General features: G+C 39.2%; 1 protein-coding gene and 2 non-coding genes across 5 annotated transcripts; 2 read left to right on the top strand and 1 right to left on the bottom strand.

Moving 5' to 3' along the window:
- Positions 1 to 17,917: 17,917 nt before the first annotated feature.
- STIM2 (stromal interaction molecule 2) lies at positions 17,918 to 181,535 on the bottom strand. Of its 3 annotated transcripts, none has more exons than XM_065907438.1 (13): positions 180,916 to 181,535; positions 121,097 to 121,227; positions 77,551 to 77,665; positions 48,143 to 48,254; positions 44,521 to 44,636; positions 41,209 to 41,386; positions 40,466 to 40,643; positions 35,910 to 36,077; positions 35,620 to 35,643; positions 35,116 to 35,216; positions 34,577 to 34,815; positions 24,269 to 24,542; positions 17,918 to 19,506 (listed from the first exon to the last, which is right to left on the bottom strand). In XM_065907438.1, exons 1-13 carry the CDS (start codon positions 181,337 to 181,339, stop codon positions 19,029 to 19,031), a joined length of 2,538 nt encoding a protein of 845 aa, XP_065763510.1. In that variant the 5' UTR covers positions 181,340 to 181,535; the 3' UTR covers positions 17,918 to 19,028. The 3 variants fall into 3 exon arrangements, with proteins under 3 accessions (XP_065763510.1, XP_065763512.1, XP_065763511.1); XM_065907440.1 differs by lacking the exon at positions 180,916 to 181,535 and adding an exon at positions 177,985 to 178,059; XM_065907439.1 differs by lacking the exon at positions 35,620 to 35,643 and having other exon boundaries at positions 180,916 to 181,534.
- LOC136148161 (U2 spliceosomal RNA) lies at positions 113,063 to 113,253 on the top strand. The gene has a single exon (XR_010659456.1). It is a non-coding gene; the product is annotated as a U2 spliceosomal RNA (small nuclear RNA).
- Positions 123,874 to 123,956, top strand: TRNAL-UAA (transfer RNA leucine (anticodon UAA)). The gene has a single exon. It is a non-coding gene; the product is annotated as a tRNA-Leu (tRNA).
- Positions 181,536 to 250,066: the final 68,531 nt, after the last annotated feature.

Here is a 250,066-nt window from a genome sequence, read left to right as displayed (position 1 = left end):
TGTTCTCAAAGGCTCATCAAATATTAAAAGCCCTATTCTGCAGAAAAACAGCACTTTACATACTGAAAAGAGAGTCATAATTATGCAAACTTCCCTTTGTTTTCCACCAAGAGAAACTCAAGTCTTTTTTTTTTCACCTTACACATTCGATGAAAGATCTTTTCCTTTGTTGCAGAATCAGTCAGAAGCTGCAAACCGAGTAATTTCAACTGTATTCATCCTGGGCTCCCCCTACAGGACAGCAGTGTCTGAGCAGTTCGGGAGGATAGTCCTGAGGACTGGGTCGGATGTCAGAAAGGATGGCACTGGTCTCTTGGGACTTCCGGTCTCCAAAGGCTTCCAGTCGCCAGGGGCTTCCAGTCTTGTTCTGTAGGGACGACAGGCAACCACACTGAACATCTCGGTGGCCTGAGATTATCAGTGAAAGAGTTCTGAAGAAGCTAGGAATTTAGTTAAGCCCTGAAGCACAGGGAGTATGTAGTTAGCTGTTTCCTATTTCCATATCTCTGCATCTTCTATTCCCTCTGCCTGGAATCCATTCTTCATCTCATCTTAGAAAACACCTATTTTTTCTTGGAGGATTTCAAAGTCTAAAGCCAGGGCATCCTCCCACCAGCCCCACCTCTCAGCTCAGCTCTTTCCTTTCTGCTCCCTCAAGTCGTTCAGTCTTTGCAAACTCTGTCAGTTACACGGTGAGCATTTTGACAGAGAGCCAGGTTGAACACAGGATTTCCAGACCTGGGGCAAGATGAGACTGTCCCAAGGTGGAAATGCAGACCTCACACTTCCTATAACAAGATCCCATTACCCAAAGGCTATGGTGTTGAAAATGCATGCTGAGTTAAAAAGTGACTTGCCTTGAAATTTTTCTTGAAACTAGAAAGGTTGTCAGAATTTTAAATGCTCCAGAGAAGGGTGGATTTTATGTGCTGTAATACTGATTCCATTTACTCAGGGTTAGAGCCACTGAAAATCTGGACAAAAAGATAGACCTCATATCTTTCTTAACTCCTTCGAAATGGGTGGACTGAGGATCTGGAAGTATTTAGAGAGAGGGAAAATTCTCTTGTGGAAACAGATGTGTCCAGGAAGGCTTAGTGAAAGACGTTCAGTCTTAACTAAGGTCCAGAAGACAGAAAAGGAAGAGAGAGACAGGAGTCAGGAAGGGTGTTTGGGAGGAGCTGGAATCATCTAAGGCAAGAATGATCAGTTGTCTGGCAGGGTAGAAGTTATACCTGAGAAGGTCTGCTCTGACTCTGTTCTGACTTTACAGGGAGGAACCCGCTCATGCTAGCAAGGGTGATTTTGCCTGAAAGCCAAAGCTACCGATGACCTTTTCTCTAAAGATCTTCCATGGGTGCTGCCAAGTTTGATCCAAAAGCCAGACTCCAAGAAGGATGTGTAAAGAGTATGCCAAGTAGTGGAACAAAGGTAAAATCCATCATTTGGATCTAAGAGTCAAGGCATTCAGCTCAGGGGTGGGGAGGATTCCGGAGCCATAGAAGTAAGATAGTCTATCCATAGCAGAGAGAGGTCACAGCAAACTCTGCATGCTGCATGTAAAATAAGCCTGCCCAGTCAAATGGGTTCCTTCTCTGTGCCATTTCCAAAGAAATCATGATAGCTTCCTGGAGGCTGTGTTGCCTGGGACCCATGCTCCACATGTAGCCTGCAAAACTCCCTGGGCACAGCCCTGCTCGCCTGTCTGCCTGCATCTCCTTCCTGCCGCTGCCCTCCCCCAGCTCAGAGCGAAGAAAAAAGGTCCCCAGAGTCACCTCTGTCCCTCACTGGGGCCAATATTGGCACAGTGCTGCCCAAGACAGTCCCATCCCTGAGAGGGCTCATGCAGGGACTGGAGGACTCGTCCACAAGGAAATTGTACCGTCAAACACTGAATGCAGTTCCTCCAACTCTAACCTTTTAGGGAGTAATCAAGGTGATGAAAACAGGAGGGCTTAACTCCTGCTTGGGTTGGTCCAAGGTGCAATTGCCCAAGCTTTCACAAAAGGGACCTGCAGGGTCCCTGGTCACACTCAGCTGTCAGGTGGATTAACCAGGACTAAAGAGACAGCACTTTGAAAACCTGAAGCTAAAAGAATTAAATCAGTGAAATATTTGTTGGTTGTACTTGAAGATAAAATTAAATACTTAATATCTGTCTGTGGCATACCAAAGCAAATTACATAAAATAACTCCAATGAAATATTTAATTAGTTGCTCTGAAATGGATTTGCTCCCAAACCATTAATCTAATTAACATACATAACTTCCCTTCTGCAGCACTCGCCTCGTTTATATATGAGGCCAACACACAGCTCACATGTGTCTACTTATGTACATATACATCTCTTAAGAGCCTCCTCCTTGTAGTACACACTATGTTTTGCTCCCTTGCCTCCCATATTTGTGGGTAACATTCAGAATCCACAAAACAAAATAAAGAAATTGCTCCAAATGAGAAACATTCGATGTTTCCAAGTGCACAGAGAAAGGGGCTATTTTTCCAGCATGCATTGCAGATGCGGCAGCTGAATTCATGTGCACACACAAACTCTAAATGAACAGCCTGCATAATCGTGACAATTACACGTTGCAATATGTTCTGCTTCTACTAATCAACCCAGGAAGCTCCAAGAGGGGGAAAAAAAGAAGGCTGTCGTTTTGTTCTTTTAAATATTGCAGCTTGTGGACTCTACCTGCTTACTGATAAATTTGACATCATTGGAAAAATACTGAAATAAATTTAGAAACAAAAATTATTCGCACTGAAAAATTAGATAATTAACATTTTGAAGGCGGCCAGAATGGGGAGAGCTGAGAGAATGTCAGTACAATACTGCCATCTAGAGGCAACTAAAGGAAACTACAGTTTATTTATTTATTATTATTATTATTATTTTTTTTTTTTTCAGGTTGGTTTATCCCAGAGAAATAAAATAGCCGGTAAGGATAGAAAAAGGAGATTCCTATTTTCCTACATGATTTAGAGCAGAGCTCTCCAAACTTTTTTCACTTCTTTGGACTCTGGGGTGTTTGGGAGTTTGAAGAGAAGGCGTGATTGCTGACCTGACGAGGAGGCTGTAGCCTGGCCGGTCAGGAACCTGAAGAGGTGAGCGGGAGGGAGCTTAGCAATGACTCCGCCTCCTTTTCTGTTTTTATGTTTGTTTAAGGAAATCTGAAAATTTGTGTTTGTATGTGAAATTTCCAGATGTTTTTAATTTGGCAATTTTTTTAAAAATCTAACTGTTCAGTATGAATACATGTCTGGGGTGCAACTTTGGCTCAAAGGGTAGCAGGTGTGTGACATTTGGAAGGAAAGAAAAAATACTGAATTCTGACCTGAGAAAGGAAGAGAGAACCCAGGGGGCTGTTACCCAGCTTGGAAACGTATTAAAAAGGATTTGGCGGCCACACCCTGAGGCTCATCAAGTAGGAAGACAAGAGTCTAAGGGAACAGTGGCGTTCCCCCTCCAACTCTGCAATTCAAGGACTTCTGTGGCATGAAGTCAAAGTGTTATTCGCTCAGCTGTGTCCAACTCTTTGCGACCTCATAGACTTTAGCCTGCCAGGCTCTTCTGTCCATGGAATTCTCCAGGCAAGAATATTGGAGTGGAGAACCATTCCTTTCTCCTGAGGATCTTCGCAACCCAGGGACCAAATCTGGGTCTCCTGCATTGCAGGAAGATTCTTTATAGTCTGAGCCACAAGGGAAGCCTGACTATTCAGAAGAGTGTGGGGTACAACAATGAAGAGAAGTGTTTTGAGAAGGAAGGAGTATGATAAATGCTGCTGGAAGTCAGAACAAGATAAAGTAGGGATTTTCCTGGCAGTCCAGTGAATAGGACTTGAGGAAATACGCACAGTCTCACACACGCTAATGCAATGAGCTCTCCCGCCACCTCATCATACAGGGAAAAGTGTTCATAACACTGAATCATTCCTGTTAGGCCAGTCTTAACGCTGGTTACAGCTGAGAAAGCTCCCCCAAGAACTGTGACCCAGGAGATGGGAGATGCCATGGGAAAGGAAGGAACGAGAGAAAGCTTAGGGGAAAATGCCCAAGGCAGAGAGAAACTGCCAGAGAAGGAAGCATGAGGCTTTTGTCTTGATACTGTTTTCAAATCATTGCAATGAGCAAAAGTCATACAACTAACTACAGTCTCAATGTCAAATCACGCAGAGAGAATAAAACCAAAACATGGTATACAGAGTGAGGCGAGGCTCTGCGCCGTCTCTTTTGAGCAAATACATGTTTGCGGGTAGCCAGCAAAACACCAGGCAAGGTGGAATGTTGCAACTGATTTGCACTGTTCAGTTATCTTGTACTGAGATGCTCCTTGTGTTCTGTTTTTCCTCCCAATAAATAATAGCAAGTTTACACTGTCACAAAGAGAATCATGACATATGTTTTGTAATTTATTCAGCTGATTCCACACACTTCTGCTAAACAGAGGGGTGAGAGAAGGACATTTCAAAACTGTGTTCACAAGACCCTAGGAGGAAGCAGGGGCATGCATCGTCAGTGAAGGTGAAGGGGGTTGATCTCCTTTCCAATTTTCCCTCCTCTTCTTATTCTGATTTTTTTAATATCCTTGTCCCATCAATTTATGAAAACAAGGTGTTAAAATCTCTGTTTATAACTGTGGTTTTGTCTAGTTCTTGCTTCAATTCTGTGATTTTGCTTCATGTATTTTAAAGCTGTGTTATGTATATCTCTGTATATTTAGGAGTTCTGTGCCTTCCTGATGAATTAATTCATCATTATGAAATGTCTCTATTTATATGTAACAATAATCTTCGTCTGAAAGTCTCTCTGTGTGAAACTGATATAGACACAGCAGCTTTCTTATGCTTACTATCCAGGGTACATTATTTCTCATCCTTTTTTCACTTTCAAACTACATGCATACATATATTTAAATTGCTTCATTTGTAGGTAGTATACTGTAGAGTCTTCCATTTCGTGCAAGCAGTCTCTATCTCTTAAATGAAGAGTTTAGTCAATTCATTTTAAGTAATTAAAATGATTGGGTTTAATTCTACTATCCCGCTATTTGTTTTCTATTTTTTGAATCCTTCTTGTTTGTTCTTATGGTTTCTCCATTTCACCTGGCTCATTCTCTTTGAATTAATCATATTTCAAGCATTCTGTGTGTTACTTTCACTGAAGTTTTAGCTATATCTTGGGATGACACTGCTCATCCATGCTAATTACATACTGCAGAGCGTTCACATTAAACCACTTCCTGTGAAATGTAAGATACTTGCAAGAGAATAATTTCATTCTTCTCCCCTGAGCTATTAGTGTCATATATTTTATTTTACATGTGTTATAATTTCCAAAATGCAACATTACCTTTGCTTTAAAGTGCCATGTTTTTTAATAAAGTTAAAAAATTGCGCCTTTATATTTATCCACATATTTATCATTCCCAGTGCTTTTTATTACTTTCAGAATATCTGAGTTTTCATCAGTATCATTTCCCTTTAGACTAAAGAACTTGCTTTAGCATTTCTTATAGTGCAGGTCTTCTGGCAAGAAATTTTCTCAGTTTTTCTTTCATTTTAAAAACTCCTCATTTAATCTTAATTTTTGAAGAGTTTGCAGGCTGGATACAGAATTCTTGGTTTGCAGAGATTTTGCTTTCTTCCAACATTTTAAAAATGTTGCCCCATTTTCCTCTGGACTTCATTGTTTCTTATGAGTTGTCATATGCATGATTACTCCCCTTTAAGTATTTTTCCCCTGACCATCTTTAGATTTCCTCTTTATCTTTGGTTTTCAAAAGAATGACTGTGATGTGGCTAAGTGCGGTTTTCTTTGTACTTGTTAGGAATTTGCTGAGTTTCTTAGATAGATTAATTACTTTTCTACCAAATTTTGGAGCTTCCCTGGTGGCTCAGGTGATAAAGAGTCTGCCTGCAATGTGAGAGACCCAGGTTCGATCTCTGGGTTGGGAAGATCTCCTGGAGAAGGAAATGGCAACCCATTCCAGTATTCTTGCCTGGAAAATCCCATGAACGAAAGAGCCCCGAGGGCTACAGTCCATGGGGTCACAAAGAATCAGACACAACTGAGCAACTAACACACACAGCAAATTTTGGAAATTTTAAGGTATTGTTTCCTCAAATATTTTTTTATGAACAATTCCCTCTCTTTCTCAGACTCTTAATGGACATTTTAGTATCTCTCACAGATCACTGAAGATCATTGAGACTCTTTACATTAGTTTCATATTTTTTCTTCAGACTTTTTTCTTTTTACATCTTTCTTCTTCAGATTGGATAATTCTACTAATCTTCCTTCAACTTCACTGCCCTTTTCTTTTGAAGTCTCCAATCTGCTGTTAAATTCATTCACTGAACCTTTCATTTCTGATATCAAGCCTTTCAGTTATAGAATTTCCATTTGGTTCTGTTTTGTTGCATCTATTTCTCCACTGAGATCTCATATCTGCTGACTTACTGCATCCATCTTTTTTTTTTAATAAGTCTCTGAACTTTTTTTTTTCATTCATTTTTATTAGTTGGAGGCTAATTACTTTACAATATTGTAGTGGTTTTTGCCATACACTGACATGAATCAGCCATGGATTTACATGTGTTCCCCATCCCGATCCCCCTCCTGCCTGCCTCCCCATCCCATCCCTCTGGGTCTTCCTAGTGCACCAACCCTGAGCACTTGTCTTCTGAACATTTTTATAATGGTACTTTTAAAGTCCTGGTCTGCTAAGTACAATATTTGGGTCATATCAAAATCTATTTCTTTGACTGCTGTTTGTCCCCTTGATCAGAGGTAACACATGTTGCAAACATGTCTAATGATTTTTATTGTACATTGGACATTGTGGATGATATTTAAGGAGTCTGGATTATGTTATTTTCTTTATAGAAGGTTGGTTTTGTTCTGCAAAGCAGCTAATTATTGGGAAATTTTCTTACCCTGTTAGGGTGGTTCTGCCTCATATTTATTCTTAGTCCCAGGGTACGGCTTTTACTCTATTGCAGGCTTTGGCAAACGTTATCTATAAAAGCCAGGCAGTAATTAACTTAATTCTTGTGAGCAATGTATGGTCTCAGTTTCCTTTTCCTTCTTTTCATCTTTCCTCTTCTTCCAGCTCCTGCTCCTGCTGCTTTGAACAACACCTTTAAAAAATAATAGTCTCTCTGAGCTCATGGGCCACACTAAAACATGCCACGAGCCAGATTTGGCCATAGCTTCTAGACCCCTGCTTTTGGGCATGGTCCCTTAATCCTAGCATGTGGCCTTTATTAGTTCTCAACTGAACCCCCGCAGTGCTTATTGAAAACGTTCCCTTTGGGATGGGTCAGACTTCAGTGTCTCTCAGCACGGACACCTGCTAGCTCATCACTGCCACGCTCCCCTAAGCCTCATGAAGCCTCACCTTGTGGATGCTCAGCCAAGCTCTCAGCTGAGGACCCAGAAGACACAGTTATGGTCCACGTCACCCTCTCACAGACACACTGACACATCGCTAACCTCCAAGCTGACACCGCTCAGACAACTGCAGATGGCAGCAGGGACTGAGTCAGGGTCTCCAGGACTTCATTGCGGTCCAGAAGCGCCCACTTTGTAAAAGCAGATTGCAGAGCTAACATCCAGTGCAGCAAGTATTAGTTACATGGGCATGAATGAACTGATTGGATGAATTGTGATTATTTGTACTGGGATAGTATTTCTTAGGGCTTCCCTTGTAACTCAGTCGGGAAAGAATCTGCGTGCAGTGTAGGAGACCCGGGTTCGATTCCTGGGTTGGGAAGATCCCCTGGAGAAAGAAATGGCAACCCACTCCAGTATTCTTGCCTAGAGAATCCCATGGACAGAGAAGCCTGGCAGGCTACACTCCATGGGTCGCAAGAGTCGGACATAACTTAGCAGATTATTCCTTATTGTGAATTGGTATTATTTTTAATGTTCTATTTTTTATGGGCATATGGTGAACCTCTTTCTTCTGATCAATGCCTAACCTTTATTTTAAATTGGGGATTAGAAAACTATGGTCCATGGACTAAATCCAGCTCACCACAGGTCAAATCTAATCTATGTGCCATTCCTTACATGCTATCTGTGGCTTCTTTCAGGCTGCAATGGCAGATTTGAGCACAAAATTTGTGGTAGACCCATGGCCTGCAAAACTGAAAACATTTACAGTCCAGTTCTTTATAGAAAAAGTTTGCTGATCCCATTTTAGACTATGCTTTTGCAAACTGAAATGAACCACTCTTTACAACATTGTCAAAGCTGGTGAGGCAAAATGGAGCAAAGGAATCAGCGGCAAAGACGCACAGGTGGATGGTTCCGGATGATGATGAGGTTTCGCAGTGAGAGCAGCACTGGTGTCTGACATTCAGTAAGTAAAGGCCTGGTGTCCACCTCTCAGAAGACTTTGGGGTTGGGTGTAGGGACAGGCTGGTAAATATAACTTCACCGAGGAATATACACGTGACACTAGATTCTCACACATTGGTAAAGTGTATGAGTCCTTTTTTAGAAGAATAGTGCTTGACCTATATCAGATTTCCTATGTGACCCAGAGGCTGAAGACCATAAGCAAGAGAAGAGTAGAGATCACCAATAGGTACCCAGCTCTGAGACGGGGCCTTCACCACCTCACCTCACTTAGTACAGCAAGAGTGAGGGGGGCATTAGCATCCATCCCAGCTTCTCAGATGAGCTGACAGGCTCTGGGAGGATATGCTATTTGCCCAATACCACAGGTAGGAAATGTAAGGACTCATACTAAGAGCTATCAAGACTCCAAATCCACTTTTATAATTTCTATAGCATTATCTCTGGAAGGATAAGGAAATAAGGGAACAGGATTCAGGAGGAGGGAGAGAAGTGGGAAAAGACACTTAACAATTTCTCAAGATGTACATTCGAGCACCTAATTTTTTCCAAAGGGGGAAGAAGTATTAAGACAACCCCTAGAATTTCCCTTTATATCTCAACTGTATATACCAATGTCCATATGAAGATAAAAATGCCCATGAAGATAAAAATAATGAGAACCCATAAAACAAACATAGATTGGAAGTACAAAGAGGAATGCAGGGCCTTTGTAACTGTTGTTCCCTTGCCTTAGAGTTTCCTTTCAATGTATTTATATTCCAAGGAATTTACATACCTCACTTCCTTCATGTTATTACTCATACACCAGGTTCCAAACACTGGTCTTCTTGAGCATCCAACTGAAAACTGCACACCACCACCTCAGTCTCCACTCCACTCATCTAACATATTACATAGTTCATTCGTTGATTGTATCCCCCACTTGACTGTAACCCCGTGAGAGTGAAGACTTGGCTTTGTCTGGTTTTCTTGTTTTGTTTTTTCATTTTTGTTTTCACTATTATACTCCCAGTATCTAGAACGGTTCCTGGCACATGATAGAAGTGCAAACATTTTATTTTGTAATAATTTTATTTATTAAGCTATTTTTGGTGCGCTGGGTCTCCATTGCTGCCTGAGGGCTTTCTCTAGTTGCCAGGAGCAGGGGCCACTCTCTAGTTGTGGGAAACTCTTAACATTTCAAAATTTATCTCAAGGTCAGGCAAGTGCCCAGTGACCTGTGGCAGACGTTTCTAATTCTTTTCTTAAGATCCAACCGCCTTCTCTATCATCAGTAGAGTTGTGTCTGAGAGCAGCAGCAGTGTACCAAACATAAATAAATAAACGTTAAACCATTCTATTTCCCAGCTTCTCTTGTGGATGATGCGGTGAGCCACAGTCCTGGCTGATGAAGTGAGGAGGGGTGTTACTGGGCAAAGCTTCCTGAAAAGCTCTTTACAAGGTAGTGGCGCCAACAGGCATACACTGCTTAGCTTCTGCCTTCTTCCTGCCTGGCACGGACGTGTGATGTGAGAGGCAGTGCAGGTGTCCTGGGCCATTAGGCAGCGAGGATGGATACAGTGGAAAGAGGGAAGGACCACCACCTGGACCACCTTCGTCTGGACGTCCAATCCTAGGAGGGAAAATAGAGCCTCAAATTTTTGAGCCATTATTTAGTCATGTTTTCTGTGACTTGAAGCTGAAGCATTCCGGTTAAAAACCACTAAGGTCAGAATTGCATTTCCTGCTTTCCCCTCCTTCAAATCTAACTCTGCTGTGATCCATCTGCGGGAAAGTTAGGCATGGGTGGCACCCACTCAGCCAACAATATGGAGATTACAATAGCTGTTTAACAAGGCAGTCAGTCGTGACAAGACAAATAACACCCAGCACAAGACTGAAAAGCTGGCTGCTTTTCCTGTAGAGGCTGAGCAAAGGTTGGTTTCGCTCAAATTTTCCTGACCAGGAAAAAATTTCAGAGCGAGTAACAGAGAGAATTAAATGTGGAGAAGTCCTCCGTTTACAGGCAAGGAATACAATGCATAGATCCAGTCATTGTTCCCTGATACAATCAGGATCATCCTGGGATATAGTTTTTTTTTTTTTTTTTTGGGATATAGTTTTAAAATGCCAGTTGAATCCCTAGCAAGAATTAAAAGAAACAGGAACTTCCAAGATGGGTTCCCTCGGGATTAACTTTGGGAGAGCTAGTGCTGACTTGCCTGCACGCTGAGAACCAGTGCTTCAGTGGTTTCACAGTGTAAAATCCGTGAAGGATTGAGTTTATCCTCCCTAAATTCATCTGTTGAAGGTCTAACTCCAACTGTGACTCTTCTTAGAGACAGAGTCTTGTTGCTCAGACACTAAGTCATGTCTGACACTTTGTGACTTCATGGACTATGGCCTGCCAGGCTTCTCTGTCCATGGGGATTCTCCAGGCAAGAATACTGGAGTGGGTTGCCATTTCCTTCTCCAGGGGATCTTCCCGACCCAGGGATTGAACCTGCGTCTCCTGCGTCTCCTGTGTTTGTAGGCGAGTCCTTTACCACTGAGCTGCCGGGGAAGTTCGAGGAGGTAATTAAGGTTCAGTGAAACCACACAACGGGATCCTAACCTGATAGGACCTGAGTGTTCCCCGTCTCTCGCTCCCCTCTCTGCCCTGTGAGGACACAGCAAGAAGGCAGCTAGCCGTCTGCAAGCCAGGAAGAGGCCTCCCCAGAACCCAGTCATGCTGGCAGCTTGACCTCAGTTTCAGCATCCAGAACTGTGAGAAAATCAGCTTCTGTTGTTGAAGCCCCCGGTCCATGGTGTTTTGCCAGAGCAACCCCAGCTATTACAATACAAACTTCTAACCAAAGGGAAGTAGAACCACCCTACTCCCAAGGCTCCCGTGGCTTTTTCGAGAGTCCCTGTCTGTCTCCTGAATTACCCTGCTAATGCTCACCCTTGCATTTTTCTCCCTCCACTTGGAAACCAAGTCGCTAAATATTGACTATTTGATTTAGTGACAGGTGCTAAGAGGGAATGTAAGGATACATAAATCAACAGTGTTTACCCCTCAAGCTATCTGGAAGCAATAGAAATGTAAAATAAATTTAAGAAGAATCATTTCCCCCACACTTAACCCTTTCAATGATTTCCCACAGTCTCGGGAGCGAGTCTACCGTCTTAAATATGACCTGCAAGGCATTGCTCTCTCTGCGCTCTCTCGCTTCCTCATTACAATCCAGGCTTCAGTTTCCTGCACACACCTGATGCTTTTCCTCCCAAGTCTTTCTGTATTACCACTGCCTGGGCAATTCAAAAACTTGGATCTCCTTTGTCTGTTTCCTACTAACTCTGCAGGGTTAAGCACAAAATCACTTCCTTGGCAAGGCCCTTTCTGCCCTTTAATGGAGTTAAAGCTCATTTCAATACCTGCCTGGCTCTGTGACCATTTTCTTCATAGCACTAATAACAAACTAAATGTGCTAAGTCACTTCAGTCATGTCCGGCTCTTTTGTGACCCTGTGGACTGCAGCCCACCAGGCTCCTCTGTCCTTGGGATTCTCCAGGCAAGAATACTGGAGTGGGTTGCCATGCCCTCCTCCAGGGTATCTTCCTGACCCAGGGACCAGGAAGCCCACGTCTCTTACATCTCTTGCATTGGCAAGCAGGTTCTTTATCAATTGTGCCACCTGGGAAGCCCCCTAATAACAAACAGGGTGACTTAAACAGCTATTTAAGGATGTGTTCAACAAGCAAGGTGAAGACTATGTTTATCTTCTTGTCCTGTGCTCAGCACTCAGCATAGTATAGGCTCTCACTATATTTACTAAAAGAATAAGATCTAATGATTCAAGGATCCCATTAATTACCAGATATGTAGAACAGTCATTAAAAGCTCAAGTAAAGAGCAGGACTGGATAAGCTAAGCAACTGCACAGAGGAAACGCCTGAACAGAGCCTGAAAGGAAGGAAGCCGGCCATTCTGACACCGTTTCTTTTAGGCCTAATCAGACAGCACTCCTCATTCAGTGAAAGTTAGTCACTTAGTCTTGTCTGACTTTGTGACCCCATGGACTACCGCCGACCAGTCTCCTCCGTCCATGGAATTCTCCAGGCAAGAATACTGGAGTGGGTTGCCATTTCCTTCTCCAGGGGATCTTCCTAACCCAGGGATAGAACCCAGCCCTAAATATACATCTCACAAAGAAAATAGACTCATTGCCCCCACGCCATCCTGGTCTCTTCCTTCTTTGGAATCTGCATTATAAGACAATGGAAATACAGCCATGCCATGCTCATTTATATGACGTAATCGTCTCGAATTGCCTTTTAATCATTAAACTTGTGAATGCCCTAAGAGCCTGAAACTTGAAGGCAGCAGTAATGTCTGTTACTCATTTATTCATTCGTCAGGCATGTAATGTATTCAGTGACTGAAGTTCCAGTCCTCGGGACTTCAAAGCAAGGTAAGGCAGAGTCCCTGCTCTTAAGCAGTTCAGTTTATTGGGAAAGCAAATCAACAGTTCCATATATTAATAATCTGATGTGACAAATGCTAGAATAAACACCAAGTTCTGGACATTCACAGAAGTGGCCTATCATGCTCAGATCAGGACGTGTATGGAAGGCTTCCTGAGATACCTGAGCCGAGTTAAAACTTTAGAGTTTATGGCCCAAGACTGGAGCGGACATTGCAGGCAAAAGCAGTAGCCTGGCTTTTCAGAAATCTCCATGTGGCTCTGTGTAACTGAAGGTTACACGTGGTTGTATCCTCGTGAAGCCATGAGGCCCAGAACACCAAGGTCTTTTGCTAGTTTAAGTTTGTACTTTATCGTACAGGCAACAGAGAGGCATAGCGAGATTTTAATCAGAGAAAAATCCATCCTGCATCTTGGAAAGCTCACCAAGTGGATGAAAGATGGTAAGGCCCTTTAAAGTTAATAAGATGAGAAATGAAGAGAGCAAGGCCCCGGGGCAGCAGAGACATTAGCTGAGATGTTCAGGAATTAAATGAACAAGATTTGGTGATTTGACCATAAATGCACCTTTTCGCTCCCTACTTGTCCTCTCCTTTCCCAAGGTTCCATGCCTGGTCGTATTCCCGGGTTCACTGTCTTACCTTTATACTTTATAGGTCAAAGGTAACCTCTGGCTCACTGCTGCTCCCGGGCTTCATCCCCCACCCACCCTCACCAGCCCCTCTTTGTTTTCATGTCCTGTCATAGTACTTTTTGTCTACAGATGCACATCTTGAGTGTTAATTGAAAGCTTTTTCAAGGTGCAGCACCGAAGTTGAATAGCTGGTATTTCAAAAACAAAACAAAAAAGCCACATTCTTATTCTAGAGACCTTTTCCAGGTCCTAAGTGGCATTGCCCTTCAATCTCCCTCTGATCTATCAAATCCCAGGGACTGAAGGTATGTGAGAGAGTCCAGAAGTTAATGTTCTCACACATGGAAAATCAGCCCATGTGGATACTTTAGAACTAAGATGCTCCAATTAAAGAGGTGATAGACCTCTACCAGAAATAAGACACTAGGTATTCTCAACAGAACCACAACACTGGAAAGGCTGCTATGTCACACAACTATTTGAAACTAAAATGTGGCAGTTGGAAGCAAGACAAGAACAAGTCTGACTCAGGTAAGACTTCTTAGAGCCCTGCTTACGGAGGACTAGAACCTGCCAGGCCAACCAGGCAGGATGTGGGAAGGGGAGGCTGCACTCTCCTGCTGCTTTAAAGACAGGATTTGGAGGGGCCGAGTCACTGTGACTCCCGCAACTGCACAACTGCTCTCCTTACCTGCCTGCTCTCTCATTTTTAAAGGCAAATGAAGATACTGCAACATAAGCAGTAAAAGATCGGGATAATGGAGACCTTGATAGTCAAAACTCTAGCTCATGAAGGAATCCTGAGCATTGCCTCAATCCTTTCTCGCAGATAAGAAATCAAGATCTAGAGAACAGCATGAATATTATCTAAAGATACAGATCACCAGCCCAGGTGGGATGCATGAGACGAGTGCTCGGGCCTGGTGCACTGGGAGGACCCAGAGGAATCGGGTGGAGAGGGAGGTGGGAGGGGGGATCGGGATGGGGAATACATGTAACTCCATGGCTGATTCATGTCAATGTATGACAAAACCCACTGCAATGTTGTGAAGTAATTAGCCTCCAACTAATAAAAATAAATGAAAAAAAAAAAAGAAGTCAACATCTGGACTGAGCCCTCCCTATCATGTCCTACCTGGGCCCACAACAGACATTGTCATGAATAGGACCCTGTGGGTCAGAGACCCATAGATAACCTCAGGAAAGCCCAATGATGAGACTGAGGCAACATCTGAAAGCTGGCCTGAAGCCCTCCTGATAGCAGCTGAGAAATGTAAATCAAAACTACATGAGGTATCATCTCCCACCTGTCAAAATGGCCATCATCAAAGTCGACAAATAAAAACTGCTGGAGAGGGTGTGGAGAAAACAGAACCTTCCTACACTGCTGGCGGGAATGTAAACTGGTGCAGCCGCTATGGAAAACAGTATGGAGTTTCCTCAAAAATATGAGTTAGCAAAAGACCAGATCAGGACTACTTGGGTAAATCTGGAGCGTCTTTCAACAGACCGCTTTGTTTCAGGGCCGAGAAGGTGGGGAGGGGAGCGTCTCACGGCACTATCAGGCCTCTTGTGCAGCAGTTCAGGGTTTCTCTCTGGTGAACAACTTATCCCAGAATGAGCACCCTCACGGCCATCACAAAGTGTTTTGCTGGAACTCAACAACTGCAAGCTCACTTGTTGGAACTAGACTACTGGTTAGTAGAAGCCCTAAAACTAACTTGCCTTTGGACTTGGCATATTTCAGCCATAGCAAACTTCTCCACATCCTTAGCAAATTAACACCATCAAATTACCCTTGATCTAATAAATACTTCTGAGTTACATAATCCCTCTTCCCAACATTTGGTTTGTATTTCTATTACTGCCCTTATGTTAGGGTTCATTATGACCTGTCTCCCCTATTAAATATCAAGTTCCTTTAGAGGAAGTACCTGTCACATTAGCCTTGATACCTCCAGAGCTTATCATAATGTTTGCTGCATGATAAGCAATTAGGTACTTGTTGAATGAATTACGCAGATTCTGAATACTTCTTATCTGCTGTTTGGGGGAGGGGGGACCTAGTCTCTCATTCAACACGTAAAAACAGGAGAGCAGTAAGACTAAAACTTAAAGGTAGGTTTTCTTTAGCTTACTTTTTAAAAATAAACATGTAAAATGTTATTTGATAAAAAAAAAATTCACTGTTCTAGTTAGTAAGTAAAGAATACAAGAATAGCATTTGAAGACTGTGTACAAGATTGAGAAAAACTCTAGGACCCCAAGAACTTAATGGGCAAGGGACATGAAGAAATAATTCACTGAAATTAAAAACACATGGCATAAAAAAAACTTTCCATCCACACTAGACATTATTTCCCTAGTAAAAAATAATACTTATTAAAATAGTGAAGTTTTAACCAAATGGTAATTCAGAAATGATGATATGAAGTAAAAAGGCACTTGTACACGCAGGTATTAGAGGAATATAAACATAGCTACATGGAGGAAGAACGTTCAGTCACCCTCAAGGTATACATGTTAAAACTCCATGTGTATACACACAAATATATATGCATGTACATAAACTAAGTCGTTATGCTTTTCTAAAAATATGTATCCCAAGGAATGAGAATGTTCATTAGAATTTGTGCAGTATGACTTAGAAGTTAGCATAAGTCTACCACTTGCTAATGATCTTCAGCAAATAATTTTCTGGACTCAGTTTCCTCATCAGTAAAATGGTGATTTTAAAAAAAGAAAAAAAATCATACCTACCTTAGAAGGTTGGTGTAAAAATTAAATGAGAAAATACAGTAGAGTTTAGAACAGTGCCTGTCATACAGGGCGCTCGACAAATGTTAAATGTTAGCATTCCATATCTGGAAACAGCCTAATGTTTAATAATAAAAGAATGTTTAAAAAGATAATGGTAAATCAATACAACAGCTATCATACAACCATTAAAATGTTGCTCCTGAAATCATACAATCACTAAAAGTTGCTCTTAAAGTGTTTTTACTAATGATGGAGAAATGCTTATATTAAGTAAAAAAGTATAATATAAAGATATATAGTATGATTTCAATTATGTAAAGTATGTATCAATATATAGAAAATGATCTAGTAGAAAACATGCCAAAATATTAAAAGGATTACTTTAGGCAGTGGAATCTGACCTGCTTGGTTGTTTTTCTTCTTCATACTTTTCTATCATGAATCATTTTTTATAAGTAACTTTTAAAATCAGGAAAATACCATAGTTTTTATAAGCTTAAAATAAGGTTACAAATAGGTTAAGTTCAAAAATTTATACTAACATCCAACTCTTCATGTGTAAATGATGTGATATGGAATTATTGTGGCTTTCCAAAACTCAATTATCTTTTGAATTTACGAATATGGAGCACTGTACTAATGCAAAGTAAATAGTACAAGCAACATGGAGCAGCAACAGGTATTCCTGGGTTGAATCTGTTTATAAAAAGTGTATGAAATCTAGCACAAACAATGCATTCTCTGCCTTACGGCAGCCCACACTCTACTTAGGTTGGCCTGTCCCACTCCCAATCACAAGCTCTAGCATCCAGGTGTTTCTGATCCAGAATCCCTGGTAGCCCTGAACAGTGGGGGCCCTGCTGGGCATTCCCAGAGCCCTTCCTCCTCCCAGCCCCACTCCACTCTGTAGCTTTTACCTCTTCTATCCATCAAACTGAAAAGTTCTCATTCCTTCTGCAGTTTCCAAAGGAAAGAACTTCTGTCTGGGCGTAAGAAGAAGAAAGAAGATATTCCCTTCATTCTGAAGAAACTTTCCAGGATGCTTTTCAATTCTTTATGCAGTTTTCCCCCTTCCTCAACAGCTTTCGGGCCTATGTTCCTCAACTCCTGACCTTTCAGGTTAACTTACCTTATAATTAGTCCAAAACATTACGTCCATTTCAGTCAAATTATTTAACTTATACCACTGTCTACTAAATATATAAATATCTGTATATATAAAAATCACTCAAGACCTTAACAGTTTTAACAACTGCATTAAAGTACGCAAAATTTACAGGAGTTGTTGGGAAACTGTTCATATTCTAACTAAAGTACTTCTTTGGAGTAAATCTCAAATGCTGATTGTTTAATCAGCATTTTCATCTAAACAGGACTGAGTTGCACATTACCAGTTACAGCCATAAAGCTGAAAAACCATCTAGTTAATATGCACCAAACATCCACCCACACTGCAATAACCAGATCATTTTGACTGAATTTTTAAAAGAATTTGTTTAAGCAGAAACTCCTCAGACACTAATGTACTTTGTTGCTCCATGTGATGATCTTCATGGTAAAAGTTACCTTTATCATATGCTATCATTTTAACAAACTTTACAAATTAATACAACACAATCTAAATGCACCATAAATTTATATTTGTTAATCTTGATATTAGAACATTTAAACATTTCAAACTACATAAAAATATGACAAACAATATAAAATAGAAAGAAATTTGTTGACAACTTGCTTTCAAAACATCACTATTTCTTATATTGCAATTAAGCAAGAAGACAGTTTACACAGCTCTCCAGAAAACATATAGTGTTCTTAGTGGAGTGTTATCAACAAAAGTCAGCACAGTCCCCACACAATAATGTCTGAGATTTATTATCTTTTCCACAGTACAAGTTTTTCACAAACCATAAATCCTTTGCAGTTATTAAGTCTGTAAACAAGTGCCTGAATTCCCACATTCCCCCACCTCAGTATATGCTTGTGAATGTTTTAAGTCCGTCAATCAAGTTTTTTAACTCTACTTGTGTAAGGAATTAAAAGCCTTCTCTCTTTATTTATATTTTATCATACAGCCTGCAATGCAGAAAATCACAGTGAAAGCCCTGGGATAAACAAAACAACATGATCTTTACAGCAGGACTTGAAACTTACAATGATAAATGCATTTAAAGAAGCATCCCATAATAAAAGCACGGGTTTTCATTTCCAGAAATCAAGTCAATTAGAAATTCTAGGTTCTACTTAAAAACCCATTTTGATCTAAAAGTGAAAACAGTCCCCTATCCGTAGTCATTTTATAAACTCTATACAGTTTCACTTGCAGGGATTTTTTTCCAGTCTGGAAAACAGTAGTGCAATTAATTTTACTCCTTTAAAGTTATTTCAGTCCAGGATGTAAATAGCTCTGTGGAAAGATAAGAAGATGCTCTGGTAAACAAGAAACTTTTGCAAGCCCATGCTGGCTTACTAGTCCATTAAAGCTTGTAAGTCCATAGTGGCTTTCAACAAAATGTTGTATATACATCACTAATAACAAAGCAGAAATAAATAGGCAAAAACGACTGTAAACTGTCTCATCTCTTAATGATTTTTCAGTAATAACTGGCTTGACAAATTGATTATATAGTCATTTAAATAAGCAGACAGTAGACAGTTGCCCTTAAGGACATTCCACTATAGCATCCAGTCTGGAAAGCCTCAACGGAGTTACATTCCTAAACTTAAAACAAAAAACGGGGGAGTGAGGATGGGAGATAAAAGTTTAAAGATGTCAAAGATGTGAATGGAATTCCACCAAGTCAGCCAAGCCAGTTCACTTAGATTTCTTCTTAAAAAGGCTTTTGATTTTTGACGGCTTTTTGCCTTTCTCTCCATTATGGCAAAGGTCATGTGGGATGCTGCTTATCCTGGCAACACTCGCGGCTTCCTGCGCTGGCTTGCCGTCGTTTCCCGCGGAGGAACACGACGTGTGGCGAGGTTTAGGCACGGGAATGCCACTGGAGAGCTGGTTCATGCTGCACGATTTTTCCAGGATGCCATTGTACACTTTGCTGGCAGGACTGAAGATCATGCTCTTAGTTTCTGTCAGGCCCACGCAGTCAGGAGAAGCCCGCGAGATGTCTGCAGTTATGGGCGAATCTCCTCGCGACGAATCCTCTAGAGAGAGCTCATCTTTGGATATTTTTCGAGGAGACAACGCTTGGTATATCTCAAGGCTTGAAGGAGGAGACTGTTTCCTTCCAATGGAAGAATTTAAGGAGTCACATTCGGAAGCTGTGTCTGGCACGTCCCTGGATGAGAGAGAGGCAAAGGGAAAATTCTGTCAGTATGTTCTTAAGGGTACCAGCAGAGGTTCCAATGAATCCTAACCAAAACAACTTGCATAGTTTAAGCTATCCCTCTGTACACATTTCAACAAAATTAGAAAACTGCTACTCTAAATAATATGCTTATCAAAATTCAATGAACTTTTAACATAAACTATGATAAACAATCTAGAAAACATTATAACTGAAGTTACAACTCCTTCAATTGTTAGAGAAATGAAAATGTTTAATTTTTACGGACTTCTATCATTTAACTACTTTTGTGTTTTGTTTCCATACTGAAAACTTTTCTTACGAAATCATATATTTGACGTACAGTTGAAAAGACAAATTATAGTCACTGCCTGTCCCTTTATTTTTTAGTCATTAAATTGACTGAATATAGCTTCCTAAGGAAGAAAGAAAAGAATATACTAAGCTAAAGTATAACCTCTCCCAAGTTTAAAAAAGAAGGGAAGAGAGCTGAGGTACATCAGGGTAGGGAGTGGATGGCAGGTGAAAGGCAATGATACAGTGCTATTTAATAAATTCTCACTTTATTCCTCTGTGTTCCCTCACTTTCTCCATAGTTGAAAGAGAAATAAAGACTAGGAAAATAAAGTTTACCACCCCAAAGCCCACATACAGTAAATGCTATCAGCTATTCCCTCCAAATAAGCCTCAGACCTACCTCCTTCTGCCTGTCCCGCTGCCACTATCCTTCTTCCCGCCCTACCTCAAGGACTGCAGTAGCTTCCTGGCTTCCATTCTTGCTCTTTCCTCTCGGTGACTTCTCTGAACAGTCCTTAAAGTGGTTTTTAAAAACTCAACCAGAGCACATCATTCCTTTGCTCAAGAAACTTTCCAATGCTTCCGCACTCGCTTAGGCTAGAATCCAGAGTCCTTGCCAAGTCCACTAAGACCGGGACGGTCAGGCTCGGCTGTCCCTCCGGCGGCACGCCGTACCATTTTCAGCCTCGGCCCGGTTCCTGCCACATGTCGATCCTGTGACTCCCTCAAGGCTGCTGCTCTTACTGTTCCCTCTGCCTCATCTTTCTTCCCTCTTCTTCTCTGCATGGCTTACTTCTCCCTGTCATTCACATCACTGCTCAAATGTTCTCTCCCCAGAGATGTCTCCCCATTCACCCTACACAAAGCCACTTTCTCTCTTCTTTTACCTGTCTTTGTTTAGCTTCCCGGAACTTATCACTACATAAAATACTTTATACTAACTTGTTTACAGTCAGTTTCCTCAGAAGAAAAGAGACCGAATGAAGACAGGGAGCCTTGCTAACTTGTTTTTTCCTGGAATTGTGACAAGCTAATGGGGACATTTAATAAATAAGGGAGGAAAGGAGGGAAGAATAGGGATCGTGTTATATTCATTTTCGTATGTACCATCCAGGTGAGATGTACAGCACTCACCCTATGAAAGGAATGACTACGAAATGGAAAGTACAGTCAAGGTAGGATCAGAGTAAAAAAGTAACTGGCAAAAGAAATAAGGTGAGAGAAGGAAAAGAACTGAAGACAGAAAGGCAGGAGCACATATGATCATAATCCACCAGCTGGAACTAGGCCAGGACCTTGTCTCACCTGTCTTGGCAGCTCAAGTTTTTAGCAAGTATACAACACACAGCAAGGACTAAATTCACATTTACAGAGTGAATGAAGTGAATCATCTCTCACCTTGGAAGACCTATGATTACTATCATGATTCACATTATGAGATGCATGTTTATGGCTTCTGACATGTATCTTAATATCATACTTTAGATACATATTAGATTGCTAAATGTATTTAGTCTTTCTATGAACTTTACACATACATGTATGTGCAGATTGTCTATTACACCCCAAGCTCTCAGAAGGCAGAAAATCTCCTGGGAAAATAAGAGATTTTTTTTTTCTCTTTCAGATATTTTTTTTTTTCATTTATTTTTATTAGTTGGAGGCTAATTACTTTACAATATTGTAGTGGGTTCTGTCATACATTGACATGAATCAGCCATGGATTTACATGTATTCCCCATCCCGATCCCCCCTGCCACCTCCCTCTCCACCCGATCCCTCTGTGTCTTCCCAGTGCACCAGCCCCGAGCACTTGTCTCATGCATCCAACCTGGGCTGGTGATCTGCTTCACTATAGATAATATACATGTTTCAATGCTGTTCTCTCGAAACATCCCACCCTCACCTTCTCCCACAGAGTCCAAAAGTCTGTTCTGTACATCTGTGTCTCGAAAATAAGAGATTTAAATGATGCTTTCATTTTATACAGTTACATGTACTACATACTTTTTCAAAAGTTTTTACAACTTGATAATGGATAGTGCTAACAGGGGGCAAGAGGCAGTTCAGACAGGAAGAAATGACTCAGAAATCAATCACTGGTAAGAACTTTTCTGCAAGGCTTCTTTCTGAAGTAGATTTCCATTAATCAAACAGCATATATATATATCTCTCTCACCATTCCTAGAAGCTATTCAGTTTCCAGAATCAGAAGCTGATTTAGTTAAAGTTTTATGAATTTACTCTTTATTCTCTTATGTGGTTTGGCTGCTTTGTGTATGAAATTCTAAACTAGGTTAAACTAGGTTAAAAATATTCCAGAGTCTAGTTTCTAAAATCTAAATAATGTGTAAAAAGAATACTGGTCTAAGTTAGGAAACCTAGGTTCCTGTCCTGGTCCTGCCATTAATCAGCGGTACAACCTTGAACAAATCACTTAATCCGATCTCAATTTTCCTGTCAAAGGAAGAGAATTTTATTAACTTCTAGTATTTCTTCTAGTCCTCACATCCTAATTTCAAAACAATAATAACCTGAAGTGTTGCTTCTTCTGTATAACTTAGTCAGATTTGGAATACAGGTCCAGTTCACCTTAAAATCTCCCATTTTTTTCTACAACATATATTCTTTGGAATGTTGAACTTAATTGTATATACAATTTATGTCATTTTTCTACCTTTTTTTCTCCATATTGATATGCAGTTGAATTTATGTAAGTTTAATGCATGTATAACAAGACTTAAAGTAAGGTTTAAATGAGTGTGTACATGTAGTAATGTGTAGAACATAAAAGATCAGTAAATAGCAAATGCTTTATTTATTATCATTTTGTAAGGATTCTGGTGGTTCAACACTTAAAAGACTAAAATAGAGAAGAGGACGTTTTCTGAATCTAAATTCTTCTCATATTTTATCAGCGAGCTGTGAATTTCTGACAGTGCTCTTTGAAACAAGGACAGAACATTTCCATCACTGCAAAAAATTCTAGACAAGAATTTTAATTCTAGAGTTTTCCTACCAATTTCTGTAAGCCACACAGAATTAGTTTTGTCAGTAAAGCCATCTTACTGGTGACTACAGTTACACTGCAAAGGCTAGACCAAAAAAGCTAGCTACAAAGTATTAACCAAGCAAAGCTGCATCAAATCCTCAGTAGCAGTGAGGATACAAAACTTGTTCTATCTCCTTAGGAATATGCCATGCTGATCACCTGCTAATCATACATTTTACTTCTACTGGTAAATAAAACAATGATATATTAAAGAAAAAAAAATCACATGATAGAGAGCCACCGGGGCTCATGGAAAATGTCCAGCCCATTCCCTCTGGCTTTGTTTCTCTCAGGAGAGCAGGCCACACAGCTATTAAGTGGCAGGATCAGAAACTATTAACAGTTTTCCTGTCACTTATTCCTCCTCCAAAAAAGGAATATGGTTTAGAAAGAGAGATCCCCAATAACACGAGGTCTCACTGGACTAGAACACACTGCCACTATATCCATTTATAGAAAGAAAAAAGAAGCTGTTGTGAATATAAGTTCCTCCTTTAAGTTCCTAAACATTTAGCATCTGATACTGCGTGCTTGCTACCAAGTACTAGCATGCAACAGAACAAATCATTAAGTGACAACAAATATTTTAAAACCTGAGTCATTCATATTTAATGTGTCTTTGTGCTCAAGCATACTGAGGTTCATGCCTTTACAGTTTACATACAGAACTGTTCATTAGACAGGTTTATATTCTGAGACGTGAGTCAACGGTGTTCAATGGCCCCTAACAGTTATATCTCAGAATATCCTAGGTCTGCAGTGGGCAGATTTCTAAGATGGTTCCCCACTTCCCAGCCCTGGTACACACACATCTTCTCCCAGTTAGTTATTAATCAACACTACCATAGGCGCTGCCATGAAGGGATCTTGCAAGTACAATTAAGGACCAAATCTGTTCATCTTAATAGAGAGAGGTTATTGTTCAGCTAAGCCTTTTAAATTTCAGTCTAGAGATCAGAGATAAAGGCAGGCAGAGATTCAAAGCAAAGGAGGCATAGAGGCCACACATGGATGGCAAGGAATAGCGGGCAGCCTTTGGAAACTGAGAGTACGCACAGAAACCAGCACCTCAGTCCTAGCACCACAGGAACCAAACTCTGCCACAACCAAGTGAACTTTGATGAGGCCCCACAAGCTCCAGGTAAGAACAAAGCCCAGCCAACACTTTGATTTTAGCCTTGTGAGACCTTGAGCAGAAAACCCAGCCACACCAAGCTTGGACTTTAGCATACAGAACTGACAGCTAATAAATGGGGTGTTGTTAGAAGCCACGAAGTCTGTGGTAATGTGTTACGCAGCCAACAAAAACTTAACACCACACACCACTCCTACCCACCCACCTCCGTCCCCCTTCCTCCCACCCACCCAGCCAAGCACATACTGTACTTCATTCATTGCCAATACCATTGCTTTTCTGCAGAGAAGTAGATGGCCTCCTCCTCCTCTTCATTCCGATAAAGAGCAGGGCAACTGGACACTGAGAGGATATCTGGATCAGGGGAAGGCAACGAGTGCTGCGTGTGCGGCGCGTGGTGGGGCTGCCGTGCGTGTGACGGATGAGGAGCGTGTGCAGGAAGCTGAGCTCGCTGAGACTGCGGGGAGGACGGCATGATGCTACGGCGGGAGCGACACAAGCTGCTGCTTCTGGCCAGTGACGCGGCGGGTTTAGCCATGGTCCCTGAAAACCAAGCAGAAACAAATGACAGGGCTCATAAAACCCAGTGCTCCTTTCACGCACGACGCACGCTGCACAGACACACTGAGGAGAAGTGGCGGTCCTGTCACCAGCGAATCCACCACCACTGCAGTGAGTGACTGTACATGTATTACCATCCTCTACCACCTGTGATTCTCGGGAATGCCAAGAAGTAAAAAAAAAAAAAAACAAAAAGTAACAAAAATAAAAACAGGTCTAAAAAATAAACAGAAGTGAACATAAACACTTGAGGTTTTAATATAATGACTGACATTACTAACCTAAAAGCTTAAACATTTACCTATGATAACAAATCCTTATATTTAAAAACAGCATAGCATAAAGACAGCACAACTTGTTTGAACATTGAGACATTTTAAATCAAGAATCATTAAATACTGTATATACAGTCTCACTACTTTTTAGGCAAAGGTTAGACAAAAACTTGTTTCTTAAACACTGACTATTGTGGAACTAACCAGAAGTCTTAGATTACCTTCTATCTGCTCCAAGGCTCAGTCCAGACCTATGCTGATTGTAGACAAACTTCCCCTACATGCTTAAATCTTCACTGAATGGGGACCTCATTTCTTTGTCTTAATGGAAACAAACTCTCCTAAGAACACCCTGCTCAAGCTGAAGCTATTCGTTCTTACACAACCCCTATCTATAGCATCAGAACATCACAATGATGGCCTTCTCATTCCCCAATGTTGTCTATAAACTCTCACTCCTTTTATAAAAACGTGGTTTTTTCACTGCTCACACTATTAAGCTCACACATGAATTTCTTACCTCCACTTCACTAGGCACTTGCTGTTCAGTCATTCTCTTCCCAGTTCATCCAACCTCTCATCAGCTTGACCCATCTCATCCGTAAGACCATCACCTTAACCAATCATGGTTCTCATCTCTTCTCACCTGACATTCACCTCTATTCTACTCCACCACCCAATCTCATGCCTTGGTCTTACTGTTATTCAAAACTCCATTTTTTTAAATAGTAAGTTTAAGATATCAGATAATCTAGACTCTGATCACATTTCGACCTTTCAAGCTCACACATTCTGTTCCTTCCACTACCTGTTCCATTCTCGACCCTCAGCTCCATGACCCTATTCTACTGATTGTCCCTTCTGCTGCCTTTATCTTCATCTTCTCATCTTCCATTTCCCATCAGCACTTAACAGGTGAAAAAACAAACCTGAGGAACAGACAAACCATAACAGTGACAACAAAACCTCTACCCTCAGACTGTTTTCGGCTGACATCTCTTCCTTTTTACGTAAATGATTAGTGTTGCTTTCTGCTCTACTTTATCTTCACTCACTCAGGAAAGAAATGGTAAAGTGCTTCCATATCATTTCGCTACAACTACTGTCAACAAAGTTACGATAAACTTCCTCACTGCTAAGTTCAGTGAGTATCTCCATCCTTTCTTATCACTGAATGAGCACATGACGTTATTAGCTTGTCCTTTCCTCAACTTCTCCAAACCATCTTCTTACCTCTTCCTTTACTCACCACTTAAAAGTTCTATTCTAGGCCTTGTTCCATTCTTGTTCCACTTTTCCTTCTCAGTAAATTTCATCCACTCCCATTACTTCAACTATCCTTTGCAAAGTCAACAGAAGTCCAAATCTGTGACTCCTGCTTTCATCTTTTTTCTAAACTCCAGAACTTCACATTCACCTGCCTAATGGACATTTAAGTATTCCACAGATGTCCATACTGAATTCAACATTTTCCTTCCAAACACACTTCTCCTTCTAGGTTCTTTACCTTGGTTAAAAAGAAAAAAAAAAAGAAAAGAGCCATCACACCTCACCTAGTTATATGAATTGGACACACCAGATATTCTTGACTCTTCTTCCTTCATCATAATCTACATCTGCTGCTGCTAAGTCACGTCAGTCGTGTCTGACTCTGTGTGGCCCACCAGGCTCCCCCGTCCGTGGGATTTTCCAGGGAAGAGTACTGGAGTGGGCTGCCAGTGCCTCCTCCATAATCTACATCTAGTTAATCATAAAGTGTTTCCAATTCTACCTCCTCAGTATCTCGCACATCGGTCCACTCCCCCCTCCACCACCACTGCATTATGCTGAACTACTGTACCAGACTAATAACCGATCTTTCTCCTCCAACTAACTCTTCATGCAGCAGCCTACACAATCCCTTTATGATGGAAAAGGAATATGACACTTTATTGCCTAGAACACTTGATTCCCATTAATTCTAGGATTAGGATAAAGCCAAACACCTTAACATGGCTTAGAATGCCCTATTTATCTAGCCTCTAATTTGGAACTGGGGTCCCTCTCCTCTGTTATAAGAATACTAAGAAAAAGATACTCACTTCACACTCTCATTCCTCATCTCATCTCTCCCTTGACCTCCTATTTCAGGTTTTTGCTTAAAAAGCAGCTCCTCCAGGGACTCTCCTGGCCCCTCCAAACCTAAGGTCAGCATTTCCCCCCTTGTGCTCACATGGCAATACCACAGTGTATTTCCGCATCATAAAGCTCTTCTCATTGCATTGCTCTTGCTGGTCTCCCATTAGACCGCATGTTTCATGAAGGAAGTAACTGTGTAAAATGTTCAGCATGGCATCACAACAACGAGCACAGAGCCAGACAAAAAAGCAGATATACAGTAAGTATTTACTGAGTGAATCAGTAAACTGAATGAATTCAGACAGTGAATCAATGAACAACTCAAACAGAAACAGCCAATGAAGTATCTTGATGGACTAAAAAAAAAAAAGGAGGTGAAATTGAAGGGAATATATTCATAATATCTGACTACCTCCATAATGGACGACCTCCAAGGCTTTTTTGAAGCACAAATTATACCATATAAAAACACTTATAATTTAGTAGGTCAACAGTTAGAATTTTACTTACCTATGATTCATATATTACAAAACTAGAAGATTTCCAATATCGGAATCTTCCAAAGTCCAATATCACTTCACCAAAGAAGAAATAACATCTTACAAATACTAAAAGAATGTATCCAGGCTGACACAGATAATTAAGTTCTACAACTCTTAGCATATGATGCAGCCATTCTCATCAGCCACTGGTTATTTGGTACATACAGTAAAACGTAGCCACATTCAGCCATGACTAGGAGTGATGAGAAAGACTGAGAAGAATTAGGATTCCCTGCTTGCAAAAAATGAGTCTTACTCACAAATATGGAAAGATATGTTGCTAAGAAGGTTTAAGAAAAAAATTAAATATATTACATGAGGAAAATTCTAAGTAATCCAACAAAGAATATAACAAAGATAAGAACCAGTACATGGGTCACATACGGAATTGTTTACAACTCTACAATTCTTTTGAAAAATTTTCTTCTCACATATGTTGCCATCTCTTTCACCTAAAGAAATGTACAAATCCTTCCATTAGAGGTACAGTTGAGGGTCCTTCTTCCTTGTGGCTTAATGAGGTCTACAGAGGGCTGCACTCAGTTATAACATCATAAAACTCAAGTAGGATTAAAAAGCAGTTCACTTTGACCTTGGGTAACAAACTCTTCTATACATAGGTGAGTATTTTTAATAATATCTCCAGGCAATTATTAATTCTCAATGAAAGTCTACAGCTATCCCATCCTGTGATTTATCAGAGTAGTTAAGTGAAACACTGTAAGTTTACTATACAGAAATTTATTTCTGAGATAATTTTTCATTCTAGTATCAGTAATTACATACAGAAGCACAGTGGTTTAATACGATGCTATTTTGCAAACTGTTATGTCCTTATGACAAAGAAGGTAAAATTCTGTTTTGAATAAGGGGGTCCCCCTACCACCAACAACCAAAAGTCGTAAGTAATATATGGACGTCGGTTCTAGCAATATGGCAGTCAAAGATAACCTGACCACCATTCCCAACCTCTCAGCCCCCAATCACACATTTTAAATATCCTCAAATACTTCAATATGTGGGATAAAATAAAACAATAGTTTTAAGTGCATAGCTGAGTTTGAAAGGAAGAGAAAATTCTCAGATGCTGAACAGAAAGACTAAAGCCAGAGCCGATAGGCTTGTGAGTGACGTGGGAACTGCTGTGGGAGCGGCTCAGTCTCAGTAATTTAAGGGCTTGGGTTTCAATTTGGGGCTATAAACGACGGCTAGAGCCCACATAAGAGGAGGAAAAGGAATCAGGAGTGAGTGTTCTGGGTAAAAAAAAGCCTGGTCCTCGAAGGGCCACCACCCTCCTCAATGGGAGGGTGTATTGGAAAAAAAAACTGACCAACGAACAAAGGAACTTCCTTCAATGCATGTTCTGTCGACATAGGAATCTAAAAAGGTTCTTGTGAAAACATCAGTACTCTGGGTGTTCAATACTCAAACTCAGTACAAGCTAATTCATATTACCCTGGAGATCAAGTTTTCACTACTGAAAAGGTCTGTGAAACTCAAATTCAAGAAGTTAACCAAAAAAGAAAAGGATGGTTCTGAGTAGGTGAAGCCCTTGAAACTACTGCCAGAGCAAAAGAAATCCTATTGAGGAGCTCCTCACAAAGTGTTTCCCAAGAGAAAGAAAAAAGGTAAATCCCTTTCAGATAGTTCAGTAAAACACTTTAAAACAGGAGCAGCCATCTGCTGTGCAAACTCAAGAAACAGGTGCAATAATTCATCAAGAACGCCACGTAATACAATTATCAAATAAAACTAAAAAATAAGATGTTTAAGGTCATTAAATTATAAAATAAAAACTGAAACTATGAGAAGAGGAAAACCATTAAAAACAAGTAGATTTTATGAAGAATCAAGGAGAAGAGAAATGAAAACAGTCACTGAAATTAAAAACTCAAGGAATAGGTTAAACAAACTTAGAGCCGCAGAAAGAATAAGTAATCTAGAAGACAAATCTAAGGAAATTTCTCTGCATGCAGCACAATTCAATAAAAAGAAAGGTTAAGAGATATGGAAGATAAAATAGAATCCAACATGTAACTAGACACTAATATTAGTCTTATATTTCTATATAGCTAATATTACAGTATGAGTAAAGAGAGAAGAAAAATAATATTCAGAGAGAAAATTACTAATAATTTTCCATAATTGAAAAGAGATATACATCTTCAGATTCAAAAGCATACCAAGTATCTGGGGAAAATTCTATACCTAATTATACTACAAAAGAACTATATAATAAAAGAAAATGAAAACATTCTCTAGGCAATGAGAGAAATAAGAGATTAACTAAAAAGAAATGAGTACAATCTACCTTACTAAAACTTCTCAGCAGTAACAATAAGGGGCCAGAAAATGCTCTCAAAATGCTATGGGAGAAACAATTATCAATCTAGAATTTGATATCCTATTAAATAACTATTCTAAAGTGAGAGTGAAAAAAAAGACATTTTCAGGCAAAGACAAAAAATTTACCACTCCCAGTCACTCCGTGAAAGAACTTTTATCAAAAAATATATTTCTAAGGAAGAAGAAAAAAGGAAAGAATGAAGAAAAGACAATGAACAAAGAAACACGTAAGTATTTCTCAACAATGATGGAACAGAACAATAAAAAATGATTTTTGCAGGGTATTTAAAAGAAAATACTAGACAACATTAATATATAAGATGGGGAGGGGAGTGTCTAAAGCATCTGAAGAAGCTTAGGAGAATGATAGAGAAGCTGAGAAGAGGTGTAGGAAATAGACAAAATAATATGCCAGAGATAAATCCAAATGGATCAGCAAGCAGATTAAATGTAATTGGATTAAGTTGACCACAGCTGGCAACAGAGATCCTCAAAGAGAATGCAATAGAGTAACAGTTACTGCTATTTCTTATACAGACATATTCTAGAGCCTGATGTTGGAAAAAACTTTAAGTAAAAGAGAAGAGATTATATTGGCAAATATTAATGAAAACAAAGTTCTTTTAGCAATTTTAATATCAGATAATACAAACTTGAAGGCAAAAGTACTGTTAGCTGTAAAGAAGTCTCTGCATAATCATAAAAGAGTAGTTAATCTTCTAAAAAGATACAGTGAGTTTGTATTTACCATGTAACCTGGTTCAAACTATATAAAACAGAAATGAGCAGAATCACAAGAATAAAGTGATAAATATGAGAACTCTTAACACATCTTTCTGTAACTGATAGAAAAGTAGAGAAAAATGTTGGTATATAGAAGATTTTTCCTAACTAATACATGATTTAACTAACAATGTAGTACCCTATAACTAACAACTAAGAAAACAGTTTTCAGATGTGTGTGCAAAATTTTAAATATTCAATCAAATAAACGCTAGGTTATGAACCAAGTCCCAGGAGATACCAAAGAATAAATGTTATACAGATACAAATCTCTAACCACAATACAATTAGAAATTGATAAGTAAAGATATTTTTAAAAAACTAAGGACCAAATAAATAACAAAATAAACACACTACATTTGGAAACTAAAACATATACTCCCAGGTAATTAATATCTCAAGGAAGAGACATGTTAGAAAGTTGGAAACATTTTTAAAACTAGATGACAATCAAACTACACATATCAAAACCTGTAGGTTCAGTTAAAGTGGTTCTTAGAGGGAAATCCACAGCCATAATATCATATATTAGCAAAATGGGAGGACTGAAAATTCATAAACCATTTTGAAAACAACTTGGCAACAACTCTTAAGAAATGCCTTCCCAACAACTGAGAGATTTCTAGGTGTCCACCCAGAAAAACTCTACAAGCCAGGAAGGAGACAGAGGTAAGGATACTCACTGCAGTGCTGTTTGCAAGAGCAAAAGAGCAGAAAGAACCTATCGTGGCAGGAAAATGGATAAGCTGTAGTTTACTATTGTGTGTGTGTTCAGTCATTAAGGCGTGTCCGACTCTTTTCAAACCCACGGACTGCAGCATGCCAGACTTCCCTGTCCTTCACTGTTTCCTGAAGTTTGCTCAAACTCATGCCCACTGAGTTGGCGATGCTATCTAGCCATCTCATCCTCTGCCCCCTCTTCTTTTTTGGCCCTCAATCTTTCCCAGCATCAGGGTCTTTTCCAATGAGCCAGCTCTTCGCATCAGCTGGCCAGAGTACTGGGCTCCAGTTTCAGCATCAGCCCTTCCAGTGCATATTCAGGGTTAATTCCTTTAGGAGTGACTAGTTTGATCTCCTTGGAGTCCAAGAGACTCAAGAGTTTTCTCTAGCACCATAATTTGAAAGCATTAATTCTTCAGCGCTCAGCCTTCTTTACAGTGCAACTCTCATATCTGTACATGACCACTGGAAAAACCATAGCTTTGACTACACAGACCTTGTTGGCAAAGTGATGTCTCTGTTTTTTGATATGCTGTCTAAGTTTGTCACAGCTCTCCTTCCAAGGAAAAAGCATCTTTTAATTCTGTGACTATAGCCACCATCCACAGTGATTTTGGAGCCTAAGAAAATAAAATCTGTCACTGTTTCCACTTTTTCCCCTTCTATTTGCCATGAAGTGATGGGACTGGATGCCATGATCTTAGTTTATTATTATAATATATAAATAAATATACTGTGGTTAACTCATATTAAACCATTTTAGTGAATTTAATTAATCTGTATATAAACATGGAAATTCTCTGAAACATTATTTGTGAGCAACAAGTTGTGAAATGATACCTACAGCTTGATAATATTTATGTACATTTTTAAACAACCAATTGCATCTACTGCTTACAGCTATAGCTGCATGTAATAAAAGTACAACAGGCTTCGGAGACACACACCACCACAACAATTTTAGCAGGAAGGAGAGAAAGAGAAAAAGAAAGATGAATAAAGCAAAATGTTACCTTCGTAGTAAATAAATAATTTATTTTCAGCATTTTAAAGCATATCTGAAGAGCTTTATGGTAAGAAATTTTAAATAAATTGCTACGACAATTTCACTGTAAATATTTAGTAGACACTATAAAGGTCATAGGAAAACAACTATTACCTGTTCTCCTATCCACACAGAGCTAACCTTTGACAATATTTTCTTTTTTTATTTGTACATTTGTATTTATTTATTTATTTAAATATATACAATCTTATTCTGGATATAGTTTTTAATCTTTTACTTGGCACTTTACATACCATAGGCAGGTTTCCTTGTCATAACTTCACACTTAGACAATTTACCACACATCCATGGTGCAGATTTAAAACTGCTTTAAAGGATATATAATGAAGATCCTTCATTCTACCCTAGACCCTAGTGCTGCTGCCAAGAGTTTTATCTATCAGGTCTGTCACTAAACAGAGTGGAGTGTTACCTTTTTGCCACCGGGTGGAGACAAAGCTCTCAAAGTGTAGTCTCTGGTATAACATTTTACAGAGATAACAAATTTCAGCATTTCTAAAACATCATACTGAATTTAAAATCAGTTCTTGTACTTTCTTATTTTTAAAAGTTCAAATTTCTTTGTATATCACAATCACTAAGAAATTATTCACATTTAGTTGTAAGTTTTGTTTTAAATGCATATGTGGATATCTTGTCCCTATCAAAAAGTACTTTAAAAAAAAGGAAAGAAAAAAACTGGTTAATTTTAGGGAATACATATATATATACTTCTGATATTGAATAATGTTTCTAAGGAGAAACTGAAACTAAAAAGCTATCATTTTCAAACAAAACCATATACTTATGAATCAGTATTGCATATGGCAAGCTTAAAGGCAGCCTAACAGCACATGGTTCAGATAAACACAGGTTGTCAGCAGAGCTGGCCCACATCTAGATAAAACTTTGCAATCATCACTGTTCTGCAGCATGGGGCAGGTGAAATGACTGAGCTCACACTCCTGCAGTATGTAAATGCAGTGAATACTGCATACAATCTGCCCTCTCCCCTGCTCCTCTTGTAAGAGGTTAGTGTCTCCCCAGTCTGCTTGTATTATCTGTCTACGATTAAACTAGGTAATTAAAATCACAGATATGAACACAAGCAAATAGGTCACTGACTAATTATTTGCAAATTAGGGCTTTATTTCATAAAATTGCTTTAAAATTAGAACACTTTCTAAATCTTAACTATTAGGAAAGCCTGTGTAACAACTGGACAGAAAAATTTAAACTGGAAAATGGTCATATATCATGATTTGTCTCAAATTTCTGTGTAAGTTTTCAACTGATCAATGATTAAACTTTGAGCTCCATTCTTTGGAATCTTGTTCTATATATACTGTTTCAAAATGGTTACAAAGATTGGGAAAATGTATCAGACAAGAAATAATAAGGATAAATAGTTCTTCAAATAATTTCTAATGTAAGAAATATATATTTTAAATTTAATCTTTGTAATTTTGCAACAGTTCCAAATATTAATAAATTCTAAAATATTAAAACTTTACCTTTCTACCAAAATGTACTCTTAACATTGTACACATCTTCAAAGAATACAGCATAACAAAGCAATTATAATGAAAACTGTACATGTTAAAACCACCTCTGGGAGAAGCACCACTTCTAGCAACAAAAAAATATATTTTATAAATATAAACACATTTAATTTTGTTTAAAGTTGAATGGATTTAGTGCTTTATGAGTTAAATATAGCAGGATAATACTCTCAAATAAAAAGACAGAATTGGAAAAGCAGAACAAAATACTATGAAACTTACCTATTGGGACAGCAACTCAATTTAAACTGATTGGCTCAAAGTCACAGAGTTGGTTAATGAGAGCTAGAATTGAAACTTAGGTTTCTAAGGTCTTCCACTAATTTTTAGTTTCTACTATAGATAATGCTATCATATGAAAGGATGTTTTGCCTCAAAGTTCAGCATTTCATTCATACAATGACTTAGCATGTATGATATGCTATTATATATGCATACATACATATGTGTACCACACATACCTTATATACTATTCTCAAACAGCAAACACAATGAACAAAAAGAAAAAAAAAATGAAGAATTAACTAAATTTTTATTACAGACTTGAAAGCAAATGATTCATAAAAAGTATGGCACAAAGTTAATTTTTAAATTGTATCAACTCTTTTTTGAACTAACCACTTACCGGGAAACTGTGACACTATTGGGGGTGTATCTTCATCTAAGTCATCTACTCCCCCAGCTATGGGATAGGGTGGAATGGAGACTCTGGGCATCACCACCCAGCTGTGATCACAATAAAGCGAAGAGGTGAGGCTGGGGAGTCCCGAGTTATGGGCTATCTGAAAGCCACAGATCTTCTCTATCTGCTGCCAGCGAAAAAGTCGTTCTCGTAAACAAGTTGTCAACTCAGAAAGAGCTTTCCTGGAAAAGTCAATATAGGAATTACTTCCTCCATCAAAAAGTCTTTAATACAGCACTGAAAACAGGCAACTATATGAGCAGACCAAGGCAGTTAGCCAATTTCCAGGAGAAATTATCCCCTCTTAGAATGAGCATAAAGGATATAATAGTACATGATTAAATGACAAATTAAAACATAAACTGCCTGTAAATTACAAATTAAAATTTAAAATTGTCTATAATTACAAATTAAAACAAGCTGTCTATAAATTTTATTTCTACACAATAAAAATAGACAGATAACTGCAATAAAATTCTTACTTTGCTTCCAGAATTTTGTGGTCTACTTCATCTAAGGAGGAGCTATGTGCAACATGTAGAGTTCCAAAGACTGTGCTCCTCTTCTTTTTAATTTTCTCTGCCTAAAAGCCCAAGTAGAGAAAAATAAGGCTCAGTTTGGGAAAAAATGCACACACTAATAAGGTTTATTTTGTCTTGAATATATTAATAATTATAAAATCAATGGAGAATTATTAGCCAAGACATAGCCCTGTTTTCTAAAAAAAAGGAAAACAGATGAGGAGAAAGCATGCTTTCCTAAGCCAAACTTTGTTCTGGAGAATTTTTTCTCTTTATTTCCATGAATCAGAAAGACCTGAATCTTCTATTTAAAACTAGAAGAACATAAACTATATCCTACTGCAATGGAGGTGTTAGTGAATGCACTGAGTTTTTTATTGTTCTTTTTCACTAGAAATCAGAATAAGACTCAATAATTTCACACAATTATTAATAGTCAGACATTAATTTCTAGTAACTACTAACCTGAATCAGATATGAAGCAGCAACCTAGAGGAGAAAAGCTCTGTATAAAACATTTATGATCATGATAGTAGGGATGATTTTTAAATGATACTAAGGTCATTCTGAAAGGTTTACCCTTCTCTTAAAAAAGTAACTTTACTCTACTAGCCTATGATTACAAGAGTCAATCTACCCACTAAGTTCCAATTCACGAAAGAATCTGTGATACTAAAAATTTTATTCAGGCCTTTGTACACCAACTGGTTAATCCCTTTAGAAATGTTAGTAAGTTCTGCAATATAGTCGAATACCTCATCCTTAGCAATAGCTAGCTGCATTTCAGCATTCTGTCTTTTTATATTGTAGTACTGGACTTCTACTTCATGTGTTAGCTGAAGCCATTTTTGAAGTGCATCTGGAACAGACCAGCTGCTTCTGAGTTCAAATTCTTTTTCCGCCTTTTTTAGAGCCATTCGAACCTGGGAGGGAGGGAGGGAGGGAAAAAAAAAAGAAAAGGAGCAGAGGAGAGGGAGGTAGAAAGAGATGCAAAGGAAAGTGGCAGAGGTTGGAGAGAGAAAGAAATTTCTCTTTTTTATAAAGTATTTAAATTAAGTTTTTTTAAAAAAAGAAATTAAGATTTTTTAGTACCAGAATTAAAAGAAAAAAGCAACCTGAATTACACTCTTTGTAAAATCACAGTCTAAAATGATATTTCTAACATTCAAACAAAAGTTAAAGGTTTAAGTACATCTTAAACTCACTAACCAAGGTTGTAAAAAGCCAGAGGGTGAGAGGGAGCTTACAGCTCTCTTAGGTTGCAATACTACATTTTCACATTTTATAATAGCCAGACTCAACTAAGAGACAAAAACCCAGGGCATGTACCAACTGAAACGGATTACATTTTTCTCATAATCTGTTTTTTTGTTTGTTTGTTTATGGACAGGATATGAAGAAGTATCCAAAACAGGGAGAATACTTGTTCTATTGCCCCTTCTAATGTTCCCAGAAGACTCTGCCGGGAACTATATACTATAACCACACATTCATTTTCTAAGTAATTACACCATTTTAAAAAAGGTTTTCAGACATCTTCTTCATGCCAGTTATTTCTCATTGTTATGAGCACATCTGCCTTATAGTCTGTTTTATTATCACCTATATTTAATTTTTTCCTGCTTCTCACACACCAGAAAGTAGATAAATTAACACCTGCAGACCAAATGTAAATTTCAAGAAAACAGACTCTGAGTGAGATTCTTCTTGATTTTTTCCAAGGGAAACTATGAAAAGCTTCAGTGTCAGAATGTCTAAGTTTTTCTTCTAGCCAGCTTTTAGGGCAGCCAGACAACAAACAGAAACCTAAAATGCTTAGTGTGTGAGTTTGTGAGGTGGTATCAAGTGCTAACAAGAAAACTCTTAAGGACAGTCTAAGAAAATGACACAGAGGAAGAGACAACCCATTCTAGGAATGATTCATTTAAAAACTAGCAAGAGCTCAAGCTAAGGATGTGTAAAGATACATGATGGAATTTATGAAATTATGCACACATATTCAAGACCTTCAAAGTGATGAGTGAACTATGGAGCACTGTGCTTCGGGAGCACCAAAACTGCAAGTTAGTTTTTCCAAAGTTAACTAAAACTTCATTCCTAAACTAATGTGCAAAGGAATGTCTGATCTGATCAAATCTAATTTATTTAAATAAACCTTACGTGCCAGAGTAAACTAGAATACTAGACACAAATTTCTGATAAACAGAACAGCTGTCAGATACTACAAGAAAAAAAAAGTGTAGAAAAATATTTTTTAAAGCTTTTTCAAGTTTTCTAAAAACTTTCTAAAACTCTAAAACCATCAGACAGGAAGTAAATAACTCAAAATATAGACATTAACAGGGAAGGTAAAACAACACTTACTTACTTAAGACAAATAGTAAGCAACACTTGCCTGACGCGATTAGTTATGCAATATGCTTGGGACAATACTGCGCTTAATAAGACAGTTGGCAGAGCCCTGCGGCGTCCCTGCTAATCTCTCAAGAAAGAAGCTGAGCTCAGGTCCTGTGACACGGAGTTCTATGCAACACTGCAAAGTGTAGGTCACACGCCCGTCTTCTTCTAAAGCTAAAATTTCTGTCAGTTTTCATTGTCAGGTGAGTGAGTATACATATAATCTGAAGAAATTCACTCATGCTTTTCTCAGTAAGATTTTCCTTAATGTTGTGTCCATAAATGTATTTCCCCCAAAGAGCTCAATAAAGAGGGAAATAGATGCAGTGAAAATTGAATAATTAATAGCTTTTACAAATGATGAATTAAGTTGTTTCAAAATAGAACAATTACATAATTTTTGTGTCTTAGGAATAAAAAAAGTAGTAACTAAAAACACACACACACAAACAACTTAAATATCTGAAAACTTGGCTTCTGGACCTGACTTTATGATTTATACCTCTGTGAGCTTCAACAAGTTCTTTCCTTTCTGAGGCTTATTGTTTTGTGTATAGGGGTACTATGACTTGTCCTGATTTTAAATTTCTTGAGACTTTAAAAACAAAATAATTTATGTATTTAAACCACACAAAATATAAAGTGGTACTATTATTCATCCAAAAGCCCTTGTTTAATGGAAATTAACAAAATATGTACCAGTTTTTCTGCCTTCTAATTTTGAGGAGTTGATTACCCATCACATAAGATACAATAAGGCTTTAAACTATGTGGAATTATGGATTATGTGACATAATTTGTAAATTAATTTCCCAGTTAAACTTACTTCTATAAACAAAGCTTTTAATAGCAGTATGGGAAAACATGGGCTTTGGAATAAGACACATGTAGTCTTGCCTTTGCCGCATAGTAGCTGTGCTACCTGTGGCAAGCTATTTAACCTCTCTACAGACACATCTCATCTGCAGATGAGAACGTATCTATGTACAGTGAGGATTAAAATTTATGAGCAAACCATTTGCAATGATGTACACAGCATAAAGTTTTGGCACACAGTAAACACTCATAAAATTGTGTTTCTTATTACTATAATCATATTGGACAGAGTTCTTTTTAAATACCCAATTCTCTCCTTTAAATTACTGACTGCAGATCTCATTAGGATTATTAAGTTTGTGCTGGGCTGTAATATCCGGTTAATCTTAGGGTCTGCCATGCAGTGCAAGGCCTCTAGGCTCCAAATCCCAGACTAGAATACTTGTGATTTAGAGGTCCTTCTTTACATGGTGTCTTTTCCTCTCACTGAGAGGCAGTCTCCATTACAACATGCTATCAGTTTATGTCTCTATAGAAGATTTCCCTCTACTGCTTTCTGATTTGTCCTTTCTTATCTGCAAAGATCAGAAAAACAGTTAACAAGCTTTTTAGTTTAGTACTGGGAACAAACCAAGACTTGAATTCTCATTGAGAACAGGTATGGAGTTGTCACAGAAGTAAAGAACATACAATTAATTCTCAAACACTGGGTAATTTTGGCTAGGCCTTTTTTTGTGAATTCCTTGCTTCTTTACTACATTCTGTATAAAGAAGGTTCTGTCAGGTAAACGGTACCAGACTACAAAATAAGTTGAGGAGTCATTTTAGAGAACAAACTCCTGACAGGGAAAAGACTCAAAAGACAATGTCTAGGGTATGAGATAAAGAACAGTTAACAGTAAACAAAAGAGAGAGCTGCATTCAGTCAGACAAGTCCTACCAAAAATGACAATCCTGAAGGAACTAGCAACATACACTGGATATTTTCTGATGAGTTTAAGTTTAAACCGAAACTCATTCATTACTTAATTTTTATTTCATGTTTAGCACTTGACTGAGAAGGCAACATGCATAAAGCAAAGTGGGAGGCAGAATACCTAACTTCTTGGCCCTGTCTTACGAGTCTCTCTCTAAACTTGAACACACTTTCTTGTCTTCATTTTGTTCCTCAGATTCTTTATAGTGAAGAAAGGGTCAAAGTCAGAAGAAGGAGATGAGATTATGGAAGCAGAGGTTGGAGTGGCAGGCTCTGAAGATGAAGGAAGGGGCCATGAGCCAAGAAATGCAGGCAGCCTCTAGAAGTTGGACAAGCCAAGGAAACAGATCCTCCCCAGAGCCTCCAGAAGGAATGCAGCCTTGTAGACCTATTTTAGACTCTGACTGCAAGAACCCTAAGATAATAATGACGTGTTGTTTTAAGCCACGAAGTTTGTGGTAATTTTTTATAGCAGAATTAGAAAACTAATACATCTGCCTCTGAATATATTCCCCTGTGACCTACCCACCTTCTCTGAAGGATAGTGCAATGTCTGAATTCCATCCTGAGTAAATGCACAGCAGAAGCAAATATTGGAAAGGACATCTTTTGGACAACTTCAAAATCTGTACCACAGAATGTTCTAAAACCATTTAACAGGATTCAAATGGATGTTTAATGGAGATTATTAATATTGAGCAGAGAAGTTTAACATTACATATACTAATATCCCACAGACTGTAACCTGTCAGGCTCTTCTGTCCATGGGATTTCCCAGGCAAGAATACTGGAGTGGGCTGCCATTTCCTTCTCCAGAGGTTATAGTCAGAAACTGAGACATACTACAGATGTTAAATAAACATCTTGGGTTTACTCAAGACAACATGCATGGGCTGGACTTCATGAGTGAGTGAACATGATGCTAACTTTATCTTTTAGTTGGTTCTTTGTTTTTTGCTGTATGAACTCTGCCCCATGCTAACAATATCGACAGGTGACCCGGTTACTAACCAAGGAAGAGTATATGATGGAACAAAATGTAGGAGACTGAACAAATTCAAAAAGATTCTTCAGAGTAGCAATACAAATTTCCTCACAAACACTTCTTTAAAACGTAAATACCTGTTCCAACTCCTGCTCTGCATACTGACGTCTACTCAGTTCACATTCAGCTCCCTCCCTCAGCTCTCTCAGTCGACAAGCTTCTTCCTTTGCGTAATTGATTTCATCCATCATTTTGCGCTCCAGATTTTGCTTTTCTACGGCAACATTTCTGTTTTCTTCCTGTGCCTTTTCAAGCCTTACAGAATAAACATGAAAATTCCTCACAAAAGTTCCCAAAATTTCATTATTTTAGTGAAAAATAAATACGTATCAAGCAATAATACACATGTTTCAATCAGAATTCAAAGCAATTTCTATTACTCTTAAATTTGGACAACAAAAACATCAGGTAACCTACTAGATAGCTATTTGGTTTATCTTGGGCTAAAAATACAGAAATAGCATGGAAACACTCTTCAGGAAAAAGACTTTTAAAAAATTAATAATTATTTAAGACATGTTTAAAATAAAATTTAACTACATATGTAGGTAATTTAACTACAAATGTACCTACACTACAAATGTAGGTAATTTTACCTACACTTGATTTCCACTTGTCTTCTATCCATTTATTCCCTAATGCATACCTTTTTAATAAATTTGTAATTATGATCTTTCTAAAAATGTGAAATGAAGTATACACACAATTCCTGATGTATGTATCAATCTAAATACAAATGCATAAGCACATGCCCATATTACATATTCACAAACTGTATGGTCCCACATAAACAAGATTTTAGCCTTTTTTACCTACTCACCTCTCTTGTAAGTCCATTAGACTTTGCTCTGCAGTTTGTAGACTCTCTAAGTCTTTCATCATTTTTGCAACATGTTCTTTTGATGTCTTATTCTGTGTATAAGCAAACCAACATCCTCCAACACCAATTACTATAGAAACTGTAAGGATAAAATCCTTCATCCAGTTATGAGGAGGTCCTATAAAGAGAATTACAGATGGCAAATTAATCTTTGAGTATCACAAAGTCTCAATACACATGGCTAGTTAATTTAAAAAGTAGTAGATATCTAAAAACAAAACAAAATATGAAGATGTCCCTCCCATATATAAGCCCCAGCCTTTTACAATTCTTTCTTCAAATAATCAATGAGTTTACAATCACTATCTGATATACTAGACCTACAGGAGACAGGGGCTTCCCCCGTGGCTCAGTGGGAAAGAATCTGCTTGCAGCGCAGGAGACGCAGTTTCGTTCCCTGGGTCAGGAAGGTCCCCTGGAGGAGGAAATGGCAACCCACTCCAGTATTCTTGCCTGGGAAATCCCATGGACAGAGGAGCCTGGCAGACTATAGTCCATGGGGTCACAAAAGAGCTGGATATGACTGAGCAACTAAACAACAATAACAGGGGGCAGAGGTAACCCCACATGGATGCACCATGCCCTGCTGGCACAGGAGTTAGTGACAAATCCTGGGGCATTCTGAAAAAGCAGAGTATCTCCAATCACACACACAGAGAATGGTCCTCTATGGGGTGAAAAGGGTCATAACCAGTATCACCATCACCAGCCCAACTCCCCTCCTTCAGATAAGTTAGGTAGTGGCCATGCTTTAATACAAAAACTGAAACCCTAATCATTCGCCAGAAAGCGCTCTTCCCAAGCATGTAGCCACGTAACTAGTTAGGATTAATTAGTGACTCTCAACTGAGAGTGACATTTCCCTCCAGCAGACATCTGACAAGTTTTGCTTGTCACAATTCGGGAAGTGGAAGTAGGGCTATTTGCTACTAGTATCTAGTAAGTAGAGGCCAGGGATGCTGCTAAACACCCAATAATGTACAAGATAATCTCTTTCCTGCTCCCACTCTGGTGATAACAAAGAATTATCTGGGAATTATATAGCCCAGAATGCAAACAGTGGCAAGGTTGAGAAACCATGGGTCAAATGATCATGACAAGCCATGTTTTAGGTGGCTTTTTGCCAAAGAGATCTGGGTGACTCATGGGAAACAGGTGCCAGGAAAAGAAGCAACCCCCACACTTACTTGTTTCTAAAGTAAGGAGTAAGGAGCCAGGGCCTATTGTCTTCAGTAATACAAAACACAGAAACCACTAGTCAAATAATTTCCTAGTTTATCTCTGAATGCAGGGGCTCAATTGAGGGATGCAGGATAATTAATAAAACATGATGTATTATTTCTTGCAAAGAGATTATAGGTTTTCAGTGAAACACTGCCTAGCTGCCCATACCTCTGGCAGCAAAGAGATACTTTCCATGTTTGACAAGATGAAGAGCTCCACAGAAATGAAAAGTTCTCATGCTTACAAGTCTAGGGTTTGTGTATGTTTACATAGTGTGATAAACAGCATGCTCTATGCCAGAGACCCTCAGAACTACATATTTTCAGAGCAGATACCCTCACCTACAATGAAAGAGATTCTCTCTTCACTCTTTGGCAGAAGGCTAAAGTCTCAAAAGGATTTATTTTTATTCTGCCTCAGGCTGAGAGGTTCAGCTCAGGCTCTAGTTCAAATATGAGACTTATTCAAGCTGAACTATAATCACCAGAAATAATAATAAAAAGATGAACAAGTCTCAAACTATACAATAAATACCATGAACTGGTAAGGATTTCAGTGAAAACTCCTTTAAAATGTATCTCCATTTACTTGGTACTGCTGGGTTTTTTTGTTTTTGTTTTTTTTTAGTAATCTTAATGTGGTGTTCCAACCACAAGGTTCATTCGCTCAAGTAATAATTCTAAGACAAACACATTAAAAAGGTAATGCATCATTAACTTCTAAACTGGTTTGTTTATTAATACATTTGTTTTCAACATTCTTTGAGACTAGTTTGGTTTCTTTACAAATGATAATACTGTTTGGCTTAGAGTAGTTTGCTCTTGATTCAATAAAATAAAAATATCCCTAATCAATCTGTATAAAGAGACAAACGCTATAGTTTAATTCCTATTTTAACCAATAATTCACATGAAAAAACTAGAGTGAATCTCACAGAAGACAATCCCCAATAGAGTCAGTTGAAAACTCAGGACAAGTAAAAGGTTAGAAAGGGTATCAGCTCCATGGAATGCTTAGCATTTCAACAGTGTTCTATTTCCTAGGGTTTGCAATTCCCACCAACAGTGTATTTCCACCAGCTCTCACAAAGGGGGGTTCCAGCTGTTTCACCAGCTGCTCTTTTAGCCTGAGCCAAAAAAGAACCACCAATAAACTCATGGAATGCATCCAACCTCTCCGGTAACCCTTTTTAAAGCAGGGGCACCCCCAACACAGTATCACAGAAATCTATAAGCCTCTTAACTGCAAAAACTGAGGTAAAATAAACATTAGTTTCTTCATTTATAATTTGTGAAAGCCATTTTTCTAGAATTAATTTAGTTATACCGTTTTGAAAAATAAAATTCCTCTACAATGTGTACTCTTCAAACAATTTTCCCCCAAAGCTTTCTGAAATCTGGAAGTAAATGACGTAAACAAATTAAACTTCCCTTCTGGGAAAAAAGTATTCCTGTCAAGGTAAAGAAAAAGAAGATTTATTTTCCTTACAAATATGACAAAGCAATTTCTTCAATGTTCTCCCTCAGAACAATCAAATAATATTCTCCACCTTGTGCTTCTGCCAAAATAGTCTGTTACTTTATACAGTTTCAAGCAGGCCTCTAGGGCCACTGTTTTTGATCTGTATCTTAAAAATCCTTTTCCTGGTAATTAATATAGTCCAGTTAAGATTTATTATTTCATGTCATCAAGATAGTTAGAATGCACCTTTTTTAAAAAGGACTCTAGTGAATATCGAACTATAATAACAAACATTAAAACTGCTACAGAGTTTTAAATCTAGAAATTTAATCAACTTACATACAGTTTTACAACTTTCTACCTCAGTAACCAGCTTTGAAAATACCACACATGGTATTTCAATGACAGAAAAATCTCATCCTATAAATCTTTAAGACAGCATTATACTCTTTATACCTAACAGCGGATTCTTCTGGTCTACTACCTTTCTTACTTTTTCCTTCTTTAAATAACAACAGATGATCTGATTATTCTTTTTCATCATATTTTGTGTGAGAGAATACTAACGCGTTAGAGGTCCGAACAAAACCACATCCAGCGCCTTGAGCTGAAGTTTTTGTCTATGACTCCGGTCGCTGATTTTCAACTGAGAGATCATAAATGAAAATTCATGCACTGCTATCCTGTTCATTTAAAAAATACATATATATTAAAAATATTACTAGGATGTACATTTAAATATTTCAGCAACATACTTAATACTTACATATATTAGTGATGATTACTTTAAGAGTTCACCCAAGTGCAATTCAATACTTTATTATATGCAACAAAAACCTTTTCAGTGCAAGCTTAGCAGTGCAAATACTTCTGTATGTCAATAATTTCATTGCTATATTGATGTTTTTGTTTTCTAAGGTTTCTTTATGCTATAAATTAATGTGATTCAGAAATTTATCAAATTAAAAATATTTTGTAATTATTAAATTACCTCTGGCATTTTACCATCATTTCATAAACAACAAGAAAATTGTAAGCAACTTACTTATTAACACAGCAGATTTAATCATCCTCAATTTAGATCATATTCATTTTCCTTATAAATATCATTTTAAAAATCTGTACGTTTACATTCTAATATTTAAACTATTTAAAACTTAAAGTTACTGAAGTCATAAATGAAAAGTAAAAAGTCATCACTGGTTGGGGGAATAAATTGAGGAATATTTGTAATAAGAAGCATAGAATCATTTCACTAGCAATGAACAAAGTCTGCAGGGTGCCAAAAGGCTCACGTGAAATGAGGAAATAAAATTGCTCTGCTTTGGACTTCCAATCCAAGTAGGCCAGTAGTTAAGATTTCTCATCAACCAAGTGGGATACAAAGATGAATCTTATGACACAAAGTGTAATAATAATAATAAAACTGTTAATAACAATGACAATTAAAAAAATAAGCATGTATTATGTGCTGAGTACTGTGCCAAGAACTTTTCAAACTCAAAAAATTCTATAATATATGTAAAATTGCCATTTTATAAATGAGGAAACTAAGGCAGTTGTAACTTGCCCAAGATGACATAATTAGTAAGAAGTAAGGTAGGGATTCAATCCCAATTATCTATGATTCCAATGACTGAACTCTGAACCTTTTTTTAGGAAGATTTCAGGTTACAGAACTCCTATGAGGTTTCCACAAAACTTTAGAGAGTAAAGAACTCTAACTTTCCCTATAGAAAATGCCTGCATTCATCATCTATGTGGGTAACCTTTTGTGTGTAAGCCCTTGTCACATCTTTAATATGATACTTATTAAAGTCCCTGAAGGCAAACTGTGTCTTATCTCTTTATCCCCAAACCTAGCATGGTGCTTGGCAAAAGTAGATGCTTGATAAATGTTTATGTAATAGATGAATGAATGCATGGATGGGTGCAAGAATGAGTAGCAATACTAACAGTATACAAAATTTAAGAGAGACAATGAGATGTAGTAAAAATGAAACTATAAAACAGAATTTTATGCAAAGTTCAATATGAGTCCAGAGGTGGAAGGGATTCTACCTGAGTGGGTGAGGATGTCAGGGAAGTTCACACAGGTCTGAAAGGAATGAGGAGGCATGTGTCAGATGAAGAGAGCCTTAGTATAAGCTCTGGTAACAGAATTACAGAATAGAGAAAATACAGCAAAAGGCTTAAGACAACCATGACATGAAAACTAACATAGTTTTACCTACCTACTACGGATGTAAAGTCACAGAAAGGAAACAAAATAATGAATTACTGTAGGTATGTGTACATCTGGAATGTGTAATACATTTTCTTATACATTCTTACAAATAGCTCTTATACCTACAGTTACACTACAAAAAGCTGTGTGACTTAGGTAAGTAATCGCTACTGCTCCTTCGAATGGACTCATCTAATTTCTATCACCATATAAAAGGGGCTTGATGAAGATTATGCCAGTTTTTCTTTACCCTCCATTTAAAAAGACACCAGTAGGCTGACCTAAAAGTTGAACTTCTACATTCATAAGTTTTCTTCTGTAGTAACACGTTCACTATTTTGAAAAACTTATCTTGATTAAGTATGATGTTACCTCAACAATTCTACCAGAATTTGAGGTTATTTCTGATAACCTTCAGGCTTCCTGGGTGGTTCAGTGATAAAGAATCTGCCTGCAATGCAGGAGATGCAGCTTTGATCCCTGGATCTGGAAGGTCCCCTGGAGGAGGAAATGGCAACCCACTCCAGTATTCTTACCTGGGAAAGCCCATGGACAGAGGAGCCTGGTAGGTTACAGGCCATGGGGTCACAAAAGAGTTTGACATGACTTAGTGACTAAATAACTGAAAACATTTATTTCACTAAAAGAAAAAAGTGGCCATAGTATTTACAGTCAAAATACTGAGCAGCCTGTTTATTTCATGTTGTTATTATATAAAGAAACTTTCCAAAGGACAACATAAGAAAAGTTGTATAAGTCACAGAGTTAACATAAGCAACTTAAAAAACCCTAATCCCACCTTAATGCTCTACTATCCTGTTTTAACTTAGAAACTTGTCTTATTTAAAAGCAAGAACTCAATTTTAATTTTTTTATTCTTTCCAGCATCTAGTTGCACCATGAACATAAGAAGTACTTAACATGCACTTACTAATTTGACTCTTAACCCCATTAATTTCATCATTATCGTATGTGCACAGTAAAATCAGAAATACTGATGCTCAGAATACATTTAAGGAGATATGAAAACTTTCAACTTGATCCAAAATACAAACTTCTAAGCAAAAAAAGCTGTGTACTTAAATAAGATATATGCAGGCAAATTGATTAGAAATATGCATATAATAACAGACAACATTATTAAAGTCTTTTTTGATACAGAAACCATCTAAGTTTGAATGGAACACGAGCAATCTTGTAAGGGTCAAATTTCAGCGAAATTTCTACAAATTTTAACATTTAAATCTTCAGTGAATATTAGGTTAACTAATGGAATTTTTAAATAAAATTTAGAAAAGTAGTGACAATTAATTCTAGACATCTAAGGGATAAACCAGCATCTTATACTTTGGTATCAGGTCTATCCAGGTTCAAATACTACCTTGGGCAAAGTATTTAACTTCTTTCTGACTTGGTTTCTTCAATCTATAAAATGGGAATAATAGTACACACTTAATTTTGACCTGAAGCTTAAATGAGATAATACAAAGCATCTCTGTGTAATATACATTCAAAAATAATTACTATCATTTACCTTTTATTTATTAAACTTTTTTAAGATTTAACATTGTCACTAATATCAAGTGGTTATTGCTATTATTAAAAGAACAATTAAGAGGTATCTGTACATTAATCTATTCAAATAGGTTTTCTCATATCAAATGAATAAGTTTTGTTAACTTTTACCACAGGGTCAGGGGTTGGTCCTTATCTAAAAAAGATATAGTTGACCCATCTTCTAATTCTCAAAATTACTTTCCCTAGAAATAATTTTTTTTAAAGACCTGATTATTCAAGCAAGAAAAACTGATTAAAACTTACAAATTCACACAAGTATCAAAGAATGGATATATTTATATTTTCTTTGAGTCCTTAGCCACAGAAGTAACTTAATTGAAAAGTAACCTGTATTCTCCACAAGTAGGGAAAAAAAAAAAAAAAACACGGATAATAAAGACCCACCTGGGAAGCGTTGTTCCTTTGACATTGTTGTCTCTAAAATTCTTCTCATATTGGGGAAGTTCAACAAATTCTATCAACCATTGAAGTGTGTCCTCAAGGGTCCAATTATGAACTACAAAAGGTAAAAAGCAAAAGAATATTTTAAACACATGTGCTTTCAGAATTTATAAAAATTATATATATGTACATACATACATATATAACACTACTGTAACTTCAGAGGAAATAACGATGTTAGATTGAATTTTCAATTCAATCACTAGTAAGTACTAAAATAATGTTTGGCATTGTATGAGAAGCTCAAAGCAATGAAGACATACCTCCTACCCTTAAGGGCTTACAATCTAGAACAGAGACGACACTTAAAGGAAGAGAGAACAAAACATTAGCACGTTTAATTCAAAAATAAGCATCTATGCAAATTTGAACAGGATGAAATAATATACTATTTCCCTGGTTGTAAAAAAATTTACCAGATATATATTTATTCATTCCTCCTTTCATTTAACCATCCATCCACATAACATTATAAACCTTCTCAGTATCAGATTCCATTCTAGGCAGTGGGAATATAGCAGTAAAGAAGATGGATAAATGCCTTGCCTTCATAAAACAAATTCTTTTGGGAGTGGGGAGGGGCAATTAATAAAAGGAGGAAGAAAAGAGGCAGAGTTTCAGATAATGATCAGCTATTACAAAAGAAATGAAAGATGTCAGGGTAAGTTTCTCTGAGGAGCTGTTACCTGACTTAAGACCCCAAAATTGCAAGGAGCCAACACTGTGATGATCTTGCAGGAAAAAAACAATCCAAAAAGACTTAAAAGCTGGTGTAAAAACCTTACAGAATGAACCAGCTGTGTATGAGGGACAGAAAGTAGTCAGAAGGGCCAGGTCAAAAAAGATTTTCAAGAATTCTGGATATCTTTGAATAAAAAGAAGGAGAAGTAAATAATCTATGCTTTTAAAATAGCACTCTCCACTGTGGAGAATGAATTGTGGGAGACAAGACGGAAAGCAAAGGAAAATAAGACCAGTGCTTATCCAGGCAAAAGGGATTACTGTCTTGGACCAAGGTTCTAGTGGAGGGTATAGTGACATGTGGCCAGATTCAGACATATTCTGGGGAAAATGCTTTTAGACGCTCTGATGAAACGGTCGGAAGCTGGTAGGCAGAAGCAAGCCTAAAGCAGCACAGAGAGTGCTTCCACTAATTAAGATAGAAAGAGTGAGGAGGACTAGACTTGGGAGGCGAGTAGGGGCAGGTGATAGAGATCGAAAGTTCTATTTTTAGACATTATAACATGTCTAAACATTTGAAGTATGTATCAGATATTTAAGCGCAGATAGACAAGAGCACTCAGATATACAACTCTTGAGCTTAAGGAAAAGTGAGGTTAGGAATAGAGACATAAATTAGGAGTCATGAGCATACGGATGGTCTTTAGACTGAATGAGATCACCCAAAAGAGCTGAAGATAGCTATTACTGGATTCTAGGAGACTGGCTCCAAATCACGAAGAAAAGGACAGCTAACATCTCTTCTCCTAGACACACACTTTGAATTAAGCCCTTTATATGCATTTTTCCCTTTAAGCCTTAAAAAGAAAGAATCAAACAAAAACTTATGAGGCACTAACATGTATATCTCCATTTTGGAGATGAGAAACTGAGAAGTTAATGGGACCAAGACAGTCAGTAGCAGAACTGTATCTCAACCCAGGCCAACGGACCTCAGGACCCGATTCAATGCTACTGTGAGAGGAATAATATCAAATAACAGTAGAGATACACACAAGCAGTTAAATACTGGAAGCAGCTAACGACATTTCTACTTCAAGAAGAACAAAGACAAGTTCATCCAAAGGAAAGGATGTGAATGTGCTGGAAAAAAGAAGAGCTCCATATTCGTCTTCATATATAATTTGAAGATGTGGGAAAACAAAATGCTTACAGATCACAGAAAAGGCCGAAGGAGAAGGAAGAAAACAAGTAAGCAATAAAAGCAGATCTGGGAATCCATCTGTGATAAACCTGAGATGAGATCTTCCTGAGTATGAATTTACTGTTGCAAGCAAAGCTGGATGTTCACAATCTGCCTTTTTCATTAAGTGTTCTTTAGAAGAAAAGTTTAAATAAATCAGCAACAAAACATTAACAAAAATTAACTTTTAGATAAAATACATTTGATCATTTTATACTGAGACAGAGCTTTGACAATTTTTTAAAAATGATCTCTCCTTGTGTTCCTGCCGTTAAGACTGGGCATGTGCCTGAGGCTGCTGTATCCATTTAGCCAAATAATTTAGAATAAATATCAGCCAAAAAGGTTCAGGCCCTGAGTGCTTTCTACCGAATTTAATACATGCAAAGTATCTTTTTATTTTCAAGTGTCTTCCTATTCAAGACGAACTGCACTGAGAACTGCCTGGTCTGAGGCTCTGCCAAGAAACCGCCAGCACAGCTGCACCTCACACACCCACACGAAAACTTCAGCCAAGATAACAGGATGAGATGCTGTCAACTCCATGGCTGTTCATCTGATCAACAGCAAAAGCCTAAGCAAAAGCAAAAACACTCCAGTGCATCAAAATATTCTCTCAATTATCAATGAAGCAAGACAGAAAAGAAGAAAAATCAAATGAAGAAGACGACATGTTTAAAGTACCCAAATTCTAGTATTATCCCATCTAATAAGCAGAGAATTGCACTGGTGCTAAAGTAATTTTCTTTACAATGAATCTGTAAAACTACAAAATTCTAACACAGAGCACACCGTTTGCTTTGGTGTGCGGGGAAGGGAGTTCATTTCATTGTCTTCTTTTTCTCGTGCTATTTGGTTTCTTTGGGAATGCCTGGTAAGTACCTTCTCAGGACCAGGACCTGTACTGTACATTAGCTTTCTCTGCTCCAAATTCAGCAACCGTCTTTCGATTCTTGGGGCAGAGAATACTATGCCCTTCCTCGGGGTCTTTGCACACATGGTGTTTCCTCTTTCCTTCTCTCCACCCCTCTGACTCACCTTTATCTATTTACTTTATTGAGCCTTCATACTGCAGTTAAAACTTTAATTCCTTGGGGAACCTTCTCACACACTGCTATATGGTCATATATCACACTGTACTTTTAGGCATAGCATTTAACATAGCATGTATGATTATTTGTTTCTATGATCATTGTTTCAACATCTGTTTATGCCTCTAAAGCATAAGTTTCTTGCTCACTCTTCTATCCCTAGCACTTGGTACACAAAGGTGCTGGACAAATTCCCTACTGGATTCTCTCGAATAAATGAAGCAGAATGTGTTTGTAATTGACAACTGTTACGAAAATCTATTTTCACATTTTAGAAAGGAGATTCAAACAGAAAGAGGAACTTTTCTGTGTAAGAAATTTTTGTTGGCAAAAGAGTTATTAAGAATTATCTGGAAATCAATTATACTTCAATTTTTAAAAAGTAAATTTTAAAAAATTATCCAGTTCTTTATTATCCAAATCTCACTGCCTCTTTCACATGCACTGTTGCTAACCAGCATTTCCACCAGAGGGCAGACAGAGAAGGATAATGTATTTCTTTAAAAATACAGATTAAAAAAAAAAAAAAAATCTATCTGCAAAGCTATGGAAATGTCAGTTTCTACACTGTTAAATTCTACTGTTTATGTTAGAAACTGCGACCAGTGCTACAGGTTGTTGTCTTTGAGTGATCTGGGACAATTTATTCCAATATCAACAGAAAGAACTCTGGAATTAAAACAGACCTGATTCCAGTCCCAGCGATTCAATTTCTCAGCACAAAAAATAATGAAACTGAGCTAGACCATCTTTAAAATTCATTCAAATTCTTTGTTTTTTATTTCAGATGAACAAAAGATGATGTTTAAAATACATCGAAACTGTAACCTAGAACAGTAGATTATAGAATAACGAGAGGGGGAAAAGTAACTCCAAGAACTTTCGGGACAGCAACAAAACTGTTCCTAACAGGTACTGAGTGTTTATTAAACACTGGGAGATTTGCAAAGCTTATTTCCAAAAACCACTGCAACAACTCTCTGAAGTAGGTACTTTCATCATCATACTGAACCTGTTAGTTTATGAAGGTGAAGTTCTTAATTAGCTAAAACAGATTACTAAATGCTCAAACCAGGTTTCAGAACAAGTCCATGTCTAGAATTGTTTACCACTGTACAGTAACGTTACCTCTTTAGAATTAGGTAAATGGCCCTCATAATCAAATTAGGCACTTCAAGTAGATAGTTTATGCTCCACATTTGCAACCATATATGTAGCTTTCTAAATTCGTCATATTCCCACAGGTCATTCCTTCAACCTGGAATGGCATGCCTGTCTTCTTCCTTCTTTGTCAGGCTGTTCTTCCTGAGCCTTTGAGACCCAGATCAGGAACTCATTCCTCCATGCAGTTTTCCCTGTCTATCCACTTCTGGATTACAGTTGCTCTTCCTCACGCCCCTGATCACATGTACATATATCTGCCATAGGATTTATACACGTGCTCTAAAGAAACTGTCCGTGCTTGTGTTACCCTCTGGCTGATGAGTTCCCCAAGGGCAGGAACTTGTCCTGCCTAACACAGTGATTATTAACACCACAATGCCACATTCCTCTGATTAGGATTTTACATATTAATATACACTATATTTAACATCTCCCAGCCACACCTGTGAGACAGTTGCTTCTCCACAGTCTGTACAGAGAACCCTGGCCAAGAGAAGCCATGAAACTGCGACGGAGTCACACAGCTAGAATTTGAACTCTAATCTTCTGACCCCAAGTTCACTGCCAATACAGGTGGCTCCTGATTTAAAAGAAGTGCTCACTATTTAACTTAAAAACTCAAAACACGTTTTCTCTTAGAAACAAAGCTTCCAGACATACAGCATTAATAGTAACTCAAGAGTTAAACATTACACATGGGCGATCTGCCACGGGTAACCGTGTTATCGCAGTCAGGATTCCACTAGGGACGTCAAGTAAGCACCATGGCCCACTGAAGCTCGGCAACAGTAACACAACAGCCAGTGGGGCTGCGCCAGCTCTTCATCACGCACAGGCTTCTAGGGCTTGCAAAGGGGGCTCTAGCAGCCTGACGGGTAAGATTTCAAAGAGATTTCAGGAGACTGAGAACTGCAGCAGGGCTCTGGACCAAAGGAAGTAGTGTGAGGCAGGGGAGAATGTGGACAGGATGGCGACTAGCAGCAAATTTCCAGGAGATAGAGGGTGCGGGGGGTGCACATTTATGGATTTTTCACAGGAACACAGGCAAGATGAAGATTCTCCGTTCCATTTTCTTCCTTTGGCTGCTAGCTAAAGAGCTATTTCTCTAATAAGGGATGAGATTCCTGCTTCTCTACCAAAACAGCTTCCCTTTCTTCCCCTTATCCTAACTGTTATTGTCAATCCTACCTCCACACAATTATTTTGGACCAGAACTTTAAAGGGAAAAATTATAACTGTGCTTAAGTGGAGAAAGCTTTGAGACCGCAGTAGGAGCTGTAGTAATGAGAAGAATGAAGAGATAGGAAAGGCTAGAAACACCCAACAGCAGAGTAAAGAAAGGAACATTCCTGTGCCCATTCAGCAAAAGCAGACTTCCAAAAACGATGCATGAGCCAGGCATAGGTACATCCTCAATTGAACAAACGAGGTTATACGCAGAAGAAACACCAACTGAAAGTGATGTCTCCCTCCCTTGAATTTCTATAGTACTTACTATTCCTACCAAATGGCATATCATATGTGCTGCCTTATTTTGTAACTATTTGCTTAATCACATCTTATGTTCCTACCATATTGTAAGCTTCCAGCAGCTCAGCATAAAGTTGCCATTTAAGTATTAGCTGAATAAATAACTGACTTTTTTCTTCCTTAAAAGAACCTGTTTTGTTTTTAACTGTGTCCACTTGATAACCCATAGTTGTATGAAAGACATATGATACTGTTTTCACAACATCAGATTTCAAAGTAACACTGGAGAATCCCTGACTCCGAAAGATCATAGGAACTTATAACATGATGGAAGTTAGAAGGTGCCAGTTTATAGCCACATATTTGACATTAGGATGAGGTAAGAATTTGTGTGCTCAAATTCTTGCCTCAAGCAAATGTGATAGAAACAAAAACTGTGAAAGAGAAAACTTCAGAAGATTAAAACACATGTATTTACTTGCTCACATCATCTATAAAATGCAATCTTATAAAACTAATGCACCCAGTGCACTTAGCCATATACTTAATACGTATTAAGTTACAGGCCTAAAAATACAAAATAGCTTTGTGAAGTACCACCATATAGATTTTCATCTGTTATATTTAATATAAGTACAAGCTGTCCTAAAGCCTTCAAATATGATCTGTGAAATCACCTAAATTCTGTGGGGGGGTACTAATTACAAAGGATTAGTGTGCATGTAGAGGCATGTTAATATAGCAGCACCTAACATTTTATAAGCACTGGGCAAGTTCCAGCAACTGGGCTAAAAGCTTTACGTGAACTAGCTCATGAAATCCTATGAAGTAGGTTTTAGGGATAATATTATAATCTTGGTTTACAGATCAGGAAGCTGAGGCTCAGAGAGTATGAGTAACTTGTCTAAATTCACACACCAAGTAAGCTGTGGAGATAGGATTCAAAACAGTATCTGTTGACTTCAAAGCCCCAGCTCTTTACCATTACACTCCTCATCCTCCTCTCCTCTGCATTAATGAGAATATTTCAAAATACAGCCAAATTCACAATCAGCTGTGTCACACCTTGGATATAAAATATTTATATCTACACCATGGATATAATACATATAATACATCATTTACATTTACTCTGCATTTCATTTCTTAATATCTCTCTTACTACTTTTTAAAAAGTGCTACATTCTAAATTTATGGTACCATATCTAACGTTCTTAATATTAAGAAAGCAACTGGCATAACAGTTTCTTTTGGCAAACTACGTATTTTAGAAAAATCAATTCCTAATATCTTAATACAGTACTGTATAGCTAAATACTTTACCATTACTACACACTTACTACTTTCTAATAAAGTATGAAAACTTCTTTATAAGTATCAAAAGGTATGGTAGGAGGGTCAGGAAGGAGAAAGTAAAAATATTGTTAACGAAAGTAACTATCCTTAAAGCTGGCTATATGAAATGGTTAGTGAAAGAAGTTCTATATTTTGAAGCTACTCAGATTCACAACCTAAAAACGATCTGTTATTTGAAAAATATCTCAATTTTTGCCATATTTATGTGAAGTGCTAATTTCTAAAATATAGGTGCAAGCAGTATTCACTACTTTTCCAAAGTCTACTTCAACTAAGAATTTCCAGTCACAAAAAACTCAGAAGTTCTTACAGTGACCGTCGTAACGTATCATGGGAAAATGCAACTGACTGAAGGTTCAACATAGCAAGACTTTGGTGAAAAGCAACTTTAACTAAATGTAATATAAACATAAAAAAATAACTTTTTAAAATTAAAAAAATGAAAAAATTTAAAGCCTTCCACACTCCGTCTTAACTCAGGCAGTTTACAGGCTGTGGTATCCAGAGCTCAGAGACTTCGGCCGATCAGCTGCTCAGCACCATCAGTAGAAGCTTATCTTTAGAACAGAGCCAGCAAGGCAGCGCCTCAGATACACGGTGGTCAGCGGGGCATGTCTCTGTGGCATGGACTAAATTCCTGCACTATGCTATATTTGGACGCCTAAGAGCCACACCCTGAACTTGGGAAGCCTACATATCAGTAGCTGTATCAAAGAGAAATAACTACACACTTTCTTTCAAGGAGCTCCTTACCTTTCATCATGCAAGAATTACATGTAATTTTTAAGCATCCTAGATAAATACTGGTAAATGTCTCAATGTTCACAGTTCAAAACTTACAAGGGTATAGTTCTCTTCCCAACAGTGGTACAGTGGACACTAAGAGAAGACTTTAATACTTTTCCTACTGTCAACTGCATTCTTATCATTTAAACAGAGTATGCCATCAACACCTATTTTCATGAAGATAATGGAAGATAACAAAGGCATATCTAAAAACAGAAACTGGAGACAACACTGAATCTCAAAATTGTATGACTGTTCTGAAGATACAAAACGCATGAGGAAATAACTCTTAGGAATGCTAGAAGTTCTCCACAAATGTAAATTATTATCATAGTATAATAAATATTATTACTTATAATAAGTTCAAGGAATCTACTTACTTTATATATCAGTCAATAAAATCAGTGGACTCAATGGCTATAAAGGAACTAAATGTTTAATCAAGTTTTCCTAAATATCTCATTATGGCATCATTGAGGACATCACCTTAGGGACTAAGTGGATGAATTTCTACTTATGTATCTTCCATTTTACACTCAGCCCTTGACCTTTTTCTTTAAACCCTAAACTGAGACTATAAAGAGCAATTCACATCAAATGAAAACAAGTTCTTTAATGGCAAACAATATCTCTCATTCATTTCTATATTCACAACACGTTATACAATGCCAAAAATATAACACACACTAAACAAATGTGGAAAGGCAGATGTTTCTTAGGAACTCAATTAATACTTGCTGGAAAAAAAAATACTTGCTGGATAAGTGAGTGAATAATAAAATGATTTATTAACCAAAGCTGCCAGGAAAATGTGACCTTTGCATTCACTCTTAGAGAGGCATTTCTAGATAAAGCCATAAACTTTTCAAAAGTATGGTTAAACTTCATAAAAAAGAGAGGATGATACTTTTCAAATACATTTAACAAAAACAATTCTAAAATTACAGCTTTACAGATGTTTGCTTTTTTTTCTGCTAAGAGTTCAAAACACTCAATTTTTTTTTCCTCTTGGAAATTGCAAGTCTCTTCAAAATATTACCTGCACAGGTGACTTGGGATTTTTTTTTTAATTTGTTTTTCATTTATTTTTATTAGTTGGAGGCTAATCGCTTTACAATATTGTAGTAGTTTTTGCCATACATTGACATGAATCAGCCGTGGATTTACATGTGTTCCCCATCCTGATCCCCCTTCCTGCCTCCCTTCCCATCCCATCCCTTTGGGTCTTCCCAGGGCACCAGCCCTGGATTTTTTTATTCAACAAATATTTACTGAGTGCACAGTAATTACTAGCGGGCACTAGATAAAACGTCAGAGTCAAGAAATTATTACTAAGACTGATGTAAAGCTTAATGTAAGAAAATGTATTGACTTTAAGGAGTTCCACAAATGATGAACACAAAGTCCAGTTAATAAATATTTTATTTCTAAAGACTATTAAATCAAAGGCCAGATAAAAATTGAGCTTTCACAGTTTCATGTCACACATCTCTGGGCAAGAAGAGACATTACATGAGAAAGGTGTTAATCTTTATTTCTTCCAGAATAGAAAAATCCACCAATTCCAATGGCAAAAGCATTTTCCAGATAATGTCACTCAGGAAATTTGTTTGATATGACTCTTTCTAGTACATCTAGCATCTGAAACAATTCACAAATTATATTAGATGCATTTGGTATATAGCCATTTTCCAATTTAGGCTTCATCTACTATATACATTACTAACACCAAAACAACTTTTAGTAAAAGTTTACTTATTTTTTGAGTACTACTGACACAATGATTAAAACTCAAAATACTAAATGGCACCCTCATTTACAGGGGACTTTTTCAATAGCGAGAGTTATATGTGATAAAGGAAAAATGTGAATAATGTGCTTTAGTAACAGAAATAAATTCATAAAGAAAATAAAGTGCTTCAGTAATAAATTCATAAAGATGGACTCCTTAACACAATATCACTGTACAGTGCTCACTCAACTTCTCTCCAAGGTCTTTTTTTAAACTCTCCCAACAGTTGCTCAGTTCCATATGAGGATGGGAAGATAAGACTAGTGGTGGTCAGAGTCTGCATAATGAGGACATGGGAATACTAGGTCCATACAAGGCAAGCTCCTGAGTCAGATAACAGCCCAATGGTGTCAAGAGACTGAATATGTACAGGGGGACTGAGCTAATGAGAAAATATACTGATGATAAAAGAACTAGGTTTTTCATGACTGGTGAAAAGAGACAGCTCAGTTGGTAAAGAATCTGCCTGCAATGTAGGATACCCTGGTTCGATTCCTGGGTTGGGAAGATCTGCTGGAAAAGGGAAAGGCTACCCACTCTAGTACTCTGGCCTGGAGAATTCCATGGACTGTATAGTCCATGGGGTCGCAAAAAGTCGGACACAACTGAGAGATAAACAGGGCAAGAAGTCAACTAAATAAACCAGCGAGAATTAATCCAGTAGTGTTAGACTGCTATCAATGTGAACTAATATCAGGTATCAGTGAGAACTCATGACTTAATATATAGAGAGAAGTAAATACAGGGGTATGTGTTACTTAACTCTCTACTAAGAGCGCCTGGGAATAATACCTGAATAGCAATGAGAAGACCTAGTGTGAAAATCTTGGTTTCTAAATACTACCTCAACTAGAAGTAACCAGAATTCCTTGAGGTAATGGTTGTTTCCAGGGGTACAGCTAAGAAATAACAAAATAAGCCTAGAGCACCTTTTCGTGCCAGAATATAAGGAAGGCTAAAAAAACTATGAAGACACACATATAAAAGAAAAGAAGAGAAAAGTCAGCTTGAATGGTTTACAACAGTCATATCCGGGACAATTAAAGCATCAAAATAACAAGAGCAACAAACTCACTGAACAAAGTAGAAATCTAGGACCCATGCTGATATAAATGAATAAATGCAGACGATCAATCTCAGACCAGTCGTAAGATTTTGAGATTCACTGTTTCTCCCACTTCTATTTTCAAGATATGCCATTTATCTCCGACCATCTTCACAGGACAAGATGTTAATATACTCTGTTTAATTTTGCCTTATAGTAGAATGCAACTAATAAGTAGAAGGAATGACGGAATTCTAAAAACCATAATTTGGCAACCATCAGAGTAACAATTAATTCAGGCAAAAAACAGTCATGGATGCTAAAATCAGTGGGTGAAAAGTGATGAGGAATGTGATGTTATGAAGTCTCCAAGTTTCTCTTCACAAAGTAATACTAACTACAAAGGGGAAAAACACAGCTTTATGGTTACAGAATCAGAATAGATATTATCTTAATCAAGTGATCAAAGGTAAAACTGCATAACACAAACTAACACCATGTGTCACTCAGAAGGATCTAATGAAAAGAATTCCTGTGACAGTCCAGTCCAAAATGCCTAACGTGGATCTAATCACAGAAAACATCAAACAAATCCTAATCTAGATACAGTCTACAAAACGACACTGTTAACAATTACTGGCCAAAGACACGCAAGGCCAGGAAATACTGTGGAACTGTTGCAGATTAAAGAAGACTGCAAAGCGAGGACAACGGGGTATACTTGCACACTCACCACGAGGACCAAAAGCAAAGCTGGAATGAGGGCCTCTGGGCAGTGTTTTGCTCCTGAAGATTTTCACTAAATTCGAAGTTGCTTTCAATTAAGATTATTAAAAACTGTATTAATAATCTTTCTTTTTCAATTCTATAGGCATAGAATTCTAATAACTGCTAACTTCTTCATTACTTTGTAGTTTGTGGTTTTCTTCAAGAAAGTATGGTAATCTTTTAACACTAATAATGGTTAAAGCAAATACTAGGTCCTTATTAGCTGTCTAGTATTGTTCTAAGCTGTATATACTGATTAACTCATTTAATCCTTAACAGAGTCTTCTACAGAGGGTACTAATACCACCTACATTTCACAGATGGGGAAAGTTAAAGACAGAAAAGATTAATATACTTGCCCAAGGGGAAAAAATCTATATAAAGACTTGAATCCAGGCAGTCAAGTGCCACACTTTCTTTAGAATACTGTCTGTCTAGGAAAGGATAGCTGTACCTTGGAGTTTCTCAAGATATAGGTATCCAAAAGGTGAGAGACCTCAGTGATTATAAAGACTCAGAATCTTTAAAAAAGCTAATTGTTCAACATTCACTTAGTACCAGGTTGGTCTTCAACATTCACTTAGTACTGGGTTGAAAAGATTAAGATCCTATCTTCATAATATTGGAAAGCCTGCCAATAATTTATGCTGTTTATTTAGAAAAAAAATAATAAACTACTGCAAAAATATCTTTGACACTTTTAAAATGAGATTTACTATTGCTCTACTATAAAAGCACAGCTGGAATTGAAATAAACTTTATTTTTTTTAACTTTTCTAATTGTCTACTCAATAATTCCCATTTATATTTCCTTGTTCTCTTGCAATTGACTTATTTCCAAGATCCAAAAGTGTTTTCCTGGTTTAATTCTTTTTTCAGGCCCCAGATGTGTCACTGGGGAAAAAAGTAATTACGCTTAACTTTGGTGAAACAGTGTTGGAGACAAATGAACAAGTTACTACCAAATAAGTAAACTCAGAATTCTTCTTAAATTATGAATTGCCCTCTTATTCCAATATACAGAATACTTTATTATCTAGTAAGTAATGATAATTTATTTCAATGGAATTGTTGATAAACCAAAACCCTAGAAGTGGCCTCTAAATCCTGCCTAGTCAATTTACTTGCACAACAAATGAATTCTTACATTCCTGAAGACAATACATTATCTATTTTGTAGCTTATACACATCTTCAGTCTACACAAAGTTACTAGTAAAAATATTACACAAATTTGTTACTTCAGAGAATTCTGCTCCTTGATTCCTATTAATATAAAGATAACTGAAAGACAACCACAATGACAATTTTTTGAAAAAATACTGTCCAAATTTTTCATTAGAAAATATAGAAAATGAAAATAGCACTGCAAACTAAATAAAACTTCCACTTCTTCTAGTAGCCTAAACTCATACAAGTATTGCTTTTCCTAGAATTGATAACAGCAGGAAATTACCCATAACTACTAATAATTTAGTGACTCTTTGTAGTTTCACAAAAGCATATCTTTCCAGACAACTCACTAAGGATGACTTTGTAAACTTTATAGTCATTGATTCTCTAATGTTATGTCTGTTCTTTTCCCTACTGAGAAGACCTCACTTGGCAAAAACTGATGAGTAACACAACTGACAAGAACTCTAGGACATGATGAAGACACAGCATGGGGAAAGTATTCCATATGCTTAAGCTCTTTACAGGAGTTGCAAACAGCAGGCGGTATTTTTAGTATTATTTAAGTGTGATGAATACTATTTGCCTTTAGGGAGTGTGTCTCATGTGCCAAGAATCATATTCTTCCTTACACCGACAAGTACCTGGAGGGCATCACTTTCTCGAGATTTCCAAACTAACGCAGAATGGACAGCACCTGCTTTTTGCCACCTCAAATTCACTTCTCTGATCCTCCAATGATGCTTTTAAAAACACCTATGTTTCCTCCCGCACAGTACAGACATTTCTGGCACTCCTAGGTGAATGCAGTCAGGGTTTCACCTCATCAATGAAAAAACTGCTGTGCGGTAGTGAAAATCTGTAACAGCCAGAAAAAGTTTGGAAAGGGCAGAGGTGGAGCAAACTTTACTGATAGTGTCCAGTGCTGAGAGTTACATTAGCTCATTTAATTAAAATACCAAAATGGGATTTAATAAAGTATTTACATTTGGGAAATAACATGCTCTTACCATAAAAGCCAGAGTGGGAAGAAAAGAGGTCTGTGAGAAAAATCTGTTTATAATCCAAAAGTTTTCAACTGAAAATGTCAAGAACGTATCAGATTTTCTGAAGGAGTAACTATATTTTGTATCTTGTGACCCATGCTGCCAGGCTCCACTCACCTACATCTGGATCCAGAATAACCTTTTAAGCTTTTCTTCAATCTACTCTTGTCAAAGTCTAGCTTCTCTTGCTCATCAATCTGTTACTTCTGGTTTGTCAAGTAAGTACCCCTTTTCTCTCTGCTATCTTCTGAGACAAGACTCATAATCACCAGGGACAGAGGGTTGGAGAAGGAAGTAATCAGGTGGCATCATTCTGGAGGTCACACTGACAGTTCTAGGTTATGGCCACATGACCTAAAGCCAGTTACTTCCTGAGATTTTTCTAACTAGAGAAGGCAGGAAAAATTCTTTTCTCTTTTATCATGACCCTGGGAAAAGGTAAGTCTACGACTGCCTGCAGCCACAGAGTTAGCCTTAGAAAATACAGTAGGAGAAAATAAAAACAAAACCCAGAAAGAAACAGAGAGAAATACAGATGACCAGAGTGGATTAAGCCCCTGATTACATACCTATACTCTCCTTAAATAAAGATGGCTTTAATTAATTGATTTTCTCCTACATCAATTATATCTCAACTGGGTCATTTCATTAATATGTAAACACATTTAAAATCTTTCACCTTTAAAAAAAAAAAAAAAAAACTGCCCTTCACATCATATCTATCTTCAGGTATCATAACCCCATTTCTCTTCCCCTTCTTTTGAAAGTCAGTATTTACTGTCTTCACTTCCTCTTTTATCCACTCTAACGCAACTTTCATTTCCACCATTACAGCGCAACTGCGCTGTCAAAATCATCAACAACCTCGACCTCTACACTTTGCTGACCCAAGGGTAGATCTCTGTTGTGATCTTACTCAAACTTTTGGAGCCTCTGATCCTATCTATGTCCTTTTTAAAAAAATGTTTCCTTCATACATCTCAGCACCCTAGATTCTCCTGGTTCCCCTCATAATCTCACCGGTCACTTCTCTTTCCTCTTTCCGGGGTCCCTCTCTGCGTCTTGACCTTTCAGCACTGTCCTTCACCTCTTTGAAATGGGATCTTGGTGTTTTTCAACTATTTCCTCCCATTATTGATCCCTCAGCTGAGCCTTTTTCAACCTTTTTTCCCCAAACTGCCTCCAAGAAATTTTAACACCACAGGTACATAAAACCTAGGCACTGCATGATCCTTAATTCCTGTCTCCAACCTCCCTGAATTCAACTTCCTGAATCCAATCCAACAGCAAATCCTTTCAGCGAGTCCTTCAAACTATATCAGACCCCTCTGCCACCTCCCTCTACCAGGTCACTGCAGAGCCTCAGCAGACCTTTTACTTCTACTCCTCTCTTCTCCAGAGTCTAACAGCCACACAGTAACTACATAATCTTTTCAAAAGACAGATCACACATCACTGCTTAGCTCAAAACTCCTAAATGGAGCTAGAATTGCAGTAAGGATAATGGCATTATACTTAATTCCTGAACTCTATTAGGCCCTACAAGGTCTTCTGAGATCATGCAAACCTGTTCATTACCTGCCTTCCTAAGACCGCTAACTTCATGAAGGTAGGATATCTATTTTGATCAATGAAATTTCTAAAACCCAGAATAATGCCAGTCTTCAGGAGGAATTGAATCAACTTTTAATGACATAACGAATGGAGCAAATGGGTATGCTTCTGTCACTTACAATAAATAACATCTTTGATGATTCGCATTCTTACAACAAATTTCCCATTACTTGAAGTACTTTGAGTCTCTTTATCTTCTGCCACTAAAAAAAAAAAGACTTAACTAAAACATATCAACTGCTCAAACTTTAAAAGAAAGCTTTATAGTAAAGAAGAAGACATAGTATACTGTAATTTCAAGCCAATCGACAAAGCCATGTTGAACAGTCAGTTATGCACAGTAATTTATTAAGCGTTTAGTCTTGTGATAAATTCAGCCTTCAATATTTAATATAGTGCAGGTTCTATTAGAAACTAGAGTGATTACTTTGAGGGGACATTCTTAAAAACCACTCAAAGAATCTAGACACAGGCCTAAAAACATATATTCACTAACTTAAAACTTAATCTTCTCTTTTTCAAAATTACACATCTAAAAGAGAATGCAGTCTAAAGTCATGGTCAGATTCATGCAATTGGGCATGCTCATTGAAAACAGATGAGAGGAATTTAAACAGCTGCCAAAGCAGGTCAGTCTTCAGCTATCTGACACTGCAGCCTGGGATATGCTTGCTACCTTTGCTAGGCTCACGGGCTCTGGCTCGGTGGGTATGCAGCTAGTACAGAGAAACCCACCATTACTCACTGCGGGAGAGCCGTCGCACTACCCTTAAAACCCTGCCACAAAATACTTGGCACTGGTCAAAACATGGAAAATAAGGACGGTAGGATTCTATATTCTTACAACATGTAACTCAGAAACTAAACAAACGAATAAGCAAATTTTAAAGGTGAGAATTTCTTGGATCTCCCCTAAGTACGCATCCTCTTCATCTTCCCTTTTCCCAGCCCAGCCCACCTCCATCCCCTTCCAAAAAGTCCAGTGCATTGTTTTAAGAGAACTGTCACTCAAACTCTTCACAGGAAGTAAGTCTATAAAGGATTTGAAAACGGCTAGTGATAGTGCCATCGAGCAATGGAAAATGACTCTGTCAACCAATTTCTTGCCTGTCTTACACTAAATTCATTTTTTATTAACCTATCTTTTCAAACCATAAACCAACATGATTGTAAATAAAGAAATACTGACACATTACATTAAGATGTAATAAGGTATACTCTGTTGCTTATATAATTGCCAAGATTATAATATTTCTAATAAAATTTGGGGGATAAAAAAGATGCAATAAGGTGTAATCCCAACTTCCAACTCTTACATTAATACAGAGTGGGAGTACTTTTTGAACAAAATCCCTGCTGAATTAAAAAACTTTTGAAATGTTCAACTTTTTAACATGTCAGTAAAGTACTTCCTTTTTTCTTTAAGCATAATCAGATCTACCAGTTTCTTAAGAAAGCCCTTTACCTGATCAAACTAACCATTTGTAATTTCCATTCCATTTCCTCCATTTTCTTACCTATGCCTTAAATAAGAAGTTACTCATTTATCTATTTCATATCTACTTATTCTCATAAATCAGTTTTTATTGTGGCAAAATATGCATAACATAAAATTTACCATTTTATCTATTTTAAGTGTATAAATCAATGGTATTAAGTATTCATATTGTTGTACAACCATCACCACCATCCACTCCAGAACTCTCATCTTGCACAATTTAAACTCTGCACCCATTAACCAATAACTCCCCATTCTCCTCCCACTAGGCCCCAGCAACCACTACTACTCTCTGTCTTTGATTTTGACTATTCTAGGTACCTCATGTAAGCAGAATCATACTGTATTTGCTTTTCTGTGACTGAGTTATTCCACTTAGTACAATATCTTCAGGGTCCACCCATGTTGCAACATTTGTCAGAATTTCCATACTTTTTAAGGCTGAACAGTGTTTCACTGTATACCACATTTTGTTTATCCATTTATCTGTTGATAACCATTTGGGCTGCTACACTCACACCTTTTTTAAGATTTATTTTGTGTGCAAATATGAGTCAATTCCCCATACAAATGTTTAAATTGCTATCTGTAGGTTATCGATAGTCTTCTCGCCATACTTAAAGGCTTTTTTCCAATATATCACATTTCTCTATTTAGTACTACTGGCCACTTTTCATCTCCTCTCTCTATCCCCCAGAAAGAGAGAAGAAATTACTTACAAAGATTCACAGAATGCAAAGACATAAAACATGAAGGACACCAATGAACTAGAGAAATAAAATGAAACTAAGAGGACACACAAAATATACATGAGGACCCTTAATTAACAGTTACAAAAAGTAGACAGAGAAGGAAATGAAATCACCGAAAGGGTTCACAAAATAAGCACAAATCATCTCCTCCTAAGTACAACCGTTCTCATTACAGAGAACTAAAAAAAAGATTCTTCATGAGGGCTCTCAGCATATCCTTAGGTGGCATAGGTGGACTCAACTATACAACCATCTGTCACTTTCTGAAAACTCTCCTCTACAGACTTTCAAGAAACTGTATCTTCCTGATTCATCTCCCATGTGTTGATGGCCATTATTTATCTCATTAGCTACTCATCTGTTTTGTCTTATTAGCAGTATTCCCAAGGAGCTACTCTCTTTCCGTTTCCTTCTTTTGGTGAATTCTTAATTCATATGACTCTAACTATGATACCTTTATATGAGTGAATATACATCATTAATTATGTTCTGGAACATAGCCCTTAAGCAGCCATAAGTTCTAGTGATAAATACCTGATACTATTTTTTTTAGCTGATTACATGGTAAGAAAAGAAAATTGATAATGGAAGTAAAAATTAAATCTCCTTCAATGCAATTGACATTTGCTGTTTCATTTTGTCAGACTGATCTAGACTCTTTTTCTCAACCATGAAATATTTTAATTTCAAATGTGAATTTTCAATCATTTTTGTACATTATCTTCTACAAAGATAGATAGAAATGTAATGACCTTCTAGTTTAATAACTTAAGTATGCAGCTGATTTTAAAAAATTTGAATCAAAAGTTTCTAAATGACCCATCATTTTCAACTTCCTGGAAGAATTAATACTGATACAAGAGAAAGAGAAACAGAAGACTAGTCGAATGTTAGAAGAATGCTTATTAAGGACATCTTACTAAAGAGCACCCTAACCAGATGAGAAAGTTAGACAACTAACATTATTTGCACTTAGTACTCTATTTTAATAGAGTAGCCATTCATAGTGTGAAGATTTTTAAGTATAAGACGTAAGTGCTATGTGATTTAACCTGTGTTTTATCATACATTCCCTCTGAAACATATTTATATATGTAATATATGTATACATATATGTTCCAGAATTACATAAATGTTTATAATTTTTAGAAATAAGTCATGTTCACATTCAAATTAAAATGGTTATCTAGTATCTTTGAAATCTTTATTTTCTTTGTATTTATAATTTGCATTATTTCTATTACAGTTGCTTCTAAATTGCTAATATTCACTAGATTTGAAAAAGAGACCCAAGTAAACATAAGACTTGCCTGAGAAAAGATTTTGTAAAACTAACCACCTTTGAAGAAGAAAATACTATTACCAACAAACAAGTTCTGTATCCAAAAGAGCAGGAACAAAACATCTGTTCCACCTAAAGTAGAATTTGACATAGTGAATCTCCCAAAATAATGTAATTTTAACAACCAGAACTTGAACCAGAGTCCCTCCTACCCACCCCTTTTCCAAAAGATTAGTAAAGCAAAATTTAATACACATCCATATGGAACTGGTTCCCAATTGGTGGGGTAAGGAAAGAAAGAATAATAAGATGTTCAAGAAAGCCTAAGGTTTTCTAGACAGTCCATCACAGTGAAAAGTGGACAGCCCTTATTTTTACCTTCTGCAGAAGGTTCTGTTACTGTACTCCAAATGTGAGGTATCCCTTGAGTCTGTGAACATAGCAGAGGAGAAATGTAGAATAATTCAGGTATATAAAAAACCATAATAAGGCAAATTCACAAACAATTTTAGAATAGTATCTCCTTAAATGATAAGAAAAGCTTCGCTGCATGATGAATATATAAAAGTTCATTATTTGAGGAAAAAATGAAGCTCACAATACATCTAATTCACATGTTCATAAAGAATAGAAACGATCAAGTTTTCTGCAGCCCAGTGTACACAGAGATGTAATAATCAGTGGGTCTCTGCATCTTATACTGAGAGGTGGTCTCTATTTCAGAACAAAACCAAGAAAGAACTACAAAGGAACACAGAGCTGTCTCAAGGTCAAGTATCTGCTATAGACTCAAAAGTCATAATTCATCCTAGCAAATCAGTATATGCAATGACTAAGTCTGCAGAAGTATCCTGAAGTAAAACAGAGTCCCAACAATAAAAGAGAAAGAGAAATAGAAGACAACCAAAATAATTAAAACCAAAATAGTTAGCCCTGAAAGAGGTCTGAAATTCAGGGAACAAAGAGACCGAAATACTAACACAGGATAAGATTAAGAAACATTAGCAATTTATTGTGAGTGCTCGGAACTCATCTGGATAAGCACACAATACAAAGAAAGCTATTTGATTGTAAAAGAATAAAAACACTTTATATAAAGTATAAAAATCAATTCTGATTAATACAAAACACTGTTTTTGCAAAATGATCAAGTAATTTACACACTGATCAAGTAATATATATGCTATTCCTACAGAAAAAGCCCATGTTAACACACTTGAATGTTGGTTGATAGAATAAATGAACAATACGCTTGTCTTACCTACTCTCTACATAAAATAAACTTTGACTATAAAAGACTTTTAGTAGTGGTGCAAATAATGACATTTGTCATTCTGAAACTAGACTCTACGTGGAGAACAGGCCTTCCTCTGTATAAACCACTTTCTGTGGGCTACGAAAACCTAGTACCTCTACAGATAGGTAGAAACAACTTCTCCTAGAACTAAAAGTATGATATAAAAGTTGAAGTGTTAAACACCTGGATTAATAAAACAGATAAGCATTTGAAGCATATTAAGAGTCTTATGATTTTAAAATGTGCTATATTAATTACAAATATCCTGAAAGCTATTAATCCAGCAGAGTGCCTCCCACTGAAAGAGTAATAAAAGATAAAAGATAAATGCCCCTTTATATGCAACTAACTCCTCAGGCCTTACCTGACTGCTGCAGGCAGACCAACATACTTCTTTTTCTATTAACCCACAGTGCCTACTACCTATCCTGATTACAGATAGTAGAAAGGAGCACATCCTTTAATTACTTGTCAATAGAACTTTCTCCAACAGCAGACTGTCGGCAGGCGGAGGACAGAAAACATATTCTTCATCTGTGCATCTTCAGAATCTGTGCATCTTCAGTATCTGTTTATTTTCATTCCTCCCGCTCAAAACCACATTACATTAAACTCAAAGCAGGGTTTCTTGACTATAGTGAATTCATTGTCCTATAACTCTTCTATATTATACAACTTTCTAAAACAAGAAGCTATAATAGCTCCTAATTAGTGCAATGATGATAAAAAGGTTGAAATACTGTAAACATTGCCAACTCATAATTTCTACAATAATATCCTTCTTTACTATTGAGATCAGGCACACATCATATATCCTTAATACAGTGCTCCAGGCAGGAAGTGATGCTGCCCCCAACTCAGAAACCTTAATCTCCAGCATCCTCTATATGTTCTGTGCTCACACTTATCTCAGTCACTGAGCACTTGCTGGGTGGCAGGCACTATTCTAAGCACTATACATTTACAAATTCACTTCATCAACATTTGGATGTAGTAGACGGCCTTACCCCTATCTAAGAGATGACAAATCCAAGACACAGAAAGGTTAAGTGCCACATGTTAATAGCAAAAGACAAATATTAAAACAGTGATTTATTCTATCTCATACACTAAAAAATTACATTTCTGACTAGTAAACTGTGCTTACTTGAGGGGTTTAGGACTAACGTTGGGAATTACAAGTACTCATTTTAATGTGCTAACCTGTAAGTATAGCCCTCTTTTTTTCACTTCTAGGAAAATTTTATCTTTCAAAATCTTGCTAAAGAGTCATCCCCTAATGAAGACTTCCTCATAATAAATCTATCCATTCTTTTAAAGTGTCACAATAGGACCACTTACCTACTATTTAATCAAATCTTCATGTATTGTTATTTAACATTTCATTTGTGCACATGTAACAATATTGTAAACTTCTGGAAGAAAAGGGCCTTATCTTATACTTGTATCCTGCCATAGTGACTGCTATGCATACTGTAAACATACAATATTGTGTTGATGGATGCCACAAAGTTAACTGGCTACCTTATTATCCACAAGGTCTACATTTTGAGTTACTCTGCTGATAATGTCAAACAATATGCATTGATCGTTTTACATGTTATTTCATTCCAGTCTGACTGTAACCGATAGCATATACATGAAAAAGAAATTTTATTGCCATTTAGAGATCCACTTGTACTTTTATACCCAGAAAAAAATCCTTAGGAATATCAAGGATCTACATAAAGAAAGAGTTAAAATCCTCATTACTTTTAGAAATTTAACACCCATCGTCAAGAATTCTTTCCCTTTATATTTTCTTCATGTAACACTGACATTTTTGCTTTCCTTAACAGAAGGAAAAAGCTCTTGCTCATTTCTCTCTAGCTAAGTTTTGAACACACTTTAAAACATACATTATTAAAGGCTGACATCTTTTATTCTCTCCAGCAATTTCAGATTCTTTAAACTCCTAATTAAAAAAACAACAATAATAAACCTTTAGCAAAATTTCCAAATATCTATTCAATGTGTAAAGACCGAAATTATACAATGACCTTATGTAAGATAAGACCCATACTGAACATGAACAGGATGGAAAGATTACCTCATGGTTGTCACAGGTTAAAATAACTATTTAACCCAATGAGTTATTTTTAAAAACGGTATATTACTTAATCAGTTTTATATCTACCATGACTCCCTAGATCTCATACATAATCAATAATTTTCTATATATATTTTCCTTCATTAGGTATCTGGCTGCTATCTAATTGCTGCATTTATTAGTTTTAACAACTGATCCAGTTTATCAAAATCTGTCTGAAATCTAATATTAGTTTTTTAAATGACTTTTATTTATGTTGGACTTTTGCCATGTGCAAGCTAACCAAGGATGCTCTACACACACACGTACATTCAGGTCACACTGAAATTTTTCTATATGAGATCAGTATCAATTTCTGAGGAACACAACTCTACCTTTTCCCCAATTTGACAACATTCCATAAAGATCTTAGTTACATTTCACCACCCAGAGAATTGTACACTAAAATGGTGAGTCTTTAGCCTAATATATCTGTTCATTTTACTGATGAATATTATGAGACTGAAGCAAAAACCTTACAAAACTTTAAATAGAGCTGAACATTTTTGTTCATTCAGCATTATTACAAAGATAAGTAAGTCAACACTTACTAAGTGCCTATCAGGTGTTGCCAGGAAGTATGCCAGGCACTTTTACTACATTACTCATTTTACAAGTGCATTTTACAAGAGATCCATTTTACAAGTGCATTTTAAAATGTGCCAGATGTCTTAATGTTTATAAACAGAAGGGCTGGGGTGTAAATTTGTACAGCTTGAAAACCCACACACCACCTAAAGCAGGCTACCTCCATTTCTAGCAAATTTTCAGGTAATTGAAGGAGAAGCTATAAGCGGGCTACCATTTATGGTCTACCTCCTTATTGCCTAGGGCTTCCCTGATAGCTCAGCTGGTAAAGAATCCACCTACAATGCAGGAGACCCCAGTTCAATTCCTGGGTTGGAAAGATCCACTAGAGAAGGGACAGGCTACTCACTCCAGTTCTTGGACTTCCCTTATGGCTCAGTTGGTAAAGAATCCACCTGCAATGCAGGAGAACTGGGTTCAGTCCCTGGGTTGGGAATATCCCCTGCAGAAGGCAAAGGCTACAGACTCCAGTTTTCTGGCCTGGAGAATTCCATGGACTACATAGTCCATGGGATCGCAAAGAGTCAGACACGACTGAGCGACTTTCACTTTCCTTATTCCCTTCCAGAACTCCTGGTCAATCCTCACAGCTGACTGCAAACATCCCCTTCTGGGTATAATTCTATCAGAGAGTTCATTAGTCCTTCCAATGAGCTACCTCATATCTTACACTTACTTCTATTATTATACACTATCACCATATGTTGTAATTATTTCTTTACTTTGTTTTTTCCACTCAGCTACTTACTTCTCATATTAATAGCTCAGAATGCATTTAACTTATCTTTAATACCCAGGATCCACTGCCTGCTTAACACAAAATAGATACAACCTATGAGGCCAAACTGCTTCTGTAACATGAATTAGCTTACCTGCAACTAATAAAAAGAAATCATGTTAACACAAAAGTCATATCATCTCACAGGTGACTTTTCCTCACATGTTATCATTTTACACCACCAAGTAACAGGAACTGGATACAAAGTATAGAGACAGAACAATAAAGCTACAAAAATGACTGCTTGCCATTCCTTCTTCTTCTTAGCTCAGCCTGGCCACAGCCTCTTAGAAATGCTTGTTGTTTAGTTCTCATCTTTGCATACGTTGCCCTTATTGTCATTATTTAGCAACTTCAATCCTATCTAACACTCCTTTTATTAAGTTATCTTTATGTATTATTAAAGGTAAAGTTCTATAGTGAGCATAGTATTTACTGGTTAGAAATTCAACACCTCTTTTTTTATTACCTGTGCTAGTATTTTTATTAGTACTATTAGTGCTCTGATTACAAAGCTGCATAGGTTTTGAGTCATTGGTTCCAACCCCAATTTTCTTCCATAAATTCCAATTATTAAGCATAATAATTGAATAGCATACGTTTTCCAGGAATGCATATATTTCACTACAACAGAAATGCCTGTACTCAAAGTAAGAAGTGGATTACTGAGTATCCAGTGCTCATCAGACATTATACACTCATTCATTCAACAGATCTGTATTGAATGTCAAAGTAAATAAGGCACTGTTCTAGGCACTGGAGACACAAGGACGGGCACAGGTATGGCTGTATGTTTGTGTGTTATGTCCATGTGTGTTTGCATGTGTATGTATGTATCTACATCCATATTCAACTAAACAAACTTAAGTTACATATTATTGTATTCTAGTCACTTTGTCAGCAGTTTCCAAACCTTTCCAGAAGAATTACTTTCTGTTTCCCGAAGGAAATCTTTAAGAGAAATAAAGTATACCAGATAAAAGCAGAACCCTACACATTGAGCATGCCCTGTCCCCCGAGATGCCTCCAGGAAACCTGAGGCTTGTCAGGTTATGATTAGAATCACTGACTTAGGAACAATGCCCTGCCTTTTTACACGAGCACTTTAATAAATGGAAAGAGTCAGACATAGTAAAATCAACTGAGAGAAATGACACTGAGAAAATCAATTAGGCCACTACAAAACTTCTAATAGACGTCTCTTTTATTCAGCTCCTTTCTCTGCCCTCCCATGCAGCTGTTACAGCAGGAGCCTGAGACTGTTCCTCCCAAACCCTAACCCCTAAGAGGTTGCTATGTGAGGGCGGAGACGAGATCAGAGAAAAAGCAGCAAGGAGCAGATAATTTAGGACAACTCTTTGAAGAGTTAAGAGGAAAATCTTCACACCACCATGATGATAAAATCTCAGGGCATGGAAATTAAGTTGAAAGTCTAGGGAAAAAGAGATTTAAGAGGCTATTCAAAACTTACAAAGATCTTCCAACTAAACCCAAACAGACATTTCTCATTTCTCACAAAAGATACTTCACTAGGGTGAGAAATCAAAATAGGGTTTAGGGACAAAACCCCATCAAATCTGGGACACAAAAATAAAAATAGACCAAGATTCCCCTTTTCTCTGAGGTTAACTTTTTTGGGGGCAGGGGAGAGAACAAAAAGGACAAGCAAAACAAATTAATCAATTATATCTTGGAAGCTGATACATGATGGGGGTGGTGGAGAAAGTCTGAAGCTACAGAAGAGGGATCAACAAGGGTACAAAAGACAATGGGGGTTGTGGTTTGCAATTTGCTATTTTCAATAGAGTGGTCAGGATAGACCTTAAGGAGAGACTAGCCCAATAAAAGAGGTAATCAGAAGGACATCTGCATTCCTGCAGCAAGGAGTCCATCTAGGAAAGAGCCCAGTGAGAATGAGATGGACAGGACAGAAAATGGAAAAGAGGGTCTAGGATAGGGCAGATCTCTGACCTTTAGAGGTCTTCCTAAAGACTTTAGCTTTTGCAGCCAAAGATGGAGAAGCTCTAATAAGACTGGGAGTTGACTGCGGCTCAGATCATGAACTCCTTATTGCCAAATTCAGACTTAAATTGAAGAAAGTAGGGGAAACCATTAGATCATTCAGGTATGACCTAAATCAAATCTCTTATGATTATACAGTACAGGTGACAAATAGATTCAAGGGATTAGATCTGATAGACAGAATGCCTAAAGAACTATGGATGGAGGTTCATGACACTGTACAGGAGGCACTGATTAAGACCATACTCAAGAAAAAGAAATGCAAAAAGGCAAAACAGTTGTCTAACGAGGCCTTACGAATAGCCAAAAAAAGAAGAGAAGCAAAAAGCAAAGGAGAGAAGGAAAGATATTCCCATTTGAATGCAGAGCTCCAAAGAATAGCAATGAGAGATAAGAAAGCCTTCCTCAGCGATCAATGCAAAGAAATAGAGGAAAACAATAGAATAGGAAAGACTAGAGATCTCTTCAGAAAATTAGAGATACCAAGGGAACATTTCATGCAAACATGAGCACAATAAAGGAAAGAAATGGTATGGACCTAACAGAAGCAGAAGATATTCATGACCCAGATAACCACGACGGTGTGATCACTGACCTAGAGCCAGACATCCTGGAATGTGAAGTCAAGTGGGCCTTAGGAAGCATCACTACAAAAAAAGCTAGTGGAGGTGATGGAATTCCAGTTGAGCTATTTCAAATCCTAAAAGATGATGTTGTGAAAGTGCTGCACTCAATATGCCAGCAAATTTGGAAAACTCAGCAGTGGCCACAGGACTGGAAAAGGTCAGTTTTCACTCCAATCCCAAAGAAAGACAATGCCAAAGAATGTTCAAACTACCACACAGTTGCACTTATCTCACACGCTAGCAAAGTAATGCTCAAAATTCTCCAAGCCAGACTTCAACAGTATATAAACCATGAACTTCCAGACATTCAAGTTGGATTTAGAAAAGGCAGAGGAACCAGAGATCAAATTGCCAACATCCACTGGATCATAGAAAAAGCAAGAGAGTTCCAGAAAAACATCCACTTCTGCTTTATTGACTATGCCAAAGCCTTTGACTGTGTGGATCACAACAAACTGTGGAAAATTCTGAAAGAGATGGGAATACCAGACCACCTGACCTGCCTCCTGAGAAATCTGTGTGCAAGTCAAAAAGGAACAGTTAGAATTGGATATGGAACAAGAGACTGGTTCCAAATCAGGAAAGGAGTACATCAAGGCTGTGTATTGTTACCCTGCTTATTTAACTTATCTGAAGAGTACATCATGTGAAATGCTGGGCTGGATGAAGCACAAGCTGGAATCAAGATTGCCAGGAGAAATATCAATAACCTCAGATATGCAGATACCACCAACCTTATGGCAGAAAGCGAAGAAGGACTAAGAGTCCCTTGATGAAAGTGAAAGAGGAGAGTGAAAAAGTTGGCTTAAAACTCAACATTCAGAAAACTAAGATCATGGCATCTGGTCCCATCACTTCATGGCAAATAGATGGGGAAACAATGGAAAACAGTGGCAGACTTTATTTTGGGGGGCTCCAAAATCACTGCAGATGGTGATGGCAGCCATGAAATTAAAAGACGCTTACTCCTTGGAAGAAAAGGTATGACCAACCTAGACAGCATATTAAAAAGCAGAGACATCACTTTACCAACAAAGATCTGTCTAGTCAAAGCTATGGTTTTTCCAGTAGTCATGTATGGGTGTGAGAGTTGGACTATAAAGAAAGCTGAGTGCCAAAGAACTGATGGCTTTTGAACTGTGGTGTTGGAGAAGACTCTTGAGAGTCCCTTGGACTGCAAGGAGATCCAACCAGTCCATCCTAAAGGAGATCAGTCCTGAATATTCATTGGAAGGACTGATGCTGAAGCTGAAACTCCAATACTTCGGCCACCTGATGCAAAGAACCAACTCACTGGAAAAGACCCTGATGCTGGGAAAGACTGAAGGTGGGAGGAGAAGGGGACGACAGAGGATGAGACGGTTGGATGGCTTCACCAACACGATGGACATGAGTTTGAGTGGGCTCCAGGAGTTGGTGATGGACAGGGAAGCCTGTTGTGCTGTGGTTCATGGGGTCGCAATGAGTCAGACACAACTGAGCAACTGAACTGAACTGAATGAGCCATTACAGGATATTGAGCAAATTTGATTTATATGGTCAACAGATTACTCTGCAAGTGAAGAATAGACTACCACAGAACACAAGCATTCACTAGGAGATGCTGAAGGACCTACCACCATTATCAGAAAGTTACCGTGATATCAAGGAAGAGATGGGGACCGAACCACGGTAAGAGAACAACAGGTGGTGAGAAGTGGTCCAGTCTTTTTTTCCTTTCTTCAAACATGGCTAAGTGGGCTCCATTCAATTTACCACAAACTCCAAATCTAAAAGATGTTAGTAGCCATCGACTCCATAATGGATCACCAAGTCCTTTACTACTATCTACGTACTACTGAGATATCTCATATAAATTGATTAAATCGTACCGAGTTTGACCATTCTAGCACTTTTGCCCATGAAATTTATACTCGTTTATTCCTACCTGGTGGCTCAGATGCTAAAAAAAAAAAAATCCTCCTGCAATGCAGGAGAACTGGGTTCAATCTTGGGTCAAAAAGATCCCCTGGAGAAGGGAATGGCAACCCACTCCAGTATTCTTACCTGGAGAATTCCATGGACAGAGGAGCCTGGTGGGTTACAGTCCGCGGGGTTGCAAAGAGTAAGACACAACTCAGCAACTAGCAAGTTTGTATTACTTTAAAATGGTATGGGGAAGAGGAATGGAGACAAACTGGTTTTTGTTTTTGTTTTTTAATCTATGTATCTTTCATTGAGGTCAACAGTATTTTTTCCCTTCTTTCATTTTCTTCTTCCCAGAGTATTTCATCAGAAATATTTTTAAAAAATGAAAACAAAAATGTAAGCAAATCTTCTTAAGCATTAATAGAAATGAAGCACTGATGGAAATAGTTTCTTGTATCTTCTGATTTCCAAATGCTACCACTGACAGTCTAGTAATAATTTCTTCATATTTCTACTTGGCAATCTGTCCTAGCTTCTTTTAATTTCATTTCACTATTCAAACTTGAAGAGAAAAATATAAACTACAATATAATTGTGATTTCAATAAATGAATAGAAACATTAGAAAAAAGACATTTTATTCAATCAACTGTTACCAAAAAAAAAAAAAAAAAAATTTGAAAGACTTTTTTTTTTAAAGTAGCTTTCCAATACTAGGGATCTAGTTGAAATTTTATGTCACACATATCCATAAAACAGGTTGAGGACTTAAGTGTGGAGAAAGGAATAAAATATAAATTACACAACTTTACCAAGCAACTATTAGAAGACTTCATAAAGAGTTTGCTTAAGAAAAAAGGTTAAAAGTTCTGTGCCTTCTAAAAACTTTAGAAACTGTCCTCCATAACTAAAAGGAAAACTTTGTGATCCATGTTTATTTGACAAAACTTTTATAATAACACCATTTAACAGATGAAACAACACTCTAAAATTTTAAGCTCTCAGACATGTGTTATCTTATTTATTCTAGTATAAGGTGTCAAATTATCTAAAAACAGGGTGACCCTTAAGAAATCCTAAGAAAAATGAAAATCATATTTCAAAACCAAAACTGGAACAACTATTTATTAAATATAAACATCCTCACAGAAATACTATTTGGATTTTTTTGTAAATCGTATGTTAAAAATGGGTGAGCAATGCACAAAAGCAGCTGAGAGCTCCAAATCACTAAAACAGCCTTACCTTCTGATGTTTTCCACCGTTTCCATAAATCCTCAACAGTTATGTGCTTATCTTCTCTGTGCAGATGGCTGTGTTTATTAGTGGCATCTTTATATTTCATATCTTCTCTGATAAACTATAAAAGAGAAAACAATAAAGTATACTTAAATGAAAACAAAAATATAAGCAAATCTTCTCACACATTAATGAAAATCCTGAGCATTGATAGAATAGTTTTCTGTATTTCTCTATAAACGGAAAAAAGTAAAATTTGAAGTTCAGTGATTGGTAATTTTCTGATAACAACTGGCATATTTTTGGTATTTTATACTTATATTATTCTCAAATGCTTATCAAATTTATTTAATAAGATATCTTCTAATTATAACAAGAGCAGCAGTTAAAAGTATGTTCTTAATGCTCATTATTTATCAGGTGGGCTTCCTTGGTAGCTCAGCTGGTAAAGAACCTGCCTGCAATGCAGGAGACCCCGGTTTGACTCCTAGTTCAGGAATATTCCCTGGAGAAGGGAGAGGCTACCCACTCCAGTATTCTTAGGCTTGCCTGGTGGCTCAGACGGTAAAGAATCGACCTGCAAGGTGGAAGACCTGGGTTCGATCCCTGGGTTGGGAAGATTCCCCGTGAAGGAGGACATGGCAGCCCACTCCAGTATTCTTGCCTGGAGAATTCCATGGAGAGAGTAGCCTGGAGGGCTACAGCCCATGGGGTCACAAAGAATCAGACATGACTGAGCGACTAAACACACGTTTATCAGGTACTGCTATGTGTTTTATAGTAAACATGCCACGTCAGCACACATACACACAGAGCCTTTTAACTACTTAATTTCATGATGGTTCTGTAAGCAAAGTATCAAATATCGCTATGTTACAGGTGAAGAAACCAAGCAAGACCCAAAGAGGGTAAGTACTTCTCCAATGTTGAAAAAAGAACATCAGAGCTGAGATCCCAGCCCAAGCAGGTTGGTTATGCTCAACAGTATAAAATGCTGCCTCAATTTGACCAAATACTTAGTGACAGGGATATTTCATAACACAGTAAACAGCCTGAATCACTACATCATATTTTTGTTCTTCTACATTTTAATTCATTTCTTCTAGTTGAAAGACATTCAATTACAGCATTTAGAACTAAAGTATTTTACAAAACTGAAGTAGTCCCCCCTAGTAATCTTACTTTAAAATATATAGTAAGAAAACACTAAAAAATTTTTGCTAAAATTTATTTGCTAAAAACCAACCTAGTCTGTATTGCCCCATTATATAAAATTCTGCAATTTCCCTCCACTGTCTACCAAATAAAAAATAACTTTTTACGAATTATGTACTATTCCCAATCTTGTTTCTGACCCTCTTTTAAGCCTCATCTCTTGACAATTTCCACATATAAACCCATTACTCTAATTATGCAAAAAGAAAAGTTTTTATAGATTATTATGCTTTTTCTATATCATCATTTCTGTGTTTACTTGGCATCTTTACTGATTTTTTCCTGATTCTAAAATTACAAGGTCATACAAAAGATTATTTGAGAAATCCATAATGCAGAAAGTGGAAATCTCTTACAGCCCCAAACCCAAAGTCATATTTTTATGACTTTTGGTGAAAGAGGAGAGTGAAAAGGCTGGCTTAAAACTCAACATTCAAAATACTAAGATCAAGTCATCTGGTCCCATCACTTCATGGCAAATGGATGGGGAAAAAGTGAAAACAGGGACAAATTTTAATTTCCTGGGCTCCAAAATCACTGTGGACAGTGACTGAAGCCATGAAATTAAAAAAAGCTTGCTCCTTGGAAGAAAAACCACGACAAACCTGGACAGCCTATTAAAAAAGAGTTACACCATTTTGCCGACAAAGGTCCATATGATCAAAGCTATAGTTTTTCCAGTAGTCATGTCTGATTGTGAGAGTTGGACCATAAAGAAGGCCGAGTGCCAAAGAATTGATCCTTCTGAATTTTGGTGCTGGAGAAGACTCTTGAGAGTCCCTTGAACAGCAAGGAGATCAAACTAGGCAATCCTAAAAGGAAATTAACCCTGAATATTCATTGGAAGAACTGGTGCTAAAACTGAAGCTCCAATACTTTGGAAACCTGATGTGAGGAGCAGGAAAAGACCCCGAGTCACTGGAAAAGACCCTGATGCTGGGAATGGTTGAGGGCAAGAGGAGAAGGGGGCAGCAGAGGATGAGATGGTTGGATTGCATCACTCAATGGACATGACCTGAGCACACTCCAGGAGATAATGAAGGACGGGGAAGCCTGGCATGCTGCAGTCCATGGTGTCACAAAGAGTCAGAAAGGACTGACATAATGAACAACAATAATGTACCGACAGTGAATATCCCCTTCTGATGAAAGGCTAACATTTGCTTTTGCGTAGAGCTGTTCTCTACTGAAACTACAAAAGAAAATTTAACAGCTATATAATATAGAGAAAATCATTTCACTTTTCTGAGCTAAATAACCTTGGGTGTAAAATGAGGAAACAAAGTTTTAGGAAAATAAAAACCACTACTCAACATGTGGTCAGCAGACTAGTATCAGTCAGCAAATTGATAGCTGCATACAATACACATAGAAATGGAGAAATTTCAGAATTTAGAAACCATTATAGCAATCAGACAATGTGTTCAAAGAATCCTACCTAATCGTGTGGCAAATGGACTTACTGGATAGGCCCTATCCACAATGAACTGAAACGAAAAATCTGGTCCCTCACCACAGGCTAGCACTAATCTAGATAATCTGGAAAGCACTATTCTAGAAGGTCCACTCTAGCACTTGTATATTCTATTGTTCTAAACAGTGCCTTACTCTTTTTCTAAATGCTCCTTTTAAAAAAAAAAGTTATTTTTAAAGCGACCTGCCTCATTGCCTCTACTTCTCTTGTCTATTTCCTATTTCCCTATTCCTGTCCATCCCACTTCCTCTTCCTGACTGACATTTTCAGAATCCTGTAAATATACTTGCAAAAATCAGTGCTGCTGAGATGCTCAGAAACCATCCCTATCTTCTAAGAGATCCAAGAACTAGAGAGAAATTCTAGACTGAAAAGCATGATGATTGACAGGGCACAGAGGAAGCCTGCCTTGGAAATGGTCCAGTCAGTTGGAACAAATGGCAACTGTTTCATTTATGTGATACATTAAAAAAACAATGTCCTAGGAAATTCTTCTTACCACATGAGCACAGAGAACCCAGAAAAAGAGTTCAGTGGCTTTAAGATCAACACACTTCAGAAAATAAAGCTATTTACCATATATAAACAAGATGTGACATTCCGGATACTGAACTATTTTAGAAAGCCTAAAATGAGTGTATATCTACCAAAATGTGTGCTTAACAAAATAAAGGTATCAAAATGCAATTTTTAAAAAAGCTTATAAATTTAAAGTAACTATCTGCAGTAAAAGAACTATCTGGCTCCTAAAGTGGGCAAAAACTGAATAAATACAGTGAATTATGCTTTCTCTGGAATTATCATTCAAAAATTAATATATATATCTGCTTTAAAATATATGACCTTCAGGATAACACAAAAGTATACTCATATAACAAAAGTATATTCTACATTTCATTTATCTTCAACATTTTGATCATGAAAGATGATAAGAAAGCACTATATTTAGAATTACTTTATGTTGACATTGCTTATTTAACTTATATGCAGAGTACATCATGAGAAATGCTGGGCTGGATGAAGGACAAGCTGGAATCAAGATGGCCAGGAGAAATATCAATAACCTCAGATACGCAGATGACATCACCCTTATGGCAGAAAGTGAAGAGGAACTAAAAAGCCTCTTGATGAAAGTGAAAGAGGAGAGTGAAAAACTTGGCTTAAAGCTCAATATTCAGAAAACTAAGATCATGGCATCTGGTCCCATCACTTCATGGGAAATAGACGTGGAAACAGCGGCTGCCTTTGTTTTTTTGGGCTCCAAAATCACTGCAGATGGTGATTGCAGCCGGGAAATTAAAAGACGCTTACTCCTTCAAAGGAAAGTTATGACCAACCTAGACAGCATATTAAAAAGCAGAGATGTTACTTTGCCAACAAAGGTCCATCTGGTCAAGGCTATGGTTTTTCCAGTGGTCATGTATGGATGTGAGAGCTGGACTATAAAGAAAGCTGAGTGCAGAAGAATTGATGCTTTTGAACTGTGGTGTTGGAGAAGACTTTTGAGAGTCCCTTGGACTGCAAGGAGATCCAACCAGTCCATCCTAAAGGAGATCAGTCCTGGGTGTTCACTGGAAGGACTGATGTTGAAGCTGAAACTCCAATTCTTTGGCCACCTCATGCGAAGAGTTGACTCACTGGAAAAGACCCTGATGCTAGGAGGGATTGGGGGCGGGAGGAGAAGGGGACGACAGAGGATGAGATGGCTGGATGGCACCACCGACTCGATGGACATGAGTTTGAGTAAACTACGGGAGTTGGTGATGGACAGGGAGGCCTGGCGTGCTACAGTCCATGGGGTCGCAAAGAGTCAGACACGACTGAGCGACTGAACTGAACTGAACTGATGTTGACAATAAGTTGGAAAATATTTAAACCAAATATACTACAAATCAAGAGCTTCCAATAAACTCCTCAATATCTTACAGAGGAGAAGACAATTCTGACTATTCACACTTTTCTAAAACTTCACAGAAAACTGCATATTTTCGAAATGGGAGACGCTAGAAGAAAAAATTTTCAAAGAGTCACCAATAAGTGAAAATACATGTTGTTGTTTAGTTGCTGAGTTGTACTCAACTCTTCTGTGACCCCATGGACTATACAGCCTGCTGGGCTCCTCTGTCCGTGGGATATCCCAGGCAAGAATACTAGAGCAGGTGCTATTTCCTACTGCAGGGGATCTTCTAGATCCAAGGATTGAACCCAAGTCTCCTGCATTGGCAGGCCAATTCTTTACCATTGGGCTACCAGGGATATACTTCTTATTCAGTAAGATCAGTAAATTAAGAAATCTGAAAATGGAATTTGAAATCTTACAAAGTAAATCCTCAAATAACATATAGCAAATAATGTAGAGTTTCTTGGTAAACCTATCCAATTATGTAAACCTACTTAAGGAAAGTCTGCATTGACAATACAAATAAAGGAGTGCTCAACAAATAAATGACTCAAATATTCTTTTCAAAAGCATTTATCAGATGATTCTATTATATAAATTCTTCTAATATGTACCATTAAAGAAATTATATATGCAGTTGCATGAAGTTATCTTTTCTTTTTTACTTTTTACTTTGATATATTTTCAAAAATTGCAGAAAAAACAAAAAGCTTTCCCCTACCCCCAACTGAATTACTTGGTAATAAGTTGTAGGCATGTTGTCCCATTACCACTGAATAATTCAGCATGTTTTCCTATAAACATGATTTCATCCTATATAGTATTGGTATGACCATATAAACTAGGAAATTAATATTGATACTATTTTGTACTATCTAATTCACAGAACACATTCCATATGTGCTGTTGTCCCAATGAAAATCTCCGCAGCTAAAGGATTCAATCCAGGACCATGTGTTATATTTAGTCCACATGTCCCTTTGCATCACCCCTAGTCACTAAGTCTAGTCAGACTCTGTAACTCCATGGACAGTAGCCCACCAGGCTCCTCTGTCCATGGAAACTCCAGGCAAGAACTCTGGATTAGGTTGCCCTTTCCTTCCTCAGGGGATCTTCCCAGTCCTGCATCACCTGCATTGGCAGGTGGATTCTTTACCACTGAACCATCTGGGAAGCCCCACGTGTCCTTTCGTCTTCTTCAATTTAGAACAATGCATCAATCTTTCCTTGACTTTCACAACCTAAAAGAAAGTCACCTTTTAAAAAACTTGTACCTATAACATATACATTATTTTGCATTTTATATTTGTATTTTTGAAGTTACTTGTTTTACTTTTTATTGTTTCATTTAATTTTTATTATGGGTTTATTGCATCTATATTGATATTTATATACGTGTAGTTAGTTTTATGATACTGCTTTAGTAAAATCCAATATGAACTAGTATAGACATATTTTGGGGTACTAATCTTTCCCTAAGAACTACCTACCAATGGCTGTGTAGATAGACCCCTGGCTGTGTCCTGTCCACTCACTCATCCTTCAGTCTATCACCCCCACCAAAGGTAGGTGATCGAAGGACAGACATGACCCTGAAGAGAGTAATCCAGAGCCTGACTAGGATGACAGAATTCTATCTCACAAGAAACTATAAATCTGATCATGAAAAGTTGAGTCACTTAGCCAAGGTTCTGCGTTTTTAAGGTGGTAAAGACACTTGTGTTGAAGGCATCATTTTAGGAACAGTCAAGGTGAGCCAGGTGGGAAGGAAGAAGGAGGAAGCCAAAATGCAGAGAGAGAAAGAAAATGATGAAAGAGACAGGACTGAACACAGAGACAGAAAGAAACAGTGTCAGGACTGCCTCAGTGTCTCAGGAGGCCTGGGCTACACAACTCTGGCCCTGATTTCTATGACATACAAAGTCAGATCTGTGTTTTCTCTTTTATTTTTCTTTTTTTTTATTTTTAAATGCACCACTTAAAGGCCTCAAACCCCAGGAGAGGCGATTTACCATCACAGTTAAGCACTCAAGACTCTCAAATTTGGCAGGCTATATTCAAAAATCTGGGTTTACTACTTATGTTCTCTTTGATCTCAAATTTCTCCTCTATACAGTGAGGAAAACAAAACTGCCCATTATATACAGCTATGAAAATGAATAAATTAAAAAGGCATTCATAGTGCACAAAAGTATTAGACAATAAAAATATTTTTGACCCAGAATGACTGGTTTTTATATGTCAATGTTATTACTGTTGTTTAAAGCCTAAACAAGTGAGTTTCATCCTGACTATATGTTAGGATTTGGGGGAACTCAGACATTTATGAGGAAAAGACTACCCAATGCTGTCTATTTATTTTTAACTGAAGGATAATTGCTTTACAATGTTGTGTTGGTTTCTGCCATCCATCAACATGATCCAGCCACAGGTACATATACATCCCCTCCCTCTTGAACCTCCCTCCCACCTCCAATCCAAGCCCAGTACTCTTAAAGTGCCATCTCAGATATTCTCAAACAAAATACACAACCTAGAGGTAAAGAGGAAAACCACAGTTTTTCATAACAATGTAAGCAGAGACTTTCCCAAATGATACCTGTCATGAAAACAACAGTGTCCAAGGTCTGATATGTGTCAGTTAAAGCTGATTCATTCCTTGAAAAAAAAATTCCAGGACATTCCTGTCTTGCAAATAATACTAAAATAGCTTAGAATAATGTCTCAGAGGGGAAACAATGAACAACAAGAGAAGAAACTATTGTTAATTTCACTTTTAAAACTAAAATCTAAGGCAATGAGAGGGTTAACAATTATTCAATTTTGTATAGCTATTTAGGAGACCTAATAGTGGAAGTAAATTCTAAAGGTTTTCAAATTTTAAGTTCTTCACCACCATCCTAATCCAAATGTTCTATAAAAATACCCTGGCTCCCAAACTTTCAGAAGTGACAAGTGAAAGTGAAGGTCACTCAATCGTGTCCAACTTTTTGCAACCCCATGGATTGTACAGTCCACGGAATTCTCCAGGCCAGAATACTGGAGGGGGTAGCCCTTCCCTTCATGTTAATTAAGCATGAGCTGCCTATGTTCTCCAGGCCAGAATACTGGAGGGGATAGCCTTTCCCTTCATGTTAATTAAGCATGAGCTGCCTATGTTTCTCTCTTCTTCCCAGAACTGTTAAAGCAAACAGCACAGTGGCTGACAGCACACCGTGGGTCCCAGAGCACACAGATATCCCAAATCCACTATTTGTCATTTGACCTCAGTAGGTTTCTTTACGCTCTGTGCTCTTGCTTTCTCATCAGCAAATGGTAATAAAAGTCATACATCAAAGGGCTGTGAAATTAATTTATTTCATATGAAGTGCAAAGAACAGTACCTGGCAAATAGTAAACACTCAACAATGTCAGCCATTTATAGTACTGAAGACAGAACCTGTGTTAAAAACTGCTCTTATTATCTAAGGTGGATGACGACACTGACATAAAGATACAAGAGAACATAGGCAAAGTGGAATATGTTGTCATGCAACTAAGAATTGTTTTAAAAGGTAAATTATGTAACATCTGAAAAAATTTCTTCAGATCCTAAACTCAAAAATTTAAATTCTATGCTAATGAAAACTACAAGTTGACCTGGAAAAGAGTCTCCATTCTACACAAGCAGAACTTTACACTTTGGCTCCACCTCCCACCACAGTAGCTCCCTGCAGTGTTGCTATAGCACCATTTCAGCCCTTAATCCCATTCCCCGAGCTTCCAACATCAAAAGTCTACCAATCAATCCCATTTACCTACAGTAAATCCAGCAGTGACCTCCTTAGGAGTTCTCTGAACAACTCCAGGCTTCAACTGAGCTGCACAACTACTGTCAACACCATTTAACCTAGATCACAGCCTTTTTTAAGGTAATTGTAGAACTTAACCATTATTTATGATACTGGTGCAACTGACTGATCAGTTAACAGAGAAATGACAGACGGACAGAGCCAAAGAAGTAATTTACAAACAAACTTGTGAAACCCAATGTTTTTGTGAACGAAGTCGGTCTGCCATTTGTTTTACAGAAATGAATGCATGACCTGTATCTTGGTTACTCTTCAGCATTATTATTGATTATAATCTAAAAATCTCTAACGAAATTATTTATGCATGATTCTATCAGTCTGTCCACTAGTTTAAAAAAAAGAAAAGGCTTTGTACTATCATTTAAAAGAACACTAAAATAGGGTCCAAATGATTTACCTTTTCGATCCTCATTTAGGAAATAAAAGGTAAAAATTATTTCACAAATTATAATGATTTACAAAAGAAAAGAGCACAGCTTTACAATTATATGGTGAACATTTATTGCTTTTACTGGAGTTAAAACAGATAGGTATCGTGGCAACTAGATCACCAAAGTGAAGTTTTGGCCTTTATTTCCTCTGTCAATATCTACCAGTAGGATATGGTCTCAGATTCCAGAACTCTGGACACCCAAAAAGCTACTTAAATGTCTTTCTTTCATCCATGAATTTGTGTGTGACCAATACTCATAAGACCACAAAAATTAAACTTCTATCCAATCAGCATAAAATCAATAACACGTAAGGCCAGTCATTCAAATTAACATAAATATGTGAATGTCACTTTAAGTAGTGATAAGCATTCAAGATGTAACAAACAAAAAAATCTCATTTGTTTTCACTGACTAAAATTTAGTTAAGTCAGAATTTATATTTCCAGCCAAGATGAAATTATACAGACCAGATTTACCATCCTCTCCCCAAACAACTAAAACATAAGACAAAATATAAGGAACAACAGCTTTCAGGACACTGAACATTCGGCAACAAAGCACAGTGATCTGAGAGACAAGAAACAAAGTACACCTATGGCTGCCCTAAATTAGTCCCTGGAGAGAACTTCCAGGAAAAGGTGCGGGAAGAGAGAACCCAGGCAGAGACTAGCAGTTCTGAGTTGAAGAGACGGAGGTAGAAAGCTGGGGAGACTAAGGGAAGCTAGAGAATATGGGCTCTAAGTACCAGAGAAGAGTGAGCTGCACAGAAGACAGAAGCCTAGACATCTCAAAGAGTGCCTTGAGTCTCTAGCTGACTACTAATCAGCTCATGCATGCAAGGAAAAAAGACATGCAAAAGAATCAGAGAAAAGAATCCCTAAAGATTATGCAGGGAAAGGAATGGTGCTTGTTCCAACAAGACAGAGTAGAAAACCATAACATGTGAGTCGCCAGGTAGAATACTAAGAGTGCCTTAGTACTGGGAAATATTAACCCTAGGCTAAACACCACATTGGTCCTGTCTGTCTAAAGCTTAGAGTTTAGTCGCTCAGTCGTGTCCGACTCTGTGACCCCATGGACTGCAGCACGCCAGGCTTCCCTGTCCATCACCAACTCCCGGAGCTTGCTCAAACTCATGTCCATGAGTGGTGATACCATCCAACCATCTCAATCTTTAATTGGATTAAAGATTTACTGAGCATGGCCCTGCCCATCAGAACAAGATCCAGTTTCCCCCACGTCGGTCTCTCCCATCAGGAAGCTTCCATAAGCTTCTTATACTTATCAGTGAGAAGGCAGACAGAATGAAAACCACAATCACAGAAAACTAATCAAACTGATCACAGCCTTGTCTAACTCAATGAAACTATGAGCCATGCTGTGTAGGCCCACCCAAGACCCTGGTGGGCCACCAAGGTCATGGTGGAGAGTTCAGACAGAACGTGGTCCACTGGAGAAGAGAATGGCAAACCACTTCTGTATTCTTGCCTCAAGAACCCCAAGAACAGTGTGAACTGGGCTGTTGGAGAAGACTCTTGAGAGTCCCTTGGACTGCAAGATCAAACCAGCTAATCCTAAAGGAAATCAGTACTGAATATTCACTGGAAGGACTGATGCTGAAACTGAAAGAAGCTTAAAAGTGCCAGCCAAAGGGATTAAACTGTTTCCAAGTAATTTCAACCTGACCTAGAACAAAGCTTAACAACACTTACAGGAATAAACAGGAACAGCGTTAAGTGTTAGTAGCTCAGTCACGTCCGACTCATTGTGACCCATGGACTGTAGATCGCCAGGCTCCTCTGCCCATGCAATCCTCCAGGCAAGAATACTAGAGCGGATTGCCGTTCCCTTCTCCAAGGAATCTTCCCCACCCAGGGACTGAACCCAGGTCTCCCTCATTGCAGGCAGATTCTTTACTATCTGAGCCACGAGAAAAGCCTATAAATAGGAACTCATACCCAAAAAGGTAAAATCTACAATGTCTAGCATCCAATTGCATCTACCAGGCATGCAAAGATACAGAAAATTAAAACCCAAATTAGAATAGAAATCAATCAAAACCAATCCAAACACGGCAGGGAGACTTAGTAAACAAAGATATTAAAATAGTCATTTTAGATATATTCTAGATATTCAAAGTTAGTGTAAATATTAAACATGTTAACGGAGACATGAAAAATTGAAGTTCTTTTTTAAAGGCCCAAATCAAAATTCTAAACATTAAAGCTATAATGAAGATGAAAAATCTCACACTAAATGAAATTAATGATGGATTAAACATGATAGGCTAATATCAGCAAACTTATATACAATAAGCATCAGAAACTGGATAATGAGGCGTGGGACCGCCTCAAGCAGCTATAACTCAGGTATAACTGGAGTTCCCAAGGAGCCAAGGAGGAGGAACAAAAAAGTTTATTTGAAGAAATGATGGTTCATAATTGCTACAGTTCTTACTATGAACCTACACATTCCATAAGATCAGTGAACCTCAAGTCAAGAGACACAAACTAACCAAGCCATATCATAGTCAAATAGCTTAAAATCAGGGACAGAAAAGAGCATCTTCAAAGCAACCAGACACGGGGGAAAGGGCACATTAAGTACAGCTGGGGAACCTAGGACAGGAGGAGAGCAGATTTTTCATCAGACACAAAGAGTCCAGAGATCACTTCAGCAGCGTATTTGCAGGAAGGAGGAAAAAAAAAACTCTTAACCTAAAATTATCACCTAGCAAAAGCATCTTTCAAAAATGTTTCTGCAAAACAGAAACATTTTCATATATACAAATACCAAAAGAGCTTGTTCCTGTACCATCAGAAATGTTTTTGAAGCCCTATACCTATAAGCAGAAGAAAAATATCACCAGCTGAAAATCAAAATCTTCATAAAGGAATAGAGATCGCTGGAAATGTAACTACATGGGAAAATACACGCAATTTATTGTAGGTCAACTTTACCTCAAAAAGCTGCTGGCTGGAAAAAAAACACATAGTCTACAGGACAGAAAGGAAATGGAACATTCACACATCCGTTAAAAAAGAGTGAGAACTAGTACAACCTTTTTGGAGGATAATTTTAGCAAAACAATTAAAATGCTAAATGGTAACTGCTTTTATCCCAGAATATCCACTTTTCAGGAAAAGTAATAAGAACTTTCATTACAATTCTGTTACCAATAATAAAAATTTGAAAATACCCAAACTGTCAACAATTAGAACTGTTACACAGATTATGGCACTACCATGGCAAAATTTACAGTGAGGCATATTTATCCTTAATAAATAAAGCAGCTTACATTTAATAAATCTGATATTTAATAAAATTATGTCCACTTAGTATGATTTCCTTGTATATTTTTTATGTTAACTAGAATCCATATATTGAATACATTAAAAAATAAAATTATAACAAATCAATCAGAGCTTCTGATGACATTTTCATAGTATCTCTTAACTCCTATCCTGATGCAGAAAGGTGTTAACCTAGATTCACTAAGGCAGTGTTTGATAATTCCCAAGAACAACACAATTCAATTAGGCATTCCCAAATTCTTATTGAGGTTTAAATTCTCTTATGTTTATTAACCATTGTATTTATCTTATGAAATATTATATACTTAATTTACAACTGGGAATATGTACTGGACTCCTCTCTCATAAAAGAAAGAAAGAGACACTGGGATATACCTCCTCACTCTTGATATTACCATGGGAGGATACACAAAGCTTGGAGCTACACGTCACTGAGCCTGTGAACTAACCATGACACCCTTTGGTCCCAGACTTATGGAAATTTTGAATACTAAACACCTATTTCTAAAGCTACTTTAATTCAGGTACTGAATAACTTGAGGCTACATCACCCTAAAATATACAGTCCTCAAATAACAAAACTTCTGTAGCATGCAGGTCCCTATGACCCAAAGTCTAGACTCATTTAATGACCAATAATAAGCAAAGGTGGCTTCTGACACAGGAAATAAAGCAAGAGACAAGTAAGGAATTGGGTGTATCAGTTCAGTTGCTCAACAGTGTCCAACTCTCCGGCCCCTTGAGTCGGTGATGCCATCCAGCCATCTCATCCTCTGTTGTCCCCTTCTCCTCCTGCCCTCAATCTTTCCCAGCATCAGGGTCTTTTCAAATGTCAGCTCTTTGCATCAGGTGGCCAAAGTATTGGAGTTTCAGCCTCAGCATCAGTCCTTCCAATGAACACCCAGGACTGATCTCCTTTAGGATGAACTGGTTGGATCTCCTTGTAGTCCAAGGGACTCTCAAGAGTCTTCTCCAACACCACAGTTCAAAAGCATCAATTCTTCGGCACTCAGCTTTCTTTAACAGTTCAACTCTCACATCCATACATGACCACTGGAAAAACCACAGCCTTGACCAGACGGACCTTTGTTGGCAAAGTAACATCTCTGCTTTTTAATATGCTGTCTAGGTTGGTCATAACTTTCCTTCCAAGGAGTAAGCATCTTTTAATTTCATGGCTGCCATCACCATCTGCAGTGATTTTGGAGCCCCAAAAAAATAAAGTCAACCACTGTTTCCCCATCTACTTGCCATGAAGTTGGATGCCATGATCTTAGTTTTCTGAATATTGAGCTTTAAGCCAAGTTTTTCACTCTCCTCTTTCACTTTCATCAAGAAGCTCTTTAGTTCTTCTTCACTTTCTGCCATAAGGGTGGTCTCATCTGCGTATTTGAGGTTATTGATATTTCTCCCAGCAATTTTGATTCCAGCTTGTGCTTCATCCAGCCCAGCATTTCTCATGATGTACTCTTCATATAAGTTAAATAAGCAGGGTAACAATATACAGCCTTGACGTACTCCTTTTACTATTTGGAACCAGTCTGCTGGTCCATGTCCGTTCTAACTGTTGCTTCCTGACCTGCATACAGGTTTCTCAAGAGGCAGGTCAGATGGTCTGGCATGCCCATCTCTTTCAGAGTTTTCCACAGTTTATTGTGATCCACACAGTCAAAGGCTTCGGCATAGTCAATAAAGCAGAAATAGATATTTTTCTGGAACTCTCTTGCTTTTCTGATGATCCAGCGGATGTTGGCAATTTGATCTCTGGTTCCTCTGCCTTTTCTAAAACCAGCTTGAACATCTAGAAGTTCACAGTTCACGTACTGCTGAAGCCTGGCTTGAAGAATTTTGAGCATTACTTTACTAGCATGTGAGATGAGTGCAATTGTGTGGTTGTTTGAGCATTCTTTGGCGTTGCCTTTCTTTGGGATTGGAATGAAAATTGACCTTTTCCAGTCCTGTGGCCACTGCTGAGTTTTCCAAATTTGCTGACATATTGGGTGCAGCACTTTCACAGCATCATCTTTTAGGATCTGAGCTCAACTGGAATTCCATCGCCACCACTAGCTTTCTTCATAGTGATGCTTCCTAAGGCCCACTTGACTTCACATTCCAGGATTTCTGGCTCTGAAGAACCACAAAATTAAACTGATAAACTGATTTCATAAACTGATTATCCAACTGCATTTTACTATATCTCAATATTCTTTTAATTAAGAGACATGAAGCCATCCAAAATTTGTTTCAACTTTGGGGGAACAAGCGCATGCTAAGTCACTTCAGTTGTGTCCAACTCGTTGTGACCCTGTGGAATGTAGCTTGCCAGGTTCCTCTGTCAATGGGATTCTCCAAGCAGGAATACTGGGGTGGGTTACTATGTCCTCCCCCAGGGGATCTTCCCGACCCAGGGATCAAACCTGGCCTCTCTTAGTCTCCTGCACTGGCAGGTGGGTTCTTTACTATTAGCGCCATCTGGGAAGGGCATATTTCCATAATAGAGTTAGATAAAAGGAAAAAAGAGGAGTGCAGAGAAGTGCAAATACACAGAGGTGCACACACATACACACATACAAGCATGCCAGGCGATCACAGCAGCAAACAGTGAGAGACCTTCCTAAGGAAAAAAAAAATCTAGAGATAAAAGTCAGTGCTATAAACTGAACAGTTCCTTCCATCTAATATTCTTTCTCCCTTGTCAAACTTAAAAACCAAGTTTTAATCAGACTAATTAAGGGAATTGACAGGTTCTTAGTCATTAGTTCTAGTGACTACTGGTAAGTATTCATCTATACTTTCTTTTAATTTCAGAGTGGTTTCACTTTTATTAAATTTTTAAATTTATTTTTGATGTAAGGTGAAAAGCTAGAATCTAGTTTTATTTTTCTCTAAATCTTAGTTATCCAAGTATAACTTACTGAAATAATTTTACTATCCCCAATGATCTACAATGCTACCTTTATATAATGCAAACACAGTCAGATACCAGTATTTTCACACCGTTCAACTAATCATATACATAATAGATCTATTTCTGAGACACTTAGTCTATAAAATGCATTACTTCTTTCATTCTAATACTAATACACATAATATTTTCTGAGACACTTAGTCTATTAAATGCATTACTTGTTTCATTCTAATACTAATACTAGAAAAATGATGATTTTTGCAATGTGCGATTTATAAGAATGATATCATAGACAAGTGCAACTATTTTATACATGGCTCCTGGCACAAAATTGATATCACTATAGCTTTTAAAATCTGCCATGGACTCTAATTCAAATAGTATTAGTAGTACTATAATAGTACATGATTTTTTTTAAGACTTTATTTCTTGGAACAGTTTAAGGTTCACAGAAAATTTAGCAGAAAAGTATAGAGTTTCCAAATAACCTCTTGCCTCTATAATACATGCTTTTTATATATATTTTTTTTCAATTATTTATTTGGTTGCCCTGGGTCTTAGTTGTAGAACATGAGATTTTTGATCTTCGTTGTGGCATTTGGGATTATAAGTTGCTACATGTAAACTCTTAGTTCCAGCATGTGGGATCTAGTTCCCTGAAAAGGGATCAAACCTGGGCCCCCCCTGCACTGGGATCATGGACTCTTAGCCACTGGATCACCAGGGGAATCCCAGTACATGCTTCTTTTTTCATTTAAACATTCTCCATATGTTAAGATTTAAAAATCTATACTGAACCATATTACAAATCAGTACATATGCACAGATACGCATAGAGTTAACAGAGTCTGAAAGTGAAAGTCACTCAGTAGTGTCCAACTCTTTGCAACCCCATGAACTATACAGTCCATGGAATTCTCCAGGCCAGAATACTGGAATGGGTAGCCTTTCCCTTCTCCAGGGAATCTTCCCAACCCAGGGATCAAACCCAGGTCTCCACTGCAGGTGGATTCTTTACAGGGGGAAATACTATTTGGGTAATCAATGAGAAAAACATATTCAGTGAGTGCTACTTACAAACAATGTCCTATTACTTTTATTAAGAAAGTGTCTTCACTATTTACTGGGAAAAATTACTACACAAAAGTAAAAATAAACTTTCAAAATACTAACTTGAGCTCTTCAGTATATTATCACTCTTAAATAGAGTATAAAGTAATGTATTTTAATGAACACAGAAATTTTAATTTGCATTAAGATAAAACACCATAAAGCACAATGCAAACAATTCTTCACATAAATATTTCTTGAGTATCGATTATGAACTTTGTTCTGAGTGGTGAGAACAGAGAGGTCTGAAACCACCAAAAACTCCTACCCTCAAAGAATACACTTCCTAGCATTTGGAACCCAGAAATAAATAGATAAAATTAAAAGTATACTGTTACTTGAAACAAGGTTGACTTTTTAAGAAGAGAATAAAAATATGTAAATATTTACTTATTATTTTTAAAAAATTAAAGGACAAGTAAACCATAAAGTCAGGGGGGTTACCTTTAAAAGAAATGGAAGAAAAATGATATATGACACAGCGATAGAAGCTATACTTTTTGCATAAACTTTGTTTTACAGATAGGACTGTAGAATCAAATCAATGTCTTTTATAACTATTAAAACATGAATTTTAAAATGTAAACCCTAAAATCACAAGTAACATAAAACAAATGAATCTGTTCTATCTAGTTAGTAGCATAACAACATAGGAACTATCTTCCAATGATTTTAATCATGTATCTCCGGGGGAATATACCTTTTGGACAAAAACAAGAATTAAAAAAGAAAGGGTTTAAACTGCTTTTAGTAATCACATCTTGGAGTTAATATTAGTACTATTATCCTGAGACTGGTGGGTACCTACTGTGGAATAATTCTAGTGAGTAATTATGCTGGTATTAAGCACAAAGAGTTTCAATGGGATTACAAGGGTAAGATCAATAAAGTTAAATAAAAACCCCATAGTACTAAATTTGAATCTTAAATCTCAGGCTGAATTCATAGTATCACCTTTAGTCAAAACAAAACAAAACAATAAAATGTTTCTTACTCTGTCCACTGAAAGAACTTTTAGGAACAATGAATGACTAATAGCTCTGCTAGCACCTTAACTACGGTCTGTCAGAAATTGTTTTGCAATAAAAACAATCAAGTCCCCATAAGAGATGGCTAAAGAAAGTGGAACTCTGGAACCAGCTATGTAAAGCAGCTTGTAAAGCAGAGCCTGGAACAGCTTATTACAGCAGAAAACAAGAAACCTATCAAAGGCTACTCATGTGTGTGTGCCAAGTCACTTCAGTTAATCCGATTCTGTGCGAACCTATGGACTGCAGCCCCTCTGATCATGGGATTGTCCAGGCAAGAATACTGAAATAGGTTGTCGTGCCCTCCTCCAGATCTTCCCGATCCAGGGATAGAATCTATGTCTGTTATGCACAACCTGCATTGGCAGACAGGTTCTTTACTACTAGTGCCATCGGGGAAGCCTACTCAGGTTGGGGCAAAAAGACCCAGGGCAAGCTTCAATAAGCTTCCACTGGTCAAATACTGGCACAGTTTAAACAATGAAACAGATGATAACAATAATAACATCCTGAAATTCATTTATATCTATGAGTTCATGATACTACACACACGCGCGCGTGCGCACACATACACACACATATTTCTATCTCCTTTGGAGAACTCTTGGAAAATACCTAGTTATTTTTAAAATCTATAAATAAGAGGAAAGAATCAAGGATTTATCCAGCCTTTCCCACATAAATAGAAATTCCAATAACTGATTTTTCTCTAAAGTAGTATTCCAGCTAGCAAGAAAGGAGAATGGCATTAAAATATCAGCATTCTGCAGCCTCTAATAGATTAATGGATCTCAGATATGAATAGTAATAGTAAAAAAAAAATCACAAAACATCAAAGATGATGCAAATTTTGGGAGGCCAGTTAATGCTTCTTATATACACTGCTTAAACAGTAATTTCACTGTTAGAAATGAAGACAACTGAGAAAAGATCTGAGGTAAGCAGAAAATCAGTAACAAATTTTGAACAACTGAAGTCTAAGAAATGCTGGGCCAGATGACTCACAAGCTAGAATCAAGACTGCTGGGAGAAATATCAACAACCTCAGATATGCAGATGATACCACTTTAATGGCAGAAAGTGAAGAGGAACTAAAGAGCCTCTTGATGAAGGTGAAAGAAGAGCGTGAAAAAGTTGGCTTAAAAATCAACATTCAAAAAACTAAGATCATGGCATCTGGCCCTATCATTTCATGGCAAATTGATGAGGAAAAAGTAGAAACAGTGTCAGATTTTCTTTGGCTCCAAAATCAATGGGGACAGTGTCTGCAGCCATGAAATTAAAATACGCTTGCTCCTTGGAAGAATAGCTATGACAAATCTAGACAGTGTATTAAAAAGCAGAGACATCACTTTGCTGACAAAGGTCTGTATAGTCAAAGCTATGATTTTTTCAGTAGTCACGTATGGATGTGAGGGTTGGACCATAAAGAAGGCTGAGTGCTGAAGAATTGATGCTTTCCAGCTGTGGTGTTGGTGAAGACTCTTAAGAGTCTCCTTGGACAGCAAGGAGATCAAACCAGTCAATCCTAAAGGAAATCAACCCTGAATATTAATTGGAAGGACTGTGGCTGAAGCTGAAGCTCCAATCCTTGGGCCACTTGGTGCCAACAACTGATGCATCAGAAAAGACCCTGATGCTAGGAAAGACTGAGGGCAAGAGGAAAAGGGGACGACAGAGGATGAGATGGTTGCACGGCATCACTGACTCAATGCACATGAGTTTGAGCAAACTCAGGGAGGTAGTGAAGGTCAGGGAATTCTGGCATGCTGCAGTTCATGAGGTCACAGTCAGACATGACTTAGCAACTGAACAACAACATAAGTCTAAATGTACTATTAGACATCCAAATAAAAGTGTTGATGCAGTTGGATATATAAAACCAGAACTCAGGATACCAATCAGCAGAAGGTATTTGAAAGCCTTGAAATGAGGAAGGAAGTATACTTCACCACCAAGGAGGTAGGTATAAACAGGCAAAGAGGTATAAACACTAAGTTCAGAGCACTCCAACATTAGGCAGTCAGGGAGATGAAGAGGAAATCAGCAAAGGAAGTGAAAAGAAGCAACTAATATAGCAAGAAATAAGGAAAGTGTAGATTCATGGAAGCAAGTGAAAATTTCATGTTTAAAAAGGAGAGTGTGTTTAACTATATCATGATACCAAAAAGTGATATAACAATTGACAATTGACCACTGCATAGCAATATAGACATCTCTGGTGAGCAAGAGGCGAAAGTTTACATGAGTTCAAGAAACAACAAGATGAGAGAGATACTACACAAGTCCTTTCATGGGATCTCATTGGAAAGCAAGGATAAAGTAATTAAGCAGTAACCAAAGGGAAAAGTAGAGTCAAGAGAAGTTTTTATTTTCCTGTGGTTATAAGGTGGGGAAATAATGGCAGGTTTGAGTCAGATAAGAAAAATCCAGTAGAAAATGGAAAATATGGTTCTTGAAGAAGAGAGAAAAATGCTGAAGAGTGACAAAAAGTAGATGAGACTGAATGCCTAAATGCATGAATTCAATTTTTGCCAAGAGCACAAACAGTGAATCCACAGTAATAGGACAGATACAGAGTTTATAGATATGAATGCAGGTGGATGAACCCTCCCCTGAAGTTATGTGGTCATTGACAACGAGAGAGGAAAAAATCTTTCCTACCTGAATTCTAATATCTTTGGTTAGTCACTGAATCGCTAGAATGAGATTTCAAATATACCACAAAATGTGAGAAATAAACTAGCAATGGGGAGTTAAAGGAAAATTACTGGCCAATTACACTTAATAGATTTAAAGCATCACAAAGATTTCTCGTCTTCTACAAAAGAAAATGAGAGTTTCAAAATTTGAGAATCAAAATGTTCTTTATCTCAAATGGGATGGTAAATACATGGGTGTATTTTTGTTGTTACTGTTCAGTCGCTAAGTTGGGTCCACTCTTTGGGACCCCATGAACTGCAGCATGCCAGGCCTCCATGTCCCTCAACATCTCGCAGACTTCACCCAAGCGCATGTACATTGCATCAGTGATGCCATCCACCCATCTCATCATCTGCCACCCTCTTCTCTTTGTGCCTTCAATCTTTCCCAGCATCAGGATCTTTTCCAATAAATCAGTTGTTTGCATAAGGTAGCCAAAGTCCTGTGTTTCAGCTTCAGCATCAGTCCTTGCAATGAGTATTCAGGGTTGATTTTCCTTAATATTGACTGGTTTGAGCTCCCTGCTGTCCAAGGGACTTGCAAGAGTCTTATCCAGCACCACAATTTGAAAGCATCAATTCTTTGGCACTCAGCCTTCTTTATGATCCAACTCACACATCTGTACATGACTAGTGGAAAGACCATAGCTTTGACTATACGGACCTTTGTGGGAAAAGCGATGTCTTTGCTTTTTAATACACTGTCAAGGTTTGTCATGGGCTTCTGTGGTAGCTCAGCTGGTAAAGAATCCGCCTGCAATGGAGGAGACCCCGATTCCTGGGTCAAGAAGACCCCCTGGAGAAGGGATAGGCTACCCACTCCAGTATTCTTGGGCTTCCCTGGTGTCTCAGAGAGTAAAGAATTCACTTGTAACTCAGGAGGCCTGGGTTCGATCCCTGAGTTGGCAAGATCCCCTGGAGGAGGGCATGGCAATCCACTCCAGTATTGTCTGGAGAATCTCCCTGGACAGAGGAGTCTAGTGGACTACAGTTCATGGGGCTGCAGAGAGTCTGACATGACTGAGCGACTAAATACCCACATACTAGGTTTGTCACAGCCTTCCTTCCAAGAAGCAAGCATCTTCTAGTTTCACGACTACAGTCAACATTTGCAGTGATTTTGGAGCCCAAGAAGAGAAAATCTGTCACTGCTTCCACTTTTTCGCCTTCTGTTTGCCATGAAGTGATGGGACCAGATGCCATGATCTTAGTTTTGAGAATGCTGAGTTCTAAGCTAGCTTTTTCACTCTCCTCCTTCACCCTCATCAAGAGGCTCTTTATTTCCTCTTCACTCTCTGCTGTTAGAGCGGTATCATCTGTGTATCTGAGGCTGCTGATATTTCCCCCAGCAATCCTGATTCCAGCTTGTAAACTCACCCATCCAGGCATTCACATGGTGTACTCTACATATAAGTTAAATAACAGTGGCAATATACAGTCGTGTCTTACTCCTTTCCCAATCTTGGGCCAGTCAGTAGTTTCATGTAAGGTTCTAACTATTGCTTCTTGACCCACATATAGGCTTCTCAGGAGACAGGCAAGATGATCTGGTATTCCCATCTCTATTTTCCAGTTTGTTGTGATCCATGTGGATCACAAAGTCAAAGGCTTTATCTTAGTCAATGAAACATGAACTTAGTTAATAAAGTAGATGTTTTTCTGGAATTCCCTTGCTTTCTCTATGATCTAAGAAATGTTGACAATTTGATTTCTGGTTCCTCTGCCTTTTCTAAATCCAGCTTGTACATTTGGAAGTTCTTGGTTCACATACTGATGAAGTCTAACTTGAGGGATTTTGAGCATTATCTTGCTAGCATGTAAAATGAGTGCAATTGTATGGTAGTTGGAACATTCTTTGGCATTGCTCTTCTTTGGAATTAGGATGAAAACTGACCTTTATCCAGTCCTGTGGTCACTGCTTGATTTTCCAAATCTGCTGACATATTGAGTGCAGCACTTTAACACCATTGTCTTTTAGTATTTTAAAAAGATTAGCTGGAATTCCATCACCTCCACTAGTTTTACTGGTAGTAATGCTTCCTAAGGCCCACTTGAATTCACACTGCAGGATGTCTGGTTCTTGGTGAATGACCACACCATCATGGTTATCTGGGCACATTTGTCAAAAATCATCAAAGTGTGTATTTTAAACCTCTGCACTGAACTGAATGTAAAACATACCTCAAATATTTAAACCATCAAGACTGTTAGGAAACTCATTGTCTTATATTTATATGCATAAGTTTACTCACTTAGATGATTTAAATGTACTGCTGATATCTCAGGATCATTAAGAAAACCAACCTTTAAGAGATTTCATTAATTTACAATATATTATAAATTTTAAACATCTTTTTCTATCATTCGTGGTTTTCAACTGTAGAAAAGAGAGTACAGGAAGAGGTAAAATATTTCCATCAGTGAGACTCAGGATCGTAACTGGAATTCATGTCTACTCAGAGAATGTTGGTTTTTTGGGCATCCTTTTACAGCTGACAGAAAGAGTTCAATTTCCCTCAGCACACATATGTTAAGTAACTAATATGGGACAGGTAAAACGCAAAGAGTTGACTGAAAGAAGGAAATAAAATGAAAATAAGGGTCAAGCTAAACTATAAGCCAACAAATACCCCAAGGGAAAAACACAGTGCAATGTAAGGGATTATTCAGGTTTAGAAAATAGACAGGAAAAAAATACAGGAAAAAAAAAAAAAGGAAAAACTTTATAAGTCCTATTTCAGCTAAATCTTAAAATTAATCTTAAGAAACTGGATATAATTTGACAAGAAAACGCAACAAGAGGACTCCCCTGGCGGTCCAGTGGTTAAGACTCCTGTGCTGTCAATGCATGAGGCACGGATTCGATCCCTGGTCAGAGAAATAAGATTTCACATGCCACGCGGTGCAGCCAAAAGATTAAAACAAACAAACAAAAAAATGGAACAAGAAGAAACTGAGAAATCTTGAGTGAAGTGCTTTGCAAGCATAAGAATACAGGGTGTGTACAGAGAGCTGTCTGTCAATAGTTCACTTTGTCAAGAGTAAGGAGCGTGTAAAGAAGCTGCATGGCAAATGGTAAGGAGAAAAGGGAAGATTACGAACAGACTGCAAAAGATCCTGAACACTATTCATCACCTAGGTCATAATCTTAAGTGCTAAAGGATTCCAGCTATCTTCAAAAAGAATTAAATTGCACCAGTTATTTCGTAGGCCCAAAACTAAGGGAAAGGTCTGTGGATTCCTACGCCTGCCGGGCTACGGTTAGGCTACGGGTTCTTAACTTTTCTCTATCAGCTTCCCCACTCTATGAACTAACTAAAATTTCAACCTCTAAATTCCTTCTTTGAGTAGGCTGTCATAAGACTTAAACAAAGCCTGTAAGAACCACCTGCCCTAGGGCTACCTAACAATTCAAAGTCTTTCACCTTATTTGTACATGAACAAGACAACCAAGCCCTGGAAATGCTCCTGCAAGAAGACCAAGGCGATAAACACAGGCCTATTGCCTATTATAGCATAGAACTCAATTCAGCTGTTTGTGCCTCTCCCAACTGCCTTAAGGCTATAGCTGCAGCAGTGAAGTCAGTAGAAGCCTCAGATTTAATCCTAGGAAATGATATTTACTTACAAACTCCACATGCTGTCCAAAGTCTTCTTAATTCTGAATAGACTCAGCATTTCTCTGCAAGCAGTCTAACCGCTTACAAGAGTCTTCTGCTTTCATCACCTTAATCTGCATCTTAAATGCTGCAGTGTTATTAATTCGGCTTCATTACTACCCTTGCCTACTAAGAGTGAACCCCATGACGATGAGATAATAACATCCCATTTTGTAACACCAATTTCTGAGATGCCCCTTTGACTAATCTTGATCTAATTTTGTTTGTTGATAGATCATACTGTAAAAATGAAAGTGGGAATTTCCCAGCTGGCTATGCTATTACTACTTGATACGAACTACTTGAGAGGGGAAACCTCCCACAAGCTAAATCAGTGCAACAAGCAGAGCTCCATGCCCTTACCAGAAAAAACGCAAATTATCAGGAGGACAAGTTATTAATATTTATACTGACCGCTGGTGTGCCTTTAGGGTCATCTATGATTTGAGGCTTCTCTGGTGGTTCAGAGGGTAAAGCGTCTGCCTGCAAATGTGGGAGACCCAGGTTTGATCCCTGAGTCAGGAAGATCCCTGGAGAAGGAAATGGCAACCCACTCCTGTATTCTTGCCTGGAGAATCCCATGGATGGAGGAGCCTGACCAGTTACAGTCCACGGGGTCCCAAAGAATTGGACACGACTGAGTAACTTCACTTCACTTCACTTCATGACTTGGGGACATTATGTAAACAAATGGGTTTTCTTATATCCACTGAGATTTCAATCAAAAATGGACAACAAGTTGATGACCTTCTTATTACTGTTCTCTTACCTTCTAAATTGTATCAAAATTTAGGCTCACACTAAAAGGACTAAACCTGGCTATTGGGGAAATGTCCTGGCTGATTTTCACGTACTGGCAGCAGCAAGGTTTATAAAGGTCATGGTACATGTGGATAAAGTCCATTCTGTTTCTGCAAAAACTGACCACATGCTGCCATATTTCTGCCATCCTGATGTCCTTGCAACATGGAAACACTCTGTTCCTAAACAGGAGAAACCACAATGGGCAAATAACGGTTACAAATTGAATGACTATTTGGGGCTATGGAAACCCAACCAAGAACCAAGTCGGGTTCTTCCCGACTCCCTGGCAAACCCCATCTTCCGGATTTTACATCCCGTTACCAACCATGGGACAGTTAAGATGACTCAGATCATGAACAGACATGCATGAGGACACTCCTATAAAACTGTGAAAACAGTCTACCACCAGTGTCGGGCCGGTCAGGTCCACTCCTGGGAAAACTACTCAACTGCCACCTTGAATGACTTATCAGTATGTTTCTGTTAGCGTGTGTATGTTTTTCAGATGACCTGAAGCCTCCCTTAGCCACAAGGCTAATGTCCTCACAGCAGAAGAGAAACTGTTAGAAAACATGTGTCCCACTTGAGTCTACCTCCCACAACCTCCAGTGATCAAGGAACCCACTTCACTAGGCAGATTATACAACCCTTAACAAAAAAAGCATTGCAAAACTCACTGAAACTACTGGCTTCCTTTGGCCTAAGGTACTGCTTCTTGGTCGGGGTCTGCTGCTGTACTCCTTTTAGGAAACAAACTACTCGATATAAACTACTGGTATACAACTTTCTGATCCCTTTATCACACGCTAATATGATTACCTGTTATAATATCTTATGCTAAAGCCTATTATCAACAGGTTAAAAAAGCTTTCCCAGATTCCAATTTAAAGGACCCTGTAGGTCACAGTCCAGAGCCTAATGACTGGGTATTCTGGAAATATCATCAGAGGAAGTCAATGCCTGAGCCCCACTTGAAGGGACCTTACCAAGTGCTTCTGAGCACTGACACTACAGTGAAACTAGAAGGCATTAAACCTGGGTCCATGGTTCACAGCTGAAGGCTCCACCTGACATCAGGTCCTGTACAAGCACTGGAGATCTGCAAATCAAACTGACCAGTCAGAGAGGTTGCCAGCATCAAGGCAGACTACTTCCATCCAAGCTGCTGGGTCAAGACTTCATACTTTACTAAACATGAAACACTTTCTTCTTCTCTTTCTTTCCTTTACTCTGATACTGACCTGGAAAGATAAAGCCATCATCCTTATCTCCCAAGCCACTGCTAAGAGAGGTAACCCTTTAGATTGCTGAAATTCATATCAAAAAATTTCAATCTGTCCTTGATGCCAGAGACCCCCTCGTCCTCCCAATTTTCTGTCTATTCCCAATGTCAACACAAACTACAAAAAAGGAAAGAAGGATGGAAGGAAGGAAGGAGGGAAGAAGGGAGGGAACGAACAAACTACAATCAAACTCCCTGGAAGTCAGAGTCCAAATTTTATAGCCAGAACATCCATGGCCTTGTTCTAACCTTTCTCCAATTTTAACTGTACTTTCTCAATTAGACACAAATACCTATACAAATCACAGTACATTTGCACCTGCATGTTCTTAGGAGCACCCATCTTTGCAAGGAATTTAGAACTTTTTTTTTTTTTTTTAATTTCAGGCTAGGAGATTTACTTCTCAAACTCACTGAAAACCTAACTGACCCATGGCTTGGAACAGACAAATCCAACCAGGCCTGCAAATGGATCCATTAACAGTACCATTTTCACAGGAGTAGTCTGTGCCTTGACAGGACTTATCTTTGTCTGCAGTGGTTATCATTCTCCTTGGACTTATGAATGCCTAGATGGCTGGCACATAACTTAGCAATGCCTCTTAGGTGATCTAACTGCAGCCCTAACCATCCACAGTCAAACTGAAATACCTCATTGGTCAACTCCCCTGAATTTACATCAACAAGTTAGAAGGAATCTAACAGGAGGCCTTCATGATCCAGGACCTTTGGCAGGTCCCTACTTCCTCCCTTGGTTAGAAAGTGAAAGTGAAGTCGCTCAGTCGTGTCCAACTCTTTGCCACCTGATGGACTGTAGCCTACCAGGCTCCTCCAACCATGGGATTTTCCAGGCAGTAGTACTGGAGTGGGTTGCCATTTCTTTCTCCAGGGGATCTTCCCGACCCAGGGATCAAACCCAGGTCTCCCTCATTGTAGACAGACGCCTTACCGTCTGAGCCACTTTGGTTAGAAGTGAGTACAAATCTGAGGCTCTGATCAGGAACCTCTCCTTTACTCTTGAAGATACTACAGAATCTGCTGCAAAAGCAACAGGTGTCCAACAAAAATCCTTAACTCTCTGGCCAAAGCTGTTCATGGTAATGGGACAGCCCTTGGTTACCTTTTAGCTGAGCATGAAGGTGCCTGTGCTGTGGCTAACACCACCTGCTGAACCTGGGTTAACACTGCTGGGGGAGCTGAAACTCAACAACATAAGATCACTGAACAAGCCACTTGGCTTAACAAAGTGACGGTTTCAACGGAGTCTGTCTTTGACTTATTTGAATCTGAGTGGTTTGGGTCTTGGGGACCATGGCTTCAAAATGAACTCCAGATATTAAGAACTATCCTTATAATACCCATAGAGTCTCCCTGGTATGCCGCATTCTCTCAAAAGCTTGAAGTGAATGTTCGCAGCTACTAACCACCAAACAAGTGCTCTCTCTCTCCCTAAGACTGGAATATCAGAAAAGGAGTGAAGAGAATGACCAACTTAAAAACTGTGAACCTGAAGTCATGACCTGTCAACACCACACAGAGGGTCAGCAAAACCAGCAGGAACTTCAGAGTAGCTGGCAGGGACATTAATACCTTATATTTTGATTACACCTCTCAGGCCAAAGGTCTGATCAAAATGGGAAAACTATTAAAGACAACAGGCCCATAACTGAGTCACTTATGCTAAGCCCCACATCACTAAACCAAGACAAAATTTAATTATGGTTTCACCCTCTCCCAGGAATGGAATCTTAATTCAGTCAATCAGGAATCACCTGGTCAGCACTACCGCGGTAAGCTATCTGACAGACACCTACTGTCCCCTTTTAAAGAAAAGTGACCTTGACACAACGAACCCGCATCTTTGTTCTGCTCCTTTCTGCCTAGCAGGATGAACACTGGATAGGTCCATAGGAGAATTCAGACTGAATTCTTCACATATAAAAATGAGGGAAAGTCAGGAAACTTACTACTAAAAAAAATAACTAACAGCAATGAAAGGGTCAGCGAGTATTAGGTTAATACAGAAAATACTGTTAAACTACATTATTTCTAAAGAATAGACAGAGAGAGAGAAATCACTTAATTCTAAGAAAAAGTAATAGAAAAATGCCCAAGTCTCTATCATGTTACTAGAAAACAAATTATACCATGTAAAAGGACTTAAGATAATAAACTAAACTGAAATAGATCCAATCAAGCTTTATTAACAGAACAAACCTTGGCACAAACTTAGATCAACTTAACAACAACTTAGTAAAGGAGTAAACAGATAAAGACAATCAGTAAACCGGAAACTGAGATAAGACACACAGTGAGGTAACTGCACTGCCCATTTGCCTGGGACACGCCTCACTCACAACTGCTGTCCTCCTGTAATTACTAATATGACCTCCTTTCATTCTGAAGAGTATTCCAGTTTGGATAATGAATCATATGGTCATCCTGCCCATAATCACAATAAACAGCAGATAGAGTTAATGTTCCAGTAAAGGTACAATTTTATCTAATTCATTTGTGAAATGGGAATAAATAGGTCCTGTACCTACTGGAACTCAGAGATCTTTTACAATAATGTGAAGGGTGCTAAATTCTCAAAAAAAAAAAAAAATTACATAAATGCAGTGCCATGCTGTGATCCAGCCAGTGCCCAGGCAAGGAGGGGGAGGAGAGAGCAGGACTGGCGGTACAGTCGGGCTGGAACTGAAGGAGGGCAGATGCGGGTCCTCATGCACACCCCACACTGCTGCCCGCTTCCAGTCTGTAACAGTACCCAACACGAAACCCCCTGTAAGGTACCTTAACAATTCACGCGACAGGAATGAAACGTTAATTAAATTAAAATACATAATTTTCATTTGGCATGACTAAGGATACTAAGGCAGATATTATTTGGAGGAAAAGGCTAAAATATTTACCAGTTGAAGCAGGGATTGTGGGAACTCCCAGAAAGAAACAAAAATTTCAAAAGTTTCAACACCATAAAATAATTCAGAAGTTTTGTGGTCTTTATATACAGATCTCATGCCACAAATTAACTCCCAGTTGCATGTAAGAGAGTTTATTTGCCATTTGAAACCCACCTTTCCATAGAAATTGTTGTTGTATTTAAGGTCCTACAACAAAAGCCTAATATTCAATCTGTATATAACTGAACTGTATAGGACCAGTGATATTCTCAAAAGACCTGTGACTAAGGAATCATCACGAGGGAACCTACCATAATATATCAGAGATGGAAGGGGCAGAGGTGAGACAGTCAGGACGGTTATAAAAGAGAAAGTCTTCTGGTTTCTACGGCACTTGCTTTGAAAGAGAAGGAGGTACGTGAACTGAAACATTCTAGGAGAGTTAGTTCTTATGAACTATCATAAAAAGATAACAATAGCAGCTGGTAAATGAACTGCAAAAGTAAAAGACAGAAGAGGAAGTCTAGTAAATAGGTAACATTAATATAATGGTCAAGAAAAGATATAAGAGCCCAGGTACTCAAGTAAACACGCGTTGCAGCGGGATGGAAAATTTAGAACCTAAGAAACATTCTAACTATATTTATTTAACTATAAAATGAGACGTTTTCTTAAGATTTGTCCAAATAATTTATACAATGATTCATCACTATTCCAGTCTATAGAACCACCTTACTTTAACAAAAGCAAAGAATTTCCCTCAAAAAACACACAGCCCTATTTCATAGTAACCGCAGGTCTATAACTTCTTTAAGGTGGAATGTGGCCAAAGTGAAATCACAAAGTTCAGGGACCAAGACTATCACAGAAGCCAAATATAATGCCTGATATTATAAAAACTGTTACAAAAGCATAGTGCAAAAACTGTCAAGATTTATTGAAGTACAGAGTGGGCATCAGAATCATGGAAGAACATGTTAAAACACAGATTTCTGGGCTCTATCCCCACGTTTCTGATCCAGTAGGGCTGGGACAGGGCCTGTAATTTTGCATTTCTAACAAGCTGCTGCTTATCCTGGGACACCCTTCAATTTATTCCTTACAGCAACCTTTCAAAAAGATAAAAAATGTTTTCATCTACTTCTCTCCCTTGAGGCCTGCAGATTTGGCTGCAGTGATCCCTTTGTCTGAAGGGTTCACTGCCTTTATTTCCTCACTCTGTAGGTTAAATGCAAAGTAGAAGAGTGCCCCAACCTCATTTCTGTCTTGTTTCCAAAACATGTCTATAGCCTCCAAATTATTTTGAATAGCTACGAGCTATAGTTGGGGCTTTCCAGGTGGCACTAGTGGTAAAGAACCCGCCTGCCAACGCAGGGGATGTAAGAGACGCGGGTTTGATCCCTGAGTTGGAAAGATCCCCTGGAGAATCCCATGGATGAGGGGTCTGGCAAGCTACAGTCCATAGGGTCACAAAGAATCAGACATAACTTAAGCCATTCAGCACAGCACACAAGCTAGAGGAACAAGAGGACAGAGAAGAGATGAGGCAAAGTGACAGACATACTTATTAGTACTTAACAGATTTTGATGTGTCACAGGGTATCAAAGCACTGTGCATAAACTGATACAGCCACTATGGAGAATAGTATAGAGACTTCCTAAAAAATCAGGAAAGAAACTACCATATGATCCAGCAATCCCACTACTGGGCATGTACCCTAAGGAAACCATAACTCCAAAAGACATATGCACCCCAATGTTCATCGCAGCACTATCTACAATAGCGAGGACATGGAAGCACCCTAGATGTTGACAGATGAATGGATAAAGAAGCTGTGGTTCAATTCAGTTCATTCACTCAGTCGTGTCCAACTCTTTGTGACCCCATGAACTGCAGCACGCCAGGCCTCCCTGTCCATCACCAACTCCCAGAGTTTACTCGAACTCATGTCCATTGAGTTGGTGATGCCATCCAATAATCTCATCCTCTGTTGTCCCCTTCTCCTCCTGCCCTCAATCTTTCCCAGCATCAGGGTCTTTTCAAATGAGTCAGCTCTTTGCATCAGGTGGCCAAAGTATTGGAATTTCAGCTTCAACATTAGTCCTTCCAATGAACACCCAGGACTGATCTCCTTTAGGATGGACTGATTGGATCTCCTTGCAGTACAAGGGACTCTCAAGAGTCTTCTCCAACACCACAGTTCAAAACCATCAATTCTTTGGCGCTCAGCTTTGTTTACAGTCCAACTCTCACATCCATACATGACCACTGGAAAAACCATAGCCTTGACTAGATGGACCTTTGTTGACAAAATAATATCTCTGTTTTTTAATATGCTACCTAAGTTGGTCATAACTTTCCTTCCAAGGAGTATGAGTCTTTTAATTTCATGGCTGCAATCACCATCTGCAGTGATTTTGGAGCCCAAAAAAATAAAGTCAGCCACTGTTTCCACTGTTTCCCCATCTATTCCCATGAAGTGATGGGACCAGATGCCATGATCTAAGTTTTCTGAATGTTGAGCTTTAAGCCAATCTTTTCCCTCTTCTCTTTCACTTTCATCAAGAGGTTCTTTAGTTCTTCTTCACTTTCTGCCATAAGGGTGGTGTCATCTGCATACCTGAGGTTACTGATGTTTCTCCCGGCAATCTTGATTCCAGTTTGTACTTCATCCAACCCAGCGTTTCTCATGATGTACTCTGCATATAAGTTAAATAAGCAGGGTGACAATATACAGCCTTGATGTACTCCTTTTCCTATTTGGAACCAGTCTGTTGTTCCATGTCCAGTTCTAACTGTTGCTTCCTGACCTGCATACAGGTTTCTCAAGAGGCAGGTCAGGTGGTCTGGTATCCCCATCTCTTTCAGAATTTTTCACAGTTTCTTGGGATCCACACAGTCAAAGGCTTTGGCATAGTCAATAAAGCAGAAATAGATGTTTTTCCGGAACTCTCTTGCTTTTCTGATGATCCAGCGGATGTTGGCAATTTGATCTCTGGCTCCTCTGCCTTTTCTAAAACCACCTTGAACATCCTACATATACACAATGAAATAGTACTCAACTATAAAAAGGAATGCATTTGAGTCCGTTCTAATGAAGTGGACGAACCTAGAGCCTATCATACAAAGTGAAGTGAGTCAGAAAGAGAGAGACAAATACCATGTATTAATGTATACATATGGAACACAGAAAGATGGTACTGATGAACCTGTCTACAGCGCAGCAATAGAGATGCAGACAGGGAGAACAGACTTCTGGACACAGTGAAGCAGAGATGGTGGGACGGCTTCAGAGAGTAGCACTGAAACACGTATATCACCATACGTAGAGCAGAGAGCCAGTGGGGGTCTGCTGTGTGACTTGGCACCCAAAGCCCACGCTCTGGGACCACCTAGAGGGGCGGGATGGGGAGGGAGGCGGAAGGGAGGTTTAAAAAGGAAGAGACATACGTAAACCTATGGCTGATTCATGCTGAGGCATGGCAGAAATCATCACAATATTGTAATTATCTTCCAATTTAAAATAAAATAAATTTTAAAAACAATACGGTGCATAAACCCCAACAGATAACTTCCTCCTGAAAAGAGAAGGGTATTTCTTGCACAGACTCCTCTTCAAAGGTGTTCAAAATCATTACTCCTTTTGTGATCTCTACAGGTCAATAATTAGACACATGTCAAGTAAAAATTCAACTTAAAAATTAAAAGAATTTGCATCTAAAATGAAAAATTATAAATTTACAAAAAGCATACTGTTCAAAGGAAATAAAGTATAGATTTTAATCATTGATTCACTCATCAAAATGATATCTAAATTTTCTGCCTGAGTCATCCCCTGCCTTTTTCTAAATTAGTGTAAAGAGTGTGACCTCTCCTCCATTCTTACAATGAAATGAAGTGAAAGGCGCTCAGTTGTGTCCAACTCTTTGTGACCCCATGGACTACACAGTCCATGGAATTCTCCAGGCCAGAATACTGGAGTGCATAGCCTATCCCTTCTCCAGGGGATCTTCCCGTCCCAGGGATCGAACCCAGGTCTCCCAATTGCAGGCGGATTCTTTACCAGCTGAGCCACAAGGGAAGCCCAGCTACAATATAATTTCTCAAAGATATCACAGTATCAGAGCTAATTTCAATCATAAGAAACAGGGCAGTGACCATAAGAATATTAGTAACTGATATCCTATATAGTAAAGAGACCTGTATACAATGAACAGTGGAAAATTAGAGAAGAATATTAGCATTATCAGTGTTTAGAAACTTGCTTTTGTGAAACATTCTCACAGTTGCTGGTACTTACAAAAATGGAGTGAAGCCTTTGTGACTGATAACAGACATTGCTTTACCATTCATTACTGCAGTGGTCTCCAATTTGATTGCCCAGACGCCAAAGGGATGTACAATCTAATCCACTTTAAAGGGAGAAAATATTACAGCTTCCATTTGTGTTTAATCTTATATCATTTTTAAGTTATATTTTTGTAAACATTTTAAAAACAAACACTGATATAGCAGCATGTACGTATATGTTTCTCAGTCACTAAGTCACGTCCAACTCTTGTGACCCCATGGACTATATATAGCCTGCCAGACTCCTCTGTCTATGGAATTTTCTCGGCAAGAATACTAGTGTGTTGTCATTTCCTTCTCCAGGGGATCTTCCTGACCCAGGGATCAATTCCGCATCCCCTGCACTGGCAAGCGGATTCTTCACCACTGAGTCACCAGGGAAGCCCGTGTACGTATATACTGTATAGTAAAAATATTTTTATACACACACTACTTATATACAGTTATTTATTTATAAATTGTATCAGGGAGGGCTTGATGATGGAGATTAATGATATACATTAACACAGAAAAGCAACACAGACTAGAAATCAAGAACATGGGTTCAGTCTGTTTTATCACTTATAAGCCAGTGGCCCTGGGCATTTGCCTGATCTCCCTAAACGGACTTCCTTGTCTGCATATAGATAATTATTGTACATTCTTAGCTCCTAGCATTGCTATAAGGAGTCCATACCAGAGTGTGTGCAAAGTGCTTACAATTGTGGAAGAAACAGTAAATGCTAAATAAATGTTTTCTATTATTTTAGTACATAAACCCACAAATAGAAGCTTGAGAAGTCCTACAGTAACAAAAGCAAATTAGCTATTTCCCAGTTTTTCCATAGAAAAACTTCTTTCTATGGAATAACTATTAATGTTCTCCACTACTCTAGTTGTATGCTAATTGCTACTATTTTCCAGAAAGAACTAAAGCCTGTTTTTATGGCATCAAGTCTTTAAATAATTGAACTATGAAACTATGAAAAATCTCAGCATACAGGAAAATACCTCAATAATTATAATTTAACAGCAAGAATTCTTTAGCACCTACTCTCTTCATTTTACTTTGCCCACCTGTCCTTTTTGGGTGAATACCAAGTGATCCTTCAGTCAAATTATGTTGTACTTGTACATTTGTGTATGTGAAGCACTACCCAGTAGATTTTAATCAAATTTAACATGCTCTAAAATGTTAGATGTATCCTATTACAAATATGGCCTTCCCTTGGTGGTTCATACAGTGAAGAATCTGCCTGCAATCCAGGCGACAAGGGTTCAATCCCCGGGTCAGGAAGATCCCCTGGAGAAGGAAATGGCAACCCACTACAGTATTCTTGCCTGGAGAATCCCATGGACGGAGGAGCCTGCTGGGCTACAGTCCATGGGGTCGCAAAGAGTCGGACACGACTGAGCAACTTCATTTTCTTTCTTTATAAAGCGAAGCCTTTTGAAGGAAGTTATATAACTTTATTGTTTTTATAATCCTGTGGCTTGAGAAGCTCCTATCAAATATCTCTGGTTAGAAAACAAAAACAAACCATGGTAAGCAGCCTCTAAGGTGGCTCATAATAATCCCCACATCCTCTTATTCGTGCTCCAGTGTAACTGCCTCCCCTGAGGATCAGCTGGACCTAAGGACTCATTGTAGACAAACAGAACACAGCAAAAAAGGGATGAAACATCACTTCCAAGATGTGGTTACAAAAAGACTTTGATTTCCATGTTGTCCGCTCTTCCTGCTTCCTCCTCTCTCCCCACCCTACACCCCCCTGCCCCCTTCAGCTCCCTCTCACTCACAGAGGGAAACCCACTGCCCAGGGGAGACAGCCATGTCACAGAGAACCAACATCTCCAACCAATGGCCAGGGAGGACCAGGGGGGCCAACAGCCACGTAAGTCGGCCTTGAAGTGGATCCTTCCCAAATCAGGCCTTGAGATGACTGCAGGATCACCTGACATCTTTTTGTTTTATTTCTGTTTTATTCCTGCCACACCACTCAGCACACAGGATCTTAGTTCCCTGACCAGGGATCAAACTTGTGACCCCAGGATTGGGAGCATGAAGTCTTAACCACTGGACCTCCGGGAAGTACACCAGCTGACATCTTAACTGCAGCCTGTGAGAGGCTCAGAGCCAGGAAGCCCAGCTAAACTGCACCTGGATTTCTGACGCATGGAAACTGAGATGGTAAAACCATGAGTGACTTAGTAAGCCATTAAGGTGGGAGGATTTATTATATAATAGATAATAATACACAAGTTGAAATTTTAACTTAGAAAACTTAAGAAGAATGCATGCAGTTATTCCTTCAGAAGACCTTCCCTGTGGCTCAGTGGTAAAGAATTCGCCTGCCAATGAAGGAGAGGCGGGTTCGATCCCCGGGTCAGGAAGACCCCCTAGAGAAGGAAATGGCAACCCACTCCAGTATGCCTGTCTGGGAAGTCCCATGGACAGAGGAGCCTGGCGGGCTACAGTCCATGGGGTCGTAAGTGTCAGACACACTTATCAACTAACCACCACCAATTACAACATTCCTTTAGAAACAGTACTCCACGAAATTCAAAACTCAGTGATCCTTTTCTAAATGTATTATCTCTATCGCTTCTCGGCCTTTTGGCTAAGATCAAGTGTAGTATCTGTTCTTATCAGTTTAGTATCTGATACGTCCTCTATCCGAGGACAATATATTAAATGGATTTTTGGAGCAGGGAGTTGGAATAGGAACTTGCTCCGTCCACTCCACGCATCGACCTGGTATTGCAGTACTTCCAGGAACGGTGCACCCAAAAAAAAAAAAAATATGTATTATCTCCTACTTTTTTCTGACCCTACTTTTGCCTATTTTCTTAGGTGACTCTCCTTGTTTCAGACAGATATATCTGTGTGGTTAAAACTAAGTCTTCTGAGAGGGGTACAGATAAATGATGACGAAGGTGTTTTTCAGGCAGAAGAGCTAAGAAAAACTGAAATACAAGGTACAATTAGATTTTTCATAGAAATTTATATGTATATAAAATTTATATATATATGTATATACATATAAAACCAACTGATAAGAAAAAAAACTGAAACTATTCGAAATGACATGAATGAGAGGAAGAATAAATAAAAAGGAAGAGAAAGGAGAAAAAGGGAAAAAAACTTTTTAAAATATAAAAGAAAAAGGAAGAAAAGTAAAAACAGAAAACAAAGTTCATATACACTGGAAATTTAATAAAATTTCCAGCCACGTAGTAGACAATAATAATGTCAATTCTCACTGCCTGCTACTGCTGAGCTCAGGGCCACAAAACCATTCAATAATTTCATTTAAATTATCTGTTAATCAAGTACCTTCACTGTCCAAAATATGTTCAGTATTAACAGAACATGCAAACTTAACTATACTCAAGATGTCAATCTAAGCAGGTCACAAATTCAGCATATACTGACACCGAGTCTCCTTGATCTTGAGTCAGGAGACAATGACCTAGGGAGCAAAAGCCATACATCCTGTTCCTAATCTAAAACATCCCCAGTCCTCCAATTTCAGCTTTAGCACAGCTCTGGAAAATTGCCAGATATTTATTCTCTTGCCCAAGCACTGCATACAGTACACATTTTAAGTGCTACCTTCTTAATGAGTTCTGCCATGACATCCTAGTGAAAACTAAAGCTACAGCTGTCCACTGTCTACCTGGCTGATCCCCCTTCCCTGCCTTCCCACAAGCTCCGTTAGAATGTTAGCAAGCGCTTAAAGATTTACGTAATTTTTGTCTGTTTTGTTCCTGACGTATTCCAAGGCCCACTTGAGTATCTGGCATATAGCAGATACCCAGTATTAGCTCAATATCAAATGAATGAATAAACTAAAAAAGAAAATGCTTTCTCATATGACCAAAAACAAAGGGCATGTGAGAAAAAAATTAAGCTTCCAATCAGCATTTTCAAATGCTGAATATTACGCTAAACTTCTTTTTTTTAAAGCAATAGTGCTAGTTTTTTAAGGAACCTGCATACTATTCTCCATAGTGGCTGTACCAATTTATATTCCCACTACTAAGTGTAAGAGAGTTCCTTTTTCTCTGCACCTCCAGCAGTTATTGCAGATTTTTTAAACAACTGGCACTCTGATCAGTGTGAAGTGATACCTCATTGTAGTTTTGATATGCATTTCTCTAAGAATTAGAGAATTCCCATCTCCAGGAATAATTAATGATGTTGAGCATTTTTTCATGTGTTTGCTGGTCATCTCTATGTCTTCTTTGATTAAATGTCTATTTAGGTCTTCTGCCCATTTTTGATTAGGATTTTTTTTATACTAAGCTGCACAGAGCTACCATATGACCCCACAATCACACTCGTAGGCATGCATCTGGAGAAAACCATAATTTGAAAGGCTATATACACCCCGATGTTCATTGCAGCACTATTTACAATAGCCAGCATATGGAAACAACTTAAACTCCCATCAATGGAGAAATGGCACATAACCGATTCACTCCGCGTACAGCAGAACTAACACAACATTGAGAAGAAACTATACTACGGTAAAAAGTTTTTAATTCAAAATACTTTTAAAAGCAATACCCTGATTCAAAAAATCACAAGAAATTAAGTATTTTAAAATTTCTGAGTAAGGTTCCCTAAGAAACTCGGGAAGTTTCCTAATGATGCCTACTGGAGACCTATAATAGTGTTAATATTCACTTTAAAAAAGAGACACTGAAGAAATACAAATCAAGACACAGCTGTAAGGAACTGGTCCGAAAACTCAGAATTAAAAACCCATTCCTTAACACTTGCAATACCTTATAGTTTCTAAGATCAGTCCTGTCCAATAGAAATAAATTGTGAGTTAAAATTCCCTAGGGGTCACATTAAAAAGTAAAAAGAAACAAGTAAAACAAATTTTGTATCTCATGTAACTCAGTGTGTATGTTCAGAATATAACCACTTCCAACAGGTAATCAAGATTTCAAAATTTAAATGTTTTATATTTATATAAATCTTCCAAATTTGAAGTACATTTTACACACGTAACACACTACAATTTTAAGTGCTCAATACACATACGGACTAGTAGGTACCATATTGTACAATGGATTTCTAGATTCTTTGGGGTACTATTAAAACACAGAAGCATGCTGTATTTGCTTTTAAATATTAAAAGAAATACAAAGAGAAAGATATCATCTTCTGTTTTTAAATATTAAAGGTCAACTATCATACTAATAGAATTCAATTTAATTCTATTAATTGAATAAAAGAATTCAATTCAAACGTAAGTTTTGTTTTATAGTTTTTATTTTCATTACAAAATATTTGGAATTCCATTAAAATTTAAAAGATTGAATAAGAATTCCACTGAAGTATAAACTCTACAGTCATGCATGCTTACTTTGTTTGGCACAGTGATAATGATAACACCTCACACAGTGGAGCACTTATTATCTGATGATGAGGTAAAAAGATTAAAATAACTTGTAATTCTAGAAACCATTCATTATGCAATCAAATACATTCAAATAGGCTGTCAATTATCTGTATAAGCTTACTTAATATTAAGTAAGTAATATAACACACTATTGGAACAGATCTTTCCCATTGAATGCACGTTTAATAATTAAATAACATGAGTTTTTGCTGTTTTTTCATATTTAAATATTTTTATAATTGTGATAGAATAACAAATATATCTGTTCTTCATCCCTGGTTCCTAGCATAGAGCTCTTAAAACTGTTGGAATTTCCTCAGTGATAAGTGTTCTTTTCTCCTTTGATCACACCTGAGTTCACACTAATGAGATGAGTAAGGGTCGGGCCTCCAGGCAGCCTCAAGATGGAGCTGGTCACCAAAAAGACCAAGTGATTAGAGAATTGGAAATTTCAGTACCACTCACCTGACCTCCGGGAAACCTGAGCTCTGTAAAAACTCCTGAACTTAGAGATTCAGAGACTAGTGAACACATCACGGTGTGGGAGGTGCTGGGAAGGCCTGCCCCTTCTACCAAACCCTGTCCTGTACATCTCTTCCATTTGGCTGTTCCAGAGTTGTAGTCTTTTTAATAAACCAGTAAACATTAGTAAAGTGTACTCCTGAGTTCTGTGAGCCATTGAAGCAAATTTTCTTTTTTTTATTGAAGTACAGATGATAAACAATATTATCTAACTTACAGGTGTACAATAGTGACTAACAATTTTTAAAGGCTCTAGTCTACTTACAGTTATTACAAAATATTGGTTATATATCCCTGTGTCGTACAATATATCCATGTAGCTCAACAGTTTTTACCTCCTAATCCCTTATGCCCACTGTACTGGCCCTCCCAGAACGTCCCTCTCCCCACTGGTGACCGCAGTTTGCTCTCTATATTGTGACTCTGCTTCTTTTTTGTATTCTTCACTAATTTGTTGTATGTTTAGATTTCACACTTCAGCAGTATCATACATATTTGTCTTTCTCTGTCTGACTTATTTAACTTAACAGCATAATACCCTCAAAGTCCATTCATGTTGCTGCAAATGGCAAAATTTCACTTTTTTTTACGGCTAAGTCATACTCTATTGTATACCACATCTTCTTTACCCATTCATCTGCTGGTGGATGCTTAGGTTGCTTCCATATCTTGGCAATTTTAAATAATGCTGTTATGAACCTGTGGTGCATGTAGGTTTTGAATTCATGTCTTCGTTTTATTCAGATACATACCCAGCAAATTTTCAAATCTGAGGAAAGAGCCATGGGAGTCTCAGATTCAAGGCTAGTCGGCTAAAGTTCATAAAAAACCAGAGACTTGTGGCTCTCATGTGAAGTGAGGGCAATATAATGAGACTGAGTCCTTTAACTCACAGGATTTGATTCTATCTCCAGGTAGAGAGTGCCACAATTGAATTCCTGGAAATGCAGTTGGGTGTTAAAAAACTGAAAAACTGCTTGGTGTCAGAAAACACCCCAGAGTAATACTATTTATAACCTGATATATCAATTAATGACAAGACTAATTTTATCATGTAGATTTTTAATATTAAAAAATCTAACCTTTTTTAGGCTCAAAATTAATCAATCTTAAATTAACTTATAACTTCTGAAATGTGGCTATCTAAAACTTAGTCTAGCTTTAAAAAGTGAAAGTGCACACTGATATTTTTTGAAACATTTTATAATACCAAAACTTTCCAAATTAACTATATATGTTCTTCCAGGCCCAACTCTAACTCTCCCCGAAATAAACCCTCTGAATTAATATATTTCGTTAACCTAAAACAATGTTAAACAATGATTAGTTCCTCAGTAATACCAAAAATCAGAGGAAACAGCACCATTAGTGTAATAACTTATAAAAATTATAACCTTTCAACACAGTACAAGGTTTAGAGCTAAAAGTTATTTCCAATTTAATTGATGGACCGAATTATGAAACTGAACAGGGCACTCATCTACTTAACACTAGACACTCTGAGCTGACACCGAGTTGGATCAAACTAATACTGTAAATGATTAAGAAAATGTACAACAATATTTTCAGGAAATCTATTCAGTCTAGACAATATAATTTCCTTTACAAAGAGTTATCAAATATATGAACATAAAATGCTACTTATTCCATAATTCATACGGATAGTAATAATTTATGGAGTAAATAAAACTTATGTTAGAATACTGATCTTCAAGATCCTAAGTAAATATACTGACAACTAAATAAACCATTTAGACAATCTTCAGAGGATTAGAATGAACAATTTATCACTAATAATCTAGGGCATTACTTTTAAATGCTTTACTAAAAAACTAAAAGTAGTTTTATAGCTTGACTTTGTTGTGTATATTGTGTGTCTTTGTAGTGGAAGAGAGAAACAATGGTGATGATGCTGAGAGGATGAATTACTCAGTATAACAAAGCGACCCTCAATAAATGACAACCACTTTGTTACATTTTAGTAAGTAAAACTAATAATCCATCAACTTCATTTCACTTACTCTACTTTTTGACCAATAGAATATATTTACATACTTCAAATACTTTTTAAGTTGAGAACAATGTAAAATAGAACTATCCTGTCATCTGTAGCTCTGAAAGTGAACAAATAAATTTGACTATTTTGAACTGAAGCCATGATTTTGGTATTACTGGAACTGAGCTCAATTCAAAATGATTTAAACCCAATGAGAAGAGATTATTATCTCAATAAGCAGAAATCAGTTGATGCAGAGACAGTCAAAAAAAAAAAAAAAGACTAAGGAGTTAATATCTGATCTAATAAGTACTAAGAAATCACTGTTAAACTTCTAAGCCAGAGAAAAACATTCTCAAAGTGATATGCATGATGAATTAGAGCAGAAAAATGTAGAAGCGATAATCTACCCATAAAATAATAAATACCTAGATTAAAATGGAACAATAACTAGAACAGATAAGTGGAAAAGGTGGGGGGGGATTAATTCTAAGAACACAGAATTTCATTTATAGCAGGGGTTGACACTACAGCCCAATACTGGCTTTTGTGCAAACAAAGTTTCACTGAAATACAGCCATGACCATGACTCCATGTACGGTCTGTGGCTGCCTGGCACTACAGTGGGAGTGATGAGTAGATACAAGAGATTACATGGCCCACAAACATCTAAAATACTTATTAGCTAGCCTATGCTAGTTTCCTAGGGCTGCTGTAATCAAGTACCGTAGCTGAATGGCTTAAAATAACAGAAATTTATTCTTTCTCAGGTCTGGGGGCTATAAATCTGAAATCAAGTGTTAGCAGGGCCATGCTCTCTGAAAGGCTCTAGGGGACAACCTGTTTGATGCCTTTCTCTTGGTTTCTGGGGTCATCAGCAATCCTTGTCATTCCTTGACTTGTAACTTCATAACTCCAATCTCTGCCTCCACTGGCACATGATAATCGCCCTCCCCCATCTGCCTTTCCACATGGTTTTCTCCTTTCTTACAAAGACACCACTCATGCTGGATTAAGGACCCATGTTAATCCATTATATGCTCCTCTTAAATAACTACATCTGAAATAAACCTATTTCCAGATAAGGTCACAATATGATGTTCTGGGGGTTAGGACTTCAAAATTAGGGAGTGGGACACATCTGAACCCTTAGCCTGGTCGTTTACATTAAAGTCTGCCAACTCCTAACTCAGAAGACTACACAAAGGAGAAACAGGTCCACAAGTGCCATTGAAGGATTTCAAAGAGAAGAGCTGGGACTTTGTTTTAGATAAACTAATCTGAAAACAAGAGTCCTCAAAAGACATCAGGCAGAAAGCCATACATGTAGGTCAGAATCTGAATTGACTTAGAGATGGAGGAAATAAGAGTAACCTAAAAACAGATGAGGAGTTTCAAGGTAAATGTTTTATGAAAGTATTCAAAGTGTTAGTCGCTCATTTGTATCCAACTCTTTGCGACCCCATGGACTGTAGCCCTGCAGGCTCCTCTGTGAATTGAATTCTCCAGGCAAGAATACTGGAGCGGGATGCCATTTCCTTCTCCAGGGGATCTTCCTGATCCAGGGATGGAAACCAGGTCTCCCGCCTGGAGGCATATTCTTTACCATTTAAGCCACAGGGATACAGCAGGTCAAAAATTGATCTTTAGAGAATGCTACTGTTACATAACAATGTGATTAGACAACAGTGGGATGACAAGATGTCACTGTTACACAACATTAGATAATAATGTAGAAAACAATGTAATTTAGTATTATATAAACTAAAAGAAAACAGTGTCAACACTGACAAATACAACGAAAAGGCTGAAAAGACCTAAAATAATGACCAGGAAATTTGGTAAGAATGAGACCATAATCAAATAAAGAAAACAATTTCTATGAAGAAAACTAAAAGGGACACCAGACCAGGGGTAAGGTGAGAATCCTTACGAAATAAAGCATTATTTATTTGTACAGTGGTTACAGTAGATTACGATACTGGTGACCCACCAATAAACCACGTATCCTGGCATTCATATTTTCATATAATCCTCTCCCACACAGACTCTGAATTCAGCCAATTAACTTGCTTTAAACCAATTTGATATTAACAGGCATTGGCAAGCAGGGGTGTGTTAAGCACTTTCACGTGGAAACTAGCTTTCTTGGAACAGTGCCATCTGGAAGGCCAGCTGTCCTGCTGTGAGGAAGTCTGAGTGAGACCCCCGAGTGACGACAGGTCAGTAACTGCCAAATGCAGAGACTGAAGGGAAAAAAAATCATTTGAGATATTTCAGCCCAACAGAGATCACAACTGAATACAACGGCCACCGTGACCCTAGGCCATAACTATGGGAATAGAAAATGCACCCAGCAAAGCCCGGTCAACCCAGAGAACCAGGAAAAATAAAACTGTTGTTTTAGACGACGAAATGTGCTAGTGGTTTATAAAACAGCAATAGGTGACATAGAACAGAATATATGTTTGAGAAACGCAAGTACAAGAGGCCAAGGATTCTTATAAAACTGGGAAGACTTATATATGCATAAAAAAAGAAAAAAACATGCTAAATACAAATTAAAACGTAAAGAGAAAAACTAAAGACGAGGAAAATGGAGTTGAGTCATATAAGGAATAATGGGAAAATTCAAGACTATATAAACTTGGTTACGCTGTTACAAGAGAATATCAGTGAAAAAGGGTCTCCACCTACTTCATCACTTTCATCTACTTCGATTCCACCATCTTTGTCATCATCCATTTGTTTATGTATTGTTTGAAGAGCTTCCAGACTAAATCTATCTTCTTCTGTGAAGCATGGTGGACTCAGTGACAGGCATGGATCTGAAATAAAACAAAGGGTGATTACTAACCTGCCACCCCAAAACACAGGCTGTAGTCAAGACAGTTGAATTTCAAACTAAAGCAACAAATTAAATTGCAGACTAAGTCAAACTACAATGCTTTAAGAATTCTATCTAGCGGGGTACTCATCACATCAAAAGTATAGTATATGAACATACTAAAAATAAATAATTCAACTTAATTGATATCAAACTACAACCAGTACTAAATTCAACTTGTCCACATTCTTCCACATCTTCAATCATCTTCTTATTCAACTCATTATATTTGTAAATTAACCCCCCCCCAAAAAAAGATAAGCTCCCTCCTTAAAAACTATAAAAAAAAAAATTACAGATCACAAGGGGATTTTTTTTGTATAGTCCAGTTTAAAATGTAAGTCCTGAGGGAAACATCACAAAGAATACAAGAAAAAGAAATGTAGAACCATTGACATGATCCTTAGAAATGTTTTTATCATTTTTCTAACAGATTCAAAGAGTACATCACGTGAGTCTCTAAATGTGCAACTTTTTAGATTCAACAAGGAAAAACTGTATTTTTAAAAACCTTGTTCTTTATGTTTTTCTTAACATAAGTTTATTGCCTAAATAATTTTGTATGGAAATGTGAATCCTCACAAGTAGATTGTCAAAAGTAATAATTTAGAGAGAATATGTAATTTTTCATGATTTAAAATGAGATTAATAAAAATTACCTCTTGTAGACCTCAAACAGTAAACAGCCTGTACATCAAAATGGAAAAGTACTGTCAAAACTTCACTCATACCCAATCTGGCTGACTGGTAGACTGACAAATTCCAAGAAGTGATTTATACCAAGTCACTAAAACAGTAAAATAATATCTTTTTAAAATGTCATCAAATTCACATGTATTTCTACAAATAGTGTGGTCTTAAAGTTTAAAGTAAAAGCTATGGTTTTTCCAGTAATCATGTATGGATCTGAGAGTTGGACCATAAAGAAGGCTGAGCGCCAAAGAACCAATGCTTTTGAATTGTGGTGCTGGAGAAGATTCCTGAGAATCTCTTGGACTGCAAGGAGATCAAACCAGTCAATCCTAAAGGAAATCAACCCTGAATATTCACTGGAAGGACTCTTGCTGAAACTGAAGCTCCAATACTGGCCACTTTATGCGAAGGGCTGACTCACTGAAAAAGACCCAGATGATGGGAAAGATTCAAGGCAAAAGGAGAAAGGGGTGGCAGAGGATAAGACAGTTAGATAGCATCACTGACTCAATGGACACGAATCCGAGCAAACTCTGGGAGATAGTGAAGGAAAGACGAGCCTGGCGTGCTGCAGTCCATGAGCCTGCAGAAAGTCAGGCATGACTTGGTGACTGAACAACAACAGTTTAAAATGGTCATCAACAATAGTTAAAAATCTAGTTTATCATCTGGTCTAAGTACAAATTAACTGACTGTGGACAAATCACTTGTGTCTTAGTTACATAAGTTACATGTGTCCTTGTGTCTTAGTTACATCTCCTCTAAAATAAAGCAAGTAGACTAGATATTTACTAAGCTCTACTGTAGTTAAAATGGCCTAAGAGTATCTAATTCTGCACTGAAGGGGAAAAAAATTAAAAAAGAAGTCAGTCCTGGAGACCAACTAATAACTTCCTTTAAAAACAAAACAAAACAAAAAAACAATTTAAGCCTCTACTACCTACATGTTCTACTTATAGACCATTTTGGCAGTTTAACATTTTTAATAGTTTTAAATCAAAACCTAATTTTCATTCCTTTAGTCTTGGAAGGAAACAGAAAAGTCTATAAAAATAAAAAATGAAATTAGAAGTTATGTGACATAAATGTGTAAATATTTAAAACTCTGATTAACATTTGCTAAAAATCTAAGAACTTATAAAAATAATGGTCAATTAAAATCCCTAATTCACAAAACATCCAGAACCCTGAGATGCCCACAACTTATCCTGAATGAATGCAAAATAAAATATAAGCTCTCAGGTATCACAACAACATATAGCATAAAGAAGATTATGTGTACAATGTGTTATTGCCTTTCACAGACATAATTTTATACATATTTTATTTTGCAAATAAGCATATGAAGTGAAAGTTTATTATAACTAGCACATAAGGAAAGGGTCAGCATCACTCTGATTAAATAGGCTTTGTTATTAAACTCTCTAAGCAATGTCAACAGTGAGGACGGTAGAAATGTTAAAAAGCAGAGAAAAGGAGGAAGTCCTATATCTGGGAGAAAACTCATATGCAAACAAAATTGTATTTTTTTTAACTTAAATTAATAAAACATTCTCTTTCAGAATCTACCTCTGAATGTAACTTCTTCATGAAGTATTTCATAAAAACCAACTCCTGAGTACTTCTTTCTCTGAATGCCATTCCATCCATTCAACAAATATCCAGAGCACTACCATGTGTCAGGCACTGGAAACAGCAGTGAACAACAGAGAAAAATTTCTCATAAAACTTACATTCTAGTGGAGGAGATGAGCACAACAAGATAAGCAAAATGAATAGCATGTTAGGAGTGGTAAATATTAAGGAAAAACAGAACAAAGAGCAGATAATGAAATGCCAAGGAATTTTAAATTCTCAACTATATCTTTATTCTCAAATCATTCTTTAATGTTGTACCAGAACGGCCGAGTGGTTAAGGTGTTGGACTTAAGATCCAATGGATTTATATCCTCGTGGGTTCGAATCCCCCTTCTGGTACAACAGGTCCTGCTTTTGGCTTCCCTGATAGCTCAGTTGGTAAAGAATCCCCCTGCAATGCAGGAGACCCCGGTTCGACTCCTGGGTCAGGAAGATATGCTGGAGAAGTAATAGGTTACCCACTCCAGTATTCTTGGGCTTCCCTCGTGGCTCAGCTGGTAAAGAATCTGCCTGCAATGCAGGAGACCTGGGTTTGATCCCTGAGTTGTGAAGATCCCCTGGAGAAGGGAAAGGCTACCCACTCCAATATTCTGGCCTGGAGAATTCCATGGACTGTATAGTCAATGGGGCCGCAAAGAGTCGGACACGACTGAGCAACTCTCACTTTAACCTCTAAGTGCTTAACGTGATTTTGTCCATATGACTAAGCTTATGAAAAGGGCAGGGGCCATGTTCTTCCATTTCTCACATGCTCGTAACACCCACAACTTAGCTGGACACATTCTGGTCATCTGTAAATTCTGCTACTTCAAACTGCTACTTCATACATTAACTAAATCACAAAGTTCTAGTCTTCTATACTGGGCAAGCCACTGGCCAGCATTAGGAATTAAAGAGATAATAAGAGTATCCTGTACTTGAAAAAGCTCATAGGCTAGGGAGGCAAAAAGGCATGCAGTTGGCACTGAGAAGATTAATTGTACAGTGCTGGGAGAGCATGGAGGGACAGCACCTAATCCAGACTGGGAAAGAAGAGGCAGAACTTTTCTAGAGGTAAACATGGGGAGTTTTAAAGATGAAGTTTTAACATAGGGAGTTTTAAAGATCAATGACCTTGGGAAGGAGAGAAATGCATGCATCATACATTCAGTGGCATGAAAAGAACAAGAAACACTCAGAGAAATACAACTGGTTAATATGTCTGGTACAAATTACACTCAGAGGAAAAAAAATAAACAAGAGATCAAATAGGAGATTGGTAAGAAGGGATAAAAACTCTAAAAGTAGCTTTTCCATACTAAGGAATTTGGATTTTTTATCCTGAAAACTATGAGAAGCCCACTAGGGATTTCAAGGAGAAGACCCACAAAATCAGATTCATAAGAGAGATCACTCTGGTGACAGTGGCAGACAAACGGACGCAAGGCTGGGAGGCACAACCATCAGGAAGCACTGCAGGAAGCCTGGCAGCGCTCAACGGCCCACGCCCCCGGGGACTGGGAAGGTGAATGATGAAGACTCCTCGAAGGTTTGGTGTTTGCCACGATGGAACAGCAGAAGGGAAGGAAAGACAGGAGCTGAGGATATAGCAAGAGTGATCCTTTTCTCCACATGAAATTCTGTTTCCGTTCGGTACAGTGTCTTAAGGCCTTTGAATTCTAACTTAATGAGTTGTGACTTCTGAACTCCATTACCTGTTCCAGAAAAACATCTATTTCTGCTTTATTGACTACACCAAAGCCTTCGACTGTGTGGATCACAATAAACTGGAAAATTCTTCAAGAGATGGGACCACCAGACCACCTGACCTGCCTCTTGAGAAACCTGTATGCAGGTCAGGAAGCAACAGTTCGAACTGGACATGGAACAGCACACTAGTTCCAAATAGGAAAAGGAGTACGTCAAGGCTATATATTGTCACCCTGCTTATTTAACTTATATGCAGAGTGCATCATGAGAAACGCTGGACTGGAAGAAGCACAAACTGGAATCAAGACTGCCGGGAGAAATATCAATAACCTCAGATATGCAGATGACACCACCCTTATGGCAGAAAGAAGAACTAAAGAGCCTCTTGATCAAAGTGAAAGAGGAGAGTGATAAGGTTGGTTGAAGCTCAACATTCAGAAAACTAAGATCATGGCATCTGGTCCCATCTCTTCATGGCAAATACATGGAGAAATAGAGGAAACAGTGGCTGACTTTATTTTTTGGGGCTCCAAAGTCACTGCAGATGGTGACTGTAGCCATGAAATTAAGACGCTTACTCCTTGGAAGGAAAGTTATGACCAATCTAGACAGCATATTACTTTGTCAACAAAGGTCCGTCAAGTCAAAGCTATGGCTTTTCCAGTAGTTATGTATGGATGTGAGAGTTGGACTATAAAGAAAGCTAAGCGCCGAAGAACTGATGGCTTTTGAACTGTGGTGTTGAAGACTCTTGAGAGTCCCTTGGACTGCAAGGAGATCCAACCAGTCCATCCTAAAGGAGATCAGTCCTGGGTGTTCACTGGAAGGACTGATGTTGAAGCTGAAACTCCAATACTTTGGCCACCTGATGCGAAGAGCTGACTCATTTGAAAAGACCCTGATGCTGGGAAAGATTGAGGGCAGGAGGAGAAGGGGACGACAGAGGATGAGATGGCTGGATGGCATCACTGACTCAATGGACGTGAGTTTGGGTAAACTGTGAAGACTGACAGTATCAATGAAGGCCAGATTATGGAGGGATCTGTAGATTATTGTAAAGTGCCAAAAAGGGGGGAAAATACTAATAAATTACTCACTGAAACCCCTATTTGCAGTTTCCCCAACCTGCAAAGCTCTTTTTCCCAAGTTCACCCATTGTTGGTAACTCTTTTCATCCCAGCACAAATGTTTCTCCTCAGAGGTCATCTTCTTTCCTCATCTAAAATATCCCTCACCTTTTCTATTTGCTATGTTTTTCTTCACAGCACTTAATCACAGTGCATATATTATGTATTTATCTTCTTACTGTCCACTCCTCCACTATAAAGCAATCATGAGATGATAGGCACTGCTCTTTCTTGAGTGCCTAGAACAGGGCCTGGCTCATGGTAAGCACTCAAAAAATGTGTACGCTGAATTACTTACCTAACTGGTTTCCAATACAAAAGTTTGGAAGAGAAAAACTTTTCACGAAATTACTTGGCTGATTAGAAAACTCAGATGTAGAAACTGACAACAGAAATCCCTTACGTCTTTACAACACTGACAGTAACTCTACTCATTAGTTGAAATGTATTAATATTACTCCTCCTCTCATGAAAACTATTCAGTGGCCTCCAAGAGCCTGAAGTATGAAGTCTTATCTATCCACTGTCAAAGACAGCTGTATAAATACTTAATGAACAAAATATATAACACATTATTAAAACATTACTGGAAAGAGAACTTTAAAATATTTAAGATCCAAGGCTCTAAAACTCGAGCAGTAAGGATGAAATTTCACGATGGCAAAGCCTAAGCTTGTTTTTTCACTGATTCCTGTTTTAGTCACCCAGTCGTGTCCGACTCTTTGCGACCCCATGGACTGTAGCCCACCAGGCTCCTCTGTCCATGGGATCTCCCAGGCAAGAATACTGGATAGGGTTGCCGTTTCCTTCTCCAGGGGATCTTCCCAACTTAGGTATTGAACCCATGTCCCCTGCACTGGCAGGCAGACTCCTTAGCACTGAGCCCCCAGAGAAGCCCCATTTTACTGATTACTACACATTACTACCATTATATCTGTTATGATATATGTATGTTGTTATTATACAGTGTCTGCATGTTCAGTTGCTTCATCGTGACTGACTCTTTGCGACCCCATGGACTGTAGCCCAGCAGACTCCTCTGTCCATGGGATTCTCCAGGCAAGAATACTGGAGTGGGCTGCCACGCCTTCCTGCAGGGGATCAGCACTCCTAATAAATAATTATGTCTGACTGATTTTTACATGGAAGCAATTGCATTTTTGGGGGTTATTATAAAAAAGAAATTGGATTTTAATAAGCAGGGCTTTAAAAAAAGAGAAAACAACAAACCCGAAGAGGAAGTGAGATAAGATCTGGGCCCCACAGAGCAGTCTGCTGGCAGGCTGGCGCTCAGCCGAGAGTGCTCCTGACTGCTCCTGCCGTTCACCTCCCCCAGCTGCTGCCTCGGGCCTCCACTCGGGCGGCGCCCGGGGTCAGTCCCACGTTACAAGGAACTGCCCTCTGCCAGGCAACACTCCTCCCTAGGAGGAGGAAGGAAACCCTAGCAAGCGGAGAAGCAGTAGGAGGTGAACCTGGTGGCCTGGGGCTATTAGTCAGTGAATGACAAGGAACCGAGAATTAAAATAAATTTTAAAAAATAGAATATTCAAGAAGCTACTGATAAAGTTTTAAGTGGCTGGGAAAGATTGAAGGTGGGAGGAGAAGGGGACGACACAGGATGAGGTAGTTGGATGGCATCACCAACTCAATGGACATGAGTTTGAATAAACTCTGGGGATGGACAGGGAGGCCTGGTGTACTGCAGTCCACCAGGTCACAAAGAGTGAGACACAACTGAGCGACTGAACTGAACTGCAATTTGTTAGTAACTATAACAGAGATAAGTCACAATTTATATTTTGTGTCGTGCTTTCAAGTTTAAAAAAAAATGCTTTCCTATATAGTCAGTTTTATTTTAATCTACAGAGGAAACTATCGTCTCAGTTAACATGTTTGTCACCACTGAATGCCTATTCCAACTGCAGGCAGGAAGTAACAGAACATAAACCACAATCACAGCAGTTGGTCAGATGGAAAAGGTCAGACTGAAGTGACAGCTGAAATGTAGTCAGAGAAAGGAGGCAACTATGACTGACATTTCTGAGCTACAAGTCTAGGTAAAACAAAGGTACACTTCTATTTGGCTGAGTGTAACCAAACAACACAGTCACAAAATGCATCAAAAGTGATTTCATTAAGCCTTCACTAGAGACCAATATTTATGCCATATTCTTTATTTTTTCTGTACCAGTCAACTGATACAGGCAGGGACACAGTTCAGAAATGTGAGAACTTAAGAAATAAATGAACCTGAAAAAGCAAATCCAGTCTTTAAAGCTAGTTTCCCTCCTATAAAACCTTTAAGGTCAGCAATTTCATAACAACTAAGAAGGAGAGCCAGCCGACTTTTAATCACAAACCAATGACTGAAGCCCATTAACAATGTGTAACATCATATACTGCCAAGAACTTGACTTACCACACTGGCGATTATTTATGAGCCTCATGATTAGGATTTTCTTAATTACTACCACAGAGAAAAAAATTTTAAACAAATATTGTTCATACTTAGTACTTTCATTAATGTTTCAAGCCATTTATCAAATCAAATACTTCAATCAGAGTATTTTGAGATATTTTCTCTAAAATCTTCAGAGATTAGCATTTGGTGTCATTTTCCAATAAACCAACAATCTGATTCAAATTCAAAAAGAAAGTGAATAATGCCTTCTTTCTTTTTTGATATCCTCTTTAAGGCAGTTTATTTTCCCTTATTTTCCCAGTGTCAAGCATATCACCAAAACCTGCCATATAGAAAGATTAATTTATTTTTTTGAGAAACATCCATTGATATTATCAAATATGGCTTTAGTGTTATGCTGAACAGAAAATAAAGGGCCTATTCTTTGAAATTTCTTCTGACTAATGACTGGAGCTCTGAATGACTGACTTTGTTGACAAAGAAGTAGTCTGACTCTTGTAAAGAGAGAAAGCTCTCCCCAATCTGTTAGCTAAAAATTTCCCTTAAAAACTGCTAAGTCCAAAAATACCTTCCAAATGTTTTAAACAGACTACTGGATACAAACTCAGTTACTTAGGTCCTTTTTCACTTTCCAGGGACATCTTTCAACTTACCATCTCTTATTATTTTACTCCCACTTATTCCCCCGCCTACACAAAACATGTTGTCCTCCTCACCTCAAGAAGTTCCTGCTAATCTTCTCAAAGGTAGGAGACAGAAGCTAATCCCCTCTGCCTCAAAACTCTTAATATGCAATTCATTTACCAAACATTCCTCAATCCAAAAATATCTACACTTATATTCATGGTTAACCAATATATTCTTTTGATTTTAATAATCAATTTTTTAAATATTAACATTAATAGTAATAAATTAGCAGAAGTATTTATGCAGCTGTATTATCTCTAGATTCACTGACAGCTGCCTAATTTTTCCAATTGTATTCTATACTATAACCTCCTAGAAAGCAATACTATATCTGTACATGACATTGTTGTCTCTGTCATATGCAGGAAAATATTGCTGACTAGGTGAAAAAAACAGAAGTAAACAGGTGCATGTATACACTTATTTACTGACTCCTGGTTTCCCAGGAGGCTATGAACACTAGTGATGATTAGTAATATTATGTGCACAGAGCAATGGAATAGCTGTGCTTATTTTCGTTTGTTTTGGAGGGAAGGAAATGGTAATTCAAAATTTCAACCAGAACATGGTGCATGTACTTTATGCCACTAATTCATATTCTTAAAATGGTTAAAATTGTAAATTTGATGTTATATATATTTTACAATTTTTTAAAAAGCTATGAGCTAAATAAATAAATAAAAAGCTATGAGCAAAACAAGTAGAAAACAAAGAGTATTAAAACCATTCTACCTATATCAACACTTTGGGAAATAAAGAACATTATTGGTACTGCCAGGCATTGATCTAAGAGCATGTCACTGTTTCACTTCTGTCTCAGCACGAGAAATCAACAACAATAAGAAAATAAAAACAGTATCCCAATTTTATTGATGAGAAAGGTTAAGCATTCTATACGGGAAAAAAGAACTTTCAATTCATTCTCATTCTGCCACTTATTATACAACCTCAGGGAAGTTATCTAACTTCTTTGCCTTAACTATTTCATCTATAAAATGGGAATAACAGTATATCTGCAAGGTTGTTGTTAGGATTAAATGAGATATCTACATATAAAACATATAACACAGTGTTGGCACATACTTAGAACTCCACAAACAACACTCAATAGATACCTTTTATTATTATCCAGAAAGGTAAAGTGGCCATTGAAAGTAAACAGCACAGCAGGAATTCAATGCCAAGTCTCTAGCAATCTAAGTGTACCCTTCCTATTATACTGCTATTACCTTAACAGATAGCAAAATCATTAGTTTTAATTAGACTTAACTCTGAATATCGTTAGCCTAATCCCCAAACCAAATACACCCTAAAATATAAAAAGAGAAGATAAAGAAGGAATAGAGTATTTGTTGGGTAACTTACATGCCAGCTGCTTTGCTTGGCTAATTCTACTTCTTTCAACAACCCTACCAAGTTGGAAACATACTAGAGCTTATCACGATCAATTAGCCAAGACTCTCATATGTAAAATAGTTTACTCCCAGGTAAAAAGTTTTAACTGTTTTGCTGAAATTTAACCTAGATCTGTCCAAATCTAAAGAACTTAATTTTTCTCTGTATCCCACAATCTGTCAAAAGAAAAAGACTTCTCAGTTTTAAAAATACCCAAAAAGAATATTTGTGCAATATTGTCATCACCTGAAACATAACAAGCATTCAGGAAGCATATACTGAATGAGTGAACTGATACAGAAAGCTAATGAGTGGTCATGGGTTAAGCTGGCTTATATTTATATTTGCCTAACTCAGCAGTGGCCACAGGATTGGAAAATGTCAGTTTTCATTCCAATCCCTAAGAAAGGCAATTCCAAAGAATGCTCAAACTACTGCACAATTGCACTCATCTCACACGTTAGTAAAGTAATGCTCAAAATTCTCCAAGCCAGGCTTCAGCAATATGTGAACCGAGAACTTCCAGATGTTCAAGCTGGTATTAGAAAAGGCAGAGGAACCAGAGATCAAATTGCCAACGTCAAATGGATCATCAGAAAAGCAAGAGAGTTCCAGAAAAACATCTCTTTCTGCTTTATTGACTATGTCGAAGCCTTCAACTATGTGGATCACAACAAACTGTGGAAAATTCTGAAAGAGATGGGAATACCTGACCACCTGACCTGCCTCTTGAGAAACCTGTATGCAGGTCAGGAAGCAACAGTTAGAACTGGACATAGAACAACAGACTGGTTCCAAATAGGAAAAGGAGTACGTCAAGGCTGTATATTGTCACCCTGCTTATTTAACTTATATGCAGAGTATGTCATGAGAAATGCTGGGCTGGAAGAAGCACAAGCTGGAATCAAGACTGCCAGGAGAAATATCAATAACCTCAGATATGCAAATGACACCACCTTTATGGCAGAAAGTGAAGAGGAACTAAAAAGCCTCTTGATGAAAGTCAAAGAGGAGAGTGAAAAAAAAAGTTTGCTTAAAGCTTAACATTCAGAAAACTAAGATCATGCATCTGGTCCCATCACCTCATGGGAAATAGATGGGGAAACAGTGGCTGACTATTTTTTGGGGGGCTCCAAAATCACAGAAGATGGTGATTGCAGCCATGAAATTAAAAGATGCTTACTCCTTGGAAGGAAAGTTATGACCAACCTAAATAACATATTAGAAAGCCAGAGACATTACTTTGCCAACAAAAGGTCTGTCTGGTTAAGGCTATGGTTTTTCCAGTGGTCATGTATGGATGTGAGAGTTGGACTGTGAAGAAAGCTGACTGCCTAAGAATTGATGATTTTGGACTGTGGTGTTGGAGAAGACTCTTGAGAGTCCCTTGGACTGCAAGGAGATCCAACCAGTCCATCCTACAGGAAATCAGTCCTGGGTGTTCATTGGAAGGACTGATGTTGAAGCTGAAACTCCAGCGGATTACTAGCATCAGAATATAAACATCCTTTTAATTCTTTAAAAAAAAAAAAAAAAAAGGGCAAAGTACTTTTCTTTTAATTTCACTTCACTACTCCTCTTTCAGAAAATCTCCTCGAAAACATTGTTAATTTACCATCTCTAATTTCTCTCCTCCCTTTCTGTTAAAATATACTGCAACCAAAGCAATCGAGAAAGAACACATCTGGAAGAGCCAAGTTTCCTGACTTCAGACTATATTACAAAGTTACAGTAATCACAACAGTATACTGTACTGGCACAGAAACACACACAGATCAATGAAACACAATGGAGAGTCCAGAAATAAACCCACACACTTATGGTCGATTGATCTCCAACAAAGGAAACAAGAGTATACAACGGAGAAAACAGTCTCTCAAATAAGTGATGTTAGCAAAACTGGACAGTTATATCTAAAAGAAAGTAATCAGAACATTCACCAATCCATATACAAAAGTAAACTCAAAATGCATTAAAGACCGAAACGTAAGACCAGATACAGATACTATGAAACTCCTAGAGGAAAACATAGGTGGAACACTCTTTGACATATATCACAGCAATATTTTTTTGGATCTGTCTTCATAAAGCAAAGAAATGCAAAAATAAACAAATGAGATCTAATTAAACTTAAAAGCCTTTGCAAAGCAAAGGAAACCATCAACAAGAAGGCAATCTACCAGATGGGAGAAAATATTTGAAAATGATACAACCAATAAGGGATTAATATCTAACATATATAAAAAGCTCATATAGCCCAACATCAAAAACAAACTCCACCAAAAAATGTACAGAAGAAAACACATCTTTTCAAAGAGGAAATGTGGACGGCCAACAGGCAGGCATAGGAAAAAATGTTCGCCATCAGTAATCATCAGAGAGATGGAAATCAAACACACAGTGAGATTATCACCCCTTACCTATCAGAATGGCTACCATCAATAAGAACACAAATAACACATATTGGAGACTATGTGGAGGAAAAAGAACCCTCACACACTGTTGGTGGGAACGTAAACCAGCGCAGCCAGTATGGAAAACAATAGGGAGGTTTCTAAAAAAGTTAAAAACACAACTATCATTTGACCCAGCAATTTTGCTCCTGGGTATATATCTCCCTCAAAAAGAAAAAAAAAAAAAAAATCAGAATACTAATTCAAAAAGATATACACACCTCAATGTTCAAAGCAGCATTACTTATAATTGCCAATATATGGAAGCAACCTGAGGGTCCACCAACAAAAGATATGGTATATAAATACAATGGAATAATACTCAATTATAAAAAAAGGAATGAAGTTTTGCAGCAATTTGGATACACTTGAAGGGTATTATACTGAGTGAAATAAGTCAGAAAGAAAAAGACAAATACTGTAAGATACCACTTACATGGGGAATCTAAAAAATACAACTAGTGAATATAACAAAAAACAAAAAGGAAGCAAACTCATGGATACAGAAAGCAAACCAGTGCTTGGGGGAGAGGGGCAATATATGGGTGGAGAAATGGGAGGTTCAAACTACTGGGTATAAGATAGGATCAAGGATGTATTGGGTTGGCCAATAAGTTCAATCAGGTTTTTCCATAAGATGTAATGAAAACCCCAAACAAACTTTTTGGCCGACCCAATACTGTGCAACAGAAGAAACATCGCTAATATTTTGTAATAACTGAAAGTGGAAAGCAACCTTTAAAAAATTGAATTTAAGAAATGTTTTAAAATACATTCCAGTCAGGTTTGTGCTCTTACCACTTCACCTAAACCGTCCTGGTCAAAATCACCAGCGATCTCTACATTATTAAATTCAGTAGCCAACGCTCAGTTCTCATATTACTTGGCCTATCAGTAAGTATCTGCCACAGCTGACCAGTCTCTCCTTTTTCCAGATTTCAGGACAGCGTAGTATCATTGTTCTCCTCCACATGGACTGCTTTTTCTGTCTTCTCTTCCATGGGGCAAAGGAAATTTGGGGGGATGATGGCTATGTAAATTATCTTGACTGTGGCAAAGATTTATATACATACACTAACTGTGGCAAAGTGTATATACATATACTAACACTTTGCCAACTGTACACTTTTAATAGAAACCATTTATTATACGTCAATTATACCTCAAAAAAAAAAAAACTGTCAGCCTTCACATACTATTCCTGGTCTTTAAGACTGCTCAGAGATCATGACAACAGGATTATTAAAGTTGTTTTTAGACCCTAGAATGAAAATATCCTGGCCACTGAGAACAGTTAGTTCCTTTCTCATCCTATTCTCTCAAAATAACTTGGATCTACCATTTTCAGTCAAATTACTTTCCTAACAAAAGAGAGAGTCAAACGGGTGGTGAAAAGTTTGAGTCTCTATTTCATTATGATTACAAGATCAGAAATAATCTGCTACTTTCCTTATTTTTCTCCAAACATTCAAAATGTCTTTTCTTATTCTTAGCAGGGTTGGCAATCCTCAGCTAAACTTGGCCTTTAAGAACTATGAAGATGGTTGCCAGAGATCTGTGCCACTTTCTTATTTACTATCAGTTATGTGTCCTATTGCTGCAGATGGTGATTGCAGCCATGAAATTAAAAGACGCTTACTCCTTGAAAGGAAAGTTATGATCAACCTAGACAGCATATTAAAAAGCAGAGACATTACTTTGCCAACAAAGGTCCATCTGGTCAAGGCTATAGTTTTTCCAGTGGTCAGGTACGGATGTGAGAGTTGGACTGTGAAGAAAGCTGAGCACCGAAAAACTGATGCTTTTAAACTGTGGTGTTGGAGAAGACTCTTGAGAGTTCGCTGGACTGCAAGGAGATTCAACCAGTCCATCCTAAAGGAGATCAGTTCTGGGTGTTCATTGGAAGGACTGATGTTGAAGCTGAAACTCCAATTCTTTGACCACCTCATGCGAAGAGCTGACTCACTGGAAAAGACCCTGATGCTGGGAGGGATTGGGGGTAGGAGGAGAAGGGGAGGACAGAGAATGAGATGGCTGGATGGCATCACTGACTCGATGGACATGGGTTTCAGTGAACTCCGGGAGTTGGTGATGGGAGGCCCTGGCGTGCTGCGATTCATAGGGTCACAAAGAGTCGGACACTTTGTGACTCTGCAACACTGAGCGACTGAACTGAACTGATGTGTCCTATTTTCTGTCTTCTCATAATTTTATACTCCTGTCTCAACTAACATTAACCTGTATTAAGTATTTTAATAAATATAATAATACCAATAAATAATTAAGTAAATAGTACTTAAAACATGAAAAGAAACATCTACATTAAAATATTTTACAAAAAATTAAATATGTGTGGGGGGGGTGTGTAAAGCTGTCAGAGAAAGCAAGATTTCATGGAAATTAAATATTCAAGAAACCACTCTAGTTACGCCACAACTTCAAAAACTTAGCGAACACAACAGCAATGAGAAATTCATGGAGACACGAGTGGGATGGTGTCAGATTTATGTTTGGAATAGAATATTCAGGAAGCTCCAGTATGTGGATGTAAGAACAACCAATTAGAGGCAGAGAGACAAGTTATTTTATTATCTCAAGCCACAAGGTCTAAACTAAGGTTGTGCTAATAAGGTGAGATAGAATGAGGCAGATTACAAAAATATTTAAAAGATAAATTGTATTAATTCCTAGAACCTTCATTTAATTCCACTATGGTATGCAGCCTCCATTAAATAAAAGATTTTATTGATTATCAAGCATAAAGATAACAATGAATCATTTTCCTCTGTACTTCATAATTTTACAGAAAGACACATCTAGATGAATAAACTAAATTTCTGAATGATTAGAGACTAAAAACTAAGCTCATATAAACCTTTTTTTTTTTGGCACAGTTAACAACAGGAAGACTGTTCTGACAGAAAATCTAAGAAAACTCCACCACATGACGGATTGGAACACTGCAACAGGTCCCTTGCACTTCAGGGCATGAAGAAAGGACAAGATGCAGGGTGGCATCGATTAAGTAGAATCTGGCTCAGAAGGATATGATGTCAAAAAGATGGACAATTACTGCATTCTTCCTGCCTACAGAACTCAACCAGATATTTCTAAGAAATGATCTAGAAGGGAATAAAGAAGCCTTTCATAAAATAATACTGATCACTTTAAGTAACGTGAGCTTTGCTTCCTGAAATGACTGTGTATATCTTACATTGAAAAGTCTTATTTACACTATTACCATAATCCAGGCATAAATTTAGCTTTCATCCAAAGAAACAGATTTGTCACTAAAAAATGATTTCTATCCTAAATGTAGCTATACTCTTAACAATTTAGAGCAAGGCTCTTTGCAAATTAGCAATCTGAAGATTGCAGAACTGGGTCAGTTTTCTAAACACAAACTTTTAGCTCTATTTTTGACACTGGTGGTGACAGGGGGAATGGAATAAGTGTGAACAACAATTGTATGTCGTCAGACTATCAAAAGCTCAAATCCATCTGTAAAGCAATTATCTTTCAAAAAAAAATAATTTTTTAAAAAAAAAGCTCGAATCCAGCTCCAGCCTCTCTACCTCTCCATCACTGCCATCAGAGAGAACCTCAGTGCTTTGCCCCACAGCCTTCTTGTAATGGTCCCCCTATCTCCAGGACCACCAAACTACAAATGTATCCCCCTTTATGGTCCCCATATCTTCAGGATAAGATGATGGTCACATCTTCCCCTCCTGTTGAAATCCTTCAGTACTTCCCAGTCTCCCGTAGAGTAAAGCCCAATCTCTGCAACAGGAAATACAAGACACATTCTGATCCCTGAAGAATCTCTTCACCAGGGATTAACTCCCTCTATAAAGACTTCCTGACTCGTAACAGGTACTTCCTATTCTTCACTCTTACAGCATTTTTATACATAACGATTATAATTACAAGTAGTAGTCTACCTATCAACACCAAAATTTCCTAAATAATCACAATACCTTCAACTTCAGCATCAGACATAAGCCATAATTTCAATTTTATTACAGTAACCATGTAACCTTCAGCAAACCTCAACATCTCTGGTTCTTAGTTTCCCTAGCTGCAAAATTAGCATAAAATACACATCCTCATGACTTCTTATGAGTAGCATTGAAAAATACAATTAAAAAGCAATACTTCACTTCAGTAAACTTGGAGAACTACAGTGCTGCTAATAACACTCATAAAACCTACAAAGAAACTCACATTTATTACATAAAGGAACTAAACCTTCTCTGTGGAGGTATAAGCACTACCTTTGTGACAGGATGTATGTAATGAGTTTTATTTGAATAAAATGTCGTTTTTCAGAACAAAGAAGTCACAAGCTGTATTAAATGCCACCTTCAACTTTAAATCAAAGTTACTTTAAACAAAATTACCATTAACTTTATATAAATCCTTATTAACTCCTCAGGGGCTTTCCAGTGGCTCAGACAGTAAAGAATCTCCCTGGAATGTGGGAGACTCAGGTTCGATCCGTGGGTCAGAAAGATCCCCTGCAGAAGAAAATGGCAACCCACTCCAGTATTCTTGCCTGGTGAATTCCATGGTCACAGAAGACTGGCAGGATACCATCCACAGGGTTGCAAAGAGTCAGACACAACTAAGCAACTATACCTAACTCTTCAGAGAAATTACTTTTCATACAAAAGCAACACAGCCTCAGTTTCTAGAAAATATTTCCTCAAAATAACTATTAACAAATCTAGCATGTAATTCATTTAAAATATGGGCCACATATTTTCTACAAGACATTTGGGATTTTAAAGTTGCCTTAGCAAAGCTGGGCTCCTCCCATTAATAAGACCCCGTGTGGCTCATCATTTCACAAGTAATAAACTTCTTGGGAAAGGGAAAAAAAGGAAGGGAAGAGGAAATTCTCAAACAAAAACAGATAGCAGGAACCAGAGATAATAATTAGCAACTGAAATATGTGCTGTACTAAGGAAGGAGAGGGGTTTCCCAAGTGGCGCTAGTGGTAAAGAACCTGCCTGCCAATGCAGGAGACGTAAGAGATGTGACTTCAATCCCTGGGTCAGGAAGATGCCCTGGAGGAGGGCATGGCAACCCACTCCAGTATTCTTGCCTGGAGAGTCCCCATGGACAGAGGGGCCTGGCTACAGGGCTACAGTTCACAGGGCTGCAAATAGTCCGACACGACTGAAGCAACTTAGCATGCACGCACAAAGAGGGAGAGGGGCAAGAGAAGGTTAAGCTGGAGGACTGGAGAGCAGACTGGTCTGGGGTCGTCAGTTACTGCAGCAGTGGGAAAGCGGGAGGAAAAAGCCCCCACAAACAGGACGCTGTCGTTGTTGTGTAGTTGGTGAGTTGTGTCTGACTCTTTTGTGACCCTGTGGACTACAGCCCACCAGGCTCCTCTGTCCGTGGAATTTCCCCACCAAGAATACTGGAGTGGGTTACCATTACATTCTCTAGTGGATCTTCCCAAGTCAGAGATGGAACCCATGTCTCCTGCATCGGCAGATGTATTCTTTACCATTAAGACACAAGGGAAGCCCACGAACAGGATACAATATACGGAATCTTCAAAGCTCAAATAATAACCCTTCCCACTACCAGTTTCAACTTAAATTTGAAGGAAACAATTTTCTTCAAGACTGTATTTAGTGAGGGGCTTTCCAGGTGGAGCTAGTGGTAAAGAACCCACCTACCAATGCAGGAGATGTAAGATACACAAGCTTGATCCCTGAGTTGGGAAGATCCCCTGGAGGAGGGCTCTGCAACCCACTCCAGTATTTTTGCCTAGAGAATCCCATGGACAGGGGAGCTTGGTGGGCTACAGTCCGCGGGGTTGCAAAGAGTTGGACATGACTAAAGCAACTTAGCGCAAGCACATTTAGTGAGAATAAAGAATTAAGTAGATAAGAATTAGATTTCAAGAAGCTCTCTCTTATAAACACAACTGATTTGAAAGTCATATTAAACACAAGGTAAAATTTTACTAAAATTATTCTGAAGTAATGGTTTTTTAAGTAAAATTTCAACTGAATTTCAAGTACAAAGTTATGCAGCAACCACACAGAGCTTTACTTCTTACTAAATTACATCCATTTTAATCCCTGAAAAGTATAACAAGGTTCTCTTTGTCTAAACTGTGGTGGAAAAAAAAAAAAGATCAATAACTTCTCTGAAGCAGTTTTAATTACTTGTAACTTAAGAAACTAAAGTCTTAACATTCCTTTTTCTCCCTAATATCATGTGTACTTTTCTACCTGACCTCTTAGGAATGATACAGTCATCTATGTGCCTAAAGAAGTCAGTCTCTCTCAAGTACCCAGTATTTAATTTGAAGGAAGACAAAATAGGAAAAGCCAATAATTTGGGAAACAGGAAGTCTAGGCCATGCAGAGAGCTCTATGCATCCTCTAGTAGCTTCAATTATCTACAAAACGGAGGGATTCAACCAGATCTCAAAGCTAACTTTTTTAACCAAAAATGAAAAGTACACACCAGTATCACTAATGAACAAAGACACAAAAATCCTCAACAAAATACTAGCAAACTGAAACCAACAATACATTAAAAGGATCATACCATTGTCAAGTGGGATTTATCCCAGAGATGCAAGGATTTTTGAATAACTGAAGATTATCAATGTGATACACCACATTAACAAACTTAAGAATAAAAACCACATGATCATCTCAATAGACACAGAAAGTTTCTGACAAAATTCAACATCCATTTATGATTTAAAAAAAAAAAAAAAAAACACCTTTCCAAAGAGCAGGCATGGAAGGAACATGCCTCAATATAATCAAGACTATGTGTGACAAACACACAGCTAACAACATTCTCATGGTGAAAAGCTGAAAGCATTTCCTCTAAGATCCAGACTAAGACAAGGATGCCCACTTTCACCACTTTTATTCAACATGATACTGGAAGTCTTAGCCACAGTGGCCAGAAAAGAAAAAGAAATAAAAGGAATCCAAATTAGAGGGAAAGAAGTAAAACCATCACTGTTTGCAGATGACATGATACTATAAGTAGAAAATCCTAAAAACATCACCAAAAAGCTACTAAAGCTCATCAATGAATTTAGTAAAGTTGCAGGGTACAAAATTAATATCCAGAAATCTTACATTTCCTAACACTAACAAAATATGATCAGAAGAGAAATTAAGGAAACAAATCCATCAAAAATAATAAACTATCTAGGAATAAAGCTATCTAAGGAGGTAAAGGACTTTCCTGGTGGCTCAGACAGGAAAGCATCTGCCTACAATGCAGGAGACCCAGGTTCAATCCCTGAGTTGGGAAGATCTCCTTGAGAAGGATTTGGCAACCCACTCCAGTATTCTTGCCTGGAAAATCCCAAGGAAGGAGAAGCCTGGTAGGCTACAGTCCGTGGGGTCACAAAGAATCAAACATGGCTGAGTGACTTCACTTTCACTTTCAAGAAGGTAAAAGACATACTCAGAAAACTATAAGACACTGATGAAAGAAAATGAAGACAACACAAACAGGAGGAAAAATATACCATGTTCATGGGCTGAAGAATTAATGTTGTTAAAATGACGATATTATCCAAAGCAATCTACAGGTTCAATGCCATCTCTATTAAAATATCAAGGGCATTTTTCACAGAACTAAAACAATTATTTTTAAAATTTATATGGACACACAAAAGACCCCAAATAGCCAAAACAATCTTGAGAAAGAAGAACAGAGCTGGAAGAACCATGCTTTCTGACTTCAGGTTATACTACAAAGCTACAGTAATCAAAACTGTATGGTACTGATGCCAAAATTGTATGGTACTGATGATCTTCTTCACAGAGAAGATCAGTGAAACAGAATAGAGAGCCCAGAAATAAACTCACAGAGTCAAGGATAAATGATATATAAAAGACAGTCTCTCCAATAAATGGTGCTGGGAAAACTGAACAGCTACTTGTAAAAGGATGAAATTAGAACATTTGCTAACACTACACACAAAAATAAACTCAAAATGATTAAAGACCTACTTGTAAGACAAAACCATAAAACTCCTAGAAGAAAACATAAATGGAATACTCTATGACATAAAACACAGCAATAATTTTTGGTTCTGTAAACTAAAGGAAAAGATATAAAACCAAAATAATCAAACATGACCTAATTAAACTTAAAAGCTTTTGTCCAGCAAGGGAAACCATTGACAAAACAAAAAGACAACCAGCTGAAAGGGAGAAAATATTTGCAAATGATATTGCCAATAAAGGAGTTAATATGAAAAATGCATAAACAGCTCACACAACTCAATATAAAAAATAAAACAACCCAAATGAAAAATGAGCAGAATCTAATAGACAATTTTTCAAAGAGGAAATGCAAATGGCCAAAAGGCACATGAAAAGATGCTCACTGCCAGTAAAACTCAGAGAATGGAAATTAAAATCATAATGAGATATCACCACACACCTGTCAGAATGCCTGTCATCAAAAAGAACACAAATAACAAATGTTAGTGAAGATGTGGAGAAAAAGAAACCCTCCCACACTGTTGGTGGGAATGTAAACTGGAGCAGCCACTGTGGAAAACAGTATGGAAGTTTCTCTAAAAACTAAATATAGAACTACCATTCAACCTAGGAATTCCATTACTGTGTATATATCCAAAAACAATTTTTTTTAAATCAGAACACTAATTCAAAAAAATACATGCACACCAATGTTCATTGCAGCATTTTTACAATTTTCAAGATATGTAAGTAACTTAAGCATTCATCAACAGACGAAAGGATAATGAAGATACAGTATGTGTGTATACACACACACACATATATATATACATACAAAATGGAATAATACTCAGCTATAAAAGAGTGAAATGGATGGACTTGGAGGGTATTATGCTGAGTTAAATAAGTCATACAGAGAAAGACAAATATTATATGATACCACTTCTGTGTGTAATTTTAAAATACAACAAACTAGTGGAAATAACAAAAAGAAAGAGACTCACAGTTACAAAGAACAAACAGTAGTTACCAGTGGGAAGAAGGTGGTAAAGCCAAGACAGGGGTAGGGTTTTAGCAGTACAAACTATTATGCATTAAATAAATATGCTACAAGGATATATTGCACAACACAGGGAAAATAGCCAGTATTTCATAATAACTATAAATGGAGTGTAACTTTTAAGAACTGTGAATCACCATGTTGCACACCTGTAACATACAATACTGTACATCAACTATACCTCAGTAAAAAGTTTCCTTCTCACATCTCTCTTTGAACACATTATCTATATTCATGATCTTTTAAACTTCTCACATATATATATTATAGTGTATGGTTATAAAGCACTTCTCAGTTTTTCCTCATAAGTAGATATTTGTTTTACAAATGAGAAGTCTGAAGCCCCAAAAGTAAGAGATATACTCAATGACTGTAAGCAGCAGAGGAAGAAGCTGAAGCTAGATATCTAGCTCAAAGTCCTCTAAAGATTCCTTGAAGATTCATTATTTAGAAAGCTTACAAATTTAAGAAGCTTAAAACACAAATCTAAACTGTATTAAAGCACAATATACTAGATAATCAATTTTAATGTTAATTTTACTTAATATAACTGTTACTTACAGAAAAAAGCATGCAAGCAATACCTCAAAAAGTGGAGACAAAATAGCTCATCTCAAACCATTCAGTAAAAAATACTAATCAAACAATGTTGAATCTAAAGAAAGAATCTTCAAAAATGAAAAAAACTTATTTATAAGACAGAACTAGACCCACAGACAAAGTAAACAAACATGTTTATCAAAGGTGAAGGGGGGAACAGATAAAGCAGGGGTTTGGGATTAACATATACACACTACTATATAGAAAAGAGACAACCATTAAAGACCTACTCTCTCTGTGTGTGTAACTGAATCACTTTGCTCTATACCTGGTGGGGTACAGATGGGGTCTGTCCATGGGGTCGCAAAGAGCTGGACAAGACTGAGCAAGTAACACTTTCACTTTCAAACATCTGAAACTAACACACTGTAGATCATCTATAACACAATTTAAATAAATATATAACTCTGTCCATGAGATATCCCAGGCAAGAGTCCTGGAGCGCGTTGCCATTTCCTTCTCCAGGGGATCTTCCCAACTCAGGGATCAAACCCACATCTCCTGCAGGCAGACTCTACCACTGACACACCAGGGAAGCTAAATAAACACATACATACATTAAAAAGTGAAAGTGAAAGTCGCTCAGTCGTATCCGACTCTTTGCGACCCCATGGACTATACACTCCGTGGAATTCTCCAAGCCAGAATACTGGAGTGGGTAGCCTTTTTTCCCTTCTCCAGGGGATCTTCCCAACCCAGGGATCAAATCCCAGTTTCCTGCACTGCAGGGCAGATTCTTTGCCAGCTGGGCCACAAGGGAAGGCAAGGATACTGCAGTGGGTAGCCTATCCCTTCTCCAGCAGATCTTCCCGATTCAAGAATCGAACTGGGGTCTCCAGCAATGCAGGCAGATTCTTTACGAACCGAGCTATCAGGGAAGCCTAATAACTCCTAAAATAAAAATACAGAATTTTTCACTTTTAGCTACTAGCTTATCACCACAGGAAGACACTACTTTAACCTTACAGTCTTCAAAGAACTGAAAACTAAACTACCTAGAATTTTTCCCAAAAAGAAAATCCAAGCCCAGTTGTTTTCATTTTTGAGTTTTAACAATAATCAAGGAAAAAGGAACCCTACTTTTTTAACACAAAAAGAAAACAGAAACTTCCTAAACTCATTTTATGAGGATAGCTTAACACTAGTACCAAAGCCAAGAAAACAGTACTAAAAATGAAAATTACAATCCAGCCTCACTTAAAACATAAAAATCTAAAAATATTAGCAAATTAAACAAACTACAGAAAGGGGATAACAACACATCATGACAAGGCAGAGTTTATACCAGGGATGGAAAATTGGTTGAACATTCAGTTCCGTTCAGTCGCTCAGTCGGGTCTGATTCTTTGCGACCCCATGGACCACAGCACACCAGGCCTCCCTGTCCATCACCAACTCCCAGAGTTTACCCAAAACTCACGCCCATTGAGTCAGTGATGCCATCCAACCATTTCATCCTCTGTCGTCCCCTTCTCCTCTTGCCTTCAATCAAGGGTGTTAGTAAGTAACCTCATACATTAAAAAGGCCCATTAAAAAAAAAAGGTCAAAGAGACACGACATGTGAAAAAGACTGACCTAGAAGGTGCAAACCATCATGCTGTGGAGAGAGGAACAGAGGGCCAGAAGACACCAGGAGATCAAGGTCCTTGTACCATAACCACAAGGACCTGAATGCTGCCCACACTGAAGGAGCCTGAAAGAGGGCTCCAAGCTCCAGATGAGAATACGGCCCAATCAACACTTTGATTTCAACCTTGGGAGACTGAGCAGAGACTCCAGTTAACCTACGCCAAGATACCTGACCAATAGAAACTCTAAGATAATAAATTCACATTTTAAGATGAGTTTGTAGTAATGTACTATGCAGCAATACAGATAATACAGTGAGTTTGACAATTATTCCTCAAAAATGCTTAAAAGACTATTACTTTGAGGAGGGGATAAAGTCTAAAGCAGACTCACTTACTTTTTCAAAACTAATTCAAAATTTGTCTGAACCTTAGTCTCTCATGTTCTAGCTGAAGTTTCATAAGAAGAAATTATCCAAGGAGCTACCTAGTTGGAATTACAATTTCAGTTGACCCTCATAAACAACAGAGCAAGATGGAGACTTCAAACTGATGAAATTTGGTTAGAGTCAAATTTCTGTTTTTTCACATTTCTCATACATAGAGGGTTTCCAAAACCCAATTTAAGGCCTAACTCTTGCCTTTTCCTACCCATGCTAAAAAATTCCAGGAAAAGAGAAAATTTACAAGTTAATGCTTCTTGAGGTACAAAAAAAAACTAACTCAAGACAACCATAAATCCATAATATTTGCTATCCTAAAGCATGAAAACTGACAATTCCATTTTTAAAACAGATACTATAATATTTTTTTTAAAGGGGGAGAAAGAAACAAAGAACCTAGGAATAATTACAACATGTAAGACCTCTAAGGAAAAAAATTATAAAGCATTATGAGAGCCATTAAAATAGACATATCATACCAAAGTTTCAGATTGGAAGACTCAATGTTATAAAGACATCAACTGTCTCCAAATCAATTTGAAAGCATCAATCCAATTCCAGTCAAAATCCAATAGTTTTTTTTCCCCCTAGAGCTGAACAAGTTGATTATAAAATGCACATAAATATGCAAAATGACAATGAACAGCCAATTTGGACGGAAAAAATGAGAAAACCTGCTATACTTAAGATGACGGTAACTTAAAAAACTGTATTGTCAAGGTAGCAGACAAACATATCAGTGCAAGAAATAAAGAGCTCAGAAACAGATCCACACACATAGAGACACTTGATATACGGCAGAATGAGTAATTCAAATTGGTAAGGAAAACTGAAACTTATAAAACAAATGACTCTGGAATTGGCTGAGGATCTACATACAGAAAAAAAAAAAAAAAGGAAATCAGACTAGATTCTCACAAAATACACAAAAATCAATTCTTGGCAAATTAAAATCCTCAACTGAAATACAAATTACACAGCTTTGAGAAGACAGTGTAAGATTATATATTAGAGTGAGCAAGAATTTCTTAACTAAGACACAAAAAGCATTTAACAATAAAAGAAAAACCCAGTTGATTTGACAATACTAACTATAAGAACTAATATTAAGCCCACCATAAGTAAATAGACAAGCCATAAACTGAAAAGAAATACTACAACTGTAACCAAAGGATAGAAATACAAAGAATTACAAAATAGTTTGTAACAAAGGATAGAAATATAAAGAATTCCAAAAACATTATTTAAAAAAAAAAAAAAAAGATCAACCCAACAGAAAAAAAATAGAAGGCCTGAATAGACAATCTCCAAAAGAAGAAATTGAAATAACCAGTAATATGAAATAATGCTTAATTTTTCTGGTATCTCACACAGTAAAGAATCTGCCTGTAATGCCAGGAGACCTAGGTTCTACCCCTGGGTCAGGAAGTTCCCCTGGAGAAGGAAATGACAACCCACTCCAGTATTCTTGCCTGAAGAATTCCATGGACAGAGGAGCCCGGTGAGCAACTGTCCATGGGGTCACAAAGAGTCAGACAGGACTGAGCAACTAACATTCAACAGTAATGAACAAATTAAACCCACAAAAACATACCATTTTCACGTCCACCCTAGAAATTTTTTTTAAGTGTATATAATACCAATATTGGTGATGCTGGGAAACTAAACTAACATTTCTCTTTTGGCAAATAATTAGGTATTAACAAGTAAAGATGATAGTATCTGACCCAGCAAACTCCTTGATTACATCACCCTGCCATCCTTGATTAATTACATCACATAGATGAAAATAAGAGGATATTCACAGAAGCACTGTTCACAAAAGGGCAAAAACTGGAAAGAAAAAAAATGTTCATTTAAAAAATTAAATTGTGGAGTATTCACACCTGGAATATAATACAGAAATAAAACGAAGTTACACACAATAAAATGAACAAAATATATTTCTCAGCACTGGTAAGAGAGACAAAAGGTACATGATTCTATAAATACATAATTCAAGACAAAACTAAGTAATATTGCTTAACAAAAGGAAGAAAATTATTACCATGGAAGTCATGTATACATGTGTGTGCACACCTATACTTGTTCTCTCTAAAGAACCCCACCTGATACTGACTTGAGTATCAAAAGTAGTTCTAAAGGAACAGATGCTTAAACATGAGATGTCTGAACTTGTTCGGGGGTTTATGAAATTGGTTCTCTACTCTGATTAAATTTAAAGGCACTAATGGCTCCATTTCCAATAGAGAGGCAAAAACGGCACTGCCAATCCATAGCGTGACACAGCAAAAGAGTTGTATAATCAATGGGTACCCTTAATCAAATACTTACGGAAATCAAGGTTCTGGGTGAACATGAATTGATTCCTTACAATACGTGTCAAACTAAAAATTACAACGAGATGAGCGGGTGACTCCTGTGCTGGGTAAAGTGGGGAAGTAAAAGGATAAGCTCAGCACTTCACATGTCTAGCTCAAATGCTATATAAATGACCTGAAAGTTTCTTGTCTTCCCTGAAAGAAACCCTTATCTACTAAAGCCTCAGAGCTGAGATTTCTGTAAACCAAACCCAGAGTCATCCGGCGAGTGGCTGAATTCCAACACAAATTGAATTCCTGACCTCACAAGATACTGTCTTTTAAAGGGCACTGGCTAGGAAGAAATATGGGGCCGTGCAAACCGGAGTGAGAACATGTACGCAAATCTCAATGAAGCTGGGGACGCTGAACCCCTAAATTTTGCTGGGTCTTCTTTGCTATAAGACACAGACTCTTGACAGCGTTGAACTCTGGTTTGCATGAAGACTCTGTAATAACCTCCCCTTAGGGAGGTGCCTTGCCAGACACAGCTAATTCTCTTCAGGATCTACACAGACCCTTTCCTTCCAGACCCGAAAGTCCCAACTGGCCCTCAAAAGTGTGATACAAAGAGTGACCCCTAGGTCTACACCCCTGGTACTACAATTCAAAAGAACAGCATGATTTTTCCAATTTATACAGATAAAAACCTGAGAAATATGTGTGGGATTTAACATTATGGATGTGGGATAGTATGGACAAGACACACTTGGATGAGATCAATTTGTTGCTACAAGACTAACCAAATGGCTATTCTAGATTCAGTACTGTACCTCAAGGGGCTGGTCAGAAACGGCTCTGGGTCAATGGGATAAAACATGCACCAAAAGGGAGTATACACTAAAAGAACTTGAAATGCCAGGACTGCCTCAGTATAATACGGCTCAGTTCAGTCCAGTCGCTCAGTCGTGTCCGACTCTTTGCTACCCCATGAACCACAGCACACCAGGCCTCCCTGTCCATCACCAACTCCCGGAGTTTACTCAAACCCATGGCCATTGAGTCGGTGATGCCATCCAGCCATCTCATCCTCTGTTGTCCCCTTCTCCTCCTGCCCTCAATCTTTCCCAGCATGAGGGTCTTTTCAAATGAGTCAGTTCTTCGCATCAGGTGACCAAAGTATTGGAGTTTCAGCTTCAACATCAGTCCTTCCAATGAACACCCAGGACTGATCTCCTTTAGGATGGACTGGTTGGATCTCCTTGCAGTCCAAGGGACTCTCAAGAGTCTTCTGCAACACCACAGTTCAAAAGCATCAATTCTTCTGCACTCAGCTTTCTTTACAGTCCAACTCTCACATCCATACATGACCACTGGAAAAACCATAGCCTTGACTTCACGGACCTTTGTTGGCAAAGTAATGTCTCTGTTTTCTAGAGACTGCTTTCTAGTGCTGACTAGATTGGTCATAACTTTCCTTCCAAGGAGTAAGCATCTTTTAGTTTCATGGCTGCAATCACCATCTGCAGTGATTTTGGAGCCCAGAAAAATAAAGTTAGCCACTGTTTCCACTGGTTCTCTATTTGCCATGAAGTGATGGGACTAGAAGCCATGATCTTAGTTTTCTGAACGTTGAGCTTTAAGCCAACTTTTCCACTCTCCTCTTTCACTTTCATCAAGAGGCTTTTTAGTTCCTCTTCACTTTCTGCCATAAGGGTGGTGTCATCCGCATATCTGAAGTTATTGATATTTCTCCCAGCAATCTTGATCCAGCTTGTGCTTCTTCCAGCCCAGCATTTCTCATGATGTACTCTGCATATAAGTCAAATAAGCAGGATGACAATACACAGCCTTGACATACTCCTTTTCCTATTTGGAACCAGTCTGTTGTTCCATGTCCAGTTCGAACTGTTGCTTCCTGACCTGCATACACAGCTTTCTCAAGAGGCAGGTCAGGTGGTCTGGTATTCCCATCTCTTTCAGAATTTTCCACAGTTTATTGATCCACACAGTCAAAGGCTTTGGCATAGTCAATAAAGCAGACATAGATGTTTTTCTCTTGCTTTTTCGATGATCCAGCGGATGTTGGCAATTTGATCTCTAGTTCCTCTGCCTCTTCTAAAACCATGTGGAAGTTCACCATTCACGTATGCTAAAGTCTGGCTTGGAGAATTTTAAGCATCACTTTACTAGCATGTGAGATGAGTGCAACTGTGCAGTAGTTTGAGCATTCTTTGGCATTGCTTTTCTTTGGGACTGAAATGTGGCCTGTGGCCTGTGGCCACTGCTGAGTCTTCCAAATTTGCTGGCATACTGAGTGCAGCACTTTCATAGCATCATCTTTCAGGATTTGAAATAGCTCAATTGGTAGAATAATAATAATATGGTAGAATACTAGTATAATGTAGAAGGTGGTATTCAAAGGCTTTGAGAACCTGAAACATTTAAAATGGTCTATCATGTAAAACATGCTGAACCACTCCAGGACAGTCCAGAGGACATACCTTTCAGGACAACTGTCAGAAATAAATGTGTGAGGTGAGCCTCGGCATCACTAAAGAACTCCATGGTTGCTCTTCTCTGCAGGTCAGAAATTACAGTGGGAACTGCTACCACTGAACTGAGCTCCCCGAATGCAATGGACAAAAATGGGTCCTGGGAGGCAGGGGCCCAGACAGTATTTAATCACCAAAGACAAAGTGGACTTTGCTACCACAATGCACAGCAGCGTGAAAACAGAAATCAGAACAGTCTGACTCAGAAAACTGTATATGGCGTTTGCCAGTTGATCATGGTACCTCTAAAAGAGAAACAGATCAGCTGTCTACTAAATTCTTATTTGATCTATATGCGCAAAAGAGTTTTAGGTCAAGTGAACACAGGACTAACTTGAATTACCAAAACAGAGTCAAGGCCCTCCCAGCTTAGACTTAGAACCTCGCGGCTGAAGGGGAGAATAGGTCCCCTTGAGGAAAAACCTTTCTACACAGCAAAAATTTCATTCTATTTATCTTTGTCCCAGCCATTCCCAAAATGGATCTACAGCCTTTTAGCAAGATGACTATGCACTGGGATAAGAACAAAGAAAAGGAAAGAAGAATGAAGGCAAAGGGAATTCCAGCTTAAAGAACATTAAAAAAAAAAAAAAAAAAAAAAAAACTTCATATTTATCACTTGTTAACTCAAAAAATTACCCCAATGGTTTATAAGGGCTTCCTCAGTGGTTGAGTGGTAAAAAAAAATCCGCCTGCCAATGCAGGAGACATCCGTTCAATCCCTGACCCAGGAAGATTTCCTGGAGAAAGAAATGGCAATCTCCAGTTCTCTTGCCTGGGAAATCCCATGGAGCCTGGCAAGCTACAGTCCATTGTATCACAAGAGTCAAACACAACTTAGAGACTAAACAACAGCAATGGCTTATAAAGAAAAAAAGAGGGAAAAACCACTTGAAGGACGATTATTAGTACTACCAGACACGGTGATGCACTTCATATTCTTGGAAGAAGGTGCTGTGTTCCCCATTTCACAGGTAGGTATAAGAAGGGCCTCGCATACCCTGCAAGTCTAATAAGCAGCAGAACCAAGATTCTAACTCATACTGGCCTGACTGCAAAGCCTGGATACTTACCACAGACTGTAATTACTGAAATAGGCATATGTATAAATTTTTAAGTGTGTTCATGACATAATGAATACAGTTTGCAACAGATGAGTGAGCCGTGAACCAAACAACAAGCAACTAATAGAGTGAACAAGCAAAATAATATTTAGCATTTACTTAGTACATATATCTCTCTACCGTCTTTTCAGAATTGAAAAAAGCTCCAATTATATAATCAAGCAAAATAACTTCAGGTTAGGTAGCAGAGACAATGATGTAAGTCCAAGAGAATTTAAAAGATCATCCAAATCAAGAAAGAAAAGTCAAAAACCTAATAAACTGCCAAAGGAATACTGGTTAAAGTATGGGTAAATAAAAGAGATGACGTATTTGTAATTACACCACCGCAGAAGAGGAAAGCTAAAAAGCACAAACAACAGAAATGAAAGCAATATCAACAAAAAGAGTCACGGGAAAAGCTACAATAGAAATAAAAACTATGTCTTAAAGGGATCAAGGACATGGAGAGCAGTTTAAAAACAAAAGTTTATTTGGCTTGGTATTAATGCTAATATACAACATTTGAAAAACTACAAAGTTTGTTACAATCTCTTAATTCCTTCAATTATGTAATATAGCATAAGCTTTTATGTCTTTACATCACAATGTTTATGTCACATGAACTTGATTTTCAGGGCCGGAGAACAGAAAGGCTTTCACTGCATTTAGTATCTGCATATAGAACCACCTATAGCACCCCCTACCAACTCCACAGCTAGTACTGGAGCTCCACAACTCCCTCCCAAAAAGCCTTAGGACAAAAGCCTCCTAACTGGTCTCCCTGCTTCCTGAGACTAGGACCTTCTACAGTCTCACCTCAATGGATCCTTATCCTTTTAAGACACAAGTTAGACCATGTCACAACTTTCCTCAAATTCTGCGGTGGCTCCCCATTCAGAGAAAAATCAACAACCCTACATCAATCTATAAGACTCTCAACATTCTAGATTCATCTACCTCTCCAACTTAATCTCTTACTCCTCTCTATATCTTATTCCACCCACCAGTCCAGAGATCTCCTTGGAAGTTTCTGCAATATCCAAACAAACTCCATCCACCTCAGGGCCCATGGTACCTGCTGTTCCTTCGACCTAAGTAGGACTCACATCACTCTGTCCCTCTCTTCCCTCTTTTCAAATGTCACCCAAGCTTTCTCTGACCACTGTATACAAAACAGAAAATATACTTAGACTTTGCCCTGGCTTTCTTCATTCCCTGTACTTAATTTTCCTCCAAAGAATTTATTACTGCCTGACTTAATACTTAGTTTTCAACATTCAGAAAACTAAAATCATGGCACCTGGTCCCATCACTTCATGGCAAATAGATGGGGAAATAACAGAAACAGTGAGAGACTTTATTTTGGGGGGCTCCAAAATCACTGCAGACAGTAACTGCAGCCATGAAATAAAAAGACACTTGCTCCTTGGAAGAAAAGCTATGATCAACCTAGACAGCTTATTAAAAAGCAGAGACATTACTTTGCCAACAAAAGTCTATCTAGTCAAAGCTGTGGTTTTTCCAGTAGTCATGTATGAATGTGAGAGTTGGATGATAAAGAAGGCTGAGCGCTGAAGAACTGATGCTTTTGAACTGTGGTGTTGGAGAAGACTCTTGAGAGTCCCTTGGACTGCAAGGAGATCCAACCAGTCCATCCTACAGGAAATCAGTCCTGAGTAGTCAGTGGGAGAACTGATGCTGAAGCTGAAACTCCAATACTTTGGCCACCTAATGCGAAGAACTGACTCATTGGAAAAGACCCTGATGCTGGGAAAGATTGAAGGCAGGAGGAGAAGTGGACGAGAGAGGATGAGATGGTTGGATGGCATCACTGACTCAATGGACTTGAATTTGAGTAAGTTCCGGGAGTTGGTAATAGACAGGGAAGCCTGGCATGCTGCAGTCCACGGGGTCACAAAGAGTCGGACACAACTGAGCAACTGAACTGAACTGAACTGAACTGACTTAATACACACTTGTCTACTTCTTTACTATGTCTTACCACTTAAAGGTAAGCTCATTGCTTGGTTTTGTTCTCTTTTACTCATTGCTCTAGCGCCTAGAACAATGTCTATAAATGCTCAACAAATATATGTTGATTTAATACATTAGCCTTAAATTAAAATTTAAAACAATCTTCTCAATTATGTGAATATGCTGTTAGACAGTAAAAGCTTTAAGCAGGAAAATTTGATATACTTTCCTAGTTCTCCTTCCACTCTTCTTACTGATTTGGTTTCACAATGAACATAAAAAGAAAGTGAATGTTCCACCTGTCATATTTTTCTTCTTTTCCACTTAACCACAAATTATGAGCTTTCAGTGTCCCAACTTCCTTATTTGTCAAATAAGAGGAACTGGCCCATGGTAATCAGTTTCTAAAAAATCTAGCATCTAAAAATCAGGTATGAAGCAAAGTTCACACAAATTTTTCAATAAATTATCATGAAATCTCTCAGTACTTAAGATTAGTCAACACTGTAATATATATGTAAGTTACATATATGTACACCCTATCTACAATCTGAGGTGGTAATTTTAGCTACATTCTCATAATGCAAGTAACAGTGAACCTTACAAATTTTGCATTTCTCTGCTCCTAAACTCCTTAGTCTTAAAAGCAGAATTATATGAAAGCTTCCTTCTGATTTCACCCAGGCAAAACACAGATAAACCTTAAAAACTACAAATATATCCTCAGAAATGAAAAAGATATCACAAATATCACACATTAAAAACTACAGCCTTTACTCAAAGGAGGATCCCTTACACTACCAATAGTTATGACAACTCAAGCTTTTAGACACCCATCTTCCGACCTTTGTTGTCGTTCAGTCGCTAAGTCACGTTTGACTCTTTGCAACCTCATGCACTGTTAACTCCTCTGTCCTCTACTCCCAGAGTTTGCTCAGATTCAGGTTTGTCCTAACTCTCAGAATTTGCTCAGATTCACGTCCACTGAGTCAGTGATGCTATCTAACCATCTCACCTTCTGCCACTCCTTTCTTCTTTTCCATTCCAGCCTAAGCAGCTAACAACAACAACAACAACAAAATTTAAATACAGCTATACAATTAATAAACTGTGATATGATCATATTTTGCTAGGTCTACCTTTATTTTACATTCAAAAACAGGAAAGCTATCCTACAGTACTGAATTAACGACAGCAGCAGTTAACCATGGGCAGAGAGGCAGACAGTGGTTACAAGGGGACGTGAGGGACACGACGCGTGAAGGCAATATTGTGTTTTCTTCTTCTAGGTATTGGTAATATGGGAGCATTCACTTTGTGAAAAATAAATGCACTACCTAATGATTTTGTGCCATTTTCTGTACTGTTCTACTTTAGTAAAAAGCTTATGAAGAAATAAATACTACAGCAGTTCAAAGCCATGAAAAGATAAAGTTGAACAAATCTATTCAAATCAACAGTCCTGAAAAATACCTGTGCTTCCGCATGAGCACTAACAACGTGCCTCTTAATTTACATTCAGTACAAGGCAGAGAAGTAACAAATTTGAAAAATAATCTGCTTCCAAAACATTTGAAATAAAAGAAGTTTATAATTCAGTAGAGTTAAAGTGCAATTAAATATTCAAGAATCAAAAGAGGATTGATTAAGGATAGGAGTGCTGTTGGTAGAAACCTGTCTCCACCATGTACCAGCTCTATGAATGTTTTCTTTTTTATTTATGTCTGTCTGTGCTGGATCTTCACTGCTGTGTGGGCTTTTCTCCAGTTGGAGCGAGTGGGGGCTCCTCTCTAATTGTGGTGCGCAGGCTTCTCTTGCTGTGGAGCATGGACTCTAGAGTGTGAAGGCTTCAGCAGTCGCGGCTCCCAGACTCCAAAGCAGAAGCTAGTAGTTGTGGCACATGGGATGTTCCCTGACCAGGGATCAAACCTGTGGCTTCTACAATTGCAGGCTAATTCTTTGCCACTGAGCCACCAGGGAAGCCCTATGAATGTTTTCCTAACCTCTCTGGGCCTCCATTACGTCACCTGCGAAATGGAGCTCTACTCGCAATCCTGTGGTGAAGACTAAATGAAGTGCCCCATGGAGAGCGTTCAGAACTACACCGGACACACAGTACATACTCAGTAAATCCTGGCTTTTCACTCGAGTGGCATACTTAATCCTCCAATGATGCTAAATAAACAGGGTGTTTCCACCACAGTCAAATGACAGATGGGGGCTAGTATACAACAAAAAGCCCTTTCTTAAAATAAATACACTGTACTCTTTCTAAAAAGCTGTGATTGGTTGTGTCCAACTCGTTGCGACCCCATGGACTGTAGACCACCAGGCTCCTCTGTCCATGTGGATTCTCCCGGCAAGAATACTGGAGTGGGTTACCATTTCCTTCTCCAGGGGATCCTCCCAGCCCAGGGATTGAACCCAGGTCTCCTGCATTGCAGGCAGATTCTTTACCACCTGAGCCACCAGGGAAGTCCAAGAAAACTGGAGTGGGTAGCCTATGCCTTCTCCAGGGGATCTTCCTGACCTAGGAATCGAACCAAGGTCTCCTGAATTGCAAGCAGATTCTTTACCAGCCGAGCTACCAGTGACGACCTTCTAAAACACAGGATCATTAACTACTAGCTTTCCTTGTATATGACTTTCCTAAAGAAGCTGGGATGGTAGCAACAAATCACACTCCAGCCCCATTCTAGTACTTTTTTAAGCCTCTACTCCAAATAACTTTAAGAATTAAATATTCCCCATGATTTTCAAATAGTTTACCACTTTTTGTCAGTTATCTCTTTCTATGTTCTTTACACACAACTGTCACACAATTTCTTTACCAATATCAAAGTCTTTTCCAAGTTTATGTTCAGAATTTATAGTAACAATTGGAAAGAAACTTCTTTGCTTTGCACTGCTTAAGATACCTCATCTCAAACAAGCTCTGCATTACTAAATGATATTAAAATTAAATGGAAAAAAAGAATTAAATAAACCATTTAGAGCACTGCATCATCACAGAAAGAAACAGCAGGAATTTAAAGTAATACTAACAGCTAACACTTTATAAAAGTCAATATGTGGCAAACACTGTGTCAAACATTTTTCCTATGTTGCTCTCATTTATTCAAAACAATTCCACTAAATAAAATGGCACAAGCCCATTTTATTTTTATTCATCCTAATAAAATGGCCTAAATCCATTTTATTTCAGAGCCCATGTTATTACATTTATCTCCTTCACTTTACTCACAGTTTTTTTCTCACAAGTCTTTATATACACCTCTGTTAATCACAGTGTCTCATAGTTATATCCACTCTTCCTCACTAGGTTATAATAACTCAACTCCCCATTCCCAGGGCTTTCCTGGTCCCTCTGCTTTAAAGAATTCACCTGAAATGCAGGAGACATGGATTCAATTCCTGGGTCAGGATGATCCCCTAGAGAAGGGATAGCCTACCAACTCCAGTATTCTTGGGCTCCCCTGTGTCTCAGCTGGTAAAGAATCCACCTAGGTTAGATCCCTGGGTTGGGAAGATCCCCTGGAGAAGGGAAAGGCTACCCACTCCAGTATTCTGGCCTGGAGAATTCCACGGACTGTGCAGTCCATCGGGTCGCAAAGAGACATGACTGAGTGACTTCCACTTTCACTTTCCCCATTCCCAGAGCTGGTACAGAGAAGAGCACAAAGGGACTGGGGGGTGCTCTCCAGGAACTGGCTCATTACAAGGTGAGAAGCTGTGACTCTTACGCCCAACTGCATGTGAGTGAACTCCACAGCAGCATCTTTTCTTCCAGAGGAATATGAAGAACTCAGGTATCTCATCCCATTATCCCAATCCCACTGGATACAGTAAGGCTTTTGGTTCACTGAGAGGGCAATCCATTTGCCAATTGTTAATTCAGGTGACAATCTGATAATCCTATTTTAACAACTACTTTCCAGAGAATAAGATAAATCCTGAGGATCCATCTGATGGGCATCCAATATGAAATCACCAACATCGTATCAAAATACACAATCTTGCAAATTTATATGACTCACTGTAAGGCAACCGTATTCCAGTATCCCACATGCTGTTTGCTTTCTTCAATTATAAAAAGAGCGTTGTTTGATAAAACATTAAGTCTTTCTCCAAAAAAATTAACAAATGTAGCAAGAAGTTTTCATTCTAAATTAAAGTTTAAAATTTTTTTCATATCCTATTTTAATTATACAAATCTATTTCCACTACAGCTTGGTTACAGAGAACAAACCTGTTCAAGAGTTTTGCTCACCACAACATAACTTACTGCATATGCTCGGAATCTGAGACAATATATTAACATATGCTCATACAACTCACACCTGTGGTTTGAACAATACGGTCTTCCCAGACATCGTGACAAGCCCTCTGTTTCCCAAGGGAAAAAAAGAGCTGTTTACTGAATGCCATAACATACTATACAGCACAGGAATATACATGCTATGTGTGTGTAAAATTTAATCCTTAATATGACCTTAAGATAGAGATCATCATCTCCTTTTCTCCCCAAGAAAGAAACTGAGGCACAGAAACTTCAAATCAGTAAATGGGACACAATTAAAATGCAGGTTTACATTACCGTAAAGGCTAGCTTTTCCTTTATTCCAAGCCTGTCTTCACTTCCTACCCTCCCTGTTTCTCACTCTGCAATCTTCTCTGATCACCAGTTCCCACTGTGGAAGAGACACACAGTCCCCAGACTTCAAGCCATACAGAGAGATGAGTAACACAAACTTCAGGCTGACTATGCAATCAGGGACTATGGACGCTACCATCTGGAAGTCAACAATCGGGGAACTTGCAACAGAAAATAAAGGCAAACATTTATAATATTCATGGTAACTTACTGGTAAGAAATTTAAGTTGTTAAATTCAAGAAATTCAAGAAACTAAGTTGCAGGATTAAATGTGAATTAAGAGGGGGAAAAAACTACCAACAGCTGAAACTTCAACAAAATTGGAGAAAAGAAGCATAAATAATCTATGGGAAAGCTCAGCCTTTTTAACATCACACTTTTACAAAAATCACAATAATGGAATGTCAGGAAAGAATCAAGCTTCATCCTCTCATAAGTTTAAGATAAGAGATCTGCTGTCAGAACCACTCTACTCCACCCCAGTCCTCACAAGGGACAAAGTGTTAAACAATACACCGTGGGGGAACATTCAAACTCTAATAATTAAATAAATGAAACGTGATATTTCACCCAAAATAGCAAAGATTCTTTTTCACTGTAAACACTAATCAATCAGTTCAGCTCAGTCGCTCAGTCGTGTCCGACTCTGCGACCCCACGGACCGCAGCACGCCAGGCCTCCCCGTCCATCACCACCTCCCGGAGCTTGCTCAAACTCATGTCCATCGAGTCAGTGACACCATCCAACCATCTCATCCTCTGTTGACCCCTTCTCCTCCTGCCTTCAATCTTTCCCAGCATCAGGGACTTTTCCAATCAGTCAGTTCTTTGCATCAGGTGGCCAAATTATCGGAGTTTCAGAAAACGCCAATGGGGATTCAAAAACACAATCCTTCCAAAATGCAATTTGGCAGTAATATATGCATTAGGCAAAAACATGCCAGTAATTACTGCCAGTAATATATATTTTTTGAATCTTAAAAACATTCATACATTTTAATCTAATAGTATGCCTTTGGGAACTCACCCTTAATACCCAAAATGCCAAAATGCTTTATGCACATAAATGTTTGTAACAATATTTTTAATGGAAAAACTGAAGAGAATCTATTTAAAAATGGGACACTACCCAACAATAAGAACAAGCAAATATCTTCTATTTCATTTAACAGTTAAGAAAAGCTCAGAATACATTACACTTTTAAAAGCAAGATGCAAAATTGCATCTAAAAGAATTGCAAGTATATATATCCAGTAACTCTGTATATTTTAAAAGAACAATAACAAAGTGGTTCTGAGGGTGAAATTTATTTTCTTTGCTATACTTGTCTGTATTTTCCAAGTTCATAATAAAAAAAAAAACTGTATAAAAGAAGAATGAAAACTGAGATAACACAGCACCCATTTTAAGTATCATAAGATCTAAATAGAAATCATTTCTGAATGTTTAAATTAGCATATACAGTTAAAAAATACATTGAACATTTCCCTTAGCTTAATTCTACTTTGGCTTTCTAGCTTCAGAAAGGGAAAAGATCAACATACAGAAAAAGACTAATGCACAAAAGGCATGAATCAAGATTCATCATCCAAAAAGTTTTATAGATTACTGACAACATACTAGACACTACTAAGGATACAAATAAGACAGACAAGGGTCCAATTCTTTAGAAATGTACATTTCTATGGGCACGTACAGATTGCAAGTTAATAAATATATTAAGATATAATTTCTAGTTATAAGTGTATCAAACTATTAAGTGATTTGTGTACATACTGAAGAGAGGAAGGAAACAGGCTAATCCTACAGGTAGTCACCAAAAAAGACATCAAACAAAATACTAAAGTCAGCCATGCAAAAAGCTGATGAGTCCAGGCTGGATGCATGAGACAGGGTGCTCAGGGCTGGTGCACTGGGATGACCCTGGGGGTGGAGTGGGGAAGGGGTTCTGGATGGGGAACACATGTGCGCCCGTGCCTGACTGTCAATGCATGGCAAAAACCACTACAATATTGTAAGGTAATTAGCCTCCAATTAAAATTAATTAGTTAATTTTTTTAAAAAAGCTGATGAGGAACAGGCAGAAAACCTCAAGTGCTAAGACTTAGAAACAGGGAAAGAGTTTGGCATATTTAGCAGCAGAAAGGAAATCAGAACAAGCGGGGATCTGCAGACCAGCGTAAAAAGTTGCTATTTTACTGTAATTACAAAGGAAAGCCACTGAAATGGGAAGGAAATGATCTTATATGCATTTTTACAGGCTTCAGAGATGAGAGACTGTCAAAGTTTAACAGTAGTAACAAGAAATGAGGAAGCTACTGCAGGAACCCCAGTGAGGGGTAATGGTGGCCTGGACTACAGTGATGGCAAAGGGAATAGAGAAAAGTAGGGAAACTCAAAACATATGTGGGTAGTTAGAACCCAGAGTATTACTGACAGATGGTCAGGATGTGGGAAATGAGAAATCAGAAAAATCAAGTACAGCTCCTAGAAGTTTGGCCAAATCATTATTTACAAAACGAAAACTTCCAGCGTGTTTCTTTTTTTTTTTTTCCCAGCATGTTTCTAATAGAGGAAGAATTAAGTATATTATGAAAGAATCCATCAGATAAACATTACTAATGTTTGTGGAACGTCTGCTTTCTCTTATTATCGAGAGGCAGTAGTCATGATTCTTAACTATTTGAGCCTTCAGGTTCCTAAAATTAATTACCCAATATATCCTCAAATAATTACTACTACAAAAAAAAAAAAAAAAACCACTGCTGTTTTAGAGTTGTTGGAAGAATTAAATGTCAACCTAGAAAAAGCACTTAACACAATGACTATGCTCAATAAGTTAAAGTTGCCAGAAGTCACAGTAATGACTCTGCACCCAGAATAAAAAAGGTAGTCAATAAATATTTTATAGATAAACAGACAGGCAGATGAAAGAAATGGTAAAATAGGAATTTAAACCCAGGTCATCTGACTCAAATTCTACAAAACCATACTATACCACAGGTGAGCAACGAAGAATAAAACCTGTAACAACTGTTAGATTGTGAAATCAACTAAGAAGAATGGATGGAATCCTCATTAGACACTTTTTGGTACAAATTACACAACAGTCCAAGGTCCAGCGGGCTAAGTATAATACACAGTCAAGTGGATTAACTATAGAATAACTGGCAATTTCTGAATCACAAAATTAACTGAAACACTTCCTGGCTTTTCAGTAAGTACCTTACTTCAGTAATGCTGATGACTCAACCTGAAGACACTGCAGAGAAAGCACAAGACTAGGAATTTAGTTAGACCATGGGAGTCTGGGCAGCAAAAAAATTATCAATAGGAAGTCAAGACAGAGAAAGGGAAGACAAGAGAGTACCAGGATAAGAGAACAGAATCCAAAACCTGGAAGGAAAGAATTAGCCAAGATACATACACCAAAAGCCACTATTAAGAGTCTGAGAGAAAAGCACAGACTGGGAGAAGTAGGTAGCGACCAGCGGGATAGTTGAGAAATCCTCCCATCCCCAGGGCCCAGGCAGACCCACTGCTCCTAAGAGAGAGCAGAAGTAAAATCCCACCACCTTAGGAGAAAGACAAGAAACCCACTTGGCCCAGGATCCCATGCTGCAACTAAGCAGTAAGCTACCGCTGGGCAACAAAAGACAGGAAGCTCGCTCTAGCCTAAGCAGTCCCTCAGACACAAGGCAGAGTTTAGCTTCACTAGGAGAAAGGGGCAGAGAAGGCAATGGCACCCTACTCCAGTACTCTTGCCTGGAAAATCCCATGGACGGAGGAGCCTGGTAGGCTGCAGTCCAAGGGGTCGAGAAGAGTCAGACACGACTGAGCAACTTCACTTTCACTTTTCACTTTTATGCAGTGGAGAAGGAAATGGCAACCCACTCCAGTGTTCTTGCCTGGAAAATCCCAGGGATGGGGTCGCACAGAATCGGACACGAATGAAGTGACTTAGCAGCAGCAGTAGCAGGAGAAAGGGGAGAAGACTCAGAAAGACCCACTGCCAAGGCCCAGGCTCACAAACCCTACCTAGAGCTGAAGGGACCGCAGGAGAATCAAGAACTCCTCCATTCCTACCGCAAACCCAGCGCACACAGAGAGGGCCCCCTCTACAGCACAGTCATGCTGCAGACAGCTTCCAGTGAAGCAGGAACAGTATTCAGGCCACACAGAACACCCAGGAAGAGCAGTACTCCACTGGGGAAACTTCAGGTCTGTGATGCACTGAAGGGGACACTGCTAACAGGAAAGCCACACCCAGCTCAACTAGGGACACAAACTGCCACAGAGTCTGCTACAACTTAAAATGAGTTCTCAAGCACCTCACAAGCTGCAGAAGGAAATTCTGAACCCTTCCTTATATGAAAAGATGATAAATGGAAATCCAAGGTGTTCAAGACAGTCGCTCAGTCATGTCCGACTCTTTGCGACCCCATGGACTATAGCCTACCAGGCTCCTCCGTCCATGGGATTTTCCAGGCAAGAGTATTGGAGTGGGTTGCCATTTCCTTCTCCAGGGAATCTTCTCGACCCAGGGATTGAACCCGGGTCTCCCGGATTATAAGCAGACACTTTACCATCTGAGCCACCAGGGAAGACCCTTTTCTGAATTACTAAGTCAGAACACGAAATGACTCTTTATTATGGTATTTTCTTTCAACAAACAAAAATATTAATAGATTTTGACGTGTCTATTGATCCTCACTTCAAAGCCCACTTTTCCTATAAGATTTTAGTTCTTCAATGTCAAATTGTGCTAGGGTTAGGACTTTTCAGGACCATCTTCAGCATCATTAGGAAAGAATTATCTATAAACATACCATGTCTTGGTTTGGAATTTGTATTTAACCAAAAACAGCTGTTATTTACCTGGAAATCATGAAAAACTGACTAAAGACAAAAAAAGACTTATGTTTTATTTCCTAAGCAGAGTCTATTCCCATGTTGTTTCATTATAAATTAGAGGTCCTAGAATATAACAATTTTTTATTCCTTTACTAATATAGAATACGAAGAAAAAAGTCCTAATTACTAACAATTCAATATTAAGGCTTATGATGAATATATCATAACCACCAGCCACCTACCTAAAAACAAATTTTTAGACTTCATAATGTAAAACTAAATTTTAATACATTATAAAAGCTAGTTGATAATTTTATAAACAAGCTTAAAAAATTTCAGAGATTTTCATATGTGTTTCGACTAAATTCAGAGGGCCAACATAGCTACATGTTTCTAGGACATTTTAAAATAGATCCCCAAAGGTTAAATGTTTTAAAAAGTAAAATTTTTAAAATACACGTTAAGAATTTTTGTTTTGGTTATTTTGAAATTTACAAATGGTAACAAACATACAAATACAAAAAAAAACCTTATGTAAGCTTTAAAAAAAAGAAGATATACAAGTAAACTTCAAGAGGTGCAAATAAACACGCAAAAATTGACAAAGATAGGCTCAGAAAAGTGGTTGCCCTAAGGCATACAGACACTTGGCACTACCCAGAAAGAGGTTCCCAAGAAGGCATCAAGAGTGAAGTTAAGTACACACCTTTAAACAAGCAGAAGCATGAGCTGAGGGCAGGAGCAGGCACCAGGAGAGCAACTGGGGGCATGTCGGGCAGAGGAGGCAGCATCAAGCGAGGGGCGGATTGTAGCAGGAGGAAGCAGAGGGATGGAGGGTAAGGAGAGCAGAGGACAATGAGAAAAAATAGGTCCCATAAGGAAATATTATATGGCATATGGCAAAAAAAACCAACACAGAAGCAGGAATTAATAGATTTTGAATTCCAGTTCTAGATCTATTATATTATGAGCTGACTTTAGAAAACATATATTTACATATGGTTTGCATAAAACTCAAAGAGATTTATGATGACTTGTATAACTGATACTATAAATGAGCATAAATAAAATCAATGTGCCACCCAGCTTCAATTACTAAGGAGTCTGGAAAGCAGCTAACACTGGGATCAGTGGCAATCATAAAATGAGGAAAGTGTCAATCTGGTCAAAGATCGGATACTGTACATAGCAAAACTACAATTTCGTGACAAGTGAAATCATGAGACCAGAGACTTCATTTGTTTACTTTCCATACTCCTCTGGCATGTAAAACATGTCTAATAGTTTGAAGTAGGCATTCAAACATCTGCTGAATACACTCCCCAACTAAGTAACACACTGTAAGTCCCTGCCGAATACTTACTGACTTTACTACTCTTAATTTCATATTAATCAGCACTTTTTAAAAGTTTTTAAAGTCTGTAAGATTATAAACTGAATAAATTCCATTCTTTTTAATAACCACATCATTTTAATTTCCCTAAACTCTTTCAAAAAGATGTGAAATTATCAACTAAAGAGTTCAAGAGTTAAGACAGCTGAGTAACATATTAATTATAACTGCTCAGTTTTTAAAAATGAAAAGCAAAGCTAATCCTGTTAACCTTTTTCCACTAGAAGTTACAGGCACAAATAAAGATGTACTATAATCCTGCCCAAAAATACTTGATACACAAAACTTTTCATTATCAAATTGATATTGAAATATCAATATCAAATAAACAAATCAATATCAAATACATGTTAGATCAGGTATCAATGATTAAATCATACAGTATTCCAGACTAACTATGCATATATTTTAAAGTGCTAGACCATAATGTAGCAAAGTGATATTTGTAAACCATAGATCACTATACAGATGTAAAGAATCAACTGTAACAGATTACAGAGACAAAGTTTCAAGTCAAAAAGCATTTACAAGACTATGATACAACTTTTAAGAGAAAGACACCATAACAGATGCCTCTCAACTGAGTCAAAAAAGAAAGAAAAACCACTGTAACACAATGTAAGTAGACAGATATTGCCTGCAAGAATTGCAATAAGGGTATAAAGAATCTGTTAAGAAAGTTTCAAGGTAGAAGTCATGTCTGCAAATTGACGATGACTCTGAAAATACTTTATGACTAAAGAAACACAGAAGCGCAGGAACCACATCTTTTGCCTACCATTGAATCTCCAACTCTTAAAACAGTGCGCTGAACACAGAATATTGTAATATTTACTGATTGAATAAACAAATATTTAGAATGGACCTTAAGAGACTGAGAGAACACTCCAGCATGAGGGAAACATGTAAGGAAAAGAATAAAGGAGGAAATAAAGATGGGTTTCAAAGAAGAAGAATTAGCCTAATTTTGGTGGAGTATATTTATAACACGCAGAAGATTAGGAGTTTGTGTCCATTATGAATTTCAAAACAAGTTTAAATTTATTTTGGTATAATCAAAAAATAATAATTTTTATGAATGAAACTAGAATACAAGAGAATACAAGATGAGTTATAAACTTATTGCTTCCTCTAACACAAATGATTGAGTTCAGAACCACTGTGGTAGCAATAAGAATGAAAGGAGTGGGGGAAAGGTGAAATGTAATTCTCAGAGTTTGAGTTTGGCTGGTCAAAAAACAGTAGTATAATTAAAGGAAATACAAAGTCCAAAACAAGATGGTGGGGGTGGGAGGAAGAATCACACAAAGAAAATGACATTTGTTGAGAAGTTATTCCTTGTTAAACATTTTAAATACACTGTTTATTTAGTCTTCAAAACATCTCTGTGAGATAGTTATACTCTCATTTTACAAATGAAGCAAAGAGGTCAAGAGGCTTTCCCAAAACCCACAAAGCTCACAAAGCTAATTACTTATGTGTCACTCCCTCTCTTCTTCCTTCCTAAGACAACCTCCATTTTGTTCAAATATGGGCCAGCAATGTGCTCAGGAGGGTGGGCCACTCCCCTAGCCCTGGGACAATGAATCCTGATTGTTCTAAACAAGGGAAATCCTATTTCCATTGTCCAATAACCCAGGCCTGACCTATGAGGCATGAGAAGAAATACATTGAGGGCTCTGGGAAACTTTTCTACCAGTATTAGCATTTCAGACGTCATTAGGAACCTTGAAGCTACCAATCTAACAGTTATCCCTGCTTTCCAATCTATCAGCAAGTCAAATCAATTCTAGTTCCAAAATATCTCGTTAACCCTTTTCTCCTATCATCCTAGTCCAGGCCTTTATTAACTCTCATTACTCTCCTAGTCAATCTCCCTGTGGACACTCTCGCTCCCAACAATTCATTCCCCAAAGAGCAGCCAAAGAAATCTTTAAAATATAAATCATGGAGCAACTGAACACATGCTGTACTGCTGGGATTGTAAAATGGTACAACCACCACAGGAAAGAGTGCAAAAGAAAAGAAACCACCATAGAAAAGAAAAAAAGTTTAGTTTTCTCAAAACACTAATATATATATATACACACACACATCCAAAAAAATTGAAACCAGAGTCTCAAAGAGCTATTTGCATACCCACAATCACAGCAGCACTGTTCACAATAGCCAAGAGGTAAAACCAACAGATGAAAGAATATTAAAAAAAAAAAAAAAAAAATGCAGTAGAGGGCTTCTCTGGTTAAAAATTCACCTTTCAACGCAAACGACATCAGTTCGATCCCTAACCCAGGAAGATCCTTAGTTGCCACAGAGCAACTAAGCCCACAAGCCTCCAACTACTGACCCCACACGCTGTAGCTACCGAAGCCGAGGCACATACAGCCCGTGCCCCCAACAAGAGAAGCCACACCTAGAGAAGACCCACGTGCGGCCACGAGGACCCACCCACAGCCAAAAAACAAGACTCTTTTTAAAAAGTGCAGTATAAACATACACTGGAATATTATTCAGCCTTCAGATGGAAGGAAATTCTGTATCATACACAAAAAGGATGAACCGTGAGGACCCTATGCTAAGTGACATAAGCTAGTCACAGCAAGACAAATACTACATAATTCCACTTACAAGACCTATCTAATGTAGTCAAATTCACAAAAATAAGGTAGAATGGTAGCAAATACACTTAACACTTCTGAACTGTACACTTAAAAATGGTTAAAATGACAAATTTTATGTTAAGCATTCTTTTCACAGTATAAAATACACACACATCAGGCCAAACAAAAATAAATCCTATCACTTCACTCTTCTCCTTCAAGTGCTTCAGTTGCTTCCTGTCACCCGCTGATAAACTTCAAACAAGGTCTATGAGGCTCTGTGCCATCTGGTCCTTCTTGCTTACACAGTCGGATCACACGCTACTCTCCTCCTCCCTTCGAGATGCCCAGTCAAAATAATACTCTCTCACTTCTTCAGACAATTCAGATTTTCTTGCCTCAAGGTCTTTGTCCATTCTATTGCCCCTGTGCAGAATGGTCATCCCAATCCTTCACAGTCTTGGCTCTCCACTATCCTTCAGATGTCACCTTAAATGTGACCTTCTCAGAAGCCTTCCCTAACCAGCTTACCTAAATTGATAGGTATCCCCACACCATCCATGTTATTTTCTGTCTTCTGTCTCTTTCACTCCTTCATGGCATTTCTAATTAACTATTTTTTTCCCTATCTCCCCAAACAAAATGCAGGCTCCATTGGGACAAGGACCTCATGAATCTTGTTCATCATTATGTCCCTAATATTTATCATATGCCTGTTATATACTTAACATTTAAATACTTATTAATTTCACATTAAGAAAAAAATCATTCTATGAGCCTATTATTAAATATACGTAAATATACATACAGATCTTTAAAAGGTTGTAACTGATGCTACAATTATTATTTCTAGTTACTGAGGTAGATACGTTAACTATAATTTTCAACATGCTCTAAACTTCCTGTAATAAATCTTTACACTCGGAAATTTACGATTTTTAAGACTGATATTTCAACTGTTACATGCTTTAGATCTTTTTATTATACAAAACAAAGGTACAGAACAACTCAAACAAACAATACAACCAACTTCTTAAAAATACCATGGTGCTCCTCAATCTCTGTCTATGCTGTTTTCTATTTCTACAAACTATTAACTAATCTCAGGCCATGAAGGACAGGAAGCCTGGCATGATGCAGTTCACGGGGTCGCAGAGTGGGACATGACTTAGCGACGGGAGAACAGGCCTTTAATGGTTGTTGAGATTACAGAAGTGACTCAAACTACATCTTCTTACTTTTCTAAATGTATGTAAAACATCTTAACAATATGTAATATATCACTACACATTTCTACAACTTTCCTACATCTCTCTCTATAGATTAAAAAAAAAAATCAACAATAACTGAACACTTACACTTGCCACACTCTAAGCACTCTTCTACATAGATCAACTCATTGGTGCTTTAAAACCCATTTTAGAGATAAGGAAATTTAGGTACTAATAGATTAAACCATTACCCTAAGTTACAATACCACTGTCAGTCTGATTCTCAAGCCCAGGAAATCATGCCATAGTTTAGAGATTATGCTCTTAATTACTCTTCACAAAAGCTGAAACTGACTTATGGCCCAAATAAAAATTCAAGATATAAAATGCTATGCTTCTTAAAAATTACATTTCATCCTTAAAGAATAGCCATGAAAGCAAAGCACAAACAGGAAATACCCACTTATTGAAAATACCAATTTTTTTTTTAAAGTTCTTTGTCTTAAGCCCTAGAAATGTACATTTTAAATGAGCACTTTTAAGAGCTCAGAATATTTAATAGCAAAACTTTAAGGAAGGAAAAATTGGTTATTTACCAAAGATAATGCCAAAGCCTTTGACTGTGTGGATCACAACAAACTGGAAAACTTTCCAAGAGATGGGAATACCAGACCACCTGACCTGCCTCTGGAGAAATCTGTATGCAGGTCAAGAAGCAACAGTTAGAACTGGACATGGAACAACAGAATGGTTCCAAATCAGAAAAGGAGTACGTCAAGGCTGCATATTGTCACTCTGCTTATTTAACTTATATGAAGAGTACATCATGCGAAATGCTGGGCTGGATGAAGCACAAGCTGGAATCAAGATTGCCGGGAGAAATATCAATAACCTCAGATATGCAGGTGACATGACCCTGATGTCAGAAAGCGAAGAAGAGCTAAAGAGCCGCTTGATGAAAGTGAAAGAGGAGAGTGAAAAAGTTGGCTTAAAGCTCAACATTCAGAAAACTAAGATCATGGCATCCGGTTCCATCAATTCATGGCAAACAGATGGGGAAACAATGGAAACAGTGGGAGACTTTATTTTGGGGGGCTCCAAATCATTGCAGATGGTGATTGCAGCCATGAAATTAAAAGATGCTTGCTCTTTGGAAGAAAAGCTATGACCAACCTAGACTAAATATTAAAAAGCAGAGACATTATTTTACCAACAACTGTCCATCTAGTCAAAGCTATGATTTTTCCAGTAGTCATGTATGGATGAGAGTTGGACTGTAAACAAAGCTGAGCGCCAAAGAATGGATGCTTTTGAACTGTGGTTTTGGAGAAGACTCTTGCGAGTCCCTTGGACTGCAAGGAGATCCAACCAGTCTATCCTAAAGGAAATCGGCCCCAAATATTCATTGGTAGGACTGTTGCTGAAGCTGAAACTCCAATACTTTGGTCACCTGATGCAAAGAACCAACTCATTGGAAAAGACCCTGATGCTGAGAAAGACTAAAGGCAGGAGGAGAAGGGAGAAGGGGGGCAACAGAGGATGAGATGGTTGGATGGCATCACCAGTGCAACGGACATGAGTTTGAGTAGGCTCCAGGAGGGAAGCCTGGCATGCTGCAGCTCATGGGGTTGCAAAGAGTTGGACACAACTGAGCAACTGAACCAAACTGAACCAAAGATAAATGAAGAAGGAATTTATAAAATTCCTTGAACAATAAAGATCTAGAATTTAACATTAATCAGAAAATTTAATTCTGCTACTTCTCCAGCCTCTTTTTCTAATTCACTTCCAATCACACCCTGGGCTTTATCATAAAAATCCTTGGCACTGGAGGATTTTTAAGGTATAAACTATTTGAAAGCAATCCTAAATCTCTCCATTATGTGGAATAATTATCACAGAGAAGACAATAATTTCACAAGGCTTCTGTAAGTTTAGGTGAGATAAAATACACAAATGCCAGGTATAAATTTAAATCTCACATTCAAATACAAATGTTGATACACTACAAGCTGGCTCACAGCTGACTGCCATCTTGGGTATCTGGTAATTCACAATCTCCATTTAGCATTCTCAAATGTCAATGTCCATGACCAGAGTCATGTCCCATTCCACTCAGCTTATGCCTCTCACACCACTACAAATTTCCATATCTGGTAAACTCTCATATATTCTCAGTAAGGATATACCTCTACTGTGGGGAAGCAGGAACATCTTCATTAATAGCCCACCTCACCAAATCAAAGTTAGGAACTCCATCTTTGTAATTCTATTAAATATAGTACATAGCCTAAAGTTCAAATACCTCCATCACAATGGAGCATCACCTTTTTAGTGGTATATCCCCTCCTGGAAAAACAGGAAGGATTGATAGTTTATTAATCCTTGGTGAGTGGCACATAAAACCCACGGAAGCTTTTTGTTTGCTTGCATTTTTTAGTTTCTTTGTTAATAAAGGATAAAAGTAACACAAAAAAGAGTAAACAAAAAAGAACATTTATTTATATAACTTTTCCCAAAAAAGGGGGAGACTTATTCTTAATACCGCAAATGTATAACAAGCACCTGTAACAAATATTCTAACAGATATTTTTAATAAATGCAGGCATGCTATTAAATAAGCTACTATATATAATCTTTTCCTTTTAAAAAACAAATACACAGACATCTGTTGCATTTCTACAGACTAACAAGACACTATCAGAAAGAGAAATTAAAGAGGCAATCCCATTCACAATAACATCAAAAAAATAAAATACCTAGGATGAAATCTACCTGTGAAGGTAAAAGACTTGCACTCAAAAAACTGTAAGACTGATGAAAGAAAATTGAAGACAATACAAACAAATGGTAAGATACACTGTGTTCATGGTTTAGATTAGATGAATTAATACTATTAAAATGACTGTACTACCCAAGGCAATTACAAATTCACTGCAATCTCTATCAAGACACCAAGGGCATTTTTCACAGAATTAGAACAAGTAGTTTTAAAAGGTGTATGGAAACATAAAAGATCCCAAATAGCCAAAACAATCTTGAGAAAGAACAGAGTTGGAGGCATCTGACTTCAGATTATACTACAGAGATACAGTGACCAAAACAGTACGGCACTGGCATTAAAAACAGACACATGGATCAACACGACAGAACTGGGAGTCCAGAAATAAACCCACACACTTATGGTCAATCTACAACAAGGGAGGCAAGAACATGCAATAGAGAAAAGACAGTCTCTACAATAAGCAGTGCTAGGAAAACCAGACAGCTACAAGTAAAAAGACTGAAATTGGAACATTCCCTAACACCATGTACAAAATAAATTCAAAATAGATTAAATATCGAAGTGTATGACCAGAAATCATAAAGTCCTAGAAGAATTTGACATAAATTATAGCAATAATTTCTGGCTCTGTCCTCTAAAGCAAAAGAAATAAAACCAAAAATAATCAAATGGTTCCAAATTAAACTTAAAAAACTTTTGCCCAGAAAAGGAAACAATCAACAAAACAAAAAGACAACCTACTAAATGAGAGAAAATATTCGCAAACGCTATGACCAACAACAGGTGAACATCCAACATAAACAGCTCATAAAACTCAATATCAAGAAAGCAAACAACCCAATTAAAAAATGGGCAGAAGACCTGAATAGACGTTCTTCCAGAAGACAGGCAGATGGCCAATGGGCATATGACAAGGTCCTCAACATCATTAATCATCAGAGAAATGCAAATTAAAGCTATAAAGAGATATCACCCCATTATGAATGAGGTATCTATTAAGAAAGGCTATCATCAGAAAGAATACAAATGACAAATGCTGACAAGGATGTGGAGAAAAGGGAACCCTCTGAGACTGTTGGTGGGAATGCACACTGGTGTGGGTACAGTGGAAAACAGTACGGAGATTTTTCAGAAACTAAAACTAGAGCTACCATATGATCTAGGAATTTCACACATATGTACATTAAAAAAACACACTAATTCAAATAGATATATGCACCCAAGTGTTCACAGCAGCATTATTTATAATTATCAAGATATGAAGCAACTTAAGTGTCCACCAACAGAAGAATGAATAAAGAAGATGCAGCATGTATACACACATACACATATATACATACACACTGGTATACTACTCAGCCATAAAAAAGAACAAAATTTTGCCACTTATGCTAAGTGAAATAAGGCAGACAGAGAAAGACAAATACTGGATGGTATCACTTATTTGTGGAATTTTAAAAAACAAAACTAGTGAATGTTACAAAAAAACGAGAGACTCATAGGTATAGAGAACTAATGGTCACCAATGGGGAGACAGAAGTGGGGAGGGGCAAGAAAGGGGTGAGGAATTAAGAGGTACACACTACTATGCATAAAATAAATAAGCTACAAGCATACAGAGGGAACACAGCCAATATGTTACAATAACTATAAATGGAGTATAACCTTTAAAAATTGTGAATCACTGTGCTCTACACCTGAAACTTATACACTATTGAACATCGATACCTCAATTTTTAAAAATGATATAACATTTATAACATTTTTTAAAATTATGCAACACTCTGGCAATTTTCAAGTCTACATTGTTTTTGCAACAATAAAAATGGTCAAATTCTATATCCCCAGTTCTTTGTATCATGTCTGGCACAAAACAGTCACTTAAAAATGTTCAAAACTTATGTGAACGCACACATTCACTGAAGTCTGACTTTCTCATTTTTGGCCTCTATGGGTTTTTTTTAGAATCCATTTTGACAGAACTAGAATCAAACACTGGATGCAGAGCACAAGGTATATTTTAAAAGGCAAATTCAAGAAACAGCAGGGGAGGGGAGTCGCTGGCAGTCCAGTGGCTAAGACCTCGCGCGTCCAAGGCAGGGGAGGCAGGCGCCCTCCCTCACCAGGGCTCTAGAGGCCTACACGCACAGCAACCCAGAGACAGCAGAGGATGCCTAAACCACAGCTGGACAAAGGTTTCAAGTCGTTCTTTTGTTTTCTTTTTTTAATTTGGTACCCAGAAACATAGGAGGAGGAAACATCAAGGATTAATACAGTCTGAAGCTGTGTGACAAAGTAGAAACAGCTGAAGATGACAGAAAGCAGGAAAACATAGGGGAAATAATGTATTTGTCACGAATGGAAAAGTTAAAAGATTTATTGCTGGAGAATAGGAATAAAAAAGGATGGGAACTAAGATTATCTATTACTCAACATCATATATTTTTGAAAGGAAAGAAAAACAACAGTGTAAAGAAAACATGAGTGCAATAACATGTACACTGTGAATAGCAGGGGAAAAAAAATCAAGTCAGGATTTAAAAACCTTTTTCAATTATTGAGAATCACTTAAAAAACAATTATAAATCATCTTCATTAATGTGGGGGTTTGTGATGAGGTTTCTCAGTATTTTTTAATTACACAAATAAGATATTCAATTCAAATAGTTTTAAATGTTAATTTAATTCTGTAAAATGTCTTCAACATTTTCAGTTCCATATAACGTCACATTTAGGAAAATCAAAGAGAGGTACAGAAAATGAAAATGACTATAGGAAAAAAGTAAATTGCAAATAACAGAAGCTAAGATCCAGAAGCACACAAAAACACAAATTCATTAGAAAGAAATACTGGGACAGACACAGGCACTTGGTTTTGAAATGAATCAGTCCAAGTAACCTCTCTTTGTCATACTCAAGCTCCCTGGTCCTGGGGTGGGGAGGTTGCCACTATCTTAAGAAAACACTGAAAAGGCACTGCTCTACAACTAATCTTAGCCTTAATCCTAAAAGTTGTTTCATTTCAGTCCAGATGGCTGATGAAGCCTAGCAGAAAAGGAAATTACTCTCAGGACCGCAACTATGATAACTGTGCAGTATCACCTCAAGGGCCAAATGAAATAAAGCCAAAAGTCAAACCAATCATTGGCTTGGGGTTCCCCACCCCCCAATGTAGACCTTTCCTAGTAATGAAGTTCTCTGAGGAGGAAATGTTCAGCTAGACCAGAGGAACACAGGACTGGGCACAGAGGCTTAGGAGAGAACCACCCTTAAATCTGCAACAGTGAAACCAGTCAAGAATAGTTGCTGAAGGTAGGATTAGCAAGTGTCAAGAAGGATTGAGTATCTAAAACCTACTAATATAAAGATCTGGAAGAATACAGAAAAGAACAAATCATTTAGATCTGGCATGTGATCAAATGTGTAATTCACACAATGAAACTCAAAAGTTAATTCTGAAACAATATGACAGTACTCTGAGGCACTGTTATTCATTGAAGGAGGTTGGGTGGGAGGTTCAACTCTGAAGCATTGTAATGTTAGTTCAATCTATAAAGTTATCCTTTGTTAAGGAATAAACATTCATTCCTAAATACAGAATACTAAAAAATTTCATATAAATACTTAGGAAATCAACACATAAGTCCAATCATATACAAAAATAATGTTATATTAAAAAGGCATATTTTGGAATAAAGAAGACCCTCTACAACCAAGGATTTCTTCTTGCCTAACTTTCAAGGACTTGTACCAATTTAAATCATTTTACAAGCTCTAGAAATTTAAAAATTAAAGGTAACTTTTATTTCTCAGACTTCCTATGAATAGATTCCTTTCTAATCTAACATTAAATTTTATAAAATTTCCTTTAAACATTCTCATAGTCACTGCATCATTTAAACTCTCAAGACCTCCACTTCTATATAGCTTACTAATTGGCCTCTTTATTTATCTCTCTTATCTCCCCACTTCCATCCACCCATACTTAGCTTTTCAAACACTGAGGTCATGTCACTCCCATGTTTAAAAACCACAGGGCTTCTCAACCCCTGACAGGATGATAGATTTAGCACTCAGTTCATGAACAAAACATTCTGAAAGCTCGAGATACATTTTTAAGCCTTTTGTTCAACCTCAAAATTTATAATAAATCTATTTTTTCCATAACCTACACATATTTAGTATTATTGTTTCAAATTACTATTAAATATTTAATGTTTGCTTTCAAAATATTAGTAAAATGAATATACCAAGAAAATGTATCAAAACTTCCCTGTGGCTTTCCATACTCCCCAGCATATGGGTGCATACCCCAATTTTAGATGTCTTGACATTTCAATAGCCAGGAAATAAACTAGAGAATATTAAGTGAAAGTCACTCAGTCATGTCCGACTCTTTGTGACCCCACGGACTATATAGTCCATGGAATTCTCCAGGCCGGAATATTGGAGTGGGTAGCCTTTCCGTTCTCCAGGGGATCTTCCCAACCCAGGGATCAAACCCCATCTCCTGTACTGCAGGTGGGTTTTTTATCAGCTGAGCCACAAGGGAAGCCCAAGAATACTGGAATGGGTAGCCTTTTCCTTTTCCAGTGGATCTTCCCAACCCAGGAATCAAACTGGTGTCTCCTGCATTGCAGGGGGATTCTTTACCAACCGAGTTATCAGGGAAGCCCTGACATTAGAGAAAATTAAAGTTCTTGATAATTTGGCAAAACCTTCTTTCTCCCTGCATTTCTACTATTCTACATACACCCTATCAGTATTAGTCACTCATTTGCATCTGACTCTGCGCTCCTCTGTCCATGGGATTTTTCAGGCAAGAATTCTGGAATAGGTTGCCATTTCTTCCTCCAGGGGATCTTCCCCACCCAGGACCGGGTCTCCGGCATCACAGGCAGATTCTTTACTGTCTGAGTCATGCTTAAACATTAAAGAAAACGATTTCACTTGTTAGTTATTCTTGTATACACCTCCCTCTTGAAAGCCTTTTCACTCATCTCCCCAAGAAGTCCTATCTATAATAGATCAAGGTCAAGCTCAAATCCAACCCTCCTCCAAGGCAGTCTCCAGCAGCCTTACTTTCTCCAACATTTTGAAGTCTGTTACAGTTAATCACAGTCTATTATTATGTCTACTTGAGTATATAATGAGGCATACAACATACCAGTTAAGAAACAAAGCTTTGGAGTCAGAGAAACCCACATCAGTGTATAACTCTGCTACTTACTGTGATCTTGGACAAGTTACTTAAGATCATCCTGCTTCAATTTTCCCATCTTTTATATGAAGAAAGCAGTTATCTAACAGAAATAATTTCACAATCAAGAACAGTGCTATACATAAAGCACTTAGCAAAACACTGACCACCAAGTAACAGTACTATTCCCAACGGGCAACCCCAAACGTCTTACTTTCCTTTCTGTGTTTCCCGTTCCTGTACGTGGTGGGCCTCCCTGGTGCCCCCCTGGTGGCTCAGCGGTAAAGAGTCCACCTGCCAATGCAGGAGACGCAGGTTCAATTCCTGTGTCAGGAAGATCCCCTGGAGAAGGAGATGGCAATCCACTCCAGTATTCTTGCCTGAGAAATGCCATTAATAGAGGAGCCTGGAGGGCTACAGTCCATGGAGCTGCAAAAGAGCTGGACACGACTTAGCGACTACGTGGTATTCTGCGTACACGTGATAATTGCTTGGTTGATGAAATCTGATCAATTCAGAAGTAATCTCCTAGGTAGGTCTTAATCAGGTAAGGTCCAAATTCTGGCAAAAATCAAAAATGGCTTGCTAATCAACTAATCATATTATTAGTTGTTAATTTTAACATTAGCTTAATGAGTTTATACTTTAGCTACCATATACACAAATAAAGTGTTCCATGCTGCATTATTATCAATGAGCAGGGCAATATCTAAAATGCTTGTTATAGTTACTCAAAAGTCTTAATTAATCTTAAAATATTAGCATGTATCCAGACACAAAGCAAGTCTTTAGCAAATTAAACAATTTGTGTGGATCCTCCTACTGTTAAAATTAAGCTAAATCCTGAACTAACTTTTCCAGCTGGCCCTCTGAGTTTTTCCTGTGCCAGGGGATTCCCAACAGAGACCAATCAGTTCTGCCACAGTATTCTCAAAGAGCACCAAGGAATGCAGTGTTTCCAGACCAATGAGATTACTACCAATTCTTAAATGGTCAGAATACACTAGATCAAAGGGATATGAGTATATTCTTTAATTCTGCAATCAGGAAAAAAACAACCTAGAGCTATGGCCAAAGACTAGTAAAGAAAGGGATTGGTAAAAGTTAACTATGGGAAAGGAAAAAAAGGATACAGCAGAAGAGCTAGCCATCAAAAGGGGGTTTCATGAAATCCTAAGCTAAATCCAAAAAGAGTAACTTCACAAAAGGAATAAAAACATTTTCTACTACTATGTGAGCGACACTATGAATTTAACTACTGTCACAATGAAACCACTGACACGTGTAAATTCACAAAATATTACTCAGAGTAATATATATATATATATATATACACACACACATATATATACACACACACACTACACTCAAGCCAACTGCTAATTTTCAAAAAAGTGACAGCATTTGCTGGGTAAATGTTAGGGAGGCAAGGTGAAAAAAGCAAAGTTTAACGTTTTCCCAAAGACAATCATGCTCATGTGAGATATTTTCATCTAAGTGAAAGCCCTACAACACAGATATGTTTAACATTAGAAAGTAGTCGTGGCTCTTCTAAGTGGTATTATACTTTCAAAAAAGAATACTTTTTTCAATGAAATGTTAATACTTCCAAAAGACATGTTTAAAAATATGAATTTTATATTGTTAGTAGTATGCCAAACTAGTGAAAAGTATTACAGTTAAAACCCTTATATAAACACTAAAAAGGGTTACATTAATATAAAAGAATGACAGAAGCATATATTTTTAAAGATAAAATCTGTATTCAAAGACCCTGAAAATGTTCTAATATTTCAATTGTTCTGCATGTTTTGCCAGAATTGTGTTCCATATACATGCAATATGTTTATGTGTGCACACACAAACATACATATATGTGTGTGTATATATGTATACGCCCTCTGTCAATGCCCTTTCATAAACTGTTTTTCAGGGACCATATCTGGATGAGATCAATCACTCAGACTTGATTGGGATAAAGTCATTGACTGTGAATCTGTTAGGCAAAAGAGAAAAAAACATGATGTTTTAAATTATTCAAGCACTGCTTTAGATTATAATCAACAAGTGCATCCCTAAATTGCTTTAAATTTCAAAATCGCTTTCAAAGAATCCTAAGTATATATCCAGTTATTAAAATTATTATTAATGTCTTAAATACATATACACATATATAACTTAAACCCTTACTACAAAGCATTGTAAACATTTAACGGTTTCATCTTATCAAAAATTTGCACACACTAAATCCTAAAAAGGTAATATAAAAAAAGGAAAGAAAATATAAATCAATATTCTTACGACAATGGGTCTGTTTATCCTGATGATTTGACATAGTCTCTCTCTTTCAAGGGCTTCCCCAGTGGCTCAGCAGTAAAGAATCCGCCTGCAAAGCAGGAGATGGGGGGTTCGATCCCTGGGTCCGGGAAGGTCCTCTGGAGGAGGAAATGGCAACCCATTCCAGTACTTCTGCTGGGAAAATGCCATGGACAGCAGAGCCTGGTGGGCTACAGTCTACGGGGCTGCAAAGAGTCAGACACGACTGAAGCAAATGAGCACACACGCACATATACTCTCTTTAAAAGAACACCTGCCTGCCTGCTCAAAACTGAGCACGCACTAGATGACTGAGAGGCAATTTGTTCTTAAAATGCACTAAACCTCTGAAGTAAAACTCTTGAGAGGAAAACTTCAATGGAAGAGAATGCTCTCTAGACTTTATTAGTAAGAGAAAAACTCATGGTGTTGCTAAAGCGAAGTATTTAAACTACTAATCTGAAAAGAAGAGAGTGACTGTCATTTTCAGATCGACTAAGAATTCATGGTTAAATGACATCATTAATACAGAGTCAGAGAGAACAACTGTCTCCAAATTCTTATAAGAATTTTCCACTTTCAAAAGTCACATAAAACTTAGTTTTCTTACTGAAACTCTCTACTCCATTTCTATCCATTACCACTGACTAGATTATGATAATACAGTGTTTTTTTGGTTCAGTCTATGGTTCTACTTCCTGAAGTATACAATAGCAATAATTATGTTCTGAGTTTAGCACAACATTTACAAACAGAAACCATAAAAGACAGCACTATTCATACAATCAGAAGAATAGGAAGGAGCCCCACACAGACCATATAAATCAATGAAATTTTCAATATTCTCTAACCTTCTTGTGGACTTTCAATTTACCTTTTCCCAGCAACCAGTTCCGTTGACTGTATTTACATACTTATTAAATGACAATTTAACTTGTGCATTGTGTAGTTTGATTATCTTAAAGTTTAAACAGAAATGTCCAACTTTTCAAAATCAATATTCTAACAAAGAGAAAGAATATTAAAACAAATTCTAGGGTTAGTATTATTTTAGTAAACCTACTTTAAAGCACTACCACTCAAACTCATTTTGTGTGATATATCATACTTTTCATCCAATACAAATCACTTTGCCTTTTTCACAATGCCATAAATAACTCAGAGGAACTTAAGTCTTCAAAAAGAAGGATTATTAACTACTTATTAAAATAAAATCCCATCTTAAGTAATTTTCCTGATGTAATCTATATGACACACAATGTTAACGGTTAATTCTAAATTTTCTGAATCATATGCCCTTCTACCAACTACATATTGATAAAACAGTAGCCAATTATTTTTTAACCAAACTTTTCTACTCAAGAAACCAAGAGTCACACTCCTGGAGCTTCTAGAAACCCAAGGAGTTTCACCTCCTTCCTTCCTGCATGAGGCATTAAAACTCCACATTCTAGTTTTATCTTGCTACCTTCTTAATGATTACTGTAATTCAAGCATAAAAGTATCCAATCTATTCTCTCACTCAAACTCTATTACACTCCTAATACTGACCATTCTGTAATCTTTTTATCAAAATCATGGAGATCTGATGCTTCAAGTTCCATTTAAAGGGCCTGATAAGTTTTAGGGTAAAGCAAGTTAAATATTCCGATCATTATGTTTCATAAAACTTCCAAAGAGCTTGGAAAGTTTACCAACACCCTCCTCTCTAGAATAGTAAACATCCTGTCATAGAATCCAGAGAATAGCTGCTTTGCTCTCAACTCTACCTCCTGAGCAACACTCACAGCAGCTGTTAGTAACTTTCAAACGCCTGTTCCACTAGCTCTTTGGTTAAATTAATGATGGGTCATACTGTTACACTTGACTGTTTCCTTTTTAGTCCTGCAATTATATAGAAAACCTACAAATTACTTTCAAATTACTTACAAATAAAGTTCACCCAAAAAAAAGCTGACTTTAACTCCACTACTTTTCCAAAAGAAATCATTTCAAGATCCTTCACATCATTATTTAAACCACAACCTATCAGTAGCACATGACAACAGAAAGCTTTAATTTTCTACCTCACCTTACCATACATGTTCGCAAATTTCAAGAACGTTCCATATTTTTAAAAGGTTCTGTTACAGTCTGTAAGAACTATGCTGCTCAAAAAAAAAAAAAAAAAAAAAAACTATGCTGCTCAAATACAAGCACCGAATATCCTGCACTGGTAAATTTTCGATATCTTGCTGATCAGCTGCTGAGCTTTCTGCACCCTGTGAACCGTGACATTCCCACCAGCAAATACTATCTACCCATCCTTTAAAAGGGTCTTCCTCCCGATCCTCAAAAGGAAAAAAAAAAAATCCATATTAGACTAGAGATTTGCCATACTAACAAGGAACCACTAATACCAGTAGGTATTATGGCTCTCAAAAGAAGCCGCTCTAGCAGTCTCCCCTGGGACATTTTGCTCAGCCGGGCTTTGAACCGGTGAGACTCGCTGCCAGCTGCCTTTGCAAAAGCAGTACCAGAGGCGGACTCCATACCGCATTGCTGCTGCTTACTACTTCTAGCAGCTTAAAAAAAAAAAATCAGCCCAGTACCCTGCAGACCCTGCTGGCTCTTTCTGCAGCACGGAAGAGAAACCACCGCATTGCTCAGCGTGGAACACCGGGGAGCAGACTTAAGGGCGGGGAAGCGAATGCCGTCGAGAGGCTCTGGCGAGGGCGGGGTGTCAGGGGGGAGACGGAAGGCATCCGGAGTGCAGGAGTCTGCGACCAAGCAGCGACCAGGGCGCTGGCGTCCGGGCATCACGCACTGACCCGGGCCGTCGAACTGCAGGCGTCGGGGAGCGGCGCGGGCCCCTCCCGAAGATGGGGGTCCCGCAGCACCCGGCAGAGCCCCGCCCGCCGCCCTCCGGGCCCTCACCTGTCATGAGCACCGAGCTGCCGCCCGCCGCCGCCGCCGCCGCCGCCGCGGCAGAGGCAGGGGAGGCGGCCGCCGCAGCAGAGCCTGCCGCCCGCCGTCCGCGGAGGTCTCTGGGCACCAGCTCGCATCCGTCCGCCGCGCCGGCCACCAGCAGCCCGAGCACCAGCAGCGGAGCCCAGAGCCGCCGCCGCAGCCAGCCCGAGGCCGGGCCGGACGTCGTGGCGGGATGAGGACGAGGAGGAGGAGCGGGGGGAAAGCGCGGCGGCGCCCGGGCCGCCGGCCACTCGCCCGCTTCGAGAGGCGCCGCCGCCGCCTGTGACTCCTCGGGCCGCCCCCGCCACCCCAGACGCGAGCTCCTGCCCGGCGCCAGTCTGGTCCCGTCGGCACCGGCGGCCTCTGGGGCTTGGGTCCCGGCTGCGTTCATTGGTTCCGGTTATTTAAAAAAAAAAAAAAAAAAAGGTGAGGAGCAAAAAGGTACGGCGTCTTCAGGCCGCGCGCGACAGCCGCGCTGCTGCGGCAGCGAGACCGGGATCCGCTGCTCTGGCGCCTCAACACCAGTCCCAGCGCCCGCGCCGCCGCCGCCACCGCCGCCGCCGCCGCGGCGCATCCCCCCGCCCCCTCCGGCCCGCGCCCGTCGTAGTACCACGCTCGGCCCGGACGCCTCCTCCCCTCACACATTCGCTCGGATACCAATCCCCCGCCTCCTTCAGCTGCTCCTCTGCGCAGGCGCGGGGCGGCTGCACTGGGCCTGCGCGGTCCCTGAGCCCCGCCCCGGGGGCGTTCCAGGGAGGAACAGAGCCGCCGAGTGGTTTCCAAGGCTTTCGCAGAGCCGCGAAGATTGGGGGTGGGGAGGAAGACCAGCTTGTCCTCCTCCCCCATTCACGCCCCCACCGCGATTGAGGCGGCAGGGGACTGGGATCGGGAACCTAGGAGGCGAGGAGGAGAGTGCCAGCATCCCAAATCGTTTGAGCGAGTTTTAGCCGAGCAGACGGCAGACAAATAATTGCATGGGTCAGAAAACCTTGTAACCCGAAACTGCGGCGTCTCCAGTATTTTGGTACAGGTGGGGCTTACAGGAGGCTAGCAGTGTGGAAGTCGAGGTCATCGCCTTTTACTTACTTAAAGCTCTTGCTAAGTACTAGTGTGCCAGGGAATATCCTGAGCGCTTTACAAATTTACACATTGTGAGTACAAAATTTAAATGGTGGTATCGTTTTCATGCCCATTTTACAAAAGAGGAAACTAAGGCTCAGAAATGTTCCCAATTTCCACAGCTAATAAGGGAGAAGGGGCCAGATTTAGCGCCAATGAATGTAAATATTGAAAAGGATTTGGCCAAGCCTCTGACTCTCCTGTGCTCAAACATTACCTGAACTCATCGCCTCCCTAACTGCACCCCACCCTATGGAGTCTTCGCTGTCAGTTGAATAGGCTAACAGAAAAACGGTGTTTCAGGTTTTTCTTGGCTTCTCCTACCTCAAGTGGAGCACGAGACATACACACACAAGCATCCTCTCTCTCCCCCCGCCGACCCCCCACTGTCTCCCTCCCAGCTCCCCCAACTCTCCCCCCCCCCCCCCGCCCCCGCTCCCCGCCCCACTCTCTCCCCCCACCCCAGCGGCACGAAATTGATTTGCAGATGAGGTTCTTAAGCACAAAGGTCTGGTTTGGTATTGGGTTTCCGTTGTTGGGTTGCGGTTTTTATTGGTTTATTTATTTTCTCAATCAAGAAGATACTCAAATTACACAGTTCCCCAAAGAATTTCTTGGGCAGCCAGACCATGAATTTCACTGTGGAAGGACAGATGCACACTTCAGAAAGGAATTAAGAATTTCTTTGAGGCTAATCAATTTATCAACAATGATTTCTTGACAGACTTCTTGGGAACATGGTGTTTAGGTGCCAATTCTTTATAGGGCAACAGGGAGATTATATTTCCCCTGCTGAAAGGCACAGCAGTCAAGTCACATACTTGCTGAATGTCCTCCAAAAGGAGATTCTGCTAGAGGGCCAGCAAAATATAAAGACATAACAGGCTTGTTTCCTGCTCTCCAGAAGGCAACGTTTCATTCATTATTAACTGAGTGCCTAGCGTGTGCTCAGTAGTGGGAATGCAAGGCAGAAAAAGTCAAAGTCAGTATTCAGATAGAAGATAGAAAACACCATTCCTGCCTGGGGAATCTTACAGTCTTGCTTAGGAGATAAAATTTATACCCATTAAACAATGAGAGCTTAAGACAAGGTACTAATCAGTTGTTAAATTGGGCAGAGCAAGCTGTTACAGCAATAACAGTATGAAATAATAGCAGTATGAAACGATGAACAAATTAACAAATCACTGAGTCCAAGCTTCTTTAAACAAAGATGATATGGGTTTTTTCCTGTCTTTAAAAATAGATGTTGGCACTGAGATGTACTAGATTGGGAGTTATGATTGTTTACTTACTCCTCTTACCGGAGCCAAAAAGGAGTTTTGGAGCTAGAAAACCTGCAAGCTAGCAAGAAACCCTCCATCTCCTATTATTTTTGTGATGGGTACCAAAGTTTCCGACTGTTAAATGGGTGGCTGGAATGCATCTTCTGGCAGAAGAGAGGAATAGTTATCATTATGTATCTAGCATAAATCTAGGTACAGAAAAGAGATAGTCCACTGCTTTGGAAGAATCTCTAGAATTACAGACGCTATCATTTGCAAGCCAAATGTAAACACGAGGTTTCAGTTGAGGCAATTGTTTCCTTTTCTTCCCAAGTTTCCGGTTCCATCTCCAAGTTTACGCTTTCCCTTTCCTTACTTCCAGCCAAATTCTATTCAAAATCCACTGTGACACCTTTACCCTGACACCTACCTATTCCTACAGTCTGATTTATACCTTTTAACGTCCAAACCTCACGATTTACCACTTACTTACAGAATGTTTTTGTCTAATTATCACCCATTCATGACTTCCAACCGTCTAATAGGCAGCAGGTGAGCTTTGGAGCAAATCTGGTGGAAAGAGCAACTCCATGACTTTTCAGCTGTGCCACCTATAGACAACTTTATGTGTCCTAGGTTTCCAGAAGGGAAACTGGGGAGTAATGTGATAAAGCCCGCCCCGCAGTCGTTGCTGACAAAAGACTGAAATAACAGGTCAGTTTTCGCGCGGTGCCGGCACACAGGTACAGAGTCACCCCGAAGGAGCACCATCCCCAGGATCTGGGCGTGAATCTGAGCGTGTTCCTGACTTAGGAAAATCGCATCGCACCTTTGCAGAATAGTTTCATCTTCCGACAAATTCCTGACTCTGCAGTGCACGTCCAGCACAGACGCACACTAGGATCCGTCCACTCGGCCCTTCCCCATCAAAGAAGCAAATCCGCCCTTCTCAAGAGTCCGGCTCCAATCGCATCTCCTCTTCCTCCCCCCTTTTCCCCCGCAGCCAGGACAACCCACGACGCCCCAAGAGCTCCAACCCGGAGAAGCAGATCTAGTGCCTCGCGCGAGGCTTCCAGAGCGCCTGCGCCGCCCGGCGGCCTCGCGCATGCCCGCTGTCTCCTGCCGGCTCTCCCCAGGTGCTCGAGCTCTCAGGCTCCCGCGGTTCCGGGACGCGGCGCGCCTGACCGCCCGGCTTCCGGCTCCCACTCCGTGGGCCGCGCGACCCGGCTACCCGGCGATGACGTTCCGATGCTGGCGGGCTGTGGGTGGGCGTGGAGCGAGAACAGGGATGGAGGTGCAGAAGTGGGGCGCTCCAGCCTGTGGTTCACCCAGCGGGGCGTAGTCTTGCGACTCATTCCACGCACGGAATTTCTCCCGTCCGCCTGTGATCTGGATTTCTCAGCTTCCCATTCCCTGTCCCTGGAATATCGGGGACTGACTGAACATCATCCGACAGCTCGCTTCATTTGCTCATCCTGGTTAAGCCCCTCAGAGAAATTCAAAGAGTTTCCGTTAGTGGAAGCCCTTTTGCATAACAACTCTTTTTATGTTTTCCCGCCGACTCCCCACACTAGCTTGCAAGGGTATCGATGTCCTGAGAACTTTGGAAACATGTCCAAAGTAATATTGCTTATGTGATGGTCCCGGGATCTGATCAGCGAAGCCTCCGCATATAAACATGGTCTTCAAGTTGATCAATAAATTAAAGCACTATAAAAATGGGAGGTAACTCGTTAGCAAGATCCTTTCTTTCTAAAGTCAGTAAGTCCAATAAGGCATGGAGAATTAGTCAACTAGTTCAATGAAAGTGGTAAACCTTATTACATCTTTCTCCTTGAGTGGAGGAAGGAAGCCTCCTAAAAGGTGTCAAGCATCCAGGGTAGAAAATCAAAAACTAGGAACTGTTACTTTATTAACATATTTTTTAAAGCCACCTATCAGAGCAAACGGACGACAGAGGATGAGATGATTGAATGGCATCACTGACATGAGTTTGAGTAAACTCCGGGAGTTGGTGATGGACAGGAGGGCTGGCGTGCTGCAGTCCACCGGTTCACAGAGTCGGACACGACTGAGCGACTGAACTGAACTGAATCAGAGCAAAAGCAAGTCAGCTTTCCCCACCAAAGCCATGGGAGTCAGCGGGCTCTGGAGTCATTTTTTATTAAAGATGTTTGCTCTGTTGCTGCTTAATTTGAGGTGCATGAATAATAATGATCACATAGTATCTGATAGATACAAAAGCAGTAGGAGTGCTGATAGATCCTGTGAAAAAGAGGAATAGAATTGTGATGGAGATAAAAGAGGAGATTTCACAATTGAAATTGATGAGAATGAGAATTGTTTCATCTGCACACAGATGACTCCTTGGATAGCACTGACAATTCTGAAGGTGAAAAGCAAATCATGCAACAGGTAAAACATGATATGCCTATGCTCTTGACAGCAGGGGACTGGGAAAGTGATTGATGGAATGGAAAAACCTTGTAGTACAATCCAAGAGATAAGCTTCTAAGTCAGATGCTTACTAACCTAATCTGAAGTTAGTTAAGACCAAGTATTGGTTCTAGAACTAAAGTTTAAGATGGTAAAATTTGTGTTTTGGGGGCAAAATGTGGTTCCATAGGCTCAAAGCATTAATCAAATGTTCAAAATATCTGTGGGCACAAAGCTGCTAAACAGTTCCTCTTCACACTTGAAGAGATTATCTAGGAGGAAATTACCTACCCTCAATTTCAAAGCATGCAAAACATGTCTCCTTTAGAAAGAGACACCATAGTACTTCCCTGGTGGTCCAGTGGTTACCTCCTTGCTCTTGCTGCAGGGCGCATGGGTTCAATCCCTGGTTGGGGAACTACGATCCACTTGCCACATGGAGTGGCTAGAAAAATAGAAAGAAAGAGATGCCCTAGGACATACATGAGCAAGGATGAGAAAAGTAGACATCTTTTAAAGTTTTAAAGGGCTGCCCATCTCCCTTTCCTTTTGTGGAAAATTCATCTGGAGACTGGAAATGTAAACCCCTTCGTGTTAAGTTTGAATGAATTAAAGCCATGACTGTAAGTATAGCCATTTGGAATCTAAACTCTTTGTAAAGAGAGAAGCTCCTGTATCTTGGTTCCAGGAAAGCCAGGTCCTCGGTGGAGGCTTATTTGAGCTATGGTGTCTTTAAGAATATGAATTCTGGAGTTCACATTGCCATTTACTAACTGTGCAGCTTTGACCAAGTACTTCTGAATCATGCCCCCATCTCCCCAGGCAGCTCTAGGGAAGTGAGACTCTGAACAGCAGTGGCATTATCCATTCTTAATGCTAGTACCTAGACAGAGCAGTTGTGAGATAAAAATGATTGTAAAGATGCCTGGTGCATAATTAGCTGTTATTATCTAGGCCAGTGGTCCCCAACTTTTCTGGCACCAGGGACCTGTTCTGAGGAAGACAGTTTTTCCTCAAACCAGGGTGGGCGGATGGTTGGGGATGACTCAAGCACATTACATTTATTGTGCTCCTCCAAGAATCCAATGCCACTGTTGATCTAAAAGGAGGAGTCCAGGCAGTAATAAGAGTGATGGGGTGCAGCTGTAAATACAGATGAAGCTTGCTCACTTGCTGTTGCTTACCTCCTGTTGTGCAGCCTGGTTCCTAACAGGCCACGGACCACTACCAGTCCATAGCCTGGGGTTAGGGACCCCTGATCTAAGCCGTTAAGGGTGTTAAGGATAAGAGCTTGTTTTCACTTGAATTGTGCAAAAGAGGAGCATGGAAGGAAAGAACACAATAAACATGTATGAGAGCACATACCACAAAAGTAAACACATAAAAATCTTTACAAGGCCTGTGCCTGAGGAGATGTTCAATGGTGATATTTGAATCCTGGTTGTCTAGAAAACAGAACCCGAGGTAAGGGATTATATAACAATTCCTTAGGGAGTGCAACCCCAGGAAAGCAAGAGTGAGGGGAAAGGGGAAATGAGGCAGGCAAGGAGGTTAAAAAAAAAAGAAGAAGAAAGATAACCAAGGTGATGAACTGAGATGGCCTCAGAGAGTTCTGGCTGCTCAGTCTGGTGTGATTTCTCCATGGCAGACCTGGGAGACCACGGTGTTTTGGAACAGAGGAAGAGAAAACAATGGCGCTCCCTTTGCGCACAGGTTACTGCAGGAGCTGTGGACTACCCCTGCTTCTAAATCATGCCCCCGTCTCCCCAGGCAGCTCCAGGGAAGTGAGACTCTGAAGAGCAGTGGCATTATCCATGCATGAGCTCAGCCGGCGAGTGAATGAGAGCCAATAGCACTCCCCAGCTGTCCACCCGCAGCCTGCAGCTTCCAGCAGTGCCTACCACCGCTGTAGCAACAGAGAAGTTCTGGGGGGAAAGCCTGGGTTTTCAAGGTATTAAGTAAAATGTTACTATGTCCAAAAGCAACATGAGGAACCTGAGCAAGCAGAGCATCAGAGTATCTTGGCCACTATCACCAAGGCAGCCACAGATTTCAACAAGCCTCCTTCCAAGGAAGACTGAAACATCCCTTTTGCAACCTAGAAGAGTGCTCTACAGTGGAGTCAAGTTACTGGATGGTAAACATAGCATCAAACAGAAGACTTTCGCCAAGCAAACTCAAGGAGGCACATAACCTGGATTAGACATAATAGTAATGGCAGAGACATAGGAGGACCAAGGCTTAAAAGGCAATATGAACTAGCAGAAACCCTTCATGATTCATGCATCAAACACTGATGATAAATTAGGTGCTAGAATCAAAGATGAATAAAATAATCCTTAGGTCCAGGACTGAAGGAGCTCACAGTCACATAGCAGCAATAAAAAATAAATATTTAATTCATTTATTCATGCTTGGTTAACTGTTTAATAATATCTGCCATTATTAAATGCTGGTTCTACAATATCTGGTGTGGCTAAAACTTCCAAGAAAACAATTTGTTTTTAAAGTTCTTCCCCCAAAAAATTAATATCAAGTGAGTTTACGAATGATCTCATACTTCACATAGTACAACTGCCAGGAACTGGAAAATTAGGCGTTTGTCTGAATGTTTTAATGTTTACACAAAGGTGTTCCAGAATGTGTTTGCAATAAGCTAAGTGGAATGATAAAAACAGAGTTTGGGAACAAACCGCCTGACATGGGAAAGAAAGAAAACAGCCTGAGACGTGGAGGTTCAGATTATGGAGGAGCACTTTCTCATAGTATTATTGCAAATCCAGAAGGAAGAAGATGAGAGTTCAGTGTTCTCTCTCTAAACAGGAAAAATTAGTGCTGTTTGTCCAAAATTTATTGAGTCCTTGAAATATAAGAGGAAAAGAAAAACACACCTCATGGGAATTATGTTCTAGCTGGGGAAGCTGACAATATATGAGATAAATAAGTACAGGTCCAGTGTTAGATGCTAATAAGTAATAAAGATGGGGGGAAGTGAAAGATTTTTGAGTGAAGTCTCAAACAAAGTGAAATAATCACACAGATATCTGGGGAGAGAGGATCCTGAAGCAGGAAGATTTGAGGGAAAACAATACGTGTGGCTTGTTCCAGGAATAACAAGGACATAACTGTGGTAGAGTGGGCTTCCCAGGTGGCTCAATGGCAAAGGATCCACCTGCCAATGCAGGAAACACAGGAGAGGCAGCTGCAATCCCTGTGTTGAGAAGATCCTCAGGAGAAGGAAGTGGCAGCCCACTCCAGTATTCTTGCCTGGGAAATCCCATGGACAGATGGGTCTGGCCAGTTACAGTCCATAGAATTGCAAAGAATTGGACATGACTGAGCATGCACACATGCACACACAAATGTCATAGAGTAGACATAGGAAGAGAATAGTAGAAGATGTAAGAGAAGTAATAGGAGCCAGAAAATGCAGGGTCTCTCAGGTCATAGTTAGAATTTTAGCTTTTCCCTATGAATGAGTTAAGAAATGAGTAGAAGGTTTTGAATAGCATGATGAGATCCAACATACATTTTTATAGGATCACTCCAGTTGCTTTGTGGCAAGAGCAGGGACAATAGTTTGGAATCTCCTGCCACAATCCAGACAAGAGGTGATGGCAGTTTGGGCCAGAACAGAAGCAGATGTGGTGGTAAAAATGGTGAAATTCTTGGGTGCATTTTGAAAGTAGAATCAGCTGGCATTATTGAACCAACTGAAAATAATGCGTGACAACAAAGTCAAAGATGATACTGACATTTCTGCCTTAAGCCACGAGAAGAGTAGAGTGGTCATCAACCAAGATGGTGAAGACTGTTTGAAGATCGGGTGGTGTGTGTTGGAAAAGATAAGGAGCTCAGTTTTGGATCGGTTCAATTTGAGATGCTACTAGGTATCCCAATAGAAACACCAAAGAACTGTTGGATATACAGGCCTGGAGTTCAGAGATCTGCCTTTAGTGCTCATTAGCACATAGGTTGACTGTAAAGCCGTGAGATTATCCACACACAGTTTACCAAAATATATCCACCCTGTCTTTCTTGTGTGTGTGCACTAAACAGATACAAATCAAAGAAAAATTACTTATTGCAGCAAGGAACTCACTTATAGACTGTACTGCCCTTAGAAGCTGTATGAAACAAGTACTAAATAACTGCAAAGACTTTGTTGAATTAATAGCCAAATGGTCCAAAGTGAGCTTGCAGATTAGGTTTATATTCTTGCACCACTCACCCGAAGTCTGAAATGCCGAGGAGTATATTTCACAACAAAAGAAAAAGTCTTTGAAACTAATCAATCCTGGAATCAGTCCACTCTCTTTGTCATTGAGAAAATAAATACATTTCTGTATTTGTTCACTTGGACTACCATAACAAAGTACCACACACTGGCTTCAAAAACAGAAATATGAGTTCTGGGAAAGAATTCTCAGAGTTCTAGAAGTCCAAAACCAAGGTGTCGGTAGGGCTGATTCATTTTGAGGACTGTGGGAGAAAGATCTGGCCAGTCCTCTCTCCCTGACTTGTGGGTGGACATTTTATCCGTATGTCTCCTCATGTTGTGTTCTGTCTATACATGTCTGTCTCCAAATATCCCCCTTTTATAAGGACGCCAGTTATACTGGATTAGATTCCATCCAGTAACCTCACTTCGGAGAAGGCAATGGCAACCCGCTCCAGTGCTCTTGCCTGGAAAATCCCGTGGACCGAGGAGCCTGGTGGGCTGCAGTCCATGGGGTCGTGAAGAGTCGGACACGACTGAGCGACTTCACTTTCACTTTTCACTTTCATGCATTGGAGAAGGAAATGGCAACCCACTCCAGTACTCTTGCCTGGAAAATCCCATGGATGGAGGAGCCTGGTGGGCTGCAGTCCATGGGGTCCTGAAGAGTCAGACACGACTGAGTGACTTCACTTTCACTTTTCACTTTCATGCATCGGAGAAGGCAATGGCAACCCACTCCAGTGTTCTTGCCTGGAGAATCCCAGGGACAGGGGAGCCTGGTGGGCTGTATGGGGTCTATGGGGTCGCACAGGGTCAGACACGACTGAAGTGACTTAGCAGCAGCAGCAGCAGTAACTTTAACCTGATGACCTCTGTAAAGACTTATCTCCAAAATAATGTCACATTCTGAGGTACTGGGCAGTAGGACTTCACCATATGGACTAGGAGGAGGACACAGTTCAACCCAATGCAGTAACTATGAAAATAATAAACCTAGGTTTCAATACTATCTTGAAGTTTAAATAAGTCCAGTACCTCGAATATAGTAGGCTATCAAATATTGTAGGGTAACAGAAAATACAGTTTGGCAAACAATACCGACTTAAATACAATCCCTTATAAACACACACACACACACACATCTGTACTGTTAACATAGTACAGGTTTCCTTGATGGCTCAGTGGCAAAGAATCCTCCTGCCAATGCAGGAGACACAGGTTCGATCCCTGGGTTGGGAAGATCTCCTGGAGAAGGAAATGGCAACCCACTCCAGTGTTCTTGCCTGGAGAATCCCATGGACAGAGAAAACTGGCAGGCTGCAGTCCTGAGGCCGCAAAGATTCTGACACAATTAAACAACAAACAACAATTAGCATAGTACCAGACATGAGCTGGCTTTAAAAACAATGAACATGTCACTCTCCTTCAGAGCCAACCAATAGTTGCAGCTATAAGTGTGTTGCTGCTGCTGCTGCTGCTAAGTCGCGTCAGTCGTGTCCGACTCTGTGCGACCCCATAGAATAAGTGTGTTAGGTTATCGTAAAACTTGGAGAATGATTTAGAAGCCCACCCAACAACAAGAGAACTTTAATTTTTCTGTGCAGTCATTAAACTCTTTCATTTGCAAAGGGCCTTAATTTTATCACCATATTTGTATTAACTGATTACTAATGCCAGCCACTGTGCTCCTAGCTGAGTATCAGAGGTTAAAAAGATAGACTGCCTGCTACAAAGAAACTTCCTATCTAATTACCTAGATAACAAGATACCCTTGTTATCTAAGGGTAACAAGATGAAAAGGAAGGAGAAGATATTCCAAAAGGAAGTACTAGCAGCTAAGTAAAAACTTCCTTACAGAAGAGTAAATATGCACTTTTTGGAGAACCATTTCACTCAACATTAGAATGCAAATAACTGAATAATAGATCTTGACATCATGATGCCTCAGATCCATGATGCGCACACACACATGCATATTTTAACATTGAGCAACTTGGGAAGTTCTTAGAATACCACATTTTAAATGGAAAGATCTAAACCTAAAAGTTTATTTCTGCCTAATAAGCAATGAAAACTACAGTCATGTACACCCACTGGAGCAGAAATGGGTGGGAGAAGATCTTTAGAAAAGCTAGTGGCTTATCATTGCAAAGTAAAAGAAGTAATGACGGCAATAAGACTTCTGAGAATTTGATGAGCAGTGTTATTCCTTGGCTGCCAGGAAGGTCAAAGCGAACTGTGCTGTGAAATTTCAATAACCATATAGAACCTTAAACCTATATAACAGCTTGCTGTTTCCTCTCAGTTTTTATTCCTCTGTTCTATGAAAATTGTGATTTTATACAGAGTGCCTGGAGCTCAGTGCGTAGATCACTACTCTAGCTATATTCATTCTTTAATAATTTCATCTAGTCTTATAGCTTTAAATGCCATCATATTTTAATGAATCCCAAATTTCTCCAGCTCAGAGCTGTCTTGTGAACTCCAGACTCGTACTGACATCTCCACTTGGATCTCCAATTAACATCTCCAGTCCATATGTTCAAAACCCATGCTCCTGACATTCTCCACAATCCTCCTTCTCTCTAGTCCCTAGCTCAGTCAGTAACTGAGATGCTTCCTCACACTCCCACATCTAAGCACTCAGTAAATCCTGTTGACCCTGCCAATTTCTCATCGCCTCTACAGTTACCACTCTGGTCCAAGCAATCATCACCTCTTGCCTGGATTATTGCAACCAATTCTTAACTGGCTTCCTTGCTTTGCCGATGCTCTCCTAAAGTCTGTTCTTGACACATCTGCCAGAGATCATGTTATTTCTCTCCTTAAAACTCTCAAACAGACAATTTTGCTTGGAGCAAAGACAATAAATGACTGACAGATCCCAGCGTGATTTGGCCCCAATTGCACCTCTGCCCTCATCTCCTTTTGCCTTCCCCCTGATTCAATCTGCATAAGCCTTTCAGTTCCCTCACTCCTTCTGGAACAAACGAAGTACAGCCTGCTTCAGGCTTTTGCATTTGCTTTTCCTTCTGCCTGGAATGTTCTTCTAACAAATGTACTCAATGGTTGTTCCCTCATCTGTCTCCTTCAGCTGCTTGTATATATGTCCCCTTCTCAGTCGGGCCTTCCGGGACCACTCAGTTTAAAATTGCAACCCTCACATCCACCCACGGTCACTTTTGAACTTCCTTGCCTGTATCAGTTCTCTATAGCCCTTAAATACTGTATATTGTATGTACTTAGAATATTGTCAGTCTCTCCCTTGTAAGTTCCATGAGAGTAGGCATTTTATCTCCTGAGCCTAAAAAAGTGCCCGGTAGAGTAAATGTTCAAGTAATATTTGGTGAATATTAAATGATCTAATGACTGAACTTATAGATCTGGGCAAGAGTTTCTGCCAAAGATTTAAAAAAAAAAAAATGGGGAGAGGGTATCATTGACATATGGGCCCAAGGGGCTAATTACTCAGACAGCGTGTATAGCATGAGAAGAACAAATGATTGAAATCAGTCTTAGTAACAGAGCCTGAAAACCAATAGCAAAAATGTGGAAGAACCAGGAAAACAGTGAACAGCAAATTGTAGGCATAGTTTCAGAAAGAGTGATTAGCAGTCAATGTAACAGGAAGATAAGAGTGGCCATAAAAAGTGTCCATAAAAATTGCTTAGATCATCTTACATCATATATTCAAGTCCAGATGGATAAAATGTTGAATGAAAAAATCAGTGAAGAAATATGCTCTTGATGGGGAAGACTTCTCTAAGCTTAAGATAAACTATATAATTTACAAATGTACTAAATGATTAATTTGACTACAATAAAATAAAAAATATTTTCAGTATCAAAAACAAGCCTAATCAAAATGAAAAGGCTGAAATAAACTTAGAAAATATATACAATAAATTTGACATTGGGGAAATATTTTTAAATTTAAAAACTCTTACAGTTAGAAAAATCTTAAGAATCTAATATATATATATAAATATATGGGTGAAAAAGATGAAGAGATATTTCACAAAAGTGGAAATATAAACAACTGAAAATGCCCTACTTGACTAACAAATGGAGAAATATCAATTAAAACAACACTAAGACATTTTTCTTCTATTAATTAACAAAGTTTTAAAATATTATGGTAACTAAGGTGAAAAAAATTACTTATATACTGTCAATGGATCTAACCAGGTATAATTTATCTTAGAATGAAATTTAAAAAGAAAATGGGATATACACAATAGCCAAAAGGTAGAAGCAATCCAAGTGTCCATCAACAGATGAAGGAATAAATAAAATATGGTGGTGATGGAATTCCAATTGAGCTATTTCAAATCCTGAAAGATGATGTTGTGAAAGTGCTGCACTCAATATGCCAGCAAATTTGGAAAACTCAGCAGTGGCCACAGGACTGGAAAAGGTCAGTTTTCATTCCAATCCTTAAGAAAGGCAGTCACAAAGAATGCTCAAACTACCGCACAATTGCACTCATCTCACACGCTAGTAAAGTAATGCTCAAAATTCTCCAAGCCAGGCTCCGGCAATACGTGAACTGAGAACTTCCAGATGTTCAAGCTGGTTTCAGAAAAGGCAGAGGAACCAGAGATCAAATTGCCAATATCTGCTGGATCATCGAAAAAGCAAGAGAGTTCCAGAAAAAACATCTATTTCTGCTTTATTGACTATGCCAAAACCTTCGACTGTGTGGATCACAATAAACTGTGGAAAATTCTGAAAGAGATGGGAACACCAGACCACCTGACCTGCCTCTTGAGAAACCTGTATGCAGGTCAGGAAGCAACAGTTAGAACTGGACATGGAACAACAGACTGGTTCCAAATAGGAAAAGGAGTATGTCAAGGCTGTATATTGTCATCCTGCTTATTTAACTTATATGTAGAGTACATCACGAGAAACGCTGGGCTGGAAGAAGCACAAGCTGGAATCAAGATTGCTGGGAGAAATATCAATAACTTCAGGTATGCAGATGACACCACCCTTATGGCAGAAAGTGAAGAGGAACTAAAAAGCCTCTTAATGAAAGTGAAAGAGGAGAGTGAAAAAGTTGGCTTAAAGGTTAACATTCAGAAAACTAAGATCATGGCATCTGGTCCCATCACCTCATGGGAAATAGATGGGGAGACAGTCGAAACAGTGTCAGACTTTATTTTCTTGGGCTCCAAAATCACTGCAGATGGTGACTGCAGCCACCAAATTAAAAGATGCTTACTCTTTGGAAGGAAAGTTATGACCAACCTAAATAGTATATTAAAAAGCAGAGACATTACTTTGCCAACAAAGGTCCGTCTGGTCAAGGCTATGGTTTTTCCAGTGGTCATGTATGGATGTGAGAGTTGGACTATAAAGAAAACTGAGTGCTGAAAAATTGATGCTTTTGAACTGCGGTGTTGGAGAAGACTCTTGAGAGTCCCTTGGACTGCAAGGAGATCCAACCAGTCCATCCTAAAGGAGATCAGTCCTGGGTGTTCATTGGAAGGACTGATGCTGAAGCTGAAGCTCCAATACTTTGGCCACCTCATGTGAAGAGTTGACTCGTTGGAAAAGACTTTGATGCTGGGAGGGATTGGGGGCAGGAGGAGAAGGGGATGACAGAGGATGAGATGGCTGGATGGCATCACCGACTCAATGGGCATGAGTTTGCACAAACTCCAGGAGTTTGTTATGGACAGGGAGGCCTGGTGTGCTGCGATTCATGGGGTCGCAAAGAGTCAGACACGACTGAGCAACTGAACTGAACTGATACATGATGAAATATTATTTAGCTTTAAAAAGGAAATTTGATACTGCTATATTGTGAATTACTTTGCCAACAAAGGTCCATCTACTCAAGGCTATGGTTTTTCCAGTGGTCATGTATGGATGTGAGAGTTGGACTATAAAGAAAGCTGAGCACATAAAAATTGATGCTTTTGAACTGTGGTGTTAGAGAAGACTCTTGAGAGTCCCTTGGACTGCAAGGAGATCCAACCAGTCCATCCTAGAGGAGATCAGTCCTGGGTGTTCATTGGAAGGACTGATACTGAAGCTGAAACTCCAATACTTTGGTCACCTATTATGAGGAAATGACTCATTTGAAAAGACCCTGATACTGGGAAAGATTGAGGGCAGGAGGAGAGGGGGACGACAGAGGATGAGATGATTGGATGGCATCACTGACTTGATGGACATGGGTTTGGGTGGACTCCTTGAGTTGGTGATGGACAGGGAGGCCTGGTGTACTGAGGTTCATGGGGTTGCAAAGAGTTGGACATGACTGAGCGACTAAACTGAACTAAACTGATATTGTGAATGAATTTTGAAAACATTATGCTAAGTGATATAAGCCAGACATAAAAGGACAAATATTATATGATTCCACATATACGAAGTACCTAGAATAGTCAGATTCACAGATACAGAAAGCAGAATGGTGCTTACCAGTGTCTAGGGAGAAAGGAGTGGGAGGTTATCATTTCATGAGTAGTTTCAGTTTGAGATGATGAAAAGCTCTGGGAATGGTTAGTGATGATGGTAGTACAACACTGTACATGTATCTAATACCACTGAATTGTACATTTAGAAGTAGTTAAATGATGTTTAACATATGCATTTTACCACAGAAAGCTCAATATATATATACCAGACCCTGTTAGGAAATGGTGTGATATAATAAGTGAAGCAAAAGCAGAGTAAACTTGTATATACAATTTTATTTGGACTATGCAAAACCAAAGATTCTTGTTATGTGAGATAATGAATTGCCCCATTGTTTAGGTCGATGTGAGTTGGGGCTTTTTATGACACCTGAAAGCATTCCAGCGGATCTTTACACCCACACAAGAACTTTACTCATCTAGAATTCCTCATGCTTTCCCAGAGCTTATTAAAGAGTGATGTGCAAAGTAAAAAAAAATAATGGTACCATTAATAAAAGTTATCTACCAGCAAGGGAGAAAACTGAAAAAAATACCTAAACAAAGCACAAAAAATTAAATGTAGTATCATAAAAACACAGCTGGCTATAGAGTTTAGGGCAGGATCAGACAGTTTTATAGACTTCAAAACTTTTTAAGCTATTCTTGTAATAATGGATATTTGTAATAATGATCCTGAGTCATCCATAATGCTGCCTAATGTGTATAATATATTCTATTTGAGAAGATGGTGCATTATATAACACAGTTTAGAAGGATTTTCATTAAAATGTTAAAAAAAAAAAAACCCTGAAACTTTTGGGGGTAAACTGAAATTAAATTCTTTTGGGAAACTCAGCTGGAACTTTCATTTCCCCAATATTGTTAAAGAGAAGAGAAAATTTATTTTATTTGACAGTTTAAAATTCTTGTGTTTATGTTGGAAATTGGGTTTTCCTAAAATCTGGAGTGCCTAATGATCACTTGAGATGGTGGGGAGGGCTTGTTAAAAAGGCAGTGTTCTCAGTGCTTCCTCCAAAAATTCTAATTTAGCAAGTCTAGGATGGGACTTAAGTATTGGCATTTTTAACAGACACTTCAGATGATGTGGTCTGGACATCCTGAAGCAGTGGCATCAAGCTATGAAGACTTAGCTTGGGAATTACTAGTGAGTTCTCCACTTTATCAGGCCTCCAGCTCAGAACGTATCAATGCTTGCTGCTCTGCAGAGGAAGAGGTAGAGAATCTCACTTGTTAGATTAAAGGAAAGTACTAACCTACCCAGAATAACTGGTTGCATTTTTTAAGGCAGTTGAGGATCACACTTGTACTGCCTTTAATTAAGATTTTATAATTCTGGGTTTTGCTAACTGAAGTAGAGTTGATGTACAATATTATATGAGTTAAAGGTGTACAATATATTGATTCACAATTTTAAAGATTATATTCCACTTATAGTTACTTATAAAATATTGGCTATATTCCCTGTGTTGTACAATATTTTTATTGCTTTTTTTATACACCATAGTTTATACTTCTTAACCCCCTACCCTTGTATTGCCTTTCCCCACTTCTTTCTTCCTACTGGGAACTATTAGTTTGTTCTCTATATCTGTGAGTCTATTTCTTTTTGCCTTTATTCTCTAGTTTGGTGTTGTTGTGTTTTTTTTGGGGGGGTTCCACATACAAGTGACATCAGGCTTCCCAGGTGGCTCAGTGGTAAAGAATCCATCACCAATTCTCTTGGTAAAAGAGTGGTAAAGAATCTCTTGCCAATTCAAGAGACACAGGAGATGTGGGTTTGATCCCTGGGTCAGGAAGATACACTGGAGAGGAAAATGGCCACCCACTCCAGTATTCTTGCTTGGAAAGTTCCATGGACAGAGGAGCCAGGTGGGCTGCAGTCCATGGGGTCGCAGAGTCAGACATGAATGAGCAACTGAGCACACATGCACACGTAAGTGATATCATACAGTACTTGTCTTTCTCTGACTTATTTCCCTTAGCATAACACCCTCCAAGTCCATGCATGTTGTTGCAAATGGCAAAATGTCCTACTTTTTATGGTTGAGTAGTGTTCCATTGTATGTATATGTATACCACATATTCTTTAGCCATTGATCAGTCGATGGATACTGAAGTTGCTTCCTATCTGGACAACTGTAAATAATGCTGCTGTGAACACTGAGAGGCATGTATCTTTTCAAATTAGTGTTTTGTTTTTTCAGATACATACATACATATATATATATATATATATATATATATGTATGTATCTGAAAATATTCAGATAGAGTGGAATTGCTGTGTCAAATGGTGCTTTTATTTTTAGTGTTTTCAGAAACCGCCATACTGTTTTCCATAGTGGCTTTACCAATTTACGTTCCCACCAACAGTGTACAAGGGTTCCCTTTTCTCTGCACCCTTGTCAACAATTGTTATTTCTGTTCTGTTTTGTTTTTTTTTTTTGAGGAGAGCCATTCTGACAGAGTACAGATGTATGCAGAGTACATCATGAGAAATGCCAGGCTGGATAAATCACAAGCTGGAATCAAGATTGCTGGGAGAAATATCAATGACCTCAGATATGTAGATAATATCACTCAAATCGCCTAAAGCAAAGAGGAACTAAAGAGCCTCTTGATGAGGGTGAAAAAGTAAAGTGAAAAAGCAAGCTTAAAGCTCAACATTCAAAAAACTAAGATCATGGCATCTGGTCCCATCACTTCATGGCAGATAGATGAGGAAGATGGTAGAAACAGTGACAGATTTTATTTTCCTGGGCTCCAAAATCACTGTGAATGGTGACTGCAGCCATGAAATTAAAAGGCACTTGCTCCTTGGAAGAAAAGCTATGACCAACCTAGACAGCACATTAAAAAGCAGTGACATCACTTTGTCAACAAAGGTTCATATAGTCAAAGCTATGGTTTTTCCAGTAGTTATGTATGGATGTGAGAGTTGGACCATAAAGAAGGCTTAGCACCAAAGAATTGATTCTTCCAAACTGCGATGCTGGAAAGACTCTTGAGAGTCCCTTGGCAAAGAGATCATATCAGTCAATCCCTAAGGAAGTAAACCCTGAATATGCATTGGAAGGACTGATGCTGAAGCTGAAGTTCCAATATTTTGGCCATCTGATGCAAAGAACTGACTCATCTTGGGGGACACTGATGCTAGGAAGGGTTGAAGGCAGGAGCCGTGGGGATGACAGAGGATGGGGTGGTTGGATAGCATCACTGACTCGGTGTACATGAGTTTGAGTAAACTCTGGAAGTTGGTGATGGACGGGGAGGCCTGCTGTGCTGCGGTTCATGGGGTTGCGGAGAGTTGAACATGCCTGTGTGATTGAACTGAACTGAACTTATATGAAGAGCCAACTCATTGGAAAAGACCCTGATGCTGGGAAAGATTGAGGGCAAGAGAAGAATGGGGCGACAGAGGATGAGATGGTTGGATGGCATCATTGACTCAAGGGACATGAGTTTGAGCAAACTCCTGGAGGTAGAGAAGGACAGGAATGCCTGGTGTGCTGCAGTCCATGGGATCACAAAGATACACAACTTAGTGACTGAATACCAACATTCTGATAGGTGTAAAGTGATATCTCATTGTAGTTTTTATTTGCATCTCCCAGGTGATTAGTATTGATCACATGATTTTCTTTTTAACTTTAAAAAACACTCACCCTGCTATTACTAAAGTTTAAAGTTTGAGTTAACAACAGACCTTGTCCCAGAGTTCTTAGTTAATACTGATGAAATGTAATAGATGTTAGCAATGGTCTTTGGTGTCAGTACAACATTTTATCATAGTGTTTTCACTGGAATGCTTTTGCAACATCACTTTCCCCTAATTCCTTAATCCTAACATCTGGATTTGTAAAACACTCTGTAAGACTACATACTGATTATAGAGAAGTCTTGATCAAATGTACGCTATGACTAAAATGTCTGGGGAGACATGAATTTACTTGTACATGGCATTGATATTTTTTCCTTGTGTGGACTTTGAATAAGCATGAAGCTTTAAGTGTCACAGTATCAATTATCAGATGAATATAAAATAGTCAGACTCTTAGAAACAGAGAGTAGAATGAAGTTTGCCAGAGAAACAGGGAGGTATTAGCCAAAGGGTATAAAGTTTCAGTTATACAAGATGAATCAGTCCTAGAGACCTCCTGTATAGCATAATACCTAGGGTTAACAATATTATACTGCATACTTCAAATTTTGCTGAGAAGGTAGATATTATATCTAGTGTTCTCATCACACAGCAATAGCAATAACAACAGTAATAAATACTTTTCAAGGTAAGGGACAAGTTAATGCCCAGATCATGGTGATGGTTTTATGGATATATGCATTCATGCTCAGTCACTTCAGTCGTGTCCAACTCTTTGTGAACCTCTGGATGGTAGCTCGCCAGGCTCCTCTGTCCATGAGATTCCCCAGGCAAGAATACTGGAGTGGGTTGTCATTCTCTTTTCCATCACAGATATATACTTATCTCCAAACCCATCAAATTATATACATTAATTATGTACAACTTCCTCTGTATTACATTTTTTTAAATGTCATATTGACATGATATGCTTTCCAAAAATTTTAATACAGGAATTATTTCATTACTCATTAATTTTCATTATATAATGCCCATCACTTCACAGCAAATAGATGGGGAAACAATGGAAACAGTGACAGACTTTATTTTCTTGGGCTCCAAAATCACTGGAGATGGTGACCACAGCCATGACATTAAAAGACGCTTGCTCCTTGGAAGAAAAGCTATGACAAACTCAGACAAGTTATTAAAAAGCAGAAACTATTCTTTTACCAACAAAGGTCAGTCTAGTCAAAGTTATGGTTTTTCCAGTAGTCATGTGTGGATGTGAGAGTTGGACCATAAACAAAGCTGAACACTGAACAATTGATGCTTTTGAACTGTGGTGTTGGAGAAGACTCTTGAGAGTCCCTTGGACTGCAAGGAGATCAAATCAGTCAATCCTAAAGGAAATCAGTCCTGAATATCCATTGGAAGGACTGATACTGAAGCTGAAACTCCAATACTTTGGCCACCTAAGGCGAGGAACTGACTCACTAGAAAAGACCCTGATGCTGGGAAAGATTGAAGGCAGAAGGAGAAGGGGGGCAAGAGAGGATGAGATGGTTGGATGGCATCACCAGCTTGACCAACATGAGTCTGAGCAAGCTCGGGGAGTCAGTGATGGCCAGGGAAGCTTGGCATGCTGCAGTCCTTGGGGTCGCAAAGATTTGAACACGCCTGAGTGACTGAACTGAACTGAACTGAACGCTTTTGCAAGTAATTTTTTTTCCTGCTTTTTCACTTTTTCTTCTTCCTGACAAGTCTGTGTTTGAAATGAACCTTTAGCTATGCAGATATGGGGTCTGCCTCCATCTTCTGTCCACTGAAGCCCAGGTATTCCTAGAGAATAGCTTTATTCTGTATAAGATTCTGCTTTTTCTGGTGCCCATAAATTCTGTCATATTTTTCCTGCATTATCTAATCATTTACTGAGAGTGTCCAATATACCATACCAGACATAAAAGTATGTGTGTGTGTGCTCAATTCTGTCCAACTCTTCCTGATCCCATGGACTATATAGCCCACAGGCTCCTTTGTCCATGGAATTTTCCAGGCAAGAATACTGGAGTCGGTTGGCATTTTCTACTCCAGGCGATCTTCCCAACCCAGGGATAGAACCTGAGTCTCTTGCATCTCCTATATTGGCAGGTAGATTCTTAATCACTAGCACTACTTGGGAATTTAGAGGTAAATAAATATATCCTGTCTTTGGCTTGCTCCCACTCCAGAAAGGGAGACAGATATATATACACAAATAATCATAATATAGCATAATAAATGTAAAAGCAGGCTATAAGATTACAGAAAAAGGAATGACTGATTCTTCCTGGACGGTAATGAAATGGCTTCTTGGAGAAGGTGACATGTGATCTGGGTTTTGAACCAGAATTAAACAGATATTGTGGGCAGATATACCATGTGTAGGCACAGAGACATGAGAGGGAATGGAATGTCTGGTTGAACTGACAGAACTTGATAACCAATGGAATATTGGAAACTGAGAGAAAGGAGAGAATTGAAAGTGCTTCTAAGATTTTATTCATTCATTTAATAATTTTAGGATTTTCCAGGTGGTGCAGTGGATACAAATCCACCTGCCAATCCCTGGTCTGGGAAAATTCCACATGCTGCAGAGCAACTAAGCCCATGCACCACAGCTACCAAGCCCTTTTGCCCAGACCCTATGCTCCGCTAGAAGAGAAGCCACCAGAACAGGAAGCCTGCATACCCCAACAAAGAGTAGACCCTGCTTGCACAACGAGAGTCCGTGCCCAAAGAAATGAAGACCCAGCCCAGCCAAAATAAATAAATAAATACATCAAAAAAATTTTATTACCTCCTCTGTTATAAGAGAATATTTCACTAACAGAAAAAGGAAATGTAAGGGGAGAAGCAGTTTAAGGGGATGAGATCAGATGAGAATATGTTGAATTTGAGTTGCCTGCAAAACCTCCAGGTGCACTGACCAATTGTGCCCTCAGAAATGAGGGTCTGAGAGGAGGAGGGGTGGGAGCCATCAGCAAATGAAGGCCTGGACAGGACCAGATTTATGATTTGTGGGGCCTGGTGAAAATGGAAAGGTGGGCCTCCTTGTTCACAAAGCAGAGAAAGGATGCCATTCAAGTTATTAAATAAACTTCTACTAAAACATAAAGCATTTTCTTTTTTCCAGTCTCTTAGCATGTCATGGTGGTTTTTATTTGCTACTTAATGTTCTGCTAAATAAATAAAAATTTAAAATCATCAGCATGAATTTTACCATTCATCTTTACATTGTGCAATGCCAGTTCTAAATGTGGATATCAGAATGTTTAGCTTATATGGAATCACTGAAATTATGCAATTTATATTTCTGGCTGGACCCTGGAGGGTGCCTCAAGCTGCTCAGAAAAAAAATAAATACTAGCCAGATTCAGGAAAGTTAAGAAGAAAAGGTTCCCCCAGCACAGTGTGGGCCCAAAGGATCTGGAGATAGTTGAAGGGTAAGTTCAGTGCCTCAACTGTCCTGGGGATTCCACCTTGGAACTGGAAAGTTCTGCATCATGGCTACCATATTCTCCCTCCCACCAGTGGACCCTCCCATCCCCCTGCTTAAAGGCCATATCTCAATAGGGAGCAGGGAAATCTAGTCAGGCATCTCCCATTTCCACAGACCAACCCACGGCAGAGAGGCAACCCCAAGGGTACCATGGCCTTTGTGTCAGGATATGCTGGGTATTTGAATTACCGATGGCGAGAGGTTGGCTCTGGCCAATCACCCACTGAAGGAGCTGCAGGGTTGACAACCTGAGGTGGGCAAAGCCACCAGCCAGGCTGTACCCCCGAGATGCCACTGGTTGTGACCCCAACCCTCTTACACCTATGCTCAGATCCCTGCCAGGACGGAGGGCAGTAGCAGTTTGGGGAGAAAGGGAGGAAAAGGAGAGCAGGCAGGACCCAAGGTGCAACGGTAGGGAGCCGGGGGCCAGGAACCCTTCCTAGGGAAGCAGAGGGGAGGGAAGACACCTAAACTGAGATGCCAAGTCCTCAGCGCAAGCTCCCGTTGTCCCATCAGACTTCACTCCCAAACACAAATTCAAAACCGGCAGAAGATTCTCAAGAGAGTAGCATGAAACCCCAAGAGGGGGACCCTTTGTAACGGTACTATAAATAATTGCAAACCGGTAGAGCCAGCCCTAGGCCTGTGGTATCACCCAAGAGGATGAGAAAATAGAAGAGGGCCAAGAAGGAAGACTGCGGAGCCCTGACATGAGAGAGTAGGTGAAAATCAGACACAGAAAGGAAAGCGGAAACAAGGCAGAGATGACCAAGGAGAGAGAGGTAAGCGCAGATGCCAAGAGCCGCAGAGGACCATCTCCAGCCGAGGCTTCTCCCGGGAGGTCTACTGATATGGTTGCTGGTTCCACACTCATTTTAAATTTTTGAGCCAATATTTAGAAATGGGAAGCATTCTCATAACACACAAGTTTTTCTTTAACAAATTTAGAGCTTTAACAACACCGTGATTACACTCCACCATAGCCAAAATCAATCGACGATGAGCTGAACCGGCCTCCGGCGACTCACTGGGCTCTACCGGTGCAGGCTTGCCAGGACCCACTTCCCCCAACCGATCACCGTGGGCGCTGAGGTCAGAACCTCGGCTCCCACAGCCTGTCCAATCTGCAGAAAGGTCAAGTAGGAGGGGGCCTAAAAATGGGTCACTGGATTCAGCAAGTAGGAAACCGCTAGTGACATCTGCATCAGAACAGTCTGAATGGGGCCATGGGATGGGAGCCAGATGGCAGTGGGTTGGGAAGTGAATGGGAGGTGATGAAGTTGAGTCAGCAAGGCTAAGAACTCATTTTTCAGCTTTTTTTTTTTTTTTTTTTGTCATAAAGGAGGGTGATAGAAAAGTGGTTTGAACCCACCCAGCTCTCTATATCCCTCCCTCGTCCTCCTTCCCACACACTCTCTATATCTAAATAAAGAAGGAAAGCAACATGACATGAAGCAAGATCTCTGTTTGAAATTTTACACTTGGGGGAAAAAAATCACTTCAAGACCATAAGTGGAAATTAACTGAGATTTTACTGCTCAATGTTAAAATGTCATCCTCAAAGATAACAATCATGAGTATTTATTGCTTCATATTGGCAGTTAGAAAAAATAAAATTAGGCCATTTGAGATGAAGGCAGAGAGTTTTCTTTTTAAGCTACTTTAAAATATTTTATCCCATGGCAACATAGTGTTGTATGGAAAAAACCTGATTTTCTTTTTAATATGGCAGGACAATGCAGAGTCCAATATTTAGGCACTGCTTAAAAAAATCTAGAAAACTATTTGATAGCCCTGTATTAAAAATGAAAAAAACAACAAGTAAACTACTCAAATCTTAAGCTGTTATGTAGAATAAGCAACATTCTCCCTTTCAATTATTGAATAAACTAATCTTAAAATAAATGATGACATCTGTTTCCACCTACTGCACCATTGTTGGGATATTTCGCAGGCTTGCTTTTCCATAGGGAATGAGTCTTAGAGGCTGATATTTTACCATGAACTAGTTAGGTTTGGATTTAGTGGGTTCTACATTTTATGAAAGGTCTATCTTGGGCAAGTATACTTTACCCCCAAAGCGGAACTTACCAGAATCATGAGGGCTGAATACTTCTGGCTCAGTGTTACTGGAGACGCTCTGATTTGTTAACGGACTTGTGCAAGGTGATTTACGTCAAGTTTTGGAATCCTTGCAAAGTAATCAGATTTTAACCTTGGCTTCCTCTAATCTCAAAACACAGGAAGCCTGCTCACTCCCTCTGTGGCCTCCTCTCAGCAAGTATTTAGAGTGTATTCTTCAGAGTTCAGCCGGGTCTTGTACACAGGCAGCTTTCGGCACTTAAAAGTGTGTGTTGATGAGATTTTTGTGACTTTGAGTGGATGTCAAGTACATGAGATAAGCTGCACTTTATTCAAAAAACAAAGGAGGAGAGGGGAGAGCTGCATAATTCTGTTTGTTTTTAATGAAGTTGTAGAAGGCAATCAGCCTTTATTTAATAAACTATTAGTTATCTTCAGGGAAAACCCCTAAGCATAATTTTAAGGGTCATTAATCTACAGCTTTGAGCACCATTCTTTGATGCTACTAAATAGCTTTGGTGGTGGTGATTTAGTCGCTAAGTTGTGTCCAACTCTTCCGACCCCATGGACTGTAGCCTGCTAGGCTCCCCTGTCCATGGGATTCTCCAGACAAGGATACTGGAGTGGGTTGCCATTTCCTTCTCCAGGGGATCTTTCTGACCTGAGTCTCCTGCATTGCATGCGGATTCTTTACTAACCGAGCTACAAGCTTCGAGGGAAGCCAATAAATAGCTTTGGTCTTCACAATAAGCTGATACTATCTACATGAAGTCCAAAGTTGAAAGTCAGCGAGTTGGCTTTGTATGCATAATTCCTACAGATGACCCATCCTAGACTTGGATGAAGGTGGTGTGGGGGGCTGTGGGCAAGGGGCTGAGTTGTGAGAGAGAATGGTTTTGTGGTAGGTGTAGAAGGGGTCAGGAGGATGGTAAACATGCATTCTCACCGTCTTACTTCCTCATTCATTATTCAACCACTCTCACCATTAGAAGTGGGCTTTCCCAGTGACTCAGTGGTAAAGAATTCACCTGAAATGCAGGAGCCACAAGAGATGCAGTTTTGATCCCTGGGTTGGGAAGATCCACTGGAACAGGGCATGGCAACCCACTCCAGTGTTCTTGCCTGGAGAATCCCACGGACAGAGGAGCTGGTGGGCTACAGTCCACGGGGTTGCAGAGAGTGGGACGTGACTGAATCGACTTAGCACGCACACAGCCATTAGAATCTAGATTCTGTCCCTGCTACATCACTCAAACTGATATGTGCAAAGCCCAAGGATTTTTCTTCAACCTTTATGCTTTTTAACACTTTGCAGGAGGTGACAGTCTCGGCAGGTCCCATTTTTCATGCCTTCTTCTTTCTTGACTCGCGTGGCACAGAACTGCCTTGGTCCTCCTGCCATCTACACGCCAACTACTTCTCTACCTCGCTTTCTCACATCCAGCACTTCATTCTCCTACCCACCTGCCCACAGGCATCCTGGTGGGGCTGGCTTCTCCACTCTCATCTTTAGTGATCTCATCCAGCATTAGGTTTTGGACTCTCTCTTTTGTGCAAATGACTATCAAGTCATGTCATGTAAACCCAATCTCTTTGTCAAGCTGTAGACTAAGATCAACAAGCAGTATAATGGAAAAGCAAGGAAACTGGAATCGAAACCAAATGTGATCACAGGTGAAAACTCAAACTGCTTTACAGATGCCAGTTGTCATTTTCTGCCTTCCGCAGCTTCCCAGTCACTTTCATTCTGTCTTCTTGACTCACCTAATACCTCCACTTTTCTCTGAATTAAATAGGGGGAAATTGTGGTGCCATCTGGTTTTTCCTCTCTCATTCACCTCATCCAACAAAGCCTCACAGCCTCTAAATACTATTTAATAATACTAATAGTATTTAGAGGATGCCAGTTTTTGCATCCTTCCCTTCTTTCCAGCCCATCCCACCCACCACTAAGCAGAACAGTCGTCTCATGCCCATCTCCAATCACAGCACTTGACTCAAAGCCTCAGTGAATCTCTTTGTTCACCAGACCCAGTGCAGATGTTTCTACCAGTATCTGATTTCTTCCACACCATAGGCTTTGTATGCCTCTGTGGCTTTTCTCCTTGCTGTTCTCCCATTTAATCACTAAACCTCAGCCAAAAGAAGTGAAAGTTGCTCAGTCATGTCTGACTCTTTATGACTCCATGGACTGTACAGTTCCAAGCCAGAATACTGTTCCTGTATAGAATTCTTCAGGCCAGAATACTGGAGTGGGGAGCCATTTCCTTCTCCAGGAGATCTTCCCAACCCAGGGATCGAACCCAAGTCTCCCTCATTGCAGGGAGATTCTTTACCAGCTGAGCCACCAGGGAAGACCAAAAATACTGGAGTGGGTAGCCCATCCCTTCTCTAGTGGATCTTCCCAACCCAGGAATCGAACCGGTGTCTCCTGCATTACAGGTGGATTCTTTACCAGCTACTATACCTCAGCCAAACTGGACTATTTTGTGTTTTCCAAAAGTTCCTCCAAACTCTTCCAACTCTGGACTTTTGCTCATGGCAATCTCTCCCAACAGAATACCTTTCTGTCTTCACCCTCATTCTGATTTTTCTACAATATTGATCTGGATCCAGGCAGGAGAATGGAAACTACTCTAGGTGTAAGGTAAGGTAGGGTAAGCTGAAGGAGAAGCCACAAGTAGGTACCCTTGGTCTAAACCCCTCAGTCCACACCTGCTACTGTGCTGCTGGTCAGTTCTGGGCTTGCCAAAGGGGTGCTGCCTGGACCAGTCTGGAACCGCTGAAATGATGCTGCCTTCGTCTGGGCTGCCACAGTCTGGACCCCCATCCCTGCAGTGACCCCAGCCACCACCTCACTCTCAGATCCAGAGCAGGACTCCTCTCTCTCCTGCCTTTGGATTCCCTCCTGGGCTCTGCTCACAAGAGAGTCTAGGAAATATAATTTTCAGGCACTCAAACTTACCTCTACGGAGCAGAATGGGGCTGTGAGACCACAGGCAATAACTGGACAAGAGCCTTGTGCAAACTCCATGCATTTCCTAAAGGAGTTCTTAATTCCTACCTCCCTGCCCCTTCACCATCCCTAGCTAAAAGAAATACTCCCTCTTCCGAATCTTGTCTGCATTATATTTGTCTCTTTGACTCAACTTAAAAGTAAATCTATTGAGAAACCACTTTGTGCCGGGCTCCATGCTAGGTGCCGAAGATAGAGCAACGAGTAAGACAGCCTGCGCTTCAGTTCCCCTGAAGCTCCATGGAGTTTACCGTCTTACTGGGGAGACACACCATCAAATCTGCACTTACCATACAATGTGGGCTTTCCTCATAACTCAGTTGGCAAAGAATCCGCATGCAATGCAGGAGACCCCGGTTTGATTCCTGGGTCGGGAAGATCCCCCGGAGAAGGGAAAGGCTGCCCAGTCCAGTATTCTGCCCAGTCCTAGAGAATTTCATGGACTGTACAGTCCATGGGGTCGCAAAAAGTCGGGCACGACTGAGTGACTTTCACTTTCACTATCATACAATGTAGCCTGATGAGCACTAAGACAGGGGAAGTTCAAGTGTGGGAGCCCACACAAGAATGGTGCTGAAAGCAAGCTGGGAGGGTCAGGAAGTGCTTCTAGAGGAAGCCAAAGTCTGAAGCCAAAGAGGTAGGGGTCAGGGGAAAAGGCACTTGATAGAAACTCACGTACCAAGGTCCAGAGGTGAGAGAGAGTGGACCGTGAGCGGAAGAACCAGTGTGTAGGCAGAGTGGACGGCACAGGGATTCCGAAGTGGAGAATGGAAAAGAGGAGAATGGGGAAAGAAGGGGCTGGGGGAGGCAACAAGTGTCACTATTGAGGAAGGCCTGGTAAAAGCTACATTCTAAAATCTGGATTTTATCTTAAAAGACAATGGGAAACCATTATGGTGGTGTTTATTTTAGGAAGTTTGTGTGGAAATAACATGCCTGCAGAAGTTCCGTTATCCATGGCAGATTTTATGGCACAGGCCACCTTTACCAACTGCCCTCTCTGTCTTGAGATGCTTTATAGACATTTGATCTCTAAAACACTCCTCTTTGCTTGAGATTAAAATCTCACTTTTTCTGCTACCCACTGGATGTTTCCATTTATCTGATATTCTGGAAAAGGCAAAAACAGAGACCCCATATATATGTAGGGACACAAATCAAGTTAGTGTTTGGGAGGGACTGGGATTCCCCAGAGGGGTTGCCTACGAAGGGCACAGGAGAATATTTTATGGTGATGAAAATCCTGTTTCCTGATTGTATGTGTTTGTCAAAACTCACAGAACTGTACTCTCAAGAGGGTGGTTTAACTGCTTGTAAAGTATACTTTAATAAGCTTAACTTATAAAAATCTTTCCTTTCTACTGACTCTTGCATCTGCATTGCACCCCTCATTTCTGTCTTGTACCCACTCCTACTTTGGCATGTGTGAAGTCTGGCTACTCATGTCAGCTTAAATCTGTTATTGGGCAGTGTATTGTAAAAATCGGGCTTCGCTGGTGGCTCAGACAGTAAAGAATCCGCCTGCAACATAGGAGACCTGGGTTCGACCCCTAGGTTGGGAAGGTCCCCTGGAGAAGGGAATGGCAACCCAGCCCACTATTCTGGCCTAGAGAATTCCCATGGACAGAGGAGCCTGTCAGGCTACAGTCCTTGGGGTTGCAGAGAGTCGGACACAGCCAAGAGACTGAGCCCAGCACGGCATTGTAAAATCACCCCTTGTCTGTCTCTGTGTGTGTTTGCAACTGCTGTTTGCTCCTGCAGACAATGGGCTGAGCTTACATACATTTTGACTGTTTTTCCTGTAGGTCAGTTAGCACTCACTCGTTCTGAGGGAGTCTGTTTTCCAGAGAGAGTGATTTCAGTTTTGATGGGCTCCGTGATGGTCTTTCGATCGACTTGTCTCTGATTCATTTGGTGCCCATTCCAGCCCTTTCGCTCATTTGTTCAAACCTCACACTCTGATACTGTGCAGATATGAAATGTTCTAACCAGACAGCATGCAAAACTAGATATTAAACAGGAAGATAAAATGACTCATTATTTCAAATGCAGAAAGTAAAGAAGAGGTCCAGGGTTTCTGTCATCTTGTTTTAGAAATGAAAGGAACTGCAGACTTTGGGAGCATCACAAGGATTTCTCCCCTGTTGGACAAGCAGCAGCCTGAAGCCTGGCAGAAGCTGCCTACTTGAGTCTGTGATGCCAAAAGCCTGTGATTCTAAAGGATATCAGGTTTCTAGAAAAAACAGAAGTCTACCTGTGGAGGATCAGGGAGGGATTTCCCACCTGGAGTGAGGCCTGAGGGTAAAAGGGTTGTTTTACTGTCATCATTTGCCAAAAATACAATTTCCTTGAGGTGCATGGAGACAAATCATGGTTTAAAGAATCCAGTTTTATTTTTGTCTTATGCCCTGGAAAAATTAGGCATGTCTAAATCTTTTGGTCTTTTTAAGCTATGTCTTTTATTTATCTTATTTTTTAATTGAAGTGTAGTTGATGTACAATGTTATATTGGTTTCAGGTGTCCAATGTGATGGTTCAATATTTTTATAGATTCTACTCTATTTAAAGTTTTAATAAAATACTAGCTATATTCCCTGTGCCATACAATGTATCCTTGTAGCTTCTTTATTTTATACACAGTAATTTGTACCTTTTAATCCCCTACCACTATCTTGTTCCTCCCCTCTTCCCACTCCTCACTGGTAACCACTAGTTTATTTTCTATATCTGGAAGTCCGTTTCTATTTTGTTACATTCATTTGTTTGTTTTATGTTTTAGATTTCACACATAAGTGATATCATACACATGAATATGTATGACTTATTTCACTTAGCAAAATAATTTCCAGGTCCCTCTGCTGTTGCAAATGGCAAAATTTCATTCTTTTTTCTGATTGTGTATGTATGTATGTATATCTTCTTTATCCATTTATCTCTTATAGCTCCTTTTAGTTTTTTGAGGAACTTCCATACTGTTTTGCACAGAGGCTGCACCAGTTTACACTCCCACAAACAGTGTATGAGGGTTCCCTTTTCTCCACATCCTCATTAACATTTGTTATCTGAGCTCTTTTTGATGACCGCCATGAGGCATGTCATGAGGCATGAGGTGATATCTCATTGTGACTTTGATATGCTTTTCTCTGATAGTTAATGATGTTCAGCATCTTTTCATGTGCCTGGACTTCCCACGTGGGCTAGTGGTAAAGCCAATGTGGGAGATGCAAGAGATACGAGTTTAATCCCGGGTCAGAAAGATCCCCTGGAGGAGGCAATGGCAACCCACTCCAGTATTCATGCTTGGGAAATCCCATGGACTTAGGAGTTCGGTGGGCTACAGTCCAAAGAGTCAGACACAACTGAAGTGACTTAGCACATATGCATGCATGCGTTGTTTATATATTTTGGATCTTAACCCCTTATTGGTCATATCATTTGCAAATATTTCCCCCTACTCGGTAGGTTGTCTTTGTTTTGTTGATGGTGGCATGTGGAGTTATGGATTTTAATTGTCAGATGTTTAATGTAATGCACGGCTTGCCTGACTTGCAGAATAACTTGTTGAAATTACTTTCATTCCAACGCAACAATCAATATAATAATATAATCAGACATATCATTTTTTGCAAAGTAGCTTGACATTGGTATATATCATAAACCCGGCAAATATGTGAGCCTTATTATTTTTACTCAATAGCATCTTTAAACCTTTAAGATAGGGGTCAGCAAACTGCTGCTACGGGCCAGATCTGGTCCACCACTTGTTTTTGTAAGTAAAGTTTTATTGAAACATCACCACTTCCATTTGTTTACACGTTGTCTATGGCTGCTTTCCACAAAACAGCCCAACTGAGTAGCACAAAGCAGCAGAGACCACAAGGGCCAAAAAAGCTGAAAGCATTGACTACCGACTCTTTGCAGAAATTTGACCACCTCTGTTCTTAGAAATAACATTTTCCAGAGTCAGGTTCAGAATCCTCCTTAGTCCTGTACTCAGGCCTTACTTTTGAAGTGAAGGATGAAAAGGTCACATCTGTGTTGTGATCAACTCTCTCAAGAACGAAGATATTTTGTTTTGAATAAAGAATGAGAGCAAAGCTAATAAAATCATTGTTTGTTGTTCTAGAAAATATCTTAGGCAAAGTTTCCAGTTGGCCCTCTTTGTGACATATAAAATTTATGATTGTCTTTTCATTTATGTGTTTTCCAGAACATTCAATAGTAAATAACTTAAAACATCTTACCAGAAAAAGCAATCATTCTTAAACTTTTGGGGGGTTACTGATACTTTTGGTAACCAGCAAAGATCTAAAGTAGCTCTCTTCAGGGCTAAAAATGGGCAAAGGCATACAGACTCTGTGTTTAACCTCAAAAACTTACAGAGGTCTGAAGTCTACCTGTACAGTTCAGGTAAATTACTCCTTTACTGACCAATGAGTCTCCACAGGCAGAACTCCAGGCATAAGCCGGTTTGAGGAGGGGTATGTGGAGGCTCTTGGGCAGTCCCAACATTAATGGAAAATCAACCTCATAGGCAGTCACTTTGTTTTATGAAACTAAAACCTTAAAGGGTTTTTAAGCTACAGAAACTAGAATCTGAATGCTTATACTATGTGATCTGAGGCACAAACAAAAACCTTTGTGAGCCCCTGAATTGCAGAAGCTGCAGTTTGGTGGTTAGGGAATCCCCAGTAATAGAAGGCAACTGCAGAAGTCAGAGGTGATAAACATCCCAGAAATATGCAAACACTGCACAGTTCTGAGAGTTGCACGTGGGCCCCATGCTTAACTGCAAAGACTTAACCTCTCTCTTATCTCTTTCAGTTTTGTCTACCCATTAGCATACCAGGGAAGTCAGGTTGGCAGAAACATCTAAGCAAAGGTAGGATGTCACATACACTTAAAGAAATCAGAATAACTGGATGATAACCCACCAAGTTAAAGATGGGAGCTGGAACCCCTCCCGTGAAGTCTCCGCTGGCATGAGACCCACACTGCTCAGGAGTCCTGGCCAAACACAGGGCGTTCACCATTTGCATATAGGCTTTGCTTTTTCACAGAGGACAGAGCAGGTGATTTGCAAGTACCTGTTAAGTTAAGTAAACGGTTATGTGATCTTCCCCATTGAATACGTGAGACTGAGTGCTCTTATGATAGGGTCTACTTCTTACAGAAGTCTCTTTTGTGGATGGTGGGCACCTGAGGTTGGGAAGCCACAACTTCCTTGGGATGGAACGACCCACACCTTCGAGTCCCTGTTCCCCGAGTCCAGCTCCCAGAGGGTTCCTGTAGGGTTTTATGAGTGTGGTAGCGGTGCAGAAGGCATTGCCAAAGATTAGCTATAGCCACCCATAAAGCCCTATTATACTTGTGTGAGCTTATGTTGTTCGCTAGAGTAATTCCGGGAGAGTGAAACCTCACCAACGGGGTAGCTGGCTATGCTATTTGTCCACAGGCATCTCAAAATGCTCAGGTTTTATTCCCAATGAAGTAAAACTCAACAAACAAGAAACATACCTGCGGCCAATAAACTTGCTCCTTGAATACTTGTTGATCATTGCTTAGCCTCGACACTTTTTCTGGTAAACCATAATTGCTTTTATAGGTATGTGATCAGTTTATCCTTTTTTCTGTGTGAAAGGGAAAAACTTGGGGTGCTCCCCATCTGCAAGTTGCAGCATTCTTTCACCTCTACCACTCCCTCTTTCCTTCCTCTCCCCCTCCCTCCTGAACTAAGAGTTAAAGAAAGTGGGGGTTGACTTTAGCTTCAAGGTTGGAGGTTGCTGAGTTGCCTCAGGCAAATCCTTTAACCCTGTTGGGATTGTTTCTTCAGCTATAAAAAGAGAGCTTAGGAGGAGATGGTTTCTAAATTCCCTCCTATTATAGCTCTGAAATGTGATGTTATGATTGTTTTGGAATACCTTGGGACAGTCAAAGAAATCTTTGACTCACATAGCGGGAACAAAATCTCTCAGAAAGAACATGGCCTGTGTATTATTTAAACAACTGAACTGCAGTAAGTTTTTTCCCATTAAGGCATTTGGTGCAAGCAAGCATTTTATAATAAACTCCCCATGAGCTCATTTAAAGCTCCATTGAAAAGCAAACATTTTTTTTTTTTAAGTGAGCTCCTTCTAATTACCTGCTATGGGAGCTTCATGTTTGCTCCCAATCTTGAATTCTGGGCATCTCTGGATGCCCAGGCAAATGTTGCTCTCAAGAAAGATAATTAGTTTGATAAACATTGTACATACAATGGCTAAAGTGTATTAACTAAATGGATTTGTTCTAATCTCCCTTCCTGAGCTCTTCCCACTCTCCTGCACCACAGTCTCTATCATTTAAAACAGTAATATAAAAGCTAACATTTACTCAGTGCCTGCTAATTGCCAAACACTGTTCTAAGGGCTAACACTGAACACAGCATTTACAATATTCTCATTTTTTTGCATTTGTTAATTTAGCAAACTCTCCCTACAGTCCTATGAGGCGACAGTCGCTCAGTTGTATCTGACTCTTTGGGTCTCCATGGCCTATACAGTCCATGGAATTCTTAGACCAGAATACTGGAGTGGGTAGCCTTTTTCTTCTCCAGGGGATCTTCCCAACCCACGGATGGAACCCAGGTCACCCGCATTGCAGGCGGATTCTTTTGCCAGCTGAGCCATAAGGGAAGCCCATCCTATGAGGTACATACTTTTATTATTCAAATTTAACGACAAGGAAACTGAAGCACAGAGAGCTTTAGTACCTTGTCACACAGCTAATAAGCGGCAAAAGCAGGATTTGAAGGTGGTAGGACTCCAGAGCGCAGACTCTTAACTACGTTAGCACAGTGTATTGTAGTTGGACATGTATGAATTTGGGAAGCAATGCTTTATCATTGAAGTTTTTAAAATGTCATTTCATCTAGTATTTTATCATCCAAGCAAAGGCTAATCTAGAGATGATTTGGAAAGACGAAGTGGTTCCTATTAAATCATCTTTCAGTATAAAAGTAACAGCTCCAAGATTGTATGAAACAGGCAAAGATGTTTCAGTACTTTCTTTTTGTCGCTAATCCCACTGTGAATTTCTGAAAAAACAAAACAAAACAAAACAAAAATCTACCAGAAAGAGTCTACTTTAAACCAAGCTAGGGTTCACAGGTCAGGTTCCTTCCATTTAAGGCAGTTGGAGCTACAGTCTTGGAGGCTGAAGTTTATTTCCCCAGGTGATGTAAATTATGTCTCCCCCAGAAGTAATAAAATAGTGGGTATCCTTTGTGTTTACACATATAGCCTATGGATCCTCTGCTGAGCTCATGTTAGAGAGGAGGAAACCGAGGCTCAGAGGACTTGATATCTCTCCTGGGACCACACACAATGCAAGTCAGAGCTGAAGTATTCGGACTTATGGTGTTGGGGAGTTTCCATCTTATCCTTTAAACACTCAGTCATCAAAACTTCTGCCATGCTAGTTCTTGGAGGAGCCGGTGCAAAGTTCTTTGTTTTACAAATCTTCGGATGTGGATTTGTCAGATGGCCTCTGTCCATCTCAAAGCCCAGTGAAGTGGTCCCTTCCTCAAAACACATTTGCTTGGATTTAGGGCTGGATAGGTGGGTGCCAGCCTCATGTTTTTGACCCAGATGATGGGTTTAGTGAATAAGATGAGAGATCATTTAAGCAGTAATACGTTTAAAGCTGAGCGTTTTAACCAAGTAAAAGGGAAAATAAACTGTGTTCAGCTTTTGTATTTATCATGTATTATGATGGAATTTGTGATGAGGAGTAAAAGAAAGCTTATGGAACAGTAACCCGCATTGGTTCACCAGAGTAATCATGGAAAGGTCAAGCCCTCCTGGTTAAAGTTAAAAATTAGTTACCTTTCCCCATGATACGACTGAATAAGCACATTAGCAGTTTATGAAAGAGGTTGTGAAACTTCCTAAGGGGAAAGAAAATATTATGTAATCGGTTTAGGAGAGAGACTTGCCTGACCCCACCTCTCAGTAAGGGGTTGAACTGACTGGGAGGTTCATTCCTATTTCAAAACTATTATTATTTCTCTGGAAGAGCTTATCTTTTATTGCTAATAACACTTCACTCTCCACTTTGTCTGCTCTCTCCTCTCAATCTACATCACCAATCACAACCTGAACCAATATAAACACCTACCCAACATTGGAGCACTAATCTTTATTAAATAAAAGCAGTGCCATCTTTTCTGCCTACCAATATGGTTATAAACTGAAATGTCACAAGGCCAGGCTTTCCTGGACTTTGTGGTTAGAATGTCTACCTGAACCCAATCTGACAAAATGCACGCAGATGTCAATTACAACAATGACTCCCACAGGTATATTGAAAAGCCAGAGGAAGTCTGTTAAGAATTTAAAGCATGGAAGGAGGGGAGAGGAAGGTGGGACAAACTGAGAGAGAAGTACTGACATAAACACTACCACGTGTAAAATAGACAGCTAGTGGGAATCCGCTATATAGGACAGGGAGCTCTATTTAAAATGGGTTACCAACAAGGACCCACTGGACAGCACAGGGAACTCTGCTCAATATCATGTAATAATCTAAACGGGAAAAAGAATTTGAAAAACAATAGATACATGTATATGTTTAACTGAATCACTTTGCTATATACCTGAAACTAATAAAACATTGTTAATCAACTATACCCCAATATAAAATAAAATGTTAAGGAAAGATCAATGCAAATCGCCAATCAACTGTGAATAATATGTTCATCTTAATAGTAATGAGGTAATAGTAACATGCAGTGTGTGCAATCATGGGGAGGAGCAGCAGAGGAACAGGGTTAAGTAAACTTCCACAGGGCGATTTGATCAAAACCTTCACCAAGCATGCCCTCTACCTGGTAATTCCACTTCTAGGAGTTAATTCTATACAAAAGAATGCATAAATGTGTCTATTTAAGCATTATATATAATAAAAACTTGGGAGCAACCTCATGAGAAATTTATTATGCATATGGAAATGCAATTTTTTCTAAGGAAATTGGCATGGATGTGTACAAAGATTTACTAACATAGATGTTTATGTTCAGTTCAGTTCAGTTCAGTCGCTCAGTCATGTCCGACTCTTTGCAACCCCACGAATAGCAGCATGCCAGGCCTCCCTGTCCATCACAAACTCCCGGAGTTTACTCAAACTCATGCCCATCGAGTCGGTGATGCCATCCAGCCATCTCATCCCCTGTCATCCCCTTCTCCTCCTGCCCCCAATCCCTCCCAGCATCAGGGTCTTTTCCAATGAGTCAACTCTTTGCATGAGGTGGCCAAAGTATTGGAGTTTCAGCTTCAGTATCAGTCCTTCCAATGAACACCCAGGACTGATCTCCTTTAGGATGGACTGGTTGGATCTCCTTGCAGTCCAAGGGACTCTCAAAAGTCTTCTCCAACACCACAGTTCAAAAGCATCAATTTTTCGGTGCTCAGCCTTCTTCACAATCCAACTCTCACATCCATACATGACCACTGGAAAAACCATAGCCTTGATCAGACGGACCTTTGTTGGCAAAGTAATGTCTCTGCTTTTTAATATGCTATCTAGGTTGGTCATAACTTTCCTTCCAAGGAGTAAGCGTCTTTTAATTTCATGGCTGCAGTCACCATCTGCAGTGATTTTGGAGCTCAAAAAAATAAAGTCTGACACTGTTTCGAGTGTTTCCCCATCTATTCCCCATGAGGTGATGGGACCAGATGCCATGTTCTTAGTTTTCTGAATGTTAAGCTTTAAGCCAACTTTTTCACTTTCCTCTTTCACTTCCATCAAGAGGTTTCTTAGTTCCTCTTCACTTTCTGGCATAATGGTCGTGTCATCTGCATATCTGAGGCTATTGATATTTCTCAATATCAATATTGATATTGATGTTTATGTTAGTAAATAGTAAATAACAGGAAAAAGAAAAAGAAAGAAGGAAAGGAAGAAAGAAAATTACTTCAGTTGTTAAAAAGGAAGAATTAAAGAAATTACAGTGCACCTGTATAATTTGGAAATTATATTGTAGAATTCCATAAATATGCATATGAAAAAGACTCATAGAGCATACATGAAGAGGTTAGCAGTGACTACAGAGTTGTAGCATGAAAAGTGCTTTATTTTCTTTGCTTTTTCTTTTCTTTTCCAGATTTTCTGCATTAATCATATATTTCTTTTGTACTAGGGGAGAATAAGAATATTATAATAAACAAAAATATTTTAGTGTGAAAAAAAATCAGGTCTATATAATCAATATTCTAAACTTGAGTGACAGAAAACCCAGATCAAACTGTTGTTAACAAGAAAGAAGTTCTTGCTGAACATGCCTCAGGCATGGTTGGATCAGGCCTCAGACAATCAATGTTAGGACTTGGTCCTTCTCTTACCATCTCTTTACCTCGTGTTCTTCTTTTCTTTTTATTTCTTCATTTTCAGGAATATTCTCTCCATGTGGTGGCACACATGTCCCCTTCTCCCTCGGCATACTCAACAATTGCCTTTTTAATAAGACCTAAAAGTCCTGGATCTTATTTTCATTGGCCATCCGGGAAAAGCGCATCCATCTATGAGCCTATCAAATAGACCCGTGAGCTGGAATGTCATTTTATGTCTGGGTCACAGGTTCTCTACTGGAACCAGGATGTGGGATTAGCTAGGATGGCTGGAGTGAGAGTTTGGGAAGTAAGGAACAACGGGGTTCCTTGTGAAAAAAGAAGAATGGAGTGTGCTGGTGAGGTAAAAGTCACAAACGTAAAAAACAAAGATACATTCACCACAAGATTGCAGTTTCTTCAGAGGTTGGCTGGGCATGGCTAGGAGTAGCTGTAGCAGCCTTAAACCATTTAGATTTCTTGCGGTCGCAAGTAACAGAGAATTCAATTAGACGTGGCTTGCTGTTTTACACAACTGAAATTATTGTTTCACACAACTGAAAAATCCAGAGGTAGGGCTGGTTTCACTGAGGCTAAGACACCCAAGGATCTGGCTCTTTCAGTCTCTCTAGTGGTGACAGTTCCAACTCCAGATTCCACACCAAAGCCACCTGCAGCTCTGGGCTCTCTCCCCAGGATTGAAGTTTCTCATCCTCAGACCACAAGTGTGTGATCCTGGGACACAGAAACTCTTTTAATATTTCCACATAAGTCCTGTGATTGTCACCTCTCTCACTGGCCCATATGGGAGGAGTCTGAGAAGGATTGATATTAATTCTTTAAATATTTGGTAGAATTCACTAATGAAGCTATCTACTCCTGGACTTTTCTTATTGGAGGTTTTTTGACTATTGATTCAAACTCGTTACTAGTAATCAATCTGTTCAGATAGTCTCTTTATTCAGGATTCAACTTTGGTAGGTTGTATAGGGCTTCCCAAGTGGCTCAGTGGTAAAGAATTTTCCTGCCAATGCAGGAGATGCAAGAGACATGAGTTTGATCCCTGGGCCAGGAAGATCTCCTGGATCTTCCTGGAGTAGGAAATGGCAACCCATTCCAGTATTTTTGCCTGGATAATCTCATAGACAGATGAGCCTGGCAGGCTATAGTCCATGGGGTAGCAAAGAGTTGGACATGACTTAGTGACTAAGCATGCACACACGTGTGCTTTTAGGAATTTATTCATTTCTTCTAGGTTGTCCAGTTTGTTGATGTGTGATTATTCCCAGTGATCTCTTATAATCCTTTGTATTTCTGTGGTATTACTCTTAATGTCTCCTCTTTCACTTCTAATTTTGTTTATTGAGTCCTCCCTCTTTTCTTCTTGGTAGCTCCAGTTAAAGTTTTGTCTATTTTATTTACCTTTTTAAAAAATCAGCTCTTAGGTTCACTGATATTTCCTATTGTCTTTTTTTTCTATTGCCTTTTTAGTCTCTAGTTCATTGAAAATTTCTTCTCTGATCTTTGTTACTTCCTCTTTCCTACTAACTTGGACTTAGTTTGTTCTCCTTTTTTCTAGTTCCTTGAGGTATAAAGTTAGGTTGCTTTTTTGAACTCTTTTCTTAATGTCAGTGTTTATCACCATGAATCACTGACCTAAATTGAATCATGAATTCATCCCTGACCAACCCATATGGCCTGAGGAATAGGATACATTGACTGGTTTCAGCCAATTATAGTTTATTCCTGGAGCCAGGACTGGGGTCAATCCCAACTAGACCACCAGTGAAAGGTGGAAGATGTGTACCCCCAAAGAATATCAACATGGAGAAATGAAGACTCCATGCTGGAGGGGTGAGTAGCAACAGTCTACAAAATTCTTTAGGAATCTGATGTGTTTAAACACTATCTAGTTCTCTAGATAGTGTTTCTGAATAAGAAATATTTGTTAACTGTATCTATCATATTTTAACACATATATATGGAACCTAGAAAAACAGTACTGATGAATCTATTTGCAGGGCAGGAATAGAGATGAAGACATAGGAACAGACTTGTGGATACAGGGGGAGGGAGAGGGTGGGATGAATTGAGAGAGAAGATTAACATATATATATATACACACTACCATGTGTAAAGTAGCTAGCTAGTGGGAAGTGGCTGTATATCACAGGGAGCTCAGCCTGGTGCTCTGTGATGACCTAGAGGTGTGGGGTGGAGGGGTGGGAGGAAAGCTCAAGAGAGAGGGGATACGTGTGTATGTAGACTTAATTCATGTTGTTGTGCAGCAGAAACTAACACAACATATAAAGCAACTATGTGTGCGTGTGTGTGAAAGCCACTCAGTTGTGTTCAACTCTTTGTGATCCCATGGACTGCCAGAATTCTCCAGGCCAGAATACTGGAGTGAGTAGCTGTTTCCTTATCCAGGGGATCTTCCCAACTCGGGGACTGAACCAATGTCACCCTCATTGCGAGTGGATTTACTGTCTGAGCCACCAAGGAAGCCCCAGAGCAACTATACTCCAATTTAAAAAAATAAATTGAAGAAACTCTATCTGGGATCGAGATGGGGAACACATGTAAATCCATGGCTGATTCATGTCAATGTATGGCAAAAACCACTACAATATTGTAAAGTAATTAGCCTCCAACTAATAAAAATAAATGGAAAGAAAAAAAAAAAAAGAAAGAAAAAACTGTATCTTGCTTGCAACTTTGTTGCAGAATATTGCTTACCTACCTGTCTAAATGAAAAAGCATACATGGATCCCGTCTTCAACCATATCTCCATTTTAAACCTTTTAAACATGCCTGCTGTTTACCAAGAGAGGTAGAGACCATCAGAACCTCTGTAAACTACTTTCCACAGCCACAGGCAGTCAGCCTCTCTCCTCTCCTCCTAATAACCTAAAAACCATTGTTATTATTTTTTAATACATATTTTCATGAAGCTTTGTTTAGGGAAACATATGGGAGGATGAGATGTTTAGATAGTATCACAGGCTCAATGGTCCTCTGAGCAAAACTAAGATCAAGGCATCTGGTCCTGTCACTTCATGGCAAATAGATGGGGCAACAGTGGAAACAGTGGCAGGCTTTATTTGGGCTCCAGAATCACTGCAGATGGTGACTACAGCCATGAAATTAAAAGATGCTTGCTCCTTGGAAGAAAAGTTTTGACCAACCTAGACAGCATATTAAAAAGCAGAGACATTACTTTGCCAACAAAGGTCTGACTAGTCAAAGCTATGGTTTTTCCAGTAGTCATGTATGGATATAAGAGTTGGACTATAAAGAAAGCTGAGTGCTGAAGAATTGATGCTTTTGAACTGTGGTGTTGGAGGAGACTCTTGAGAGTCCCTTGGACTGCAAGGAGATCCAACCAGTCCATCCTAAAGGAAATCAGTTCTGAATATTCATTGGAAGGACTGATACTGAAGCTGAAACTCCAATACTTTGGCCACCTATGGGAAAAAGTGACTCATTTGAAAAGACCCTGATGCTGGGAAAGATTGAAGGCAGGAGGAGAAGGGGACAACAAAGGATGAGATGGTTGGATGGCATCACTGACTCAATGGACATGAGTGGAGTAAACTCCAGGAGTTGGTGATGAACAGGGAGGCCTGGCATGCTGTAGTCCATGGGGTTGCAAATAGTCGGACATGACTGAGCTAAATTCGACAGACTCAATGGACATTACTGTGAGCAAATTTCAGGTGATAATGAAGGACAGGGAAGCCTGGCATGCTGCAGTCCATGGGGTCACAAAGAGTCAGACAAGACTGTGCAACTGAACAACAACCGCTTAGGGTTTTGAAGTGTCCGCATTTCGGGAGGAAAGTAGGAAGTATAAGGAGTTTTGTGCTCCTGTCTCTTTTATTTATGGAGTAAGTTTAAAGTCATTCAGGGTTAGCAAGAAAAACTTACAAAATGGTCCACCCCTACTTTACATGACATCTGCCCCCTAGGACAGTCACTAGTTTTGGGTTTGAGAAGGTTTTCAGTGGATGGCACAGGCTAAGAATGAGATGTTTTCTTTTCAGCTCCAGAAGGAAGTTTGCATGGATCCTTTCAGAGGCAGGCTCTTCTGTGATAAATAAATGTGCCTCTGCCAGAGAAGGCAACAAGAAAACCTCAACCACTGACAGCTTAACACCGGGCAAAAAATTCACCCAGGCCAATGTCATTGCAGATGAGGGACAGTTTTGAAAGTTACATCACTAAGAATGCCCTGCACAGACCACAGCCTGGCTTGGCAGACGATGTGACTAATACATCTGTTGCCCCAGGCGGCAACTGCTGCAGAAAAATCCCCCATCTTGTCTCACATGAGTCAACAGAATTCTGCAGAAGTGTCATAAAATGTCAGTGAAAATATTTCCCTTCGCCAGAGCCCAGGAGGTGATGGGGACAAGGGTCAGGAGGGAAGTGGTCTGCCTGGCCACCAGAGGTCTGCCACACATCAGGAATGGGTGCCCAGCTCATGCATGACAGCAGTCTGGGAGGAAGACTCCTAGCCCAACCATGACGAGCCCAGCCACAGCCACTGGCTCCTCACCATGCTCACGGAACGTCTCCTACCAGCCAAGGACTCACATTATCAGGCAGTAAAGGGACACTTCGATTTTCTAATCTTTGATTTTTGCCATGACTATTTTATCTGTTGGATTTTCTAGGCCCAAGACCTGGGTACAATGAGATTCCAGGAGCATGTAAACCTGGCCGAGCCCCCAAAGGAAATGATTATTTGCTCTCATATTGTAAAACCTTAATTCACAAGGCTTACATAAATGCCCACAAAGGATAGCATTATCCCCATCTCATTAATTGTTGAATTGATTATTCAGAAAAATTTCATGACATTTGGAGGCCATTTGAAGGTTAGATTTGACTTCACTTCTAAAGAATTCCCAAGTGCATAACGGCTGAAAGTCAGAGCCAATTGTAAATTAACAGTGTCACTCACTGCCAAATGATTTCAAAAGCAAAATCATAATAGTCCTTTAAAGAAAATTTAAGCGAAAATTATGTTGAATGTAGAAGGTAGGTGTATTTAAATAGATTTTCTAAGATGTAAGAATTTTCTAAGATGTGGGATCTTCAAGAGAAAGGGTAGCTAGGACTTGAAGACCTTTCAAATAGTCTGAAGCTTCTGAGTATTTAGTCACAAGCATGCTTAAGTCCAAAGGTCCTCTATTCCATGCACCACATCAAGACCAATGCATTCCTACATCAAATTCAACACGAGGGGCAGGACATGCAGAGACCTGAGTAGAGTGATTCTCGTCCATTTAGCAACCAGTCAACAGACACTTCTGTCTCTACTGTATTCCAGGAGATGTTCTGGGCACTCAGAATACAGCCTTAAAAACAAATAAATCCACTTACTGATGGAGTTTTCAGTCTAATGGGGTCAAAGATTATCACCAAATAAGTTAAATGTATAATGTCAGTATGTTAGGTGGTTGTAAGTGCTAAGAAGAAAAGTCAAGTAAAGGAAGTGTGCTGAAGGTTGCAGTTCTAGACAGACATAGTGGCAAGAGAAGGCTTCACTAAGAAGGGTTATTTGAGCAAAGAGATGAGTTTTAAGAGGAAGAAAGTCAGGCAGATATGTCAGCCCAGAAAAGCATTCTGGGCTGAGGGAAGGGCAAGCACAGATGTCCAGAGGCATGAAATGTTTGGGTAGCTTGAGGAAGAGAAGCAGGTCAGCACAGTTACAGAGAAGTAATCGAGGTGGGGACTAGTATTTGGTTAGTTTAGAGAGGCATCTGATACCAGGCAGGGAAGGGTCTCATAAGCCATTGTGAGGAGTTTGAACTTTACCCTGAGTGAGATGGGAAGCCACTGGAGGTAACAGTGTGGCATAGTCTGATTTATATTGTATTAACAAGATGACTACAGCTGCAGTGTTGAGCACAGACTGAAAGTGACAAGAGCAGAAGCAGGGAAATCAAGGGTATTGCTGTTGCTACTGCCAAATCTGTGGCCATTGCAGTCATTTAGATGAGATGACATGGGCAGCTTGCACCATTGTGTGTGTGATGGAAATGATGAGAAATGATAAGGTGCTGGGTCCATTTAGACTTTATATGTTTCCTTCTCCTCTGTGTGTGTATTTCCCTCCTCTCTCCATCATTCCCCACTCTGTTCAGGAAGCAAATCTGAGCAGGAATGGGTGACCCAGAAGCTGCAGCACCCCTTCCAGGCACTCCCAATGGCAGAGATTCTGACCCAGCCATCTCGATCTCCAGGTGTCATCTCTGGTTCCTAGAACATCCGTGGGCCACTACCTTGGTAGAGGAAACAGATGCCCAAGTTTAGAGCAAGTTGCAAACACTAAAGAAAAAAACCCAGTTATTCTTTTTTCTAGGAACAGTTAGTCGCTGGGGATTTCCTTTGTCCTTGCTTCCAGCAGCTGCCCTGGGAGGTCACAACCTGCCTGTGTTGTGCATTGGCCTCCCTGGCATCCATTTCTTTGGAGATGCCACAGCTGTGGTTTCCAGAAGCTCAGATGTGTTTTCTGCATATACATTAGCCCCTGGGCTTACCTTAAGCCTGGTATCTGGAAAGATTCACTTTTACAGGATGGTCTCACAGCGCTCTGGTTCCCCTGGGATCCGAGTCTCCACTGCTAGTAATGGGCTGGTCTTGAGTCCTGTAACTATCAGGTGGCTACGGGGTGTGGTCAGAGGACTGGGGTCCAGGCAGGGGTGAGACTTAGATTTTAAATGTATAACAGTGACATATGCCTGTTTAAAAAATATTTACACAATTCAAAATTTTAAGTAAAAGGTAAAAATGCCTACTCTCCAGGTGAAAATATTAGAAAAAGTCTGACAGCTTTTCAGACTCTAGGTGCTTGTTGGAAAGGCAGATTCATGGGTCCCCTCCTGGGCTACCAGGAGCAGAGTGTGATATTAATACACATTTTATTAATATCAAGTTCACCAGGCGTTTCTTATGAACGCAAAAGTTTGAGAAGTCTTTTGTCATTTCTATTAACACAAAATGTGTGTATATGTATTAATATATAGCTTTACATACACAGTAGTCATGTATGGATGTGAGAGTTGGACTATAAAGAAAGCTGAGTGCTGAAGAATTGATGCTTTGAACTGAGAAGACTCTTGAGAGTCCCTTGGACTGCAAGGAGATCCAACCAGTCCATCCTAAAGGAAATCAGTCCTGAATGTTCAAAGGAAGAACTGGTGCTGAAGCTGAAGCTCCAATACTTTGGCCACCTGATGCAAAGAACTGAATCACTGGAAAAGACCCTGATGCTGGGAAAGATGGAAGGCAGAAGAAGGGGACGACAGAGGGTGAGATGGTTGAATGGCATCACTGACTCGATGGACATGAGTTTTAGTAACCTCCGGGAGTTGGTGATAGACAGGAAAGCCTAGCACGCTGAAGTCTATGGGGTTGCAAAGAGTCGAACATGACTGAGTTACTGAACTGAACTGAACACACACACACACACACACACACAGATTAAACATACACCTGCATGCACAAAGGGATTCACGTAACACAAACTGAACGTAACTCGACTAACTAATTTAACTCAATAACATAATCAACAACCTTCCCATGTATCATTATATGCAACAGTTGTTCATATCGTTAAACAGCCACTTTCTATTCCCCTGTAGGGATTGACTTGGTGCAGTGTTTAATTGCCCACCCCCACCACCACCCCGTCCAGCCCTGCTATTAGGCATTTGTGTTGTCTTCTGCTTTTATCCCTGGTTTTCATCTCTCTTTGTAGTTTGTGTTCCATTAGTTAAGTATTTAACTCTTTGATGATATTTTCCTTTCATTTCTAAAAAGGTTTCTGACAGTTACCCCTGAGGTCCTCAGACTCAGAGAGTGTACCTGGAGAAAAGTCTGAGGAAACTATAACTGACTTTCAGTTATTTTCCAGCTCACCTCTAACTTGTCTCTAAAGGCATGGCTCCTAAGACGGGCTTCTAGAGCGTCGGCCAGGGTGCTGCAGGCCTCCCCTGCCCCTGAGGTCAAGGAGGCTGCTATTCACCATGGCTCCTCCATTGGGCCGCTGTGTTCGCTGCATGAGTGCTCAGCCCTGTCCGACTTATTTATTACTACGACACCAAAAACACATTTGAATCTATCTATCTAGGAGGACGTTCCTTCAAATTGCGCCTGCCATGTGGGAGACCGAGGTTCGATCCCTGGGTTAGGAAAATCCTCTGGAGAAAGGAATGGCAACCCACTCCAATGTTCTTGCCTGGAGAATTCCATGGACAGAGGAGCCTGGCAGGCTACAGTCTATGAGGTCACATAGAGTTGGACACAACTGAGCAAAAAAAACCTTTTATTTTCTTTCAACTTTTAAATTTTGCTATAATTTTAGACATAAAGAAGTGGCAAGAACAGTACAAAGGTTCTCCACTCACATCCCCTAAATGTTAACATTTTCCACATTTGTTTTATATATGTACATACACACAGACACAAATACCTAGACACACCCAGACACACACACATATACATTTTTGTTCTGAATCGTTTTGAGAGTCCACTGCAACTGAGGTGACCAAATCCTCCCAGTTTGACTGGGCCTTTACTGATTTTAGTATTAAAAATCGTATATCTGGGTGGGGAGAGGGCTTCTCTGGTGGCTCAGTGGTAAAGAATTCTCCTCCCAGTGCGGGAGACATGGGTTCGATTCCTGGTCTGGAAAGATCCCACATGCCTCAGAGCAATTAAACCCACGTGACACAACTATTAAGCCTGTGCTCCAGAGCCCGGAACTGCAACTACTGAGCTCACACTCCGCAACTACTGAGGCCTGCACGCCCTAGAGTCTGTGCTCTGCAACAAGAGAAGTCACTGCAATGAGAAACCTGGGCACCGCAACTAGAGAGTAGCCCCTGCTCGCTGCAGCTAGAGAAAAGCCCACGTAGCAATGAAGACCCAGCAGAGCCAAAAATAAATACAGAAAATTAATTTTTAGAGAAAGCCTTACATCTGGGAGCTCCTTCGGTCCCAGGCAAACTGAACGAACCAATCGCCCTTGTTGCAGCTGTGATGCCCTTTTACTTGTAAATACTTAAGTGTGTATTTACTAAAATCAAGAACATAACCACTGCACAATTATCAAAATCTGGAAATCAACTTTGATGCAGGGTACTATTCAATCTGTAGAGCTTTTTCAGATTTTGTCAGTCTTCCCAATAAGAAGGATTTTATAAGGATTTTCTTTCTTAATAAAAAGAAAACCCTGGATTATGTGTCACCATCACTGGTCATGTTTCTTTTCCCTTCTTCAGTCTGAACCAGTTCCTCAGTCTTTGTCTTAGTGGCACTGATATTTTGGCAGGGGGTGGGGGTGGGGAGTGGTGAAGCAGTAACAGTTTTATTGCTTTGCCAAGCAAAGGGAGACACACCACACACCAGTCTTCTGCCTCGAAAAATTATGTGTCTGCTGTATACTTTAGAAGGATACAGTCCAAGTATTATGCAGAATGCCCCTCAGAATGGGTTTCTTTGATGTTTTCGCACAACTGGACTCAGATTCTTTCTTTTGGGCAGGAATCCAGATTATTTCTTTTTGGCAGGAATCACAATCACACAGAAGTGAGACATATGCTGTTGATTTACCCCATGACCAGGTATTTTAACTTTGATCACTTGATTGAGGAGGTTCTTTTTAGATTTCTCCATGGGAAAATAACTATTTTCCTCTTTGTAATTAATAAGTATGTTGTGGGGAGATATTTAGAGACCATGTAAATATCTGGTTTCTCATTAAACTCTCCCACTTGTTTCAGTATCTACTGATGACTCGCCTGAATCAACTTTTTTTATGAAGGGTTGCCCAAAGATTGGACTTTATTTTTTAAAATGTTTAACAGGGGAGAATCTGCATTAGAAGTATATATGTTTATGGAGGAGACAGACAAGTTTCAGATAATTACAGTACAACATAGCAATTGCTCTGAAATAAAGCAAGGGATGGCAAGCTAAAAGACCCCAGGTCAAATCTGGCCCAACACCTACTTTTGTAAATAAAGTTTTATTGAAACACAGCTATGCCCATTTACTTGCCTATTATTTCTGACTACTTTTTTAACACTATAATGGCAGAATTGAGAAGATGCAGTGGAGACAACACGGCCCTCAAAACCTAACATATTCACTACCTGGCCCTGATAAAAAAGTCTGCTGATTCTTGATAAAAGGGCCTATGGGGACAGCACTGCTGAATTGGACTTCTGTTTAACTTAAAATAGGCAATTCATTCTGTGGCCCTGAGGGGTATAGCAAGTCTAGGAGGTGGGGGCACCTGCATTCCTGCCCTGGAACCCAGGCATATGTAGGGCTTCCCCATTTGGGTTCCCACATACACTACAGAGGTGTCATGCAATGTCTTACCAAAAAAGAGATTAATTCTGGTCTTTGTTTGTTTTTGGAATATAACTATAAATTACCAAGAAGGAAAAGTTTACTAAGTTACAGAAATTAAATATATTATCATAATTAGCGTGATTAAAGTTTTTGTATATCAAAGTGTTTCCAAGTCCTGTAAGAATGTCCTCTTTATTTCTAGTAAATTTGGTAAAAGGAAACTCAGGGATCAAAAGAATTTGAACAACCCTCAAAGCTGTTTTACACTAGATTTGGTAAAGATAAATAATAAGGGCTGTGAAAGTCACTCAGTTGTGTCCGATTCTTTGTGACCCCATGGACTGTAGCCCGCCAGGTTCCTTTGTCCATGGGATTCTCCAGGCCAGAATACAGGAGTGGGTTGCCTTTCCCTTCTCCAGGGTATTTTCCAACCCAGGGATCGAACCCAGCTCTCCCACATTGCAGGCAGACTCTTGACCAGCTGAGCCACAAGGGAAGCCCAAGAAAACTGGGGTGGGTAGCCTATCCCTTTTCCAGCAGACCTTTCCAAACCAGGAATCGAACCGAGGTCTCCTGCAGGGCAGGCAGATTCTTTACCAACTGAGCTATGAGGGAAGCCCCATATAATAATAAGGGTTATTGGGAGGTTAAAAGTATTAACTGGTCATCTATATGTGAAGTCACTTTTATTTCCAGAATGTATCCTGTTCACTAAAGTCCAGGCAGAATTAGGCAAAACTGAATGTGCTGCTCAGGCTATGTTTTGTGACAGGAAGAGGAAGTTCTGGCAAACCAATTAAGAACTCAAAGTAACTTAATCTTGTTGATTGTTCCATTTTATGGGGAACACCCATCTAGTGCTAGAATTACCAACTCCAGGAAAAGAGCAGATTTTTAGGTCAAGTCTATGGCACCCCACTCCAGTACTCTTGCCTGGAAAATCCCATGGACAGAGGAGTCTGGTGGGCTGCAGTCCATGGGGTCGCTAAGAGTCGGACACGACTGAAGTCACTTAGCAGCAGCATATGACTAAATTACAGAGTAAGATCTTTCTGATAAATTTTGGCCACACGTAAAAAATTGATCTAGATTTTTCTAAAGCCAAAGCACAATTTCTTACTGATTAAAAAAAAAAAAAATACACAGGAGATTCTTGTCTGAAATAGTTTTGGATTAAGGTGGTAAAGAGAATTTCAGTGAGTGATAGAGTTCTTTTTTTAAAAAATTTATTTATTTATTTATGACTGCACTGGGTCTTCGTTGGCTGGGTGTGCTTTCTCCAGTTGCGGAGATTGGGGGCTACGCTCTGGGCCCGGTGCCTGGGCTTCTCACTGCAGTGGGCTTCTCTAGTTACGGAGCACTTCTCTTGTTGTAGAGTACAGGCTTTAGGGTGCAGTCTTAGTGCTCATGGCTCACGGGCTTAGTTGCCCGGTGGCATGTGGGATCTTTCCTGACCAGGGACTGAACGCATGCCCCTGCATTACAAGGCAGATTCTTAACTACTGGACCACCAGGGGAGCCCGATAGAGTTCTTATTAAAGATTATTACTTTATACTCGAGGGGACACATGTGACTTTAAAACAGATAAAGAAGTTCATCAAACAGGACAAAATATTGAAGACCATAAAAATGAAACCCAAATAATTACAAAACAGCAAAAGATGGACAAGAAAAAACAGATTTACCCTTGTAAGGTTAAAGCACAGAAGCTTCTGCCTCAGACACTCACTGAAGCTGGATGATAAAAATTAAGTTTAGGCAACGAAGAAGGTGCACAGTTAGGAAGACGAGGGCAGGCTGGGAACTTTCCTTTTTCTGATCGCCTCAGTCTCAGCACAGGGCACAGGTAGACTTTGCTTTAACAAAGTGTCATGAACTTAATGTCTGTGTTCCACTCCCCCATATTCATAGGTTGAAACCCTAACCGCAGTGGGATGGTAGTAGGTGGTAGGGGCCTTGGAAGGTACTTAGAGTTAGGTGAGATCATGAGGGTGGGGTTCCAATGGTGGATTAATGCCTTTATGGAAAGAGGAGAAGATATGAGATCTCTCTCTCCATCAGCTGAGGATATAAGGAGTAAATAACTATCTGCGAACCAGGAAGTGTCCCCTCACGAGACACTAAATCTTCCAGAGGCTTGATCTTAGACATCCCAAGATGTTTGCTGCTTAAGCCACCCATGCTGTTTTGTTATAGCGGTCTGAAGTGACACGAAGCAGACATTCTCATCCAGAAGATCTGAGCGATTAGGCTATTTGGAATAACCGCATATTCTAGTTTCCTACGCATTCTTGAATTCTTAGCATTTCTGTAGAATTTCCTGGACACTTACATACACTGATCTGTCCTATTACCAAGGAACTCTCTTAAATAAGCATTATCACACCTTTGAAGATAGGAAAACTAAGGAGCAGAAAAGTGAAGTGACTTGCCCAAAGTCAGTCAGTCCTGAAACTTGAGCCTCGTGATTCCAGATCAGTGTATTTTACAGGGCATTACAGGGACTTTCTGATTTGTTGGTATATTGGTTGGGGTACAGCAGGAAACAGCGTTCACTCCAGATGGTTCAAATGGAGAGACTCTAATAAATGGGCTCCTTATGAGGTGTGGGCAGGGTACAGATAACGAACATGGAGGTGGGTGCATTCACCTCCTGCAAGAGTAGAGAGCAAATACTATCTCTAAGAGCTGAAGCAAGGAGCAAGTGGGGGATTTTAGTGGCTGGAGCTGTGACTGTGAATCGGGCTACCCAGCAGGAGCTGACTTGGGGAGGGAGGCAGGTAAAGTGCCTGTGATCGACACTGAAGTGGGAGGAAGAGGGGAGGAGACACTCCAACCTCCCTCTCCGTTGGTGCTCCAGCCAGCCCCGGACACTGGCCATCCAGAGGCCATCAGAAATGAGGCTGTCTGCACTATGACATATGTGGCCACCTATGATATAGGCTGGCCACCTATGGCAAAGGGCAGGGTAGGGAAGTATGGGCCCAGCAGGGGACAGGAAAGTGGTGGGAACTCGAAGGGAATGCCATTATTTCTACTTCACAGGGTTGAAATAAATGTCTAACACTAAAATAAACATGAATACAATTTATATGGGTTCAGGCTCGTAATCCCTTATCTGAAACCCTGTGGGTCCGATGCATCCTGGAATTGAAAGTGTTTTTACTCTCATGAACTACATGTTATATAACGCCCCCAGCAGGGTTGAGGACAGCACTCTGTAACAATACACATTCATATGTCTGCAGCAAAAGGCATGAGTATTTACTCTAAGTGAGACAAATAAATAGAAATAATTTATCATTAGTTCAAGTCAAGTTTTGCTACCAAATGGTTTTTTTGAACTGTCGATAAGAAATTATTAACTAGCAGTTAAATTTTTCCTGGTGACTCAGTAGTAAAGAATCTTCTGCCAATGCAGAAAATGTGGGTTTGATCCCTGAGTTGGGAAGGTTCTCTGGAGGTGGAAATAGCAACCCATTCCAGTACTCTTGCCTGGGAAATCCCATGGACAGAGGAGCCTGGAGGGCTACAGTCCATGGGGTTGCAAAAGAGTTGGACATGACTGAGCAACTGAACAAGTTAAATTTTCAGAAGTCATCCTAGGAGTTGTAGTATTTTACTGTCATTATTATGAATGTTGATTTTTTTTTATAGTCTTTCTTTTACTGCATAGTTTTATATACATACATACACACACATATATATACATATATATTATCTGGATTCTAGAAAAATGGAAATTTACCTTATATAGGTATGTTTTCAAATTATTAATCAAAAAATAGAAAAGAATGGCAATTCACTTTACAAGAGTCTCTGTCCTGGAAATGATTCATAGCAGGATTCCTTTAAATAGCAAGCATCCTGGTCATTACAATTTGGCTTTGGGCAAAAAGTGGAGGGCACAGAACTCTTCCTTAGTGGCCTTGAATTCTCTATCAAGGATGGACCCCCACAGTGAGGAGATCAGCTTAACCCCCTGGAAGGCCGGTGCTCCCTAGAGTGCCCAGGTTAGCAGAGCAAGGAATCCTATCTTGGAATTCTTGGGGATCTTCAGTGGTGATTTTGCTGGCAGGCATTCCCGGTCTCTGAAGCTATGAAAACCACAATTCTCAGAACGACTAACAGGAAACCTCACCCACTAACAGAGGAAGCCAAGGAAGGAAGGAAAGATGGCAGAGCCGGGGGAGGGTCAGTATATGAAACAATAAGTAAAGTCACACGTTTGGAGACAGCGTCTACATGGTCAGAGGAAGCACCCCCATCAGCACCTTCCTCACTGCCCCCCAAAAAGCTCTCCTGAGTGCTGGCCTGGAATCTCAGGCCATTCGTGCTCAGGTCTCCCTCTCTCTGGAATGACTCCTCTCCCTTCTCCTCATCATCTCCAGTTCCACTGCCTGTTTATCACCCTCCTTGATGACTTTCAAAGCCAAAGTTCACCTCTTTTACCAGAAAGTCATCGCTGCCTTGTCTCTGCGATGGCCACCCATAAAGTGGTTTAGACTTTCCTTATGATCTCACCATATCATACCTTGTATTAGAGGATTTGTCTTATTCCCTTGCCAAAATTAAAAACTTTGTTCATTTACTACTTTTTTCCGTATTAACTCATCAAGCATTTTTCAAAACCTCTTCTGTCTAGGTATGGTGCTCAACTTTGGGATTTGAAGATACATAAGATGAGTTCCTGCTTGCCAGAAATTAGAGTCTAGTGGGAGAAGACAGGCGATGTGACGCTAGAGTGGTCTGGGAGAACAGAAGAGGGGCGGGTTCCCCAGCTTATGGGAGGTGGTCAGGGAAGCCTGCAACCTCTCACTCAGCCTGGTGAGAGAGAGAGTAATGAATGGTGGGGACGGGTGTTCCTGGCAGAGACTAGCATGGCACAGGGCCAAAGGCTTGAGGATTGGAATATTTTCCAAGAACCACACATAATTGAGCATAGCTGGTATGTGGGAGTCAGGCGGGAGGATGTGGTGGGGAAAGGATTGGGGAAAGGTGAAGCTGGACAAGATCTTGATAAGATCTTGGAGGACCTTATCCATCTTGCTATGGAATTTAGACAGTTCAGTCCATAGAGCCATCACCCACACAATGATGCTGGGGTCAGGACCTGATTACTTGGGGTCCTCGGTTGAGTCCTCACAGCAGCAGATTCTGAGACCAGGCTTTACGGGCCAGCAGGTTCACTGGGAGATGATCCCAAGAGGGACTGTTAGGGGGTTGGCCAAGTGGGCAGGCAGAGGGATGGCGCCAACACAGGGAGCACCCACCATCAGTTACCGCCCTGAGCACTTCAGCCCAGACCCCTGGACAACTGGAAAGCATGCTTCAGACTTATTCCACTCCAGGGGCGAGGACGCCAGGGGACTGTGCTCCGTCATACTGGAGAGCGGCTCCCTGGGGCTTTGATTCCCGACTCTGTGGCTCCGAGTGAGTGGGAGTCGCCGCAGAGCCTGCAGCCTGAGAAGCCGGCAGCCAGAGCCGCAAAGCTGCTGCTGTCGGAGCTTTAGTGATGGAGGGCTGGGCGGGGGCGGGGGGCGAGGATCGGAGCCCTCTGGTTATTAAGATAGAATGGTCTGGAGAAACAAGGCGCGTTTAGTAGTCAGGCAGGGAAGAGAAAGCGCACCCAGGGGGTAAAATGCAGAGAACTGGATGAAGGGACGGTCGGGCAGAGGCGTGGACCGGGCAGGCTGGTGTCCCTGGGCAGCCAGTGAGCCCTCGCGTACCCGAGGCGGGACCCCGGCCTACTCACCGTTCCGCGGGACACCTCTGAGGCTCGTGGACACTGTTTTCAAAGGTCTGAACCCAGTAGCTCATCAGTGCTCCCTGCATCGCTGCCTTCCCTTTCCTGGCTCACCTCCCCACTCGCCTAAAAGTCCTTAACCCAAGCGTTCTTTGGAGAGAAGGGAGGGCTGGAGCCCAGGGAAAGTGGTTATCTGAGGGCAGTGTGGTTTTACCTAGAAAACTGCAGCCCCGCCGAGGCATAGCTTGTTAGACTGGGGGCTGAAGGCAGAGGCTCCCTCGGCCTGTCACTCGCCCAGTTCATCAGCCAGAGAGCCAGGAAGCCCCAGCAACCGGGTGGGTCCCAAAGGAAGGGTCTCCGGGGCACCGAGCAGGGAGGGAACAGCGGGGGTGAGACGAATAGAGGATGTCCAGTACACCCAACAGGGTGAAGTCCGTAACTTTCACTGTTCAGATTGGTGTCTGTGCTGCTGGAAGCCTCACCATTTCATGTCACAGCTTTATCCAACAATGCCTTATACCTGTGAGCTCCTTAGAGCTGCAGTTACTTTACCTTGAACCCAGACATCCGTATCTCAAAATAAGTGGACCAGCTGGGCAGAGCAGGTATCAATACCCATTCCCTGCTGAGCCAAGAGCCTAAATCTATTCTGCTTCAGCATCCAGGGTTCACTCCAGTACACTGTGTCTTCCCAGAAAGTAAGGTTATTGGTGCTCAGCAATGACTACATTCTAAGTGTTTACCAAACACTTTTATAATTGTTTAGCTGGTGTTTAGAATCAGTAACCAAACTTCCTGATCCTCAGTTCCTGGAGGTCACTTTTAGCTTCCAATATCAGTTTAATGGGCTTCCCTGGTGGTTCAGCTATAAAGAATCTGCCTGCAATGCAGGAGACACAGAGACTCGGGTTTGATCCCTGGGTCTGGAAGCTCCCCTGGAGGAGGAAATGGAACCCACTCCAGTATTCTTGCTGGGAAATCCCATGGACAAAGAAGCCTGGCGGGCAATCCATACAGTCCAAAAGAGTCAAACATGACTCAGTGACTAAACAACAGCATCAACGATCAGTTTAATAATAATCTCACATTAGATGTGAGCCAAGGTAGCTTTATGGAAGGGATGTTTGCACACGCCCCCAAATTCATGTGTTGAAATTTTAACCCCTAAGGAGATGGTTTGAGGAGGTGGGGCTTCTGGGAGGTGGTTAGGTCATAAGCACGAGCCCTCAGGAATGGGATTAGTGCCCTTAAAAGTGTCTGAAGAGACTGGAGTTCTCACTTTTGTCCTGTGAAAATATACCAGGAAGCAGGCTCATGCCAGACACCCCACCTGCCGGCACCTTCATCATGAACTTCCCAGCCTCCAGACCTGTGAGAAACAAATTTCAGCTGTTATTAAGCACCTGGTTTGTGGAATTCTGTTATAGAGGCCAAAATGGATTAAGATAGTGGGTATATCACGTCTCCTAAACTGTGGAATTTCATGTGAAATCTACTTAGGCAGAGTGAGCTGACAGAACTATAAGCTGAGTACCTACCATGTGCCAGGCAACTTGTAAATGCCACCACCTTACAGGTGGAGAAACTAGGGTCCAGAGAGACTAACTAACTTGCTCAAGGCTGCATATCTAGTAAGGGTAGAGCCAGGAATGAAATCTCTGTCTCACTGACTCCAAATTCGATATTCTTTTGTGCTTCGATACAGGTTTCTAGTGGATTATCGCTAAGAAAGTTGATACTAGCTATTTTTAGAAACACAGCAAACAAGGTAAGCCCTCTGAGGAATCATTTTTGGGTCCTCAATGGTAGCATGAAATACTTCTTCCAAATATGTGTCCTTCAGCTCTGCTGTCAGTAGTGGCTCTGGGGCCAGACCACCATCATCACACTCTAGCTCGTCACTTGTCCTTGATTTACTGTGTAACTTTGGATAAGTTCTTCAACATCTCTGTACTCCAGTTTCTCCATCACCGAAGCAGGGTTCATAATAGTCCTTACCCCTATGGGGTGTGAAAAGTGAAAGTGAAAGTGAAGTCGCTCAGTCGTGTCCGACTCTTTGCGACCCCGTGGAGTGTAGCCTACCAGGCTCCTCCGTCCATGGGATTCTCCAGGCAAGAATACTGGAGTGGGTTACCATTTCTTTCTCCAGGGGATCTTCCCAACCCAGGGATTGAACCCGGGACTCCTGCATTAGAGGCAGACGCTTTAACCTCTGAGCCACCAGGGAAGCCCCAATGACAGTTACATGGTGCCTGGGTATGATTAACTGTTATTATTTTTTATTAATCTCCATTGTTCTATCAACCTGATATAGTCTATAACCGTCTCACCCTGTGACCTGGCCTAGAGAATGTAGGAGTTGACCTTAAAAGGCCAAGAATCTATGATCCAGAGAGAGAAAAACCCACTGAGCTCTGTGCTCTTGTGTCCTATGTGAACTGATGATGTCCCACCATGGATGGGAGAAGGAATGGACTTACCCTGCAAATCGCACATTGAGGGGTGGGCGGTTCTCATCAGAAACGTATTTTGGTCTGTGGTTTTTGCCAAGCCATTTTTATCTTTGCCAAATGACCCCCTTGGGAAAACGAGGCAGCTAAGTTTATATAAATAGCTGAGATTCAAGAGAGGAAGTGAGAGGTTTCCCAGGAGAGAGCAGAGCACTGTTTGTGGGATCCCAGAGTCAGGCTCAGTACCTGGCACTCAGGGGTACTCAGTCGATGTCACCGAACCAATGGATGGGTTTTAACCACTTTTGTTGTGGAAGACCTTTCTCCTGCCTTGGACAGAGGCCATTGTCTTGATGGCAGGTGGTGACTCAGTTTATGTTGGGCTAACCTTGGCTGAAGCAGGGTGGTTACTGATCTCCCCACTCCAAGTCAAAAGTGGGAAGGACTTTGGGTCCCCAGCTCTATATCCCAAAAGGACTGCCAACACCTGTCTGCCAACAGCCTGCAGAGCTCCGTAGTAATGTTACAGGGAAAGGAGAAGGGTAGCCTTTGCCTTCTCTTGGGAGTCAATGTGCCAGGGGAATCTGAACAGTGTGGCTTTGAATTATTCTCTCTCTCTCTGTCAGCAGTTACCAGCAGTCGTAACCATTTCCTGGGACTGCTGTAGCAAAGTACAATTTGGGGTGGCTTAAAACAACAGAAATTACTCTCACAATTCTAAAAGATAGAAGTCTGAAATCCAGCAGGAATAATCCTTCCATGCCTCATCCTGGTTCTGGCATTTGCCAACAATCTCTGGTGTTCCTTATCTTCAAGTTGCATCACTCCAGTTTCTGCCTCTGTCACCACATGGCTTTCTCCCTCTGTGTCTGTGCCTGTATGCATCTTCACATGGTCTCTTAGGAGGACACCAGTCATTGGCTTTAGGGTCTGCCCTAATCCAGCATGATCTCACCTAGTTGCATCTGCAAAGACTGTTTCCAAATAAGGTCACTTTCTGAGGTTCTGCAAGAACATGAATTTTGGGGTATATTATTCAACCTAGTAGAGATGTCTTTATGCCAGACACTCTGCCAGTTGGCCTGAATATTAAGATGAGTAAGACCTCCTCATAATCTTATAGTCTGCAGAAGAAGTTGGCACATAAATAAATTATTGTAATTCAGTGAGACAAATATGAGCTCACATCTTAACATTTATTGAGCAGTTACTAAGTGCCTGGCGCTATTTCAAACAATATACATTTTCCACTGAGGAGTGAATAAGAAAAATGCAAGATATGTAATTGTTTATTTCTATAAAACATTATACTATTTATTTATACAAAATATATTAGATATGTATATAATATTGTGTATGTGCTCAATATTATTGAAAGATAAAAAAGAAGGTAATCCTGTCATTTGTGACAACATGAATGGAACTTGAGAGCATTATGCTAAGTTAAACCAGTCAGAGAAAGACAAATATCATATGATCTCACTTATATGTGGAATCTAAAAAATAGTACACATAAACTTACTTACAAGACAGAAACAGACTCACATAGAAATTAAACTTATTGTTATCGAAGGGCAAGTGAGGGGAGGGATAAATAGTGTGTATGAGATTAACAGTTCAGTTCAGTCACTCAGTCATGTCCAACTCTTTGCAACCCCATGGACTGCAGCACACCAGACTTCTCTGTCCATCACCAACTCCTGGAGCTTGCTCAGACTCATGTCCATAGAGTCGGTGATGCCATCCAATCATCTCATCCTTTGTCATCCCCTTCTCCTGCCTTCAATCTTTCCCAGCATCGGAGTCTTTTCGAATGAGTCATTTCTTCGCATCAGGTGGCCAAAGTATTGGAGCTTCAGCTTCAGCATCAGTCCTTTCAATGAATATTCAGGACTGATCTCCTTTAGGATGGACTGGTTGGAGCTTCTTGCAGTCCAAGGGACAATCAAGAGACTCCTCAAACACCACAGTTCAAAAGCATCAATTCTTTGGTGCTCAACTTTCTTTATAGTTCAACCCTCACATCCACTCATGACTACTGGAAAAACCATAGCTTTGACTAGATGGACTTCCCTTGTGGCTCAACTGGTAAAGAATCCACCTGCAATATGGGAGACCTGGTTTGATCCCTGGGTTGAGAAGACCCCTTGGAGAAGGGAAAGGCTACCCACTCCTGTGTTCTGGCCTGGAGAATTTCACAGACTATACAGTCCATGGGGTCACAGTCAGACACGACTGAGCAACTTTCACTTCACAAACAGATGTTAACTACTATACATAAAATAGATAAACAAGGATTTATCTATTATATAAAGCACAGGGAACTATATTCAATATCTTGTAATAAACTACAATAGAAATGAAATTTTAAAAGCATATAGATATATACCTATATATGTATAGTTGAATCATTTACTGTATACCCGAAACTAACACAATATTGTAAGTCAACTATACATTAATAAAAATAAATAAATACAGAAAACAGGTTGATGGTCACCAGCAGTGGGAGATGGGAAAGTGGAGGAAATGAGTGAAAGTGGTCAAAAAGAATGAAATTCTAGCTATAAAATAAATAAGTTATGTGTAGGGATGACTATAGTTAACAATGTGTGTGTGCTCAGCCTTGTCCAACTCAAACTGGAGTCTCCTGCGTCTCCTTGCTTCGGCAGGCAGATTTTTTACCCCTGAGTCACCTGGGAAGCCCATAGTTAGCAATAAGTATGTGTGAGTGAACGCTGAATTGAAATGAGGACCCCTGGGTTGAGAATCCTGCTGGCATCCACTGTAGGGGCTGGGGCCACTTCTGTGTGAGGTCATGAGACTCTGGTCTCCAAACCTGGTTACCTATAGAGCATATTCAAAATACAGATCCCTGGGCCTTTTCTCCGACAAACCGAATCTTCATGTAAGGGGAGGGGGGCGGCCAGGAGCCTGTAGTTTCCTACGCCTCGTGTAGAGTGAAGTAATAATAGCTTACTTTTATTAAGCACTTCCTCTGAACCAGCACTTCACATTCCTGTTTTTTTTAATCTCACAAGAGTTCTATGAGATAGGTACTTTCCTCTCCAGCTGTAACAGGTGCAAACAGCAGGGTTGCGAGCTCCTCAGTCATTCTCCCAGAGTCTCATGGCAAGTCCAATGAAGCATCTGTGGGCTGCAGAGCTGGGCCACATGACCTCTGACTGTACTTTGATTTCCTTAATCTCCTGAATCTTCACGCCCTCTTTCTTTCTACCAGTGGGGTTTCTCTGTGGCCTGCGGTTGACGGCAGAAAAGCAGTCTTCAGCCTCTTGTCCTGAGTCTGCGTTAGAATGCTTCAACTGTCTGCAGATCTCCTCTCTGAGTAAATATTTAAATCAGGTTTAAATTTTTCCTCTTCAACCTTTCTAAATAAAAATAAATCTTGCCCTCTGGACTGTGTCTACGGCTTCCCGTTTATTTAAGAGCTCCATTTATTGCACACAGCGCGAGCGCTAGTGAAGTGGATGGCTGAGTGCAAGGAAGGGGAGAGCGGCCCCCAAACCTGAGCTGACCTCTGCTGCAGCTGCTCAGGCCACGCCGGTCTCCATTGTGCCTGGTCATCATGGTGATCAGAGGCGAGCCAGCGCCCCTCTTAGTGAACCAAGGTTGGGAAGTGGCTTTCCTGCTCTTTCATGATGCTCTAGTTTAGCTGAGGTCTACCAGCTCCCCCAAGAGAAAGGCTGGGGAGGAGTCAGGTCACATGTAGACTTTCAGATGCCAGGGTTAACACCCACGATCTGCTGTCAGAGATTACCAGTTACTAACTTTTTAATAATGCAGAAAAATGCAGCTAGCTACTTTCTTCCCCTGCCCCCCATCCCAAGTTAGATCCGTGGGTCCTCCCAGACAAGTCCACTGAAAGAGAAATTGAGCCTGCCTATTGAATTCCATCTGAATTCATTAGAATCCATTGAATTCCAGAAAATTTCACATTTCCTAACTTAACTCCCCCCTGCCCTTTATTTACAATGTAGCTGCATTTCACTAAGGGCATGCAGGCAGAAAAATTATTGTTCAGAAGGCCTTGCAAAATAAAAAATGAGAGAGACATTTCCATCTCCTTTCCCCAACCATCCTATCTCCACTGTTCTGCCAGAAACCCCTCCGGTTTGCCAAGAGCCACCCAGGAACAGATTTCCTCTCTAATCTGTTGCATCTGTTCACCCACTCCCACTCCCTGTTAATCCCTCCAAATGCACCGTTTGCCACAAATGGGCCGGAGACAACTGGGAGCGGGACTGTGGGGCTGATTCACATGGCTCCCCAGCCACAATCGCATTTTGTTCTGTTACTTCGGAAACGCAGAGAGGCAGCCACCTTCACCTCCACCCCCGCCGAGGGACACTGGATAACTCTCTTAAGTCATGGGGCCACATCCAAACTCCCAGGCTGTTAAGCCAAGCCTTTGTCATTTATATGTTTATGTTCATTGATTTCATGCTAATGACTTGGTTATATTTATCCGGGAATGATTCCGATTCAAGTCATGGGAAAGTCAGGAGCCTTGGGTGGTATTTATGGTTCAGTATTTGCCTCGCTGTGGGGCCCTGGCTCAGGAAATAATCCTCTCTGAGCCTGCATTTCTCCACATTGAAAACAGGGAAAAACCTTCCATGCCACAGCTGTTGGTCAGGTGCACTGAAATCTGCTGGTACAAGATAAATCTTTATTTTAACAGATAATTCCTGTGATTTATTTTCTTCTTTATCCACCCTTCTACTTTTTAGTTGTACTGTAGCATCCCCAATGCATCTTTGGTACCCTAGGCAACCTGTATAGACAGCTTAGGACATACTTGTTATTTACTGTGTGTATGTCCTTCCAAATGCATGTATTGAAGTCCCAACTTTGAGTGTGATGGCATTAGAAGGTGGAGTCTTTGGGAGGTAATTAGGGCTAAATGAGGGTGCTTACCAGGAACCGAATCTCTTGATCCTTGGTCTTGGACTTCAGCTTTTAGGACTGTGAGAAGTCAATGTCTGATGATTAAGCCACCCAATCTATGGTATTTTGTTATAGCAGCCCTAGCTGACTGAGATATTATCCTTTCACTATTGTATCCATATTCATATAATCATCTGTAAATATCCATGTACACTAGCACAGGTACACGTTTGTTTACCATTGTTTTATTATTTTTATATTTTTCTGTATCTTACCTTTAAAAACAATCTTCAAAACCTAATAGAATCTCTTTTAATTCACCTGCTTTATCTTCAATTTATTATTTTTAATGGCCATATACAACTTAATGGAGTGACAGAACTATAATTTATTCAAGTATTCCCATATGGAGGATATTCACTTTGTTTCCAGTTTTTGGTTTATTTTTTACCAGTGTTTACAATGCAGTCCACTTTTGTGAAAATATGTCCTTAGGTTTGGAAGCTTTCATTCCTAAGAGATAGATTTCTGGGAGTAGGATTTCTGAGTCAAAGATGTATGTATTTTTAATCACTAACAGATGTTGTCATAATGTTTTCCAAAAAGACAACACTAATACATATTTCCAACCAGAAACGTACACAAGTCTCCACAACCCCTTTAGCAATATGGATTGTTGGCCTCTAATTTTTCCACCTGACCCGTGTAAATTGATGTCTCTCTGTGATTTTATTCACAGAGAGATCTTTGTGATCTGTCTGCTTGCATGCGAGTTTGAGCCTCTGTTCACATATTTGTTTGGCCACCTGAAATTGCTTTTTTGTGAATTTCCTATTCATATCCTTGGCTTAATTTTCTGTTGTGGTGTTCATCCCTGCTTTACTTATTTGTTTTGTAAGAGTTCTTTGTATATTATAGCCATTTACCCTCTGATCTCTGGGTTGCCAGGCCTCCCCTGCTCCCCAGTCTAGTGTTTGTCTGTTGACTTAGTTCATGGTGTCTTTTCCAAACATTTCTCATTTTCATTTTGTCTAATATATGTATATGTCCTTTAAGGCTTCTGTGTTTCCAGTCTTGATTAAAAATCCTTCACCCACCCTAGATTTTACTTCTGATGGTCTAGTATTATTTATCCTATTTAATTTTTTACATTTAGGTCTTTAATCCACCCATAATTTATTTTTGCATATGGGTAAAACGGGTTCATTTTAATTTTCTTCTGGCTGGAGAGTCAGTTGTTTTAGCATCCTTATTTAATACCTAATCTTTCCCTACTGGATTGAAAAATCACTTTTAAAAACAGCTTCTTGAGGTATAATTTACACACCATAAAATTCACCCATCATTAAGTGACTTTTAGTATATTTAGTGTGTTTATAGTGTTTGGCAACAATCACCACAATCTAGTTTTAGAATATTTCCATCACCTCAACATGTTTTTTATGCCTGTTTACCCTCCAGCCTAGGCAACCACAGGTCTGCTTTTTGTGTTTATAAATTTGCCTTTTTGATTGGTGAAATCTCACTTTTGTCCTACCTGAAACTGTAAACATATGGTTAAATCCATTCAGGACCCTGTTTTATTCCATTGATTCATTTGTCTATCCTTCAACCCAGTAGAAATATGAGCAAAGGATATGAAGAGTTTTGAAAAGAAAACCCAACTGTCTTTTAAAAGATGCTCAATCTTACTCAATAAGAAAAAAATACATACTGTGTCAAGACACTGTTTTCTACCTCTTAAGTTGGCAATAATTCAAAAGCTTGCTAACCCTCTGTGCTGGTGATGCATAACCCTTTTGTAAGGCAACTTGGCAATATGTCAAATGCATATTCCCGGCAGTTGTACTTTTGGGAAGTTATTCTACAGATACATTTTCTTTAAGGAGAAAAGGTGTGCATATACACACACACACAAACACACTTTGCAACACTGTTTTTAGTAACAAAATATTAGAAACAACCTCAGCTTTTAATAGTAGAGGAATAGTCAAATAATTATAGTATATTCATACAATAGAACATGAAGCAGCTATACAGTAAAGAATGTGCTTGCATGCTTGGTTGTGTCTGACTCTTTGCAACCCCAGGGGCTGTAGCCCGCAAGGTTCCTCTGTCCATGAGACTTTCCCGGCGAGTATACTGGAGTGGGTTATCATTTCCTCCTCTGGGAGATCTTCCTGACCCAGGGACCACACCTGAGCCTCCTGCATTGGCAGGCAGATTCTCTACCACTGAACCACCAACCACCAGTAAAGATCAGAAAGTCTCTTTTTATACTACGAATACCTTGGAGTCTTAGTAAACAAAAAAACATGATTCAGAGTGAAATATGCAACTCTTTATGTACAAAATGTGGAAAAAAACAAGATTCTGTATTCGCTTCTGCTTATACATTTACAACCTGGAGAAGGGAATGGCTACCCACTGCAGTATTCTGGCCTGGAGAATTCCATGGGTTGTACAGTCCATGGGGTCACAAGGAGTCAGACACGATTGAGTGACTTTCGTTATACATATACAAAGAAATTCTGGAAGGATATGGTGGGGGGTGAGGTGGACCTGGGCAGGTATGGGACAATGATGGGAAAACATTTTTCACTGTATTATTTTCCCCTTTATTTTAATTTAAAGTTTTGCCTATTCAAAATTTTCTCTTAGCTATTCTAAGGCACTTATCTTTCTGTACAAATTTTAAGATAATTTTAGCCAATTCTCATCTTCCCAACACTGCTGGCATTTCAATTGTAATCACATTAGATTTATATCTTAATTTTGGGAGACTGGATTTCTAAATTATGTTGTCTTCTCAGCCAAGACTATGAAATATTTCTCTATTTGTTAAGATTTTGGCTTCGATACTTTGATTTATGGCTGTGTCTTCTTATCACATTTATTTCTAGAAAAGTTTTGACTTTATTGTGAATGAAACATTTCCCCCCATTTTGCTTTTCAAGGGTTTATTGCTTGAAGAAGGAATACATTTGTTCTTTTATTAATTCCTATAATATTTTATAAGATTATCTTGGGTTTTCTAGATATATAACCATATCATCACCAGAGATCATTTAGACTCTTTCAACATTTACATCAATTATTTCATATTCTTGTCTCAATGAGCTTGTTAGAACCCCAAGACATTGTTAAATAATAATGATGATGGTTTTACTTCCAAATCCCTGGTTTTCTTTTTTCTTAATTAATTTTAATTGGAGGATAATTACTTTACAATATTGTGATGATTTTGCCATATATCAACATGAATTTGCCACAGGTATACATGTGTCCCCCTCATCCTGAACCCCCCTCCCACCTCCTTCCTCACCCCTTCTGTCCAGGTTGTCCCAGAGCCCTGGCTTTGAGTGCCCTGCTTCATGCATTGAACTTGCACTGGTCATCTGTTTTACATATGGTAATACACATTGGTTAGTGCTATTCTCTCAAATCACCCCACCCTTGCTTTCTCCCGCTGAGTCCAAAAGTCTGTTCTTTACATCAAGTTTCTAGTTTTAATGGAAATAGTTTCAGCACTTCGCATTCAGGTTAATATTAGGTTGAATCATTCACAGTTTTTGATTTATAGGTCTAAAAGAATTAAAAATCAGTTACTTCACATGATTCAATATAAATATTTGCTGTTGATTTCCACACCTCTTTTACCTAGCTTTTTAAAAAAATGGCTGCTAAATTTTATCAAATGTGCTTTGGCACTCTTGGTAGGGTCCTCTGATTTTTCTGTTTTAATATTGGGGTAGACTGTTGCATTGGTAACCCCAATGAATACCCTTCCCAATATTCCCACCCCTGTGTAGTTCTGCATGAGACTTCAGCCAATTGGACATTAGCAAGCATGCTGCAATTAGAGCTTGATAAGCACTTGCACAATGGAACTGGTCCTCTTGAGAACTCCCCCTTGGAAGCCAGGCACTATGCTATAATAAAGCTGAGACTACGGCGTGATGAGTGTCCATGCTCCAGGCCCAGCTTAACTCCCAAAGACAATCACATGAGGGCCTCAACAGCTCCACGGGAGAAAGAACCACCCCTCTGAGCCCAAACTACAGCATCTCAAGCAACACTACATTGTTATTTCTTTAAGCTCCAGGGTTTAAGGTTATTTGTTAGTATTAATAGATAATTGGGAAAAATATAGTAATGAATTATGTTGATAGATTTTCTGATACTAAACTAGCCTTGAATTATTGGAATAAAAACTCAAGTCATGAGGCCGTTATTCTTCTGATTCCCTGCTGGATTATATTGACTGATTCATTTTCATGTTTTGCATTTCAGTTTAATTGATTAATTTTATCTTTTAAAACTAAATTAGAGAACTTTTTACCTTTTTCTATGACTTAGAACTATTTAAGTAACATTTAATTATCCATTTGAGTCAGTTCTAATGAGTGGATGAACCTAGAGCCTATTATACGGAGTGAAGTAAGTCGAAAGAGAAAAACAAATATTGTATATTAACGCATATATATAGACTCTAGAAAGATGGTACTGATGAACCTCTTTGCAGGGCAGCAGTGGAGATGTAGACATGAGAACAGACCTGTGGACCCAGTGGGGAAAGGAGGGGGTGGGACAAATTGAGACAGTAGCATGGAAGCATACACATTTCAATATGTAAAATAGATAGCCAGTGGGAATTTGTCTATGACTCAGGGAGCTCAAACTGGTGCTCTTTGTCAACCTAGATGGGTGGAATGAAATGGGAGATGGGAGGGAGGTGACACATAAATACCAATAGCTGATTCATGTTGATGTATGGCAGAAACCAATACAGTATTGTAAAGCAATTCTCCTTCAATTAAAAATAAAGAAATTTTTTAAAAGTTTAAATTTAATTGTGATGCCATCTGATGCTAATGTCTATTTCAATGGTGGTTTTAAAATCACCTTTTCTATCTCCTCCCTAGTGGGTGGCTCAGACGGTAAAGCATCGGCCTGCAATGCGGGAGACCCAGGTTCAATCCCTGGGTCAGGAAGATCCCCTGGAGAAGGAAATGGCAACCCACTCCAGTATTCTTGCCTGGAAAATTCCATGGACAGAGGAGCCTGGTAGGCTACAGTCCATGGGGTTGCAAAGAGTCGGACATGATTAAGTGTCTCCACTTTCACATGGTAATTAATACTTGACTTTTCTAGTTATTTTATGATTAATTTTGATATTTTTTATTTTGCTTAAAAAGTCTCATATTTCCTTCATATTTTTCATTGTACATCCATTTTATGACTTTTAATCTCTTCTATATATATTCTGTACATATCCTTTCTATTTTCAAATATATATTTTCTCTTTTTCATCCTTAATAAAGCTCATAAAGTCTGATTGTTAGTCATTGCAAATAATTCAACTTGGGATTTATTTATCCTTTCATTATTTTGTTTGATTTCTTTTTCTATAATATTAGATTTTGTCTCATTAATTTCATCTTCCTAGTTCAGTTGGCTTATTTTCTTATTAAGAAAATTAATTTTAAGCTCCAAAGCATTAACAAAGTCGGTTGGAAAATGTGAAGAGCTAAGCAACAATACTTCTTAACTAAATTAGGAATTTTCTCTTCAAAAATAAATTGAAATTAGTAGTGTAGAATGGACGTCAATATTTATTTTTACTCCTATAATATGCATCCTTGTTCTTTTTGGCAACAGACCATCAATTTTCTTTGAGGACAACATCTCCTTCATCCTTAGGCAATGAGATTTCCCTGCCAAGCTCAAGGATGGAAGCACATGACTCAGATCGAAGCTAGTCAGAGCTCTGTATCTAGCCGATCATGTGATTGGTCCAGGAATGTGCATAGGACAGAAGATGAGCCAATTAAATATCTTCCCAGGGCTTGCTAGCGCTGTTGCAAAAGAAAGAGCCTGTCTTTCTGAGATTTCAGGTGCTGTGAAGCAAGAGAGTCTGGGGCTGCTGGTGACTGTCTTTGCTGCCGCTAGAAAGAGCCTGAGGATGAAGTCAACACAGAGGAACACGGAGACAGAAGCAATGGATTCTCAATGACACCATGTCATGTCTGAGCTGATTCAGCTCCTTTGAACATTCTCATTACAATAAGCCAGTAAATTTACACTTTTGTCCAGTGAGTCTGAATTGGACTTCTGACACACGCCACGCTCCGGATAGACGCAGTTTGTGTCGCCACTGCATGTCTCTTGGTAGAAAGGGGTCACGCTGGCACTGGCAGAGATCCCCCACATACTCTAGGCTTTCCGGGTCGCACCCCTCACTCATCCTGCCTCCCTCTTTCTTGGCCCACTGCCTAGGCCTCCTCAGGGCGCAACTTCTACGTTGGTTTGGTTCTCCAAGTCTTCTGGTTGTCTGTTCAATGCTGGTATTTTTTAAGGGTAACAGAAAATAAACCCTTTTATTTAAAAGCTGGCTAGAAGTTTAAATATTTTTACTTGGGAGAAAGGCAGAATGGCTTACTTGTTTGGGTCACAGAACTACCTCCTTAATGGACCCGTTCACCTGGAAAGTGTGTGTTGGTGTGGAGAGTGAGGGAGGTCAGGAAAGGACCTGTGTTCAGGGGGCATAGAGGGCCTGGAAAGCCAGGCTAAACAGCCAGAATTTGGTCTCAATTCAGCTTATCATAATGGAGTATGTTTATCTTTTGAGTACTTGAGTACTTGCAGGGCAAAAGGACAGATACAGATTTTTTTTTTTTTTTTGAGGTTCAATTTTACTCAAAGATTTTGAGAGGGTAAACTGTTGTAAATTAAAACATATTCTTCAGAATAAAAGGGAAAGTTGATATGAACCTTTAAGACTTCAAAGGAGTTTAACGCTTATGGCAGGCTGCTTCAGCCAATGTACTCCCAGTTTTCTGGTGTCATATAATTAGGATGCAATTTCTCCCATGCTCAGGAAAGCCCCCTTGGGATCCAATACACTCCTCCAGCTCTAGCCCCTTTAATTAATTGACTTCCTTAATAGCCAAACTCATTCAAAATGCTGTGTCTAAATTCATTGCCTCTCCTTCTCCTAATCCTACTCTCTCTTGAAACCACCTCACCAGTGATTTGCTCCCACTTCATCTTGCCTAGCAGCTTCCATGTTGCTAAAACCCAGCGGTCAATTATCTGCCCTCAGCTCCCATGACCACTGCAGAGCTGAATGTAGTTTACCGGCCTCTCCTCCTGGAAGCACTGTCTATAGTTGGTTCCCAGGACCCCACATTCCTTTGCCATCTCCTTTGCTGGTTCTTTTCATTCCCCAGACCACTTTGCATGGAAGTGTCAGGGGGCAAGGGATGGAGCGTTCCAAGTCTAAGTCCTTTGATACCTGCTCTATTCACATGCTTTGGTGTGGTGACCTTAGTCAGTCTTATAGCTTTAAATGGGCTTCCCTGGTAGCTCAGATGGCAAAGAATTCATCTGCAATACAGGTGACATGAGTTTGATCCCTGGGTTCAGAAGATCCCCTGGAGAAGGAAATGGCAATCCATTCCCATGTTCTTGCCTGGAAAATCACATGGACAGAGGAAACTTTTGGGCTACAGTCCATGGAGTTGTAGAAGAGTTGGACACAACTTAGAGACTAAACAACAACAACGGCTTTACATACCA

The sequence above is a fragment of the Muntiacus reevesi genome, chromosome 16, assembly GCF_963930625.1.
Source record: "Muntiacus reevesi chromosome 16, mMunRee1.1, whole genome shotgun sequence".
In the NCBI taxonomy this organism is placed as follows: Eukaryota; Metazoa; Chordata; class Mammalia; order Artiodactyla; family Cervidae; genus Muntiacus; species Muntiacus reevesi.
This window is presented reverse-complemented; position numbering and strand designations above follow the sequence as displayed.

Coding starts and splice junctions, on each gene's coding strand:
- STIM2 (XM_065907438.1), bottom strand. CDS start 181,339: ATGAACGCAGCCGGGACCCAAGCCCCAGAGGCCGCCGGTGCCGACGGG. Junction 77,666..121,096: donor AAGTAGATGAAAGTGATGAA/GTAGGTGGAGAC, acceptor TCTCTTTTATAG/TTTATCAGAGAAGATATGAA. Junction 48,255..77,550: donor ACGGTGGAAAACATCAGAAG/GTAAGGCTGTTT, acceptor TACCTTTTGTAG/TTCATAATTGGACCCTTGAG.